Raw genomic sequence first — 238,288 nt, forward strand, 5'->3', positions numbered from 1 at the left:
CTTCTCGGCCGCCCCGCCCAGATCCGCGCGGTGGATCGCGTTGAATATCTCACCCAACACCTGCGCGCACCCACAATATCCTTCAAGCACTTCCACAATTTGTGAACAAGAGGAATCTCTGAGCACTATCCCTTCACCCACCCAACATGACCCTTCCCCAAACACACATAAGGCCGATCATCTGGTCTCACTGTGTCCGGCACGCCCCGTGCCCCAAGCCTACGCACAAATTACCTGCTTGGCAGCAAATATGACCGCCCAGGATAAAGTTGATTCTTGCACAGGACAAGGAAAAGGCTCACCTCGGACGCGTCGTGCATTTCGCTGAGCTCGAAGCGGACGGCCGCCTTGCCGAGGCCGCTGAGCGCCTCGCGCAATTCCGTGGGCGACACTGTCCAGCTGCCCGACGGCTTCCCGCTCGCGTCACGCTTTGCGCGCTTCGGGTCCGAGTCCCCCACCCCTGCAACACACCCGTTCCGTCACCCCTCTAGCCTCCCCGCAAATTCCCATGCTTCTGCTGCAGACACCTTGATGCCCAAGGATGATCATGTTTGCCAGTCCCGCAGACTTCAAAGGGCAGCAAATCAGGAGTGGAAAACGATGAGTGTACTGCACAGCAGTACTATTGCCACTGACAAATTCTTCCATCGCCCAAAGCTCCTGAAAAGCTTGATCAGCAAGAGCCAGGCCACACCACGCTGCATTGGGCCAGGTAAGGGGCGCGCACCGTTTGCAAGGGGAGCGGAGGAGGATGAGCTGTGGGCGGCCTGGTCGGCGGCAGCTCCCAGCAGCTCCTCGCGCGGCTCAGCAAATGCGTTGAAGATGTTCCACAGCGCGCGCAGCACGCGCATATCCTCCGGCAGTCCCCCCCGCGCTTCCAAATCCTGTGCATGCGCGACAGCTTTCAGCCTTGAATTCTCATTTGGTCCACGCTGTGATTACTCATTTGTAACGATGTTCTAGCGAAGGTTGCAGATGACCCCTCAGTGCACGAGTATGGCCAAATTCTGCTTTTCGACAGCAGCCCTCAGATTTAGATCAGACTCCCAGCTGTGAGCCCTGGCTTCACTCTCTCTGTGGGTCCCCTGAACCCAAAGTAAAACACACCACTGGAAACCAAACATGCGAAGAACCAAGCAACGAGGCACCTGTGGTGACAGTCAATAGCTACATCATGTCATAAGTTGCTGGGAGGTCTCACCTGGGGCCTGAGATTGAGCAGGGCTTCGCGGAAGGAGCGGAGGTGCCAGACGCCCTGGATGACGACGTTGAGGAAGCAATTGTTGAGGCCGCTGTCGTTGCTGAGCCCCCGCACCAGACGCAGCCGCTTCAGGTCCTCGTGCAGACCCATGCCCTCCCACAGCACGCCCCCCGCGCGCATGCTCTTCCGCTTGTCCCCTGCGCAGGATTCCACGCATGACAGCTGAGCTTGGCACCACTTGCTAGAGATCTCTGGTGAGCATGACAGTGAAGACATTACTGTTTCATGAAAACGCCATTACATGCATGCTCTTCCGCTCGTCCCCTGCGCAGCGTCGCTCAGATCCATCTCAGGCCTCGAGGGATGTTAGGACGCAAGCTTTGAAGCACTACTCTTATCGCGATTGCTCGCTTGTATGGGTGTTCCTAGCCTGAACCGGTCCAGATCATAGTTGCTTTGCTGTTCAAATGCATTGCTGATGAAATGCACATTGCTCCCCTATGTTGAAAAGGGTGGTCTAAACAAAGTTGAGACAATGACGCTCAGGTAATTGAGGGGTGTGCAATGGGAGTCACCAGCAGACCGCAGCTGCAATGTGGAAGAGGAGGAAGCAGTGCTTCCCAGCCTGTCCAGTGCATTGCTGGAGCCCGGCTGAGAGCCTGCCTGCCCGGTCCCGCTCAGCTGCCCAGCCCTCTCACCCTGCCGCACAGTGAGAAACTCAGACCCATCTTAATAGATCAATGGTTCTTGAGAGCACCAGGGTGACTTGAAAGGGAAGTAGTACATACACACATATAGTTTTGATCACAATATGGTCAGGTTTGGTTGACAGCCTCTCTTTTGCTGTAGAGGCCACACAGCAAAACTGACCAAAGTAAAAACCTTCCTTCAAATGTGCGCGTATCTCTCCACCTTCACTCCAGGACAACTAATGCAGACGCTATCATCAAGGGCCCAAGTCACATGTTCCTATGGTACAGTCATCGGCTGGGCGGCACATGTGCTCACCTGGGAAGGCTCTGCAGCAAGGCTGCGCCGCAGGGCGCCCTCCCCAGTGTTCCCATTCCTCCACGCCAATCCCGGCGGTGTGGATCTGCCGCCGCTGCCGCTGCTGGGCAGGCCGTCACCGGGCGCCGCCTGCGCGGCGACTGCTGACCACCGCGGCCGCTGCTGGCCTGGCTGCTGCGGCGCCTGACCCGGCTGCTGCGGCGCCTGACTCGGCTTCAGGTTCGGGCTCGGCTGTGAGCCCTGGCTCTGCACATGCAGCAAACAACCATGTGTCAGTTGAAGCGGTTAAAATATCCGCAACACCCCATGCTAGAAGCCAAAGCGGCCTGAATCATACGCGTAGATCACTTACGCAATTGAGCTACCTTTGACTGTGATGGACGTCCCCAGGAAAGGTAAGCGACTCATTTTTTGTTGCAGGAAAGGGCACCAGGGAAAAAGTAACGCTGTACCTGTTGGCTCCTATATGTTTGTGGCGGGCTATCTGCATCCCGACTGCTAAAGCTGCTGTTCTTCTGGCGTTCTAGTGCGGCTAAATGCTGAGCTGAAGAGTTCCTAGTGCTTGCACTGGCAGGCGATGCCTGCGAACTAGGTGCAGGCTGCTGTGATATCGATTCTGCCCTGCTGCTACTTGCGGGCTCCTGCTGATGCTGTGCAGGAGACTGCAGGCTCGGGGAGGCTACTGGCCTCTGCTCCTGCTGTGGGCTCGGCCTGGCTTCAGCCCGCACAAATTCCTGCAGCAAGATACAAGGCATCTATGAGCAGGGAAGGGAAAAAGAGGCAAGCATATACATTAACAAAATGACACTCCTTTACAACGACGAGGAAAACAGCTGCATGCAGGTTCGTGCCAGCACACCTGTGTCGATGGATGCTGATAGTGTGGCATTTCCTGCGCAGGCCTCTGAGCAGAGCTGTCAGGAGAGGCCGAAGGAGCATGTTCTCTGGCGCTTGACTGGGATGCTGGGTAATTCTGTGGGGCAGATGTCTGCGCCTGGGAAGCAGCGGCTGCTGCTGCTGCGGACGCCGCAGCGATTGCCATAAGCTCCTCTGATGGAGTGGCCTCCTTTGGCGGTGCATGCATTGACGCAGCTGCGCGCAACACTTGTACTTAAGAGTTTTGAGAGCCTCATCACAACATAGGCCAGAACATCTCTTAATCAAGACGGCATGCACCAACCTTTTCAGTGTCTAGAGACTACTGTAAGCAACTATTTCAGGCAACTCTTGATTGACTCCGACACTCATAAACCAAGGCTTAGGAAGAAGCACCTGGAAGGGCCTTGAGTTCTGCAGCAGCCGGTTTGAAGCCGCCTGGGACGAAAGACGGCGCGCTCGCTCGCAGCGTGGTGGTGTTGCGCGACGTTGTACCCAGTATGCTGCCGCCGTTCGGCCCTGGGCCGGCAAAGCGCGAACTGGCGGCGCCCATGGCCAGCACCGGCTTGCCCTGCTGCTGCATCATGGGGCCGCCGGGAATCTGCATTGGCACCAGGCCCGGCATGGGAGGCACCATCTGGGGCCCCATCGGACCGTTGAACTGCTGCCCGTGCGGCGGCGGCTGCTGCGGCTGCAGCCCCGGGGCCCCGCTCATGGGGTGCGCCTGCATGCCGGGCATTATGGGACCCATATAGGGGGGTGGAGGTCCCCCGATGAAGACCGGAGGTGACCCCTGCAGTGGGACACCGCCGTTGGGCACGAATGCTGGCGGGGGGCCTGGAATCGTCATGCCCATGTGCTGCTGGTACATCAACATTGGCATGGCGCCCCCCGGCAGGCCTCTTCCCGGTGGAAACTGCCCGGGTACGCTGCCCGGCTGACCGGGCATCGGGCCGCCGCCCGACCCCGGTGGCGGCTGCTGCAGCGGTGGCTGCTCGTGCGGCGCACCCGGCCCGATAATCTGTGCCTCCTGCTGGTGGTGCTGCAAATGCGCGATGGCGTGCGCTTGCGACGAGCCGTGGCCCTCGCTCGAGCCGGAGTGGTGCGGCTCAGGGGGCGGCGCGCCGCTAGACGGCTGCGCATTGGCGGACCCGGGGCCCCCCATCATGGCAGGGTGGGGGTGGCCCACGCTGGGGTGTCCGCGCACCGGCGAGCGGCCATGGCTGTGCTGCTGCTGCAGGCCGGCAGCGTGCGCCGGCAGGCCGGGCCGCAGGGTCCGCGGAGTCTCCTGGTGCTGCTGGTGTTGGCCCACATGGTTCATTGGGCCAGGCCCCGGCTGGCGGTGAGCCTGCCTGGGGTCAAGGCCTGGCTGAGGTGGTGGCTGCTGCTGCTGCTGTTGCTGCAGCTGGTGCTGGTGCCACTCGGCCTCTGACGCGCCCCGGGGGCCGCGGCCTTGCAGGTGCGGCGGCGGCTGCATCTGCGGCTGCGGCGTGTGAATGGGCCCCTGCTGCTGAAGCTGCTCCTTTGTCTGCCCGTGCCTGGGCGCGGCTGCCCTGGCAGGCACAGGCACAACCTGCTGCTGCTGCTGCTGTTGCGGCTGGTGTGGTTGCTGCGGCGGGGGCTGCGGAGCGTGCGGCGGCTGAGGCCCGCTCGGGTGGCCCGGGTATGCCGGTGCCTGCTGCGGCGGGCCGGCCAGCGGCTGCATCGGCTGCGGCGGTCCTGAAGGAGCGGGAATGCGCCGAGGCTGCGGCCGCTGCTGCAGAGCGCCTTGGCTGCTGTACACCGGAGGCTGCTGCTGTCCAGGTGGCACCCCTGGCCTCGGCTGTGGCGCTGACGTGTCCGCGGCGCTGTTATGTGGAGGGAGGGGGATGTGGGGGGCGGGAGCGCTCATCGACGGCGGCCCCTGACTCGGCTGCGGCCGCACGTGGGGCAAGGATACGGCGGGACGAGGCAGTTCATGAACATTTTGGATTGACTGCTGTGCCAGTGCTGATTGCTGCTCCTCATGTGGTGGCGATGTCCGCACCTGCTGTTCAGCCAGTGATAGGTTCAAATGTGATACCATACACAACACTTACAAAACACGCTTCCCATCCCCATCAATGCGCCAGCATTGCTTGGCTTGGCCAGCAAGACATGCAGGGCCTGATCTGCCAAATGGAGACAGGGAGGAAAACGGGCTTCACCTGCATGGGAGGTGCGACCGAGGCAGGCGCAGGACCCTCAATCTGGTCAAGGGGAATGGGTCTCGGCAGCCGCTTCAGAACCTGCACGCCGGCATTGACCGACACGGCCGGCGTCTGCGGCGGCTGCTGCTGCGGCTGCGGACGGTGGCTTGGCGCCGAGGTCGGTTGGCCCTGAGCGGCGCGCGGCTGCGTGGCCGAGGGCACCGGCTCGGCAGACGCCGGCCGCTGCGCGCTCTGCCGCTCTCCACGTTGGTGGGCCGGCACGGGCACAGCCGTTGGATGCGGTAGAGGTCCGGGTGGACCCGATGCTGACTCAGCGGCCCTCGCGGCAGCTGCTGGCGCGTTCTGAGAGGGCGGCTCTGCTCCGGGCACGGGCCTGCTCGGCTGGGCAGCAGCAGACGGACCGGGCCGGCCCTGCACGGTAATCTCCGCCGCAGCGGTCTGCTGCGATGGCTGGGGTCGCGCTGGCTTGTCCTGCGGCGCGGGCACCGTCACCACCTTGACGGGAGCGCGTGCATTAGCGGCCCCCGGGCGGTCACCCTGCCGCCGGTCGCCGCCCTGCGCCGGCGCCGGCCGCGCTTCCCGCCGCGACGGAGCCCGATCGCCGCCGTTTTCCAGACCGCCGGCGCCCCTGCCGTCTCTGTCCTGATGCGAGCCCTTTGGCTCCGGCCGGCCGTTGAGCTTGGCGAAGCCATTGGCATGCGGTTGCGCGTGCTCGCGCGGCGGCGCGTCGGCGTCGCTGAGATCGTCAGCCGAGCGCGGCTGCGCGCGGATGCGGCCGCTGCGGGACCGCTGCTTGCGCGGGCCGCGCACCTCGTCTCGGAACCCTTCGTCGTCCTTCCACTGCGTTGACGTGCTCATCGCGCTGTCCTCCGCTCCTCCCCCATCCACAGACTCCTGCAGACCAGGGCGATCTCTCAGTGGCGGATTGCGCTGTGAATATACCACCACCCATAGACCGCCAATATACCCCACGGTCAAGGCAGCCATTCTAGACGCTGCTTTGAGCAAACTCATTCACGCAGCTCACGCAGCACGAAGCACAATACATTGGAAAAAGCCAGCCATTTTCAACCAGCCCCTTGAAAGGGGGATAGAGAGGCTGACTACACCAATGCATCGTACTCTAGTATCAAAAGTTGCATGAAAAATTTGGGATGCAGAATAAGGTAAGGGGCTACGCACTGCGGCCGGCTTGGCGTCGGAGGAGGCTTCCTCGGCGAGCGCGCGCTGCTGAATCTCCTGGGCCATGCGTTTGCGCCAGTAGCCGTTCTCCTCGCTCAGCAGCTCGCGCCGCCGCGCCTCCATCATCTCCTCCTCAGCCCGCCGCGCATCCTCCAGCTCCTGCGCCTTGCGCTTCCTGCACGCAGCCGGCCAAAGAACTCGGCATTCGCACTGAGTAGGCTAGAGACATCTAAAAACATTCCAGATCCTGTGGGGGCTGCATGAAGCTTCATGCAAAAGCTGTCTCGCAGTGAGCTTGCAAGCTTTTCCATGGTAACACAGCTTTGCCTTTTAATGCATGCCAATAAGATTATCTGATACACCTGGGATCCCTGCTAGGACGGACCATGTAGTCCCCTTTGTAATTCATATATTCCCCTTGCAGTCTTCGTGGCACGGAAGGCACATGGCCAAGGAAATGTATGCAGGCAGGAGCACACCTTTCAATCTCGTCGCGCTCCTTGGAGGCCAGCGCGGCGCGCTCAGCTTCGGCCTTCTCCTGGGCTTCGCGCGCGTCGCGCTCGGCTTTTTCGCGCTCCTTCTCAGTGCGCTGCCGGTCCTTGGTCTTCTGCTTGGACAGCTTGCGCTTCTCGCGCTCCACCCGCGCCCTCTCGGCCTTCTCCTCCTGTCACAGCATGACCGCAGCTCAGTACATGCGCCTGTACCTCAAGGGAATCTTCCGTTACCCACACTAGCCAGAAATTCTTGTATGCATTGCAGGCAGCACACAGGCATGATACCCCGCCGCCTCCTGAGATGTGCCTCATATCAAGGACAATGCAACCATTTGGCGGCCGCAGCATGTATTCCTTTAAGAATTGGCTCTGGCACCAACGAGGAACCTGCCCTAATCAATCACCATTCATCACTGGGCTATGCTGCACACCATCCGCAGCAGAAGGTGCGAATCTGTGGCTGCTGCGGCAACAGGTGCAAAGCACATCACATTGTGCCCCACCTCTTCCTTGATGATGGCCTCCTCGGCGGCGGCCGCGCGCTGCGAGGCGTAGCCGCGCGCGCGCGCGTCGAGGCGCTCCTGCAGCAGCGGCAGCGCCAGCTGCTGGCTAATGGGCGCCCCCGGGTCGTCGCAGGACACGTTGATAAGCGCGCCCTCCAAGTGCGCCAGGACAGCGCGGCCGTCCTCGAGCCGCCGCTCGACCGTGCGCAGCTCCTTCTGGATCCAGTCGAAGAAGGTGCGGTCGTCGTCCGTGCTGTACAGCTGGCGGCGCACGTCCTGCGCGCAGGTGCCGGCACATTCAGTCGGGCTGACAGCAGATGCATGAAGGGTTTGCGACCTCGAGATCGATCCGCATATGCTCATTATCGGGTTGCCTCTGCCACCCATCATGCTGTTGCCATGGCATCTCATGATGGGTAACCTCCACAAACCCATGTAGAGTACATGAGTCCTTCCACATGTCTCGCTCTGAAACCTACCCTGCTGCCGTCTGAATGGAGATAAATAATGCCAGATCAAATACCAAATGTGCCCCATGGGACCTGCACTGCAACTGTGTTGCATGAGATCCCCTGCACCCCGAACATAGACAAGGGAAGTCTCCAATTCTGCGGGTGGAGGATACTGCCACCCACCTTTTGGAAGTGCGAGCGCAGCTTCTGCAGGGCCATGGTGTTCTGGGTGATGCGCTGCGTGGCCTGCTGCAGAGCGAGTGTGCGCTGCGCGCGCTCCGGCTGCTCGCCGTCGGCCGCGGCCTCGTCGCTGGTGTAGCCCTCCTCGATGTCTCCCAGCGGCGGCTGAATCGGCTCAATCAGGTCCTGGAAGCGCTCTATCAGCGACTGCACCGTCTGCTTCCAGCCTGCAGCAGGCGCACAGAGATGTCAGTCAACCTCCTGCTGGCACATCCAGGGTTACTGGGCTTCCGACTGAAGCCTTTAATGCGGTTGTCAAAAGTGTTCAATTGCTTGCAATGGCCAGGGGCAAGGTCTTCAGATCAGGTCCAGCAAGCTCAAGAGTAGACAGCCTTGACCATCCAAAACTGCATGCGATACAGAACCTGATTGGCAGCGCCCAGCAGCAAAATGCGACAACTGTTGAACTTGAGACTACGGACAAGAGGTGCAGGGCACGCGGGCGCACCCTGCAGCTGCTTCATCTCCTGGTCGCGGCGCGCGATCTCGACGTCGGTGCGCTGCCGCTTGTCGTAGATGGCCTGCAGCCGCGCGCCGTGCTCGCGGAACGCCGTCTGCACCTCCAGCTGCTCCTCAATCGCCGCGTCCGCCAGCTGCGCGCGGTGGCGCTCCATCTCGGCGGCCGTCCTGAACGTTCCCTCCAAGCCGCGCGGCGCGTTTTTCACCTCCTCCAGCTCGCGTTTCAGTCGCTCAAACTCCGGCTCGCCCTGATCAGGCAACGAGGATTAGTCAAAGCCTGCCTGATGAGGCAACAAGCTTGCTGGCAGCTTGCCCTGGTCAGGCAAACGACGTGTAACAAGCAGAAAACTTATAAATCTTGCAGAGATGCTCACTTCCTTCTCCACCTTGCATAGGGCTTCACCAAGAGTAAGGCGCGATTATGCAGGGAAACATGCAGGTCAGGCTGGCAAGGAACAGTCCTTCCTGCCATGCTGCGCAGAGTCTTGCTTCTGCTTAAGGGCCGCGAAAGAAGCATGCTGAACAAGAACACAAAGCAACTGTTTTCAGAGGACCCACCCGCATGCTACCATTTGAAAGCCTCGACACAGGATGTTGACACTGCATAGCACGGCAGGAAGGCAGCATCAAACGAGGCGGCTCACCTGGCGCAGCTGGGATTTGAGGGTGCGGATGCGGCGCTCGGCCATGGCCTGCTCATAGGACAGCGCGTGCAGCTTAGAGCTGGTCAGCAGCACCTCGCGCTGCAGCATGTTCAGGATCACTGCGTCCGGCAGGTCCAACGGATCCGCTGGCGGGCCGCCCCCCGGCGCCGTCGGCACCGGCCTGCACAACTCCCAAGAATAAAAAGGCATCCACTTTGTATCACATGCAATATGGCAGTGTTATAGACACAGGGACGCTTCCTTGACCCTTCGGCATGGCGCAGATGCTTTACACAGCTAGAGCAAGGAGGGGCTTTCTGAAAGCCCGAGATCTCCTCATTCAGCAGACAGCTTCCATGCCGCCTGCTGTGCCTCAACTTCAGCAAAGACAGCTGCACACGACACGAAAGCTTTACGGCTGAAAGAGAAGATCTTGGGGTCGACAGAAGCATGAATCAACCTTAACAGTGACGGTGGGAGGGGCAGTCGCGCAGATGGAAGAGTGAGGAGAGGGGCGCACCGGGTGTCGTACTGGGCGGCAAGGTCGGCGGCTTCGCGGCGGCTGGTGAGCAGCTCCTTGAGCAGCTCCTTGGCGGTGCGTGCGCGCTGCTCCCAGCTGGCCTGCTCCTGCAGCGCCTGCACCAGCGTCTCGTGCGCCTGCTGCGGCGTTGGCACGCGCAGCCCTGCACCCATCACCCGCTCAGCACAAGATATCATCGGCAGTGCCACCCAAGCACATGACTGTGCGGCCAGTCTGCTGCCGATAGAGGCGAAGATACATTTCTTTGCTGAAGGCAGAGCTGGGGCCAAGCATGCCCACAGCAGCCCAAAGGTGACCGTGACAATGACAAAGCAGGCAATGAAGCCTTAAATGTAAATCACTCAGAAAGTACGCCACTAAAGGGCACGTGCACAATTTGAGATGCTTTATGCATGCAGGACACCAGGCCCGCTTTGAGTGAGGTTGTGTTGCGAAGGCACATAGATGCGGGGCTGACCGAGGGGCTTCTTGGCGCTGTCGCGGGCCTTCTCGGCGGTGGAGACGATGGTGCCGTAGACCCACTCCAGCACCAGGCCCATGTGGAACGCGTCCTCGCCCTCCTTGGTCTTGCGCGGGTTGCCGTCCTCTCCCAGCAGCCGTTCCTATCACAGCCAATCACCGGAAATCTGTCAATCTCAGATCAGCTTAAAATTGTATTAGGACACGGTGATGTGATAATGCCGTATGTTGTGACCCCGTATCCTAAACATGATGCTTGACAAGTCATGAAAGTGGCACAGAGGGTACCAAAACTAGCAGGATTTGTAGCATTGACCTTACGGCTGACCAATTCAGTCACGTCTGGCAACCTCGTCAGACCACCACCCATCAAAAGAGGCGGTCAATACCTGCAGGTGCTGGAGCCACTTGGCGTTGATGGTGAGTTTGGTGTGCTCGTCGACGAGGGAGAAGAGATCCACATCGCCGATGCCCTCCTCTTCCTCCTCCTCCACCTCTTTCGGCTCCGGCTTTATGCGCGCCGAGAAGCCGTCCACCTGCCAACAAAACACACTCCGTTGCATGTGTGCCCCGCCAACGCAGACAGACATTGACACAATGCAGTGCCCGAACGTCAGACAAAACGTCAGCCAAATCAGAGCAGACCTACTGCAGCACCCTCTACAGCGGCGCATGCAACCACTAAGTCAGCAATGCCTGGATCGACCTTGGTGTGTCTACAACTGCACAATGTGTGCCTTTGTCTGCCACGAAGCCATCCATGTCTTGACAAAGGCATATGTGTGGTGCATCCTTGCAAGCACGCATGAAGGCGATGCCTGGACCTGAATTGTCAGGTGTGCAAGGGGAGATGTGTCAAGTACAAAGGGCATTATAGGGGGGAATAGAGGCGGGCGCACCTTGTCAGTAAGCCACTCGCAGACGCGCATGATGTCCTCGGGCGCCATCTTCTCCAAGTCCTCGTACGCCAGCTCGCCGGGCTTGGTGTCACGCGCGCCCTCCGGCAGCACCTCCACTATGTACTGCGTCACCGGCCCAATCACCGCATTGTACCTGCGCATCCAGATCCCTTCTCTCCCACAGAAACAAACAAGCTGTAATGCATGCCCATGCGGGACACCCATCCTTCTGGGTTCTCAGGAGGTGGGGGCCACCAGTAAGGCAGGACAGTCAGCCATGCTTACGGGCTGCAGCGCAGGCTTTGACACCCAAACTTTAGACACCGTGCTGGAGGTGCAACACATGATATTGCACCAAAGGCTAGGAGTGCATCAACCAGCACGCTTAGAGTTGCACAGGGAACAATGCCCGTGCTGCAGGCTGCAAGTGGGCACCAGGGGTGACTGATGGGAACACAAAAGGGGACGCACAGAAACTCGTGCTCGTTCTCGAGCTCCTGCAGGATGAGGGCGGTGGCGTCGAGGTTAGGGTCGCGCACGACCGCGCTGGCCGTCTCGCGCACTTTGTGGCCGCCGCGCGGCTTCACCGTGTAGATTGGCTCTTCCTGCATCACGCGCTGCATCGTCTGCACCTTCTGCATCAGCTCCGTCCTGCGCGGCCAGACACCCCCGTCAGGCACCCGCACAGGCCATGCGAAAGACACACTCTCACAGCTATGATTTTGGGGTAGATATATGCATATTGCATGCATTTGAACCGCATGTAAGCCCTGCCACATGATGTCAATGGCATGATAACCCATATATGGGAGCAATAGTAGCAATAAGTAGACAAGATAAAGTGGGGTGTGAAATTAGACATGTACAGCACAGGGGGAGAAGGTATGGCAATGGAATGCAGCAAGGGGTTAAGGCGGGTCTGGCCGAAAAGGAAGATGGCAGAAGAAAAGAAAAGATACGGAAAGAGAAGGTAACAAAACCAGCAGTCGCCCTCCCGAACTGAGCCACGATCCGGGACACACATCTTGGTGCGCAGCGCAGCTTCTGCCGGTTTCTCCACTGGCCTCCCCTCCTCCCGAGGCAGGTGCCTAACCAGCTCCTCATCCAGCTGTTCCTCCTCGATGAAGCGCCTGAGAAATTACCAAGCACCATGCTCTCACGCATACACAAACATTGACTTTTCATGAGATCTGTCAACCGACCAAGATATATAAGCATCAAGTAGCTGCACCACAGGTGCAGCAAAACGACGACTGATTTACAAACCATCCGCACACGTTTGTCCCGAAGTGCTGATCAGCTTGCATGAATGGCATCTGCCAGGCGGCTAGATGGACATATCAGACAGCCTGCCTGTAAAAATTCTGCGCCATAAAAGCAAGCTGAATCCGTCACAAAAAAGGAACAGAACGGCAGAGTAGGCCCCAGCATTTAGCTGCACAATTCTCTGCAGGCGTTGGGGGCGCACTTGAACTCGTCGGGCGAGTAGAAGACCTTGTCGCTGTTGGGCCACTTCCACAGCTTCCAGGTGTCGCGCGAGTGCAGCCGCTTGATGCCCTCCTCCAGCAGCTCATCCACTGTGGGCTCCAGGTTCACCCAGGGGATCTCCCCAGGCTCCCCAGTCTCCGCCTCCAGCTCTGCTGCCTCCGCAGCTGCAAAGCACACCCGACAAACTTCAGCCATGCTACAAGAATGCCCTGCTTTTACAAAGATGGCTTTGCGTTTACTTGTACGCATGTATGCAATGTAATCATTTCGTGCCCCTGGGCCGGGGCTTCATTGTGGAGGTGCTGCATAGTATTAACTTGCGAGGCAGCCCCTTATCTCTAGCAATCAAACGCCCTAAATGTCTGCATACCAATTCCTCTCACTGGTGGAACACATCCCGTGAGATTTGGGTTGCTTGTTTGCAACTAAGCACATCTGTCATAGGGGGATGAGATCACCCAAGCAAAGGCAGCGAAGGCAGTTCAAGGGATCGTGAAGGTGTGCGCACCAGCTAGTCTGCGCATGCGCGCGACAACATCCTTGGACCGAGCGCGCAGGTCTTCGACGGTGATGCTGAGCAGCTCAACTCGCTCCTCCTGCGTGAGTGTCTCCCAGAAGGGTCGCACTGCGGCCACCCTCTCCTGAGGAGGCAGCTGCACCTCCCTGCCATCCTCCTGCAACATGTGCTTTGTTAGCTTAGTCCCCTCTGCTCATTATGGATTTCTGTGGACCCCAAGGCCCCAGCTCACCTCCGCGTGTGGTAATCTGTGTGCAGAGGGGCACAATGAACCCTGCCCCATCCTGTCACACACTATAATCTTTCTATTCCCTCCATTGAGCAGTGGAATGCATGGCAAACAAGGCAAGCACGCACAGCAAAGGGCCAGATGCATTGCCCCAATATGACCCGCAAGGGATCTTGAGACCGGTGGAGAAAACTTATTAGGCGCACAAAATTCATCCAAGGATCGAGTATCCAGCAGAGGGACACACCTGATGGCTGTTGGGCCTCCTCACATTGCTCCCCTTGCTGTCCTTCCCCTTTCCACCCTTGCCTTTACTGCTTCCCTTTCCCTTCTTTAGGCCTCCCATCCTAGCCCAGGCCCTCAGGCCCTGGCCACTATCAGGTTGAAGGCCGCTGCTGTTGCTGCTGCTTTGGGTTCACGGGGAGAACAAATAGATTGTGCCTCAAAGACAATTTGGCGGCAGCAGGCTGGCAATAGCTGCCACATAATACGCTTTCAGACAGCCATTGGAGCGCTTTCTCTACGCGCCTCACCCAGATAATCTACTGGCTGTCTGCATGCTGCAATATTCTCTGCACGAAGACGAAGCTATCTCAATCCAAGAACGAACAGACAAAGCTGTGGCCAACCTCTCGACCAGAGAAGATCATTGACTTGATGTATTTCGCATTGCTCTGTATATGTAATAGTGAAGGGTATGCAAATATCTAATGGCGACGAAGATTTTTTGAAGCATACAGATAAAATTAAATGGTTAGCGATGATGCTGAGAGGATGCAGGTTTTTAGAAGGCATCTGCTGTCCTTCCAAACCTAGTGAAGGGCAGTGAGCAAAGAAGCGCACCATCAAAGAATCTGGAAGCTGAACGCACGAAAGTATCATCTCCAGAAGAATGTATCGCAATCCTGCGTTTCGGCAAACAGTGTTGAGAAAAGATATAGCAAATTGCGTCTCAGCCCTCCGATGCCTTTGCTTCAAGGATGGAAGTGTACATCACCCGGACCTAATGCCGTGCTTACAGACCAAAAAGGCTGTGTGCCCATTCTAAAGGCCAAGCTCGATCGTCCACCAGTGCAACAACCCAGGATGCCACTTATTCGTGTTGGCCGGCCTCCATATCAGGAGGCCCTATCTACCACATTTTGCTCCCATGCATTGACTAGTTTTGATTCAGGCACTCTTGCCGCACTCCTAGATCCTGATGTTCACAGAATTGGCACCATGCTGGCCAGAGGCTGGCGCAATATAATCTTGGCAGAGCCCTTTGGCAACGCTTGTTCATAGCCAAGGCTCCTCGGTAAGAAAGAATTCATCACGCGTTGCATGTGCGTGCCATGGCTATTTTTTGCTAGAAAGAGGCCTGTCCACAGCGATCACCAACCCACTCCGTCCAAAATTTCCCAAGTGATTATCTCGTTATCATGGGTGTCCCCAAGCTGCAAAAGCTTCGTGGCTATCCACGCTGCCAATATTTTACAGCAGCAACTCACAATGATGGCTCACCTGGTGTACTTTGGATGTGAGGCAATACTCCTGTCCTGTTACGAGCCAGCTTTATCTTCCTGAAGGCATCCAAGCAAGCCATCTCCCACTGCATTTGCCCACGACCCCTGATCAGGGCTTCAGCTCAGGGGATTGTGGAGCTAGCCCCAGCTGTTCTGCAGTCGAATTCAACGGGCGAACCTGCATCTGACGACGCAATACCAATCTTAGCGCATGATATGCTCAAGTCACTGGTACACAAAGCAACGACATCTGTGTCGATCTGCATCCAGTTGATCTGCCTAAACTGACGGGTCTAATGGGGTGGGTCTGATCTCCTTGTCTTAGTCGTAGCCGAATGTTGGCATTTTCATAGAGGTTAGTTGGTACGAGGAAGAAAGTGGCATCCCCGCTCTTCCTTTTGAGGGCGTGCACCTGGTTCGTCGGTCAGCTCATCGTTCATCGTGCTACAAGTAACGTCCACTGCCTTGCGGCATTGATAAGAAGTTGCTTGATTGCGTCGTGTAGATCATATCAATCATGAAGTCACTGTGGAGATTGCTCCTGTCGGTCAAGACGAACCCAGTGCCCATCCAGGACAGGGTCACACAGCAAGATGGCTCCTTAAGAGACACTGATCACAGCCCCAAGACTTGCCAAAACAATTCAGGAGGTGCACAGGAACCCGATGTTGTAGCAGCAGCTTCCCAGGAAGCCTCATGCTGCAATGGAGCCGGTGCAGAGGAAAAGCATAGCACCGCTAACAGCTCTCCATGGGGAGATGGCTGCAGCTCAAATGCATGTCAATGCACAGCCAAAACAGCAGCTTCAGAGCCTCTTGTCACAGCAGGCATCAGCCCAAGCAGAGGCAAGGTCCTCTTTGGATCACAGAAGGGGACCTCGTCGACCTTGGCTGGCCAGCTCGCAGAGCAGGCTGCAGCACAGGGCGTCCAGCTGGCAGTGATGGACCTAGGGGTCTTTGAGGTCGAGCAGCTGTGGAAGGAGCAGCTGGTGATCATTGTCACCTCCACCTACGAGGATGGCACACCGCCCAACAATGCCAGGTAACCAATCGCTCAGTTGTGTGTTCAAAGGGTGTGTCATGCTGCTGGAATAGCTACGCCTAGCTAAATTCAGAATGCACGCAGGGCGCTTATCTAAAAGTTGCACAGTCTGTTTCGCCTAGACGGTGCAAACGGCGGGTCTGAGCCATCCAAGTGATAGATAGCATGATCACTTTGTGGGAGGGTTGAACGTTAGATTGGACATGCACAGGTGGTTCTGTCAGTGGCTGGGAGCGAGCTCGACAGACTGCCGGGTGGGAGCAGATGCGCTGAAGGATACCAGCTTTGCGGTGTTCGGCTGCGGCAACTCTCTGTATGAGGCCAATTTCAACAAGGTGCAGACCTGACCATTGCACTGTCCACTCATGTGTAACCTGTTTTGCCCCCCCCCCCCTCCCATACCTCTAAGACCCGTCTTCCTGCGTGACATGAGGTTTAGAGGAGCCTGCACCTAAGGACCAGGGCTCAGACTGTTGTTTGGGCAACTGCCGTTGCCACAAGACAGTTGAGACATGTTTGGGCAACTGGAATGGAGGGAGCCAGGGGATTGGCATGACATGCAGGTTGCCATGACTGTTGATGAGCAGCTCGGGGGCCTGGGCGGGCAGCGGCTGCTGCCATGTGGGCGGGGTGACGAGGACACCGGCAAGATGGAGCAGCAGTTTGCGGCCTGGAGTGACGCCCTGCTGCAGGCTCTCAGGGAGGGTCCCCCCTCTGATGAGGCGGCTGTGGAACAGACCGAGGGTGATGCTCGCTCTGACGGGTGCGCGACGCACTCCTACACCTCACCGTCCTCTGATGCACAGCAGGAGGAGCAGTTTCAAGGACCTCTCCGAAACGTCTTGGAGACATTCCCATGTATGGAGGACTTTCACAGCACTGGATATGGGGCCTTTATCCGATGAGTCTTGTGGGGCTGCGGTACATTAGGGACCACAGTGGATTTCGACATGAGGAGAGCTTTCGGGTAGCACTAAACTTCGACGCTGTCTGTGGTAGTCTGACGGCGATACAAGAATGCGTGCAGGTACTGCACCACAGACTCAGATGACGATGAAGCAGAACAGGAGGAGGAGGTGGCAGATCTGGAGGACCTGGCAGGGCCGGTGAGCAGGAACGGCGTCGGAGACAGGGCAGCCAGCACGAGCGGGCGGGCGGCCGCAGATATCGGCGCGGACGCGGCCGCCGGCCCCAAGGAGATGCTGACGCCGCCGCTGCGCGCTGCGCTGGGCAAGCAGGGCTACAAGCTTGTGGGTGCGCTCCTTAACAACCCCCGCCACCTCAGATGCAGTCTGGTGATTGCGTATGGAAGCATATGTAACCACTTCAGAACAGCAAAACACAGTAAAACAGCATGCCTGATCAATTAAGACCATCCTCTGCATTGCAGTGCGCTCCACAGCCACATCAGGATGGCTTGAGGATGCATGCAAGCTTCCGTGAAAGCCAATCATGTTGGAGGTGCATGCATGCAGGCTCGTGCAAGGGTGTATCACGAATCTAGGATTAGGTTTTTGACCTCCCTTCTCCTCATTCTCTTCAGCGCAAGCAGTGCAGTATGCAATGAGTCGGCAGGATATGATGCCGCCTTGGCAAGCTGTCAAGATTGGGAAGCAGTTGAGAGGTTTGCTCTTTGGTGGGCAGGGTTTATCAGGTGTTTGCAAGCTGTCTCCTCCTTCTTGATTAGCATGCAATGCAGCATGCAATGGGTTGCCAGGACATAACAGCGCATTGGCTAGCCGTCAACATAAGGGATAGAATTGAGAGACCGTGGTCTGGCGTGGGCAGGGTCGCACAGCGGGGTGAAGCTGTGCCGGTGGACGAAGAGCATGCTGCGCGGGCGCGGCGGCTGCTACAAGCACGCCTTCTACGGCATCGAGAGCCACCGCTGCATGGAGGCAACGCCCTCGCTCGCCTGCGCCAACAAATGCGTCTTCTGCTGGCGCCACCACACCAATCCCGGTGTGATTTCTGCAGTTTTGCTGATCGTCTTGACATGTGGCATCTGGCATTATGCCCTGGCCGGTCAGATAGGAGAGGAAGGTGCCAGAATCCACAAGGCAAAGCAACCAGTGATGAGTGTTTGCACCAGTCAAAGACACACCAAGACTCCATCCTGCAGTCACCCATCGTACGATCAACCCGGGCCAATTCTAGTTTCAACAAAAGATGAAGCATTAGTATAATCACAATGGATATGCCCCAGAGTGTTTTTTACGCAAACACTCAGAGCTTGCACCCTCAGCCACAGAACCGAGACTGGTAAATTTAACTTGAGTTGCCTTTGTTACTAATGTGCAGTAGTGACTGAGATTGCATGGGTGTGCAGTTGGCCGTGAGTGGCGGTGGAAAATGGATGGACCAGAGGAGATCGTGGAGGGGGCGCTGAGTCACCATGTGCGAATGATCAACGAGTTCAGGGGCGTTCCTGGTGTCAAGGCAGACCGCCTGGCAGAGGGCATGCAGGTGGGGCTGCAGACATGACACAAGCGTGACAACTCCACAAGCTGCTTCATGTGCTTAGACGTATATAGACAGTGGCAGAGCACTCCATCACCGTACCTCAAGGGGAGCACAAGGGTGCTCCCCTTAGATACATCAACTCGCCTTGAGCAGCGCTGAATCGCGGCCAGGCTAAAATGAATGAGCTCAGCTCACTGACAACAAGTCTGGAGCATGCAGTGTGACTAGTGGTTTTCTACAGGCATCAGCAAGTCAGCGCTGTTCATGCAGGTGCGGCACTGCGCGTTGTCGCTGGTGGGCGAACCGATAATGTACCCGGAGATCAACCGCCTCATTGCGCTGCTGCACGCCCGCCGCATATCCTCATTCCTTGTCACCAACGCCCAGTTCCCTGACCGCATCAGGCAAGCCCTTCTCTGCCTTTCAGTGCAGCTGAGAGTGCACAACACATTCACATTGGTAACAAGCCCCAAGCTGTGGAGATGCTCTGATCCATCAGGGCAACACACCCTTCTAAACTGTCACATGCAAGCTCCTTTCATTCGACCCTGCATGCATGTCAGTGCTGTGGACTTGAGCTTTCAGAAGACTGCTCAGCCAGCTCTAGAAAGCAGCAGGAACCTCGCTGTCAGCACTCTAGGACACTACAGTGCAGCCTGCTGTGAGGACCCTTCAAAAGACAGGAGGATTCCTGAGCAGCAACCCCCCAACACAGTCCTCACTGCCCCTACTTCAATTTAGCAAAGGCGATATGCAGACATCAAGTAGTGCGAGCGCCCGGCGTATAAGAGGAAGGGCTGCCTCGCGAGTGCACATTATGCAGCAATGTACAATGATTCCTCAGCCCAGGACCCCTAAGTTTGAACTTGTGATGAGCAGGCAGCTGGCGCCTGTGACGCAGCTGTACGTGTCGGTGGACGCGGCGACGCGCGACGAGCTGAAAGCGATAGACAGGCCGCTCTTCAAGGACTTCTGGCAACGCTTTCTGGACTGCCTCACCACCCTGCGCGACAAGCGCCAGCGCACCGTCTACCGGTGCGTACCTCCATTGAATCCGCGCATGCATGCCTCAGGCTGCAGACGGCTTTGGCACGATTGCCAGCATGCAGGCTTGCAAGGCACTGACTGGCAAGGAAGCTGTTGATGACATGCAGAGACTCGAGCATTTTCTCCAAAGCAGCAGCAGCAGCAGCAGTCTTACAGAACAGCCTGCAATTGACTGCAAGAGGTCAGGTGCTTGAAGTTGAGGACAGTGGTATTTCTTCTTTCTTTGTTGGTTTCTGTCCTCTGAGCATGAAATTGTTGGAGGTTCTCGGAAGGGCAGTCCAGGGGGCCTGCTGTCCCACGGATGGCTATTATCAAGAGGACTGGAAGAAATCCACAAGTGCATGCACGTACAGCACACTTCAAATTTGTCAAAGGAAGGGATGCTGTGGGTGCCAGGTTGACCCTGGTGAAGGGGTGGAACATGGAGGCGGCCCAGGAGTACGCGCAGCTGGTGGCCCTGGGCCAGCCGGACTTCATAGAGATCAAGGGCGTCACCTACTGCGGCTCATCCAGCGCATCCTCCCTCACCATGCACAACGTGCCCTACCACCAGGACATCTGCGCCTTCGGTCAGGTGCGCGGAGAAGCCTTGTTCTAAATCTCAATGCCTCCTGCTGGCGCGTGCAAGAACTTTCTTGTTTGTACTCTGTGGGGTTTGCATGTGTCTTTCCGCTGACTTCTCTGCCAGTGTTCCCAGAAGGCAGAAGGAGATGTTGCAGGAAATTTGTAGGGGCACGTCCTGCCATGCTACAAGTTTGGACGCTGCAAATGTGGCTCGGAATTTAGTCAGCAACAAACTCCCAGGCTGTTGACATGTAAGCCAGGCCATTCATAAAAAGAATAAGCAAATTGGAGTCTCTTATCTGACAAGGAAACATGTTGCATGGGGACTTCTGCTGTAGCCACGCAAATGGACCTGAATAACTCCCGTTCCATGCATGCAGGTCTTGTGCGACGCATGCAACGGCGAGTATGGGCTGTCCTGCGAGCACGCGCACTCGTGCTGCATCCTGCTAGCGCGCAAGTCGCGCTTCCTCATCGAGGGCCGCTGGCACACCTGGATCGACTACAACAAGTTCCAGGTGATCATCCATTCTGTTTCAGCAACCTCAAATTCAAACGATGACAGAGTGCAACATTTACAAGGCATTCAGATGCCAGATAGGGACAACAGGCTGCCTCACGCTTCACATGGAATGAGTTTTGCAAGTGTGCTCAGCAGCGCTGCTGTGAGTACAAGTGCAAGCCAGAATGGGCGTGTAGGCTGCGATGCGTACATGCGTTGGGGATGTGACTCGTAGAGTTCACTCCCATTGGCAGTTTAGTCTCATCTGAATGTGGGTTCTCATCACGTGTAGGAGCTGGCTGCTGGGACGTCGCCATTCTCATCACAGGATTACATGCTGCCCACACCGGACTGGGCAGTGTATGGGGCGCCGGAGGCAGGCTTTGATCCACTGGAGGCCCGAGTGAAAAAGGCCAGGAACCACCCCGCCAAGGCTGAAATCGGAGGGTGCACATAGCGCATGCCATGCAAGCGCTGCATGCAACCGAGCGTCACGACATTTTGTTCAAAGACTGTATTGCGTACTCCAGTTCTGCAAATTGCGGACTGTGGCTTGAAATGCAGGCACACATGTGCGATGTACTGGCATCTGTTCTGATGGTGATGTCGACTGCTTGCTTTCTGACTTTCAAAATATTCTGGCTCAGCGAGCTCTTTTACAGGCGGATATGCATGTTTGCCCTGAATTTCATATATGGAGAGTTTGCCATCGCCAATTTTTTGGTGCAACGGTCAGACAAAATTTGCGGGAAACTCCCTGTACTCATTTGAAGTGTCAAAATCATGGTGTTGCTTTGGCTATATGCATAAAATACCATCATAAAAACATGTACATGTACAGTCACAACTAGTCCAGATAAGCATTCAGCACCATATTCACGGTATCAGTTGCCAGTCTCTGTAAATTCTTATCTTCACATGCGGCAATTTTGCAACAAGAGCCAGGCTCTTGAAGCCTAGTCCATGGGCGTGGCGACCAGACCCAGGAATCCAAGCCATCACACCCGACTTCACTCGTTCCCCCTGATACAAAGCTGTCATAGTAATACGTTCACACCCACAACCACATCACGAGCTGGCTTTCTTCTTGGGCGAGAAGTACGACAGGATGCCTCGCTGGCGACTCACAGAGCCGGGGCCACCCGAACCTGCAGCCACGGCGCCTGCTCTGCCGGAAGCTGTTCTGCTGTTAGGTGAACCGCCCTTTGCACGATTCAAGGCAGCTTGCACCCCTGCTGCACTCTGCGCCGCCAGTGCAGCAACTGGCGCTGTCCCTGCCGCTCCACCGGCGCCTGCCGAAGCGCTCGCTGCGCTGACATCATTACCGTTTGACGGCTCGCCTGTCGGCTCCTGCGTGGCCGCTGGTGCGCCCGCGCGCGGCAATGCGGTGTTGTCAGCGCTGACATCAGCCACGTCGTCATCGTCTGAGTCATCAAGCAGCAGCCGCCGCCGCACCGGCTGGCTGTTGAGCTGCCGGCTGTCGAAATCACCTTCGGGCGGTTCATCTGAGGCTACTGCTTCCGCCCCCTCCGCCGGTGCTTCCTCCACCTCTGCATTGTCCTCATCTGCACTGCCCTCATGGTTCCCAGGTCCAGCTTCGCCCTCCGCCTCTGCGCCTGCAACCACGCACGCCTTCTTAATTTACACAAGCTTTTGGCTGGCAGTTTGCACATGACCTCACAATAGTGAGCCAGAATGGAAAGAGATTGGAGTATCCACAACAGGAAGTTCTCAGAGTTCTGCACCTGTGTCACCTTCGTCCTCGTCTTCCTCCAGGTCTGAGAACTCGATGTCGCTGCCTTCATCTCCTTCGGAGTCCGAGTTGAGGTTGTACAGCAGCTTAGTCACCTGCCGCACCAGATTGCGTCAGCTATCAATCCTGCTACAGTTTTCAAGGCAGCGCTGCTACACAGAGGAGCTGGTGATTATCAGGCATGCACAAACATGCCATGCCACGATGGGGCCCCCACAACAGATTAACAGCGTCCCTCTGGTGGGAAGTAGAACCAGTATAGATGACCACACGCACAGAGTTGTCACATAAGACATAACATCCCCACCAAGGCTGAGCTGCAGAGCATCACGGCCTCGGGATGCGCCCTTCTGGATGCTCTGGACACAATTTGAATTCCATGTGTTCAACACTAGCCGGGCGGGTTTCCCTCACCTTCTCGGTGGTCTTGCGCACAGAGGCGCCGGCGCGGGAGTAGCCGCCGCCGGTGCTGCCCTGGGAATAGTTCTGGGCGGCCCATTTGAGGCCCTGGAAATTGTAGAACAGCGCACTGTACAGTCGCGAATGCTCCGTCACATTCACCGCCGCGTCGATCCAGGAACTCGGCTTCCTGACGTTCTGCATGGGCAGCACTTCATGTCACTTCCTGGCGAAGTGCAGCAAGCCCAGCCAACAGCAGAACATAAGATCTGCAGCCCAAATCCCAACAAGAGGAAAAAGGAGATTCATGGGACAGCGTTGCGAAAAATCCCTAACAAGGCTGTGCTGAACTCAAATCCAGGGCCAACCATAGAAGCAACCTGGGTTAAAACAGCAGCTCATCAGCTCCATTCAAGAGCAGCCCAACCACCTAGCTTCCAAGCTGGTAAAGCATTCAGAAACCAGACCAAGCCAATACAGACAGTGCAAATTTCCCTGCTGTCAGGGACTGTCATGCACTGACACCAGCCCTGGACCCTTGGAAATGGGCATGTCCAAAATGGGTAGAGCAGCAACATAGCAGGGCAGGCGGTGGCACCTCGAGGTACTGCCGGGACTTCTTAAGCTGCTTCTTGAGCTTCCCGCGCATGCGCCGCCTGTAGTGCCACAGCGCATGGTACAGCTGCACACGCACCGCACAGTGCTGCCCCACCACATAGCTCCGCTCCTGCATTCGCCACGAGTATGTCAAGAATTTACGAATTGACCTTGAATTTAGAATTCATGTTGACATGTGGGTGAATGCGAAAACACACATTATTGGCCACGAAGGGTGTAGACAGGGTGTAGACAGAACAAGAAAGGCGTGACTAATGATTTATTTACTCCGAGCATGATGAAGTGGGCCAGACAGGGCGGACCTTCAGCTCTTCTTCCTCCCCTTCCAAATCCGAGTCATAGTCGTCAGCGCGGATCGCCATGTCCGCCAGAGACCTGCACAAGATGGGCCATCTCCATCAGCATGCTCAACTTATCAGGCAGCCACGCGAGAAATGCACATGGGACAAACTGCAGCAAGTCGAGAAGAAGCCGCAAGTATGGGCCGGCGAGTCAATTTACCAGATGAGGCGGAGTCCGCTCTGCTGACTTGAGACAGCAGGAATCAGAGCTGCCTCCCAGCGCTATTCAAAGGAGAAGACCTGACAGGGAAGAGGCACGCACTTGGTCCCGTACTTGTAGTCTGGCCAGTAGGGGCGGCCCTTGAAAAACAGCTCCACGGTGGCCCGGCTGTGCAGCCGCTCGCAAGCAGCGCACTCGCGCACACCGTCTTCGTCATCTTCGCCGTAGTGCGCGTTAAGGGAAGGCTCGTAGTGCCCCTCCGCCACAGACAGCCCCGGCAGATGCTCCAACGCCGGCACAAAGCCCGGCACCGCCCGCTTCCATGCATCGCTCTTCGCGTAGTGCTCCCTGTGGTGGTTCCCACACAAACATGAATATCCTCTCTGTCTACTCTGGGCACGCTGTGAGTGCAAGGGCCATATGCAGCAGCATTCAAATATAGGGTCCACTTACCACACAAGGACTGATCTCAACAAAAACGAGTCTCCCTAAGCTGTGTGGAGTATGTCAGCTCAACAAGGTCTCGAATTTGAACGCTCACAGGTAGCATGTGCATGATCGGCTGCTGACTGGACTCCCCCAGCTCCCCCTAAACATGAACAACCCCTCTGCTATCTTGTTTTTGATTAAGAGGACCATTGCAAGGGATGCAGGAAAGCTAAGAGAATGCACCTCCATGTGGCGAGCTCCTCCTCCTCGATCCGCTTCACAGCCTGCAGGTATTGCTGCCGCTGGTGCCGGTCGGCTTCCAGCTTTGCCTCAAACTCTGGGTCGGCCAGGCTGTACAGCAGGTAGTCCAGGTAGAGGTTGAAAGATGCCTTCAGCTCTGGGCGCTGGTATGGCAGCCCCAGGCCCTCCAAGGGACTCTTCACAGCAGACCTGGCAAGATGTTATCACGAAAGCTTTCAAATGACCGTAACAGTGCCAAACTGGGGCAGACAGTGTCCAATGGAGTCTGCACAATGTGCAGAATCTTGGCAAAACATATCCTATCAGCGTTGCATGAGTCACTTTAGTAGGTCATTAGCAGAGATTTGTCATGCGCACCTTGGTCCGGTGCCAGCCTCTTCGGCAGTATCCTTCTCGATGAAGTCCTGGAGGCTTTCTTCTGACTCGCTCTCACCTGCTGGACTGGCGCTGGGCCCCCCTTCCTCGTCATCATCTGAGATGACAAAGTCTCCGCCCTTGCCTCCACCGCTGTCATCATCTGCATACAAGCAAAGCACACCGTCAACCCTGCTTTGTAGAGCAATATTCCTAGGTCTAAGAGCAACGTAGTCCATTCACATGATTCTTCTTCAGTACAAGTTGTCATGTGGCACCAGCTTAGGCACCTGACAAAGTATAATCCTGCAGCCCATCATCTCCATCTATGAGCTCATCCGATTTCTCCTGGCCCCGCTTCCCATCACCCCTGCCTTTGGAGTGCGCAGCCTGTGCCACAGCAAGAACCCATTTTGAGCTCTGCTGTTTATAACTTGTAAGCAGCTCTGGGGCAAGCCTTCTGCTTCTGTTTGGCAATGCGGCAGTGGACGTCGACATTCCATGGAAGAGACCTGAGGGATCAGCCGTACCTGGTGCTGCTTCAGCTGCTCCAGAATGCTGGGCTTGCTAAGCAGCGTCCGCGTGCGTGTGCGAACGGCGGGCCGGTTGGCCGCCTCGGCCGCCCCCAGCACCGGCGTGACATCCGCCCCACTTGCCTTGCGCAGCCGCCGCCTCTTACTCCCCCGGCTTAGGGACTGCAGGTCCACTTCCACCTCCTCATGCTCTTCTTCGCTGTCGTCCGCCAGTGCTGCGGCCAGCGCCGCATGGCGTGCCGGCTGCTGAATTGGCTGCTGAGTTGGCCGCCACCTGGCATGCTCTGCGCTGGGCCCCGGCTCATTTGCATCCGGCGGCTCTGGCGCGGCCGGCTGCTTCCCCTTGAGGCGGGCAGATCTGGCCGACAGGGACTTGTCATCCCCACTGCTGGAGTCCTCCAGGCCCTGAGGCTCTGGCGGGCCCTGAGGCGTGGATCCTGCGCCAGAGCCGGCTCTCGACAAACGCCGCTGCTTCGCCACTTGTCGGGCCTTCTCTGTCTGCTTCGCCTTTGCTGCTGCTCCTAAAGTCCTGGCCGCAGCAGCCCTCCGATTCTGCCCTGCGCCCCGTGATCTGCTGGCCATGTGCTTTTCAGGCTCCTCTTCCTCATTTGCTGAGGGCTGCTCTTCCTCGTCTGCTGAGGTTTCCCTCTCTGACTCTGCTGGCTCTTCATCATCACTCCGTGCGATGAATTCGTTGATGTCTGCACACACCATCAAGTGTCAGGCAGCTGTACCTTGCATCCCAGATGCCACACAGCACCCAAACAAGCCAAACTGTGAACATTTGGCGTCGAACATCACAACATCAGAACGATACCATAGAAGGCTTGCTTACAAGGCCTCTCACCTTCATCATCATAGTCATCGCTGGACAATTCCCCGCCACCCTCGATCAGCTTTGACCGGCGCCGGCCAGGTCGCCTCACGGACATGCTGGGCGGAGCTCTGCGCTGGGGTAGCTGCCCCTGATGTGGAGCCTCATCCTCTTCAGAACTTGTTTCCTCTGGTGATGACGGCCGTGGGGGCTTTGCCTTCCTCCTCGCTCCTCTGGCAGGCCTTGCCACCTAATAAATCCCCAGGATCACTTGTATATTGGCATTGGGTTCTTTTGTTCGAGAACTGTGTTGAGAAGCATCTTACTTTGCACGAGCACTGATGTGAAAATGAGGCACACCTTCTCGGTGTTGCGCAACCGGGCGCTGCGCCTGCGAGATCTGGGAGGTGGAGCCTCTGCAACCTCTTCCTCCTCAGAACTCTCGTCAGCTCCGCACGAGCTGGAAGTTTCTCCCTGCATAAATAGCAGGAATTTAGCAGGGAATTGTTTGCTGTGGAATGCCTGTTAAAAACCCTGATGGAACTTCACAGCACTATGATCACCTACACATAAAAACACACCTGATACCCTTCAGATTCGGCAACCTCTGGCGCGGGCTTTGCTATCTTCTTGGGATTCAAATTTTTGTTCCGATGATCCTGCGACCTTGTGGTACTCCTTGTCCTGCAGAAAGGAAATAATCTTGGATATCCAGAGAACACAAAATTTCTGGGATCCAGGGCAAGATTGCGACAAAGTCACGTATATCTCAGCTTCTCCCTTATATTTATCAGCATAGTATTCTGATTTGCATCTAAATACGCACGTTCTGCCCCTCTCCGGTTCGTTGGATGTCTCCCTCTGCCTTTTTGCGACACGCCTCTTATCTGGCTCAGCCCCGGAATCGTCTTCACTCCACTCCTGCACATTCAAAGGGTTTCAGCATGTTTGAACGGGATCGATCAGCAGAATGCAGGTCACATGTGCACATGGCAAGAGTGCACCTTAGCGGAGCGGGGTGCAGCTTTGTGACGCAAAAATGAAGCGCTCATGTCTCTTTAATCTGCATGTCGCCGGATTGTTCCAAAGGTGCAATGAGAGATCTGGTCACTCCTGTCGATTGGCTTCCTCCTGCTGCAGATCATGCAAAGCATGCAGTGAGTCACCGCCACGTCGACTGGTAATCTCTGACCACAGCTTTTCCGGAAGTGCTCATTGGGAAACTATTTCAGCAACATTCCTCAACACCCTGTCTGTTGCTTCAGATTAAGCTCTTGCGCCGATGGAGGGCGCATCCTGCAGCTACACCGAGCCCTGTCGAGGGCTGCACACCAGTCGGAGGCCATGCCTTGCTTCTGGCTACCGAGAAATTCCAGTAGCATCAAGATCAATACCACACAGCCATGCATTGCGACGGAGAACGGATTTGAAGCATAGGAAGTGTTCTCATCGGCATCATACCAGAGCCAAGGTACGATTTCCCTCAACAATCTCCTACTGCATTATGTATATTCAAGACCTCATTCTCGATCTGATTCATGCCTATATACCCCTCCTTACTGTGCTGAGTACTGGAGAATTAATAAAGTACCGATTACTTTAATGCATCATGAACGGGTCCACCGGGTCAGGACAATATGATCTGATCTGGAGTGCCGTCTGTCTGTCCCGTAGAAGCAGGAATGCCACGCATCAGCAGCTGCAGCGGCATCCTACCAGCTAGCTCAGATCTCGTCCATCCCCTCCTCCCCTGTCGACCCCAGGCTGCTGGCCATCATTGCTGGGGTTGCAGTGGTTGTGCTGGCTGTCAAGAAGTTATTTGACACGCCCTCACGCACATACGATCCTAATAATCCCAATGTTGGCGACGAATATGACAGCTGGACAGAGTGAGCCCCAGTATTACATGATTCAGTATCAACAGATGTCCCTGATATTGCATGTCTCCCCTTCATGTAATGAGTGATCGCGTCGACATACCCATTTGAAGAATTTCAGCAGTGTTCTTGAGACGTGCTTCCAGGTATAAACGTGAATGTAAGTGCTGGCAGCAGTGCATGGAAGTAAGTCCAAGCTGACTGCTCCAATATTCACAGTCCCTTTGGCTTGGCGCTGGCAGGGAGGGCATTTTGGAGCATTACTGGGGGGAGCACATTCATCTGGGGTACTACACTGAAGAGGAGAGGGCACGCGGCTACAAGAAGAAGGACTTTAAGCAGGCTAAGTTTGACTTCGTGGACGAGATGCTGAGGTGGAGCGGAGCAGAGCAGCCCAAGCGCATCCTGGATGTGGGGTGTGGCATTGGGGGGACCTCTCGCCACCTGGCCGCGAAATTCCCAGGCGCCCAAGTGCAGGGTACATCTCCATATCTTTTGCACGTTCATTGATGGCTGCAATACTCCCATGTGCCCAATTGCAAAGTATAAGTCTGGTTAGACTGTTGATGTCTTTGATGAGCATGATTTCTGTGAGCATGATCGAGACCAAAGAGACAAAAGACCATGCGCCCTTTTTCTATCATGTAGGAAGATATACTGATTGAGCACTGTGCTAAAAGTAGCTGTTGTGTGCTGCTGCAGGCATTACACTTTCTTCAAAGCAGGTGGCCAGGGGAACAGAGCTAGCAAAGGAAAGGGGTCTAACGAATGTGAACTTTCAGGTGAGACTTCCTGTCGTTCTTCATTGGCTTTGCAACACATTGCGGTGCTGTCCCTGCAAGTGCAACCTCAGCATGCGTTGAGCTCTTTGAATGGTTAAAGTGAAAATTGCAGGTAATGAATGCGTTGGCAATGGAGTTTGAGGACGACACATTCGACCTGGTGTGGGCGTGCGAGTCTGGGGAGCACATGCCAGACAAGAAGGCATATGTGGAGGAGATGGCACGCGTCCTGAAGCCAGGTACACCAAGCAGGCCCTCACCCCTGAGAACTCTTTGTTAACAGCAGCAGACTAGCCTGGGCTTCTTGTGTGGACTTGGCATGCGTGAGGCCAAACACAAGCTGCATTTGTCCTTCATCATGCATCTGTCAGAGTCTTCATGTTGCTCCATGCGGTAGGCTGTTCACACTCACAGGAGACACCTTGACCTGTGTTGCATGGCACCATGTGCAGGGGGTCACATGGTGATAGCGACATGGTGTCAGAGAGAGGAGACACCGGCCACGCCTTTCTCAGACAAGGAGCGGGCTGACCTGCAGTTCCTGTATGACGAGTGGGCGCACCCCTACTTTGTCTCAGTGCAGGAGTATGGCCGCCTGCTGGAGGTGACACCGTGAATCACCATACTCAAACTACCTCGATATCTGAAGTTTTTAAAGTGACACAAGACACATGTTTGCAAAGCGGTGCACAGATGATTGTTGCAGCAGCGCGGAGTCCAGTTTTGGGGATGTTCTCTGCATACAACTGCTGGTTCTTTTCTAAAGAGGAGAATGAAAAGCACTGAATGTGTCCGGCAGGGCACTGGGAAGATGGAGTCGGTGGATATAGATGACTGGACGCCTCAGACGCTGCCCACGTGGCGGCACTCCAACTGGGTCGGCGTCTGGGACCCCTGGCCAGTCATCTTCAAGTTCAATCCCTTTGTGTGGTACAAGGTGCGGCTGCCTTCTGATCACTCCATGCCACAGCAAACATGTCTAACCTTTCTCTGGGTATACTGTACAGAGAAGGAGGCTGCTGGTGCTGAGAGGCTGGTTCCGAGGGGGATACTGTGAACTTCTTGTATTGGGTATCCCCCTGGAGTTTCTCAACATAAGTGAGCTAAAGCGCCTAAAGGGTTGTACTTGAAAAGGGCTGTTAATGAGCAGGTGCTGAGGGAGATAGTGACGTTGGAGCGCATGCACCGCGCATTTGACAGCGGCCTAATGGAGTACGGCATGGCCAAGGCTGTCAAGAAGGCGTCCCCTGCACCTGCTGCTCAGCGAGTTGGGGCGGCCGTTGCAGCCCCCTGAGTGGAAGTGACAGAGCGGAGTTGGGTCATGAAATTTTAGGTAGCTGAGGTGCTTGGTGGATTTTGAGATTTTCTTGAGTTGCTGGTGATTTTTGACATTTTGTTGAGTGCTTTCTCAGTGGATCATTTACCTGATCACGATCCCATGCAGATTCATGTGGCCTGAATGTCTCGTTTTGCTTGGCAAACAATTTTGTCTTGGCATGCAATTTCCAACATCCTTGAGGCACTGCTTGATAAGTACAAAATCCGACCATGTCAACGAGACTTTCAGAGCATTGTCCCTGTGATCGTGTTGTTATTTTTCAAATTTGATTGCCATTACAAGGTTGTCAAAGTTGCAAAACACAGTAGGACGTGCTTATGTAGATTTAAGAAGTTCTTCTATGTGCTGCAGCGTGGCGTGCAGCTGCTCTTTCAACGGATACAAGCTTTGCAAGTTCTGTAAAGATTCTTGTCCTAGGACTGGCCAGTCCGCCTGGCCTGGCGGGCCTGGAGACTCTGCACCCTGCAGAGCAAGGCAAATAAAGAGCATCACATCTAGAGTTCCCTCGCATTCGGTAGTTCACACATATCCCCTTGAGGCCAAAATCTCATCAAGCACTGCATGTACATTCACCTGATCGTGGCTTCCATCCAGCCCCTGGAGCGCGCTCTTCAGCCGGGAAACAACATCTGGCTGCAGCTGCAAAATCAATCGGCCATCTTTCACCGCGCACAGTGCAGCTGCTGCATGCATCCGCGTCTGCACCAGCACAATTTAACTGTCAAGCAAAACTGGTCCATAGGTTCTTAGACATCAGCCTTCCACAAATCCACAAGATGCAGCCTGAGACCCGTCCGAAAGCAGACGATTGCCCAAGGAGATCCGCAGAGGCGCATTCCCTGCAGCAGCTAAATTAGAGAGTGTGTGTCGGCATTCGTGTGTCCAAAGACGCACCTTGAAGTTGGCGCCGTGCTGCAACACATCCAGCAGCTGTGCCAGAAGCGGCTGGAGCCCCCCGCACGCGTCGGCCGCGGCGGCCGCCGCCGCGGAGCGCAGCAGCGCGCCGATCGCGTAGCACGCGTTCCACTGCACCTTCCCGTTGCCGCTCGCCAGCGCCTCGTGCAAACAACCCAGCCCCCGCACAAACCAGTCCGGCGGCTGACCCGAGCTCATCTCCGCATCAGGATCCGGCTCTCGACAGCTGCTGTGCGCGGCCTCTGATTTCTGCTGCCTGTCCCTTTGAACGTATCTGTCGTGGGCGTCAGGCTGTCCATGGGTCCCCGGCAATCCTTCAGCAGCCGATGGGGTGTTTGTGAAGTTTTGCTGCTGGACGCAACTGACGGGCGCGTCTGCAGCATCAAGTTTGCCCTGTGAGGAGCTGCATGCTACCTCTGCACTGCTGCATGCCTCATTCTGCTTTGTGCCAGCACTCCTGTGCTGCGGTCCGATTGCCACAATGTACCCAATGGCTCGCACCGCATTTGCCCGGACCTTGTCTCCTGCGTTTGCCGCTCCCAGCGCCGCTGCATGCAAAAACAAGTGATCTCAGAGGCATCGCCAGGAGTCCGAGAAGAGGTGCAGCATACCAAGAATAGGGCTGCTGAATGGACCCTGACAAGATCCGTCAGCCGAGAAGGTGTGCTGCTGCACGCGAGGGGGTCTCACCATGCGCTATTGATGAGCACAGCTCTGGCGCAGGCGTGGGGCTCTGCGTGACAGTGTCAGCAAGGTTGGCGAGCGCCCAGGCTGCTGCAATCTGCACTGACAGCGTGGGCCACCTGTCTTGTAGCCCGGCGTCAAAGATTCCCAGCATTGCCGCAGCACCTGCATCAACATCCAGGCACTCTCAGCCCTGTCTGCTCAGACTGCATCCGCTACCTACCAGAAACATGAAAAACCAAACACCAGTAGTCTCTACATTGCTTAGTCCTAGAGGTGCCTGGCGTGTCCATACTTGGGAGTCTACTGACCATACACGCGCTAGGGGTATGCTCATGCAAGTAGTAAGACCTGGGTAGACTAGCTCATCAAACTGTACTGAGCATGAGGGTGCTAATAGAATGTTCACGCAAGTAGTAGTACCTGGATACTCCAAGGAGCACCGCAGCTGGGCCAGAGTGCCGGCAGTCTTCAGTGCAGCATTGCGCACAGCAGTATTACACTCGATCTCAGCGCTGTCGAACAGCCACCCCCAGAGGCGCTGCAGCTGTGAGCTGCTCAGCGCTGCGCGGGCCGTCTCATCAAGCGATGCCAAGGCTGTTAGTGCAGCCGCCCTCACAGCGGGCACATTGTGCTCCTCGCCCTGTTTATGACACGCCTCAGTCTGCGCCATCTTCACTGGTGGCTCTACCGCGTTCAATGCAGCCTCAAGTGCGCCAATTGACTTGCGCAAAGATTAACAAGACGTCACGATGCAGTAACATCTTACTTCTCTTCTATTAATTGCAGGTAATGCCAGGCGGGTGGCTTGCCTTGGGAATGATCATGGCCAGTGCGTCCCTCCACTGCTTTGCTCGTGCAGCACTGCTACTGTTGCACTTGGAGGCGGGAATATCAGATGGCGTCCGCGCATTTGCAACGGTGGTGTTGTCTAGTCGTGCCTCATCAGCGGGCACCTTCAGGTAGCTTCCCAGAAGGCGCAGCGCATTCAGCGCACACCGCTCCTCACCCCCTGAAACAAGAATTCAAACCCTCACCATGCAGAGAATGCATGGCAAGACCACATGACAGATAATATATGACATGCAAGACCTATCAGACCCGTCCATCAACCAGATTGCAATCTGCAATGCATCCCTCGGGCCTCTGTCACTGCTGCTTGTGATAGAACCATGGAATGGTGGCAAATAAGGGCTTGCATCTGATGAGACATACGCTGCAAAGTGCGCCTGTGCCATGAGCTAACGGTGTTTACCAGATTCCAGGCTGGACACCATGACACTCTTCAGGGAGTCCCAGTGGTCCTTCAAGAGGCCTCGGTGGCCCATCGCAAGCGCCTGCAGGGCCGACAGAGCCTCTGCTTTGACGGCTGAGGACACTCCAGCGCAGAGCTGCAGCAAGTCATCCGCAAGCCGGGGACCAAAGCCTGCACACGGCCACACTATGTTGTCAGAATGTGTTCTTTTTCTGCGCCCACATGCCCTCTGATCTCCATAGAGCATTCGCGCAACATCTGAATTTTCATGATGCTATCAGAGCCCCTTGGTATAGGCAGTGCGACGTCATGTGTCTTGCATGTGCTCACCCTGTGGTTGCGCATCATCTGCACTGGCAGAGTGGCCAGGCAAGAGCAGCTCAGAAAGGTGCCCACGGCTTGCATTCGCGTTTAGAGCGGCTGCTATGCACGAGAGCGCGGCCGCCTGAGCCGCCGCAGCCTCCTCCACGGCCCTCCGTGACCCCTTCTGCAGCCGAGCTGAGCAGCGATGGACGTCCTGGCAAGCACCTCGTTGTGTCAAAAGTAACATACAATCCAGTTGCCACTTGCCATGAAAGGAACAATACAGCCACACTCTAACTCCTTCATTGTACCAACACCTCCAAGGGAATCACAGACAATGCAGCAGCACTGAGCCATATTGCCTTGCTCTGGACATACAGCTTCATCCAGCACAGCGAGAAACAGAATGGACTGCATGCCAATTCTGAGGCATCATACTGTCAATGTGCGAGGCAGCAGCGTAGGCGGCAGGCGAGCGTAGGGCGCTGAGCTGATGAGCACGTGGAGTGCGCGCAGCACGGCTGTGAGGGCGGCTGGGTGGGCCTCGCTGGCAGCATCCTGCAGCAGGCCGTCGTGCAGGGACAGCGCCAGCTTTCCCAGAGTTGCTGACAGCGTTGTGAAACCCCTGTCCAACAAATTAAGATCAGCCCAGGCGCATGCATGCAATGTCTGCAATGCAATGTGACCACCCACGCAAGCATGGTGCGGAGCTTCCAAAACTTTCCAAGACCCAGGTGGGAGATCACCACAGAGTCAGACACCCCTGGATACTCTGTCACCCAGGGAGTTGGAGACGGTACCCCCCTGTGTCACCATGAACGATGGACTCGTGGAGGTTTGCGATTTCTAGGTCAGCATGTGCACGCACCTGACAGGCTGGTTGGCAGATGATCTGCACTCTGCTATGCCCAGATATGCTCGCTGCGGCGCGCCCTCCAACAGCGCGGCCAGGGTGGCTGCTGCAGCTGCGCGCACCTGTCACACAGCAGAACATTTTGCCTCAAAGCTCCCACGCCTAGGACATCACTCTCCAGTTTTCTGTGGTCAGGAAGTACCAGTCTAACAGGGAAGGCCTAAGGAGATGGAGCTGTTGGGGGGTAGACGATTACCTTGGGTGCTGGGTCGTTGACAATGGCATCCATGAGTGTGAGGGAGTCGGGTCGCCTGGCCAAGGGAGTGTGCACAGGCAGCAGGACAACCCAGAAGGGGTGCAAAGCCTTGCAGTCCACTTTGGCAAGAGCCTGAACAGCAGCATTTGGGATCAGTCATCTTTTTGAAAGTGGGCCAGAGCATCAGTAAGACCTAGATTGACAGGGAACCAGTGGCATGCATACCAGAGATTGAGTAGTCATGGTGTGTCACCTGCAGGCAGGACAAGGCAGCCAGTCGGACGCGGACATGGGATGCACGAGAGGGATCGCCCCCCGCCGAGTCACTCTCGCTTTCACTTGCATCGCTGGCGGATGAATAACCCCCATCCTCAGAGCGCCAGCTGCCTGTTGACAAACATACAGAAACGGCTGATGCTCACTGTCTGGCATTGCTGTAGCACAAGGGTTCAAGCCTGTGATCTCCATGTGATAGGTAGCTGAGCAACACAGATATTCCTTAAAACGTCACCTGAACCATTTGAAGCCCTTGTGTTTGGGTCAGACGGCCTGGTAGGGGCTATGTTCTGGGAGAGTCTGCGCCTGGCATGTGGAGGCCTGTATGCTGAAGGCCTGCAGCAGAAAGCAATTGCAATTTTATTGGCAAAATGTATGAGCACCTCTCAAAATTAGCACACATTAGTATATAATATGGGCACATGTGATGCCTGCACTCAGAGCATAGCACAATATCAGGGACGCCCCAATAAACTTGACACAGAAATTTCAGCATGCGCCTCACCGAGATGGAGATGGGCGGTCTGGTGACTCTGCTGCAGAAGAGATGGTGGAAGACTGCGCCACACTGGCAAGAGGCCAGGTCCCATATGCGCACAGTTTCCTCAGGCTGTCCAACAGAATGCTGAGGCTCATTTCCTGCACACTTTTTACCTGCCACAAAGACATACATCCTTGAAATCAAGTGTTCAGAAACACATTTTTCATGTCCGTTCACACGTAGGAAATTGCTTGCCATAGTGCCCCTTGATGCAATGAGGCCAACAAAAACACGGTATTTCATAATACAAGAGTGGTAACAATATCTACTAAGCATGGATCCGGAACTTGCCTGAAGTATGATTGCCTGGAGCAATCGTAAGGCGCCATATAGCAGGTGGCCAGTTGCTCTGTCCACAGACAGGCGAGAGTCGGACACCAGCTCAGCCAACAGGCCGCACAGGTAAGCTGCAATGTCCCGGAGAGTAATCCCTGGTAATGCAGCTTTTCCATCCAATACCAGGTATCCCAGCGCCTGCAACAAAGAATCATCTGTGGATTAGATCGGATGTTTGATCTCATGATAATGGATCTGTCAGGTAATGCTGCCTCTGGTTGATCCCTTACAGCTCTCCTCAGCAGACTGGAGGCAAAGGTAATCATGTGAGCATCAACTTGAAAAAAATATAGAAATCGTGGGCATCAGTGTGGACAATGACGAAGTACCTTGATGGTTAGCTTCTGCACCTCTGCAGCCACATCACCGTGCCCCTGGCCGTTGGCCTGCTTCAAGGCAATATCAACGCAATGAGGACAAGAGAGGGCAGCCACTGCCCAATTTGGAGGCAAACATAAGTCTGTCTCTTTAAGCATAATTTTGGTGTGTACTCTTGCACAATGTTTCTTACCTTGGTCTTTGACGCATGAAGCAGGGCAGCAACTAGGGCCACACACTCCACTTCTGAGACCTGCCATACAGCAGAAACGGCATGCAAGGGTCACTGACTGGCTTGAACTATCGAAATTATCTGTCCAACCTTCCTCTGTCAGGCAATTGCAGACTCCTGGGGTTCCTAATCTTACCTTCGGCGCATGCAGGGACAGAAACTTCACCATCTCACGGAGGGAGTCTGGCTGATCGTTCTGCAACGGCTGGCGCATATTGCAGCAGACTTGACTGAAATGCTGCTGCGCACTGCCATGGTGATCACAGACCTGCAGCAGCATTGACAGTCACTAAAATTTCGACAAGGGGGAATGCCTTCATCCACACCAGGTGGGTCTCACGGAACTGATCAGTGGAGTAAAGCCAGCCATCTTATACTATAAGGGCCCAGGAAAACATCCGTCATACTTTTCACAGGCAAATCACGCGACCTGAAATTGTCGTTACACATACCTGCATACCAAGTAGTGATAAAAGATAGGTCTGTCGAGCAGCTCTGCGCAGGACTACGAAGCTAGCGTTTCATCATCGCCTAAAAGCACGCTCATCCAGGTACCGAGCGTGGGATCTTCATCCAGAGATGTCTGTAGGTGACAATCTTGAATAGCATTACGCATGTGTAAATGCTGCTGTGTGCCTGTATTCAAGCCTCTGCTGGTTCACTGTCGTGCATACTGTTCCCTCCTTGTGACAGGGATAGTGTGAGGATGTGTAATACTTACTCCGAGATTGACATATATCTTCACTTTATTTCCCTAACAGCGACATTGCGGAAGCAGACTGACGTGATCAGTCAACAGGAATGAGATCTCCATCGTGCATCGTCAGCTGAAAATGTTTGAGCAATCAGGTCTTGCCATATAGAACTTTTCGTGCAAGGCGCTCTTATGAGAGGGAAGGGAACATGAGCACTAGATCAGATTAGTTCTCAATTTCCACCAGCGTTTATGGAATGGGACAAAATATCAATATTTTATCGACTCCTCATGCTGATAGAAAGGGGTATTTGATAGAAGCCCTTCCCATGAAGCCTCGGAACTCCCGTCAACTAGCGAAAGACCCTCGTTTGCATTTGATTACTCCTCACTTTTGCTACACGAGGTGGCAATGACCAAAGCACAGTGAAGATCGACGAGGATATGCGTCGCTTCAAGAGTATCACCCTGGCAGACGGGTGATCATTTCGCTCACTGAATGCCCTTGTCCTGTTTGTTTTGCTGCCCAAATACAAGAAGAAAAAGGCGTAATACAAGATATTACCTTCATTAAGGAAATGTATGAACAAGTTTGATGTCTGTACAAACGGTTTTTATCGCCACGTCCTTGTACTTCCAATCGTCCAAGGTTATCTCAACTTCAGGCCGCCATTGATAAAGCTCCCAGATTACAGACAAAGCTTTGCCAGCATATAGATCGCCTTCACATGATAAGATTTGACTTGCGTCCACGCCTGTGCAGAGAACACGCGTAATACCGCTGACAGCCTCGACGTTGACGTTGTGCGATCTGTCGGCATCCTCTTCGACCGGCTGAGCCAGTTCTGGTAAGTTCCCACGTATCAGTTTTCATGTTCATGCTGCAGGAGGTGTGGTGCGCAACGGGCTGCTATAATGTCGGAGCTCTATCGATCATCGGATGCCTTCGCAGGTGTTTGTGTAAGCAACAGCAAGGCTTCATCGCTTCATGGGTGTCAGTAAGCCACGAAATGTCGCCATTACTCTGGCACCAACGAATGGCATCCGAGCCCTGTGCTGCATTGGGATCGTGGTTGCTCACTGTCTCTACTGGGCCAGTCTGGCTTTTGAAGACAAGGCGGCGTTGTACAAGGGCTATGCTGCCCATACCTGGATGAACTTCATACTGCACAATGCAGAACCTTCCATGGATGCCTTCCTGGTCCTGACAGGGTGAGACTCCATCTGCACAACCCAAGCAACCCTGGCACTTTAACATCATCTTTCTCTTGACTCTGTAACTTAAGTGCTGTCTTCCCAATTGCACTTTTCACTTTGGGATTCTCACTCTTCCTATGCGCAGTATTTCTTGAAAATGGCTGGACATGTCGTCCTTCACCGATTAGCATCCAGTGATTATTTTAGGCTTGGATGTATCAATTTCAGAGATCCTTGTGAGGATCAGTCCTTGGCTGGCAGTACTTGATAGACTTGAGCATGCACATATTCACAGGTTTTTGGCTGCATTGTCCCTGGTACCAGCGTTGGAATCATCAGCAAATCTGCCCACAACAGTCTATAGGTAGGCTGCTCCAGCTACAGTCGTTTTGCTGTGCTTGTGCAACCAGGAAGTCTTGCTTGCTGTATCACAACACTGTTGTGACGAAGTACAATGCCATGGCTGTCAATCCAAGGAATGTTACATCGCAGGTACTACAAAAAGCGGCTGCTACGTATACTGCCCACGTACTACGGGGTTTTAGTCATATTACACGCCTATGTGCTACCGCAGAGCAGCATCTCAACCCTACCGGATGAGACCAGGTGCGAGACATCAAAACAGGCCCCAGAGCTTTTCGGTTGCCTTCCTTTGCTCTTGATTTGGGGCATCTGAACTAGGTGTGCATGCACAGGGATCAGAGTAATTCTATGTGTGCGCATGCAGGCGTGCCTTCTTTGACAGGAAACAGCCCTTTGACGCTGCAGTCTGCCAGAAACTAGGCTGGACAAATTTTGTCTTCGCAAACAACCGGCTGGCGAACGGAGGCTGCATGAACACCACTTGGAGCCTGGCTGTGCAGATACAGTTCTACGCTGTCCTGCCCCTTGCACTGCTCATACTCCGCCCTCGCGCCGCAGGCTTCAGGTGAGCCCTGCATGTAGCCACACCTATTAAGTCCGCCTCATCAGATGTGATGCCAACGAAAATGGGGCGCCAGAATATAGCATGCCCGAATCCGCATTGAGGTGCAGAACAAGAGGCTGTGGATCTCGAAAGATACACCAAGCATCGTGGAAAACCACCAGAAGTGAAGAACCTGTGCAGAATTTTATTTGGCTGCCTGCTCGGCACACAGACGGTCACAAATGTGCAATCGGCTGTGACGTGAGGAAGCCCAAGAAAGCTGCTGGAAAATTCTCCATCTGACGTGTTGCAGGGATCGCATCTGGCGCGCAGCTGCAGCGATTATTGGGATGGTGCTGGTCTATAGGGGAGTGATTCTTTTCATCGGACGCCTGTGGCAGCACATGCCGCTGCCCTTCTTTGGGCCATTCGGCCCTGGAAATGAACCCACCTTTGACTTCGTTGGGCTCTACCTCTACCTCAGCTTCTTTGCCCGGCTTGGGCCCCTGTGCCTCGGCGTGCTAGCTGCGCTTGCTGTGACCGATGCTGGCACCCGCAGCTTTGTTGCCAGGTGAGCTTTCTAATCTCATTTCACAGTGCAACACTCCTAGGTCCAGAGCCCTGATGAGTCCTTTTACACTTTCTGGAGATCCTGCCCGTGGATGACAGCAGGGTTGGAAAGTGACTAGCCCGTTCCTGGATCTGCAACATTGAAAGCTGTGCAGTAAGAGTAACGTGTGAGTGGACTTTTCCTTGGTCTACATCATACAAGAAGGCTTTCAAAGCTGGATTTGATTGTTGGGCAGGCACCATGGGAAGCTGCTTGCAGGTCTGGCAGCGATATTCCTGTCGACTGCATTTGGCAGTGCACAGCCCAAAGTGGGGATTGCACCTGACCCTGCGCACCCGCTCGCAGACCCGGTGCTCCTTGGGGTAGGACTGGTTTTCCAAGTGGGCCTTGTGTTGCCCCTGGTGACAGCCCTGGCCCTCGTGCTGACCACCACCGGGCAGTCTGGGCTGCCCAAGCGGCTGGCTGACGCGCTGTCCAGTCAGCCCCTTATTCAACTGGCAGACATCTCCTATGACATCTACTTGCTCCACCCATTGGTGAGTATGTTTTCTTCTAATCAACGTTGTGCATGCATGGTGTGCGGCGGTAGCATAGCATTTCGCAGTCTTCGACACTTGTGTTGCAGATCTTTGCTGATTGCTTTTATCAAGGGGCTTGCATGTTTGATCTCTATATTGAGACCGTCCGTGCATGCGCAGGTCATTTATGGGGTGTGGTCTGTGCTGCCTCCATCTATCTGGTTTTCCTTCAGCAACCCGGCATCCTTTGCTCTCGTTGCCTTTCTCGTCTTTGCTCTGTCTGCGGCTGCAGCTTGGGTCCAGAACAAGGCCTGGAATGCTGTCATAGACAGCATTGGGCAGAAGTGGGGAATTTTTCAGTCTGGAAAAGTCAACTTGCATGCCAGGGCAGGGCACGCTGCTTAAGGGAGGATTTAATTGGCATGCAGTGCTTGCGGATTTATTTAAGTCAAGAAGTATGTTCACTATTTCAAGCATCTTTCATCATGCAAAGGCCTGCCCTGTGGAGGCACTCGGGCAATTGATTATGTCAGCGGAGTCCTACTCCCTGAATTTGCTGGTTGACAGCAGCTGAGCTGAGGCCACCAGAGTTGCTACAGAAGGCAAATGAGCAGATATTGGGCTCAAGTTAGTGCCACAGTGCGATATGTGTGATGTCATTGCAGTGCAACCTGCCTGACATGCTTCTATGGTTTGACAGTACCGGGTTGGCAGACGGTCTGTGACACTAGGTGTGTCACACCACCCTGCCATGTGAAAGAGTATAGCATTTCACAAGTCCCTTGTATCCCTTATAATTTAAGAGAAGGGAGAATGTAATACAATATAATTTGAAACTTGAAGCAGGTTGTGATGTCCACTATGCTCGATGATTAGACATTATAAAATTGGTCACCCCTGGTGCCCAGCATGCACACCGACGACACAAAAATACAAGCTCGAATTCGACCTTTTTCACAGAGGCCACATCATCAGTGCGATCGTCACCATCAAGTTCTTTCAGGGCACTTGTGTTGCCTCCCGGACGCCCTACAATGAGAAGCAGAATAGGTTGAGTCTGCAGCGTGCAGACCTGCGTGTGCTGTCACGGGAATGATCGCTTGTGCTCGTGAATGATATACGGTAGTCCTAGCAGAAAATCCGAGGACGGATACATCAGCAGTGCTTCTGCAGGCTTTTGACCAAAGGCGGTCCCGGGCGACCTTCAGCACGTCTGCGTTCATCATTCCAGCAAGGAAATTGCCTTTGTAAAGGGCAGGCTAGAACAGCTGAAATGGCCACAACAGAAGCCAACGGCACCTGTGCTGGCACTTTGCCACACCACACAGTCAGCCTGGCAGCAACAGCAGGCCTCAGGCTCCTGGCCTGTTTTGCAGCCATCATGTGCAGCATCATGTGAGCTGCCAAAACCTGCGCATGGCCAAATATCCTCCTTCCGTGTGTGTAGACAGAAATTATCAGGGTGCCTGGCACCATTGAGATACCTTCTTCCCACAAGCATGCTTATTCATGCTGACGCCAACAGCATGCACTGATATGCGCAGGTGGGCAGTAAGCCTTGAGGCTGTGAACAAGCCAGCCCTGCACACAGCCTATGCTTCTCAGACCTGGATGGGCCTTGTGCTGCAGCCAGAATTGCCTGCCTACACCTTCTTCGTCCTCACAGGGTGAGCATAGTCTTCCCAATCATCTGATGTGCAAAGGCAAAGCAATACGTTAGTACGTTCTTGAGAGCATGCATGTCCGAAAATTTGCTGTCCACAGGTTTCTGGCTTCCCTGTCTCTGGTACCAGCATTGGAGAAGGCACAGACTTCCACTGCAACTTTGAAGGGGTGCGTTACAGCCTGTGCAGCATGTGAAACTAAAACTCCTCTCAATCTTTGAAGCAGAGGTGTCATGCTGTGATACTCTGGAGCCTGCAGCATGCTATGCAGCGGCTTGGAAAAAGACTGTGTTGTCCGCATCGCAGGTACTACAAAAGACGCCTGCTGCGCATTGTGCCAGCATACTATGCCATCTTGATCTTCCTGCACCTTATTGTCTTCCTATGAGCAGCCACCTTGTGCCAGAAGAGGCCTGGTGAGCTCGATATCCTGCATGCGCTTGGGACTCATCAAAGAGCCTTTTCACAGCACGAGCTCCGGCATTTGATATAAGATTGAATTCTTAATAATCATTACAAGGCCCTTCAGATAGTGTGACATGTGTCGTGCAGGAGAGCTTTCTTTGATGCGGGCGCGACATTCGATGCAGACGTCTGCACAAGTAGGAAGGCACTGGCGAATTTTGTGTTCCAGAACAATCAGCTGGCCAGCGGGGGCTGCTACAACATCAGCTGGACGCTGGCAGTGCAGATGCAGTTCTACCTGCTGTTCCCTCTCTGCCTACTGCTGCTCCAGTCCCGCAAGAGGGGCTTCAGGTATATTTCTGGTACTGCATGCCTTGCCTTGCTTGACATGCATGTCCACTTGTTCTTGGTTGTCCACACAAAACCAGCAAAGATTCACATTGAGATGGCAACCATGATGGTGCACAATCTCGGTTGGATTTGGAGAGGAATGCCATTTATTGCATCATGTCTTATCTGCTGTGAGCTGATGCTCTGGATATATTGTCTAGACCTGGATTACATGTGGCATACTATTAGTGGCAAGACAGACTTCTTTGTAATGTGAATCATGCGCAAGCAAATTGCAGCTCAGCTCGATAATGATCTCTGTCAGGACTCGGGCAGCCTGGTGGAAAATATGTAATTGACTGACTGGCTGCCATGAAGTTCAATATACTCTCCCACAGGAAGGGTGTGGCAGTGGCGTCGGCTACGGTGGTTGCATGCGTGATGCTCTACCGGCGGACCCTGCTGACATCAGCGCCGCTGTGGCGCTACATGCCGCTGCCATTCTTCCGGCCCTATGACATGGTCTCCGCGCGCATGACTCACTTCCTGGCGCACAAGAGTTTCCTCAGCCTTGGGGCTTCCCTGTCGCCGCTGTGCCTCGGGGTTCTGGCTGCTCTGGCTGTCATGAGCGACGCCTGCCGCCGACTCATCATCAAGTAAGCGCATGCTTGCCCTACTGAATAGTTCCTAGCAGGTCCTCTGCCAGGCGATTGTTTAGGCAGAAGTTTGCAACAATTACCTCAAGCTGCTGTGGCCGAAACTTGATGATTTGCAGCCTCTATCTAGCTTTTTGTGGTGGTCTTGATGTGGTATGTGGTCCGTTCATACCAGCACTGCCCTTTGCAACATGTATATTAAAAAACTACAGGGACAGCAGACCAGACCATGTCTTGAAATTCAGGAGAGAAGGACTCTTGTTTAATGTTTGCCACTTCTGTTTGTGCAGGTACCGCGTCTGGCTGAGCATAGCATGGGCGTTGCTGGCCTGCGGAGTTCTCCTGGCTTGCAGACTGGACAGGATCGGCCCAGAGCAAGACCGAAACCATCCCTTGGCGGACCCCGTCATCTTCTTCGCAGCATTCACCCTGGGCCAGGGTTTTCTTCTCCCCCTGCTGCCGGCGCTGACCCTACTCCTCACCACCACTCAACTTCCCGGCCCGCCTGCACTCCTAGCCAAGCTGCTCTCACACTGGCTTTTTGCCAGACTTGCAGAGATCACCTATGAGATGTACCTGCTCCACCCTTTGGTAGGGCCCTTCATATCACACTTATCCGCTCTGGAATGATGTATATCTGAGCTCCATCATGGTGCCCACCATTCACTTGGTTCTGGTTGGATCTGGCAAGTCCGTCAAAGTGAAGCTTTATTTTGTGGCAGCTTCATGCACTATATCTGCAGAGGCACCTTGCCCCTGGCAGGAACAACATGCATAATGTGCTCTGGACCAGGTGTGATCATTCCACGGGTCTACTCGTCTCAGATGCACTGGTGTAAGAGCATGTGTGCGTGTGCAGGTCATCTGTGAGACTTTCCACTGGTTTCCGCCCTCGACCTGGTTCAAGGCTGACAACCCAGTGCCATTCCTGCTCATTGCCTGCCATGTGATCACCATCACTGCTGCCGCTGCATGGCTCCTTAGACGTGCAACTATGTATCTTGTCGCCAAGATTGCGCGAGAGTAAGGTCTGAGGCACATACAGATTCACGCCTGGGCATGGGCTGGAATTCTCGACGGCAAGCTGGCTTGCTGTGGCTTGTCTAGAGTGAATCATTTTATTTTTGGTGACTTGTCTTGTGCTGAATTTTGAGCTTTCATTGGATTACGGACTGCCCACCCATGTGTACCGTTTCCTCAGCAACATTGAATGCTGCCATGTGCAATGATCATGCAGATGCTGCGAATGATACTGGATGTTGATAGAGACTGACAAGTGCAGCTGCAGCCAGCTGGTGACTCATCCTGGCGTGGCTACTCTCGGAGATAGCTCGGAGCTCACTGATGGCATATGCATACGCCTGCATGCAGCCGACTCATCATATAATATATTATGTGCCTGGCAAATGGCAACGCTATGCTCCAACGGAGGGGCACTATCTCTCCAGCAAGCCTTTCCGGGATAGATTCGCATAATGCATTCAGACTCCGACCCACATCCACAGGCAGAGCATGACTCATACTGACCTCGGAGGTCACCTGACAGGCCGCCTTAGTTAGCGCCTTTGTCAGCTGAAGCGCGCTCCCCACGCAGCAGTCGTGAATTTGGGATCCCTGCTACACACAAAACTGCTTGGAAGTTCAGTTCAAGAATTGCATATAGGTGGTGAACTCGTCCCCAATCGTGCTTTTGCCAGAACCATGAGGCAGGGGTCAGGTTGCCTAATCTGTCAGAGTGGCAGGCTCCAATATTCTACGAGACGCAAATTTCGCTCTGAAGGACGCTCTCTCGTCCTGCTATCCGAAACCGAGTGTTCAACAATTTGCCGGCGAGAACGTAACCATTCTTGGTTTAGAGTGCTCGTTAGTGAGTTCCGGAACGGCCACGAAAGACGAGCAAGGAAGGACCAACGGCCACGGGCGGAGGATCGTAAACAGGTGGGACTGCAATTTTGGGGGAACCTAGGAGGAAGTGGTCGTTATTTCTTCTTATCACGCAGCCAGGGAAAGGCGACAAAACTAGCGTGGCCGACCCTTCCGGAGGCACTCCGGCATGCACTTTGTCAAGGGTTGTCACTAACAAAAGTGGGCAAGGTGGTGAAATGAACTCGTTATCTCCTTCAACGATTTCCTGTATCAATATAAGTGGGTTGTAAGTTTTCAAACAATGATATTGCGTCTATAATGTAAATTGTAGCAGGTTCACTGAACAGGCCATTTTGTTCTATACTAGACACCTAGCAGGGTTCCCTAGGGTGCAGATGTCCTGTGAACCTTGCCTACGACATTCACTGGTGTAAAATTCGTAACTACCTGTTCGTGTGGACTTGTCAGAGCTGGGGCAAGAGAGGAGGGAGCCAGACGTGGCAGGCAAAGTAATCTAGAAAGAAGATCCCAGGCAGAGCAACGCAAGTGGCACAGCGAAGTGGCAGCAGGGCCGAGTAGGCTCTAGTCAGCATGAGAGCGCCTGCAATGGCCGCCAGGCTACCAGCAGTGCTGTCTCTGCTCGTGCTGTGCCTCTCTTCATGCTCAGCATCCCGAAGCCTATTGCTAGCTACAGCCCCCCTTGCAGCCCAGGACGCGCTGCTCGCACCAGCAGCTGCGCAAGAACCAGTCTTGCCCCTTAACCCTGCTCTAGCACCTGGTCTGGCAGCAAGTGGCCCCCTTCCAGAGGGCGTTGTCAGCCTTGCAGCCAAGAAGAACACCAACCAGGTTGCAGCACAGGACGCCCTAGCGGCCGCACAGGCCACCCCGGTAAGGCAGCAGTCGCCCTCAGCTTCGTCTTGTTGACTTCTTTCAAGGGTCTCATGTACTGTATGTTGCAGAGCCGTGTGCACAAGTTTGTGTCTCAGAGATTCCCCTCCATATTGAACTTTCATACAGTCCAGTCTGAGACACATGCTTCCCTCTTCGGATGCAAGCACAGGTGCACAGACTAGAATACTCACACTGATTTCAGGGGTGTACTAACCTCGGAGTGTGTGGACGCAGAGGCAGGCGCCTGCACACTTGGACTTGGATCCCACTTGAGCTGCTCATCTGAAGCTGTGCATAAAGTGGCACTTCTGTTGCACTGCAGGAGACCACCCAGACAGGCCAGTACAGCGTGGTGGCAGGGAATCAGAACACTGACAAAGGGCTGCTGCCGGCGGGAAACTCGGTCAACACCAAGAAGCTGTCGGCCAGCCAGCTGGCGTCCGTGCAGGCCGCCAACAATGTCAACGCGCAGCGACTCATCGCCGCTGATGTCACCAAGGTCGTCGGTGCAAACGTGCAGCTCGACAGCAGCGGCCAGCCGTCCGAGGTGCGCGCACATGCTGCACTTTATAGAGCACTAATTACAAGCGCTGAAGAGCTGGCACTTTGTAGAGCATCTTACGGAGCACCTAATCGTAGACACTAGAGACCTGGCACTTTGTAGAGCATCCCTTGGCGCCCTTAGTAAATGCTGAAGGGCTGCAAATCTACATCAAGCATGCTCACCAGCCCACACCTTGCATGGTCACTCAGCAAGGAAACAAGCACTTGTACTTGTTGACAAGCTGTGTGCTGAGCCTGGAGTCCTTGGCAAGATGAATAGAAGCATTGTTGCAGGATGTGCAAGTAAAATGGGTGGCATGCTTAGCCTGGCAAATGGAAGGGCTGGGAACAGATAATGCAGCGCAGGAAGTAAGAGGTTGAGGGCCGAGAGGGTGCCTGTTGGAAGCGCAGGTGAAGGTGAATCCGACAGACATGGCTGCCAGGACCGTGAACCAGGTCAACAGCGACGCGCCCACCTACACAGCACCAAATGTGCGCTCCTCATTCCAGCTACCTTCCTCAGACATGCAGTGTCAGCTGGAAGAGCTTGGGAAGCAAGCAGACCCTCGCATGCTCTTTCCAGGGGTCTCCCATGCTGAGCATAGTCAGATAGATGTGTAGTTTAGCCGGAGGTGCCTTGGAAGCAAGCAAACACACTTCAGGGGTCCCCCTTGGTGAGCATTATGCAGAAATCCTCGTGCCTCTCAAACCGGCCTGCGGCATAGCTGAACACACCCTGCAAATTGCCTTTATACCGGCGAATCTTGGAGCAAATTCTTCATGCTGCGCTTGACTCTACACGTAATGCTATTTATACTCGCATGTGCAGAGGGCCTGTGATCAAGGTCCAGCCGGCAACAGGATCGCGGAGGTCACAATGCGTCAAATTGTATTGCCAACCCCTATGCTGATACTACCGGGGGAATGCGCGCAGGGGCTAGCGATCAAGCCGCAGCTGGCGACAGGGTCGCAGAAGGCGCTGGCCGCACCCAGCGGCTCGGCATCCGGCTCAAAGAGCAACGCCGACGCGGCCAAGACGCGCACAACCACAGCCGCCGGACAGCCGCTCAACGCGGTGCAGGTAGAGCTGCTCAAGTTCTCTCTGTCGAATGTCAGGCCCCTCAGAATGGTATAGCACGTGTGACTTGGAAGACGGGGATGGGACACAGTCCAGGCTTGGTAGATGGTCTTGCATCAGGAACCCTGTTTCCTGGGATAGAACACATGGGAGGGATCTTTCAACAAGTCAAACGTCAGAGCGGCTGCATCAAAATGTATCATCTCCCAACAATTCTGCCAAGTCATAAGTTACTGCCGCTGAGGCATGCAGTGGTATGCAGGGGACGAGCGCTTTGGACGGTGAGGTGATCACGGGTGACTACGTCGGTGCGGTTGTGGGTGTGAGGATCGCCACGCCCTTCTTCGGAACCGGATTCAACTTCTGCATCGGTGAGATTACCATCTTGTTGGCGGTAGTTGCATGGCGTTCCCTCCAGTCCTGCAGCTCTCGGCTGTCTGTCTCCAGTGCACGGGCATGCCAGCAGATTCCTGCAGTCTGCGATGAGTCCTCTTGTCTGGCATAACAATATTGCAGCATGTTGGATTTCTGAGGAGAGTGGCAAGGGGCTGCAAGCACTCCCAATCACAACATGGTCTAGGAAATGCATGCTGCTCTTGCTGGTGTATTGCGATGGTGGCAGCCTGTCAGGTGTGAAAAAGGCCTCAACTCTGGCTCTTGCAAGGCTGCATCACAGCGGCACCAGACTGTGGGCGGAGCACTCGAGGAACGGCGCGTAATGGCGCCATACAGAAGACTTTGGGTGCAATATCTGGGCAGCAGTCGTTTTAGCTGGTCCCTCAGGACTCCTGCCAGCTTCAGGAAGCCAGATAGAACCCGGAGGCTCCAACCCTTGGGCTGGACCCCGATCTCAGGGTCATGCTAGTCAGTCAAGCTGACGGAGAGTCCTGTTGTTGCGCAGACCGCTACTTTGGGAGTTTCCCCAAGGTGGGCATCGTAATCCCCAACGCGGCGGCATGGCTGCTGCCGGAGTTCCAGGACCTGGCGCAAGTGCTGGAGCACACCCTCGACCTGCCCACCATCCTGCCCCACGGCGCCCGCATCGACCCCACCGCCGATGGCTTCCTCCTCTGGCTACCCACCTGTGCGTGCTTTGATCCCCTTTCATATCACCCCTGCCTCTGTGCAGAGGATGCTGTATTCCTTTGGTCATGAGCAGATGGCCTCTAGATGGGACACCCTATTACAGGATGCATGAAAGACAGTTGGAGCTCTAGCAAAGGTTCACCACTAAGACACTTCAACACTAAAGAGACAGAACGTAAGCCAAAACACCATCACTGGTAATGCAGGACGACTAATGTTGCCAAGCTTTCGCCCCCAAGCCGTTGCACATTGTCTCCTCTTTCTGCTTGTTGCGAGGTCCATGCCGCTCGTAAACAGTGCCTTGGTCAGTGGAATGAGCAGTCAACAATATGGAAGGCTCCAGTGTGTTCTTCCATGAGGCTGTACTGCAGATCGTAGCATGTGATGCTCATGTGGTATGGGAGTTCGCATGCTTGCAGCAAGGGGTACTGCAGCAAATCGGGTGGTGCCGCAGTGTGATGCATTCTTGGGATGTCAGCTGATGTTGTGTGGTGTTTACTTTGCTGCAGTCCAGCCGAGCCAGGTGCCGGACTTTGGGCTGCGCTACGGAATCCAGATCGGGCAGGCCTTCGGCTACGACTTCGGTATCGGTATCATCCGTGACATCTGCTTCGTCAGCTTTGTCATCGTGTAGGCAGCTGCATGCGCGCATAGCAATGTCATGGGTAGCAGAATCTGACAAAGGCCACTGCAAGGAGTGATCAATGCTGCCGGCCGCTGTGCATGCTCTAAGGAAGCACATGGATGGCAAGGAGATCCTGAACATGTGCAGTTGGACATGATGCACACCGCAAAGGTTGTGGGCTAGGTGGCTTTGAAGCAACGCAGTGGAGCTGTGAGGCTTGAGCACCATGACTGCTTGAACATCGCTCAATGTCTTCACTGACGATTTGAACAAACACTAATGCAAGCTTAAGCCTGGATTTTATACCATTTGACTGATCATGACAGATTTCAATTCAATAGCCGGAAAAGGAGAGTTTGCAAATAAGTTTGGGCTGCTGTGCATGGAAAGCCTTGTCCTTAGCACTGTTATGCAAGTTGCAGTTGCCAACGTGTTGTACAAAAGTCCCAATAGCAATACCAGGTCAGAACATCCCAAGCCAGGGGTGCACCTCAAGTGAGCCTAGGCCTCGAGCTCATTTGGGGCCCATCTTTCCCTGCTTACAAAATGAAGCGCATGCACATTTAAAGCCTTGCTCTGCTGATTGCAAGGAACATCTTCAGCCAGTGTCCAAATCTATTGCTTGGCGATGGCTGCACAAAAAGACCAACCTTGAGACAATTTTGGGCATGCACGGCTCTGCTCGTCTACCATGGCGTTCCTTCCGAAGCTGGGCTTCAAGGTGGGTCGCCTGGGCCTTGCACAGTTATCTTTGCACTCTTGTGCATCAGATATAGTACCTGAAGAGCTGATTTGATTCTCGGGATGATTTCTGGGGCGATCGCACCGCAGATACCCTTGAGGTGCCAACTGCCTTTTACGACAGCCATCAGGAAGAATGGCCTTTGTGGAGGTCGATGCGCACGCATGCAGAGACTAAGATTGAATGCTTCTTTGCCCGAGGTAATTGCAGATCCCAGCTATGCAAGACATGCATGGACTTTCGGCAAGCCTACAAAGCAGAGAGACATGCCGGACTGCAGATCACCTTGCAGATTAGCTCCATATCTGGTCCACATAGGTGTACCAACTATTGTATTATTGCTCAAATTTTCTGCGGAGATCTCTATTGTTTTCGGTACATCTATCTCACAATGAAGACTTTCTGATCTTGCTGAGTATGCCAGGATCAGGTCCAGAAAAGCCTATCTTTCGTGGCCATGAACAACTTCAAGGTATTCTCATCCCGTATTTAACAATCTTCTGCAAATCGTACTGTTGATATGGCTCCCAAGGGGCAGTACCTTTCACAACAAGGCGTTGAGTACAGGTGAAACCAGAGAGCTGCACAGACTTCGAGGATGTCTGGAAGAACCGTAAGAGCACCTTGTTGGAAACCCCAGGATTCATTCGATTCGCCCTGTTGAAAGGAGACGAAGAGGGTGAGCAAAAATCTCCACAAAGAGCGGCTGCAAGCTTGTACTTGACTCAATCTGCTTCATGCCAGGGCCATATACCCATACATTGCACTAGGTGACCCTTTTTTTTCTTCCTGGCTTCAGGGGAGTACATCAGTCAGAGTGTTTGGGCGACGCGGCAAGACTTTCAAAACTGGAGGGACAGCCAGAAATTTGCACAGGCGCATGGTGGGGGCGGGGACGAGGGAAAGGCATGTTCTCCATATTTTTGATAACATGAGCAATCCGGCAACATGTTCTGCTTGTCTTTGCTGACTGACAGTGCTGTGCATGTGCTTAACATCAGTGGGAGAAGATTGAGACTTGATGTGGTGTGCACCTGCAGCCTGTGGGCTCTGCAGCACCCAAGACAAAGGAAATGCTGATGGGGCCCCCACAGCCCAAGTTCTACGAGGCAGTGACGCTCACAGAGCAGACATTCTTCTGATGATCATGACCTGGTTTGATTATGGCAAATCTGGAGCGGCAAATGTCATGGAGATTCAGCTGAGACATTACAATGCTTTATGCCCTTGCATTGCAACATAATGCGACCATTGTTGACAGGCGGTTCAAGGGCATGCAATGAGGACGTGATGGACATAGATGACGGACATCTAAGTTTTCTTCTATTTTAGACCATACGATTGTACGATTCCATCAGCAGCATGAGGATGTCAGCAACAACTTACATTTTGGGTGTTGACCACTTTCTACTCACAATTCCCACAGGACAGATGCGCATCCCGGGTGCCCAAATATTAATTCTTGACACATGCATGCACTGGGTACCTGTCCTCGCTGGCATTGCACTTCCGTCATGGCAGGTATTGGGAGCATGCATATATTGATGTGGGGGTTCCTGAGCCTCGCTGAAGAGCAAGCAGGGAACCCTTATGAAATGCAAGCACCGGTCTTTCTTCAAGGTCATGCGACAATGCACGCTCTTGCTCTGCTCCATTGCCATGCACATTTTCTGCGCGCCACAGCACCACATCTCAATAAACCAAACAAGTCCCACCCCCTATTCCATGTCAAATGGCAGCACTCAGCTGCTCAAGGGCATCTCCATAAATAATGTCTGACTTTTCCAGAGCAGTTTGCCCCGCATACTGATCAAGTAAGGACAGCTCTTCGGTGTGTATTCCACTGCCAAGCTTCACGAGACCGGCCCAACAGCACCAAATACACAGCCAAGAGTGGAGCGCACCACTGGGAGCAGCTGCTTTTAGCTCTCGGGGCTTTTCTGCAACAAAACCCAGCAGCCGCATGGCCAAGATGGGTTTGTAGGATGTGGCAAAGATGGCAATGCGCCCGGCAGCGCCCTGTTCAGAGGGCTCCAGAGCTACGGCCAGCCTCTCCCCTTCTGCGTCCCATGCAAAGGCTGCCACTCGGGGGCCCGCCTCATCCCCTGCGGTCCAACACACAGCGCCCTGGAAACTGCAGAATTAACATCCACAGCTTGATTGGAACCATGCATTCCAGGCCGTGGAGCTCCGCAGCAGCTTCTGCCAGGAATGAGCGGCAGTGTCTTTGCATTCCAGGCAGATCATTGCTGCCTTCATGCCACTTCGCTGCTCTTCGCAAGAGGCAGCAGCGACAAATTGCGACAAGCACATCGTGACTGGCTGTGTTCATTCCGCTCCCCAGCTCCTTGACCACACCAAACAATATTTCACCCAAGATATATTCTGGCCTCTGGCAGGCAGTCTCCTTTGACGAAGCATGATTTTATGGCATTGTCAAGGAGTCAAGAGGAAGAGGAAGAATACGGCCAGGCATGGCCAGAAAGCCCGATCCCTGTGCTCTTGGCCAGCTGTGTGACATGCTAGGTACACAACAGACACGAAACATATTTCCCAGGTGTGCACCTGGTGCAGGGCATGGCAGCGGTAAAGGGAACAGCTGCGCATCCAGAACTGGCGCCAGCTTGGTCATGTACAGCGCCGCCAGCTGGCAGGCCCCCGGATGCGCCACCACCACCGCTCGACCGTCCGGCGCCCAGGCCGCTCCCGCCAGCGGCTGAGCATTCCCCTGCGATTATAAACCCCACAAAGGTTGAGCAATGCCGAAGACCCCTCACCCTGGGATTGCAGCTCTCCCAGTGGAGGACAGGAAAGTTTCTAGCTGGCAGAACGGCACTACCAGGTCCTCAGGGTGTCAGACCTTGAATTGAGTTCTTTTCATGCACAGCTGATGCAACGCAGTCTACTTGCTTGTGTCGAGGTCAGGAAGGGGTGACACAGGAGCAGGAGGGAAACAAAAATAATAAGATTCGACGTGCCTGTGTGCTCCAGGCAGCACTGGTCCACTTCTGGGTCTCCCAGATGCGGAAGCTGCCATCTGCGCTGCCCGCCAGCAAGTAGCAGCCGTCCGGCGACCACTCCAGCAGCGACACTGCCGCCAGCCCTACAATTCAAATCCAGGTGTTGGGACATTGGTCTTACTGATCTGTATCACACTTTCCACAGCAGCGAATAAAGCTGCATTGGGGTATTTGAAGACAGCGAAGCGGCCATGAAAATCACTCGCATGCTTGGCCAATGCTTAGGTGAGAACAAGAGAGCACTGAACTAAGTAGGGTGTTGGAAAGCCTGAAAAGAAAGGCCGGTTGATTGTGTTTCCCAGATGTGGTCAATGGCACTAAATGTGGCAGGATCTCACCGGCCTGAACAGCCGTCTGAGTGCCCATCGTCACATCGAAGATGACAAAGCCCGGTGCATCCTGAGATGCCGCCGCCAGCAGCTGACCATTTGGGCTCCACGCCAGCGTTGTCACCGATCCTGCCAGGCCAACAGTGCACCTTCAAGTGCTTTGCTTGGCGCTTACACCCATTCATGTGTTGTTGAAATCAACAATATGAGCAGGGCCACCAGGAACGCTTGCGGACAATGGATGCAGGTCATAGGATGAAGAAAACCTTCATCCTGACTCGCTTGAACTCATAGTCAGCTTGCAAATTCCAGGTCACTTTATGACCAAGATGCAAAACTAGCCTGCATCATCTTGCGAGTCACACAGGGCGATCATTAGTATCAAGCGGGTGGCAGCGGCTCACCCTGGCCCCGAGTTCGCAGGAAGGTGAGCCAAGCAGATGTGCTGCTGCCAGCCACCGTGGCCCTGCAGGCAGGTGCGCCCCCAGCTGGGCACTTTCCCAGGCTCCACAGGCACACCCCCCGCCGACACCCCACCGCCAGAGTATTGCTGCTGAGCGGCCTCCATGCCAGTGCTGTCACCTGCGCACGCCCACACCGCGTGCCTCATGTGCTGCAGAGGGTTGTGCATGTGTGAGCTCTCAACGTGCAAATGCGCCCTTGGGCTGTCGGGGTGCGGAACAGATGTTGAGCACCATGCCCACAGCTGATTGGGTCTTGCTTTGATCTGGCTAGTCCATCAAGGAGTAGGATGTGCGGCAGCCTTTACCTGCAGCTTGCCTGCAGACACACCTTGCCTTTGACAGGTACTAGATGTGGCAGGATTCGTTCATGCAGCAGGCTTAATTGCATGCTGCCATGAAGAGATGACATGATGCTGTGGGGGCTTCTGCAATGTTATTGGGACATGACATCAATCAGTATGAGGTACCTGGTGCTGGAAGTCATGGTAGAGGGCCAGCTTGCCAGGGAGGGCGGCAGGGGAGGCAGCTCGTCCGCTTGTGGAAGCTACTGCGCTCGCCTCACCTACGTGCACCCTGTCAGCGCCATCGCTCACAGCCAGGCGGTCTGTCTGTCTGTGCCAGGCCACGGGTGTGCTGGCTGGGGCACTCTGAGGAGCCAGGACGCCTAGTCGCTCTTGCAACCTGTGCAGGTTCGCGTGGAACGGCAATTAGACACGATCGTTGAATTAAACTTGGAACTTGTCACAATTCATCCATCCGCCAAAAGCTCACCATGGAGGGACATTCAGAGCAGCTGATGTCGCTTTACCGAGTCTCCTGATGCTCTCTGGGAATTGGTTGGAATTTGCTTTAAGAGTGTTAATGTGGGGCTCCCTCCCTACAAAAACTTTTGTCAGTATGCTGATGGCCTTGACGGTTGGGCATTGCTACAAACTTGATTAAGGCATACCTTCGGGATTGCTGACACCCAACCCGACAGAATTCTTTGGAACAGTACTGGTATCGTGGCTAGGCAGATACGCTAATTCTGGAAATACAAATGCGCCTGCCTGCTGAGGCATTGAAGGTTGAGTCGACAAACTTCAATTGAGCAAAGAGCGGACATTGAAATATGGAAATCACCCAATTGCTTACCATGAAATCAAAGGCAAATTCTCCGTGATTATATGGACTGCCTACTATTTCATGGGATGATGTGCATAGGAGTCTAGCACATTTTGGTGTTGTATTGCACGCACCAGGACAGATCTTATGATTAACTTCCTTCTTTCTCAGACTGGCAAAGTGATGGACATTACGTGACAAGTAAGTGAACGGCAAGGAAAAGCAGGAATGCCCGTTAAATTCCAACGCCGTTGTCCAGATGCATCATATGCATGCCACCGGTCAGCTCTCAGGCAGGTTCCATTGGGAAACCCAAGCAGGTTCGATCTGGAGCCATGGTTTGATGTGCTATAGTCTTATGCACCGAACACTGTGAGAATGGCTGAGAGTGCAGAAGAAATCGTAAAGACGTTGGCCCTTTATGCGGATGCATCTACGAATAACTACGAATATATTCATATGGTCAGGGTTATTTGCTCACCCTAAATGAGCCTACAGTCACTTTGGCTCTATATAGAGCCAAAGTGACTGCAGGCTCAATTCCAGATATTTCTTTAAAAAGACAGGTGGTGCTGGTCTGGAATTAGACTCTTTGGAAGGATGGAATTTTGTGCCAGCGGCTGCAACGGAGTATGAGAGCCAGAAGCATCTGCTTTGGGGCTGGCACCAAAGAAGACCCTCACAGAGCGCGAGGAATCGCAGGTGCCATACGCATAGTCATTCTTAAGACGGCGCATGCTATGTGTGTTGTTTTGTTCTGTTTTCTGATCTTTCCCTTGCAGAGCCGCTACCAGGCAGGTCGTGTTTGCTCAACCTGGTGCAGTTCTCAAAGCATGCAAGCAGACTTCAGGGAGCAAAATATAGGAGAGACAAAGAGCAGGCAGTACTTATTAATTGGCTCAGCTCGCCCTTGTGCGCATGCACAAAGGGCTGTCTAAGAGTATTTCCAGTTCCAAGAGTCATTTCTTGCATGCTGCCAACTCTGCCCCTCTAGAGCTACTCCAATGGCATGCATCCTGTCAGATGATGAAAGAATGACGTCAGTCAGTACTGTCTTCTATCCTACGCAATATAACAACGCATCCATGAGTCGTGTTATAGCACTCTCCCTGTCTCGTACGACGCGTCATACTTCTAATCCTTGTAGTGGTCAAGGCTGTGTAATGTGCTTGACGCTTGCGCAAACAATGAGCTAGCGAGAAGCTGTTGACATCATCGCCTACTTGATGACATCATAAACCAAGCAACTGTCAAAGTCATCAACGCTTCAAGTGGCGCTTGTATGCAAGTGCCCACCTGCGCAACATCACTTAAGCATATAAGATTACTTGCACACAAAGAGGTTGTGGGAGCAGCAAACACTTGCCTTTCCTCCCTACAACAACATGCGTCTGCAGCAGCACGAAGGCATCTGGTCAGTCCAGACAGCTGGAAGTTGTCCCTCTCGGGAGGAGTGGAAATCTTACCATGCCAAGATGAGGAAGAGCAGGAGGAAGCATGTTTCATAGAGCAGGTTCAGCCACTTGCTCTGCCCCTCCAGATTGTAGAACTTCAACACCTGCACAGCCCCCACAGGATTTTTCAGTCCAGATGAAAAGTTGAAACCAAGCGCTCGCAAGCTTCATCTGCCCACATTCTGGTCACTTGTGTACTCAAGAGGGCAAGAGCTATGCCGTGCAGAATGTCACTCTGCTGAGCCAGACCTGGCGTATTCAAGAAAGCACGCCACGCGTACATTCCAACAATTGTGAAATGGTGCCCTTCAAATTCCAGAGGCCCCTGCCATTCTGCAATACCAGGCGATACCTCTGGTCCATAGAATCAAGATGTACCAGTCACCTGCTACAAGGTTCTGGCCGGGTATTTATAAACACAACAGTTGTGTTTACGGTAGTATCTCCCTGGGGTTGGGGTGGGAAAGGGGCACGCACCGTTTGGAAGTCCAGGGCCATGGCCTTGGACCCCTCAAACTGGTTGATCATCTGGGCGCCCCAGGCATACTTGAGGAAGTCCAGGTAGGAGAACCAGCGCCAGTAGACTGGCTGGTCTTGGTTGCGCAGCAGCAGACCCACAAAGAACAGCAGCACCGTCACGTAGGCCGGCAGCGCTGCATTTGCCATGTCCATGTTGGGAGAGATGGCCGCTATGAAGTATCCCAGCGCTGCAATGAGGCACAGGAACACCTACTCAGCGGGGCATGTTTGCCAGCATAAAATTTTCCCCTAAAGCCAGTTTTGTGATCTCCAATTGACAGATGTAAGAACGGATGTAAGGACAGGCATCATTGCTCAGTGAGTTTACATGCTGGGAGCGGCTCCAGACTTCGAAGACGGTAGTCTGAACATCAGGTCAAGTTGCACGTGGAAATTATCTGCATGCCTGAGAGTGACAGGCACAACGAGTGGCAAACCAATGGCAACGCAGAGTAAGGTCCAGGGAGACAGGTGTAAGGCTGAAAGGTAAGCATGATGATGTGGCGTCACGAGGTTTCAAGCATTTTTGTGTGCAAAGTGCAAGTGCCCGGGAGGGCGACTCACCAATCCCCGTGGCTGTGGTGATAAAGTTGACCAGCCAGAATAGGATGTAGGAGCCGCCGAGGTTGCAGGGAGCAAACACGATGACGGTGAGCACCAGGGAGAGGAAGAAAAAGATGGTCAGCTCCTCGGTCATCTTGGCCACAAGGTAGGTGATTGGCCGATACAGCCCATCGTTTCTCTCCCTGCAATCACAACCAGTTGCACAGCTTTTAAGAGCTCCTCTTTTGGCAAGGACATCATGCAGCTGTTGCATGAGTATGCCAGCTCTTGAGTAGGCTCTCTTGACTGCACTGACGACCTGGGATGCTATCTGTGCAGGGCTGTTCATTTCCGCAGGTGTTGTTAGCACTGTATGAAGCCTCACTCCTCACTCCTGAAATGCGCTTGCTCCCTCTTTGATGCTGTCTGAACCTGATAAGCAAAGCATGTCATGCACACCGCACTGTTGCAGAGGACCTGCGTGCACTTTTTAACAAGACCGGATCGCAGTTCCATCTCCTAACACAAGTGATGGGCGCTGCTGGAAGCGCGCTACTCTAACTGTACGGGTGAACGATGTAGGGTGCTTGGATATCCCATGCAGCGGATGTGCATACCTGACATACAGAGGCCGCTCCAGGACGATGGTGGGCATGTAGGAGGCGGCTGCATAGCCGGGCAGGATGGTCCACAGGAAGAGCACCGCCGTGATGTTGTTCACATTGGAGGGCGCCTGGTTTGCTCCCACCTGCGCAGCACACAGGGCATGCATTTGCTCAGTCCAGAAACCACCCAGAAGCCAACGTCAAAGCAAACTCCTTGACAGAGGGACCATGCGGCTGTGACAATGCCTGCGCACTCAATTTTGCATGGGACACAGCTTGCAGACTATGGCGTGAAGTTTATATACATTTGAAGAAATCAGGATGACCTGCATGCATTTGTTGAACGGCAGCACCGCAAAGACAGCTTGGGGACGGCAACACATTGCACAGATGAGATTGAGGCAATCAAGATGTGAAATTCAAATTGGGTGTCAGGGAGGGGGGGCCTACATTCCAGTAAAGGCTCATGATGATGAGCGCGAGCACAAACTTGTCCATGATGCGGGGGCCCAGGAAGTTGAGGTCCACTATGTCTCGCCCCATGCGGTACTGCACGCAGCGCCACACAGTCAGCGCACGCTATATAATACAATTCATGCATGGGCACAGGCAAAATATCGGTCTACTGCATCCAGTGATGTGACACTGTGGCTGAGTGCTCAACAAGCTCCTTACAACCAGAATCTGAAACCCTGCACGCCCAAAGTAATGCTTGTGCACGCGGGTCAGGCTCAAAGCCCTAGTGCAAGATGACACACAGGCACTTGCTGCAAAGGTGATTGGCGCGCGCACACTGAGCGCACCCTCAGAAGGCGTACACGGTATTTAAGATTGCTTAGGGCAGCTGAACAATTGGGTGCTACGTCTGGCAGCTATTACACTCCCCACTAGGCAAGACGGCATCCTGACGCAGGCGCAAGGAAGGCAAACATCGGAGGTTTTGAGGTTTTGGTTGAGATTCTGTCCCGGGGGAGGGAAGTGTTCGGCGTGCGCACCCTGAGAAGGGTGTATACGCCGTAGTACCAGGGGTTGGCGGTCTCGGCCTTGGTGCCCAGTTCGCGCAGCATTTCAGGGGAGAGCTCCCCGGTCTCACTCATGTGCGCCGAGAGCGCGCGCGCATTGACCCGCTTCAAATCGCTGCCCTGGTACTTCTCTGCAAATACCTCGTGCCGTTCTCCTCGGTCCGCCTGCATGCGCATTTCTGTTTGTCAAGACGCCTTTGCTCAGTTTCTCAATTGAGCAGTGCAGTGCCTGCCAAGAAGCTGAGCGGCTGATGATGGGCAAGGTGTCACGTGAGGTCCACAATCGCTGTCCAGGCCAAAGGCTCAACACGCATGTCATGAGTCCAAGTTACATTCAAGTCATCTGCACGACGCAAGTTGGCCGGCCGCCGACAGCATTATGCACAAATCTCTGCGACGATGCACTCTACCTAACAGCAAAGGAGCCCATTGAGGCAAGCGCTGAACATTGCCAAGACTGAGGACTGTCACAGGACTCACGTCATCAATATTTGTTCTGAGAAAGAAATCGATAGATTGGGCCAGAAAGGCATGCATGCAAGTGTGCAGTGTGCATGCATCAGGTTTAAGCAAGGTCACACCGTGGTAGTCAGGTCCACGATCCACTCAGCCTTGTTGTGCATTGTCTCCGGATGCCCAGCGCCGGAGCCGAACTTGATGACCTCCGGGAAGGCATTCTCAAAGTAGTTGATGGCCGCGAGACCTGCATGCAAGACACAACATGACATCTTATATCAGCATGCGGGGGCGATGTAATTTTTGAGCACCATGCCCGAACTTGATTGGATCTTGCTTGGATCTGGCGAGTCCAGCAAGAGGTAGGATTGTGGCAGCCTAAAACTGCAGCTTGTCTGCACGATGTACATTGCCTTTTGGCAGGAACAACGTGTAATAATAGTAATGATAATATCAGCATGCAGATCCCTAAATAATCTTCTGATGACCAGCATGTCCCAAAGGCTGGTGGGCATAAATGAATACTCTGCAACCCTCAGGAAGGTGCCAGGACTGTCTTCGAGTATCCCTGCCTTGCATGTGACACACCAGGTTGCCTCATCTGACGCCCTTTAAATTTATAGGGGGGGGAAGTTAAGGGCAATCTCAGGGGATTTTTTCTAAGATTTTAGTATATATATTCCCATTGATATAATCCCATTGACCCTAAGCTGCCAGCCTGACCCGCTGAACATATAAGCACCTGGTAGGAAACGCAGGGTGCAAAGACAGGCCTGGCATGGTCATGGGCCACGCAGTTTTTTCAAATATTGAGAGACAGGACATAAATGGTAACTAAGTGCCACTGGGGAGAATGTGCGTCGTCAATATGAGAGATTTGGGCTCGCACCGTTCTCGCCAAAGTAGACGACGTGGCCGCGCAGCAGGATCATGAGGGTGTCGAACAGGTTGAAGCAGTAGGGCGTGGGGGAATGAATCGTTGCGCAGATGGTGATGCCGTTCTTGACCAGGCCCTTCACCACTGTCATCACCTGTCCAGGCATGCATGCATGTTTCACACATGCATGCTACTAATGCAATTTCCTATACCTTGATTTGAATCCTCTCATATCCATCTGACACTTCACGAGCTGACACATGCATGGTCCAGATGGCAGCTAGATACCTGACACTCGACAAGCTGAAAATTTGTGTCTCAGGTCTCCTTTGCACTTCCCCCCCTTCCAATTGACACTCAATGAGCTGACACATGCATGGTCCAGCTGTCAGTGGCAACGTTTTAACTCCCATTTTACACTGGAGACTATCACATGCACTATCCAGCTGGCAGTAGCACCCGTTCAACTTCTATTTGACATTGGAGAGTCTGACAACATGCTTCTCCAATGCAACAGAAGAGGTGCAGCGGGAAAGGACATGGGAGCGTGAGAGATGGAGCACCTCGTTGGCAGTGTAGGAGTCCAGGCCTGAGGTGGGCTCGTCCAGGAACAGCACTCGCGGGTCGGACACCAATGCAATTCCAATGTTGGTCCGCTTGGCCTGGCCGCCTGCGAGCGCAAAATGATTCAGTCCTGAGACACAGTCATCTGGGCCCATACGTTAGAGTTTCAACCAATGTCGGGAAGGGTTAGGGCCTTTGGGAGTTTGTGTGTAGGGAAGGGGCCTTTATAGTAATAATTTTCACGGGGATGCGATGGTAGATGAGGGTTTAAAAGCTATATTACCCTTGCAGGGGGTATGACACTTGCAGTTGTAACTTTGAGGTCAGGGCATCTGGGCAGCAAACGCCGCTTAACTGCTCTGGTGATGCAGCCGCCACATGCAGATATTTGCAGCATGCTTGCAACCCGGCATGCTTGCAGGCAGGAGACATTCAAGACAAAATATTGCCCCCTATGTCAAACGTACCGTACCATGCCTTTCCTGTGTCGTGCAACAGGCACGCTGCCAGACAGGTAAATCGGCATTAAACAATTAGAGTGGTCCACATGTAGGCGCTTGTCGAAAGAATTCCTAGCATACACTCTGAATTATCTGTGAATTCGCTGTTGCTTTGAGATCCTCAGCCCCTCATTTTGCAGCTTGATTTGGATTTGGGCAGGCCATATTTGTTTGGCTCCATTTTCTCAGGTGCTCCTCTAGATTGGGCGGACTAAAGACGCTGCAATTTGTGGATGTGGTACCTGAGATTCCGCGCGTGAGTGCTGAGCCGATGCGCGTGTCCCGGCAGGTGTTGAGCGCCAGCTGGTCGATCACCTTCTGCACCTTTTTGCACTTGTCCAAGAATTTCATGCGCATGTCCAGTTTCAGCTCCGCAGTGTACAGCAGCATCTCAAACACCGTCAGGTTTTCGATCAGCGCGTCTGCGCACACCAAACTCATCCCCTCAGCACTGGCACTCACAAAGGACCCTGGGGTCTGTTACTGGTACTTCTGGCACGCATGCATCTGCATGCATCAAGTCCACTTCAGAGCAGCCTAAAGCTAGATGGCGACGATCAATGACATCTGCAGAAGGTCTGTGCGCTGCAATTGTGGGGCAGTAAATCGTTTGGAGTGACATGCTGTGCATGACATCAGCTGGCAATGCTGTGAGCACGGTGGGCCCGAGAAAGGGGTCTCACCAAACTGCTCCACATAGCCGGTATATCTGCGTAGGAAGGTACGCGATGCTCGCTGCCCGGCGAAAAGGACCTGGCCGCTGATGGTTCCCACCGTCTTCCTCCCAGCCAACACATCTGCAGGGCACATGCACAAGTGTGACGGGGCGGCATTTGGGTCTCACTCAATCACTCAAAGATCATGCTGGGATGAAACGATGCCTCAACTAAAGTGAAGTGTACGCACCGAGCAACGTGGTCTTGCTGCTGCCACTGGGTCCCATCTGGAGCAGCCATAAAATCCTCGTCAACCTTGAATTTATGTTCTCAGCAAGTCTGCAGATGTACTGAAAGGCGACATGCTGGGATGAGTTCCAGATTCAGGCAGCTTACCAGTGCTGTAAGATTAGCAGGAAGCAGGAAGCCAGATACTTTGTGTAGGAGAGTGATGCAGTCACCCCTCTTTGAGTTGCTTCTCACCCTGTAGTTCAGGTCCTGCAAAGAACACGCAGGTATAACTCAGTCTCATGGGCCACGGGCATAAAGAATTGCAGAAGCATTGATGAGAGATTATTCCCGCAAATAAACGGTCGTACTGCGACTTTTAATTTCAAGGCTGAGAGGGCTCTTGTTTACATGAGTATATAACAAGATGCACAGCGCAAGAAAGAAGGGCAGGAATACGTCCATGGCATTTATTATCAAATGAAACTCAATAGTACATGCCTCGTTGCTCACAAGGGGTGGCTGGACGTCTGTCACGTCCCTTATGGGCCAGCTCTCTCAGGGTCGTTTGTCATTGCACGACGAGGCCCGCACCTTGAATGTGACCTTCATCCCACCATTCAGGGGCCCCGCTCCGCAGTAGTCATCAAGAGCACTTTTGACAATGTCTCCATCGTACGTCAGCCGTGGGTGGTGGCCTCCCCGATAAGGGGTTCCCACCGGCCTGGTCTGGCTCTCAACGTCTATTGAAATTATCGGCCTGGGCGAAGAGCCCGGCTTGGATGGTGTAGCGGGCATGGCGCCCCTATCTATCGCCTACAGAGCGTGGGCATGCGCAGGACCTCTGCGTGAAGTGCTTGTTTCAATGGAGCCCAGTGTCCCTTTTTGAACTTGTGACTACTGAGTTGTTCTGTTGGTGGTCTTATTGGTGTCTCTGCTTCTCAACCTACCGAATTAGCCCTACTTTATATTCATGGACCTGCAACTGTCCTTTCTGGTTTCAAGATATATTGACCCGAAGACTCTGTCCAGTGATCAGTCATAAGTTGTGACTCACAACCCACCCTGTGCCAGCGTGCCTTCCCGCCACGTCACCAATCTGTCCTGCTTCAAATTTGGTTTCCTCAGGAAGACCGTGCTTGCCAATAGAAGAGTAAATTTCTTAAATCTAGACTGATGTTGTCGTTCTTTCAGCTTCAGGCGCCAAAAGCGCCTTTACGGGCCCACTTTTATCCACTCGTATAGTACAAGATGTTGATGTAGTGCACTGCCAGAACTTAATCATTGAATTGAGCAAGACTTTGACTAAAGCCCATCTGTATCACATCAATTGAAGAGGATAGCGCTGGCATGATGAAGATATTTGGTCTTCTATTTGTAGCTGTCGTAATCCTTGTACATGAAACCAGCGCTGGAAAGATCATTGCTGTGCCCCTTTGCGGCGCTCCTTCACATGTGTTCATCATGTGGAAAGTATGCCGCGAGTTGACAGCGAGAGGAGATTCCGTTTTGGTGACACCTTGGACCACTCGTGTGTGAATTCTGTGCATTTTTGGCCATGTTTGACCCAGACTGCCCTGCAATGTGGTCAAGACATTGTTTTTCAATCTGGAGCCCTGAGCCTTTTGAAGGGGGGATTCAGGCGTGAGGATCTCCATAGCCAGAACCCACAGCCGATGAGCAATGCTTCTGTACCAGGTGGTGGCAGCACAGAGCGACGCTGACGCATTTGCAAAGCTGGATTGGAGCGGCATGGAGATTGAGACGTACACTGCAGCCTACAACCAGAGCGACTGGAGGGACCAGGCTCGCAAGGCTCGATTCAAAGACCCCATCCAGGGGGGTCTTGAGGCCGTGCGCATGTGGGGGCAGCAATGTGACCTGCTCCTCTCCGACAAGCCCCTCATTGGGCGGCTCAAGGCATGTCCTGCTTCCTTTTCCATGTTCACGTATTCGGATTCACTTCCCCTCAGGAAACCTTGCATTACATGCATTTGCCGAGTGCAAATTTCAGCTCCTTGTTGGGAGTCCTTCCTCCCTTTTGGCTGGGGACTACTGATATGCTGAGCAGACACTGCAGCAAGGCATGGCCTTGCATGCATCTATCTGCCAAAAACCAATTTGACGCCGCAATCTGCAGAAATCAAGTCGATGCGGCAATCAGCGAGGCCCAATGCTTGGTGTGACAATGATCAACATGCAGTATCCTGGTCACACTGCAGGAGTTTGGAGCGGATGTGCTATTTGGCGACTGGGCATACTACTGTACGCCGGCGCTGTCGGAGATGCTGAAGCTTCCCAGGGTGACCGTGTCGAACATTCCCATTCTGGACCCTGTCCACACCACGTGGGACCGCTCCACCGGCCGCCGCATGCATGCATCCAACATGCTCGCTTACACCCCCCAGGTCCACCCCAAATCTGACCCCCTCTACCACTTTCCGTTCTTATTTACTCGCATGCACATCAGACGGGTGGAAGCTCGTGGCATGTTCTTAATCCAGGCTGTCTGGCTGTCAGAGCAGCCTTGAGTAGTGGAGGCACGAGATGTATCAATGATATCGAGTATTGCAGCGGCAAGGGAGCCCAGCAAAAAAAATTAGAGCTCGGCATCATGCGAGGAATATGAATTTGATAAATGGAGGAGACTGGACTCTTGTGGATACTGGGTGATCTGCCCTGCGCAGGTGGGCACGGGCTTCCCCAGTGCCATGAGCTTTGCGCAGCGCGTGGAGAATGTAATTACCTATGCGGTGGCCAGCCTCATTGACTGGGTCGCCTTTCACAGGTGCGATTCGCCCCAGTCACAGGGTCTCAAGACCCCCTTCTCGAATTCAGTGCATTTCAAGTTTCAAGAAAGGCCTTCATCCGAACCGGGACCCACATCTTACGAGCTCCTCAAGGAATCCTTGGCAGCATGCTGTACAGCACTCGCACAGCAGAACAGACCCCGCCAATCAATTTTTGATATTAGCAAGTGCCGAGTCTTATCCACAGGGTTCCATCAGCAGCCATCACTTGTCATTTTTGTGGTTTCAAAAAGGAGATCTGAGCATGGCGCGCAGGATGATCTACAAGCCGATGGGCGCGAGGCACGGCATCGATCTGGGCACGCCCGAGGCGCTGAGCCGCGGTGTCATGCACCTCTTCAACGTGGATTTTGCGCTGGAGTTTCCCCGGAAGCTTCCCCCCAACGTCAAGCTCGTCGGCCCACTCATGCCCGAGCCGCCCAAACCGCTGCCTGCTGATCTGGAGGTGATTGAGCATCCCTGTCTTCCAGGCGCTTTAAGCCAGCATCAATTGGGTGGGCACAAGACTTCCGAGGCGACTTGGAGCACATTTTTGAAGAGACAGGCCAGGCCAGAGAGCTCGCAAAACCATGAAGCTTGCATGCTGTGGTTGGGGGGATCCACCTCAATGCTGCTAATGTGCTCAGCGCAGTTCTCCTACATCCTCGGGATGTTGTAGTCCAGAACTGAGCCTCTATCTCATATGCAGATCTAGTGCACAATTGCTGGTCCCTGCCCATGTTATTATCCGGGAAGCCTTAATGATCCTCCTCTGACCTTGTCATGCGGACGGTGCCTTGTGTGCGCGCAGGAGTTTGTGGGCGGCAGCGCGGAGGCGGGGGCGGTGTATGTGTCGCTGGGGACGGTGTGCTCCATCGGGGCGCAAGAGTTCCGCGAGCTGGCCGCCGCGCTGTCCGCTCTCCCGTCGCGCGTCATCTGGAAGGTTGGCGCGGACGACCTGCCCCAGGGTGTCTCCCTGGCATCCCTGGGCCTCGCTGACAATGTGAAGGTGTGGAGTCCTCTTCTTGTCTCACCAATATGCGGCTCTGCCTCTTGATTGCAGTCAAGAAGCGCATAAGCTGCCTCATAGTCCCCCTGCTGGTCCAAATAAATTCGTTGGACTCCGACCCTGTATTGACCTCTAGCCGGGGCTGTCTGGTATGTGACAATCAGCAAGTGCCAGGAATGCGAGTAGCCTCGTTGGCAGTGAAGGGAATGGTCAGAACCAAAGCAGTTGTGCTGTCCTGCGAGCAAAATATCCATGTAACCAGGAGGGTCAGGATGCTGAAGAAGTCCAAATTGCCCAGGTGGTGCAGTGGGCGCCGCAGAACGATGTGCTGGGCCACTCCAAGATGAGGGCGTTTCTGACGCACGGCGGAGTGAACGGTCTGTATGAGGTGCGCACACAATCTCTCAGTCAGCCTCCACCATTCAAACATACTACTTGGACATAAGATTTGCCAATCTTAGTGGTTCCACAAACCAGGGGCCGATGCCCATATACAACACACAATTCCAATCTTTCACTGTTAACAAGGAGCACGGCAGAGAGCAGCGCCTATGCTCTGACTGCAGGCGGCGTACCACGGAGTTCCCATAGCAGGCATCCCCTTAATAGCGGACCAGAAGGACAATGTGGCAAAGGCGGTGCACCGCGGGTTCGGGCTGGCCGTGGATCCGCACGGCTGCCTGACGGCTGCGCGCATCGGCGGCGCGCTGCGGCGGCTGCTGGCCGAGCCGGGCTTCCGCGCTGCTGCCGCGAAGCTGTCCCGGCGGCTGCGCAGCCGGCCGCGCACTCCCGCGCAGGAAGCTGCAGGTGCCGTCACATGAACACCCCTGTATCAGTATTCTTTTGCTTGGAATTCACTGGGACCCCAAGGTGCCAGCTTGACCTGCCAAGTATGAAAGCACCTGGTAGGAAAGGCAGGATGCAAAACTTGACTGGTTTTCTTAACCATTAGAAGTGTGCTGTTGCTATCTTGAATGGCCCTTTGACTGGCCAGCCTTGATGTTGACGACTGTTTGTGCACTTGTTAGGCCATCCTTTTGTCAGAACAAGTCTCTCGACTGTGCTTTTGCCTTCTTATATACAGCCCGTTTGAGAACACGCTTTTGGCTGATGAAAGATTTGATTGCTGTGCAGATTGGGTGCAACATGTAATCGACACAGAGGGCGAGCCTTACCTCCAGACTCCTGAGGACACAATCCCCTTGGCAAGTCTGCTGCTGCTGGATGTCTTCGCATTTTTCACTGTGGCAACGCTGGCACCACTTGGCATCGCTTGGGCTGTCGGCAGCCGGCTGCTGGCCGCCAGGAGAGCGCCAAAGGCCAAAGCAGCATGAATCCATCACTTAACACTGGCAGCTTGGCTGGTATGACTGAAACCGTTTGGATCGATTAGCAGCTTCTTTTCCACAAGACAGTGACCAGGAACAGGTATTCTGGTCCAAAAAGCAAGCACAATACTTGTGCATTGCAACTGTGATGTGCTATGGGTGTGTACCCATGTCTTATGAAAATGCACATGCAGTTTTGTTGGAGATGTTTCTCGTCTGCTTGCCAAATTCATGAAAAATTTATTTTGTGCTTGACAGTACTGTCACTAGTGAATTGTAATTGCTAAAGTGCACTTGAGCAGAAAGCCAGATACGGCAGTTGAAAAAGATATCCAATCACCAGAGGAATAAAGACATGTTGTGGTCAGCACAAAATGGAGTTACATTTGAGAAATGTCAACATGGCGCAAGTGAAGGTGCAAAGACATATCAATGGTAAGACAGGCCAAATAACTGCATGCAGCACACCCTCATCTCCATCTGGCATGTGCATCTGCTTTAATCTGTCCTGCTAAACAAAATAATTCCAAACGCCCTCCCAAGCTGCTGTTAAAAGTCCACACCTATCTACAGCCTACTGAGCAGGGAGTCCTGACTGCTGCAAGTACCCAGGAGGTTCGCCATGGGATCATCTATTCCCTTTCATCACGAACCCCAATCCAAGCTAATGCCCACGCTTGTCTAACGCGAGCGCACTTGCGTCACTTAGTCTCTCCAATTGCCTTGATAGAATGAGTGAAAGCTGTACTTCCCTAGGCACGCTACCGCCGACCAAACCGCTCCTGCCAATCTTGTCACCTCCTTGCGGCGCAGACAGCTACACTGCCGCTTCGGTCTGAAAATCCATTTTTATGGGTCATCTTGAACTTTTTCTGACTGTCTGTCATGTCTAATGACCACCGGCTGTACGCAGCAGAGCAGCTCAGAGGGCCGTTCTGGAAGCTCCCAGCGTACTCCTGACCAGCAGCCGCCGCGCAGCTGCCGCGCAGCTATCGGTTGTTCTTTTCCCCACCCCGTTCAGCCCCTGAAGGGTTGCGCGGTGCCCTGCGCCGGGCGCCGTGTCGTGGCAGTGATGTTGAAGACCGGCCGTGTGCTGCTGCCCTGCTGGCCAGCGGCCTTGCCCTTTGCAGATCCGCTGTCTGCTGCGCCGCCCAGGCCCACTCCCGGCGCCGCCGGTGCCGTCGCTTGAAGCTCCTGCAGTGAGCAGCCGACACAGAATCACCACCAAGCACAAGGGCCAGAGAAGATAATGGTGTAACGTCTGTGCATGCATACTATTGCTGCACTGCACTTCACCCCGTCTAGAATCGAGCAGGCAGTGATTACATGCACTCAACCCCTGATCTTGTCGGATCAGCCTCTGCGTCCTAAGGAACCTGCCTGGGTGCAGACTGAGACGCCATTCCAACAGGTCTCCACACATCAAAAGCTGCTGAGATTGAAGAGTCACATGAAGCAATAAGAGGCAAATGCACAGCAGGGAGGCTGGCAGGGCACCTTGGTAGGACTAGATGACGCCGCTGGGACTTCACTATGCTGAAAAAAGTGAGGTAGATTGAAACCGGGTGAGTTTGAGGGAGCAGGCACCTGGGCGCGGTGGTGGAAGTGCATGTGGAGCCCCCCGTCGACAGCGAGCGTGAAGGAACTGATCTGCTTCTCCAGCACGCCCGCCACGCCGCCCATCTCCGGCGCCAGCTCCAGCCGGAACCGCCCACAAATCGTTGCCAGCATCACCCGCACCTGCATCCAATAGCCACTCAGAAATGGGTATAGATCTTATGGTGCTCCTCAGCATGTAAAGAGGACGGAAATGCAGTCGATAGACTAGCTGGAATTCATGCCGACATGATTCCACAACAGGGGCTTGTTTATCAGATTCTGTCGGACGAGTTTAGTCAGCTCTTCATTGCATGGAAGCTTGAAGCATGACACAGAGCCTGTGCGTGTCTGCATGCGCAGGTGAGGTGGAATAGCACACTGCTACCTTAGGAGCTCCGCCCCGATCAGACATGCCGGCAAGACAAGAAGGGCCACCAATTGCTGCAGCAGGCGACGAGCACAGAGATTGGTGGCCAGTGCTGCAGCCCCTATTCTCTCTTCCTATCAACCAGTGGTCGTCTTGAGAAGTGTTTGTAGAAGGGGCATTCTGGGCTTCAATTTTCACGGTGAATTGATATTCAGGCCAGGGCTGTCGCACCTCCATCATGCCCATGCGCTGGCCAAGGCAGTCGCGCGGACCAGCGCTGAAGGGAATGTACGGGTTGGTCAGCGAATCCCCCGAGTGAGGGTCGTTAACCACCAATTTAGTCCTCTTCTTCCCAGTATCCTGCCTCCCCACCTCCGCATCTGCACAGAAACTCATGACTTTACGCATCCCTGCTATTCGTTTCTTCGTTTGACCAGAGACTCAAGACAGAAGAAGGAACAGAATTGCTAACATGACTGCCTTGTGCATGGCCCTGATGTCAGCTCCTGAGAACACCCAAACAGCCTTGAAATTGTGAGTGCGCGCTGGTACAAATCTGAACTTCCCATCTCAGGAGCCTTATCAGAAGAAAGGTGTCTGTAGAGAAAAACACCTGCAGGGCTGCTGCTGCCAGCATCTGTGCCGCTGTGCGCACGCTCTGCTAGCTGCCTGCCGCTCTCGCCTGCAATGCATGCATGCTTTTTCGAAAGCGACACACATAATATGCCATCTGGCTGCCATGCATTTGGGGAGGTGGTATTTTTGTGTGCTGGACTCCTCAGATGCCATTTCAACTGGTTGTCAGCGCATGTCGGCTCACCTCCGGGCGAGCTCCACTCTGGTGACTCAGCACCGCCCTTGTCATATGGGCAAGCCTCTGCCGCCGTTGAGCCTGCACCAAAGAGCAGTACGCACTCAACACTTTGCGCTGATATGTGTCTACCTCATTTCCAAATGTCTTGTCCCTGGCATCTGCCTGAGCCCCTGTGGAGCATTTCCTAGTAAGCTGGCTGCACAGGGCGTGAGGGGGCTGCTGCTGCTTCCTAGGCCATGGTTGCCTTCAGACTTTCCATTCCAGCACCGTGAAACACCAGGGACCAAGGAAAAAGGATGCCTGAGTCAGGAAGTTAGCGGTGCAAGTATAACATCTTTGCCTGCTGGAGCATAGACCCGTTGCCCACAGTCTTACCCTTGAAAGAAAACGCGCTGATTGAGAAGCACTGGCAGAGCATCATCTCAGGATGTAGGCTGCCTTCCTTTCCAGGCTTGCGCCTACAATTGCATCACGGACGGTTTGTATTTGAAATTTGGATATGCGCACCTCCCTCTTCCACAGTGGTCAGCCAGCGGTCGGGCTTGAAGGTGTCGGGGTCTGGGAAGTTCCAGGGGACGTTGTGCATGGTGTACAGGCACACAGCCACCTCGGTCCCCTTGGGAATTAGGTAACCGCCCAGCTCCACGTCGCGGTCCGCATAGCGTCCGATGCCGGAGCCGCCAACCGGGAACATGCGCATGCTCTCCCGGATCACCTGCGCGCACATGCCGGCACCTGCCTCAGCATGCCATTCCAGAGAAAAGAAGTCAAATATAGCCAAAATTACTGCTGGTAAACCCTGAGGCGAATGTCGATAGCGGCCCAAAGCCCAATTGTGCCGGCTTATACCAGACCGGAAAGGGTTGAAGTTTCTGCTGGGTGCGATGCAGGCTAACGGCGCATGCCGGTGCATCACGATGCAAAAGGCCAGGAAGCTCTGGAAAAAAATAACCACCGCATGCAGGGAAACTCAGCAAGGGCTCAGATCCCACTCAAAAATGGCCTGCGAGCCCTGCGCTCAGCAGAACTGGGAGTCTCACCGCTTCGAGGACGACTAGGTCCTTCAGGTCGTCCTGCTTCAGCTCGCGAGGCTCTGGCCGCGCTGCGGTCAGCAGGAGCCCGGCCTCGTCCAATTCCGCGATCACCCTCTCCTGCACGCCCGGGTACGCCGATATACAGAACCTGCACACGCGCACCAAAGCTCAGGCGCTGCACGGTCCAACAGAGCATTGGAGAAGCCCAAAGCAGCATTGCTGAGATTACTGTGTGCTTTTCAGAACTGATTGCAGATCCAGAGAGCAGCCACTTGTGCATTGGCTGCAGCGAGCCTGCATGAGTGCAGATGAGCAAAGGGCTCCCAGGCTGCTATGATGCAGGCCATAATTGGGTTCTGGACACAGCAGAAGAAGGCACAAAGAGGTTTCTCCGTAATTGCACCAAAGGGAGGCTAAAACTCACAGCGCCCAGGAGACAGCGTGCGCGGTGGTGTCCATGCCAGCCACGACGACTCCTGCCGCGTGCGCCATTAGCTTCTCCTTGCACCACAGCTTGCCTGCGCGTGCATAATTATTATATATATTACACGCTTTTCCTGCCAAGAGACAAGGATCGTCCTGCAGACAGACTGCAGCTAAAGGCTGCCACAATCCTACCCCTTGTTGGACTCGCCAGATCCAAGCAAGACCCAATCAACATTGGGCACGGTGCGCGTACATACCGCCATGTAAATCAGCACCGCCTTTCTCTCAGCTCATACTGAACCTGGGAGGCAGACTTTGCTCTTGATGTCCCTTTCTTCTGTCCATGGTGACACCCACCCACTGCAAGGCGCAGGGCCTTGCGCTCCTGTATTTGCACCAGCTAGCACTGCAGGGCCAACCTGGCATGCATGGTGGCTCCAGGAATTAAGAAGACAAGCCTGTGTGCAGGCAGAAAAGTTGCATGACAACTCAACAATGTGCAGGCGATGCCTTCAGCGAGCATCAACCTGGCTGCACGCTGCGCACCTGTGGATTTTTCGGTCTGCAGCCCGATGCTGGCGAGGAAGGAGGGGTCCTTCTGGTCGTAGGGGCCCTTGGCGCGGATGGTGTCGCAGATGCGTCCCCATGCCGCGTAGAGGCGGTCGTGGTACCCCTTGTTCTTTTTCGCGCTCGGCAGCCATGGCATCGCCCAGAACAGCAGCCGCCGCCATGGCATCGTCACCCGCCTGCGCAATCGCAACACTGATCACTGCAGCGCCCACTCAACACAGTGCAATTCAGTACAGAAAGACAGGTTGACATCATTAGCGCTGATTGGTGGGCTGCGAATCCACTCCGTTGAGCAGATTGTTTTACTTTTGAGTTTGGTAGCCCTGCAGATGGCTTGGCCCTTCCCGTAGGGATAGGGCAGTGAGGTGCCAAGGCCTGCAAATCTGCTCTGCCCAAGGAGCGGGCTGGGTGCAAGCACCTACCCCAGAGAGATCGATTGATACAGTAAGGCCACTGCAAGTTTTAGCCTCCCTGGGCTGAGGAGCTGGCTGTAGGCATAGCCGGTCTTGTGTGTCTCCTCCAGACGGCGGCAACTTGTATATGCTCTTGACAACTGGATTTGTGGGGGATGGCTCGTTGGTGCAACGGAGGTGCCCACCTGAAGATCTCCTCGAAGCAGTAGTGCAGGCTGTCCAGGATCTCACACTCCTGGAAGTCCACGGAGTTTGTGTCCAAGCCAAAACCCGCGATCATGATGATGTCCAGTGACAGCCGCTGCATGGCATTCTGCGCTTCCACTGACTTGGAACCCATTCGCTCCAGGCTCTTGCACAGCTCCAGAGTGCGGCTCAGGGTGATGGGAAAGTATGTCCTGCGACAGAGGAAGCCTTTAAGAGAAGCCACCGTAGATTGTATGTCAGCGTACGCTGCACGCGTGCATGCATGATGAATTTAAAAGCGTTGCATGTCCTTCCAACGGCAGAGCGAGTATTATATGATGATGGAAGATGGGACAAGAATGGTGCCAAGGAGTGGACACCTGATGCGCTCCATGCTCATGGACTTGGAGAAGGCCTTTCGCACTTCCTTCCACTCCTCATCGTTGTTGTGCTGGAGCACTGTGAAGAGGTTGTCGTGGCCATATGGATTGAACAGCTGCATGCACAGTACCTTTCTGAATCTACTTTCACACACACTAAGGTAAATGTGTTTTTTCTGATTCTTGACAAGGTCAGATTTTCCTGCAGTACAACTGGCCTGGCAATATGGTGAAAGTGAATAGGATGTATCTATTGTTCTGCAGATTGAGAGGCAACATGGACTCACCGTGCGGGTGAGCTGGTAAATGGATGTCTTTGGCAATCCCGGGCGCCCCAAGATGGCAGGGACCAGCTTAGGATCGCTTACTACAACGAAGTTTTTGCCTGGAATCCGAAACCTGTGAGCCAAACGCAGCGAGCGTTTGTCAGTAATACTTTCCTTATGGGAACATGTCCCGTATGGTTCCTGAACTACTTGTCGTCGGCCATACGCACACAAGCTCACAAGATCTGTCCGTAAGTCGCATGACTGAACACGACTGCCTGGGGAGGCCTGCGCCCCCTACGGTACTGAGGCAGCCTTGCAGGTACGAGACTATCTGATAAGTGCAGCTGACGCAACTCTACGTCTATCTGCTCTTGCATCAATGCGACGCCCGCGCCTCTTAGCATTTGGTACACTTTCAGCACCTACAATCCACAGCCCGTCCATCTTGAAGTATAGCGAACGGCAGCGAGTACGTACTTGTAGATTGGGCCATGTGCTAGGGCCAGACGAGTCCATAACTTGTTGATCTGCGGCCTCGGACCCATGTAAACCCTGTGCAAGCTGCGAAGCAGGGGCAGTTCTTTGGGTCCAGGCAGGTCCTCATATCTCTTCAGCCCTGCACAGCCATGCTTGGCTTCAGGCAGTGCTCAGTTGCACAACTCGCAGAAGTGTTTACAGAAGCTCTGATAATTGGAGCAACATCAACACAGCCTTCGCTGACCTTCTCTTGAGGGCTGTTTCCCAAGCAACTTCCACAGGGTGTAAGCCAACACAGCTGCTGATATCTGCACTATGAGCCAGCCGAAGCTAGCTGCCGCAGGTATGGAAACATTTTCGACTTCCATGCTCCACTCTGAGCGAGACTCACTGCCTCGAAAGGAGCAGCCCAGTGCCAGGCTCAGAGAGATTTTGCAGGAGATTCCCTTGGTTTAAGCATACTTCACAACATTTGCCAATCAGAGCTTTCTCTGAAGCAATCTGTAGATGTGTTGGTCGAGCATTTTCCATGCAAAGAGTGTGCCTCGGCAACTGTAATGTTTAACTTTGAATCTTGTGCACTTTTCGGAGCTCGCTGCCGTGATTGTGGCCTGCCGTGCGCATGATGATGGCTTTGCCACCCCCATTCATCATCGTCTTGAGTATCACGAAACATCGTGAATAGAAGGCTGCAGGCAGCTGCTTCACAACTGACTTTTTACATCCGTATTCATTGTCCTCTTACCCAGCGTTTGTGCTGATGATGTAGTGGGGAGATGTTTCCACTTTAGAAAGGATGGCAGCAAAAGATTTTGCTTCCTTCCAGTCAATGCCTCGAGGCGTGGAGCCTACAGAACGACAATTCCATCGAATAACCAGTACGAAGCAACAACCTCTGCATATGGCCATCCATGTAGGAGAAAGCTATAGTACAAGATGGACTCTTCTTTCACGAAAAATCCCAGTTCTTTCAGCAGCACTGCATTAAAGCTGAAAACAGACTTCGCTCTTGAAATGACTGCCTGCCTCACTGCACTGCTGTTGGCTGCTATACCGTCAAGGCCGCCATACCATCTGCAACAGCCTCTGCAGCAGAATTGGACACCTGCAATTCAGCCACACAGCAGTTAAGATCGTGGTTGCCATTACACGCCACACAGACAAATTGAAAGAATTTCAAACGTGAGGGGGCGTGGATTCCTGCATCTCCTCTGTGTCAGATCCTCAAATCACAGGCACAGAACAACCGTGTTTAAGCAGCATCAGAACAGCACCGGTGCAATAGCTGAGACAGCAGCAGTGGCCGATGCAGACGGCTTCTGATCCTCGGGCTTCATGGCTGGGAACAACAGCACCTGCGGACACCATTTTGCTTCGGTCCAAAATTCGGCGCCCATTATACCATGCTATGTGCCCAACCCATGACCCAACACACACATTGCCAACCTGCAAGTGTCTACTGTTGCACTCAGCGACTTGCAAGTGCACACAAAATTGGGCAGCCATCTGTGACGCAAATGCTCCTGCGAATTCATAGCCACTGCATAATGTGATGAACCCTCGCAAGCTGTACAACTTGCGTGAGGCAGGACAGAGCCACACCTCTTTAATGTTGAGGGTGTCTGTGAGCAGCATGGTTAGCCGGTCGATGCCCATCCCCCATCCGCCAGTGGGCGGCAGGCCATATTCCAGCGATGTGCAGAAGTTCTCGTCCACATACATCGCTTCGTCATCCCCGCCAGCCTTTGCCTGACATGCCAAACACCGCATTTTACACCCTCGACCAACCCGCTTCAATGGAAGTCATGTGACCATTACTCCTTTTGCAGGGCTGCAACGTTCTGGGCAGGCCACAACTGTAGATTAGGTGTCGCACGGCAGTGCAATTCTGCAACGGTAAGAGCACATGCAGTGAGCAGTCAGGCTTTTGTACAACATTTCCCTGGCTCAAGGGGTAGGTCACAGGATTTATAAATACCTGGGCCTGCTGCTGGAAGCGCTCGCGTTGCACAATGGGGTCGTTGAGCTCTGTGTAGGCATTGGCCAGCTCCCGATAGTTCACAAACAGCTCAAACCGCTCCGTCAAACCCGGCTCCGACCGATGCCTGGAGAATGTTCACATGAGTGTTCAGCTTTGCCCTCAACCCCACAGAAATGCCTTCCACGACCAACTTGCACCTGAATAAGGAAGCACAGCTTCTTGTACGAGATATTTACTGACGTGAACAACCATGCGACCTGGACAGGCCTGAACATGCACTTCTGCAGATGATTACTAAGGGGGAAAGCAGGCAAGCGCCATTGTGGCATTGCCAATGATGTGCCTGGAAGAATGCAATGTCCAATCCTCAATTGCTCAATCCAGTCCCGTCTGCTGTGCACACTGTAAAATGGCCTGGCTCAACTTGTTGGCAAGAATTACTCACAAGGGTGCAGGGGTGTATGGAGCGGCCCGCACCCCTTGGCGAGCGGGGACATGATCTGGGGCTGGTCGATGAGGAAGGTGGGGTGCCGGCACTGGCTCTCCACATACTCGCCCACCAGCTTGTCCAGCAGCCGCGCTGTGGACTGCGGCGGCGGGCACTCCACCTTCCTCTCCTGGCACTGTTAATGACACAGAGCAGCTTCAGCGCCTTGTGCGCTCACACTGTACGTCACATTGCGCCTTCACGCTTGAATAATATGCCAAAGCAAAGAATTGGCATCAAACACTGCAACACCGTAACACTTCCTGCAAAAGTGTCCTCTTGGCTGGGTACAATAAACTCTTCCAGCAGGAGGATCAGTGATTGAGGACAGCGCAAGATCAACCCCAACAGCCCGCATGCCCCTCACAGGTAGTCCATTTTAATACCATTTCAAAGAGACAGAGAAGTAGATTCAGATGGTGGGGATGGGGCTGCAGCGCACCAGTCTGAGGAAGTAGAGGCGGGCCTCCTCGGTGTGCAGGGTGTTGTTGGGGGGCCACTGTGCGTCGTCCTGCAGGCCCATCGCGTCTCGCAGCCCCGCCATGAAGGGTATCCGCTTGTATGGCGGCGTGAAGTCAATCTCCACCGGGTCCTGATCCGGACCGTCTGCAGCACACAGCAACGATTAATTTGAGAGATAGGCACTGAATCCACTCAACCTTCTTGGCAATTTATGAGAAGGGAGGCGCAAGACGTACAAGGCAGTGCAAGAGCCAGCTAGGGAGATGGCATGCCAAAAAACAATGATACTGTGCGGGGTGAGAATGAACACTGCAGTACAGCTTGCACTCTGATGGAATATCACATGACACGGTGATGCAGTAGATTCCACACAGCCATTTGTGCGCATCAGGCTCGGTTTTGATTTGGCCTTCGAGGCGGTTCCCAATGCTGCACACTGCGGCGCAGCGATAAGGTGCCAGGAGCCCATTAACATAAATATGGTGCGTGATGATACAGGTGATTCAAAGCGATGAATGGGACATTGGAAAGGCAGTGTGCCGATGGACGGGTGAGGGGAGGAGCTGCTCACTGGAGTGGTACTGGATCTGGAAGCTGCCGGTGACGCTCTTCACAAGGCCGCTCACCAGCTCCTCTGTCAGCGCCATCACATCATAGTAGTCCGCGTACGCCTGCACCAGGGGACTTTATTGTCAGCCTTCCTACAGGGAGGCATAAATTGTTTGCGCACACCGCTGCCTGCACACCCTCAGAAGCCCTGCACAAGGATGAGTGAGAAGGAATGTGGTTTTATGATCCTCAATCCTCCTGCTATGGCTGCTGACAATGCAGAAATGGGCCGACACTTCAAAGCAAGTGACTGTCTATCATTCCAGCTGAGCGCCGGCTACTTTGGCACACATCCACCTCATAAATTGCTGTGCGTCGGAAAACTTGACTTACATCCGCCTCCTCTGTTGATTGCTGGTTGCTTAAGGTCCAAAACAGCAAATTCCAGTCCTTTGACAAATGTGTACCATCATCCCACTTACATTGGGTGCTGGGTGCTTAAGGTCCCCACCTGGTAGAACTCGCAGGAGGTGAATTCGGGGTTGTGCGTCATGTCGATGGACTCGTTGCGGAACTGCTTGCCCATCTCGTACACACGGTCCAGGCCTCCCACTACCAGCATCTTGAGGTAGAGCTCGGGGGCCACGCGCATGTAGAGCTGCATGTCCAGGTCGTGGTGGTGCGTTATGAATGGCCGCGCCGTCGCGCCGCCCGGGATCATGTTCATCATCGGCGTCTCCACCTGCGTGCGTGCGCATGTGACAACCGTCTACGATCCTGTTCCCTCTGGTAGGACCATACTTTCTCCCTTGCCAGCTTCAATTTGCGCACAAGACAATTGCTGGTGCTGTTCTCCCCACTGACACGGTGCTCTCTGCCTTTGTAGCGCTGCTGTGCGAGCATGGTATGGTCTTTGACACTCCTCCCTCCACCATTGGAGTCCGTACCTTTCTTAGACTGTTGCAAGCCAAAGACTGATGATAGCTACATTTCTGACAACTAACCCGGAAGTGAAACTCATCAACAGATGCAATCTATTTTGCCTGCCAGCAGTGCATGTCCCTCAGGGTCTCAGATGCAAGTATGCCACAAAACACCAAAGCTTGGCTGCTCATGCCAATGTGGCGCATGCCTGTCTTGCTGAATGGTAAATACCTCCAGGAAGCCTCTGTCGTCAAAGAAGTGGCGGATGTAGCGGATAATGGCCGCCCTGGTCACAAAGATGTCCCGCACAAAGGGGTTCACAATCGCATCCAGGTACCTCTTGCGGTACCTCGTCTCCTGCACCCCAAAAAAGGCAATAACGCTCAGGTCTGAGATCCTCTCTCTGCCTGCTGTGGCTCGTGTACACCTGTGCACACACCCCTAGGACGATTCATTTTATCGAGGTACTTGATGACCGTCGAGTGTGGCATCATCAAGATGGCGGACAAAGCTGCGCCCGCTGCAAAGTTACACGACCTACGCAGCATCAGGGAGCATGCAAAGCTGTCCGAGGGGAATTTCAATGTAAAGAGCAAGGAGTGACTTCAAAAGGCAGAGACAGCAGCGCACCTGGTTGTCGAGGCGCCTGAGGGGTAGCATGTGGAGGCAGGGCGAGAGCACTTGGAAGCTGCGTGGGAAGATGGACAGCTCGCCCTTTTTGGACTTCCCCGGGTGGCCCTCGACGCCCACAATGTCGCCTATTTTGACGCTGTTATGGAGGGTGACAAAGGCCGCCAGGTCATCCCCGGACGTCGCCACATCAGCCATGACCTGGATCTTCTCCCCGTCTGCCTTCAGGTCGTAGAACACCAGCTTACCCTGACACCTCCTGCTGTAGATCCGGCCTGCGCCCCAAAGAAACAAGCCATCCTTTAGGCCCGAATTTTATGTTGCTTCCGAAAAGACAGAGTGAACTCTGTAGGGCAGCTCCTGCTTTGCTGTGCAGAGATGAGCATGCACTCTGTGTGGCCAGGTGTCAGCTCAGTGTTTGCATCCTGCACATTCATGCCGGAGATCGCAGCATTCCTCGATCAGGCAAGCGCTTGTCAAACGGAGGTCATGCACCGTGAATTGATAGCAGAAAATCGCACCTGCGACGCTGACAACCTCCTCTGTTTGGTGGCTTCCAGGCTCCAGATCCTTATACTTGGCGACATACTCTGGCAGGTACGTGCTGATCTGGAACTTGTGGGGATAGGGGTTCCGTCCGCTGGCCTTCGCTGCTGCCAGGGTCCTGACTCTCCGCTCATAGTACTGATTGGGATCCAGGTCGTCTGCATCATCATTCACCAGTTGCGGCCCATCTGCTGCCTTGTTCTTGGCTGCTTCAGCCTTCTTGTCTGCCTCCAGAGCCTGCACACAATATGGGACACTCCCATCCAATCCAAATGTATATCCAGCTCAAGCGAATCGATTGACTTGTCTCAACGAACACTATTGATGGATGCACGATGTAAGGAGCGTGCTATCATGAACTAGTGGTGATGGCATTACTACCTTCTTCTTTTCCTTCTCCTTTGCTTGGAAGGCCGCCTTCTGCCTCTTCTTGAACTCGCTGCGGCATAAATGCAGCTTCGTCATTGCGGTGGTATAAACGAGAACGGCAAATGCCCCCGAGGAAGGCAATCCACACTTCCAGAAAAGCAGTTAGTGATTCATTCTCACGAGCTGGTCATCATGACACGTTCAAGATAAATCTTATCAAATCTAAGAGCCATCAACGTGCCGTAAAGATCCCATCAAGCAAAACAACAGAAGAGGAAGCAGAAGCTACCTCTTGCTCATCTTGTTGCCTTGCTCGTCCACAAGGTCCTCGCTCCATTTCTCGGGCAGAACCCATTCCTCACCCATTTCGAGCGTCTATAAAATACACTCTACAACATCGCAGATGTTCCAAGGATGCGATAATCGTGCGGCAAAGTCTCATCACCTCGCCGCCCGAACCTATATTGGCAACATATGCAGCTTCCTTCCATGGGCAGGAGCTTCTCCAAGAAAATTCCCCTCTTTTGTTTCCGAAAACACAGAAATCCAAATGGATGTGCATGGTCCACGGGTCTGCCAATTAGATGCCAATGATAAGGTATAAGCTCAGGGCCCACACAGAGTGCCTCAGTGGCCGACCGGCCCTGGCATAGTATGCCAGCTAGCATAATCGATGATATCATCATGATGAGCATGCGAATGTGCGCGTCTCGCAACATGAAGATGGCTGAAAGGTTAGAAAAGACAAACAAGCTCATGAGCATTTAATGAACAGGATGGCATCATCCCCAAGACGCACTTGCAAGCGACAGGTGTAGAAGCATGTGATATTGGCTTACGATCACTGTCATTAAATGGCAGCCATAATTCCTTCTCTGTTTTCCAGTAGCCTGATACTGGCCTCTGCATGCATCACGTGATGCATGCACGTGGTACCCAGTGGTTTGCAGCTGACGCGGGGTTTGCTTACTAGCACCGTTAGCTGCGGCGCATGTTCTGTGTTCCAAAGCTTTTGATCATAGCTCAGCTTGCCCAGACCCACAACATCTGTGCGTTCTGTGCATGATCAGAAGAAGACATGAGTTTGTGAACTAGTTCAAGGCCGGAGTGGTGTTTGGACTGGAGGACTTAGCATCACAAAGCTCAACAATCTTCGTGTACAGCCCAACAGTGGCACTCTCAGGCATCTAAATTTTTGTAACATCTCCAAAAACTTCAGCAAGCAAAAAAGGTGGAAGCCTATGTGCAGAGTCAGCACTGTTGGCATAGCGATCATCGATCATCTGCGACAGCTGAATGCAATGACAACGCATGCCCTGCTTGCACACTCATATCAGAGGATCCTCATAAGATTCCGCATCAGACAGCAGCCAAACCCATCATACTTATACACAGTCGTTGGGCAGCACAGAAAAAACCAGCTGTTAACAGCTGTCAATGTTGACATTGCCGTTGAAAACTCTCCAGTCTTCACGCTAGGCTTGCCGCCAATGGCATACTGCGCCAGTGACTCTCTTCACAAAACATCAGGTGATCATGGTTTTTAACGATTTTCATAACTATTCAAATTTGAGACTACCCTCCGGCCGCAGGGCCAGTGGCAGGATTGAAGGGCAGCAGCACTGCATCGATGACATGCACGACTGAGGGCCCGCATGTCTTCAGGTCTGGCTGCACTATGTTGGCGCTGCTGCCCACTCCTTGCAGCTGCACCCACATCCCCCAAAGAAGTCATTTGCACTTTCTCATTCTCTACCCTCCCCTTTCCCCTTTCACCGTAACCAGCTCTGAAGGTGCCATGCTGACAATACAATCTCAACTTTGCTGCGCATTTGCCGCGACACTGAATAGCAATCAGGCATTCCATAAGAGAAACTACAGATACAAGTGAGCTTCATTATGACAGGAAGAAGGGCTCCAGCCAAAAGCTAGAACACAGTGGAGATCACCTTGAGAGGGGCGGTGACATTGAGAATGACTGGGCGGTCGGGTTGACCGGGCGTCCGCTCAACATCCACGGTGGGCAGACTGGTGCCAGGTGTCAGCGCAGACGACAGGAACGCCCCTGCCACCACGTGGTAACCTGTGTGGCAATGTGAAATTGTTGTCATTTCATATCATAACAAGCTGGAGGCCATGTAACAATGTAAACAACACGCTTTTTCTGCCAGAGGCAAGGTGTGTGTGCAGATCAGCTGCAAGTAAGGGCTGCCAAACATCCTGTCCCTTAATGTTTTTGCCAGATGCACGCAAGACTCAATCAACCGTAAGCACAGTGCTCTGTGTTACTGTCGCCCGCGCCAGAACCGAGGCAAAATTTCTACCATAATGTACAGAAAGAGATATGCAGGTATAATGGTAGTGCAAGCGCCAGAGATGAGAAGAACAGGCTGCCCTTGGATTAAAGGCTGCCTCGCAAGTGCAGCACCAATGCAGTGATCTCCCGGCCCAGGGGCATTATATGTGGGCAGTGGGCCGAAGCATGATAGCCGCCTATCTTTTCGGATGTCTCGGGTTTCATGACAGCCCGCTGAGTCAGCATGCATTGGTGACTGCACCTGCAACGGGGGACTTCAGCTCCGGCCGGTTGTTCAGGAGCTGGCCCACTGTTCCGGTCCCCAGATTTGATCCCTGATCACAGTACGGGTACGAGAAAATTGCTTCGGGAGGCTTACGTGCAGGAAAGTTGTCAGTCTTCATCGGGTTAGCCATGTTGATAACACCGGTACTGGGTGCAACCCCAGTGCCTTTTGTGCAATAAAGTACCAAAGTCTTCAAATGGTAGGTGTGACAGCTTGCAATTAGCATTGTAATCTTTATACTCTGACTCTGTGCCCCCAGTCAAACCTGAGCTATTCCACTGGCAACGCTCATGGCACAAGGTGTCCATGTTGAATCACAGAGTCTTGTGGTGACCTAACAAAACAGATTCCGGTGGAGGAAGGTCACACCGCCGGTAGTGGAGCCGCAAAGGCGGAGTTGAGCGGCGCAAACATGGTGATGTTCAGCCAAATCCTATTAGGCACATACTTGTGCTGCCAAACGGCAAAAACTAAAGATAATGTGGTTGAGATCACCTGGAGGATTGACAGCCAAGTGCTGAGAGTGGGGTTGGACTGCAGGATCTGCAGCACATTCTGGCAGGGCCCTGTTGGGGAGGGAGGGATCGCCGGTGGAGCCAGCACCGGTGCCGCCACTGGCGCGGCGGGCAGCACCTGCACACCAGCACGCTATCCTATCAGTTCTCCTGCATTTACACTCCTAAAAATCACACACACACACACACACACACACACACACACACACACAAGTTGTGGGATGATAGGCTGCAGACATTTGCCAGGTACTTCGAGCTTGCTGCCAGCAAGAAAAACAGTTGCTGTCGACAGGAAAGGCAAATGGCATGTTGAGTTTGACAGTAGAATTTGAGGTGCTTTTTATTTTATGACAAATGGTTGGGTGACTATTGCTAAGAAGTGCAGGACACAGAAAGTCACAGGAGCAGGGCTGGGCGGCTGTATTGGCGGGGACGCAGGCGGCGCAGTCGGCGGCGGGGTGACAGGCGCCACCACCGGCGGGATTGCCACGACCGGCGGTGGCGCCTGGGCGGGGGGTCCAAGTGGGAGGATGGGTATCGGCGACAGCGGCGCAGCCGGCGGCAAAGCCGGGGGGACTGGGAGGGGCGACGGTATCACTGGAGCCGGACTCGGTGGCTGCACCGGTGGGGTTACTGCCGGAGACGGTGGAGGGACCGAGGGGACCGGCGGGGGGACTGCCGGGGTTGGCGGTGGCGCGGAGGGGACCGGCGGGGGGACTGCAGGGGGCGAGGGGAGAACCGCCGGGAGGGCCGGGATGACTGGTGGGCTGGGCGTGGGGAGCAGGGGGGAGGCCGGCGGTGGCAGCACCGGGGCGATCGGCGAGGGCGGTGGCAGCACGGGGGCCGGCGGTGGCGAGGGGAGGACCGGGGAGGGGCTTGGCGAGACCGGCACGGCTGCGGGAGAGGGGGAGACCGGCGGCGCTGCACCCGGGCTTGGGGTGACCAGAGGAAACTGCACTCCTGTGGGAATGTCCTCCGCCGCAGTGGGCGTAATTTGCCTGCAACATGACGGACGCTCAATACAACAGCCTCCAGGAATGCTGCGCATCATTGCTAAATGCTTCAACAGACCGGAAACAGGTGTGTACTTTGCTGTTAGAAACAAATTACTCAAAGAAGGCTGCGAAATATATCTCAATCAACTCCAAAACGGAACAGCGGATGTGGCGCAGCACACCTGGCGACAACAGAGTGGCCTGCAGCGTCAGTCAGGCGAATGTCAAGGGGCGCTGGCGGCAGCACAGAAGCCTCCCACACCGCTCCATAGGTGTTCCTGAACGCCTGGAAAGTGGAATCCTGTGCCAATAAACACACTCTCTGTCATGCTGGAATTTCCCTATGCTCCAGTGGAGCTGACGTGACCACTGCATTCCCAGCCTCCACATGGGTGTCTAGATACCCCTCCAAACGAAGGGCCATCCACAAATGGGACATTTACAAACATGTCATGTGGATGATAAGAAGGGAGCTGATACAGCAGGGTGAGGGTCAGCAGCAGCGTTTAAATTGTTGCGCCACGCTGCACAGGATCCGAAGCTGCTTCACTGTAGTCAAGCCTTCAGACATGCTTCACCAAGGAAACAATCCCATCCCTAGGAATGCAAATCAAGGGTGTCAGTCCTGTGTGAGAAGGAAACTTGATGCAGCAGGGTGGAGAGTAAGTGCTTACATCGGCGCTGCTCTGCTTGAACTCGATCTTGCTCACAGCTGCGATGCCGGCAGTCTGCCAGGGTGTGATCTTCAAGTAGCCGCCTGAGGTTGACCGATACTCCAGCACTCGAATTTCAAGATTGCCTGGCGGTGTGCAATCAACCTGCACCGCACCAATAGCTCAATCATGACATGCCACAAATAAATCTTACCGACAGCCATGTGTGCTCTGCAGGAATCCGATCCTTGAATTGCCCAGAAACAGTGAAAAGTACTGTCTGGGCACCCCAGGATCTCTGCTGAGGCACTGTCAAACCCTGCTGCTCTGATTGACTGGTGCACTCAAGGTTTGCCATTATCAGTAGCTTCATGCCCGTTAAACACCCTAGAGGAAGGGAAGCGATGTTGGTACTTCTGTCAGGCTACCGTCTATCGACATACTAATGTGATCACCAAAAAGTGATCGAGTACATCCAAGTCCTGTCGCAATGCATACGACATCTAAGTAATGCAAACCAAAAAGCACAGGGGTCTTCTTCACCTGCTGAAACTGCACGGCAACACTGCCAAGGTTTGTCGGGGCCAGCTTAGAGAACTGGGAGGCTGGGATTGCACTTGAGCAGCTGGGGCAGGAGTCTATGATTGTGACCGTCACTGGTGTTGCATCCGCATTGCAGACCCCCTGCAAGCATGAAAACGCTCATCGCTCTCCCTGTTGGCACACCAGCAGCAACGGAAAATGTTCAGTATGCAGGTCGATCCAGAAATGTGATCTTGACGCTTTTTAAGTGGAAAGGCAGGCCCTGCATGTTTCAGCTGCAGTTGCTCCTAGAAGCAATGCTGATGCTGCTTCCACGTGACCAAGCATACTTCACAGACAGTGCATTGCCAACCAATCGCATCCTGGTATTAGCCCTTGAAAACAGAGACCATGCACACTGTGAAAAACTGCAAAGTACAGTCAATGTGCTTGTTTGCAGCACAGCATTTTGTGTTGGGCCCCTCACCTGGTCTGCACAGGTCAGCTGGATGCAGACACCACAGCCGGACTCTGGCAGCTGCGCAACAATAGCACTGGTGGACCTGATGGATGCTATCGCCGAGTCTGGGTAGGGATCTCCAATTGGACCAAAGCCACAGCTACCTCCTGTCCCCACCCTGTATGCGACCTGTCACAGGCATGCCACCTTTTCGTTCATGGACATGACTCGGTGTTTAGTTTCTAGCTGTGCTTGACTGGGTTCTGCAATCACTTTGCTGCTGAGCTGTTCATCAGCTGGTGAGTTGCTGTGCCACTAAGTTGCAAAGTCAGCAAGTCTCGAACCTTGAATGCCCCCTGAACGCTCTCGGCAAGAAGAGTGACGAAGTCTTCAAAACTGCATGCATGCATATCTGGGATTATGCTGCAGGTGTCGATGCACACCTCCCCACTGGCCGTCAGTATGCCGACTGAGCCGGTCGTCCTTGGCCCAATTGGACCTGCCTGTAAAGATCTGGCGTGCAGCAATCCAATCAGCAGCACTGCCAGTGCCCATCCCGACGTCCGCATGGCCAATGCAGCTCGAAGAAGCAGCGTCAGAGCACTGTCTTCCTTCCGACACTGTGCATGGACAGTGTTCGACAGTATTCTACTGCGGCACTGAAGCTGCTGCTTGCTTGTTTTATAAAGTGGAGGTGATCAGCGTCGATTTGTGATTCTTGTCGGAGATCTCTTGCTTCATTACCCAGGATTCCGCTGGAAAACTTTTCTGGTCGGCCGAGTCTGACAGGCCTCCACCTGTGCAACCTTGGACTAAGTGACAAGGGTCGACACTTCAGGATTCCGGAACATCAAGATTTACAGGTACACTGCACTATAAATTTAGACCGAATGTGAACAGGTTTCTAGTAACTCAGAATAACAGAGTATAGCATTTGATTAGAGTCTGGGATTCTGCGTCCTCATGTGTGAAGCAACAAGTAATCATGGGGAAAATCCATAAACAATTCACACCACAGACACAATCAGGGTGTCACAGTCTTGCTCCCATGTCTCACTTGAGCCCTGGGAAGATCCAGGCTGCACATTGCAGAAACCATTGCCTAGGCAGTGCTCTACACAAGGTATGGATTCGTTTGAAATAGGAGCCACCCAGTTAGAAATTGTCACACCAATCCTTGTCCTATATCGCTTGAATTCCCACACTATCACTTGTCTGAAAACATGTGAGACTCATGCCAAGACTCATTCCTGGCAGTGTGGCGGACTGGCATGTAAACTTGACCAAGGAGAGTACGCTTGCAGTGTGAAAATACAATGGCATTCACACACTCGACAGCCCAGACAAAAGGAATTCTTTCAGCAAAACGCGCATGGCAAACCCAAAGAAAGCCCGCGAGTGAACAGATGACAGTGAGACCATACATGGAAATGGCAGTGCCCCAGATGATACAAGCAAAATCACCCCTGCTTCAAGGCTTCAGAGAACCTTGCTAGTGCCTATGCAGCTCCTCAAGTGTTCAAGTCCTCCGTCCTCTCCATCTTCAGCAGCTTGGCTGCGACTGTATTTTCCCTGGGATGGAGGTTCAAGCTCTTTGACGCATATAGCAGTGGCGAGACAACCCAGATCCCTGTGTTTCATGACATGTGATAGCTTCGGGTTCGTCTGGATCCCAAATCCAGAGGTAGCAACATCAGAATTTTCAAGCATGCTGCGCACTGCCATCACTGCTGCTGGCCACATTGCCAAATTCTGGGCCTTTGGTTCCCTCAACCAGCTGCGCCCAGGCGGATGCTGTGTTGTCCACCTCGCGGGCCTCAGGATCTGCGCCGACAGAGGTGGTTTCCCTGCACAGACAGCACACCACTGACAGCTGAAAACCGAAGCATGCAGGCAGTTCATTCTCGGGCAAAAAGGGGAGAGAATCCTAAGAGAACCTGGAAGATAAGAACCTTGTGCATTGCACTAAGAGATTCATCTTTAAATTCCATGAATGTGGCACTGGAAATACACTGGAAAAATACCTTCGTCCACAGCATTGATTACACAGGGCAGGTGAGAATCATAGGACAACATCCCTCCCAGCAGACCTCAGTACAACAAGACCGCAGCGCAGAAAACGAAGGGAATTTCATAAGGGCCAGTGCCCACCTGCTGTCATCAGGCAGCCCATTGCGCAGCGGTGTCTCGGCCCTGTTAGACGCGGAGCTGACGAGCGCTTTGGCGTGCGAGTAGTGGTGCGGGTGCGCAGCCGTGCGGTCCACGATCGGCGGCGCCGATGAGGCGGCCAGCCGCGGGCTTGCGCCGTCGGCGTTGGGGCCGCTGTGGAGTGTGCCCAGAACGTCCGCCTGCTCCGGCAGCTTCTGCCCCTCCGGAAGCGACCTCCCCCTACAGTTGGGTCCACGTCAGCATTACTGATGATGCCACTGATCAGCGTCTCGCACGGGTGTGCTAGTATCTTTGGTGATGCTAGCACCGATTCATAGAACCCCTTATGACACCAGCATATACAAGTCAGAAGCATCCTAGGCAGCAAATTGGAAGAAGAAAGAAAGGCAGGAAGACATCTGTAGAATATTCATCAGTGCTCAAAGTAAGCAAACAATTGTATGACTCACAGGCAGCTGAGAAGCGGGAGCTACAGACGAGCAGCGCATGCACCAACATGTATTATGGTATCGCCTGCTTGTTGAGCTCAAAAGCCACAACTATTTGTACTGCCACCTCAAGCTGGTGATTGGGTGCCCACCAGACCAAAGTCACCACAGCGTCTGCCTTCCTGGAGCAGAAAATCCAAACAGATGCCAAGAGAGACTGCACCTCTGCAGGGAGGGCGAGGTGCGCGCGGCGCGCTTGGAGAACATCTTTTGGAAGTTGCTGCTGCGCTCGCCGCCGGAGTGGCCCGGCAGCGGCGAGAGCATCGAGAGCCGCTCCAGCAGATCGTGCGCGCCCGCCTGCTGCAGAAGGTTCACCCGGATCCGCGACAGCTCCCAATCCTCCAGCCCCACCTGTGAGCACATGCCGCCATGTCAGCGCCATGTGATGCCATGTCACAAACATAAAATGCCACGTCGGCATAAAAGAATTTATGTCAGCTTGATGATGATGCCACATAAACTGGGGTGAGGTAAGGGTTGGGGTGTTTAGTCAGGTCACTCTGTCCGTCGGAGCCAGCGGGAAGAAAGTGTTTGCTACTAGGGTAGAGGGGAGAGGCAGCTGTGAGCAGCCACCAGTGTAGCATGCACAGCCAGAAGCTGCTGTATGACACAGTTTCAAATGCTGGGGACACGTTTCACATAACATGATCTGGAAGTGGAGTGATTCAGTGGCAGCAGCCCAAGCAGCCTCTGGCCTTTGTGCTTGCTTCTTCAGATTCCGACACATCTTCTCCTGCCCTCTGTCAACAACAACAAAGTGCAGCGGATTGGGTACCTCAGGATCTTTGATTAGTCATATATTCAGTGCTTGTGCTGAGCGGCAGACGCTCACCTCATGCAGATATTTCGCGACGGAGCCGTATTTGTCAAGCAGATATTTAATGGTGTCCTCCATGGTGTCATGCGTGGCGGCAATAACACTGTCCTGGGTCAGGTACACTGTACACACCACACAGAATGCTCATTTGCCCTGCTTTTCATACACATAAAACACATTCACAGCCCTGCAAGATAATGAGACAGCCCTGCAAAACGAAGACAGAAGAAACCAAGAGTGAGAGAAAATGGGATAGAAATTAACAGGATCTGGCAAACCCACCATCAAGATCGAGCTCCTGGTGCAGGCGGCTCTCCTTCAGGACGGCTTCAGACCTCACATAGTCATCCACAATCACCTGTGAATGCCAATCTGGAGAACATGACTGACTCCATTTTGATGCGAGTCTTTTATCTGTCAGGTCCAATGCATCCTTGAGCATCATGCATCATCCTGCATAAGTGACATAAGGGAGCACCTTGGGATCCACATCGCAGAGAAGCAGGAGGAGCATGACGATGATCCCTGTCCTGTCCTTCCCTGCACACAGCAACATCCCCCACATTGAGCATGCACTCTGAAAGCACTGATGGTGCGCTTGATTGCAAGCATCAGAACAAACAGGAACTGATGCCCAGCTGCAAGCCTGGCTCCAAACCCTTCCTGCATGATTACAGCTGCATAATGAGTGACTGCAAGAACCACAAGCAACCCAGAAATGCTCTGTTTCAAGCCTTCTGTGCAGAGGGATTTCCTGAATCGGCAGATTATTGATCCCTGGTGCCCACCATGGATGCAGTGGATGAGCACTGGGAGGTTGTCCTTGTCGGTGAACACGCGCATGGCTTTGGCAATGCCCCGCTTGGAGTCCTCCAGAATTGTCTTGTACAGCGCTTTGTACCCCATGTAAAGCGGATTCGCCACCGCAGGCGCCATCACAGAAGCAGCACCTGCAGATCAACACAAGCAAACACATCAGTCTTTACGCCTTCCCCTTTGCAATCATCGTTTTCAAGTGCACACCTGACAATACATACACTGCATGCAATGGCACTCTGGCAATCAAAATGCTCCAGCAGACAAAGGCATACTGGCCTGCTGCAGAGAATTGACGCAGAGACGTTATTGACGACCATGTGCAGTGGCCATCCATACAAAGCACTCACAGATTATTTCCATGGTCCTGAAGCGAGACTGCAACACTCTGCAGAGCCACTCAGAGAAGCGACCACTCATTTTGCGCATAACTTAATAGGCGAGAGGGCCGGCACACCTTTGCCAGAGAGCGCAGCGAAGACAGTCTTTGCGCGCACGCGAGGGGGCATGGCCTGGAAGATGCGCAGGCCGACCAGGGAGGGAATGAGATCAGCATGGACTACTGAGCCGGGCTCGAAGTCCAGCTTATCTTTTATGCGCTGCCGGCACATCTCACATGGATGCGGCTGCCCGCGCGCAGCGTACGGCTTCAGCCGCTCTGACATCATCATTTTGGGCCCCTGCACCGCACCATATTCCCACATGGTGTGTCTCTGCAAGGGAACTATATCGATCCCTAGTGTGTGTTATCAGGGGGTACTAAGGACTGCAGGGGGTAGTCTTTAGTACACCCTGTTCATCAAAACCCGGTACACAGTAGAGTCCTGCTTTCAAGTGTCAAGAGCCACGCATTTGGTCTGCAAATCGAGAGACTTCTGCAGCTCTTTAGAAACCGGCCAATGTGTTGGCAATGCTGGGTGCAAATGCTGGAGAGAAGTTGTGAAGAAATGCGCAGGAGTCTTGAGATGGGAATATGATGCAGCGGGGTTCTGGACACACCTTCCTCATGTATCTGCCGGCAAGTTTCAGCTTCTCAGTCTTCTTCCCTTTCTTCTTGCAGGGCCTGTCCATGCGCCTCAGGTCCAGAATTGTCTTTATCCCATACCGCTCCATGTCCGTGCCGCTGCAATCAACAGAGATGTATCACCATGTCTGCCGCATTCACTCCACCAACCCTTTGCTCAAGTTGCCCTAACAGCCTTGATCCTTGACCGCTCACAGCCTTGCTGAATCGAGGATGACACCCTGACAGCCTTGACCCTAGACCGCTCATCGCCTTGCTGAAGTAAGGACAGGACGATTTAAGCCAAAGCAAGGAGTCTAGTAAGCAGTCAGAGAGAGTAGGAAACGCTGCTCATGCTATCTCACATAAGCCCAACTAGCTCACGGCCTTGCTGAAATGAGGACGAGAGAGGCAATATAAGCCAATGTGAGGTGTTGGAGCGAGCAGGCTAAGCAGGTAGATGCAGTAACCTTGTATTCATGGTGTGCGTACCTCAGGAGTTCAGAGGACCGAAACAGTGTCCGAGTGCGCAGATTTTCCGGCGCAGCCGCCCCCACATCGCGCAGATTAAGGCACATGGCAATTTGCTTCTTCGACATTGTCTGCTTGCCGTTCATGTGCTTTTGCAAAACATTCGGATGCTCAGTTGGCCCATTCTCCAGGATTGGTGGAACAACCTGCATTCGATCAGCAGTCCTGGTGTTCAGAGGGTTTGGCAGCTGGCACATGCATACCAAGTTTGCAAGTACCGCCAGCCACTGCTCTACAAGTGTTCATACAGCCAGCCAAAGGAGCTGTGGGAGGCCCCTCGTTGAAATGACATAATTCTGTAAGAACACAACGCCAGGTGAACGTGACTGGTGCTGAGCAGGATCGCTAGGGAAACTCAGGGATCCAGGAGAGGTGGAGAATCCTGCCGCTAGTGACAGTAATGGGCAGCTTCGCATACCTTCGTGTCCTTCATGTCGACCACACTGGCAGTGAATGATCCAGCTTCCGCCATCCTTGCCATACTGTTCGTGTCCGAGTCCTTCTTACCAGAACTGAAGATACCCATCGTGCTTATTGTGCACAAACCTGTTGCTAGTGTTTCTCCCGATCCGATGCTATCAAGGATGCCCGATACATCTACTTAGGTACTTGAAGTGTTTCAAGAAGTATTGCATATAATGACTATTCCTACGTGTCTCAGACTACACCGACAGCGCTCCCGGAAGTACGCAGAAGTTCTCTCGTATCCCAATCCCTGATTGACTTCTTTGTCTACAGTCGTAGGGATCAATCAAGCACGATGTTTCAATTCAAGCCGACCACCAATGACGCGAATTGCATTACAAACCGTAAATTCTTCTTAACCTTGGCCAAATTTGCTTAGTAATGACTTCGTCCAGCTTCCCTTCCCCCATATCTTCCTACTTCAAGTCTGAAGCTCAACTTGACTTGAGCTGTTCCCCAGCACTAGAAAGCAATGAATTGGAAAGCAACACCAGCGACTTCATACTCACACATGTGGCACTGGTCAGTCCAGCTCTATGACATCATCTGACTCGTGCAGTGTCCTCTGCCGCTTCCTGGGAGCTTCATCGTCATCAGCCTCACGCTTCTGCTTGCCCTTGGCGTCCCGCTGCCGCTGCGCCAAGTCTGGCGCCTCCACAATGACCAGATCATCGTCGTCTCCGTCGCTGGCTGCAGCTGCAGATGGGCCTGCAGGGCAACACACCCCAATCGGCCATATCAAGCTACCCGCACGTCAAATTTTCCTCATCCTGAATGTCAACTAACGGGCAAGCATGTGTGCTCAATTACAGCCTGCAGCCCATCTGAAATTCGTTCCCAACAAGCACGACCAGCCCGGTGTAAGAGAATGCACAAGTGCTTTGGGTAGAACCGAAGACGGAAAGGTTAAAGCGATGGGTGTATACCTGCTTCAGACTGATCTCCATTGGCGGCCGGTGCAGGCGGCGGCACCGCTCCACCCAGGATGAAGCCCTCTGGGTGTGCTTCCTCGTCCCAGTCATCCTGCCAGCAGCGCACACAGCAGCTAAAGATCTTTTCAATGCAGCAGTGCTGCCCCATAGTGGCCGTGTACATGATGCAGCACCATCCATATGGCTGATGATGACCAAAAGTATCAGGCCATAAGTAGCACCAGTCAATCATGCGTCAACTTTGGCAGTCGCGCTGCCTGACATGATTACATAGCCAGCTGCAATCACAGAGTGCGCAGCAGCCTGGGGGTGTATGCACTCCGCGGCAGGAGCAGGCCCTTTCGATGGCCCTGCCCTCAGCATAGCTGCAGCGTTCTTCTGAAGAAAGAACGCATGGCGCAACCTCGACCCGCTTCCCTCTCATAATATGGCCCAATGCTCTGGCCGCAAAGAGGCTGCTAATGCAAGGGAGTAGATCATAATTGCAGGAGGATGCGCCACAGCAGAGGCTCCCGGAGATAGCATTGAAGCCAGCATGCAGGGCAGACCCGAGACAGAGGCACAGATACATGCACCAGCCAAGGCAACGGGAGAACAACTTGCGTCGGCGCACCTTGTGGGTGATTTCGATGGCCACCTTGAACTCCTGCACCTGGTCTTCCACGTGGGCGGTCACCCCCTGCCCCAGGCCGCCCCCGGGCAGCGCACTGAGCGCCAGCGGCAGCTTGGCCCTGTTGGCCGCCACCTCATCGTCGTCCAGCCCCTCGCCCTCCTCATACTCAAACCCGCCGTCTGTGCGCACTGTCGGCTCCACCAGGGACAGCCTCTTCTTGAGCACCTGCAGCATGGGAGCCTCATCTACCGGGACTCAAAACAAATAACACCATGAGACGCACACCCCGTATAGGTGCGCGCGATGGGTTGCTGCATGCCTCACAACAGCCCTATTAGAGTCCCTGACAGGGCCCTGTCCTATATATCCTGCTGCACGTCGCTGGGTGTCCATGTGCCATAAAGATTGCAAGTGTTGCAGGATGTGTAATTAACATGCACAGAGCTGTCCGATACATGTTTTTGCTGGCACGAAGCAGACAAAAGCTTTCAAAGCCGGGAGCGTGGAGGGACTGGGCCAGTGAGCATGCCTTGTCGATGAGCTGGCCCAGGGTGGTGGCGTTGGTGTCGATAACAAGCTCCAGTCGCGCGGTGCCGCACGCAGCACACTTTGGGGACGGCTCCCCCGGTGCCACCGCGTTCAGCAGGCGCTTCATCTTTGGGTTGGTGATGTGCTTCAGGATGAACGTGGCCTGCACGGGAGTACTCATGTTGGGAATGATCAGTGCATTGCAGCGCTATACAGGGCTTCAGTACGCTGTATATGAATAAGCACACATTGCAACAGGGTCTGTTGTGCCTGCTTGCCGTCGATGACCGTACTAAAACAAGCGCCAGGGTGGTAAGAAGAGGAGGAGGTTGAGAACAGGTAGGCAGCAGCTCCATTGGTTGAGGGTGTCAATGATAGCGTACAGGAGGGCGCACCTTGGAGTGTTCAGGAGCGTTGGCCAACAGCTTCATGGCCTCGATGACAATCAGGCCCCCCACAATGGCGTTTGTGGTGGCAATGGCATGAATGATATTGCCCGCCATGCCCTGCAGAGTACAGCACAGCACAGGTATAGTTTTTGTGACAGGCTGAAATGGCTGAGCAGGCTGACCTCGCTGAGCTGTTTCTTGAAAAGAAGTATGATCTCCTCCAGAACAGCGATGACACCTGCAGACACATAATAATTGCCAGACACATTGCTTCAAGATCTGCCGCAATGTGAGGTAAAAGCAGGCAGATAGAAAGGTGTTTTTCTTGCCTTGGCATCAAACTGAGACTGCTGCAGAATGCCGTACGCAGCAGCGCGCAGATTGGAGGCTGCAGTGACAAACTCCACCGCCAGGTCGTCCTCCTTGTCAAACACTGCCTCGCCCACCTCATTTGGACGTCCCTCCAGAAACTGCCTGATGCTCTCCAGGAACACCTGTTGTACATTCCGCACCCTTAAGAGTCAGGCTCAGGCTAGTCTCCAAAAGTTACCTTTTGTCCAGAGGTTTGAAGCAAAATTACTTTCTGCGGCATCATTTGGGTGATCAGGAACAGCCACAGAAGTATTTTGACAGCGAGAGTAATCGTCAAACTTGGCATGCGAATGCAAATCTTTATGTCTTACAAGAAAAGCACACCTGAGCGTTTTCTCTCAATGTCCAGACCCGGTGAGCATCTGTCAGGCCCAGAGCCTTGCATGCACTGTCTCCTGTCGCCTGCGCGCTGCCATTGCTGTGCGCTGCAGTATTGCCGTTTGATACATCATCGCTAGAGTCTCTCGGAGCAAAATTGTTCTGGGCCAGAATGCTGTTCAGCTGTAGCGGCTTTGGAGAATCCCTGTTCTTCCAAAGGTCCTGTCACGCATCATTGGCGTGGCTCACGATTGCACATGCTCTTTTGTTGGTCTGCAAAAACGCTTCAACAAGCGCTGATGACAATGCAGTGCATAACAATGATCAAATTCAACAGGCTGTGATGAGCATGCCAATTGTCATCCCGCTGCTGCACAAGCCTGCCAATAAAAATCCTGATGGATGAGATGCTACCTCCATCGTCAGCACATTCTCAATGTCCTCAGTAAATACACGGCAGAAGATGCGCGCAGCATATGCATCGGCTGATTCACCGTCCCGGCGCAAGAACACTGACGGCCCTTCCTCCTTCTCGCCCTCTTCCCCCTCCTTGTTGTCGTTTTCATCGAGATCCGTCACCTGGTCTGGCCTTTGGACCACACAGGACCACACATTAGCACAGCCATGCATGTGGGTTCTGGCAAGCATATATGGCTGAATGGGTGACAGATGTACCTGCCGAATAGCCGGGCAAAGAGCAACTCCTTGGCCCAGACAATGCAGTGGATGGGCTTGTCCGGAGTGTTCCGGATGGTGCATACTGGGTAAGTCTTGTTGCGCGACTGTTTTGGCGCGCACTCAAAGCACTCTGTCACATGCGTCGCCTCTCCGGCTGCATTCTTGAGCCTGTAATGAACTGTCACCTGAAGGGCAAACCTCGCCTCGGCACAACTTCATTATTTGAGAAAAATAATTAGCATCCAGGTGAAGTGTTCTACACACCTGACCAAGGTAGCCCTCGGTGCCAGACTCGATGAGGGGAACACCAGCTGACAGGCAGAGCCTGTTGACATGCCGCCTGGCCTCCACATTGTCAAGCCCGTTCAGCACCAACGAGAACTTCTTGAAGAAGTCCTTGTCAAACTTGCTTTCCTTGACGTTTCCCTGCAGCCACACACCAGCTCAATCACTCTGGAACCTTCTTATTGTTCCCCATGCAGGATAGGCATTGGAGATGTCTCACACGTAGGAAAGGGCACAAAGAGGCAGATGTGAGTACCTGGTGCGCAATAATCTTGGCATTGGGGCGAAATGCGCGCACAGAGTCAGCAGCAACCTTGGCCTTGCTTTCCCCGACATGTCTCCTCCGGAACAGAAACTGGCGGTTCAGATTGCTGGTCTCTATTGTGTCCATGTCGACCTGTGAACAAGGACACGTTACATCTGAGTCTGCTCTGGTTGATCAGCATTCATCAGCGACTGCATCATCCAGAGAGCAGGTTACCAGCTCGATGTCCTCAAAGCCCGCTAATACAAGCGTCTTGAGCAGCTCGCATCCAATTCCTCCAGCTCCAACGCAGAGGACCTTTGCAGACTTGATCTATGACAACAGAAGAATGAGTTGTCATGCGATCCAACAGGACTGAGATTTGTGAGCATATATTGCACCAAGCTAGATGAAAGAACCTTCATTCATCAAGAACGTCACGCATCTAGAGCAGCACATACTTGATCTGAGAGGAGAACGTCTTGGACATCACTATTGGCTGCAATGATGTGATATCACATACATCAGCTATTGTCAGATTTGATGTACCTTTTCCTTCAAATGTGAGGAAGAAGCCACAGCTGGCCACGACGTACCCAACATCTTTCTCCCTGAGTGGGATTGTACACAAAGGGGCTTGGAACAATGTACACTTAACAAAATACAGCTAAATCACCATTTCTCAATCAGAAATGCTCGGTGTGTGCTCACATGGCCGATTGGATCAGCTACTGGAAAAAATTTCGTGAAAGAGGAGGCCCGCAGCACGCAGCATACAAACCCTAAGAGTCTAGTTATATCATAATATTTGATCAAGGGAATAATAGGGTAATGAAGTGGAGGATGGGGACATTTGCACTCAACCAATACCAAAGCGTGCCTTTTGTGACGCGATATCTCCCTCAGCTCACCTTGTCAGACTTATCATAGGGCTGATGTAGCCAAAGATCTCTGACCTGCCAATAAAGCCGGGCTGCAAGGTTTGGGAGCTATGCAGAGGCAACGAGGATATGCTTCGGACTCCTCAGCAAGTATTGTTGCTACCTCAGAGCATGTCGTTTTCTGCTTCGAAGTCTTGTCTAGTCATTTCAGCGGAGCATCACCTCTCGAGCCCCTTTTCGACAACTTGTATTGGTGGGTCTTTCTTCACAGCGTGACTTAGCCGCAATCCGTGGGCTGATTAGAGCCAGCTGGCAGACGATAAACTTGTGAAGATGACATCTGCTCAAATTGTAATTGTGTGTTGGAGTGCTCCGTGCTGTAGTGCCACTCGTAGCCTCTCATGCCCTTCACAGCTTGGCTTTGTGTGTGGTGCAGCCCATTATTTGTGACATGGAACAAGCAGTCAAGGAGAGGACAACGGTTGCGAGGTTGTATCGGCACTCTCGAGCCGCGTCATCTTCACACTGCGCTTAGGGACTATGCTCTCACTAGGTGCAGAGTCCCAGTTCTCCTAGTCAGTTGCTTCTGTTGCATTCGAGAGTCCACGTCAACTGCTTAATAGTGTATTATCATTTGTGTGCTTAAGCCTGCTTTGTTTGTGCTGCAGCGCTCTGCGTGACCGCAGATTTGAGCCAGTGTCACATAGGGAGGTTGCCTCACTGAGTTGCAAAGTGTCCATGCTTTGTGCCTTTGAGCAAGCCAGTTCCTGGATGGACTGGACCGTGGGCATCCACGGCCTCATCATTGACTTCTTTGGTGAGACACCTGACGCCTGCACTACTTCATCAAACATCCCTTCCCTTCCTCTTTCCACATGTTGCTCCAGGCAGTCCAGGGTTTTTCCACATGACCTTGGGGTCATGGAATTATCAGACAACTTGTACGGACAATTTCGAGTGACCTTTGCCTGAGAATTGAAGCTTGATGAATCATAATTGGCTTACATCAGCGCCAGTCAGCTCTGGTACAATTAGTGTCTTGATGCATTCATGCAGATCCAGTAGCACGGTGCCAGCGCAGCGCGACCTTCCTCCCAGAGGTGGCCGGCCACGAACGCTGGACGCGCGAGGAGACAATAGACTCGCTGATCGCCAAAGCAGGCTATGTAGGGCCTGTAACGCCCGCGCTACGGGCCAGCCTGACCGTAACCCGCTACCAGAGCTCTGCAGCCTCGCTGACATACGACCAGTACTGCGCCGCCGCGCAGCCGGCCGCCGCGCGCGTGCAGCCGGCCGGAGGCATGACCGTTACGGTCCCGGCCTGACCGTTGCGGTCGCGTCATAACCGTTACGGTCCTCGCATGATTGTCGGCGCGGCCTGGCAGCGAGTGTCAGCGCCCCACTGCCACCAGATGCGCTGCTGGCTTCTGTGCCAGCAAACAATGCCTGTGCATGCATGCGAGTGGCGGCCTTTTGTGAGGGTGGCTGGCAGGTCACTGCCGAGTGAGCAAGGTTCTCTAACCCGGGAGGTTGTGGCACTGTGAAAGACCTGTACTGTGCAGCGTGGGTGCATCAATGCACCCATCTGGAGAGTGCTAGAGCAGCAGACTGGCGCATCCTCCTTCTTAATTGTACGCAGCTGTTTCTGTGTATTGTTGAGGCCGCCAGGCTCCTGACTCCTGACATAGGAGAGACAAACAAGGAATCCATACGTGGGTTCTGAACAAAAGAGGTTTCTGTTGGAGATTGCTGTAATTCATATTGTCAGACTGGCGCATGCCCGTACGTGGCTTCTTGTGAAAGATGCTGGAATAGCATTGCAGGATTTTCAAGTAAGTTGATACAGAAGCTGGCACTTGACCATATGGTACATGCCTCAGCTGTGCTGTAGGCACTCCATAGGCAGAGAGTAGTGCCTATTACAATTGATAAGAGGGACACTGCTTACCCTCCAACATTGTAGCTGCATTTTGTGTAGTACTCATGATGGGCCCCGCTTTGTTTTCAATAATCCTGTCTTGCGCTTGCAGTGAGTCGTGTGCTGGCGTGTAGTCTGCACACAACTTAAAGAATGCTTCACTTCCCAATGTGGCAGCAATGCCTTGTATTTCTAGCTACAGCTGTTCCCTGTGTGAAGTGCTTGCCATGCCAATTGCAGATGAAGCGGTGCCTTTGAGGGCCTGCAGGATGTGAATTAAGTCCATGTGGGGCACTGCCTGGTGTACCAATAGGATCGTATCTGAAGCAAGTGTATCTTTGTGCAAGGTTGTAAACTCACCACGAACATCATGATTACCTGAAAGCTTCCGTGGGTTTAGCTGCATGCCATGCCACCAGTATTTTCATCTGCACACTTCCGACGCTGAAGTTGACTTGCATTCCATTTCCTGAATTCAGGTGTATCCAGGTGCACTAGCGGAGCACTAGTACTCGTGGAGTACTCGTGGAACAGTACTTCTCATGTACAGTGTGACAATTACAAGTATGATTCCCTATTGAAAATAAACTGCCCTCCTGTAGGTCCCAGGAGGTGCGAACGACTATCCAGTCCCTTTCGATTTCGTACTTCACAGCTTGCTTGCTATAATCCACAAAATCTATATTAGGTTGTCTCAATTACTGTTCTAGGGTGCCCTGGTCCAGGGGAATACAAATACAGCCTCTCGCAAACTGTGAGTCATCAATGGCAGAGTTGTGTCTGTTGATACATGTGCTCTCAGTCAAGCAATGGACTTTTGCATGAGCTGCAGACGCGTCGGTCCGCCAGCAAACGATAGCCAGTTGACCTGAGTTCGCACTTTGGTGTACTCATACTTGTTGTACAGGCCGCAGGCCGCCTCGTTGAAAGGGTCGCAGTGCAGGCAGATCATTTTGCAGCCCCAATCTTTGGCGACCTGCACAAAGAGGTCTGACATGGAACACAATACTTGAGAGGGGCTGCTGCTCAAATGCACCTGCGTTTATTGTACCAGGAAGAATGCACAGACCTTTGCATATTTGCAACTGACCACAAGGTAAGATGACATCTGTGCGCAATCAGACAAGCATAAAATTATTTTTTGCGGCTGGGCTGGGGGCAGCGAGCTATCACAAAGTCTGCGCACTTTCTCTGCGGCTGTCAAGAGCTCCTCCCCCACGCCCAGTCTCCTGGCTGCAGGAGACACTGCCAGGTTGCTGATGTAGGCGACATCCTCTGGTCGCTGGTAGGCCACAAAGGGCCCCTTCTCTATGCGCTCTGCTGGCATGTGCTGCCCCTGCATGTCAATCACCACAGCGCCCAGCAGCCCCAGCCTCTCAGGAGACAGTGAGAACCCAACCTGCGCCAAAGCAGAGACTTCATGAACACCATGGTGTAGACCAAAGCACCAGAGGGCACTGTAAGCGCATGCTCACGTGCTGGTGCCAGCTCAGTCATCCACAAGTCCATTGGGCAAAGCATTGTCAGTGCAAAATGAGCAGATGCAAGACAAACGTGAATGGAGGGCAGTTGCCAGTATGTGTTGTATAAGGAAGGGCAGAGGGAAGGTGCAGCACCTGCAGGTTCTCTGAGAGCAGGAACTTGAAGAAGGGTGGGACGTTGGCGCCAGGGTGCCCCAAAAGCGGCTTGACAAAGCTGCTCTCCTCTTCAGCCTCTAAGCTGTGGGCAAGCAGGCATGCAAAACGGCCCCTGCCTCCTTTCACATCAGCATCGATGCCCATCTGTACATGCATTATGTCAGACCCCTTCCTGGACAGCAATGCATGATGTGTTGTGTTGTGTTGTGTTGAAGAGATCTGCACCAAAGCAAACGAGTCTGTGCAATCGCAGGGGGTTTGCAAAAGGGGCAAGGGCACGCTCAGACCTGCAAGGCGCACACTCGGTCTAGCCGGAGCAATGGACCAAATAGCCAGTCCGCAGTTGGGTAGAAGCTCTGCGCATGCACTTCAGCAATCGCCCAGAAGTCAGCTGTCGTGGCCATACGTGTAGTGTACTGCAAGTGGCCTCGATATGACCTGCCTTGCAGCTCAGCCCCTGCATTGTCAGCATGCTTTGTTGACGCGATGCCCGCAAAATGCCTTGCTATGTGCTCAGCCCAGACATCATTAATTTGAAGCATAAGAACTGCTTGGGTACAAATATTGTCCCTGGTATCGAAACAGACCAGATGTAGCACTGCCTGTAGCACAGCTTGGTTTGCAAGCCCTCCTACGAGTCTTCCTATGGGGACGGAGGGCATAGCCATTTGCCCTGATATGACATTGAGTTAAAAATGCTGGACTTGGACAGCAGACTGGGCGCAATTGGCTGCCCCCACACTGCCCAGCGGTGTCTGCCTGAACCATTGACGCCCTGGAAAACATTCTCAACACAATGCAGCACTGCCAGTCCTACTCCAATACTATGTTTACGGTATATTGGTTTCAACAGCAGGTTATTTGGGCCATGTACTGCGTATTTTGGGTACACGGCCTGGTAGAACAGGACACAGTCAGCAGATCGGTGCAACTGAGAAAGGCAGCAATATCGTGCAGTAGATTCCTAGGACTCTGAACAACATATTCTTGGTAATCGTCACACCCGATGCATTGCAGAATGCGCAGGCAAGATTGAATTCGACCCCGACATCGCACGTGACCCTCCAGTACTGTTTTCCTTTTGCCTTTGCGTGGGCAACTCAATCTCCTTCTCTTTTAAGGATACTTCGAATTAAGAGCACGCAAAATCGAATAAATCAAGAGATATCTTCCAAAGGATATCGGCAGAACTCCTAAAATGGCTCATGCAGGCACCACGCATGTCTCGGGCGCGCTTTCTCCTGTTTGCTCTTATGGCTTGCGCCCGTCATTTCAATCGAAATTTATGCCAGGAATTCATCGCTCCTTGAAGCCATTCTCGGCTAAGCAATGCGTCAAGGTTGTCAGGTATTGATCAATCGCTGTCCAGGATGAACTCAGAGTGCTGGTCTTGCAGTCAGATCGCGGATGTGATCTTTTTTGTAATGGCTACACAGGACACAACATGCTTGTGCGATCAAGGCTACAGCTGACACAGCAACCACATCATCCACGACAGGCAAGTCACACCTAGGTGTCCTTGCTTTCTCCTTAGTGCGTTGCATCTACATATAGCACATCATCCCAGAGGTATGTCAAGCTGTGCCATGCATCATATAGCATGACCTCTGTACGGCACTCGTGCAGAATCTACACAGTCTGCTGTGAAGCTCCTGAAGAGTGCAGCACAAGACAAGTCTGTGCCAGGTGCACAGCTTTTGAGCGCCATCCTCAGCCTTGAGAAGGCCAAGCTACCGGTGCGCCATCCTCTGCCATAGTAATAGTAGCAACTCCATCGCTGGGATGTTAATGGCATGTGCATGCGTGCTGGAGCCAAGAAACCAGCTTGCTTCAGCAGACAAGATTTCTATTCTAACTTGCCTGACTCGTTTCTGTATCTCCTGGTGACAGATGGACAACTTGGCAGATTTTGTGGGAGGAAAGCAGCAGAAGGGCGGAAAGAGATGGCGCCTTGTTTTCACTTCAGGTAGTGTATTACTTGAGGCTCAGCGCAGGTTCAGAATTCGAACATTGGAACCCCTCTTTGCCAGAAGGGTTGACACTGCCATTCTCTTGTATGGAGCAGGTAAAGGGCAGGTTTCAAAGGCAATGAAAGGGGAGAAAGCTGGCGGAATCTACTTTCCCATCACAGCTGTGCAGGTTGTACCCCTCTAGACTGACATTGTCCCTGGTTGCCCTCGATAAAGGCGGTTCTCTTGTGGGGCTCGGACATCATATCTCGGTCTCACTGGAAGTTGGTGTTGTGCAGCGCTGGGACACAACAACAGGGGAGATTGAGAACGGGACTTATTTTGGGCTCATTGCAGCTCTGACCTTCAAAGGACCTTTTGAGATCACAGGGGTGGGCTCGATGGCCCTTCTTAGACTTGTCTGCTGTGTGTTACTTTGAGGTGTTTTTGTAAGCCAGTGCATGATGTTGATGTGTGCCTGCAGAGGAAGCTCGGATTCACATTCGACACGCTGCGGCTACGTCTGGGGCCAAAGTGGCTGAACTTCCCTTTGTCTCCTGGGCAGCTGGGAACAAAGTAGGCACTTCCTCAACACATGCCGCGCACAACAGCATCTCATTACCCTGAACAATATGCCCCCCTTGTCATGAAACACCAATGACTATGTGAGCCAGCTTTAGTCAACACAGTCTGATCTACACTGTACGCTGTGCTCAATGATTCAATTCCGTGTGAATAAGTCTGCCTGAGGAGATGTGCGTGCCAAAACAGGAAGGGAGAGGAAGACAAGAAGGGCCCGTTTTTCCTTTTCATCTATGGCGATGAAGACATCCTGGTTGCACGCGGGCGTGGGGGAGGTGTGGCATTCTGGACTGCTGCCAGCCCAAGCTGGGAGGTCCAGAGTGGTGTCACTCTGTGAATGTTGCTTTCATGCATGTTGAACCCTTTTATGAGTCGTTGCCTCAAATGACCGTGTAAGATGCCAATAGTGTGTGTGAGCAGATAACTGAAAGTACTCTGTCTGTACTGTATGTTTGTTCATCTGAATAGCCAGCGTTTGTGCGTGAGATCGGACGGGTGCAGTGTGTGTACAGACCAGTACTGGTCTATCACTAGTCACTTGTGGTGAAAGTGAGCAGATTCTTGTTGCCAGCTGAGTTGAAGCTTAGTTTCATCTCAAGAGCGTTGTTCGTTGTTTGCAATTCAAATAGAGTTCATGAAAAATTTATGTGCGCTCTGCCTCAAGGTGTGCATCTTTCTTCTCCAAGAAGTCTAGTACATGTGCATTACTGATAGAGCATGAGTAAATACAGAATTCATTATGATGAACTGGGATAAGTATTTATGAGAGTTCCTTACAATGAAGCAGGCATAAGCTTCTAAGGTTTGACCTGATGCAGCCGCAAGGCACGCGTGGGCTGACTGTGCATAGGTCTTATATCGCGATCGGAGGTGTGCCCACTTCACAGGCCAAACTTCAAGCAGGTGGGTGCTAAGTTTTAAGGCTTCTTCTGGCGCGCGGTAAGCAGAGCTGATGGTGTCTTCTTTCTCATGCAAGCGGTTTGATGATGCTCATTTCAGCATCATGCCGCATGGGTACAGCACTTCAAGTTTGCAGAGCCATACCGCAACATGTGCCCGGGGCTGATAACCAGCAAGAGTCGTAAGACGCCCAGCAGGTCATCAGCTGCAGCAAGATTTCAGTACATTCTTGGATCCTTTGGGCAGTAGAATTCTAACTGGAGGAATCACAGCCTTATGTATTTTATAATTCACCTCATATAGTAATTACCACATATAGGCCCTTCCGCGCAGCTCAACTAGTACAGAGCCATTGGAGGCTTCACTACACTGTGGCGCACGCAGGCACTTCAAGTTCTTCACAGTTTCTCAAAGATCATTTCATCAGTTCCTTTCTATTTGATTTGTCTAACAAAAAGCATAGTAGAGCTCAGCCACCATGCAATATCTACTGCCAGCTTAATACGAGTTCCGCCAGGTGGTGTCACTTTTGCCTTAAGGTATAACAAGGCACAAAGCAAACCTAAGCTGATAAAAGCAATCCTCCGTATTTTTGCCATTTTTGCCAGTTTGCACTGCAATCAAGGTCAGCCGATAGAGCATTGCCCCTGCTTGTGAATTGTCCTGCTTGTGGTCACACTGCAATCGATTGCCACTGATCTTTACTTTACTTACCACATTTAGCTGGGTTTCGGAGTGAACTTCGCACAGTCGTCAGGCAAGGCAGAAACAACGTTGAGTAGCTCACAAGTCTCTAGGTGATTTGCTTGCCCTTTCCCAAAATCACCGGTATCAGACACAATCATATTAACTGAAGGGGTTCGACAGGTGTCCGAGAATCGTTGCAGCCGCCTGCTTTCCTACTAAAGTTGTTCAAGGTTGTGAGCCAGGTCTGCATCCTTGCAGTTCCTGGGCTTCTTCATGCCTTTGTGATGCTCGTTTATATTTGCAAGTGCTGCATCAAGCAGGCCCCTTCCAAGGAGGGCCTGGGGAACCAAAGCGGAGCCCATGCAGTGATAGATAGATAATAAAGATATGAAGCAAGACTCATCATGATATATCTCACTGTACCTGCTGTGCCACAGGTACAGCGACCAGAGCTGCGGAGCGTTTCAGAATTTTGACCTACCCTCAGCACCTGCGAGCAGGTACATCTTGCAGGCTACTGTCAGTGGTTGAGTGTACGGCTTATTCAATCGACCGCATGGCCTTAGCCCACTTTTCAGGTGTTGAATTCTGCTGGACATCACCTGTCAGCAGATTTTGAAGGACCTGTGCTGCTTCGACCAGGATTGTGATTTGCTGATCGCGCAGGATGGATGCTGTGACCAAGCGGCTGGAGCAGCTGGACAAGGAGATTGCCATTGCAAGCACGAAGGCTGACAACGCCCAGCAGGCATACCGGAGCGAAAGAGATCCTCAGCAAGAAGTCAAGGCGAATCAGATATGGCAGGACCTGCGGGCAGACAAGGAGGCCCTTATCGCGGAGAGAATGGCTCTCGAAGCTAAGCTCACGGGCCCAGGTGTGCATGCTCCCCTGCTAGCTCACAATTGCTCATTGTGAGCCCCAAACTCATGGTATGAGTCGCGCAGGTGAGGCAGCAATGCGTGTCGGTATGCGTGTCCATATGTGCGCGGGCATCAATGGGTGTTGTCGAGCCGTATTGTTTATGCTGGCAGAAGGAAATGTGTCTGTGTGCTCCACAGACTTTAAATATGAAGACTTTTGACTGCAGGTGCTAGTGCTGAAGCATTAGATGACCGCGAGCGGAATGCATCGAGGCTGCAAAAGGGCATGCCAGCCGCATCATCTTACAGTAGGGCAGATGCGACCGATGACAGCTGGATGAGCAGCAGAATGCAGAGGAAGCTGGGCGGCACATTGCTACACCACCGGCCAGCTTCAGCGCTAGGCACCCCTGTGGCGCTCATGGACCCGATCCTGGCACAGGTGGCAGAGGACTGCGAGAAAGCTCAGCCCACAGCTGCAGATTGCAGGTTTGCAGCTCAGGTTGCCACAGACATGTCAGAAGGATACAGAGACGAGGACGCCAGGGTGGAGGTGATGCAGAGGTTGTTGCTGGAGGAGTACGGGCAGAGCTTCATTCGCATGTCGATTTCCAAGGGCATCACAGATGGGTCACTCCTCCATCGGTCCGGGGCCCTCTATGGCAATATGGAGGTGAAGAATGAGGTCGGCGCTGGAGGCGGGTCAATTCATGTGCAGAATGCAGCCTATGCAGCGTTGCATGCTACTGGTCCCGGGCGCAAGTCTGTCAGGGACAGATGCGTCTGTCCCACCCTGCTGCTGGAGGTAGCCGGGCCAAACCTGAGCCTGTCAGGGGCAGTGTTCAGCAACGTGGCCGTGTGCGATCCTCTGTCGCCCATGGTGTCACTGCTGTGGCTGCCGCACTCTCCGCTAATGCTTCAGGCTGCTCGCTGCTTTGCGGCAATCCGTCGGGCACTGCCGGCGCTGGATCACTTCTATGACAGCCTGGAAGGCCAGCAGCAGCCGCCATCCCGCCAGCTGGAGTATCCTTACCCTTGCAGCTTCATGGACGGCCGTGGCAGCGAGGTGCACTTCAGGTACACAGGCATGCTGAACAGACTCGTGTTCACTGCAACAGCCGGAGAGCAGCAGCTGGTCATCAAGTTCACACGCAGCTACAGTGCAGCAGCACACAGGACAGCGCATGCAGCCGGATTCGCTCCTGCCCTGTTGGGCCTGCGCGAGCTCACAGACAGCTGGCTCATGGTAGTCATGCAGCAGGTGACATCGAATATTGCAACTCCTCAGTCAGAATGCGTTGGGTGTGTAATGGATTTCTTGTACACTGCGCTAAATATTTACTGTTGATGCATGCTCCTCTGAGTCTTGGGGCAAAATGCACGACTTCTTATGCCAGTGTTTCTTTGGCAGGTCGCAGATGCTGTCATCTGGAGCGAGGCCATGGACAAGCCGGCAGCCGGGCTTGCAGATGCCGTGAGAGCGCTGCATGCTGCCGGATTCGTGCATGGCGACTTGCGCGATCCCAATGTGCTGGTGAGTGGGGAGAAGGTCTTTCTGATCGACTTCGCCTGGGCAGGAACGGCTGGCGCTGCGTGCTACCCACACTTCATGTCTTCTGAGGTGGACTGGCCGCCTGGTGCATCCGATGGGCTGCCAATCGTGCGTGATCACGACCTATGGCAGCTGGACAGACTGCTGCAGATGTAGATGCGATGATGCCCCGGCCATGCAGCATGCAACGAGGGTAAGGGGCTTTCATCTGGCTTATGAAAAGTCAATGGCATGAAACCCTCCTCGTGGTGGACAGATTCCAAATCCTCATTCTTTAGGCCGGCGTAGAAGCAGTCCAATGAGGTGTTTAGTCTGAAAGCTAAGAGAGTAGCCAAAATGCGATTCGGGCTTGCTGCTGTGCTTCTGGTTGGCAGGGTCTACATGTCAATATTGATGCGGTGCGAAGAGATGCGAAGGTATGTCTATCAAATCTCAAGGTCATGCTGTGTGTAGCGCAGCCCTTAACAGCCTGAGCGGAAGGGGAGAGAGGGCAGCAAGTGCACATGCACAATCTCTACTGGCGACTGCTGCGAGTAGTGCGGCATCATGGATGGCCACCCTGATCGTGGCTAGAGTAACGAGCGGCAGAGGAGCTGTGGGGACGGAAAGGAGGGCTGAAAGCTCGTGTTGACTTTGAATGAGCCAAGAATCTGCCCAGTAAGGACTAGACCAGGCATTGGTGCCAGAGCCGATGATAGTTTTGGCGCAATCACGTAGCAGGTCAGCGAGAGAACATTTTGATGACTAGCACCACTGGGCAAGAGCTTAGCTGTTTGAAGGCATCTAAAAGAATTTCCAAGGGCATATCAGGGGCGAATGGCAAGGTAGTACATTCAGGTCATTTTGAGAATTTAAGCTTGATCAGGCTGGCAGGCAGGTTGCATCTTGCTTTCTGTCGATTGATTATCAATGATGTCATCCAACGTTCATTCAGCCCTGCGCGCAGCTTGCCGCTGAGCGCGCGCGCCTGAGACCGCGCTCTCAAGTGCACATATGTCTGACTTGAGATGTGGAGTGACTGATGTCAGAGTCTGTCAACGCTGAGCCGTTCAGTGACATTGGAATTCCTCAAGTCTCAGGGTCACCCTGCACGCCGTGTGCACCAGCGGTGTACTCGTAGTCAAAATTTGCACGTTATGTAGCTAATCATCATCAGGTGCTCTTAAAAACTTATGGTGCTGGTGGCTGAGAGGGAAAACAAAGCGTCATGTGGGCATAAATGCCATCGCACATTTTATTGCAGGTATCTATTTACATCTTGCAGCATGTAGACCAAGTGCATGCTAAGGTTTCGTTGACGTGGCGCCACGTAGATCGAGATTACCTGTTATGGCCGACCCTATCTTCGTGGAGGCGACTGGCTGTGCTTTGCCCCTCTCCCATTAGCATCGCAGCGTAGAAGAAATTTGGGGAGTAAGGTGGACAAGATGATACTGACTCTACCCAGTCTTCCGCAGACACTCTGTCCTGGAAGAAGGGTGGCTGACAGGCACGGTTTGACAAGCAGCAATGGCACAGCAGGAAAGATTAGCATGAAGAGCAACAACACCTATCATATTGAGGTGAGATGAAGTGTGATCGCAATCTTCTATGGTGCTACTGTGAATCGAGACATCAAAAGTGCGCATCATCAAGGGTGCAGTGTCCAACCACTGCCTCATTCGCACTAGTCTGGGTTTTAAGTTACGAGAAGACCATGTGAAGAGTGAGGATGTTCTTTTGCACAACTGTGGGGTGCTAGTGGTCTGGTGCAAGAATGAATCTCTGTGATTTGGTCAGGCTCTCCTGACAAGCTGTCCTGACATTGTAGGTTCTGGTTGGAGAAGATGAGCCTCCTGAGAACGCTTTGAAGCGCTTCCGGTGGGCGTCAAGGAGCACAGGCGTAGTACAGGAGGTGAAACTTCAAGCTTGGACCTTAAAAGCAGATGTGTACCTGCAATTCAGTGGGCCCAGGACGTGACGGACTAGCCTTGATCTTTATCCCACTTACACAACAAATTTGCCATTTGTGTGCCTGATCATTGAACCCTGCCGTCCCGCGGTGCCAGGCACGGAGGAGACAACACTTTGAGAACACACAGGATGAGAAGAAGCGCAGGATTAAGGACGGGCACATGAAGAAGTCAAAGTGAGTCCATTTCATGTGCCGAAGTGTCGCTTGTTCTGTGTGGTAATGGCCACCTCGACTAAACTTTCAGAGTGGGAAATATGTGAGTTTGCTGTGTCAGAGCGTGGGTTGCATCCAAGTTTTTCACATGATGCCATTGTGTATGCAGGAAGTGGGTTCCGCCTCCACGCTTTGAGGATGTTGTGACCTCCTTGGAGTCACCCCCTTTTGCAGACCTCTTTGGGGACCCTTCGGACATCTTCTCAGAGGTGGGTTGATCCCATCATCTGCCTGACTTTTATTCAGCATTATTATGCATTTCACTTGATGCTTGAGTCATGGCATTTGGGCCCCCGCCCGATCATGTGCTTTGAAAGGGACTTGCAGGGCTGGTTGTTTGTCAACAATGATACCAAGGAAAGCTCCGCAAGGATGGTCATGGCAAGGGAGGAATGCTAAACTTTTCCCTGAAGCATTCTGTGTTGCGGCAGGGCAAGTTGCAGGGGAACTCGAACGGAAATGGCAACAAGCGCTTTCAAAGCCGCTAGAGGATGGATAGGCAGGAGGCGGGCATGACATTTGCCGCCTGGGGTCTCTGTGTCTTTGGCTGCAGCAGAACCAATATGTTGTCTCAATGGCTGTTGGCTGGCATGCGATATAAAAAGCTGATTGAATCCTTCGAGAGTGTACTGTAGTAGGCACTGAGTGCTGCATCTTGAGATTGACCTGTCAGGTACCGAGTGCAGGCGCCAGTATTCTGGCTCGTTTTTTGGAAGAACTCATGCTAACAATATATGCATGCTGATTGATAATGACGGTCCCCTTTGGGAAAAATGCTGGGTAATCAATTGTACACAGAGTTGGGCTTTGGTGCGGCGCTGCCGTTGTTGATTGGCTGCTGGAGCCTGCCAACATGTTGCATTCCCTCAGATCTCCAGAATCATGACCAGATTCTTTGAATAGCCTCTATAGCTGTGATCCGGTCCAACTTTTCGGCCATCACTGATTGTCAGCGTTCAATGCGCAGAACTGCGCATGCGGCTTTGTGCCCGGCATGTGGCTGTAGCATGCGATGCAACCCTCACACAAAAGGCGGTGGCGATGATGATGATGATGTCACTGCGCAGGATGCTGACATTTCTAAAGAACTGAACTCCGGTCCATGCTATCATGGTGATCATGGTGACCAACGGTGTTGATGTCAAAATCAGGATGATCACTGGCATGCATGTCACATGCCAGGATGCCATCAGTGATCACGGTGATCATTTCTGCAAATGCAGCTGCAGGCCTGGGTTTTCAATTCAAAGTTGACTCATATAGTATAGTGACATATGACATATACGTAGGCCTGGACCTGAAAGCTCGCGGAGTGCTCTGAGTGCTATGCTCAGTGCCGGAAGTCGCATTCAAATCTAACGCCTCCTGGTGGGTGACTCGGTGCTTCGCCAACGCAAGGATATTGACGGATCGCCAGTGGCATTGAGCCCAAATGGGCAGCCCGTGACGTGACGACTCTGGGCGATTGTGCGGCCATCAGCGGTGACGACAGATCGTCACCAACTTGAATTTGATCAAAATTCTGAGATGAGATGCACCTTATGAGAAGCAACTTGTAATCGATTGGGAAGGGTACGACCGTGCGAGACGACGGTGCAAGATCCCATATTGCCAGCACGACAGGGTCAGGGCGTTCCGGCTGCAATTAGATGCCAACCCAAGCAGGGTGAACCCTTTGTGCAGTCCTGGGTGTCGATACCCTTTAAGGAAGGGTTCAATTGCTGCTTTGCACGCGCATGGCGTGTACTTTGGCCGTAAGCCTGCCCCAAAGACTGACGACCGGACTCACAGCTTCGGACTACCCCGGCACTTCGGTTGTCCATATTGGAAACGGGGTCCCGCCCGGCGCGAAGGGACAGCGCTACGAGGACGGCATGCTCGAAAAGGTATAGTCTTGGACAGCAAAAGAGACAAAATCGACGTGTCCAGCCGGCTGGAACTTGCCGAGAAGCGATGGAAGTCGCACTTCAACGTGAAGCTGAAGTGTCCCTTTGAGAAAATATTTGCCCATTGCATCCAAGACTTCAGCGCCTTTTTTACGTTTCTGGCTGCATTTGCATGTCTCGATCATGGCTGTTGCCTTTCACTCGCCGTGCATCGCTTGTTCACATACCTAGCTATGGGTCCTGGGCATATTTTTTAGCTGAGGCCCAGCAGCAATTCCACCTGCCCAAATGCCGTAAAATCCAGGGAAATTGACTTTATTGCACGATCTCGAACCCCTACAATGTACGATCTGCGCATGCTCGCAGCTCCCCCTGCATGTGTGGGGACCAGCTGACTGGGGTGCCAGCCTAAAGCTTTCATCCATTCCCTCTCTACTTCAAGACCCTTCAGCAATCATCAGCAAGCCTGCAACTGACCACACCTCATGCACACTGCGCAGGTAAAGGAGGAGACGTCTTCGGCAAACCACGGCTCATCTAGTCTGGGCACCCCTGCACCCAGTGCCTTGGAGGGAGAGACGCACATGGAGGCAGCACACCAAGTGGCCAGCGGCCCCGCGGGGTCCACTCTTTACGGGGGCAGGGAGGACCAGCCAGAGGAGGAAGCCAACAGGAAGGACACATCTGCGGCAGATGACCTGCGCGAACTGGCAGCCAAGGGTGTCTGCGCTCCCCTGTGGCGCACCAATCAGCCAGTACAACCGGTGCGTAGGCAGCCTGCTGCAAGAGCAACAGGACACTGCAACAGCAAGTTGATACTGCAGGATTGCGTGACTGGCTGGTTACAGCACTTAGAGGCAGAGCTGGGCAGCTCTGGACCCAGAATAGAGGGTTCCAGTCAGGCAACATTTGGTACTAGCTTCGTGGCGCTGAAATGCGATATACTGTAGCATGAGAGCTTGGCAGGAGTGCTGCCTCCCACTCTCTCCTGCATGTGGTGGTGTGACCTTCAGATGACGGGCCCAGACAGCGTCGGCAGAAATCGCCAGCCCAAAGCAAATCAGAACAAAGTGGTGATCACAGAATGTGTGGCACAGGGGACTGCAGAGCCAGCGGTGCACACGCTGCAGACGGGCTGGTGCTTCTATGCGGGGCTGGACGCAGCCAAGCGCTCCAACGTGTGGGTGGCGAGCCAGAGCCCTGCAGCGCTCTCCATGCTGGCGGCGGCCGGCGCCGCGGCCGGGGGCTCTCCCGGCCCCGACCGCTCGCGGCCCGAGTCCCTCATGCAGGTATGGACCTCCAATTTTTCGCTGTGGTCCCTTCCGAAAATTTCTCCAATGCACATATCCACCTGGCCGGAAACGCAGGTGTCATTCTTCTACCGGGTGTCATTCTCAACAGTAGTGGCGCAAGTTTTACATTAAATTACGCAGAAATTCCGAAGCGAGGAGCCTGGGAGGCAAGGAAAGTTGCAGAGCACCTACCAGCGCAGCTCAAGTGCTGGGGCCTTCCAAGGAAGTTACTGTGGCAGATTGGCGGCCTGTGCAGCTGATTGAGCTGCAGGAGCTGAAGAAGCATGGAAGGCTTGCGAGTCTTTATAGTCTTCATGCTGTGCAGGCGCTGCGAGGGGTTGCGGAGAAGGGTACGCGAAACAACGCATGGCTGGGAGCAAGTCCGTCGCTGCGCGAGATTCTTGAGGGGCGCATGGCGGACGCCGGGGGGCCCTCCACCCCTCGCTCACCCTTTGACAACGGCGCCGGCCCTGACCTCGCCAATGTGCGTACTCCCTGGAAGGGTTCACCTCTGCAATGCAGTATTTGTCTTCATTACCCCAAAACGGCAACCCTTGTTTTCCACCTCCTGATGCTCATGGTCAGTCATGGCCAGCAAAGCAAATCTGCACATTGATTTTGCATCCCGCTGCATAGTCTTTGACAGACATTGACACGTCAGCAATGAAGATAAGAATTGGGGTCAACGGGGGGGACAGGAAGGCTGGTGTTCCTGCTGCAGCACACTCTTCACATGGGCGCAAGGGTGTGATGTAAAACTGCTGGGTGTGAAACTGCAAGAGGGCCTCGTCGTTGCCTATTTTCAGGTAGTCAGTGGAGAATCAAGTGATCTGATTGGAATATGCTGGTGGGTGCAGATGCAGGGCTACACCACGCCGGAGCAGAAGGATACCTTCAACCTGATGGGCTTCAACTCCTCCAGCACTCCCAGCACAGCCACCAACATTGATCTGGGCAGCCTCCAGGTGAGCCTCCCTTCACACTGCTTCATGCCCATCTTGAGCTCCCTGTAGTTCCTGTCCTGCTTGATCATCATGTAGAGGCCAGTGCAAAACGCCTGCCGAAAATCAGGCCTGCCATGCTCGATTACGGTGTCCGGTCATCTTTGTGCATATATCAACCGGGCTGCGAGACCTGCATGTCAAGCCTGTGAATAAGAAGTTGCAGGGTGTGCGGGGGTGACTCTGCCTGACTGCGATGCCTGCCCGTCAAATTTGGAAGTTTAGGGGCGGGGAATGTATGATTGTGTGCATGCATGCGCGCAGGCCCCCCACTCGCCGGAGCCGGGGCAGCAGGCCGTGCTGGGCAGCTCCCACAGCACGCCCTCCAACAGTTTCCTCGCTGAGCTGCGCCGCCAGCAGCACCAGCAGGTCATGCCCACACCTTTCTCTGCTGACAAAGGGGGTTATGCTGCTGCGGTGATCGCTGCTTTCCAACCGATGAAGTCCTGCGTCATTGGCTAGGTCTCAATTGTGTACTCATGTAAAAGAGTCTAAGATTTGTGCACTTGGCATCGCTGTGTGTGCATCTGGATGAGGGCACATGCCTGGCTGATGGATTTACCTGTACGCAATCTACACATCCGCAGACACCTGCTTGATTCAAAAATGGCCAGCGCGGCCGATCGACAACTCTGCGCTGCACAACAAAATAGTCCATTTTTTTGTTCGGTTATTACTGTGTGGCTGGAGCTGTCAATGGTACTGGTGCAGGGCCGGAGGAGTCTGGACGGGGAGTGGAACGGCGGCAATGAGCGGCTGGGCCGCGCAGGCAACTGGATGGACGAGGATTTCCCGGGAGCTTCGCGGCAGCTGCCGACGCTCAGCGACGGCGGGGCGCGCGGCCGCGACTCCAAGCACAGCCCCACGCACTCCAATATATCGGCTCCCCCCACCTTCGGCGATGGGGGGTCCCCCTTCCGCGGCTATGACGGTGCGTTCACCCCTGTCAACCCTAAACCCTTTGTCCATTGAATCAAGCCCCCAGCTCTCGGTGTGACGGGGGTGTGACGGGAGTGTGACGGGAGTGTGACAGTCTGCTTAAAACACTTCGCTCACCCTCAATGTCAAGGGGCAATAAACAGGATGTTTGAGGGTGCTGCAGTACATGTCTAATGATTCTTCACACTCTGGTAACTCACCTGGGGTCATGACACCGTCTGCAGAGGGTCAAGCAGTCACATGCGAAGTGCTTTTGTTCATGTTGATCAGACAACCTGCATCATGAAGAGCTCTATAGCAGGTTTGGTTTTTAAATTAAAAACTCATTCGCAGGCGCGATGGCGTCCCCGGCAAAGCCGAGCGCGCCGCCGGCGTCGGTGCCGCAGCTGCCAGAGAAAGTCATGATGGCGCTTGTGAGCACGCCGGCCATGTTTGCAGTGCCAACCTCCATCAACAAGGGCTTCAATCCCCCATTTGTGCTGCGCGTGGGAGTTGTCTCCACCGCCCCCACGCAGATCAAGGCCACCGTGGCCGCCTACGTGCTGCAGAAGGACCAGGCACGCCCCCTGACTAATACGCCTCGTCTTTTGGCGCCAACAGTGCCAATTCTCTGCAGACACCCCCATCAGCTGTGAGAGCAAAGTGCAGGTCTTACATTTGCATCTTTGCTTGAAATGGGTGTCTTTTCAAATCTGTGTGGCATCAATATGCTTTCCTGCATAGCATGTCGGCAGCTCCTGCATTCTCAGTGCTGACCCCTTCGAAGGGCCGCGTTGAATTCAGGAGGAGTTGTCACGGTATGTGAGATTTCACACACATACATATATTTATATATATACTTTTGGAGGACCTCCTAGAGGGTGAAAATGGTGCAACCCTTCTACAATCACAGGGCAAACGCACAGCACCATCACACTACAATGGCATCACGCTACAACACATGTATTTCAAAGGGTGGATGATGCGGTGCGCAGGTGGCAAACTTGGAGAAGTGGCACCCGGCGCAGCACGTGGTGACAGAGAGCCTTAGCGGTGCGATAGTGACTCAGACGATCGTATGCCACGGCCCCTCGCACCCCAAGCTGCCGCAGCCCTCCCCTGGCAAACACACCGGCGTCGCGGAGTTTGTCTTCGACGGTGTGCCCTCCCTCTTTATCCCCTTAAATAATTTTTGAAATTGCTCTGTCTGGAAACATGGAAATTTGGTTTATGGTGATTGGTGGAGAGGCATTCAAGCAGTTGCATGTTTTTGTGGTGGCAATCAGTTGCTGCTCGGCAATGCACAGATGCACTTTTCCTTCTCACCGTGCTATAAAGTTCTTGACAATTGGAGGTTCCTGTATGGCAAATGAATTGCTGCCCAGTTATGCACACGGATAGCCGGTGAACCGGGCATGCTTGCCTTGTGCTAGCTAAATCAAAATGGTGTGCATGGGTGTATGTGGGGTTAGTAAAGGGGTAGCTGTGTGCGCGCAGACCTGAAGTTCCACAGCAGCAGCCGCATGAAGCCGCGCTGGCTGGCCTTCGCGCTGACACTGCCCACGGATGATGTGCTGTTTGTGCAGTATACTGTGCCCACCATCGTCATGTCCCGCCAGTGCGACCAGCACAACAAGGTGTGCCACTGGAATGCTCATCTTGCTGATCCGCATGTCGCTCATTCGGGTGGTGTTGTATGCAATGTACCTTGCAGCCAACATATGCAGGCTCTTCTCTCAATGACCACAGCTTTTTTGGGAGAGGTAAGGGAGGTTTGAATCTTGTCCAGTGATTATGACAGAGCCATTTTTCTCTTCTTGTGAATAAGGAGGAACAGCTTTGTGGATGCATCGTGCTGTCTGGTTTCAAGCGATAAGCAACCTGTAAAAACTCATCCTGAGCATGGGCTCTGTGCGCAGTCAGGAATGAGCATCCTGCGGGGCCAACTGATAGGACAGTGAAGGGCTGCACACTTAGCAACTCTACTTTTAAGGGATCTGAACTGCTCGTCCGATTGCTCAAGCGAAGAGCATCCTGCAAGAGCATCTTTGAATGCATTCTCATGTTCTTGTGTGCGCGACCAGGCGATGAGCATCCTGCGGGGTCAGCTGCCGTGGCGCAAGCGGCAGCGGCCGGAGACTCCTGGCCCGGCGTCGCCGGCGCAGCCGCTGCGCGCGACGATGAGCGCTCCGATCGGCAGCCTAGATGGGTTAGGGCCCCCGGTCGAAGACCCCTGCGACGGGGAGTGGCCCCTCTCCACGCCATACACCTTTGACCGCTGGCGCGACATGATCGAGCGGTGAGACAGCCAACCACCATTCTCAGCTTTCAGCATGCCGTGCATAGAAGTGTGTGTCCGTCCATGTGTCTGGAAATCCAACGGTGGGAAGCAGGCATTGCCTTCATGTTCAAAATGTCGGGTCATTACTTCTGTGCTGCAAGAGCGTCGTTCTGTTGATGTGGGAGTTTCGGTTGGGAAGTCCTGGCGAATGATTGGGAATCTGCTCTGGCGGCTGCATTGTTTGTGATGACATGTTGCCGATTCTCCTCCACCAAGAGTATGGCTTCAACAATGTGTGAGCCAGGGGTGTTGCTGCCCAGCAAGAGCACTCTTGTGCAAGGGCAGTGCTGAGGCTGAGGTGGGGAATGATTGTGTGCAGGAACTGCAAGTACTACAGCCTGATTCGGCCTTTTGACAAGGACGACCTGCGCATGCTGGCCAAGGTTGCGGGCTTCTTCAGCAACCAGGCCTCCCAACGCATCGCCCCCTTCGAGCTCACCCCCGGCCAGTGGCAGGTGCATGATAAGCACACTGGGAATGATTTTGTATTGGCAGGCAAAACACTACTCTCTTGACCACTTGTTCATCATAACAGTGGTCTTGAGATTCATTGATGAGTCATGAAGGGTGAAGCAATCTTGGAGTGACCTTATACTGGCAATTTCAGAGAGTGTATGCTTGCTTTGCTGTAGATATGCACGGGCAGCATAAGAGGGTGAAGTGATCAGACTAGCGAGCAGACTAGCAAGCAGACTAGCGATAGTCGCTGATCAATTGTGCTCGCTTAGGCGTTCGGGAACTGGTTCATGTCGTACCTGCGGCTGTTCCGGTGCCACCAGCAGCTGTGGATGATGCGCAATCCCACCGCCATCTGCGGATTCGGCGTCGACCGCGCGCGCTCAGAAATCCTGCTCGCCCACCAACCCTCGGTATAACCACCTTTGCAATCCCCCTTTCACCCATCAGCCTGAAATCAAGGTGGTGCAACCTACTATATGATATTCACCCTTGCTCGCACCACCACTGAATCCCCATGCACCCCTGAAGGAGGCCATCCGCATGCTAGTCGAGACCACCACATGCAAATCTCAGCAGTCTCGTCCAGTTTGCCGGGGCTCTGCCCAGACTAGTTGCTGCTCATGGTGCATGATGCCTTTTTTATACAGTACTTCAAAAGACCCGTCCAGCATCATGTCTGCATATATTGCCCCTCTGCGAAAGGACAGGACCAAACGAGCACTTGTCCTGCTGAGCCTGCATCCAAATGATGCCGTGATCGCCTTATCTTTGGCAATGCGACCCGTTGCTCAGCTAGAAATTTTGTGGTTGCTGTAGGGCACATTCCTGGTGCGGCCGAGCCTGAGCCTGGCTGGAGCAATGGTGCTGAGCGTGGTGGTGGATGGCGCCATCAAGCACATGGCCCTTGACGGCAACCAGCTTGACACACGCTCCCTCGAGGTAACCCCCCTTGCATACACCCCTTGGCCCTGCCATTGCTGTTGCATGTCATACAGGGGGGTTCCCTGCTTTTGAACCAAGTATCCTTCTGGTCATTAGTAAGCACATGACCTTTAGATGGGGCACCCTATCACAGTATGCACAGCAGGGATGCTTGAAAGACAGGTATTTTATTTGTGCCCAGCCAGGCTTGTGCTTGCTCGTGTTATGTGACCGTGTGTCTTGCGGGTTGCAATCCCACATGTGTCAGCACAGGTATCTTTATAGCTGGTCAGGGTGATGGATTGGAGCCTGACTGGCAGCCTGACTGAGTGCTTGCGCCGTGGACATCGAAGTATTATTATTATTATTATTATTATTATTATTATTATTATTATTATTATTATTATTATTATTATTATTATTATTATTATTATTATTATTATTATTATTACCATCTTTATTATTACCATTATTACACGCCTATCCAAGCCACAGTTGGCTTAGGTGCGTCGCAGCAGCGTTTCTATGACAGCCTTCCAGCAAAGATATATAGTCAAAGGTAATCCAGCAGCGTCTGACATGTGTCATTTGGGGCTTGTGCAGGTGTGGGTGCGCGATGTGAGGGAGGCAGTTGAGCTGCTGGACGAGGCCACAGGGCAGCGCACGCCCAAGGAACAGGTGACTGCAATGCACGCTCTCGATCCCTGTTCATGTAATAGCAGGACAGAATGCCAGGTAGCTTGCGCATGGAGCTTCTGTCCTTGCCTGCCTTTCAAAACGGATTGTCTGTGAGCTTGTTTGGCCTCCGCATCAGATCATACAGTGATAAAAAGTGCAAGAGTGCAATTGCCCGGCTGGCAGTGGTATCCTAGTGAGTAAGGGAGCCTGGCGCACTTGCCTGAATTGGCTTAATTCAATTGGTGCCAGAGACCCATCCCAGCCGCGGATGGCATGACTTGGCGTGATGACATGGCATGAATGCTGATGTGGCGTGTCCCGTCTGCGCAGGTGTTCCTGTTGCACTACCGGCGCTTCGGCGTGGTCACGGACCTGGTGAGGCCGCCGGCGACGGGCGGGCCGCTGCACATGTTCAGCGCGCACCATTACAGCCTGCCGCAGCCGGGCAGCCAGATGACTCACCAGCTGCTGCCCAGCGGGGGGTCCCTGATGTCCACCGGAGGGGGGTCCCTCCTGCCCACCGCACTCAGCGTCTCCATGAGCACCGGGGCCAGCCCGTGAGGCCACAACGCTCTCTTAAATTCAAAAGTGACAGACGAATCAACATTTAAAAATCAAAATAGCCTGCGATGGGGGGAGGCTAGCAATGCCGGGGAAGGTTGGCTGACAGTAGGGGCATGCAGCAATGTTGTTTGCTCCACTGTATTGCCCAGAAGCTCCGCAGCTATCTGCTCAATTATGGCCTTGACAGTGTGGGCAGTGCATGCTACCGCCCATGGGAAAAGGACATGCAAAAAGTGGCTAAATGTTCAGCGCCCTACTGCACTAGAAGGATCGGTGCAGGGGCAATGTGTGGCGCGAAGCTTTGCGTTTGCAATCTGGACATGTCAAGCAGGGTGGCTGTGATGCTGACAGCCGAGAACCCTGATAATAATTTATTTCATTAGGGCTGTTGCACAGCCCCCCAGGGGAGGGGGGCGCAGCTGCTCCTTCCTGGCCCTTTTTCCTGACTTGGTGCAAGCGCTGTTGAAGGGCTGCTGTCTGCACCTCCCTTGAAAAGGGGCTTCAATAGACTGATGTTTCATGATTTGCAGGCACCATGTGTGCCGAGCATGCCCTGCCTAATCTGCCCAATGTGGGCGGGGTAATTAAGAGTGCAACTGGCGAGTTTGCTCAGTGCAGAGAAACCTGCACTGCTGCTGGCAAATTCACACTTTATAACTCACTGTAAGTAGGGGACATGAGCAGATACTTCTCACCCCTTGGAAGGGCTTGGCTGTGGGGGGTGGTTAATTACAAGGTTTCTGACCACACTGCAAGCACTGATAACATCACATGACAGTCGCTGCTTGGTGCTGCTACAAGCAGGCTGTTCTGTGGTTAGGATGTACATCGGATGGCGGTCGACTTTGATCAAACGTTTAGAACGTGCACAGGCCCAGCTAAGTATATGCAGCCAGGGCATTTGAGGGTGTTTTCTGGTGGCACCCAAGTTGTACATATTTTCTTGACCCGAGTGCCGGGTGTTTGCATCCTGACAAAAGAGTGATCCGAGGCTTGGAGAGTGATCCTAGAATGGCCGTGCAACGAATGACAGCAGCGCTTACAAATGGACTGCTATGTGCACAGTATTATAAAAGCAAGGGCAATGCAGAGAAGTCATGCCTTTACCAAAAAAATAAGTGAGGCATATTTACTCTGACTAAGCGCACACCTGGGTTTGTGGGTGACACCAGGCACCCACAGGAAGTGGGCAATAGTGCATCTTGATGCCCTTTACGGCGCTAAAAATGGGTCTTTACACAATTGCGTGGTGCCTTTTCTAGTTGCAATGTAGTGTCAAGTCACAGGCATGCATGCAACATGCATGGTGCTGTTTCTTTGATGTTGGTTGTACAATTTGTGCAGCGCTCTTTAAGCGCTCCCAAGTCTGGTCACCACGCGGTGTTGCAACAGATTGGTGTTGTTTGATCTTTTCTTGGACAGCCCAACACAGCCTTGAGGCTACTTTGTTTTCCCGGTTGGAGGCTCGCACAGAGCAGCGGTGCAGAGTTGCGACGAGAGCTTCTGAGGCGCCTCAGGTCTTTGTGTAGCTTTTCTTCTGGCGCAGAAATTTCAAATTTGAAAATGAGCGCTGGGGACCTGAGCACTGATTGGCTCTAAGGCGCACCTGCATTGCTGTTGTGCGGACACTTACAGGTGCTTGGTTACTGACTTTTATATCTTCACATGTCCTTTTCACCTACGTTTGGATTGTCCGGAACGTTTAGTGGTGCAAGGCAGGGGCCAACCTGGCGGGTTGGTTGCCCCTTTAGGGCGAGGTCAATGGGTGAATTCACTTCAAATTGTCACAGGCACTGTCGCACCTTTTGAGTTTGCAACCGTGCTCAAGGTCTTCTAGACTATGGCTCTACGGACATGTCATATGTATTGTGAGAGATCCCTGTACAAAGCGTCTTCTACTGTCCTGATGGATTGATTGTAATGCATGGCATGCAAAGCTAAGCTTGATGTCGGTGCGGACTCGATTAACACATTCATGATGACCATGGCATGCCATCCCCAATGGGCTTTGATCCAAGGGAGGCTGCACTCTGACATATATTTCATTGAATCATGGACTACCACTGGCAAGCCACTCGAGTTGAGCTCACTGCTAATGCAAAATTACATGATTATGAAGGAAGCCTTCAAGGGTGCTGCAGTTGCAACTTTGATTGCATGCTATGTGTTAAATTACTTCAAAATCTTTGTGAGAAAGGAAAGTAGTGAGATGCTCTGATGCTCTGGCCCATAATCTGGGTCCAGATTTTCAACTTAAGTTTGGGGGTTTAGCTGAAACCCTAATCTGAAGGAGGTTTCCTTGCGACTCGCACGCGCCAGTTTTCTTTGTTATGATGTTTGATTGAATTAAAAAGTGGTAGATCGATACGTTAGTCTCCCTGTTGATAGTATTGCTGCACTGTGCATCTTAGAAGCCAGTGCTTCTTTTCCGTTTAACTCTCTACCAGGAGGCTACTACAACATCTCGGGCACGATGTTCTGTCTGACAGCCCCGCGATGGACTCTCGTGCAGATCTCACTGGCGTAGTAACGTCCTTTTGAGGCATCCAGCCATAACTCAGGTGGGCCTTTACGATTGGCGCCTTCTGTAACACCATTTCCGAAACAGAGCAAATGCAGTCCATCAGTAGATTTTGGGCGCGTGATGTATCGTGTGACAGATATGACAAGCTGAATTTTTTAACATTTCAAATCTTGAGCGTTGTATGTGTCTGATTCCAGGGTGAAAGAGCGCCCAGCTGGAAGCTGCTCGGCAGGAATTCTCGGATCGTTCAGGTAGTAGTCTTGCGCCGCAGTAGCTGCAGATTAGCCATACATTGCTTGCATTGGGAGTGTTGTACCGTAATTATCGCATATCTATACACTTCCAATCTGCCATTGTTTTCTTAGATTACTCCTATTTCCACCGGTACATCGCGCACGGCTCACACCAGCGTGTACGCTGACATAGTCGTAGAGCGCAACCGATGCGACTCTCGATGAAGTATCAGCATCAGTAAACCATCTTTGATGATTTCTGTGCTCTGAATGAATCTGAGGGAAGCTTCTCTTTTGCAGGTAGACTCTCGTGAAGCACCGATGCAGATCGAGGCGAGGGGGACTGGTGGGCAAGGAATGGGGAATCCCAACATGTAAGCATATGTCCCAGTGCTCTCTTAAGAGCGTCAGTATTGTCTGTGTCCAAAAGGCCTCTGGCAGCCAGGATTCCTATCACCAACTGGAGCTGCACAGTTGTGAGCTCGCCCTGTGCGTCCGCTTGATGGCCCTGTCCTTGATGTATGCAGGGGCATGGGGAGCTATGCCGACTTTGAGACTGCCATGTACCGCATGCAGCCACTGCCACTGCTGGACAACCACGGCCCCAACAGGTATGACATTGTCACTTTCCCCAGTGATGGCGTCCCCATGCATCTCATCGGCAGGAGGATTTCATGTTCTGCATCACGTACTACCCACAGACCAAGGGGACGGGCATCGAAAAGGGATGCCAGTGATGTACTACAAGCATTTGTAATTGAAGCATCATAATGTGTGTCTACATAAGATGTGAAGCTGAGAAGGATGAATTTCCACTGCGCAGGCACAGCGACAACGGCAGCGGCCAGCCAGACCTGGATGACGAGCAGCTCTTCCACATCTTCATGGATCTGGACATGCCAGGGGTAGACATGCCTCACTCTGCCGGGGGGGCCATGACTAATTCTTCAGATGCACTGCCGGCGGCGGGGGCCGGCCAGGGGCGGCCGGGGACGGCGAGTTATGAGGGTTTCGAGAGCGAGGGTGAGGAGGAGGGTGACGATGAAAAGTGCAGCGAGCGCGGCGGCCGGGGCCGCAGCGGCGGCCGCAGCACTCGCGCACGCAGGCGAGCCGGGAAGACAAAGGATGAGGTGCGCAGCCTTGCATGTGAAACCTGCACCTCTCAAGCAGCATCTCCATCTCACTTAGCCCAGCATACGGCCCACTTGCACGCGCTACCTGTACAGTCCTAGAGATTAAAGGCATGCAGCGCTCTGAGAAAAGCGGAGATTATATCATTTCTGCTTGCACCTCGTTCTTGTTATGTCCACATGGTGCTAGCCTGATCAGATCTGCATCATGCCAAGCCTGCTGGCATTGTCATCGTGTACCAGAAATTCAGCTCGACCAGGCATGCAACCAGGGCATCTTGGTGTTCAGCATTTACATTCCACGTGTGGTGTATATCTTGATGATGGGTGGAACCACTGGCGCAGGCGGATTTGTCATCCGATGACGATGGGGACGAGGGCGGCCGCGGCGGCAGCAGCGGCAGCAACAAGCGAGTCATGGCAAACCGGCAGAGCGCGCAGCGCAGCCGCATGCGCAAGCTGCAGTTCATCTCCGACCTGGAGGCAAACGTGCAGAGCCTGGAGAACGATATCAAGAGCATGAACCCCATGCACAGCGCCCTGCGCCAGAAGCATGCAGGTGTGTGGCTTCCCCAATCAATCACCGGCCCCACGCTCGAAAAAATTCCTGCAACAGTCCCTGCAACAATCAGAGCACACCAGCTTGCCTGACGGCCACTGCTCCTTTGCTTCCGGCCTGCAAAGCTGTGCCCATGCTCATACACAGGAGCCTTATAAAATATGAACTTGCGAGATAAGTGGGCGCCCATCGGCCAATTGGGTTTCCATGCACAGAATCCGGGCTACATTGTGAGATAAATAGATGCCGGGGGTCATTCTAATAGTTATCAAGCAAGATGGTGATGGGTGCAGATCTGGTGAGCCAGCATGATGAGATGCGCAAGCACGCTGTGACGCTGGTGCACAAGTGCCGCCAGGCCGAGACTGTGAATGCTGCGCTGGAACGCGAGTGCTCCCACATGCGCTCCCTCCGCCCCGAGCTGGCCGGCCGGGTGAGCCTTTCGAATCTGAACCTGAATTTATGAAGAATTTGAAGTTGGGTATAAAACAAGAAACTGCTGTTTATGAAGCTGATCAAGTCTGCCGCTGCCTGTGAGGCTGTGATGTGATTTGAATATGGGGTGAAAGAATGAGTAATTTTGTTTCTTCTTGGCAGCCTTGGAACATTATTCCTGGCGAGAAGGCAAGATGGCCCTTGTTGACAAGCAACAACACCAGCAGGGACTGCTGAGAATAGCGCGATTCCCCCAATCGTGCATCGTCCTCTGCAATCCAGAAACACAGAAGATCTGCAGTGCTGCATGCTGAGGGACACCGTATCTTGCAGGGCTACGGAATGAGCAGGTATGGGTACGGAGAGGGCAGCAGCAGCGGCCGCTACAACGGGCTGCAGAGCGCAGGCAGCGCACCAACTAGGCCCTTTGATCGCTATGGCAGCAGCGGAGGCATGCAGGTGTGCCTGAAAAACCCTGCAGCATCACCTGCCACCAAGCCAAGCACCCTCTGCTCTCCAAAAAGGTGTCACATCAGCATGCAGCAGGGAAGGCAGTGGAAGAACCAAAGTTGGACCCTTTGTGGCTTGCTGTGTCGCTGAGCCCTCTGGCAATTTCTGAACACATGGGATGGTGTTGGTCAGGGAGGAGCTCTTGCTGCGGAGGCATCGGCTGAGCCCTGCGCGTATGTGTCATCCGCTGGAGTGCTACAGGTAATTAATCCCTAAATTCAGGTCACCCATTGTACATGCCTTACACTGTCCTTGTTGCTGCAAATGCCCACAAGTTTCCAGTGCATGCAGACATTGACAAGATGCAGCAATTAAATCTGATGCCCTCTGATGCTGTGACTGCGATTATGCCACGCTTTGGATCTGCACATAATGTGCTTTCTCCCTCCTATGGCGCTGGCACTGACTTTCATGTATGCATTCTCTCCTGGGCTAATTTGGCAACGTCCACACTGTGCAGGTGAGCACAGCGCCCATGTCAGGAAGCCAGCCTACGAAGCAGCATGGTTCTGCGCAGCACCGGCCTACCTCTGCCCCCCTCCAGCAGATGGGATACGGACAGCTCTATGAGGGCGGAAACACCTATTCTCCAATGTACATGCATGGTCCGGAGTCTGTGCCCTACTGATGACCACAGGCGGAGAGGACGAATCGAGCATCTGGTCTCCAAGCTGCACGCGCTAGCGCCCACTGTTTGTCTGACCCACCAAGTACTGTGCATGCCCTGATCTGAACAGGCGAATGCCTGCTAGAGAGCCTCGAAATGGGCATGTGGCACGGGCACAGTAAGCCACAGGCTCAGCAGTGATCACTTATATTTGCTTCACATTTCGAAGTATCTCCCTGCAACGTGACAGAGCTTGAGTGCCTGTACTTCAATAAGAGGGGATTTGTTTCCGACCATGCTGTGTTACTTGTTTGCAAATGCGCATGTCTTTCAAAGTGAAGGTGATGTGCATGCAAGCTAGGGGAGTTGGAATTGTTTTATAGATTTATAGATATGCATAGGAAAAATTTGCTCTGTGGTCACCTGGTATATGCAGTTGTGCACAGCCCAATGACTCGAGCAGACACTGCATTGTAATCACAAATGTGCAAGCGCTGATGAATTAAAAGGCAGAGAGGTGCCACCTGCTTTGAGTGTTCCGGAAGCATCAGGACATAAGGTATCTTACAAACCTCAGCAACAGGTCAACTCGAAAGCTCTAGAGTGCAATATGCCATGCACAGGACACCAGAGCTGCACAGAAGAGAACGCAGACAGTGCAAAGTGTGATGCTTGCAAAGGGAGACTGCGCGATGCCTTGACTGCTCCCATCCCCATTCTTGCACTCCAGTCCAGAATCCACGGCTCCAAACGCCCACCAGATCTTCCATATCTTGCACAGGCTTCGGCTCGTGCCCTAAGACACAGTTCAGGGTGCGTGCAAGCAGAAACTTGCCTGTGTGAGGGGCAGAAGAAATGAAATACACGCATGAGGGAGGGCTGCATCGAGTGGTTCTGACCTGTTTTGACTTTCCTGCAGTCCACCCGATGGCACAGCCCAAAATGCACACAGCTCCCCACAAGCACCACAGGCGATCCACTCTCATGCATCCACTGGAATTGACTCGTTGACTTGTGCTTCCACTGCCTGCCCTTGTGTGCCCTATCCCTGGCTGCGGCTTCCAAGCACCGCTGCACTCTGCAAGCCACTGGGCCATATCAAGCCATGGATTGGATGCACTGCCTCCTTTCTTGCATGTCATGCTAGGGCAACGAGTGGGCGCAAAATGCTCATCTGCAGACTGCAGAGCAACAGGCCTATCTGCAACGGCACTGGGGTATGGGGAGAGGGCTCGCACAGGAGAGATCCATCCCACAGCCAGCCGGTCACTCCCGCACAGCTCCCGGGAAGAATATGCAACAGCCATCCATCCATGCAATTCCCTTGCTCCAGGCACAACGCATCCCTAGCAGTCTCCAGTGTGCATCCACAGAAGCCACTTTTATGCACATAAGGTGGGATGCTCCCAGTTCCCGCTAGTGCCTGTTCAGTATGAGAAAATGCCACATCAATTTTTTGTCTTTAAGAGCACAGCTGCCACCCCGGCAACCATGCATGCATGGCAGCCTGGCATGCAGCTGTTGCATGCGGCGCCGCGGCCGGTGCGTTAGTCATCTGCTCAGTCATCGGCCTCGTCCTTGTGGCCTGCGCCATTGGCGGCCGCGGGGCTGTCGGCCTTGTCGTCGTCCATGGGGGAAGGCTCGTCCGCTTTGTCATCGGCGCCGTTGACTTCGGCCTCCTTCTCGCCGTCATCCGCCTTCTTGTCATCCGCCTTCTTGTCCGAGCGGTCGGAGCGGGCCGACACGGAGCGGCTGCGCGACTTGCTGGGAGACCGGCTTGACCTGGAAATGCAGACAGAACACTTCTATCAGACCGACCCTCTACCTACCTCATGTCTCAACAAAAGAAAAAATACTGGTGCAGGCACAGTGCTTACTCTCCAGACGGCCCACAATGTAGCTGACACGTATAAAAATTTGAGGCTGACCCCTGGTGAAAATGTGCTTGGTGCATAAAGAATGCAGCTGGACTCCCTCATCAGGACTTGCTTCTCAGGGAGAATGGTGGTGCACTGAACAGCGCTGCTGCGATAGTAGAGCGTCGCAGCATGTGCATCACGTATGTCTTGGGGCAAGTTGATGCCCAGGTTAGGAAGAGAGGGCTGCGCACTTGCTGCGGCTGGACGAGCGAGAGCGGCTGCGCGAGCGGCTATCGCTGCCGCTGCGCGAACGGCTGCGCGAGTAGCTGCGCGAGTCCCTGCAGCACACAGCAGCAGAGCATGTCAGCTCATCCCTCAAGCCTCTTGGTTTTCTCTCCAACTTGCCGATGCAGACACATGCACTGCCAAATAAGGCACGGCAAAACCATCCGAGAGGCGACCTAAAAATCATCAGATCACTCATCACACCAAGCCCTCGCCAGCCAGGGTACCTTTCAAAATTAGGAGCTCCTGACTGGCATAGCCACATGATCAATGTCTCAAAGGCCGTGACAAAATCCACCGCAACAGAAACGATACATGAGAAGGTAAGTCATGCGCCTCAAGCATCCTACGCCTGGAGCATCTGACCCCGGATGGCAGCTTTGAAAAGCATTGCAGATCGAGGCACTAAGAAAGTGAGAACCCGCAGGTGGCATCGCTCACAGCCTCTGCACACCATTGCACATCCTGAAGGAGAGATAAGTTCAGCAGTGCTGGGGCGCGCCTGGAGCGCGAGCGGGAGCGGGAGCGTTTGCCATGGTTGCGTTTGTCGTCGGAGTCGTCAACGACGCGGATGTAGGCGCGCTCGAAGGGGTTGCGGAACTCGGTGTCGTCCAGCTTGCGGATGGCGCGCGCCAGGTCCTCCGGCGTGTCAAACTCCACCACTCCCAGCACGCCGCCGCGGTCGCGGAACACGTTAACGTAGTTGGGCGTGCACACCTTGCGGAAGTGGTCCTGCGCGCACAAGAATATGAACTTACAGCTCACGCATCACTCCTGACAACGACATCAGTCATGGGCGAGCAGAGCAAGGAGACATACGTTGCAGAAGTAGCTCAGCCAGGAGAGACTAGGGGTTCCTTGTGCAGAAGCAGGGCAGATGTAAGGGAAATTTGCTGCATGCACTACAACACATGTCGGTAATGGCGAGCACGGCAGCCAAGTGGCTTGAGGGTCACAAAGCATCGCGTTGAAAAAGGCGGCTGACAAAGGCACATGTTCTAGGCAGCCTCCAGGATGTGAGGCAGGCGAGCAGGGAGCGAAAGAAATTACCTTGAGGTCCTGCCAGGAGGCGGACATAGGGAGGTTCTTCACAGTGGCGCGGTAGGCGCTGCCCTTCTGGCGGAAGTTGGAGGGCACCGGGGGCGGCGCAGCTCTGCCGAAGGTGGCGCCGCCGCCGCCGCCGCGCGGTTCATCCCTGTCTCTAGGAGGAGCACCCGAGGTCTTATCACCACCGCTGTTCCCTCAAACACGAGCATTCAACACACCATAACGTTCTACTGGCAGGCGGACCACAACAACACCCTGTAAATTGAAATGTATGAGAGAGAGAAGATCTCACGCACCTTCTGCCGCCCATGCCACCCCTGGACAGCTCCACGCGGATGGGGTTGTTGTCAAAGACATAGCCGTCTCGCCCCTTCACTGCGTCCTCAGCATGGCTGCACACAAAAGAAAAATGTGTGGCATGACGGAATGGCACATACAACGCCAAACTGATGGATAAATCATCGCCAGAGGTCCAGCAACTTCTATTGTGCAAGCCTACAACTGGCCAGAGTAGACATGTTGCTGGTCAGTGACTGCTCTTCAGCATTACAACAGGCATACTTTGCTTAGAAGCCTAGAAAGATGTAGGTCACCTTGGCTTTTCGAACTCCACGAAAGCGAAAGCAGGCGGTCTGGGTGGTAACTTCAGGTCAATATTCCGGATGCGGCCATACTGCACTCACAGAGAGATAAATTTTAGACAAAAGTTGATGCAGATGTAGATACTGGTAAAACCTAATCCACTCTGAAGCCATGCAGACCAGGATATGGTTCAGGACTGATGGATCAGATACAGTGACCTTTTCGAGTACATATCATCCCGAGCATAGTCAAAACACCACGCCATGTGCGGAGGCAGTTTGAAAAGATCAACCCAGAGGGTTTTGTCTGTCACCTTGTAAAAGAGGTCCTCGATCTCTCTTTCACGCACGTCGCCTGGCAGGTTGCCAACAAAGATCACACAACCCCTGTGGGCCATCGCTGCACCTTTCCTGCCGGCCTGTCAACTGTTCCGAGATCACAGTAAGAAGTTGACACAACAGCCTTCGGGGTTTGCTTCTTTTGCCTTGAAGTCAAAGGAAGGTGAGGCGATCCGCGCACCCGTCTCGACACTTCGTCTCCCCCGGGGCCCGCTCTCTTATTGATATCATCATTCCCTGGATCTGAACTGGACGCTGCAGCTCGAAGATCGAATCACGGAAGACTCACAACACTGAAATTTTACATTGCACTGGAGTCTCAGAATCTACAATCCGGCAGAGTTGCAGGGTTTGCTTCAAATTTTAGTGGATTCAAAGTATCTGACGGAGCACAGATGCCGATCCTGATCTAGGGAAATTTGAGTAGAATATATTCATTGCGATACTTTTTAATTCAATTGAAATTCTATTTCAGCACTGATGGAGCTGCTGGGAGGGCTCATCGATGTCGCATTTGATGTGTTCTTTCAGGTGTTGATGAGGTCTTTGTTTACAATCAGCCTTCAGCAAGATGCATCCATTGTCACGTCATCTATCTTGTGGCACAATTTGACAAATTTCATGCTTTTGCACGTCTGTGTGATGCTAGATCTCTACATAACAGTGGTTCTTGCTGCACAGAAACTGCACTTGCGGAACCTACCAGCACTAAAAGACATTGGAGGACCAGCAGATGGATGCACCTGCATTGTCACTGGTCCCACTAGGTGTGCTGTGCTCCCAGGGCACCCATACTTATCGTCTACTGCATGCTGGCATGATGCTAATGGTACTTTTTCTGATGCATAGCACATCATGTCTTGTTACAGTGGCATTGGAAGGGAGACAGCGGCGACACTTGTGCGGAGGAATGCCCATGGTGACCCCTTGATTCTCATTATGCATCCCCACACAACCAAACGGATGTATACACATACACCCGTGTGCCAGGGGATTGGTAAGGAAGTGTGGTCTGGTCTGCAGTGGTTCTGGCCTGCCGGAACGCTGAAAGGGGCGAAAAACTGCGGAAGGAGCTCTACGAAGAGGGGGTGAAAGCAGGGAGGCAACCTAGCCTGGAGGCAAGTCTTGAACTTGCTCAAAGGAAACAGAGAAGCATCTTCAATGAATGCCAGGAGAGCCCACCGGTGTTGTGCTCATGCTGCAGGTGCAGCTGCTGGATGTGGCATCTCTTGAGTCCGTGCGCAGCTTTGCCAAGTCATGGCAGCAGCAAAATCGGCCACTGCACATGCTCGTCAACAACGCTGGAATATTCTCAATGGGAGGTGCGCTGGGACCCAGGGCACTGGTCACAGAGACTAATTGGGTTAACTTCGTCAATCAGTGACTAAAGGACTCACTCCACATCTTGCAGCTGAGCGGAGCTTGACGGAGGATGGCTTTGAGGCGCACATGGGCACAAATCACCTGGGCCCATTCCTTTTAACCATGCTGTTGCTACCAAACCTCAGGCAGACAGCCAAGAGGGTAAGACATGCCTATTGACAGATTTATCCTCATGCTTACACCTTTCTGAACAATGATGCTGAATACAGTATATGCTGATGCTGTCACAGAGCAACCACAGCTTACCAGTTCGGATTGTGAATGTCTCTTCGAAAATGCATGAGCTTGCGCCGAGCATCGACACAGCCGACCCTCACTTTGGAGAGCAGAAGGCCTATTCCTCTCTTGCCGCATACAATCGCAGCAAGCTAGCTCAGGTATCCTTCAACTTGTTGCTCTGGCAATTCCAAATACACCTGTAGATTCTGCCAACAGAAGATCCTTCTTATGTCGCCATCTAAAGTTGATTTGTGTACATGTGTGTACACAAGAGTGTGCACTATGTGGTCTTGTACAAGTGAGCGTGTTGGGAGATAACAGTGAAATGTGCCTGTTCTTGCCACAGATTCTCTTCACGGCGGAGCTGCGGCGGCGGCTGCCAGGCGACTGCGGGGTAACCGCGGCGGCAGTGCACCCGGGTGAGGTCATGACTGATGTCGTGCGCTCGCTGCCCGGGTTGATGCAGAGCGCCTACCGCTTCTTCATGCACCCCTTCTGCCTCTCCCCAGCAGAAGGCGTGTCCCTACTTCCATTAATCCGCAGATGCTGAGCTCGCGAGCTGACTGCTCGATTTGCATTTTCTACATTCTATGTCACGTTGCGACAGCATGAAGGTTTGTATGTGGTCACCGTGACTCTTGTGCATGATCCCTTCCTGATTAAAGCTGCCTGCCACCAATGCTTCCCTGATGATTTACCAGCAATCATGGAGCTCAGTGCAGGTCAGTGCATCTGTTGAAAACATGCCGTGGTGCAGGAGCGAGGTCATCGATATACTGTGCGACCACCAGAGACCCCATTCTGACAGAGAGGGGCCAGTCAATGGAGGCGGACAACTGCTACTTTGGGTCAGACTGCCGCTGCTCCTCTCCCAGTAAGCATGCGCTGGACCCTGCCCTGGGACAGTGGCTGTGGAGCTGGTCTGCTGACATGGTCAAGCTGCCTGCCAAATATGAAATCAAGGCCCATTCCAGTTCCTAGCAGAAAGGGATCATGCTTGCAATGGACTTCCACGCAGCAGAGTCCCAGGCTGTAGCAAATTAAACAATAGCATCTGATTTTTTTTATGCAAATGTTGCTTGCTCGAAGCAAGTTGCTTCATGATGTACTTGCTGGTGACAATTATATTTGCAAACTGTGGTGGAGAAATTTTGCAGGACACTGGCAGCTGTACACAGGCATGTGCATAGTTCTAGGAGGTCAATAACCGCCAGTGTACTCTTAGAGGATTTTAGAGGACATGGTGTAAAGCGCACGTGCGTACAGCCGAAGCTAAGCCCTTTAAAGATGGTGGCTGGCATTGTACTGATGATTATATCATAAGCTCTCACTGAATATCAATTCTGGCATGCACGTGCTAAGTGTGTGGAGCAAGTGTTCTTCATCTTCCCAGTTGCCCAATTCCAACCGATCTGCCAGTGGTGCGCATGCGGCACTGAGTGCTGGAATTCCAAGCAGCAGCTGCAGCTCCCGATATTGCTGAGCTGCTTGCAGCACCAGGAATCTGCCAAATCTGCAACTGACTTTCCTGATGACAAAGATGCTGTGCAAATCGCAACACATCAGCCCCCAAAAAGACCATCATAGATTGTCCGGGCGCCTGTTTTGCCTGCCCAGTGCCCGACTTGGGCTGCCCAACTGCGACCGCCACCCGCTCTGCATTTCCGGAACTCGATTTCTCCGCTTATATCGGACAGAATCCCCTTAACAATCACAGGTGAAAAGACGATACTTGAGCAAGAGGAAGTCTTCGTTTCTCAGCGCGTTCCGGGACTCTTGTATTTCACTAAACAATAAGTGCGATCTGGACACTTATAAGAATTTCTATCGCTGCCGTTGAGCTAAATAGTCCATAACTAAATCAAGCTGATTGCAACCTGCAAGCTAGAAAAGGGTTTGCCATCGCCCTTCACAACAGATCATTCAAGGCAGTAGGCATCCCTTCCATAGTAACAAAGCCTCAGTGAGGGGCCTCTAATCATGGGTAAGCGGAAAGCAGCGAAAGAGGCTGCAGAAGCTGAGCAAGCCGATGGGGAGATCGCCGAGGTTGCTGCTCCTCCAACGAAGATTGCAAAGACAGACGGCCCACTCAGCTGGAAAAACAAGGAGAAGGTCCTCTTGCTATCATCCAGAGGCATCACGCACAGGTGACACCCCTTCTTTAAATTGTGAGTGTGACGAGGGGCCTGTGTTTATGCTGTGCAAAGCAAGTATGGGCAGTAAAGTGTAAAGGAAGTGCTTGGCCCTTCAGGTATCGGCATCTCATGTTGGACTTGATCCAGCTGCTGCCGCACTGCAAGAAGGACGTGAAGCTGGACACGAAGACAGACCGGATGGTCATCAACGAAGTTGCAGACATGAAGGTTTGCACCGTCAGACCTTGCAAATCACACAGCACACCACAGCTGTGAGCGTGCCTGTTGGATGTGTAAGACTCCGTCCTGAATAGACTCATGATTAACTTGAGTCATCTCTGCTTATCACAGGGCTGCAGCAGCGTGATCTTCTTTGAAGCTCGCAAGAAGAAGGATCTGTACGTCTGGCTGTCCAAGTCGCCCGATGGGCCTTCTGTCAAGTTCCTGGCTGCAAATGGTGAGCACTCTCCCTCTCTGCAGCAATGTCCACCGCCCTTCTTTGCTGGTACATCCTTAGAAGGGGTTTCGCAGTGTTTAATTTGGACTCATGTTGTTGTGTGTGCTGCAGTGCACACCCTTGCAGAGCTGAAGCTTGGAGGCAACCATCTGAAGGGTTCCCGGCCGGTGCTGAGCTTTCATGCGGTGAGCACATTCCCTTCCTTGCCCTCAGCAGTATCACTCCCTCATGCTGCTCCGCCTCCCATGCATATTGAGAGGCAGAAGCCTGCACATCAGTTCATGATTTGATCTGCAGGCGTATGCCTTGATGCCTGAGCTTTCTGTTAAAATTATTGTGACAGCTGCGATAGAGGTGTGTCCCTTTTTTGCGCAGGCATTTGACGAGCAGCCGCACCTGCAGCTGTTGAAGGAGATGCTGACTCAGGCATTTGCCACGCCCAAGCGGCACCCCAAGAGCAAGCCCTTCCTGGACCACGTGATCAACTTCAGCGTCGCAGAGGGCCGCATCTGGCTGCGCAACTACCAGGTGCTGCGGGCTGCTGTGCCTCACACCCTCCCTCATGCTCCATATCACTGCTCATGCTTGGTGTTCGCTGCCAGATTGGCATCCTACTTGTGGGCAGCATGTAGGCTGCATCCGGTTGTTTTGCTGTATGGACACAAGGTCCCACAGCTGTCAGAGGGCTAACAGCAGAGGTAGCAGTTGCTGCGCAACAGGCTCGTTTTGGGGCATTGTTTAGCATGCATGCTGAAGGGAGTGGGCTGGTGATGATTACAGGTAGTGATGACGCCAGGCAAGAAGGGCAAGGTGACGACAGAGGAGATGTCCCTGGTGGAGGTGGGGCCGAGGGTGTGCCTGCAGCCCATCAAGATCTTTGCCGGCAGCTTCGGTGGCCCTGTGCTCTATGAGAACCCAGGCTATGTCTCGCCCAACAAGGTGAGCGCTATGTCGCGACCAGATACCAAAAATTTTCAGGTATTTGTTCTCTGCAGTGCTGCTCCTTGCTACAAGAAAATGTAGGCATTACATGCAGTTGGCATGCTCAAGGCATGGAGCACATCAATTGCAGACTAGGGTGCAGGTGTGTTGCAATCCCCAGAACATCTCAAAGGGGACCATTGTGGGATTGAGTGTATGCTTGCTGGCGCAGATCCGTGCGGAGATCAAGAAGCAGAGCGCTGGGAAGTACAGTTCGAAGGTCAAGGCTCGCGGCCGCAGACGGGAGCATGTTGCTGCCAACCCCATTCCCAAGGACGAGCTTGGCGATGTGTTCAAGTGATTCATCAAACGCGATGCAAGAAGTTCACGCCAGTGGTCCCTTCTATGTTATGATCACATGTTTACAATGCTATCTGTGAACAAGCTTTTCCTAAAATGGAACTATGTGAGACTGGGACATTGCTAATTTGGACAGCAATTTATGTAATAAGCCAGTGCTGGAATGAATGCAAATTATTCGTCACAGATATCATCTTGCCTCTGCTTCTCTGCATCCTTGGCTGACTTTCCTCCACCGTTGAAGGAGATCTCCTGCCTTCCCGCTCTGCTGCGCTTCCTGCAGACACAAGACAACGCCCTGCTTACAAATTTTGCACTGTGCAATTTTGCAGACAAGAGTCGGTAAAACCTCAACGTTCAAGACACAGAAAATACTTGAAGTTCCTCCAGAGTCAAAGAAGAAGGGATGAGCCGCCACCATCCTGCCAACAGCAGCTCTCCTTGTCGTCCTCACCGGCACACTCCCCATGCAAGGTTGATTTAAAGGGAAGAAATGGCATCTTCCTCACTATCAATTGACTCTGCTTGGATCTGGTGAGTCCACCAAGGAGTAGGACATGTGGCAGCCTTCACCTGCAGCGCGTCTGCAGACGCACCTTGCCTGTTGGCAGGGAGAAAGTGAATAAATAACAATAACCACATTCTGGGAAAGCGCACCTGCGCCATGGCGACGCCCTCGGCCGGGCTGGCAGCGATCTCGGCAGCAGCAAGCGCCACGCCAGCATTGAGGTTCAGCGCGTCGGCCACCGCTCCGCGCGCGCCGCCAAAGACGTCGGTGAGAATGGACGCGTTGAGCTGCGCGTCGCCGCCGGCCAGGTCCGCCACCTGGCATCGCTTGATGCCCAGGTCTAGGGGGTCCAACCTGCAGAGGTACCCAAGTGTTACTGTGTCCATCTCTGAGACACTTGGATGCGCCCGCTTGATCCTACCATAAGCAGGCAGAGGGCGGACTCCATACAGAAGGGCTGCCCGCAGCACATACGCGAGCTGAGCAGTTTCAGTTATGGTGTCCAGTGGGATCGTGTGAGCAGGTACAACATACGCAGTACCAGGATCAAGGAGCCTTCAAGGTTCTGAGGTGAGCAGCACGTGAGCTGCTGAAAGTGCTTGAGCTTATCGCCACATAACATTACTAGCATGCGGCCTTCCCCATTTCTATTGACCAGTCATGCTTTCACAGAGCCGCACCTGTAGGAGCGGGTACCGCTGGGGGTGACCTCCAGGATCTCAGCGTCGCCCATGGGAGTAAGCTCGTCGAGGCCGTGGCTGTGCACGACAAGAGCACGCTTGGTGCCCAGGCGCTGCAGCGTGGCCGCCATGAGGCCGCTGATCGCAGGCGAGTAGACGCCAATGAGGCCGTACGCGGCAGCCGCCGGGTTGAGCAGCGGGCCCAAAATATTGAATGCTGTGCGCACCTTGAGCGAGCGCCGCACCGGCACCACCGCCGCCATCGCCGGGTGGTACCTGCACCGCAGATCGACAGCAATAGTGAAAAAGTTCCTTACGGACAGCAGGACTTAACCCGCAAGGTCATGAACCCATAAGGCCAGCTTCACCGCTGAGCAACATTGCTAACAGTGGTTTGGACAATCCTTTGACAGCTAAGCTAAGCTGTTGGAAACAAAATTTCATTGTCGTTGGTCCGTGGCCTCCTCATAAGCTTCTACATGAAAAGTGGGAAAGCCAAACCCGCCAGGCCGATGTAATTCAGGAAGGCTGTGCATAGAGATGTGGGAACGGAGCGACAGCAAGTTTTTTGTGCAGTTGTGATGCTCACCTGGGTGCAAACATGAAGCCCAAGCCCACCTCCTCGAGGCACCGCGACACCCCCTCCGGCCCGATGTCAACAGCAATGCCTAGAGCCTGCACACGGTCGCATGCTGAGAATTGCGCATCATCCTCAGCACAAAGGGGCTAGTGCAAGCTTGGACCAGCTTGCGGAGTCACTGAACAAGGCACTGCAGGAGCAGAAAGACAACAAACTGCAGTCACAATGGAACAGGGCACTGCAGCGGCAGGAGAACAACAACAACAAGATTGACGCCAACAATGGAACAGGGCAGTGCAGAGACAGCAGCATGTACAGACCTCCAGGACGTCGGCGCTGCCGCAGAGGCTGGACACAGAGCGGTTGCCGTGCTTGGCCACCTTCGCGCCGGCCGCAGCAGCGATCACGGTGGCTCCGGTGCTGATGTTGACAGAGCCGATGCCATCGCCGCCGGTGCCCACAATGTCCAGGACGTCCCCAGAGGTGGCCACGTGCACGCTCTTCTCGCGCATGGCCTTCGCCAATCCTGCCACCTCCTCCGCAGTCTCTCCCTAGCAATATGAAATAACCAATATATTTATTGTTACGCAAATTTACTGCCAGGCAAGGTGCGTCTGCACACAAGCTGCAGGACAGGCTGCCACATATCCTACACCTTGATGGATTTGCAAGATACAAGCAAGATCAATCATGGGCACGGTGCTCAATACTATATTGCGCCCGCCAGCCGGAGCCTGAAAGATATGCCGCACTTTAACCCTGTGCTGGCTTGAAGGCGTCCTGAGAATCTGACTGCTTGGAGCACTATCAAGCAAGACTCATATAAGGATGTAGTGGGATCACCTTGGCTCTCAAGAGGACCAGGAAGGCAGCCATCTGTGTCTGGTGAGCCCCATCGACCAAGGCCTGAATCAGGCACATACGTCAATATATGCTTTGCACATAATGGGCATGGTAGCAGTGTCCAGCACCAGGCATGATGACTGATCAGGATGTCCTCACCGTCAGTGCTTCCTGTGTTTGTAACTCCGTCAGATCCCTCTGTTCCAGCAAGGCCTCCAGGATCTGCATTCCAACATATTCATAATGGCACATCAAAGGGAACTCAAAATTATATTTATTTACGTGTCCAAGCTCAATCGGGAGGCAGACCTCCTTGATGTCAGACGTCTTTGGTGGGCTGGCCACTGCAGCGCTCGAGCCCCTTATTTCGCGTCGTCTACGCTTGCACGGCGCAACGTGTCTATGTCTTCCATTATAGTGACCTAAACTTCTTGTATTATAGAGCTTCTGTTGGCAGGCACGTGTTACAGCACCTAGATCATGCTGCAACAATGCCCCACTTTCAATTCTCATTGTACACCGCCCGTGAATATTCACTCAAAGTGAGAATGACAGAAGATATAATTAATTGACATTTAAACGCCCAAGAACAAAGAATTGCACCTTCATGAAGCCTCTCCTGGATCCAGAGCCTTATCGAGTGACGTCATGGAGTGAGTCACAATCTTGTGGGGCACTGCTTTCGGAAAATTTGCATCACAAAGGCCTCTTTTCAATCTTTTGTAGTGATTATAAAGGGGTCATGCTTTGCAGAACTGAAATTGCGCGCTGTATTGAGCCTCGATCAAGCATCACCAGATCGTCAGCAACTTGCTGACAAGCACGATGGGCCTGGAGTATCGCCTGCATCAGCCTACTTTTTCATGGCAGGATTTAGAAAGTGAAGGATGCTCCCTGGCCGAAAAAGGAGACTTTACAGGCGCTATTCAGTGCTTCAAAAAGGTTGTAGCTGACGAAGAAGGGCAGAGCCACGCCCACATATACGAGATGATGGCCCAATGCATGATGGAGAATGGCGAAAACGAGGAAGCTGTGGTTGCAGCCTCGAATGCTACACAATGTGACCCACAGGTGTAGCACCCTCACTGCTTGTCTTTGCAACAATCTGTAGAGCTTGGACAAGTGCATGACAGAGTCTGATTGGGTTCACAGTGGCAAGGAGGCTTTCACACCCTTGCCAGGGCCCAGAGAAATAATGGGGAGCTCCAGGAGGCGCTGCGCTCCTTCCATACATGCCTGGTGAGGTCAGACCTCATCATGCCATAGGATGTTCCTGTGCCTGTCCTACACCCAAAAAAATTTGTGCCCGCTGCACGCTTCAAGGTATACGGGACAAGTACAGGATGTGGGACGAGACAACACAAGTTTAGAGGAGAGGCGAGCGATAAAAGAGGAGCGCCTTGAAACGGAGAGCCTCCTGCAGAGGGAATGGACGAATCGCATTGCACTGCCCCAATTGTGTATACGCCAAAACATTGGTGGGGCTTTTGCCTTCGTGTCACCCTGCCACAATGCTTTGCAAACCGCTTCCGGCATACTTTCCAAAGCCTGCCTATATGTCTTTGCGGGACAGCATGCAGAGAATGTTGGGGCATTTCTATAACGTTGTACTTATCTTCTGCAATGTCAGGCGATGCATCAGGCCCAGGATGCGTTGTATGGGAGTCAGGGATTGCGCTTGCAGAGTATATGTCCTGTCACCTTGGGACAGGTGAGGCTCTTTTGCAGAACTTTTGTCTTGGATCCCTGGCCTGGGATCTGCAGGATGGCTTCCATTGTTCCTGTGTGCAAATTTGGGCTTCATGCGATCAAAGCAACAGCGCTGATGCATCCTTTTGCAACCTGTTTGCCTTCATGTGGGCTTTGGTGGGCTACTGTAGGTTCTCAATGTTCTGCCTGATGGTGCAGAGAAGTTGCGAGGCAGGCAGGTCTTGGAGTTGGGCTCTGGCACTGGCATTGCCGGCATTGCTGCGGCCCTTCTGGGTGCATTTGTGGTGCTGACTGACCGACCGGGCACCCTGCCACTGCTGCAGAGCAATGTAGATCAGCATGCAGCAGCCATATTAGAAGCAGGTGAGATTTAGCATTTGCTTGCCTTCTTGGCTGTTTGACATCTTGATGCAATGCACCCCATGTCAGCCATGCTTGCCATGTGCTATCTGGGTCTGTACAGGGGGATCTGCACGAGTAGCTGAGCTGAGCTGGGAGCGTCCATCAGAGGCTACATGCAGGGGCCCGTACAGCCTTGTGATTGGGGCAGACCTTGTTTATGCAGCAGGAGATGTCCAGCCTCTGTTGACCACTCTAAGTACTGTACGGCGTTTGAATCCTGCTTGCGTGTTGCTTATGGCGCATTGTGCACGGAGCAACGCAGTGGATGAGCGTCTATCTGAGGGGATGCGCAGTGACGGCTTGAAACTTGCTTTAGTGGCAGCCAGCGAAAAGGACAAACGCGTGAAAGTGTTTCACAGAAGAGATTTTTAATATTTGAGGTGATTTGATAGGCCTGCTGCGAGCATATTATGCCACCTGTTGATATCCGTCGATTACCATATCGATGTAAAATATCAGGATTCCGCAGCGGCGTGACCATCATGATGATGATGATGATCATGATGATGCACTGCATGCGCATGTGATGCAGTGATTGCATGTGGGCAGGGTTGACTTGAGTGCACGCACACCTAACCTACAAAAGTATGTGGCAACTGGTATGAATTTTCTGGAGGACCAGTCTGGCAAGGGCGAGATTGGCTGGCTTGCCTATTGAAGCGTTTCAGTGAGAAAACCCTGGCATATCCCCGTCATCTTCTCATGACCCTCAGCCCTAGTGAAGCTGCAGTGCAGAAGAGAAGACCAGCCTCATCGGATGATCAAATCGTCGATTGTTGAGGCGTAGGAAGCGATTACTTGGCTGACTGAACCTGAAGCTTCCGTGCTGCTGTATGAGGGGCTTTGATAATTCGCAAATCTGTCCTCATCACTGATTGGCTGTCGTTTGTAAGGCCCAATGCAGACGGGGGAGCCGCAACAGGTGGCATACGGACATCCCTGGGTAGCTCTCTTTACTGTGTTCTTCAAGGTGGGGTGTATTTTCCTTCCGAGACACCTTCAAATGGTTCAGTGATGGGTCGAATGTCCAACGCATATAGTGCTTCCTACAGAGTGTTGTGTGCACAATGCTGACTTGGTAGCAACAGACTTATAACGGCCAGTACAAGGGTGGTGAGGAACAGCGAAGGGCCAATCCAACACAGATGCTTCCTCGCATATCTTGAAGATGGAGTAGCCCTTTCAACGTAGATTAAAAATTCCCCTGACTTATGCTCAGGTCTCGGCTATCATTGTATACATCATCTGCGGCCTGTTCAGCAGCAGCTTCGTGACAAATTATGTCATCGTGGTTGTTCTGCTCATGCTGGACTTCTGGACGGTGCGCAGCAAGCAAAGCCTCTGCTTGGATCCCCATAATGGGTCTGCGAGCAATTTGTGTTTTGGTTGTTCGCTGCATATGGATCTCGTTGACATGCACAGTCATGGCTGTCATGTTCCATGCAGACAAAGAACGTGGCAGGACGCTTGTTGGTGGGGCTGAGGTGGTGGAATGAGGTGACTGATGAGGGGAGTAACTGGAGGTTTGAGACGCTTGAGGAGGTGTGCTGCCAAGATATCTGCTCTCTTTTGTCGGGGGTGTACACCACTGGACCTTGTGATAGACCTGGTGTCTGCAAGTAGAAGCAAAAACACGCTGGGGGTGCGCATGCGCAGGGGCAAAGGGCTATCAATGGAAAGGACTCTGCATGCTTTTGGTGGACGCTGTACATTATTGTGAGTGCTCTCTGACAGGAAACATATATACTGTGGTTCCAAAGGATCTGCAAAGCGCTGATGAAGTGGAAGAGAGCTGCAATGCACATGGGGAAATGAGAAATGATGGACGCTTGTGAAGACAACAAGTCATCAAGATTAGTTTGTCTGTTACAGAATCTGTGCATTAAAGCTCTGGGTCGCTTCTCACTGACTTTATGTATTGCTGTGCAGCCACTCGTGTGGCTCCTGTTGGGCATCGTTGCCATCGTCAGGCTGAAGATAGGTCAGACCCCCTCCAGCCCAGACCAGTCACAGATCCAGCCATCTTGGCCGATCAGGATTGACAGAGCTTTCTGCATGCTTTCCGCCAGCAACTTGTTGCCCTGTTGTCAATGCCTTGCAGCCAGCAGGTGGCCTTGTTGCCAGTGTTTTGCAGCTGTTTGCACAGGTTTGTCTTAATCACTACACCGCTTCCAGTTCCTAAGCACGTCCAGCAACACGTGCATCGGAATATTCCAAGTGTTGCTTGTCGCAAAGTTTGGACTCATGTTGATGTGATGTGCTGGGAGCAGACTACCTGCTTGTGGTGGTGGTGGCAGTGGTGCTGAGTGGCGCCAATGTGGTGGGCTACACCAAGTGCAGCAAGCAGGCGTCCGCTCAGCTGAAGAGCTATGCACAGCAGGCCGTCACCAGCGGACTCACGGTACGACTGACCAGAGGACGCTTAGTTATCATTCATGTATGTGGTGTGCTAATCAGTGAGCAACTATGCATGACAAACACTCCTGCATGCAGACACAGAGGTTCCTGCTGCAAGGTTGCATTTTTTAGGTTGAAGAATGAAACACAGATGGGACAGTTGGCTGATACCTGCGTACTTGTTGCATGCAGGCGGCAATCTCCAGAGTATGAGCAATACCTTGCAGGAAGTGCAAGTGTGATAAAATCATTGTGCCAGCCTCTTTCAGTGCAGCTGATTCCACTGTGAACGTCCTAATAGTATCTGCTGGACAAGCCACCTGTTACTTGTCATTTGTATCTAGATTCTTCCCAGTCTTATGCCCTTCAGCGCCCATGCAGGGTTGTCAGTGATCACATGATGAACATGTCTGCAGCTGCCATGACTTACGGACAGGATCATAGAATTCAAGGCATCAAGCTACAGATGCATCTGCTCATGTTTATTAGTCAAGATCAGCTCATAAGTAGGAACATTCATAGCATCTCAATCTGCACTAGTGCACAATCTGTACTGTGCACAATCTGTACTGTGCACAATCTCAGCAACCTTTTGGCATGTCATGGCAATTGATGCATGGCCCCAAGTCAACCACAAATAGTACTACCTCTGAGGAAACACATGTCTGCTGTTATAAATTACCTTCCTGACAGAAATCTCCAGCGAGGACCTCGAGGTCACTCAAGCTTGCAAAAAACAGATATTTATGCCCACAACACTTTCATAGCATCCAGCTCAGAAGACTACAAAACGCACTCGGGTACACCGCTATCTACTGAAATCAATAGAGACATTTCACAGTGGACTGCACAATTCCCCACATGTCCTCATCTGCTCAGTCAGTCTCCCAACAGTCAATTGCTCCCCGCAGCACAGGCATGTCACTTATTTTTGCCCATCCTTCAAGGAAACATCTGAGCTAACAGCAAGGGGCCCATACAGAATCCCTATGCTGTGAGCTGTATGTCGTGGCAGTTGTGAGCTTCCTGAGCTGCACAGCTCTACTCTTTTATAGCATTCATCCCCTTGCAGGTTATCTATGAAACATGGGTTGGATGACCCAAATCAAATCTCTATGAAAAGAATGCACGGACAAAGCTAGTATTGCTTCACACCATCTCGCGAGGTCTGCAGCTCCAATGAACGCAGCAGAGCTGCTTCTTTCACCGTCTCTGGCAAGGCTCACAATGAACAAAGGGCAAGGAACCAGCATGGTGACTAACCAATGGGCCCCTTGGGCTGCCTCCTCGATGGGCAGAGAACCTCATTCTCAGCCGGTGAACCCCTTGCGCCACTTGGGTTCCTTATCTATGGGCAAGGAACCAGCAGCATAGTCACCCTGTGAGCCCCTTGCGCCAGTTGGGGAGCTCGTCGAAGCGGCGGTAGAGCGCGGCCTGCTCGTCGAGAAGCCGCCGCGCATCTGCCAGGAAGCCGGACAGCGCGTCGACGGCCGACTGCAGCGCGGGGCTGGCTCCGGCGCCGTTCCCTCCTCCGGGCATGGCCCCCTGCAGGTCCCCCACCAGCGAGCGGCCGCGCGACAGGATCGCGTGCATCAGCTTATTCTCAGCGCCCATGCGCTTTATCAGCTGCCGCGCCTCCTCAAACTCACCCTGTGGGGCAGCAAGAAACCTCACGAGCAGCAGACAATCTGCAGCACTACCAGCTACAACCCATTGCAACAGGCTAGGATTCTGTTGAGTTGCCAAAAGCCTGGTGAGGACTGCCGCTTTCTCCCTCCATCTGAGAGCAAATAGGAGATCAATCCACACATCACCGCGGACACGCACGATTAGCGACTATACTCTTACATAACTCATACCACCACATCTGATGGACGCCCATTGCGCAGCTGCACATTGCCTGTCAGGTGAGCCAAGGGCAGGGCATTACCCGCAGCCCGCGCTTGGCCCGCTCGGCCTTGGTGACCTCGATCACTTTGCTGTACAGGTGCTTGGTGCGCCGCCACAGCAGCGTCGAGGTCAGCACAGCGCCCAGTGACAGCCCTGCATTTATCAGGAACACCGCCTGGAAGCAGTCCGAGCCGAGACAGGTCAAGCCGGTGTCATGATGCCTGTCCATCGCGCGCTCGTACAGGGTACCTGCCAGATATGTCGCCTGCACATAGCTGCCTGCACGCAGACACACATTAGAGTCAGGTAGCTGCCTGCATGCTGACAGAGATTGGTTATCAGGTGCGAGCAGATCTGGGCCTTTCCATTTGAATTTGGAGAGCGCCTAATGAATTTCACTGGGTAGATGCGCAACCTGCATGGCAGGCTACTCAAGGGCAGGACACAATGACTGGGGGCCCGGAGGAATAGCGCTGCAGACACCAAGACTAAGTATGCGCTGTTTGCAAGCTTCATGTGATATAGAACACAAGGTGTGTCAGGGAGCTCGGCAGAGGGGTGCAAGGCACTCACAGACTGCAGGGCCCAGCTGCAGGAGGGAGTAGTTGGTGGCCAGGTTGCGCAGGCCAAAAATCTCACTCGCAATGGCCGGCACAACACCCTGGAAACACCAAACAGGCCACCTTTGGGATTTGAACACAGAAAAAGTCCATAATTCTGTGCGTGCACAAATGAAGCAGACCGATGCATCCCACCTTATGGAGGAGACCCTTACAAATGTGCCTTGTAGCATGCAAGATAATTCCTTCCGTACGAAGCATGCATGAACAAGCTTCTGAGACTGAGAACACACACTCTAATGTACTGCATTGAGCTGCGCAAGCACCTTGACAATATCGTGCTGTCCTAAGGGCGCACCTGGAAGCCGCCGAATGCAAAGCCGGTGACGGCGGCGGAGATGCCGAAGAACTCGAGGCGCGCGAAGGCGTTGAGGAGGCAGGCCACAAAGGTGAGTGCTGAGAGGAAGATGAGGCTGACGGTGCGCGGCATGTCACGCTCGCTCATCATGCGGTCCGGCAGGAAGCCGCTGCAGAGGCGGCCCAGGCAGTTGGCGATCGAGTACACCGACACAAACACCGCCGTTGACGTCCCGCCGCCCAGCGCATCCACCTGTGTTAGAAATTTGATCTTAATTTTAAACATGATAAGGTTCCGCAATGCGTATCACTGATTGAAAATGGGTGCGATATGCAGGACCGCATGTATAACTGATCGCCGCCATCAGACCAGTAGTGTGCACCAAATACTTTGGGAGGGATGCCACTATCTCTCATTTTTGACATGTATCGCTGGGCGAGTTGCACAGAGCTGAAGCGCAAGCTCCTGCTGCAGCGCACATGCAGACAAGCACCTTTCCCAGACCTTTGCCCAGATGCAAGCAGAATGGCCGGGCAGACCTAGAGAGGAGGATGTGGAGCCTCTTCTGGCAAATCTCCACCTTGTTGTGTTTGCTTGTAAGTTCAATATTTGCTCTAATCGCCAGGCATTGCTGGCATCTTATTGCAACTTGAGGTTAAGAGTCAGACTTGGAGCCGCACCATCTGAGCTGTGTTGTTGAGCAGAGTCAGGCCGGCGCCGGAGCAGACGGCGCTGCTGAAGAAGAGGTACCAGAAGGACTGCGAGCGCAGGCAGCGCGCCGGCGACTTGTCCCGGTAAATGTTCACCGGCGAGTCGCTCGCATCGTCATCCGCCAGGAACGGCTGCAGCTCCGGCGGCAGATCCACCGCCTGAAGATGACAAATCACTCAGGACATGTGCAGGACAGACATGGCGCACAATCTTGCCACGCGCCTGAGCTAGGAAACGCGCCGCACTGCACTCTTGGTGTACCGGCAGCTGCTATGCGCGAAGGAAACATTGCACTTGAGCATGCACTGAGAAGCATCGGAAGTAAAGCATCCGTTGGAATACACAAAGGCGACACCCTTGACAGGTGAGGGGAGAGTGCACACCCTCTGCCGCCTCCGTGCCGCAGCATGCCCGTCCATGGCAGGAACATAATCGTGCGCATCAAAAGTGGACACGAAGAATATACTCTTAGCTACAAACGTGGCCCTTGCGTAGGGGGTCTGCCCACCTCCTGCTGCACCTCGGGAGGCGACAGGTCGCGCAGGCGGCGCGAGCGCAGGCCACCGAAAATGATGGGGATGGCCAGCATGGGGAAGAGCAGCGTGGCGTTGGCGCCCGTCATGAGCACGCCGCCCCAGAAGTCGAATCCCTCCGAGTTGCGCGCGAGCGCTATGACCGCCTGGTAGGCCGCCAGGCCCAGCACGGTGGTGCAGGCCAGGTGGAACGCGTGGGACTGCCCCCACGCAGCCAACTGCTCAGCGGACACAATCAGCATGCACGCCCCAGAAAGGGTCCATGCATCCCGCACAGCAGTGCATGCAATGGTGAACAACCAGCATGCATGCCCCGAAAAGGGTCCATGCATCAGAACAGTGTATACCTTTTTCTAAACGAGGGTGAACAACCATCAATGATCGGGCTCTACTAGCAGCCTCAATTCGGGATTTCAGCATGCACGCTCCGGAAAAGGTCCGTGCAGTGCATTGTATAATTAAATGAAGGAAACGACCACCGGCAATCAGTATGCATAAGGGCCAGGGGAGGGGCGCATGGTTTGGGTCCGTGCAATGCACTGCATAATTGATATGGAAGAGGGTGATCAACTATTGACAACAAGACAAGGCAAGCTCAAATCCTGGATATCACAAATGCATACATCAGCAGCTGCAATGGACCAAAAGAGTGCTTGTTGGATCAGGGTACAAGATTGTACGTGGAGCAGTCGCAAGCATGTTGTCTTTTCGCGTCTATGCAGGCCAAGCAGGAGCAGATGCTGGGCGCATCAAACCTTCGTGTGGGGCTCCACTTGGATGTAGGGCACGTAGTTGACGAAGCATGAGCACGTCAGCACAATGGCGCTGGGCACAATTGCCAGCATCATCAGGAAGGAGACAGCGTCCGGGTCCAGAAAGGAGACATACACAGTCGTGAAAAACGACCCGCTCAGGCCCAGGAAAGCCTTTAGAATGCCAATGACAGTACCCCTGCACAGCACAGCATGCCCTTGCTGCTGCCTGACTACACACACAAAAGTGATGCATGCCTGGGGTGGTTGTGCAGGGAGTGCATAGAGGACTGGTGCAAGTGCATGTGCACAAGAGATTATAGTGATGTACGGGACGACAAATGTGCAGCAACGGTTGCCATGACAGCAAAAGATGCATGGTGGGGTATGCTTCACCTCTCTGTATCAAAATTTCGAATGGAAGTCACCATGCTGCCGGTCTCAAACCAGGTCTGTGCGTTGCAGGCAAGGAAGGTGATGGCAAGCAGGGCCCAGTAGGGAAGCTTGATGTTGCCGTGCGCAGCTGCCCACAATGTCATATAGCCCACAAAATGCATGCCCACACCCACCCATACAGTGGCTCTAGGACCAACCCTGCGCAGCAAAGGGATTGATTGCTGTCTCCAATATGTCTGCGTCCAGAAACACATGCAAAGTGATAGAACTGACAGTGTCATCTCCGCTTTTGAAAGGGCATGCTTCGCACCGGTTCATGCCTCGAGTCCAATCGTAGAACAGGCCTGCAAAGATGGCCAGGTAGCCTCCAATGTTGCCAGCGGTGCCTATGCCAGCTACTTGAAGCTGGCTCAGCTGATATCTTTCTTTGATCGTGGACGACCAGATCCCATCTGTTTCAAGGACAAACAATGAGATCTCAATAAATACTTGCAAGGAACGAAGTAGCCATCGATCAAGGATTTTCATGGATGAAGCGTTAGTATTGTGCTTGCATGTGCAGTCTAGGATCAGGTACTCACAAGAATACGACAGCCCAGCACAGAGCATGATCAGGGCAGAAGCGGAGAAGGTCAGCCATTTGCTCCAGTAGAAGCTCTCCCTTATATTCACTGGCAGCACATCGGATTGTGGAGGTGCCATCGAGGGCCCTCGTGCCCCGCGGCCGGTCAGAGACGACCAACGTCGTGTGGGATCACTGTTGGGCACCTCATACACCTCATCGCGCCCACGTGCAGTGCATATACCAGGGCTGATTCAAAGTGCCTGATCTACAGAATGCCACCGAATTGCTTTTGATTTGGGCACTGGTCTTGAGTAATATAACTCACAGTGAAGCATGCTTGAAGCAGAACATCGAAGGACAGTTACGTGGCCCGTTGCCTTGACACTGCAATGCATAAGACTATCTGTTGATTCTCCACCACTGAACTATTATTGAACCTGGCGTTAGTATCCTATCAGGAAATTTCATGCTGATGATGGATGTTGACTGTGCTGTGAGAGGGGGGACCCGACTCCACTTGACTCGCTCCTCCTTATAACATAAGAATCGATCCTGCACTAAAATTATGCAGGTGCTTTCTTCGTGAGATTTAGCTTGTTGAACGAGGCAGACGATGGCCATTTACATACTCAGCACATCCTCTTGCACATCCCACTACCCTTCAGCTCTCAGGTGGTGATCTGTGATGGTTGCTCGACCATGCAATTGCTGAGGGTGAATAGCAACAACGAACTCGTCGTGCCACCATTCGAGTGTGCATGGCTATCAGACAAGAGTCAGCAGCTGAACGATGACGTTGGTTGCATCGCCTTCGAGGTCAAAGGTGTGAGGCACTGAGATGATTGTCCATCCCAAAAGTTGTTTCATTAGTAACATTCAAGGAAGTTCTTGAAGATCTGATGAGTGTGGAGCCAAAAGTTGATGGGACCTCTGATCCACTTCCTTCGTCTTTAGGTGAGACGGACGCTGCTGTGATTTTCAAACCCACGCCTGGATCTAGACGATGGCAACACATGGCCCGAGAGGGCAGCGATGCTCATGCGGACCAGCTCAGCACAGAGGACAATTATACCGTGATCCTGGGGTCACATAGGAACAGCAGTCTGAAGGTGGAGAAGTGTGGGAATCATTGTGCAATGGTGCGCACGAGGCTTGCTCCTAGAATGCTATCTTGTGCAATTCCCCAACTATCTGCACAGCGATGGCAGCTGCGTCACAGCTGATGGATACTTCAACGTCCTCTGCAGGTGCCGAACGTGCAAGATTTTCAGCTCTCCCCAACGGAGTTCCAACGATACTGGATATCTTTTGACCACGGCTCTGTCAGCGTTGGCACTGGACCCCCAGGAGGCCCCTCCCTGTTTTCCTGGAAGGATCCCAACCCGAGCCAAGGCACCCGGCACATTGGGTTGGCAGCGTGGGACAAGTTTGTGGCATATCGGAACATCCGCATGCACAAGGCTGCATGCTGCACCACCGAGGGTCAGGTCAGTCTCAGGGTCACAACACCTTTTTCTCAAGTCCCCATAACAGAGGCACGACGTCCACTCTGGATGCACATCATCGGTTCTCAAAGTGGACAGGTTCCATTAATTGCGTTTTGCTATGTGCCTTTGCAATGTGACGTGGTGTGTCTGTCAATGCAGGCGCATGACAGAACTGCAACACAGGTGGCATCGCTAGAGCAGCTGTGCAGGCACAGCGTCGTCACAAACCTCACTGTACAGAGTGTCTGTGACGGGGTGCAAGTCGCACACCTCCTTGAGCCAGCGCTGGATGACATGGCAGGCTGTCTGCTGACATTCCTGTCGCAGAACTTGGAGAGCGTGCTGGCCCAGCAGAGCCATGACTTTGTCATGCTGCCGCTGCCCGTTTTGACTGCTTTGTTGATGAATCCCTCGCTGGTGAGCCCCTTGGGATCCTGGCAGCTATTCCACTGTGCTGCATAGACGTGAGTTTCTCACTGGCTCTGGGGGTGCTCTTGCAGAAATAAAATTGGCGCATTGGTGCAGGTATGTGAGGAGGTAAAGCTGTATGAGGCGGTACTCATGTGGACTCAGCATCAAAAATTTGATGCACAGCAGACTGACGAGGCCTTGTCACAGCTTCTCCCGCTCATCCGCTTCCCATTGATGTCACTCGAGGAGTTGCAGGTGGGCTGCCTTCCTGGGGCAGGAGAATGTCACCTATCATTCACCTTGTGCACTTCCATGGACCTCATTAAGAGTGCGATCATGAGCATATGACTGACAAGGGGTCTTTGCACAGGCAATAGAGAGAGGCCCTCTTGCTGAGATGGCTCTGATGAAGGATCTCCTGGCAGAGGCTCTGGAGTCTTTTGGGTGCAGCACAAGTGGAATTGCAGAGGTGTGCCTTCCCCTCCTGGACCCTGTCATGTAGTGCTTCAGGAAGCGCTGCTCCATCGACCATGTAAATTATGTTTCTGGGCTTCGATTGATAGCCTTTCAGAGATGAGATTCCATCTCTTCTGGTATTCCAGACCAGAGAGTGTCTCGTACCGGGCAGCGCATGCTCATTGGACGGCACGCAAGCAAAGCGCGCACAAAAGGAATAGGTGATGATTAGCTCAGGGCTTGAAACTTTTTTGCAGCAGACAAACGCTTGCATGCGCCAGCCAACTGCAGACAAGCGTGAGGGCAGCCATACGGTACAAGGCAAATGGGTAGTGCGCAACGATAACCTTGACAATTATCCGGCTAATGCAGCCGCATGCGCCGCTGCGGGCAGCGATAGCGGTGGAGTCCAAGCGGCATGTGCGGGGCATGGCCGGGGTGGATTCACTCGCGGCTGCGCGATTTCAACGGAGGCTGTCCCCGGCTGCCATGCCGCTGATGTACATGTGCAACGGCGACCACAATGGCGTCTGCCACTACATTGGCACCGCCTATGGCCAGCAGAAATTTGTCAACCCTGCGCTCTCCGGCCGCCTGCAGGTGCGCTGCAACGCTCTCACAGGCTCCTGCAACCTACCCATGACTCTGTATTCTTGCAATTTGCATTAATACAGGGAGAATGCATCAGACGTACAAGGCAGTGCGAGCGCAAGTGCATTGCAAAATGGACTAGCGCACAAGCTGTGCTCTAATGCCGACATACACAAGCTCCTTTCCTTTCAGGGCGTACAGGGTGCTCCTGTTGCATATCCAGCAAGATGGATGGCTGACAGGCAGCATGAACGATGGTCTTCTGCATGTCGCTCTCAGTGCAGCCCAGCCATCAAACTGGAATCGTTAGTTTCCAATCTCACCGAATTCAGTACTGAGTGTAATCGTGTGCACAGGTGACGGCGAGCAGCCCGAGCTGCCGCTTCACGGATCCCAAGGCGGTTGTAAGCGGCCATTTCCTGCGCAACAATGCGGCCGGCCAGCGGCGCGACGGCGGCACGTGGTGGCGCGTGGATCTGGGAGAGCAGCACCGGCTCATGTGCAACTACTACACCATGCGCCACGACGCATCCCCGGACTACGCGCGCAGCTGGGCCCTCCAGGTGACGCCTGCAGTGACATTCATATAAGTGCACGTCTTGGATGCAAGATGCACATGTCTTGATGCCCATCACATCCCAGAGCTGCGCAATATCAAGGTAGAATTTATCTTGGGGGCATGCGGACTTGCAGTCCCTTCCATCAATTTTTCCAAGCTTCTGGGCCGTCTTGATCGAGGAATTGACTGGTGGGTAAAAGCCCATATTACTAAAGAATCGAAGAGGCTCTGACGCCTTGCTGAAATGCATGCTGCAGGCATCCACTGATGGGACAGTGTGGGTCGACCTGCGGCAGCATGCGGACGACTGCACCATCAACATGGCTGGGCAGTACGCATCCTGGCCCGTAACGGGGCACGCTGCACGGCGGCCGTTCAGGTTCTTCCAGCTGCTGCTGACGCCGGCTGCTCCAGCTTCTGGGAAGGCCAATGGGAGGGTGTTCTCTCTCTCTTACCTGGAGTTCTATGGGTACTTTTTCAGGGAGACCCCTCCCAGCCAGCAGTGACTATGTGGTGTGGTGAGTGTGAGAAACTGATTCCTGTGAGCGCTGAAACCGCGCTCCTAGCGCCGATCAAGCTGCTCTGATGCTGTCCAGGGTGCTATCGTTTTCTGCAGAAGAGAAATGCTGCGCTGCACAAGAGTGTAAACTAGAGAGAATTGAACCTTGCAATGTATGGCAAGTGAGTTGGAGTTTTTAGCAAGTTTGAAATGGTTTTAACATGTTGCATGGCGTTCAAATGTATGTACTCTGCTGAGATTGGCATTGAGATCATTTTGGTGCTCTATCTAATTCCTTAGATATTCAACTGGATCCGGAACTTCTAGAGCAATTCTGCGGTATGTTTGTTGGTACCTTCCATCATCCATGTGACAGCACATGGACATATATGATATCAGAGAGCATGTGTATCCTTGCAATTTGAGATCATGAAAGCATTGTGCAAGATCAAATTCCACACTGCACCGGACCCGATGACAGAGCACCTGCCTGCAATGTCATCAGCCCTGCATCTGGAAGAGCCTTGCAATTCCCAACACTATTCCACCCACCCACTGAGCAAGCAGTGCCTAGTTGGTTTCTTCTTGTAGAAAGTACCAGACTTGAGAGCGTTGGGAGAGCCAGAGCATTATGTCTAATGTGTGGAGCTTGCTCCCTTCACCGGAATATTAATGGACCGGTTAGCACGTACAGATAGAAAAATCATGATAGTACAAGATTTTTAGCGGCAGAAGCTGCGGAACACTCCTTGTTGTTCGCACAAATGCAAGTAGCTTGCCAGAATGCTCCCTTGACTGACAGCCGTACATCTGAACTACCGACACATCGCCATGACTAAAGACGTAGTCATCCCCTCTTGCAGTAAAAATACTAGGCTGCTCTGTTCAATTCATCGTCAAAATCTTCTCGCCTCGGCCAGTATGTAAGTGCTCCTCTCCAAACATATGCGGCAATTCCTCCCTTCTGATCACATCTGCAGCTCTGTGCATTTTGCTGTGACTGGGAAAAAACACAGCAATTGAAGCCGCTCCCTGGTCAGTCTTGCACTGCAGCGGCGCTGTTTCATCATCTCACTGCTTACTGCTGCTGCCATTCTCCAGGCATGGGATGCTGTCTTGGAGCTCCGGCAGAGGGCTGCCGTCAATTCCCCTATTCCCTCGTTGCTCCCAGGGACGCGGCGCAGGCACGGCGTTTCTGAACAGCACCGGAGGCGCCGCGCAGCCGCCGCCATTTACATCGCCGGTGCAGCCGCGCGAGCCGGGCATCGCAAACATGTCCAACATGAACTTCTGCGCAGCGAACGACGGCTCCCTTGTCGGACATGACACCTGCGCGACCACATAAACAGTTCAGGACCGCTACTTTCCTTACAATTTCATATAATGAATGCCCTTGCACCGCTCTTGCCCAATGAAGAGCAGCAAACTGGGATTGCATGGCATGTCTCTCGCATCAGTCAATATGCTGATGGGCTCACCAGAGACAGGGTGCGTGTGAGGCGGACTCCAGCAATGTCCAGGCGCTTAAACAGGCCCAGCTCCATCTCCTTCACAATGGCGGCGCTCGACACAAGTGCTGCGCCCAGGCCATACTGTACAGCACTCTTTATGGCCTCCACCGAGTTGAACTCCTACAGGCCCAACACACCACATGTCGGATCACTGTCATTGGTACGCCCAATTATACAGTCCGACGCTGCGGGGGTCCAGTGGGTTGCGGCCTGCCTAAATCTAAATTGTTCTTCCCAGGGTATGCTGGCATTTCTGCCATTATAGCAGGTAATGTTTCGTAGGTGCTCACCATGTCGATCTTGAGGTGCCGCCACAGGATGCCATGCTGCCTCAACAGCTTCTCTTGCACCAGCTGCACCGAGCTCCCCTGCTCCCACCACACGAACACCTTAAATCTTACAGCTGACAATTGCAAATTGACTAACATTCTTCAATCTATAAACAAGCCACTCTTGCACATTTGGGGAGGCAAGCATCAGGCGGTACAAGCACAAAAAGTCTGCGCCCAGAAGAGGGCAGGGGGAAGAGGATGAGAAGAGGCACCTGATTCAGGCTGACCAAGGGGAGAGTATACAGCTCCTCCAGAGCAATGCTGCCCTGCTTGGCCAGGTCATGGTGCCGAGGCACAATCAGCACCAGCTCATCGCTTGCATACGGCGTCACCTGAAGCATGCAGCATCAGAATTGATCCACTTGCATCAGTCTCTTGTAGAGTGCGATCAAGACCGCTCGATCATGCTGTGGGACCTTTAGCAAGGAGCAGCAGCGCACTTGGAAGCATGCGTGGTGCCTGAACCAGAAGCACACGTGGTCCGATCAAAAGTAACTGCAGTCTAATCGCGCATGCACATGTAAGCCCGAGAAGATTTCAGGGCACAAGCAAGTGAAGCATCACCGCCGCGCCTATATTCTCTTCTCGTTTGATGGCAGAACCCTTGGGGTGTGCAAAGTACACAGCTAGGGGACTTGTGATAACCTGCAGCACCGATGCGAGGTCCTCAGGGACATCGCCGCCGATGATGGCGCAGTCGGCCTCTCCGTGCGCCACAGCGTCACAGGCGCGCCGGGACTGCTCCACCTGCAGAGTCACTGTAACCTGCGCACAAGACACCATATTCGCTCCTGTCAGAAGACATGTTGAGAGGATCCCTTGGTCAGGGCCAGGAGTGACAGGGCTCTCCTTGTGCTGACAGAGCCCATAAGAGCAGGCAGGGAGGAGACAAAAGCCGCTGGCTACTAAATGTGGCCACGGGGTATGAAATGTATTTAAATGTAATCCAGTGGATCCAAGGCACCGGCTTCACCCCTAGGTGGGGCAAGTTCCTAAAATGGCATTCACAGCAGGTGTGCTTTTTAGCAGCCTTCCCGGGTCAGTACAAAAGAGTCATTTGTAGTAACCCCTGAAAGAGCGCACCCCGGGGTTGCGGGCGCGGAAGGCAGCGAGCAGGCGCGGCACGACGTATGTGCCGACGGTCTGGGAGGCGGCCAGCGCCACGCGGCCGCTGTGCGCCGCGCGCAGATCGTTCAACGCGCGGAGTGCCTCGCCCGCCACCGCCAGCACGCTAGCGCTGCAGCGTGCAACGGAACGAAGCGTCATTCAAGGGAGCTGCGATCTTCAATCGCTTTTTTTCAAAACAAGGCATGCTTATGCGTGTGCATGTGACATGCTAATTATGAGCAAACAAATGCAGTATGTACAAGTGCAAGCATGAGCCAGAACGCTCGTGCTGTGCCATGCATAAAAAGATGACTCACAGATGTCAGTGACAGTCTGCACATATCCTGATGGCAACCAGGAATTTGCCAGAGTTGGTTGCGCATTGGAGCCCCTTTTCCTGCTCCCTAAAGAGACATTGGGGCTTTTTATATCAGGTCCACAGTATGCACGCTGATGCACGCAATATCCTTGCTGTGATCATCAAGACAGCATTGCTAGGGGCACTTGCCAGAAGGGCAGCAGCGCCTGGCCGGCCTCCGTCAGCCGAGTGGGGCCGCCGCCTGTTCGCCGCACAACCAGCGGGCCCCCAAACGCCTGCATCCAGCCATATGCACTCAGGCGCCCAAAAACACATCATATTCCCACTCTGGCAGCTTGAAGATTTCTGTGGCTGCCCAGAAAGAGGTTTGCAGATCGGGGAATCGCTACAATCAGATTTATCTGAAAGATGGTATGAGAGAAAGACACATACTTGTGTCAAATGGAAGGGGGAAAGCATCCTACTGCCCTGTTGGTGCAGAGCTGGTAGAATCGTTCCCATCCCCCATGTGGCATAGGTCCACTGGCACAGCAGCATGAATAAAAACCCACGCACCTGCTCAAGGAGAGCGAGGGATTTGGAGATGGCGGGCTGGGAGACTGACAGCGTGAGGGCCGCCGCGGCGCCGCTGCCGGAGAGGGCCATGGTGCGGAAGACCACCAGCTGCCCCAGCGTGAAGGGGATCTTGTCAGCCGCGCTCAGTGCCTGATTCGGCACCCCCGACCCTAGATCTGCACACAATCCTTCCCCCTTACACCAGACACTTATCCTCGAGAAGGTTACTGCCAAAAAAATGGAATACACAGATGACTGGATGGGCAGATCTGCAGACTGTATCTCGTCCTGACACAAGATACTTACCCCTGAGAGGACTCCCAATAACCAAGACCTGGTGCACAGGTGACCAGGTAACAGTTGGGAATCTGTGCTTGATGCAGAGTGTATTACCCCATGTTGACAGAGGCCAGCCCAACCAGGCTGACTTGGTCAGCTGGCTGAATTTTATTTTTGCATTCTTAGAAGCGATAAGGTTATGCAAGCGTCTTTCATGAAGCAAGGGAGCACCTTCAAAGTCGAGAGCGGCCGGGTGCGCGTCTGGGGCGCCAAGGAAATCATCCCGGCCGGCCAGGCCAGGGTAGCGCCCCTCATGCAGCGTGGGAATTATGTGGGCCGGCAGGTTGGGGCTGTGCGCCTGTGAGCATCAGCCGCACTATCTACAGCCAGAATGACTTGCATCTACCCTTACTCGTCCTCTCCACAACAGGAGAACAATGACGCTACAAAGGGTCTGCATGGGGTTGTGAAGCAGCGGATGGCAATCTTTTCATTTGCCGTTGCCAACATCAATGGCAATTCCTCGCTGATGACAAGATGCATGAAGGCTTTCATGCAGCGAATCAAAATGGTATTGATGCTTGCGGAGGCAAGAAGCACCCACCCGTCGCCCAACAGAACTCTGCGCCTATGGGCAAAATAAGGCGCAAACAACTTAGACAGGATGTACAATGTTAAATTACCATAACATGAAATTGACAATATAGCCGATGCATGCAAAGGGGCGACGGACCTGCCGCAGGAGGGGGTCTGGCAGGAAGCAGCCCTGCGGCGCGAGCTGCACTTCCAGGCCGAACAGCTCGCGGATGAGCGCGCGCGCGGCCTTGCTGCAGTACCGAGCCGGGTCTGTGACGCACAGCAGCGTGCGCGACAGCCGCAGGCCGGTGATGCGCACCGCGTGCAGCCGCCCCAGCTCCACCTCCTTCTCTATCGCCGCAGCCGATACAAACGCGACGCCCAGGTTCGCCTCCACCGAGCTCTTGATTGCCTCCACCGAGTTCACCTCCTGCCCAGCCGCCGAGACAAGGATTTTCAACTGTCTAGTCTAATTGAAACTGAGCTTCAGATGCGTGCTAACGCGACATGCTCTGCCGAGACTCTGTCATCCTGCTGCAGAATTTGCTGCTGCGCATGCTGCCAGGAGACTGACGTGACCCTGTGGTGTCTCTTGCTGCTCCATAAGCTGCCTTGCATATCCGAAGAGAATGTCTTGAGGGGACCTTCGCACTCTGACTATTCCTCACCCAGCAGAAGAGCGTTTTGACCTTGCATGCTAATTTAACAGCCAAGTGCGGAAAGGAACACTCTACTTTAAAGAGGAACAGCGAGAGTGCAGAACAGAGAGAATGCACACCATGACGGTGCGCAGTGTCTTCCAGTCGATGCCATGCTGCTCCAGGGAGGCCTTGATGCCCTGCACGGTGGAGCTTCGGTGCAGCGACACAAACTTAAGGCTGGCCAGCACGTCCCGGTCCACCTCCTCACAGCCCGCCAGGGCATGGTCCCTGCCCACTATCAGCACCACCTCGTCCTCCTGGTAGGGCCGCACCTGCACCACCCCAGGCACCATACATGACACCTTCTTGACTCTAGGAAATCCTTCTTGACTCCAAGGAAAGCGTACTCTGTCACAAGGGTGCACTGGTGCAATTGATGCAGGCCAGACAGGGCCGGTGCGCACACAGCGTATTATAGAGATCTGCTTTCAAGTTCTGTCAAGGTACAAGACTTGAGCTTCTGGCGCTCTAGGCAGTGGGCAGCTGCGCACCTGCAGCAGATGCTCCAGCTCTCGGGGGATCTCGCCACCCACGATGCCGATGTTGACCTCGCCGCGCGCTATGGCCGCGCAGCAGCGCCGCGTGTTCTCCACCTGCAGGTGCACCAGCACGTCCGGGTGCCGCCTCTTGTACCGCTCTGCGCGACCCCACAAAACTTAGTCAGTGGTCTTGTTGCCTTTGCAAATAGCACCTAATTAGCTTCATACGCCTCTTGTTCTGTTGGCGCGCCCCACAAGTGCAACCACGTGTAAGCTCCTGGACCCAGCAGCAGCAGCCTTCCCGCACCACTTTTCAGAGCTGTAAATACACAGCGCGCTGTGCGGACACATAGCAATAGAGATTGGCTACGTTGCAAGTTGGAGCTGTTGAATGCCAGCGCACCTATGAGGCGAGGCATTAGATACACTCCAGTGGTCTGGGAGGCGGCGACATAGATGCTGCCTGTGCGGAGTTCCTGCAGGTCGCGCGTCGCCCTCATCGCATCTGCTGCGAGCGCCAGAAGGCGCTCTGTGTAGCGCAGTAGCAGGTGTCCCGCTGGTGTCAGCTCTCCTCTCGGCCCCTTAGTGCTCTGTCAGCCGAAAGAAAAGTGAGATTAAAAACTCAGAAACAGCGGTGACAAGGTGCAGTTTTCGAGCCTCGTGTCACGTGCTGATCAGGGAGGAACAAGGGAAGAAGAAGCGCCACCTGGGAGTTGAGCAACTCAAGGCCGAGGCTCCTCTCCAAATTCTTCAATGTCAAAGACACGTTCGATTTTGACATTCCCAGGGTTGCAGCAGCTTCCTCTGGGCTCTGCGAGACTGCGTACGCCTTGAGCACCACGAGTTGCTGGAGAGTGAAGGGGAAGTTGTACGTTGGAACTTGCTCTTGTACGGCCATCTGCGATCAGGAGCTCATTGTCAGTCTTCCAATGCAGGAAACCAGGAAAGAGACTTGAAGACTGTAATTGCATATTTGCACCTGGTGACGCACGAACTGAGGGGGTCTGTAGTCCAGAGGAGGGTTTTGCAAAGACATCGGAGCAGCGTCCGTGACATGCAAGCGCCTTCGAACCTCATTCTTCCGCTTGTTCTCATGGGTCAAGGATGCAAAGGTCCCCGGGGATGCCAAACAGGAAGGCCTGCTTCCAATGACTAGGGGCCTGTCTAGTTGGTGAGAACCCGATGCAGGATACATGCTTGCCCACAACCTATACAGTCCTCTTCCTTGACTCTACAGCCATGACTGAATGTACATGAAATTGAATACAAGTCATAGGTGTGAGTGTACAAGCATTCTGGACAACACATTTTCCAGATGGTCAATCAAGTGTCACCATGGTCGTACTATTCTACTATAGACTAAAGGCCTGTCACAAGCCCACTCCAACGACTTCTCGCGATTTACTAAAGTCTGATGTCGGTACGGTGCTAAATAATACGCTGCGCTTCATCGGCAAACTCTCCTGTATTCATGATCCAGGTCAGACCAGTTGCCTCAATAGGCAGACGGTTGAACAGCAAGCAGCATGCAAGAAACAGAGGATCCAAATCCTCAAGTGGCGATTCCTTAATGACGTGAAAATCCACTCCTACAAGTGAGTTTTGCGTACCACCATCAGGCTGCATTCACAGAAGTTCACGGCAGGCCTGACCTTTCGAAGCTTTCCCTTCACAATGTTTCTATAAGTCTGATTTGGCCAGCGTGAGGAATCCTGCCCAAAAACATCAGCAGGTCAATCAATTTTTGCCTATCCTCAGTACGACTATAGGAAGGCGCGCAATGTCAGAGGAACAGGGTAAGAAATTTATACCTGCCAAACTATGCATCAAGATGTTCCGAGTGCAAAACCGGTTCGTGTGTCCATGTGAACTTGTGCTGACACCTCATCGCCCATAATCACATCATGTATTATTCATGAAATGCAGTGGCAAAGAGGCCCCGAACAGATGAAAAAGGATCTTCTGGGACACCCATGGAACAAGACCAACAGGAAGGTGGGATGAGCGATATTTTATTTGTGGATGTATAACAGTATTTCGGAAAAAGCAAACGCTCATGACATGTTGAAATCGCAGTGCCTGGACCAGCAGGAGAGGGCCCCACAGACAGAAAGCCAGCCAGGAAATCTGTCCAAGACCTTATGAGGCCATACTACGGTAATGAGCAGCACCCGATGGCTTCCTCACCTTCATAAAGGCTATATCATTCTATCAGTGGCACTGTGTGCTTTCTGAATGGTGAAATTGCGTGTATCTTGCAGGTTTGAAGTTCCCTTACAACGAATTCTGCCAGTGGCTGTCGTACGGCAATGGTAAGGGATTCCATTTGCACAGAGATCTATGATCACCCACACTTGATCGCTGGACCATTGACAAACTGATTTCACCTTGTACGAGCAGTGAGATTATTTAGAGACTGCAATACATGCAGATACCAAGCTGCCACAAGCGGACAGCAACTTCTTTCAGCGGCGGGAGTTCTGTTTCACACTGGATGGGGACATCTTTGTGCGATACCAGTCCTTCAAGGTAGCTGCTGAGATTCATGCACTACGTAATGCTTGCAAGACTTGCGATCCTCCACCATTGTTCGGCCTCATGTCCAAGCAAGGACCAACTTAATTATGGTTGAGCGCAGGACAAAGAGGAGCTGCGCCGAGCGGTGTCAGCAAAACTGCCTGCAAAGATTGACATCGGCCCCGTCTACAACGTGGACCCCCAGCGCAGGAAGGCATACACAGGTGCACCGCCAGCCCATTTTGAAACTCCTCCACCATGTCCTGGCTTAGCGGTTTCATATCTGTGGCGGGTCCTTCAAGGAATAGTGGCAGCGTTCACCTTCAGCTGGTCTGCAGCCGCGCCTTGCCTCCTCGCAGGAATTGCGTGTAATACCAATAATACTTTGTGCCGTGAATCAAGTGCTTGCTGACACAATTGAGCCTGGCTCAAGCTGGGTTGATGGTACGACAGGTGGCGCCTCAGAGCGCGGCTTTCTGCCTGTGGAGCGAGAGTTGGTGTTTGATATCGATCTGACAGACTACGATGATGTGCGCACCTGTGGCAAGGAGGGGCACATCTGCGCCGCCTGCTGGCCCCTCATGGCCGTGGCTGTCGAGGTGTGCCCATTTCCCCCATCCACGACCTTATACTGTTCCAGCATACCTTCTAATTCTTTGGGCACATGCTCTGTCAAAGGCTGCAGCCCCCCTGCTGTGTTGACTTTCCCCTCAGCCCAACAATCACAGACTATGCCAAAAATTGCAGCCCAAGTTGCAATGCCAAGCATTGATACTGAATGTTGAGAGCTGATGCTGCGATGATCAGATCATCGATGCGTCCCTGCGGGAGGACTTTGGGTTCGAGCACATCCTGTGGGTCTTCTCTGGCCGCCGAGGCATTCACTGCTGGGTCTGTGACGAAAGGTAAGGATTGTCCAATCTTGCTGCATTGCTGCACATTATAGTGTTCAAGAAGCTTTTTGGGTCTTGATGTTAGCCTCATAAATTGACTTTTCTACAGGGCACGGAAGCTCACAGATGAGCAGCGCAGTGCACTCGCAGCATTCCTGTCGGTATACAAGGGTACAGAGGGAGGCATTGCTCGCCTAGCCCTCAGCACAGTCTCAAATTCAAACCATCCCTCTGTGGAACGCGCCTACCGCGTGCTTTCCGACGCCTGGACAGAGGTGAGTCGTGTAATTAATTTGCCCATGTCAGAGTGCGGGTATCTGCATTGCAGCACTGGCATGGTCGTCTGTGAGCCGCTGTGAAGCTCTGTACCCCGATGCACAAAGTTCACAAACAAGTCCGTAGAGATCCCTACACCACAACGTGCGCGGCACAGCTGTACTGCCCACTACTAATGGCTTGCATGGCTTGGTCGTCATAATTCAGAATCCCAAGACCCCCAGAAAGGCACCATGCCTGTTGTGACCGCACATGCCGGCAACTGTCAGGGCAACTGTGTGATCGAGGCCCGTAAAGCTCGTTTGTTGAAGCTGCTGCTCTTGTGGTGCAGCACATCCTGCCGCAGCAGCGGCTCCTGGCGGATGAGGCTGGGTGGGAGGGTGTGCTGGCGTATGTCAAGGATGATGACGTGGCGGAGCGGCTGCGTGGCAGGTGGGCGCGCGAGCAGGGGCGGCTGACGGCCGGTGACATCAGCGTCGAGCGCTGGGCCGACCTGGAGTCCGAGATCGACAAGGTGTGACACCCTGCACAAGCTCCCAGGAAGTGCTGTCCCTACTTGACGCTGTGTGGCTGCACAGCACCAATCAGAATGCAAGCAGCTGTTGGGAAGACTGTGTTGACGGTGCAGGGCCTGCTGACAAAGTTTTCAAGTGTCCACTGGCTTGCAGAGATGCTAATCTCTGTCCTTGTGTCATGAATATCATTGCGTGGTGACAAGCATTGGAGGAAAAGCAGGTGCCATGCCAAGAGAACGGCCTGATGCATGGCTTGTCTTGCAAGCAGGTGCTGGACTCCAAGAGCGCAGACAGGGCAAGGAAGCAGCTGCTTGTGCGCAACAAGAAGGAGATCATTTTCGCGTACGCCTACCCGCGCCTGGATGTGGAGGTCTCCAAGAAGATGAACCATCTGCTCAAGGCGCCCTTCTGCGTGCACCCCAAGACCGGCAAGGTGCTGATGCACACCTCTCACCTGGCCGTTGCAGTCTGTAATGTAATTCTCTGGCCTTTAGTAACCATATGACCTCTAGGTGGGGCAATTTATCACATGACATTCAAGGCAGGGATACTTGAAGACAGTCCTGGCTTGGCCTATGGGTCTATTTTAAGTGATGCATGCATAATCGGGCAGCCCCCGATCTTGCCTTTTCCTGCCATGACCGCTACTGTCTTAGGCATCCCTTTGTTGCAGAAGGCTGAAGGATCCTTACAGTCATGCAAATTTCTGTGATTGATGTACCAGTGATACCAAGGATGCAGGTAATTATCTGGATGTGGTGCAGGTTTGCGTCCCCATGGATCCCAGCAACATATGGGCCTTCGACCCAGAGCAGGTGACCACTGTGCACGACCTACTGGAGACCGACAAGGACAGCCAGGATGCAGCCACCGCGGAAGCTGCTATGGAAGCGGCCGTAGGCACCTTCCGCCGCTGCTTCCTGAATGGCCTCAGAGCCGCCTCCAAGGCCGGACTCGTCGCCAAAGCACGAGCTAGCGAAGGGCTGGCCTGGTAGATCAAGCTCATGCTCACCATGCTGTGACGCAACGAATTATTCTCATGAGGATGCAGCGAATCCCTGCGCGCAGCCAAGATTGCAGAAGGCCTATAAACGTTATGTCTGTAAACGTTTGAGGCCTGTCGGAACGGTGGTGGTTGGGCAATTCGGCTGAAAACGCAGCTGCGCATGCTGCGCGATGGGAAAGATGATCATGATGTGAAATCAAAAGTGAGCATTGCTGAAGCGGGTGAATGTCAGTGAGGTGCTGGGACAGATATTTTGAGATGTTTCGAATTACAAAGCAGTAGAACATTTCATTTTCTGCTAGTTCCAGCCAGCAGGACAGATGCAGGTTTTCCGCGCATTGTGAAACATAGTAAAGAAACAGGATTGAACACGACAATAATGAGAGATTGTACTTTTACAATCTCTATAAGTAGCACCTTTCTTGACAGTAGTTCATCACGCAACACTGCGCATCTGTAGGACAGCAACCTAGAAAGGGATGTCATCATCGTCCTCAGGCTGCTGCCCCCCTATTGGCGAGTGCGCAGCAGGGACAGCAGGGTTCTGCACAATGGTGTCATTCCAGGGAATGCCCTGCTGCTTCAGTGCAATGACCAGGCGGATCTGGTTGTATGTCAGTCCCTCCTTCTCCACAGCCAGCTGCTCCTGGCTCGCCTGTTTCGGTCCTGCTGATGGATGACCCATCATTGCCTGCATGAATTCCAATCAAACGAGTGCAACGCTGCCAAGGCTTCCGAAATAAATGCGACATCGTACAGATCCACAACATCAAGCCTTCGTCGGAGAGAAGGACTGCAGATCAAGTCAGGGTGGGCGCCAGAAGATGGAAAAAGGGCTGCCTCGCTGTGTGATTGCACTGTGCAAGACATCTCAGGCCCAGGAGCACGATTGCTTTGCAGATTGTCACAACAAATTTGTTGCAATCATCACAATGATAATGATGGACATGCAGAGCCCCACCTCTCTGACTTGCCGCAGGTAGATCTTGTCCAGGGTTGCAGGGCCGCCGTCTGGGCCGACCGATGTTGACAGCACAGTCTCAATCGAGTCATTCACCTCATCTGCTGTGATCCAGGGCTGCAGTGCAATGAATTTCATGTCAAATGCTTGCATGCGTTGGTGCAATCCAAGCAGTGACTCACCAGATCCTCAAGGCGTCCTCATTAGACACGGCAGACACTTTGTAACAGCCGCAAGATAAGATCTTGAGGCCTCACCGATCCAGGAGGGCCCATCTGCAGATCACTGGCAAGCTGCGGCAGATGCGCAAGATTTTCGGGCCTCAAGCTGTCTATCAAGTGGTTTGTCACCGTTCGTACTGCCTTGCCCTGCCACAAACCACCAGCATGAAGATATCAACCGTCAAATTGCAACAGGTGGGAACTTTGTCACTCAACAATCATAAGTCAATAACTAATGTCAATAATAGTGCCCAAGAATGGCTCACCTCCAGGCGTGCAATCTCGGGAAAGCTGTGGCCTTGGGCATACAGTTCCAGGGTTTTCTGTGCGGCTTCACCACCCCTGGAAGACGCCCCCCTTTCTCGCGGCTGCCTCTGCCGTGTTGGCTTGGGCGCGCTCCCTGCTGTGGTGCCTTCCAAAACGCCCTGGCTCCGGTCTACCACCATGACATACTCCGCCACGACCTGTCATCACAGCTGATTCAAGGATGAGGCGACAGATATTGGGTGGAGAGACATACAACAAGGTCTGCAAGTGAGGAGGATGTTTGTGAACATGTGGGAGACTGCATGGGAGGGGATCACCCGCAGTGCCTCTCGACGCTGTCCCGTGGTCTTGTCAGTCCACTTCGATTGCTTCAAGTGCCCTCCCACCGCGATCTGCATCCCCTTATGGACATACTGTGCCACTTGCTGGGCCTGCAACCATAGTACGCCCATTCATGGCTTGAGCCTCACATTGTAAAGATGCAAAGGGGGGGATTTTGGGGGTTGAACTCAAGGGATGGAACAGTAGCGAACCTCTGCATTCCAGCAGTCCACCACAAGCCATGTGAGCTCCAAATTGTTGCCAGACTTTGGCCGGACGCCCAGGCTCACTTGTGCCACCAATTGATCCCCAATCTGCCTGACCTCGGGAGCTCCTCCCACAATCCCAATCAAACGGACCTGCGCACACTTTCATGATTTTTCTGTGGATCAAATGTGCACGAGTGCAGTCACATCCATGCCCAGCAGCGCCCCTTGCGCACCTTGTTGACATGATCTGCGCTCCAGGCACATACTGGAGGAGGCTCAACACTTGGCTGTGGTGGTGACATCTCTGCGCCTGCAGCTTGGGAGTAGGGACTGTAGCTGGTTTCCCCTGCGCTTGTCAGAGACAACTGAATTGATGGCACTCGCAATGCAAAGATATGAAACAACAACACTAGTTCAGACTCCACAAGGAGAAAAGGGGCTGCGTACCCGAGAGATTCGGTCCCTGCCCAGAAAAGGTTGGTCGATCTGGGGTTGGAACTTCCAAGTTTGCTGCCCCCAACTCGTGGTCATAAGCTCTCAGTCTCGTGGTCGTTTGATGAAGGAGACTGCTGGTAGATTGATAATGCCTCCATTGATACAAAAACGAAGCAGGTCTAAGGCCCTTGACCAGCTTCATGCCAGCCAGATGTGATGCCTGGTGTCGCATTCTGTTACACAAACACCATCCCGCTCAAAAAAATCTTGCGTATACTTCCATAGATTCCAAAAGCTGTAGCGAGGCCGCACTTACCAAGGGGTTGGACGCAAAGAACCAAACTGGAGCTGTTGGTTTCAACAGAAAGAGAAGCTGCTCCTTAGTGCCCGCACTACTTCAGCAAATAAAGTCGACTTAAGCAAGGAGATATGCCGACATCAGAAGTGCTAGTGCTGCTGTACAAATGTCTCGGAGCTTCGTGTGTGAAGTGTTTGATGAGTCAGCGGAGCGTCTTGGTGCTAGACTAGAGTAGCAATCTCATGCAACAGATCACCTCGAAAAGGAGATGGGGCTGTCGCACTCTACTGTTGAGCTCTTTAAAAGTATCGAAGAGGACTTTTGCGGCGGTTTGACGCCTTTATATGGTATTTGCCGATCCCATTCGTTTTGCGTGTTCTTCAAAGACACTTCAAAGACACTCGTTGCTTGGATAATATGTATCAGCAATAGGTTTTTTCTTTTGATGAGACTGTTACTTGCTGTGGAGAACTGGTCGGGATGCAATTTTTCCTGAGGGCATGGCATATCTTTGCAGGGATTGCTGGGCACGACTATGCTCATGCGACCGCGTTAGTCTGCAGAATAAATGCGTCTGGGAGCTCACTATTTGATTGTGAAGCAATGTCGGAAGGAGATCTGGTGCAGATCCGGCAGATCGTGCAGGAGGGAGTCTTGCATAACTTTCCTGTGCCAGCCTTGGAGAAAGAAACTTATGCCCTACAATCTGAGAGAAATCAGCAAAGGACATCTAATCCTCTGCAGAAGTATTTGAGCTGCCCCTTGACGCATTTCTTGGCGGAGCTTAGAGAGGTCAGCACTCTGTGCTGATGCAGACTACTTGTGGTGTATGGTTTTGCTAATCATATACCTGTTTGAAAGGCTCCTGAATTATTGGACCTGTGCTGCAGGACGAGGATGTCAGGGCTGGCAAAAAGCACAGTCAGATCTCAACAGGTGGCAGGGAGCTCAAGGGCAACATACTTGAGAGAGCCCTCAAAGCAGCAGGCAGTGCCACTACAGGGACATTACCAGCTGCAGTATCACCGGTGGAAAATGGCGGAGCTAACCAGGGTCTCCATGGAGGTGAACAGGACAGCACAGATAGTCCCAGAGATGCCCCACAGCCAAATGCGACAGCTGCAGAGAGTGCCACATGGCGCTCTGAAGCCTCAAATGGCACAGCTCGGCAAGCTCCTGCAAATAGAGGGCCACCCTCTCTCTTGCAGCAAGTCTTGTGCGCATGGCAGACCCCTGATGAGCAGCGCCTGTATTTGCTGCATCCTCATGCACCCCACAGCCTGGCAGACCTGCTGCGCTTTAACCCCTCCAGCCTGGCAGATGACGTGGCCATCAGACTCATGCTCTACCAGGTAACTGCATGCCACTGATGCAGACAGAGTTCTTGACCTGAATGCATGCAAGGCGATGCAAGCTTGCATGCGCGCTTGCATCTGCACAGATGCCCAGGAACATACGTTTGTAATAGCTGTAATAAAGCTTGCATATGTATGATTTTACTGCAGGTGATCTCAGGCCTGCATGAGCTGCACTGCGCTGGTCTTTGGCACGGATGTCTATCCCCAGAGACTGTGCTACTCAACAGCCAATCACATGTCTGGCTGGGAGGAAGCTGCTCTCTTCCAAGCCAGTCAGACACTGAAGATTCTCTTGCAGAGCTCACGGCAAAGTGGCACTCATGGCAGGTTAGCTGAGGACTCACCTTTTATTGCACAGGGCTTGAGTTTAGCCCTATCCACGTTCTATTGTCACCAAGGGGCTTGCTTGAATTATTCTTCTGATAAAATGCCTCTGTTGTGTGGTGTGGTGCAGATGAGTAACTTTGATTACCTCATGCAACTGAATCACTTGGCGGGGAGGAGGCAGGGCAATCCTGCGTTTCACCCAATCCTCCCCTGGGTCATTGACATGTCTGTGCCACCAGAGGCGACCATGCACCTCACTCTGGAGGTGCTTGCAGTGTCCCATTCACATGCCTTGATGATGCCTTGCTGTATGAGGACAAACTTGCAGAAGGGATGCGCCCATTCCACAGCATTCCATGCCTGTGTCAAGCCTGTCGGGAAGGCAACAGCCATGAACAAGTGGCCATGCAGGAAGAATCTGAAGCACCGGGTTGGCGTGATCTGACAAGGACCCAGTGGCGGCTGAGCAAGGGCGATGAGCAGCTGGACTTCACATACAGCAACTCTGACAAGCCCCACCACATCTCGGATGAAATCCTGTCAGAGCTTGCCTACTGCATCTACAAGGTCAGCCCCCCTCTTTCTGCAAGAGCAAACTTCTGACCATGAAACAGTTCATCGTGCGCATTTCATTTGCATGCAGTCTCCTGCCCGCTCATAGCAGGCCGAGCATGCATTACAGAGTAGTGCATGTTGCAAATAGTGTCTGCCTTCACTGCATGCGGCACACATGTCCTAATTCACAGTACCTAGGAATTTACAAATGTATTCGCTGCAGGCAAGGCGGCTGCCAGTGGAGGTTTTAACAACTGTGGTAAGGGCGGTGTTTGAGCCCAACGAGTATCCTGCCTCCATACAGCGCCTGTACGCCTGGACGCCAGATGAGGCCATCCCAGAGATTTATAATGACCCCACTGTCTTTTCCTCCATCCACCCTGCCATGGCTGACCTGGCCGTGCCTGAGTGGTCGTCTGGGCCAGAGGACTTTGTGGAACGGCACAGGTGGGATACACACAGTGAATACGCCAATCCATGCATGTGTTCAATAAGTGCTACTCACTCAACCGCGTTTTCTGACACATGCTGCTTGCGTTGAAGTATGGCAGCTATTTCCCATCTTTGTATGCTTGGAAGGGACATGCGGAGCCTTGCAGGACAGAGTGAGAGAATTCAATTAAAACCCAAGAAAATTATGTGCTTCTACAGGGCTGCACTGGAGAGTGAGCGGGTGTCCAGCATGATGCACCACTGGATAGACCTCACCTTCGGCCACAAGCTGACTGGGGAGGCTGCAGTGGCGGCCAAGAATGTGGCCCTGCCGCCGTCCAGCACAGCTCAGCGCTTGCATGGCAGAGCACAGCTATTTAACCAGCCCCATCCTCCCAGGGGCCCTCGCCCTGGACAGGTGCTCTGCTAAGTCCTCTAATTCCCAATTCCCTCATGAAAAGGCGATCAGCCAAAGTGTTTGCACTGATAAGCGCCAACATGTATTCACAGAAGCAACTCACCGGTCAATCTGTAATTCTGAAAATGATGTGCCAGCATATTGAACTTACACAGCAAATCCCTGGTCAACGGTGCAGGTGTGCAGATGACTCTATATCACTGTCAGATTTCAATCTTTTTGAAGTGTTTTGCTGGTGTTTGACAGACAAAAGCCCCTCCGAAGAGTCTGAGCGAGGCGACGCAGCGCAACATGACACTGCTGGAGCAGCTGGAGAGCAGCTACAGCCTGCTGGCAACACAGCCAGGGGAGGCAGCTGCAGCAGCCGAGGGAGGTCTTGTGGTGCCAACTGAGGACAGCCCACGGATGGACCAGACGGACAAAAGTTCCAGCTCTCTGGATAGCGAGGCATCAGAAACAGGCAAAGATGACGCCCCAGAAACTGCAGAACCATTGCAGCCTGCTGGATCGGCAACCAAACACAGCATGGAGCCTGCTGAGGCCGGCAGCGGATATGCGAATGACAGCGATGCAGACCGCAGGAGGAGTCATAGCCTGGCCTCAGCGCAAGCGCAGGATGTGGCGGCAGTGGGAGCGCTCATTGTGCAGCTCTACACACGCAGAATGCACTATGTGCGCTCGACAGATGCACGTTACTGGTGCAATCAGATCAAGCAGCTGCCCTCCGCCGCTCGCAGCATCGCAGCCGCCTGCCTGGCAGGGGTAGGGGCTTCCACAGATCAGCTGTTGCAAGACGAATTCTTCACAGGCAGCGTCCGCACGGCCGCCAAGTTCCTTATTGCTATTCAGGCGCCTCTGACAATGAGGGGTCAAGGCTGTGGCACGAGATCTTGGCCCCAGAAACAGCCTGAGGAGGGGTTGAGCGTGCCAGGCGCCAGCGAGAGCGCATCATGGGCGCTGGGCGTGCCATGCGTGCATCGAGTGCTGGAGGACTTGGCAGAGTCGGGGGGCGTTCAAGAGCTGCACAAGACTCCTGGAGCCCTGCACATATGCCTCCCCGCCATTTTGCAGCTGCTGGAGGCGGCTGCCCTGCTGCGTACTGAGCGGTCAGTAGGGGATACAAACGCAGCACAGAGCACTGGTGACGGCGTGCACGCTGCAAGCAAAGTTGCCGGCAGCTTTGTGACGGTCTGGCAGCAGCTGCTGCAGTGCCTGCCTCGACCCGAGGTGCAGCGGGAGTGCGTGCCACTGTGGCAGAGAATGCTCAGCGGCCGGCCACTCGGTGGTCATAGTAGCAGCAGGAGCTCTGGTCAGCCGGTCAGCCCAGGCTTCCAGGCAGCCCTGCTGCAGATCGATCTACTGAAGGGCTTGATATCGTCCATCGGCCTCACTGCCTTCCTGGACAGCGTGCATCCGCACACCCTTGACACCGTCTGCGGCGCGTCCCATGCCGGGCATTCTGCGCGGCCCCCCCAAAGTCTTGTGACCCATGCCAGCCAGGTGCCACACCCTGCCCCATTCTGCTCAAGACCTCTTTGCCTTGCATGCTAGCAACCAACATCACCATCACGATCTGTCCGCAGGTTCAAATCGGCATCCGTGCTAATGCAGTCAGTTGGGCTTCATGTTCATTGTCAATGACGATGGACCCTTCACAGAAACCTGCCAGAAAAGGACCTGGGGGGCTGACTGCTACTTTTGTGAAGTATTGTGCGTGGGTTCTGTATTCAGGCTCTAGTAGATCTGGCGGCGTGCCTGCCTCTGCCCATCACAACCGAGCACATCTTGCGGCCGCTGCTGCTGTCGCTGCCGCAGGGACCGGACGTGGCACTGGCCGCCATCCATCTGGGCGACGCTCTGGGCAGCGCCTTTGTCGCCGCCCACATGCTGCCAGCCCTGCTGGGCGTGCTGACCTGCCGCCCCGGCAGCGCGCTGGCCGTCTCTGAGACCCGCTCCGGCTCTGTCCCCCGCTCAGGTGCAAACTTTTGAACATGAGCTTGGATACTTGTATCTTGGAAAAATTTCATGCTCCTTGCCTGAAGCTGAACTTGAAGACCTGTGTCTCGGACAACCACCAAGCTGCTTGCTTGGGCTCCACTGTGCCCTGCAAAGACAGCGCCGGGCGGGTCTATAAAATATTCTCTGCTCATCCTCCTGAAATGGGCTGTTTCAGGCAATTCAGATTGTGCACGGGTATTCTCAGCTGTGTGAGCATATGAGGTGAAAAATCTTCGGATCTGTTGGGTGTGAGAAGAGCTGGCACAATGTAACAGAAATGCATCGTGGATGTGCAGAGGAGGGGCAGCAGGGCCAATTGGCGGCGGCTGCGCTGAACGCGCTAACAACTTTAGAGGGGCTGCTGCCTGCACTGGGGCGCGACACGGTGCTGTGTCCGCTGCTGGCGGCGCGGCCGGCCTCGGGGGAGCGGCTGCTGCCGGCTCCCCTGCTGGGCCCCCTGCTGTGCCCCCACCCCCAGATGGACCCCCTGCTGCGAAACCGCATTGCCGGTCTAGTCCTGCAGGTAGAGTTACCAGTTCATTTGGTTGCAGAGGTTTCCCAAAGCTGCTTGTATTCTTGGGTCATCATTATGCATGCATGATGCTTGACATGCTTGATTACCGCCCTGTGTTGGGTGACACAGTTCCCTGCCGAGATACAATAACTTGAAGGGAGGTATCAAATGCGCCTGCATATTGTCCAAGGCTTGCTGTTTGACACATTAAAGCCCATTCCAGAGGTTGCAATAAACCGCACACAAGTCGCACGCAAGACTTTGATCTTGATTTACTCCTTCAGACAGACTGCAAACTGCTGTGTGAGCAGGCGTGCAATGCGGCGGGCGGGGCAGAGGTGTTGACGATGGAGGTGCTGCCCCAGCTGCTCCCCATCTTCACATGCTCCGCCACACAGAGGCGAGCCTACGGCTGCTCCATTTCATTGCCGCCTCCGGCCCCGGCGGAGGCATCGCCCGCGCAGACCGGCAGCCTCCCGCCGCCCAACGCAGCCTCGTCAGATGCGCTGACCCTGCAGCGACGCATGCGCGAGGCCATCAGCCTTGCTGCTGGATCTGGCGCCGTGCACTCAGGTGATTTTGAGCTACAATCAACATTTCCGCTGCCTTCCTTGCATGCAATCATATCGCTTGTTACTCTACCGGTTTGGAGTCCATCTTTGCCATGTGTGACCATTTCGCACACACACATGATGACTTTAAATTCTATTTCTGCAATGCGGTGGAATGGGATTATGTGCCCAACATACATGTGTGACACATCAGCATGTTTGTGTGGAAGCAGGTGGGCCGCCAGTGCAATCGAGAATGCAGCAGGGAGGCAGGGAGGGCGAGGGCGAGGACAGCGGCTACTGGGACCTGGTGTATCTGCTGTACCCAGAGGCTGTGGAGGCTGCCGGCCTGGGACTCATGCACGAACTTGTCTCCTCCTGGCCCTTCCTAGAAAGAACGCTCGCGGTGAGCTTATTGAATTATTATTGGCATCATTTTGGTGCAGTGCAGGCCTGTCACAAAATCGCAGTTCTCAAGGTTGCAATGCCATTAGTATGGATTGGCCAATCCTTCTTTTCGTTTGAAATCTGGTCTGGCCGGCTTGGTGCATGGGCTTGTAGTACATTTGGTGCCCTGTGTGTTTGTCAAACCAACCATAACAGCCTGGCATGTTTGCCGCCTCAACTGCGTACAGGACAGTAGAGAAAATGCAACATCGTTTCAACATTCTTCAGGTGAGGTACGGGTGGACGCCAACAGCGGCGTTGGGACCCCAGTTGGCGCGGCTGTCGGAACGCGCAAAGGCGGCCACTCTGCGCGACTGCACGGACCGGATTGACTACGAGGCTGCCTTCGGCTCCGAGGCCTGGCGCTCGCCCGAGAGCCCAGCCAAGGTTAGGCACTGCTGCGCTTCTATTTGACTGTTGCCTGCTGCAAACACTGTTATATTAGCACTGGGTCAGCCCTGTATTATTCTATACGTTGGCTGCAGTCGCAAGTGCTTGCAAGCCCCAAAGCCTTGACCTGCACGCATTTGCGATAGCAATCATCCAATAGAATTGTAAAAACGGGCAGATCCAGTGCTGTGGCCTCGCAAGCTGGCCATGTGAGCAACCAGTGCGTTGCGGATTGTTCTGCAAGTGAACTTTGAGCACGTCATCTGTTTTACGCTAAGGGCAATCAACAGTTGTGCTTGTTTCTGGCCATTTGATTAGGTCCTCACTGATGCCCGCTCGACAGGGACCACCTGCTGTGTGTTAGACCACCTGCTGCAGTCAAGGAGTCAAATTGCCGACCCCTGTGCTGCCGTTCAGGGCGAGGTGAGGCGGGCAGAGCAGACGGCGGCGCGCCTCATTGATGATATCGGCTGGTCCACGCCGCTCGTGTGGCCGGGCGTCAGCGCCAGCGTCGGCTTTGCGCCCGCCGCGGCCGGCGCTGTTCCCTCCTCCGCACCACTGCCGCGGAGCGCCGTGAGCCCATCCGCCCCTCTGCAGCGCCCCCGTACGCATCACTCTGCTGTTCATTCATACTAACTCCTCACACACAATACAGAAGGCAAAATCTCAATTCTCTGGGAGTCTACAAGAATTTATATACAAGGAAATTGGCCGGTCGTGCCTTCATGCCTTGCGGTCACACTTGGCTGTGACATGTTTCTTCCACCCCATTCATGTGTTCCCCATTTGCCATGTTGCCACATTGCGAACTGAGCTTGAATCCGAGTAAAGTGACACCCTTAATTTGACTGCGTAGCAGCTCGCACGCCCAGTGAAGTAACGCACTCCTAATTTGTTGTTGAAGCTGCTTGTATCCGTGTGCAGCGTCCAGGGACGGCGGAGCAAGCCCGAGGGAGTCCCCGACAGCAGCTGGAGGCCGGGCGCGCTCAGCAATGCCGGAGCCGAGCGCAGGCCCTCGAGGTAGCGAGTGGCTGTGGCTGCCTGGGGAGGGCTCCTCTGAGTGGATGGACCCCAGCATTTGGTCCACCCCGGCTGGGCCGCGTTACTCAGGTCACCCCCAGCCTCGTTGTGCCCCTCATCAATTTGTCTCTGAAATTGCAGTTGTTGCCAGTTTTGGGATGAAGATGTGCTGTAACAGCGCCAGAGTGCATGCCTTTGAAGTGCTCCCATGTCTGGCTGCCAACGCTCTACATGCAATCGCCTGGATGCCGGATACAGCCCCAGCAGGCGCCGAAAGGCAAACAAAAGGATGTTTGCCGGCAGGCGGCAAGGCGCGGGTCTGGGCGCGGCCGTGGCGGCTGCAGGCGCGGGTGGTGCATGCGTGGCGGGCGCACCGCGAGGGCATGCATGCATGTGCGGCCGCGCCGTCCGAGGATTTCGTCGTCAGCGCCGGCCGCGCCGCGTCGAGCGGCCGCGAGGCCGACGTGCTGCGAGTCTGGGACCTCGCCACGTCAACCGCAGGTAGGAAGGCCCTTTGGGAGTCGCTGCTGAGGGAATCCAAATCACTCAGATCAAGATGGTTCACACTCACGTTTTATTGAATGACCTCTACAGCCTGACCTCGGACGGTTGCCGGCAGTTGGCTGCACTGTGATGTTCCTCTGTAGGAGACAATCATGTTGATTGGAAGATGGTGGTGCCCTCAAGGATTTCTAGCAGGCTGCACCGAAGCCCTGGATGTGAGCAATGTCACAGGGTTCGATAGCAGACTGCGTGTTACATCTTTGCTGTGTAATCATAGTATGGGGTGTAAAGTGCATCGTCACTGACTTGGGGCTGCGGGGAGCAGGTGTCCAGTATCAGGGCCACGAGGGGGCCGTGACAGCGCTGTGCATCGTGCCCAGCACCGCTCAGCTGGTGGCGTCCTGTGACTCTGGCGGCAGCTGCCACATTTGGTCTGCCAGAACAGGCAGCCTAGTGCACCGCCTCTGTGAACCCAGACCAGGCCAGCTCGCTCAGCAACCCAGACCTGCCTCAGCCAGGAAGCAATCCACCTGTGGTAAGACCTGGCATCTCAAGTGTTTGTGTGCATGTCTTAAGATGTCTATCACTGGACCTTTCCTCAAACATCTGTGTAAATGGCTGGAGAAGTCAATTGCAGAGGAGTAAGTGATTATGGGTGGCACAATTTTGGTGTGCACACATCCTGAGGACATTATGCAATCATGCAGGGTGGACAAACTTTGGTGCGGCAGAAAACGGCGCAGAGGCAAGTGGAAGCGAAACAGCCAGGCCCGGCTCGGCGGCCGCTGCGGCCGCATTCTCGGCAGCCGCAACCAGTGCCGCGTCGGCCGCCGGATCTCCGCCAAAGCAGCCAGCACTGACCGGCTACACATGCGTGGCGGCTGCGGCGCGCGGCGGTGCGGATGTGATCGTGGCCGGCACGGCGGACGGCCAAGTGCGCTGGCTAGACCTGGAGTGCGGAGCGCCGAGCGCTGACCTGTACTGCCGCCCACTCAGCCGCTGGCAGGTGACGGCACGAGCCACTCAGCCCTCCCTGTTTCTGGTGTACCAAGGCAGATTTTTGCCATTCTGGACAGTCTTGGCACCCACGCCTAGACTCTGCAGGGCATTCATGCTGATGAGATCTGCCTGTTGCGCTGCCAAGCTTCACAGCTTATGCACCCTGCAACCACCATGCTCCAGTCGTTCAGATGGCATTTTCTTTGCAGCATATTTTGGCGGACTGGTGATGAGGCTTCACCTGCTGCCTGTTGACTTGCAGGTGCAGGGCAGCAGGGCTGTGGTGGCAGTGCAGCAGGGAGGTGGAAATTCCCACAGTCACGGAGGGTGTCTAGGGGCTGGGCTGGCGAGCGGGCAGGCAGCGCTGGTTGATGCGCGCTGTGGCGGGCTGACTGCCTTCTGGCAGGCACATGAAGCTGGGCTCTCCACTCTGGCCTGCTGCATGGACCACATGCTGCTGACTGGCTCCCAGGTGCCGGCACATGCCCATGTTGACTCACCCTGCTATTGAGCTTCCTTTTAGACTCTGGGGAACTTGGGGGAGAAGGCTTGCAGGATGCGGCGTTGCGCCACCGGAGAGGTGCCGAACGCTGGGGAATCTTGGTGGGTGCAGGATCAGAGCTTGAAGCTGTGGGATGTCCGCATGCTGCCGAGCAGCACAGACAGCGGTGGCGCTGTGGCAGGCGTGCCGCGATGCCTGCACACCTTTGAGGGCCATCGAGAAGCCATAGGCGGGGTCCAAGTGCAGGGCAGGGATGCCGTGTCTTTTGCGGGGCAGCACCTGGGCGTTTTCTCGTTGCAGGTGGGTCCTCCGTCATCCCCTATCTTGCCACCCATGCATCTAGGAGTGCATCGAGACTGGCCGGTGGTTTTGGTCAGAGTGCAGAGCGCTCTCGAGTCATCTCAGAGGTTGCTCCCTGGTGTTGGCTCTGGATTGGCACAAGAGCTGGTCTATGACTGCATCGCTGAGTAAGTGTGTGTGCATTGGACAGGCACCTTTCACGCAGCGGATCAAGCCCGTCAGGCTGCAGGGAGCTAGGGGAGCAAAGGAGTCTGGGTCACTGGTGGCGCTCAACATTCTGACTGAGAGCCGCCTGCTGGTGGCAGGCATGGAGGATGGATACATCAAAGTGTGCACCTGAAAACAGACTGATTATATAGAGTGAAGAGCAGCAAGAGTGTGAGCATGTAATATCAAATCTGTACTGTCTCTCGCAAAGGGTGTGGAGTTGCGCACAATGCTGCCCTCATTAATGCAAACGGTGAGCTCATTAAGAGACTTTTTATCGAGGACATGATCCGTACAGATGGGTAATTCACATATCATTACATCAGCTCAAGCCCTCAGCATGCCGCAGGCCAGCCTGTTGTAACACCTCATTAGCACATAGAGACTAAGTTCACTGTACGGGGGCCCATTGACCTTTGTAGATAAGGACTGGCAAATTGCCAGTCCTGTTGTATCACATCACAGCCGAAATTGCGAACATCATCACATGATAGGGTCCCTTGCCCCAGATAAATAAGGCTGGCAATTTTTACTGAGGCATACTTTTGGGTTGAATCAGTACCCACCATGGACGCAGATGCACCAAGCAGGGTCTCAGAAAATTTCCTCACAAGATAAGGTAGGCTAACATGGAAAGGATCTAAATTACATTCCCCAAGTACATCTGAGTGTGACACCCCCACCATCGCACATCAGCTTCATAAAATAAGTCAAAGGGATCAGAAAATGAGGCATCACTATCCGTATGGCTATGGCAGCACAATCTGGCTCCATTGGCGGAATAGGGCCGCTAAGTGGGTCCACAGCATGGCATGTGGACCCAGATAAGTTTCTTGTGCCTCACCGTGATATTGAAAGCCAATCGGCCTTCCTATGCCTTGCCTCACCTACCAGTCCTCATACAAATGATCCATTTCTAGACAGGGCTTCAGCCAGTATGAAAATAACGGCTGCCAGTAGAGCACTGATGCGCAGATATGCGCACAGCTTTGAATCTCTTGAGCTGCACAAGGAAACCAAAAGCTGCTCATCCAAGACTGCATATAAGAAGGGTCCTAGACATCTATAATGACAAGACTGCTGACCTTTAAATGGCACCAAAATGAAAGGGTGCTCCCTCAGTCTCACCCTTGCACAACATGTGCATTCCCACCATCTGCGCCATAGCTAATTTGTAACCTAGAATATTCAAAGGGGCGATGTGCTCCAGGGCTTGAGACCTGACAAAATGCTAACCTGAGGAAATGAACCTGATGAACGGGTGTCGCCAAAAGCACCCTTGTTCTCACCCTTGCACATCATATGCATCCCTGCCACCTACTCCAAAGCTCACTCTAGCCTAGGAAAGAGCTCGTTCTCTGTTTGCCTAAAGCCCCTACACCATCTCAGCCAAATGACAACAAACCATAATGCATGCCGAAAACAAAAGCCAAAAGCCCAATGGGCGAAAATCCAAACCTTTTATTGCCTGCCGCTTGCTCACCTTTCCATGCTGCACATACTTGGTTGCTCCAGCACACAGAGTGTCGTCCCTCTTCCAGAGACTGCTAATTTAAAACTGTTGCAGAGCATCCTCCAGAGCAGATGTGCTTTTATAATCTCTCCAGCATTTTATTTTAATCACCCTCTGAAAAGAATGCCTGCATGCCCAGAGCATGCTGTCTGGCCACCACATGGCACAAAAACTGGTTGGGCGCAGGCCCTAACTCTGCAATATCCACACAAATGCAGCAGGCAGCCCTTGCTCAATAAGTATACTGCCTTCTGACTGCTTCAAAGTGCTGCTCCAAAAGTACCAAACTGCATGCAACCATCCCCATGATCCAGAGAGCCACAAAGCGCCCGATGACAGCAGGCCTCCTTTCGGAAGGCCTACAACCCCAAATGATACATCTCATGAGACAACCGGACACTGTGCAACCCAGGTCTTTTGCTCTGCCCCAAATTCAAACTGCTGGTTTGGCAGGATGCCCAAACTGCCGCGTCTGCATTGGAGATACCACCTGAGATGCAGCAGCCGCTTCCAAGCCCAATGGCACAGGTGATAGCCACTCATGCCAAACTGCCTTCTTCATTCCTTGAGTGTTGTGCAAGCTTCTGCCATGACGATCCATAGCAGCTCCAAGGTGTTCCATCGTTTGTTGAGTCCTCGGGTTGATGATGTCCAACGCCCTCCAAATTCGATGGTGTAGAAACTTCTCCAGTGCTCACTCACGAGTACTCCAACGTCTTTCAACCCAGTGAGAACTTCTGTGTCTCCTGCAGCGGCATTCACACTTCAGTCACTGCAAGGACAACTGAAGAAAGAGAGATGCACAGCTGACCGAGCAATGAAATCCCCGCCCCTTGAAGGCAACTGGATGGGAGCTTAATGAAATATCTCACCCCCATATAGTTGCGGTTTCCCTGAGCCCCCGGCAGTGCTGCAGTCTCACCTGCACAGCCATAGAGATAACTGAGAGTGCGCCAACGTACATGCACACAATCCTTGTAGCCTCAAGACACGTCTCTGCTGAGCATCAGACACAATTGCAAGAGTCAGCGGCATCGCATGCAACCTCAAATAACGGTAAGCAGCAGGAAGGAAAGATGGAATGGAGACCTACCGGGGCAGCCGAATCCTGGCCAGTCAGCCGCTGGCGGGCTGGAAGCAGTGGGCAGGATGCCAAAGGGGCTGCCAGTGTCGTGCTGCCAGGCTGGAGGCTCCGGAGACGCCATCTGGCCTGCACCGGCCTTGAATGCAACGCTGCCTCCTGGGCTGCCACCAGAGCGGTTGCTGGTGTGCTGGTAGCCGAAGGTGGGCGTGGGTGTGTTCGCCTGGAACGCCAGTGCAAAGGTCGGCGCCTGCCCTGCTCCGCCCCCGGTGCTGTGGCCACCCTGCTGCAGCACCAAATTGATGTCACATTATTTACTAAAGTGTTAAAAACTTCTCATCCAAAAAGAAAGGTGAAGGTGAAGGCTGGCAACTGATGTCAATGCAGCTTTCCAAATGGAGGCCAGGTCTGTCTTGGGCAGCAGGCCTGCGTCAAACAGCACGCCTGCGGCCAACAGCAGCTAGATCTGGGACAGCTATTCAGTGTAAGGAGTGCACACCGGCGGGGGAGTCTTCTCCCGCAGCAGCTGATCGTAGAACTCCTTGAAGGGCGCGTCAGCAGCAGTGGGGGGCGCGTCCCGGACCTCTCCAAAGCCGCGCTGTTCCAGAGTGGACCGCGGCGTGCTGCCGCGGCTCTGGCCGGCATATGAGATGGCGCCCTCGCGTGCCCACTCAGCGCCCATGCCTGTACATGCCCCAAAAGTTTTAATACCCACATTCCATATCTTGATATATTTTCTTCAAATCTCGCTTGCAAATTAGGTGTATACTATGTGCAATGACCGACCACGATGGGCACAGCATTCATTGCAATGTCCTGCACTCTTTTGCTTGCAACAACCGCAACACCACCAATCCTGATCCTTGGTTTCACCCATCCTACCCATGAATCAAGCATGTGGAGATGCTTGGTGATATTCTGACATCTGCCGTACCTGCAGACATGTCATAGGGGGTGTGCTGCTGGCGCGGGTTGGCGTAGCCGATGGCCTGGCCTGTGCTGTCCATGATGGGGGTGATTGGAGCAAACGGCTCGACGTATTGCCCCTGGTTGCCGAAGAAGCTGGAGTCTCCCATGGAGCCGAAAGCGGCGTAGGGGTCTGCCATCATGGGAGCCTGCAAGGACCATTTTGCTCCGTTGCAAACACCCTTGATCATGCTGGAGTTCCTGTCTTTGATGTATTACATTTTACAGTCAATAGACGGCATCAGGTCAGTATGCACATTCTCATTACACCATCTAGACCTGGACAAGTACATACCCACAAAACCATCTCGACCTGTGCATTTTTCCACATATCATATTGACAAACTGCTGGTGCACAGACCTGCATCTGAGGGGTGAAGTTGGCGTATGCAGCGCTCTGCTGGTGGGGAGGCGTCTGGCTGCCCAGCAAGGCGCTGATGGGCATGAGCACATTGGGGGCGACCATTGCGTAGCCCGGAGGGATGACAGGGGGGTCGGGGCTCGGCATCGTGGGCTCGTGCACAGCGTGTCCATGACTGTAAGGGAAGGAGCGTCCCGGCGTGGCTTCGGGCGCCATCATGCCCTTGTACTCTGGCGCATGCGCTGCACGTCCCTGGTGCAACATGCCAGTGTATCAAATCACCTGAGGCCACGCCAGCATGAACAGCACAGTCCTCGTACCGCAGGCCCCGCGATGCAAATTTGGATACCTGAGGACTGTCTTGATGTGCAAGGAGCAGCAGCAATTCAAGGCGGAAAGTGGACGGTGAATTTGCATATCATCTATTCTAAGCTTATCTCCTGAGCAAGGCAGTACATGCCTGCTGCATAGCATGCATGTTCGGGCTTGGAGGGCGGCCGCCCTTGTTGATGGCAGAGGTCTGTGCGGCAGCAGCCTTGACGGCAGACTGGGCACTCAGGCAGTTCTTGACATCGGCCAGGATCCTGACAGCGGTCTGGGTTGCTGCATTCCCGTGCGAGGGAAGCCGCATGCGGCCGCTGCCGCCACCACAGGCAGCACGCACCCTGTGATGCATGGACCCAATGGTGAGCACAATTTGCTTGCAATCCAGCAAATTCAGATGTCTACCCATGTTGAACGATTCTCCTGTGTGTCATCCTGCCACAGAGACATCAGTCATGATCCTCATGTCAGCATGCATGTGAAGAAGATCTGTTGCGACACTTCTTCAAAAGAGCAAAAGATGCCTCACCTGTTGCCCTGTCCCTTCAGCCCAGCTGCATGCGGCACAATGGTGCGTGGGGGTGGCTGGTAGCTGAAAGCAATGCCATGGATGATCTGCAGGCGGGATACCAGATGACCTGCATGCGCACAAATGCCTATCTTCAGCAAACTGCAAAAAGACCATCCCTCAGCAGCACTCCTTAAAGAAGAAGTCAAACCCCTTTTCCTGGTTGTACATGTGAAGAGATGGGCTGGAGGAGGGCATACCGTTGTAGGCACCCTCGCAGAGCTCCTTGTAGCGTGCAATGCCATCACAGATTATGCGCAGGGCGGTGGCCACGCTGTCAGGGTGGCCCTGTACGCATTGCAGGGAATCAGAACGAGCCCCAGTGAAGTTTACAGCGATGGATTCTTGACACCGAAGAAAAAGCCATGATTCATGTCTTAGATATGGAGTGCCAGGTTGCCGCACCTCAATGATGAAGGTGCGAGTGGGGCGAGTGAGGTCATCTTCCATCTTGTCTGTCCAGGACTTGACGTCTGCGCCAGTCTGCTTGATGATCTCACGGATGGTGTAGCCAGAAGGTCCTGCAACACAGCACCTCCTTTCACATGTCATTGCCATGCATGCATCATGACACTTCTGAAGCTAATTTACTCCACATTGAGCTCATAAAAAGGTCATTTATAAAGGCTGAGCTGCTTACCAATAACAAATCCAGATGCCAGAAGTGTGATGCGGAGCAGTATTCCCCTGCATTTCCATCACATGCATCAGGACCAGTAGGTTGCCATCAATGCTGCAGGGTTGTGAGACAGAGATGCAAAACAAGAACCCATCACAGACTCTGCAAAGGAGATGCTTACCCTGCATTTGTCTCCTGAACATCCACAATGCCCTGGACATCATCCTCAGTTCCCTCACCAGGCCGCCTGGGACCTGCATGCATGCATTCCATGCATGTCAGCAACTATATCCAGCAGAGAGAAATGAGAACACATGCAATGTGAAGTGCATGGACTGTGCATGACAGCAGGAGGAGGCACACCGCTGGGCTGGATCCATTTGATGCGGCCGCTGGTTTGCCCCACCAGGCAGATGTTCTCCATGGGAGGGTGCACCTGCCTCACCGGTCGGCACTTGCTGATCGCGTTGCGCTTGATGTTTGCCAGCATGTCTGGGATGTTGAGGCTGGTAACTGCGCTGGCTGAGCCCAGGTGGTCAGGATCATGTGGCCGAACAATGTCACAGTCCCTGCAGCACACCTCCAGATGAGTTGCTCCTGACATGCCCAGTAGGACATTTTGGTACAAAAGAGCATCTTGCATGGCTCGTGATGGCTCACCCTTCATCATCATCAGCAGAAAAGCCAGAGTATGGCTGGCTGAAGCGTGGCGGGTAGGTGGGAGGCAGGGGTGTTGTCAAACCCAGCTGTGCGGACTTGCGCTCCTGATCTCCGACAATCAAGGCCTCCTGCTGCACTCCACGCCAGCAGGTGGAAGGCTGCAAGTCTCCTCCGTTCTTTGGTAGCAAAGAAGATGCGGAATGACTCTGAATGCAGCAGGCATCGCATGACCCTCTGCAGAGTTGGGCTTACCCCGTACGTACGTGGCGACGGAGATCGCATGCTCAGAGACGAGAGGTCCCTCGACATGTCTGAGATTGACACCATGCTGATCAGAAGAGTACTCCCAAGCCAACCTGGGGTGCACAATATCAAGATCTTAGAGACGAATACAGTCAACGTCAACGCAATACACTTCCCGCCTGCCTTGCCTCACGACGCACTACCAGTTCGCTCTAGCTGTGATCTGGATCGTCAAGACGCATGGCAACTTGCTCGATATGCTCTAATATATGCAGGGCCACCCAAAAATTGCATCTCAGTGGACGAAACAACGCATGCGCATGGAGATGTTTTTCAAACGTCCGGCTGGCAGAAAATTCCCACGGCCACCCGACCAGCGAGCTTCTGGCTTTCTGGGCCACAGACACAGCCCTTGCACGATCATATGCATGCAGACGCATCAGAAAAGGCGAGGGGGCGCGGACAAGGGAGTGCGGTTTGGGAACAGCGGGAGGGGCATATTAAGCAACGACAAGGCAAGAGGTGCACATGAGTGCAAACCTCTTGGAACGGCCCCTGAAGTGCAGAGAGCTGCTGCAAGGCGATCAGGCGCTCCAAAACCGGGGCATGAGCTGGCGGCTTTCGCTTGGCCTGCAGACGAGCAGCTCGGGCGGGCAGCACTCCTCCTAAGGTGGTTGGCGTGAGGTTGGCTCTGATCAAACCGCCAACACCACGGCCAGAGCAGGACGACTGAATTGGAATAAACGAGGTCTCAAGTTGTGATCGGGTTGAGGTGGACTTGTGAGCGACCGTTCAACGTTATACGCGCTCATACTGGCATCCTGGATAGGCAACGCGTCAGACTAATAAGTGTCCCCTAGTCGGTCAGGCCTCTACCCCTCAAACATCTTATTATTGAACAGATGCGTGCCTGATGTTCTGGAGTGAGCCCTGGATGTGACCATATGTAGTGATCATGTGATGCAGATCGCGTCTTGCAAGCTGCAAAATACATCATGTGGATGATATGCATGGGAGCCGCAGCACACTGTGGCAAGCGTCATGCATGCAGGATTTTGCAGTCACTGGACAGTCCGCTCAAGGGCTGAGACATGCATAGCTACAAAGGAGTGGCATTGTTTGTAGTCTGATTGCACTAGCCATTACACTCTTGAGTAGACATGCTGCATGCAGACTTGGGGCTTGCAGTGCTGCATGCATGCTGTGCATGCCAATCGAGCATGCTGCGCATGCGCAGTTGGACTATCCATCATGGCATGAACAGAAATTGAGGCCTCTCTTCCAGCATGCATTCCTTTCTCTGCCCTTTTTGGATGACTCAAATGGATGAGACACAGCACAATATACATGCAGCAGCTGCTCTCCAACCAGACACATACAAGCTGGAAACTTCATGTTTGTTTTCCAAATGATATCATGTCACATTTTCAAGGCTGCTCAGATACACTGCTATGTCACCAAATCCCGCCCTTGATACAGCCGGCCCTTCCGGTAGAAAGGTACCTCTATGCTTGAGATCATCCCAAACAGATCTCATCGATGCGCAATTTGCGCGATTGCCACCCATCAGTCCTGTCTAAATGCTCTCTCAACAGACTACTCAACGATCCTTTTCCAGCCTGGACGCCTATTCCTACATGTTCCTGTCCTTCACGGTGAAAAGGAACTTCTCGTTTCTTTGCTTGGTTCATGATCAGTTCGCTCCTCAGAGTTTGCTCGACTGCTGTCCTGTGACTTTTTGGAAGAACTCGACAGCCGCATTGGTAATGGCCAGGGTATCTCTGTCCATCACTCTCGTCTGGAACACCACCTTTGTCGGGGACACAACCCACATTTCTGTGCGCAGTGTCTCGCCAGGGAACACATGCTTTGCAAATCGCCCCTGCAGAGCAGCACAGACTATTATGAGCTTGCAAATGATGGAACCAATCTGTATCGCAGGAATGGCTTTTAACAATCTAGGGAAGAGGCTTGCCTTGATGCTCTTTAGAGCAGCTGGCCTGCCCTGAGCATAGGACTGGAGCACGTGTTTTCCAGCGACTCCAAACGAGCAAAGCCCATGCAGGATGGGTTTGGGAAATCCGCCCATCGCAGCAAAGTCTGGGTCAATGTGCAAGGGATTGTAGTCCCCATTCAACCTGTACAGGGCTGCCAAGTCCTCGCTGGTTTTCTCCTCAACAGTAGCATCAGGGGGCCGCCTGCTCAGAAGAGCACACCAACTCTTTACCTCAGCAATAAGTTTCAAAGCAAGAAATGCAAGGTGCCATATCACCAGGCATTCAATGGGGAGAGTGAGGGCATGAAGCATCCCTTCAGATCAGGCAAATCAGTCAGCAGAGGGAGGTGCAGCGCACTCTGGTGGGGCATTGCTAGCAACTGCAGCTGCATTGCGCTGTGCCGGTGGTCGCTTGCCGAAACCGCCAGCGCCTCGCATGAAGCTGGTGATCTCATTCACTGCAATCACTTCGTTGTTGTCTGCAGAGCGGGTGACAGTTTCGATGACCACAATGGCTGCCTTCCCCTTGTCTTGCACATCCAGCACCCTGGCAGTGGTGAGCAGCTTGCCGAAGGATGGCAGGGGTGTCCTCATCTCCAGGTACTGCTCACCATGCAGAAGCATTGCCTGCACAGATCCCTGGAGCTTCATATCTTGATCAAGGAGGCTGGCCCTGCTCCATGAGTGCCACTTGCAGGCCAGGAGCAGGACGCATGAGCACGCTGTATGCAGCCGAGGCTGTGCTCGTGAGTTATCATCAGCGAGTATACGTATAGCAGCACTTCGCTGAACGGCTGGAACTCCTCAGCTTAGCTGCTTCAATATAAACAAGTTCGCATTGGAACACTTACCGGGTTGTATTCCGGAAGAACGTTGGACACTGGAACCGACGCCAAAACATCGTGATAAGGAGGGATGACAGCAAAGGTTGGCAGGGGCCCGAAGTCACCAGAGCTTTCGTTCACATAGCGTTGCTCGTGCCAGTGACATCCCAAGCTCAAGTTGTACAGGATCACATCACGTTCGGTATACTTCCACTCAAATGGCCCTATTGATGTGGATGCTAATTTCTCTCCAATATGATCAACCATATTGAAGCCTCAAAGACTAATCCAAAAGAAAAAGCACTGTCAGATCACTGGTGATCTTAAGGAAATGGGCCCGTTTGTTCGCACGTATTGAATGACCTGAGGCATACTAAGACAATGAAAAGCTCATTTCCCGAGAATGTGTGTTGCCAATAGTCCAATGGACATACAATCTGAGCTTTGTCTCAACCATGCGTGATGAGTCACCTTGGACTATTTCTGTGGGACGAAGAGATCGCGAAGATGCACGTATCTCCCAAGGATTTCGCAGTATCGGATGAGAAGTACACTTCCTGGTTTTGTTCAAGGTATCAACACATGCTGGAATGAATGGGATTTGGGTGTAAGCAACTCAGATCAGGATCCTTTTTAGCTCATGTTTCTCGATGAGAATCTGGTCCATTTGCGTGTCAGCATGCTCTCGAGAACAATGATTTAAAGAATATTGCTTGTCACATCCTGGATGATGTCTAATCTATCGGCAAAATGAAGGGCCAGCACATCGGCATCCCCAGTGAGGCTTTGAACCCAGTAGGCACATTTGAAGGTGCAATTGCTCAAGAGTAGTCTGCATAAGAATTAACTATTACGGGCATTATGGAAGCCAATGAAAGACCAGCAAAGCGCAAGCTGCCCAGGTCATTCCTCACGCAGAAAAGCAGCGAGCCCGAGAAGAGAAGAACCTTCACTGGATTCGGGAGAGGGAGGTCATACAGGGGTAGAGGGAGAGGCGCATTCACAATGGGGCACACCGGCAATGCCACATCTGGGACAGCAGCAAGTGATGCACAGGTTGCCCCAGGCCCTGAACATTTAACGCCTAGCAATGACGCACCAGTGGCATCCATGCCCCCAGAGGCCTCCAGGGCCAGGAGGCTTCCGTCAACATTTGCTGCCTCTACTGGTAGAACGCTGGGTGGCACAGCCCAAGGGAACGGCGCTAGCCGCACCACACCCAGCGCGCATTCTGAGGCCGACACAAAGGTATGCTCCAGGACAGCGCACAGATGTAGAGAGACATCTAAAATGGCACATAGGCCTTGCTTGTGGCTTTACGTACTGATGACTGCATGCGGGCATAACTTGTTGCATGTGCAGGCAGCCTTGCGGGCGGCACTCCAGGGTCTGGAACTCTGTGGGAAGGATGAGAGGGAGCCGCCAGAGGGCAGCATGACCCTGGCCCTCATGCGCCATCAAAGACTGGCCCTTGACTGGATGCTGAGAAGGGAAGCCGGCTCTGCTGCGCCGGTGGGAGGCATCCTGGCAGATGATCAGGTGCAGGTCTATATGACAGCGATCGTACATGAATTTCTTGGTTACTTGTCATTCACTGTCTGCTAATCATCACTGCGTATTGAGAGACGGATAGGTACTGACTTCAATATATAATATACTCTCATGCCTGCGCATTGAGGTCAGCATATTGGCAAAGGTGATGGGAAGTCTTTGGCTGCAGGGTCTGGGTAAAACCGTCACCACCATTGCGCTCATCTTGACTGCCCCGGCTCCCAATATGGTGCTCTCAGCATTCACTACTCTCTCTGGGAGTGACAGCGGCAGCTCTGTAGAGACAGACGCCCAAAGCAGCGATTCAGGCAGGACGGATGACAGAGCGGCTGAGGACGCTGCAGACAGCGCAGATAGCTCTGGAGGTGATGAAGAGGTAGATGCAGACAGATCGCTCGCAGCTAAAGACCCCTGGGAGAAGGGGGCTCTGCGCGGCGGAACCCTGATTGTGGTGCCAACTTCTGTGTTGCACCAGTGGCACCAAGAGCTCAAAGACAAGGTTGCAACCTTTGCTGGTAAGCGCAGATACATACTTCTCCTTGTGTATCAAAGTGCGAGGACTTTTGCATCTGCTGAGTTGGCAAAGCAATTTGTGCTGTGCATGGAGAGCTGCAGTCATGCTGACATGATTGCCAGTGCAGGCTTACGTACACATGTGTACCATGGCAAGAGCAAAGCATGGACAGGGCAGGAGCTAGCCAGATATGGCGTTGTCCTGACAACCTATGCCATTATGGGCCTTGAAGCTCCGCCCCCGTTGCATGGAAAGAAAGGTGTGGATATCACGTTGTAATTTGCTATGCTGCTGCTTGAGACACTTTGTTGCTTTCCATATTGCAAAACTCTAATGCAATCGCATTGTTTCCTTCTTTACTGTGTAGCGCTATACAGGGCTTACTGAAAACAAAGAGAGAAGGCCATGCCCGCTGTTTGAGGTGGACTGGCACAGAGTCATCCTTGACGAAGCCCAGAGCATCAAGAATGCTCACACCCTTGCCAGCCATGCCAGCAGGTGCCTGCAGGTGCGTGTTGTTCTGACATGCGCTTGGATCAGAACACAGACAGCTGCTTTTGTCATCAGACCTCAAAGACAAATCGTGCAGAGCAGATCCACAGTGGTGATTTGAATTTGACGCTAACCTGACAATGTTGTGCAGACATCAAGGCGGTGGTGTCTTACTGGAACACCCATTCAGAACACAGTCGATGATCTGTACTCGTACTTCCGTTTCCTGCGATACGAGCCGTACTCGCGGCAAGCCGCCTTCAAGTCCATGCTGAAAGAGCCGCTCCAGTCCAACCCAAAGCATGGCTCCAAGCTGCTCAGGGCTGCCCTGCAGGTGAGATCACTGATTCAGCAGTGCTGACTCATGAGTCCATTGGCGCCGAAACTTGACACGTGTGGCTGCATGTGGTGTGTGGGTTGAGTTGGAGACCCTGCATGCAGGGTGTGCTGTTGCGACGGACAAAGGGATCGACTCTGAATGGGGAGCCCATAGTGGAGCTGCCTGCGCGTCAGGTTGAGGTCGTCAGATTGCACTTCTCGGCTGGAGAGAGGGCAGCCTATGATGAACTGCAGCGCAGCTCAATGTCGCAGCTGAAGGTGCGATTGTACTGCAACTGTTTGTGACTCCAGTAGGTTTCAGGAGCATGCAGTTATTCATCGAGGTGAGAGGCTTGCTTGCATGCAGAGTGCATTGGCGTTGATTGCACCTTCTGACTGCCTTCAAGCTGAGAGCATCTTTCTCATGCACACCCAGGCAATGAAAGGTGCTAAGACGAGCTACATGAACATGCTGTTGCTGCTGCTGCGGCTTCGACAGGCATGCAACCATCCATGGTGGGAGGCTTGCGCACCCTGCATGTATAATGTGGGCATCAAGAGCTCTCTTGGTAGTACTTAATAAAGGTTCATTGCCATGTGTACTATGGCACAACGATACTTGGCATGTTGTAAGCTTGTCACACGCGCAGAAAGGACGATGACGTGTTGAATCATTGCAGGCTTGCGAGTGGAGGCAGACAGAGCGATGCCAGTGGAACTTTGAGGGATGATGAGGTGTCAGCCATTGATGCATCACTGCGGGACTCTCTTCTGATCAGACTGGAGCAGCCAGACAGCAGCCTGTGTGGCATCTGTGGTGACGTGGCAGAAGAGCCTGCCATGACTCCCTGTGCCCACAGCTTCTGCCGACAATGCCTCACAACCCAGGTTCAGAACCACGCAGGTCCTCATTTGCACCGCAGTTGGCAATCTTGACCCTGGCATTGAGGTCCCACAGGGTTGAGCCACCGCCACAAACTTGTTCTCAGGAGATTAAAGCTCACCACCACATCTGTACTGATGCAGTAAAGATTGATAGAGAGTCCCCACGAGCAGCGTGAACCTCACATTCAGAGACTTGCTGGCTTCAGGTAGGAGCCTCAGGAGGAGCAGGAGAGCAGAGCTACAAGTGTCCGACTTGCTCCGCTACTATCAAAGATGCCCAGGTCTTCAGTCACGCTGCCCTGCTGGCATGGAAGGCCAGATTACAGCACAGCAGCACGGCCGTCAGCCAAGCTGGAACAGCCCAAGCCTGCTCTGCATCAGGCGCAGCGCCAGCATCCTCAAAGATTGAGAAGCTCCTCTCTTTCCTGGCTGGCCTCCGGCAGGACTCAGATTCTGCAGAGTGAGCCCTTTCCTTACAAACTATGTGATCATGGGTAACATTTTGTCAGAATGAGCCCTTCAATGGCAAATTGTCAAAGACACAGAAGACATGTTGAGGGGAGCTGTCCCTCCCTGCACTGCTTTTTTAATGGCGCGCTCATATTCATCATTTCCAAAAACATTCTTTGGTAGTCTTCAGGCCTTGTTGCACGTGAGCAAGCTGCTTCCATCAAGCCGAAGATTGCATGCATGCGCAGGGGGACCTCAAATGGGGATGGGCGGGTGCCTGCAAAGGTGATTGTGTTTTCCCAGTGGACGCGCATGCTGGACCTCATCCAGTCAGCGCTGCAGGCCAACCACATCCGCTTCAGCCGCCTGGATGGCACCTTGGGAGTCTCTGCTCGGTCCCATGCAGTGGCGCAATTCAATGTGAGGACCCTTCACAGTACATGGTCGATGCAACAGATTGTCGCCATGGTTCAGCTAATAAGCAGACATGCCCTGAAATTGACATGCTTGCCCTGCAATTCACAGCTGCAATGATCTCTGATGTGCCCAGCAGTCCTTAACTGGATGCCTGTCTGCGGTGTGACAGGCGAACAAGGGCACAAATGTGCTGCTAGTCTCTCTGAAGGCGGCATCGCTGGGCCTGAACCTGACAGCGGCATCCTATGTTGTGCTGATGGACCTCTGGTGGAACCCCTCTGTGGAAGAGCAGGCCATTGACCGTGCGCATCGCATCGGCCAGACGCGCACCGTGCGAGTCATGCGCCTGACAATAGCCGGTGTGCGAACATCCCATGCAAGACCTGAAACATAACAAATTGTGCACAGCACGTGGCGCCGCTCGTTAGGGCAGCAGAGCACTTCTCAAGCCTGTGCTCATGTACAATGCATCTGGAACTGACAGAGTGAGGGTTGTGTTCAATATATGAGATTGAATGGCACTGGGAATTGCAGCTGCGTTGCATTAGAGATTGCACCTGCGGTTGAGATTGTCTTTTGCACTGGACCCGCTTGTGCCGAGGTTGGTGCATTTTGGAGAGAGGCTGTTGGATTGCACTGTGCAGACACTGTGGAGGACAGAATTCTGGCGCTGCAGGAAAAGAAGCGCAAGCTTGCCGAGGCAGCCTTGGGAGATGGTGATGGTGGTGTGCAGGCCTCTCGCCTGACGATGGAGGATTTGCAGTACCTTTTCTCAGCATCCTAGTGTTTCCATGGTATTAGCGAGGCTTCTGGGCTGGGCTCAGGCTTTGCTGCCCCATTGAACTTGTCTAAACAAATGTGACTTGTCTAGGACGATCTCAGGGAATCGGCGCATCTTGACTGCCTGACCTTTGAGTGAATGAGATGCACATGTGTGATGAGATTGTCCCAGTGATGTGCAAAATTTCTTTTGGCACATAGAACTTTGTTGACCAGAATTATTATTATTATTATTATTACACGCTTTTCCTGCCAGAAGCAAGGTGCGTCTGCAGACAAGCTGCAGTAAAGGCTGCCAAAATCCTACCCCTTGATGGACTCGCCAGATCCAAGCAAGACCCAATCAACCGTGGGCAGTACCGCCCCCCGCCAGCCGGGGCTTGACCAGGAATACAATCATTTACTATTCTATCTGCATGTTTATGGCGAAATCAGCCCTCAACATGCACGGTGTTCGCACAGCCTTTTTCTTCTGGTTGAAAGCTCTGCTCATTGACGGCTAGAACTAGTATAGAACTTTCTCCAGGTCTGCTGACAATGGCTTAATCCCTCACCACAGCTGTGGTGAGGGATTCAGCCCCTGCTACCGCTCTCCATACCCCTGCTCCTGCAGGTACTCCCACACCTCTGTCTGCACGTCATACAGGAATTGCACCATGCCTGGGAAGGCGACCTTGCCATCCGCACCCATCTCCGGCTCCTCGATGAGGTGGCGCATGAAGGGCGCCACCTCATCGACTCCCTCCCTCAGCATGCGCAGCTGCGGCGTCAGCCGCCGGGCCGCACGCACGGCGTTGACTTTGCGACGCAGGAGGGAGGTTTGTGGGGGTGGGAAGGGTAGATCTGGGGGTGTGCTGGCCATGTAGTAGACTATGACCTCGGTGAAAGCGTTGAGCAAGAAGATGGGAACGCCGCTGGTTGTCAACGCTGCCCGGCTCAGCGAGTGGCGTGGGTATGCCTGCGCAGAACAGTCGATGCCCTCAGAAACGAATACACAAATAGAAGCAAAGGTGGCAGCAATGCCATTGCATGAAAACATTGGACGGCTGCAAGCTCGTTGCAGAACATGCTTGATCGGGTGGCTATTGGAAATGTGGGCGTCCAGTCATTCGTTCAGCAGCCTGCACGCTGTCTGCTGCCATGCAGGCTCTGGACAAAGAAGTACACGTCATCACTTTCCATCAGGCAGGTATTGGATACTGGGCGCAGCCATGCACATGTCCCAAGTCTGACAGCGGCCAAGCAGGCTCCTTGCGTGTGCGCAGACGTCCCCGATTTGTATTGCACTGCATCCAACCCTTGAAGCAGACCTTTGTCCCTCTTGCCGCTCGCAATGCCCTGCATGTCTTTTATTTTCTCTATGACTGACACTCACCAGGCAGATGCCAGGGGCAAGGTATCACTCACCAGGGTGTCGGGGTTGGAGAAGGAGGTTAGGAGCGGGTAGACGGCGGTGCGCAGCTCCTGGGGAGGCAGGCTGGCCCATAGGTGGCAGATGGCTGTGCGCAGGTCCGCGTGCTGCTGCTTCAGCTCTGTCAGCAGAGGGGAGCGCAGCAGCGCGTACACCAGCCTCGGCAGCGGCTGCAGCGCCTCGCTCCCGGCAAACTCTGCATCCACCTTTGAACAACACAGCCTTGCTATAATCAAATTCTTGGCCCCACAGCCACAAACATGTCTGCACACATAGCAGGGGGATCTGTGTCTAATGGGCATGGAATCCATTTTGCTTTCATCCACCTGCACCCAACTCACTCGAATGTCCTGGCCCCACAGCGGCAGACGCAGCCGCGAGCACTTCCCATGACAACAGCATGGGGACCTGTATCGTGGGGAGGACGAAATCTAACAGGATCACAGTCATCTGATGCAGAGTTCATCCAGATTGGTACAAATTGCAAGGACAATTGTCTAGCCAAGCAACACAATGCAGCTGTCAGCTGCGCACAGTGCTTGGGCTGGCTCAGAGGAAGCAATGGACAGAAAAGACAATATGGCAGGACAATAATAAGGCACGGCAAAGATGCTGCGTGCCTGCTCTGCAGAGGTGAGGGGGGTGCTGAGGTGGCGGTTGTAGGCGGCGGTGAAGAGCACGAGCCAGTCCTGCAGCAGCGCGCGGCCCTCCGGCATGCCCTGCGCTGCGGCGGCCGCGCCGATCTTGTGCATGAGCAGCAGCAGGATCGCGTCTGCGTCTACCGCAGCATACACCTGCGCCGGCAGCCTCGCCACGTCCAGGCGCAGCGTCAGGATGCGCAGCCGCCGCTGCAGCACGTACCTGCACAGCCGGCGGAAACTGCTGTGATCGAGGAGCGGTGAAATGGGGATTTGGAGCTGCCTACATTTGCACTTGATGATGAAGGTTGTTTTAGGGCGTAATGCTCAGCAGCCTTAGAAAATCATGAGGTCCTGTTGCGAGAGCCAAGATACACAACGCTGCGCACGAGGAAATGTGAGCTCTCTGAATGCCACGTTATTGTGTCGGTGTCTCGAGTTCTCCAGGGACAGTCTCCCTTCCCCCACCCTCAGCTGCTTACCGTGAAGGAGCAGGGCTCTTCGCATTCTCGTTGGCTTCTGCGCCGCTGCCATCCTTTGACGATGGCACAGCAATGGAGTACTGGAAGGCCATCTGCAGCACGGGCGGGGAGCCCCGGTCACTGCTGAAGCCGCCGGCGTTCGTGAAGTCAAAATCGAACGCGAACGCGGTGCTCGGCCCCGCTGCGATGACGTGACAGAGATTGTCGAAGCGGTCATCTGGGAAAAGGTGGCCGTACGAGCGCACCACGCTGTACTCGGGGGAGGTTCGCAGCCGCAGCAGGCCATTCTGCGCGCACGGCTCCGCCAGCCGCCGGTACACGTCCTGCGAAGCACGTGACAATCATATGTCAATAAGAGTAATACAGGCGGTGCCAGGTGCTTCTTGCCCTGCCTTTCTGATCAGCCATATTTGCTTCTGTGCAGTCATCACGTGGAGACTTGTACTATGCTTAGCTAGACCAGATGGAGTGCTACTATTACATTCAGTGGGGGATTGAGCACTTAGGAAGTGGGATACATATTTGAAGCACGAGAAATTTGTTGGCCGCTTGTGATAACATCTGTCTGGGACTTGTCCACACTCTGGCTCGGGATGATGCTGGCCTTGTGCAGCAGTGTCCTAATGAGATGACAATTGCCTTGAGAGTATTTTCCTTTGTAGCTAAACCCAGGGGATAAATATAGCTTCAGGCAGTGGTCTGTATGTGTTGTACCTGAGGGAGAGCGGCTGCGCCAACATGGGGGTACAGGTACATGACCCCGCCACTGCGGCTGGCCAGCGGCTCAAGTGCATCCAGGCCGCAGCCGCCGGCCGACACAGCATACACGTCCACAGAGACGCCCAGCGCCGCCGCTGCCGTGGCCGCCTCCTCATAGAACGCCTTCGCAGACCCGCTCCTCACCCACTGCGCCACCTCAGCGCGCCTTGTCAGCACACCAAAACAGGCATGCAATGATGCCATGAGTCCCTCCCAAGTCTGCTTGATCTGAGCGCTCCTAGTACGGTAGTTGTACTTGCGAGCGTGGAGAGCTGCTGATGCATCTACTGCAGAGGGGGCTTGCTGCGAATAAGTGAGCGGTGCACAGTGTGAAGTCCTGCAAGTAAGTGCTTAGTGCAGCAAGAACGTTCCACTCAGTCAAGAATTATACTCGGCATGCCTGAGCCTCACCCTGGGCTCAGCGCTGTTGCTGGTGCCATTCTGGTGGTGCGTGTGCGCAACTGCAGGCTTTGCAGCGCTGCCAGAGGCCTGGGAGATGGGGACGTAGGAGTAGGGATTCAGGTCCGGCAAGGTCGCATCATGCACGGGCTGCGGAGAGCGGTCTGGAGATGTCTGAGGAACGTCTTGTTCCAGCACCGCGCCTCGGCCATAGTTGGGCGGACCCCCAAGAAATGTCATCAGCCGCGCTCCTGCAACACATCAGACACGTTGTTTTTTACTTGATACCTTTGTGGGCAAGTGCAGCTGCCAAGAAAGGACAAGCAGCTGACAAGTAATCACAGGGCGCTGAGGAGTAGGCACAACATTAAGGAGCCCATATCACAAAAAGCACACATGCAGCAGCTCCTTAAACAACGCAAAAATTTTTGTGTGTCATAGTGATATTCTGTGTGTCAAAAGGCTACTAGCCAGGTGGTGTGGAGGAAGACTACGCACTATGCGCACCTGCTCTGCCCAGTGAGGGCACTGGGGTCAGCTCATGGCGCCCCGAGACGCCAGCGCTGCCGTTGCTGTGAATGCGTTCGGCGCGCGACCCCTCCTGCGCGTCCCCAAGGCCGGTGCCCAAATACCGCAGCACCGCTTGCAGAGCACTGCCAAACCCGCGGCACCCCTCCCTCCGCTCGTCCCCTGCATCTGCAATAGTTCAACGCACCTCAGCCGAGCTCCTAACACACAACACAATGCAAGCACCCTCAGCCAGCCCATGTAACCAATAGTGGGGACTGCCTGCATGGATCACAATCACGCAAACCTGTTACAAATCACGGCAGCTGCACAACATACAGCACACAACACAACAAATGTGCAGTGAAGCAGTGAAGTGACAGGTGAATAGTTGTGCCATGTGGGCCAGGAGCTACTAGGTCTTCAATTCCGATGTAGTACCCCCTGTGTGGGCAGAGTCGATGAAATGTACGAGAGAATGGCATGGTCCCAAAGCCTCCCAAGTAAGTTGTGGTGCTTGCCTTTTGCTTTCCAGACAATTCGGGCTGCAGCGCAAAGGAGCATCCAAGGGAAGAAGAGGACAAGAACAAAAGCAAAGGCTCACATGGCTCGAGGGTTTCCAGTGCAGCCGCGAGGGCGTCCTTGCAGGAGGCCACCGGGGCCAGGAATGCCCCCAGGGGTAGTCCATCCTGCAGCTCCAGGGCTGTAGGGGAGCCATAGGACTCCAGTATCGGCACTGACCTTATGGACGTCACGCCACCCACCACGTCGTAAAGTTCAATCTGCGTCAATAGGGCAACGCCTCAGCGCGCATGGACAAATGCATGCATGCGAAATGATGGTCAGCACCTGGCTCCTGTATTGGGTAGCCCACCAATGTGTGGCTTGATATTGCGGCAAACTATGCCGAATTCTTGGGCATTGATGCAGCATGCATGCAGTGGTAAGCCTTATGTGGTAGTTGCAGTCTCATGCAGAGCCATCTACAAGCTGTCATCAGGCAGACCTGGTCATTGTAGGTGGCAAGGCCGAAGAGGGCGCATGAGGGCAGGGCTTCAAGGGCAGCCAGCAGCGCGCTCTTCACCAGTTCCAGATACTCTTCGCCCCCCGTGGTGTCCACGAGAGCCACATAGATGGGAGTCACCTCCTGTTCTACAGGGCCCTCTGTGTCCTGCAGTGCGGGCACCCTTTGTGAGAACCGCAATTGCAAGCTTCCATCACACCTGAAGTTCCACGCTAATGTTAAACGCAGCCTCTGTATTGCAACATAGAAGCTAGCAGCATAGGATTGTGCATCACCTCTGGCAAGGTAGCATCCAGAGAGCATGCCACCTCCACTAATGACCGCTTGACTTCTGGGCAGGATTCTCGAGGCTTTCTTGCATACCTGTTGTGTTGGAAGCACGATTTAAAGATAAAAAGCACACCATGGTCGACAACCTCGAGAAATAAAATAAACAAGGCTGGTTGCTCACCTCTGGTTCTTTACGGTGGCATATTCATTGCAAGCCCCACAGAGAGAGCACATCCAGGCCCTCTGTTGGAATGAACACCAGTAGTTGACATACCTGAGCAGTGCAGATCACCGATAAAAATGCAGCGACATTCTACACAATAAGATCGACCTGGCAATTGTATTCTGATCAGTAATAAGTTCATGAAGATCTCACGCATAGCATTCAGCGCAACGACCGATGTCCTCTGCAAGGACTGCGTCTGAATTGTTGCTGATCGATGGCCCATCATATCTCGCAAATGGCTCCACCACACATGCAAATGGGAGGCCGCATTGATCTCTCAAAGATCCTGGAACAATTCTTGTTCATCAGTCATCAAGATTTGATGGACGACAATAAGAACGATGCAAGCATACGAAAAGCTGAGAGCAGACGGGGTCAATGATTACCGTTTTGAGGTGCTGCATTCAAAGTGAGATAAATTGCCATCGCAAACACCACAGCGGAGTTCTCACATCACCTGCAAGGTGTACTTCTTGAGCTCAATCGAACAGCTTGATTGCAAGTGTGCACTTTATCAAGGTCTGCCTGCTAAAGGACTAACATGGATTCGAATTTCAAGAGTCCCAAGAGAATCTCAAAGTTTCCACTCACTTGATCAGTAGCAGACAAATTGAGTTGGGATTTGCTCAAGCTGGACACCAGTTCAGTAAACAATGCTTTGCATGTAGTGTCTTTATAAGACATGTGTGGGTCGATTGTGTGTCACAATACATTGAGATATAGGAGGGAGTCGCTGTTGCCCATCGATGTCAAAGTCCGAGGTAGCTGCTGCGTCTCCACCGGCGCCGTGCCAGCTGGTGCCACAATCATGCATGCCCCACCCGTTGCTGTTTGGTCGTTACTCTGCCTTTCTTATTGAGTGTGGGCACATCTCTTGTAGGAGAAGAAAGTTCTGCTCACATGAGAAATGCACAATTCAAAAGTCTTACATGAACTGCCAGGCAGTGCCTCGTTCACAGCGAAGCCCGCGTCTTTCAGCGCTCAAGAAAACAGAAATTGCAACGTGGATCAAAATCTATATTTGATGGCACATTGCTTGTACTTGGAATAAAATGTGCACTTCCTGACACATCCCTCAAGCTGTCTACATGCCCAACCTTGTTATATTTCTGATAGCCAGGAGGACACATTGACACAAGCTAAAAGAGTGCAGGCGCTTCACTGCATCCGATGCACAGTCTGCATCCAAATTCTGCTGGATTTCCTGCTAGAAGGCCTCACTCATGATCCTGCAAGGCTCCGAGGCTCCGAGAAGGTTCAAGATACAAATGCCGCTCCTCCAGCCCCCGAGACAGATCGCGAATCAGACCATCCCTTTCTGCCGTGCGTTTAGGATGCAATCAGGCCGTGGATGCGGGCGCTGATGGCCTGCTGGGCCAGGGAGGCAGCATGGAGCCCCTGCAGAGAGTAAGCGGCCACGACCTCGTACAGGTCTCCCAGCGCATCCTGCACATGATGCATCAGTGGCTGCGCCTTCTCGGTCGCGCTCTCTGCCAGGCTCGCCGCCTGCACACACGCCAAGCAGTGCAGTCAGCTACAGCAGTGCACCGCTCAGCTCGCTGCCCATGATCTATCATTATCACTCACGCTCCACCCAGAAAGCATACATGGTACAATTTACACATGAGCAGGAGACAATGTTAGCCAGAAGCACTTGATTGGGTGTCAGAGATGGAATGGAGACCCACCTCGTGAGCCACATTCAGCACGACAGGTGGGAGCTGCTCGACGACGGTGGTCAGTTTGCTCATCGCGGCGCGGATGACGCCGGAGTCAGACTGAGCTGCAAAGTCCTGGAAGGGCTTGGTCTGCGACAGGGCGATGGCTGCCAGCGCTGAGCCGCCCACAATCGCCACAGCTGCTATGATGGAAATGCTGGTGCCTGCTATGACATGCACATGACCTCATCACACACTGTCCCATTAGCACTTCAAAATAAGAATATGCAGAGGAAAATGTTGCAATAATTCAATGGCTGATAGGGCTAATGGGGCATCGCTCACCTGCCCCGCTGGTCAGCCTGGTCTTCAGGGCCTCGCAGGCACGCTCTGCAGACTGGGCTGCCGCCAGCTGCTTGCCCTTCCCAGAGGCCAGAGTGCTGCTGTGCTTGTGCTGCAGCTCCTGCAAACCCCCAGCTGTCTTTCAGGCCCTCTCATTCTTTCCTGCCTGGCACTGTGCATCTCATGGGGCAACTCCAACAGCAAGAGCTGAGTATGGATCTACACAAGAAAAACAAGTATATTTCCTTTGCAAAATCTACTCTGGAGCTCACCTGCACCAGCTCAAGCAGGGTCTTGCGGCCTTTGCCAGAGGCGAGCTCCGAGGGGAAGCTGCCGGCCAGGGTCTGCAGCACCGCGGCGCTGCCCAAAAGCTGCTGCGCATGCATGAACCGCCATGCGGCTGCAGACTTGCTGCTGGCAGTGGCGAGGCACATTACGATGGTGTGCGCTGCCTCCTCCACAACGCCCGGCTCGCCTTCTGCAGCCTCAGCCGCAGTCTCCAGGGACAGACGAACCAGCTCTGACGGTGAGACGCCCCCGTGCGCAATGCCTGCAAAATCCCAGTCGACATGCATTTAAACCACATTGAAATTACTCTTGATGTGTGGGCAGGCAGCCTTGTTACAGCGGTCGACTGAAAATATTGTGCAAAGAAGAAAGCAGTACCTTCCAGCGCCAGCTCCTGCAGGCGCACATAGTGCCGGTGCAGGTGGGCGTTGTTCTTCGCGCCCAGCACGGGCCTGCTCCTGAAAGACAGCCTCACTATGGCGTCCAGTGCTGCATGTGGAACCACTGGCTCAACAGCCCGCTTCCCCTTGCGCACCGTCCATCTCACGCCCTGCCTCGCCCCGTGCACCTGGGCATTCAAAATGCACCACAGCCTCAGACGGAATGTAATCATTGATAACTGCCTAGCACCAAATCCTTACGATAGTGTCTTTATTTATAACGATACTCCCAGTGCCAAAAGACCAGTTGCGTGTGCAGGAACCAAGGGTTTGTGGAATTGCCAGCATCGCAACCCTGGCCCAATGTGCTGGGGTTATGCAATGTGGGGGGTCTTGCAAGAAGCTCGTGTGCTGATGGCAAATAGGACACAATTAATGGGTGCAGAATTCACCAATGCATTCTCCTCTGGCGCCAGAGCGACAGTGCCAGCATTCCACTTGGGATAGCCTCTCAGATTTAGCTGCTCCGGTTCATCTGCCGGCCGCACAGCAGCCAGGCACAGATCCACAAAGCCCAGCGCTGCAGCCGCCGACTCCCCACGCAGCTTAGCCGGGGCCGCATCTTCGCTGGCCGCCAAATGTGCCCCCAGCACTTGCGGCAGGAGCACGCGCACCCACACCGCCACTCCCACGCTCACATTGCCACTGCGTCAGATTCACAATATGTATGTCATATACGGTATATGTCAGCGCAGGCAGCTTGGCTGATCAAGGACCACACTATACACCAAAATAGAGCACTTGGATGTAGCATCATGTGCCAAAGATGGTGCCTGATTGGAAAGCAGATGCGGATCTTTACTGCTGAGCAATGCGAGGGAGGACAGTCCTCACATGGCTGCCTGCGCCAGTGTCCAGAGCAAGAAAGGCAGCCGCTGTGGGCTGCTAAAGCGTGTGCTGCCCTGGAGGAGGCTGTCACTCAGCAGCACAGCCACGGCTGGCACAGCCCGCAGCACCAGCGCCAGAGCCACCAGAAGCCCTACCTGCAGACAGATGTGATGCCTTCATGATCAGGCAGGTGGTCTTTCCCCTTGGCAGTGGCATGTGCGCGCGAACCTCGGACCTGCTCTATGACAAATTTGCCTGGTTGAAAGATGCTATCTTTGCTGTCAAGGGCTCAAGAGCGCACGTTGGCCTTTGGCGGCACCGCTGCAGCAGAATCAGGGATGTCGTTGAAGGCAGCCTCCACCAAGGTGCCCGCAAAGGAGGACAGAACGGCGATGTCATACCCCCTGTAGAAGGCCAGGGATGCTTCCACCACCGCAGCTGGAACAGAGTCCAATGGCACCTCTGCTGCCTGCATGCATTGGGCACATAAGTTAGTAGCCCAGCCACAAGAGTAGGACCAAAGCAGCGTGCCCTTCCACAAGGGAAAGCCATGGTGCTTCCGCAGGTGCTTGTGAATGTAGGTGGGTAGGGGACCATTGTAAGCAAGCATATGGCGGTAGGGAAGTAAGCAAACCTTCTGGATAGGCTCCTCTTGCAGGATTTTGCGGAAGGGAAGCTCGCTGCTGCGGTAATGTGTGATGAACACGTCTGTGACAAATCCTAGTTGGCTGCGCTGGTCTTCGCCATAGGTGGACTTGGCGTTCTCTATTGCTGCATTCAGTGCAAGAAGAGAAAGTGGACTCTGATCAGGCGTTGGCTTCGACTTGCGGGTTCTGTTCCTCTTGCTCTTTGCTTTGTGTTCCTCGATCTCCCCGCTCACAGTGGCGGTGCTTGGGCTTGCAGAACGGCTTGTGCGGGATGATGTTTCTGTCTGAGATGCTGATGACTCTGTGACATCCTCAAACACGTCCCTCTCCTTTCGACCCGGTCGATCAAACCCTCCAGTCTCTGACCCTTTCAGCACATCTTCCGCTGCGTCATTATCTTGTCTATCCCCCCGCAGCTCTGCAGCTTTCTTGTGACCTTTCTTTGTAACGGTGAACCAACCTTTACTCTCATCTGCGACCATGGTGGCGCGTAGGACGTCTTGTTCCTTTACCAATTATACACTGTAATAAAGAAGGATAGCAAGGCTGCACGTGTCTGCACCAAACACGAGCAGGACAATAGTTGTGTTTTTGCAAGACTACAAGTTTCTCGTCACTGCGGATTGGAATGAATTGAAGCGCATGTTGCGCAGATGGTTGCCACTTGGCCTGAAGGCCAGGGAGTCACTGCATCTAGAAACATGGTAGCTGACATGGAAGCTGCCTCCCACATGGCATGAAAACTTTGGCTGGAGTGATGTAATCATCCTTCCTTCCTTCCTTCCAGTGCATGGGTTTGAGATTTGACCACATATAAAGTTTGTGTATCGTCGACCACTATTTTGAACTCTTCGGGCCGCAGCGCCAGCTGGCGCCAGATCTGAGCCACAATCATGTATCGGATTGATCGGTGATGATGTAATATTTCTGATCATCACATGCAGCTCGCCTTGCAGATCCTCATGTGACTCACTATGATCACACCCATAAGTGATGGCACAGCCTCAAGGGCGTCGCAATTATTATTACTGGGGTTCTGGCTGGGTAATGGATAAGCCTTCTGGCACATGCACCGGATGCCATCAACACCCAGTGGGCGTTGATTGAGAGCTTGTTCCATTCAAGGTAACAACTGAAGTCTAGGTGGCAACCACTGAATGATCCTTGCATTCAATTGCAGCTTCTGCCATGGTTCAAAAGTGCATGCAAGGTCTAAGGCTGAACATGGTAATGTTGCAGACCATTCAAGCGCAGCTCATTGAACTAAGCGCAGCCAAAGAATGCATCCAGCAGGAATGCTGAAATTGCTACTGGTGCATGTTGCGTGATTCACACTGCAGTCCTCCTGGCAGCCTACTTGAGGAAAACAAGTTGCAATTGCAACCTAGGGGTACCAGAGCAGCCTGACATGCAGCTCAAGACCCACACAAAAACGCTACCACATCTACCAAGTTTTGCAGCACCAGTATCAGAACAGAGGCTCGCTGTCAACAAGCAGCATGCGCCTACCACCAGACAAGCTTTGGCTTGCTTGTGTCCTTGCCCCCGGACCACTTTTCCCTGCAGGCTGCGAGCTGAGTCACCCCAACATCCGGGTATGTGCCGACCTTCAGCTCGTCCATCATTCCATGTGCAATCTTCTCCATTTTCATCATGTGATCCGTGGGTTTGTGGTTAGTCGAGTACGCCTCCCCAGTGAAGGACCGGTTGTAGCCTGCCGAGTTGGGGTGCGGCCGGTGCATCACCCAAGCGTTGGGGTGGGACACAAAGTGGAAGGCCGCCGCGTCCATGTGGTAAATCTGCATCACCTGCATCGGCAAAATGATAACATTACAGTAGTGACCCCAAAACACCTTCTCATGTTTCCAAGATGCATTCATCACAAGGTCTGCCGCCGAACCTTGAATATCAGTCATCCCCACTGTATGGTCATAAAGAGTGTGCAGGCATAATTGCAAGCCAACCTTCACCTAGCTGGAACATCAGTCATGCCTGCAATCTGTCAGCATGCAGCCATGGTTGGGCTAAACAAGAATTTTTTGTTCTGGAATGTAGAAGAGAGGACAATGGGGACACACCTTGTCCCAGCCATAGCCCCTGAAGCGCTCATCATACCAGGGCACAGTGCGCCTGTTGACCAACACATATGGCTCGTAGCCAGTCTTGTATGTGATCGGGTAGGGCTCCGTGCCCTCTGAGCTAAACCACTTCTTGTAGTTGGAGGAGCCATGGCCCACAGGGTAAAAGTCTGCAAATTGGATGATCTTCCCCTCGTCAAACATGCTCTTCAGCTCAGCCTTTGTGCCTGCACACAATAATTCCACAACTCCATTTACAGTCTTTCAAGTGAAAGCTCAACAAAGTACAGTATCATTCAATGGGCTCCAGTGGGTTCCTGCCAGAGCGCAACTCAGCACCTTCGCTTTGGATGTTTCTTTCCATTTTATGCATGATACAGGATATAAACAGTGTCACGCGGATCGATAGGGCCTCCTTGGTTCACACTGGAAAGGGGCCATCAGTATCAAATTTGAAGAGGTGCTTACTGGCTTGAGCTTGGAGCGCGTATGATTTGCCGGTCTCTTCGCTCAAAGTGCGAGGAGTCTCGAATGCGGGGAGCACAATTATCTTCTTGTTGGCTGTCAGGTCCTCCATGAGCGCTGCTGCCTTGTCTGTGGCAGTCAGCGCCTCATGCACACCCTCGCTGACCAGGAAGTCAGCATCAAGCAGCAGCAGCACCTGCGGCACAGCTGCCATCATTCTTTGCTCTAATTGCTATACTAAGCTATCCACTGGTCGCACTTAGATTGGCACAGTCAATCTGATGCTTTAGGCACACTCAAATGTTCCTTGAATGCTGCAAAAATCCCCATGTACCCTGTGTTGTCAAAGCAGCAAAATTGGACTTTGACTTTGGCTTTGCCAACGCTGGCCGCGTACATCAGAAGGGATAGAGCCTTGGTCTCTTCCATTTCAAGAGCTGTAACTCTACAAAATTGTGCAGATATGTTATTAGGTGGGTTGTAGGTCTCACATCGGTTTCTGAGCGAACGAGCGCATGGTTACGCAGGGCGTTGTAGGGGTAGGACCACTCATCATGCGGCTTAATGACCTCAGAGAGCAGCACAATGTCCATCCGGCATTTCCCTGCACAGCAATAGCAGCACATTGTCATTTTTGACCTTGCTCTCAAACCTGTGCTCAGGGTGTGCTATGCCCAAGTCTCTTCTTGCTCTGCTTGGCGACATTTCTCGGTGTTGCATTGTCTTTGCGAAACAGTTTAGCGTTAGAGAATTGGTGCATTTCTTGTCTGTTTGTGGGGGAAATAGTCAAGCAGATTGCGCTCTCCAAATGGAACAAAATTAGCTTCTGAGCCATGGCTATCTAGCATCTGGCATTGGTGCAGTGCTAGGAAGGTATGCTGCCTCACCATGGCTGCGGTCAATCTGCTCATGGAAGTTCTCCACGGTGGTGATGGCTTCGCGCAGCCTGTCAGCATTGGTGGACTGGAAGATGTACAGAGGGTAATACACTGCCACGCTGGTGAGTCCCTGCCAGGTGTTGCACTGCTCCTCTAACATGTACAACCTATCATGCACACATCTCAGAGTCACAGCCTGCTCAATCTACCAGAAACTGGAAGGGCTGCTGCGCAGTGAGTGGGCTGTAAAAGGCTGTATGCACATCACAGGCAGGACAAAAAATGAGCCAGAAGGTGCCACTGTTTGAGGAGGCACCAGGCAGGGCAAATGCATGCAGCGCTCACAGCCATCACTAGTCACCATGTTATCCCAGCATTCTGCATCATGACATATAGCACAGGGTACATTGTCTAGCTCACTTTGAGATTTAGCTTTCAATTAATCATTCGCATTGCATGGCTTCCACTGAAGTTACGGCTGTACACTCAACAGGAGGTGTCAACTCGAGAGGACTCCTGCAGTAGGCTGACCTGTCAAGGGAGCACTGCGTGATAATTGTGATGTCATTCTTATCCCGGGGCTGCTGACTTCGCAGCACGGACTCCACCTTCAAGTTCGGCAGGCGCACTTTCCCATATGTTGTGCCAGGCCTGGTGTCATCTGCACATGTGGGCTTCTCGCCCTTGGACGTTGCAACCTGTAACAAAGGGCAAATCTTCTTTACCCCTCTTGAAGATACGCCAATTGTCGACTCACGAATTTGCAGGTGGAATGCACAAATTTTTTGCGTCGATGCTGCAGTTGACATCTTGGCTAGCCTGAGGATTACTTACAGCAAAGGACAGGTAGAGGACGATTAAGATGGAAAGCAGCCTTGTTGGGGCGATTGCTCCTGCTTGCCTGCGACAAATATCCGTGTAAATCAGTAAATTTCCTGGATTTCACGATCCCCAATCAATGAAGACAGGCTGGAGATGTGTCTCTCAGCAGTGGAGGAGGATCGCTCTCAACAGTGGATGACCGAAATTACCGGCAGCATCTCCCTCGGCCAAAGTTGACCCTCCCTTGCGATTCCATTCTGGTATGCCGATGAATTTGCTGCTGTGGAGTAACTTGTCCCGAAGCTTTATGCTCCGAGGCTGCTCTTCGCTCAGTCTACTGGGCTGATTCGGCACTGGTCATTTCGATTTCGTCCCCTGTTCTTATGCACCACCGCACAGCCCGATCACGATCTGAATATGTCTAGTCTCTCCACGCGTTCTGTGGCAGACAGCTGATGGTGTGAACCACTATCGCGCCTTCTTGCCCCCAGTCTGGGGCGTCACAGTTTGCTTCCCAGTTATTCTGGCATTCAGATGGCACTGCTATCGATGTCGATTTCTCTATCCTGCAAGAAAAAACGTTGCCTATCACTATCATAGCAAGATAATCGCTTGACACTCACGATGTGTCCGCAGTTCCGAAAGCTTTAAAAAGGTTCCGAGACGATTTTTTTTCATTTTACCCCTAGGGCATTGAGGATACGGGTGATGATGAAAACCTACCTTGTTCGGTTTTGCAGCAAGACAGAACGCCTTGGTAGTTCCGTTTGGCCCAGTAATTGATATTTGCGAAAAAGTGCAAATACCTCAACTCCGTGCATTTCGACCGGGGGATTGGACGGGGATATCGCTTCCCATCGATGGGAAGATCCAGAAAGGGATCCGTGGAAGCAGTGTGTTACCCTGCCAAAGAATGCCTTTGACTAACAGCCTTACTGCTGCACTGATGCTGCAGGCCTTTGCCTTCTCCCCACCATCTCACGAACCAGCCGTGGCTCTGCTTGCAACATGATTTTGTAGGATCCAATTGCCAAATAATGGACTGCGAGACACACAGTGTATTTGCACATTGCATCAGTCATCATAAGCCTTTGACCATCTCCAAACAGCCCCCGCCGTCCATTGATGCCTGGCTTGAGTTCCTTCGCTGGCTTTTTCAAAAGCCTGTTGGGATCAAAGAAGGAGCTCACTCTGAGCGGCACTTCATATGCCGTAAGTACTTGCTGATTTCATATCTTCAAACAGCTGCCTGACGCTACACACTGTTGAATCGAATTCCACCACTTGGCATTTGCAAGACCTTGCAATCTGTTTGCGTGTTGGGTTGGACTTACTCGTCCAAGGTGGCCTGATGTAGCATGGTTGTTTGCATTACTAAAATTCATTGCGTCCATCAATGCTCCAAGCGTTTTCATACTCTGCAACGGAGGCGCACATCCTTGAGTCAGAGGGCTAAGGGACAGTCCGACGTTGAGGCTGATCGCTGTTTCAGCCACCACGGCGGCTGAGCAAAGGTGGCATCTACACACCCACGGCATCATGCAGGCAGGGAAACAATCATGATCATGATGATAATAGTGCATAGCTACCAGCCGCGCACGACACACTCCATATTAAAATATTTGTGAACTCGCCATTGACACATTGTCCTTGCAGACAAGAGGTCTAGATGATTAGTAAAGTGCACAAATTTGATGCGACATGTTGCTGCCAACACTGTTGATGTCAACAACAGCATTGAAACGCACCATCGTTCGTAGAGTCCACGCTGGCAAGACCGTCACGTGGTGATATTGTGGTGTTTCTCTTCATTGGACTCTGTGATGTTTGCATAAGGAGCTTTAGATCCTGCGCATGCTATTCTTGCATCAGCTGAAGGGCTTAGCGCCTCAATACAGCCGCAGTGGAGGACCAGATCTTTATGATTGTCTGACACGCCTCTGAACGTGCTAGTGTAATGTAACTGCGAAGCACCCTTTCATCTTAGCAAATTGACAAAGATCAAAGTATGCCGTTCTATGCCTATGACTTCGGTGTCGGGGCCGGATCTGGCAAGAAAACGAACAAAATGCAGGATGAAAACGCACGGGATCAGTCAAGTGTCTAAGCAATTGCAGCTGTTATAAGGTATGAGATAGCTTATATAATGCTGAATTTTTAGTAAAGCATGATTTGATCTGCCAGGATCCAATGAAGAGAATGTGTGCAGGAGGTGGACAGGTTCTTTGCACATCTCGATCACACTCTGCTGGAGGCCTTCGACTTATAAGGGTTGCTGAATCAAATTAAGATAGCAAAGCCGTGAGCAGGTAATCTGCACTCAGATTCTGCCAGCACATTGCGCAAAGACCAAAGTTAAGGATGAACCTTGTGGTGGCAAGGAGCTCTTTGCTGAATCGCCTGATTGTCCTACAGGAAATTTGAAACGCCCAAAGATGTCCAGCTTCCGTTTACCACTGCTCCATCTCAAGCATTGGGTCGTCTTTGCAGCCTTGTGCTGTCCTGCACTGGCAGCGAGTCGCCTGAGTGATGAAAGAATTGTCTTCCAGACCACATTTGGCAACATTGAGATGGCCGTGTACCCAGAGGTCTGCCTGTTCCCCTGTTGTCCTGTGAGCATGCACAACTCCTCCTCATGCTGCAATAGAGTTGAAAGGTTTCTGTACACGAGGAACCATCCTTTGGGTCTGAGGGCATGCACAATGTGCAGGTGGCACCCATCACTGCTCGCCACATACTAAAGCTGGCGAAGCTTGGAGCGTACAACTCGGTGCACTTCTTCCGTGTGGACAAGGGCTTTGTTGCGCAAACCGCCGACGTTGTATATGGGCGCTTGGAAGGTGCACCGCTGGATGCCAGGCAGATGGTGAGCCCTGGCTTTGCTATAACCTTGGAGCAGAGCAGAGCTCTTCTCAAGCCAGGTGTCTGTTGTGCATCACATTCGAGATATCGCTCAAATTTGCAGCAGCACAGAGCTCTGCGCTTTCTGGGTGTCCTGGATCTTGTGCATCGGAGGCTTCGCAGTCACACAAGTCACATGGGGCGATGGCAGCATGCGACGATCTGCAGTCTGTGCTTTTTTTTTATTCAAGACGGTTGTGTCCTGTGCAATCAACTGTCATTGCTTCGCCTCATTGTATTCATATTGCTGTGTGTTCACAGGAGGATGGGGACAAATTTGTGCCACTGGAGGTGTTGCCTGAGGTCAAGCATGACCGTAGGGGTATCTTGTCAATGGGGCGGCATTCAGATCCGGACTCTGGGAAATCATCCTTCTCAATCCTGCTGGGGCCTGCTCCCCACCTCGACATGCAATACACTATCTTTGGGTACGTCCCTAATTTATGAGATCTGCCCTACACTCTGTCTCTCTCTTCTTCAGCAACACATGAACACGCGGCAGGAATACTCAGCAATGTAAGCGATGGACTGAGAAGAAGTGTGGGTGCAGGGAAGTTACAAAGGGCTTTGAGACCTTGTCGAAGTTTGAGGAGGTGGAGACAAAGAAGGATGGCATATTTGTGATGCCAAAGGAGAGGATCACAATTCACAGCTCATATGTCTACTGCGACAAGTGTGAGAAGGAGACGGCGTTTCACACGCACAGGATCGAGTCTCTCTCCAAAGAGCTGCAGACTTGCAGGGCTGCACGACTGCCAGGACATTGAGGTGCAATCATACAGTTGTTCTGGATGCCAAGGGAAAGAATTCTCTGCTGGATCTGATGCTGTCAGCACAGCAGAACCACCTTTAAGAGCTGTTTGGCATGGCAATCTCTTAATGCCAGGCTAACCCATTCTTGTTACACGTCTACCAGCTGCTTGGGAACTCCGATAAAGCCCTGACCAATGTTTGTACGGGTCTCCTTGCATGGCAATTAGACAGTTTCTGATGTGCAATGGAGGCGACAAAGCTCTGAAAATCATCATTGGTAATTGCACACCAGCGAAAAGAACACGAGTATGCATGCAAATGTACTGTTGCAGCTCTCCTGTCTACGCACCTAAGGCAGTTGATGCAAGCCATGTCCTCGCATGTACGCAGAGGCAAACATGTGAAAGCAAGGCATCTCCGGCCATTCTTGTCTGGATTCAATTATAGCGCCAGAGGCTTCAGCACATCTACAAGATTTGCACAAAGTCCAACCTTTGTTCCATGGCTAAGTCATATTTACTTTGACAATCTTTCCCTGAACAGAAGAATGCTGCACATTGCCAGCTCGTGCATGGGCGCTACTCATAAGAACACGTCCTGAACCTGCAATGGCTGGCTCAGAGTTTTTGCATGAACAAAGCACGGTAAACGACGAGCCAGGAAATCATCTATGGAAAGATGACAAGTCCAGCATCCAAAACCGCGAAGAGTGGTTGCAGACAATGTCGCATGAACATGTAAAAGCTCTCCACAGCATATCTGAATACCAAGCAAGCTGCTGTGGAAAACAGCGCCTTCATCCTTCATAACCACCCCCCGTGAGTTACAGATAGTCTGGTCATTGGCACATGTCCAGGACACTGATATCGTTGATGTTGGAAGCTCATCCCATAAGCACATCCAACGTGCCTCATGCACTGTCATGTCCTGGCAATCACAGCTTGCCAATGTCTCTTTTTTCGTTCCGGGGCAAAGCCAGACTGGCGCTAGGAATATGCTGACGCATCTGACCAGGGACGCAGGCTTTACGAGGCTGATCAGGGAATTTGGTCCGCCTTGTTGGGCAGCCGCAGGAGGAAGGAGTATGGCGGCGGAGGCCGCGGCACACGCAGAAATGGAGGGCGCAGCTGCGCGCAAGACAACCCAAGGATACGCCATGAAAACAGAGCAATGGGCAGATCAGTCTAATGCGAGAACACAGGGGAACTCATTCATCACACAATTCCAGGTCAGCAAATTGACCTGCACCAAGAGTTGCAAGGAATAATTCACATGGATGCTGTTCAGCAAGCTTGACGGGGCAGTACTCTGACTCACGCGAGCAGTATCAACAACCCAGAAGCAAACAATCAAGCATGTCAACATTTCACTCAAACCCATGCAGCAGCTGTGGCGGGGGCGCACCATCCAGCAGAGCAGGAAGGAGATGAGGGTGTGCAGGCCTAGCAGCGGCACGAGCAGAGCAGCAACCGTGGCAATGATGAGGAAGAAGGACGAAGCGTTGGGGTCTGCCCAGCACACCACGGCGCGCACCCGCTCAAGCGCGCTCGCGATTTCGTCCAGCGCGTTCTGCACCTTGAGAGCGATGCGCTGCATGTTCTCCACTCTCGCCTGCAGCCGCTGCACCAGCGTCCCCTGCAGCTCGTTGTCCTGCGCGCAGCAAAAATGCACCCTTCATTATATTGCTTGCACAGCTCGGGGGTATGAAAAAGTAAGAAAAAAGAGAAAAAAAACGCACTGTCCAACCTTTTAACTTGGAACAGCCCATGCAGCATGGTACCCCCGACCAGCCGAGTATCTTATCGAATGTCACATGAAACAAATGGCTCATGCATGTTGTGTGGCTCGCCAGAATGCCATTTCTTGACTGCTTCCGCGAGCAAGTCGAGAGGATTTTGGCTGATAGCACTCGCGCAGGAGACGATGAATCTGTCTGGTTGGGGCAGCAGACATACCATGCAGACCCAAAACACCTGTCCAAGGGGAATACACAGGTGGCAGCAAGGTATGAGTGGTGACAGATGTGCATGGGCATATGCATGGCAAGGTTTAGGGGAAGAGGTGAGGCGGTGATCACCCCAGTGTCATCATCGTCCTCCTTGGCCTCTGGGTCTGGCTCCATTGGCATCGGCTCGCCCACACCCTCCGACGGATACGCAAACACCTGCACACCACCCCAGCAGCCTCACGCAGTCTCTGAACACCTCTCTCCCAACATGCACAGGCACCACTTACCACCGTCTACCCACCCTCCTTCATTCAGCAGACATGCACTGCTCTCATCAGGACGTTCAGCAATCAAGCGATGTGCTTAATTCCCTTCCTCTCAGCCTCACTAAGTGCGATTAGAAGGCCCCTACTCCTTGGTAGTGTCAAGGGAAAGAACACTGCATGTATGTGTCCAGCACTTGTTCTCTTTCTCTTGGAGATAACATCTAGGGCAGCGCACCATGTAGATGACGAGGGCAGTGGCGCCGAGAGAGATGGTGATGTGCGGGTAGCAGCACAGGGCGGTCATGGCCGCCATGGTGCCGATCGTGGCCGGCGGGTTGTCCCAGGACTGCAGGTATGCCCAGCCCTCGCTCGCCTCCTTGCCGGCCTCCACCCACACCGACAGCCGCCGCCAGTGAGCCTTCGTGCGCGACATCAGGAACATGTCCCTGTCGGCGCACACGCATGACATCAGCAGATATGCAAGCTGCGTGTAGGCATTTGCAGCACCCTCCCCTCGTTGCACATCTACTCAAGCTCAACAGCGGGAATCAGATGCAAGCATGTCAGTTCCTGAAAGGAGCCTTCCTTGGCAGGTTGAGTGCTGTTTCCCAACTTGTGAGCCTTTCCTGTGATGGGGAACTCGTCTTGGGAGAGGTAAATTTTCAAATCCATCTATATCTATGTTCCCAAAGAGCAAGACCTCAAAAGCCAGTCAAATGGAGGAATAACGCCTATTTTCATAGAGAATCAGACAAGGTGTGTCATCCGCATGGTTGCTTGCATGTCTGCCAGACAGGTTTCTCCAGCACTGACGACAGATCTTTTGCTGCTCCTATTGTTGGACACGTGCTCTAGCCAGGTCATCACTCATTTGTACAGAAAACAGAAATGGCATGAGGAGGGGCGCGCACTGGGGGCTGCGCAGGAGGCAGTCGGCGACGGAGCGGGGAATGGGGGGAGAGGAGGACTCCAGCCAGCGCATGGTGATGCGCGCCGTCTCGCGCTCGAGCGTTCGGCGCACGTCGCCCCCGGCCAGGCCGTGCCGGTACATGCCCACCGGCCGCGGCGGCGACAGGTACCCGCGCAGCAGCCGCAGCCGGCTGAAGTACGACACCTGCGCAATGGAGAACTGCAGGCATTCAGACCTGCATAATTGCCTGCCTGCGCGTCTGTACGCGGAACTGTCCTCAGGTAGAGACTTGCTGCATGGTAGGTTTTGCAGCAAGCCAGTGTGCTTTCCCATCTTTATAGATCTTTGGAGCACACTAGGCAAAAGAGAAGCATCTGAAAAAAGCAGGGTTGGCTGGCACGGAACTGGCCCTGCTCGGCTGCATGCAAACCCACCTCCTACAAGGAGGAGATGGGGGACTGAACTCTGGCGCTTCCTCTTCGCACCTGCCTGTGGCCGGGCTGCCCAGGTACGCAAGATCATCACCACCTGCCAGTTTGGACCAGAAGTGGAAAAACACAGAGTGAGGGCGCGCCTTGATAGCGAGGTCGGCGGTGGCGGAGCGCTCCCCGCCCTTCTGGCGGCTGGCGCAGAGCGGCAGGCGCGCGGAGTGCAGCACGTCGGTGGACAGCGAGGACAGCCGTATGCGCAACTGCCCCACCATTGTTGTGCGCCGCGATGTTCGCGGCCCCGTCTCCTTGAACAGCGCCAGCTGCAGCACCGTGCCGGGGTCGAATATCGGCGCGTGCACCTGCGCATACCAAAATAGACATCTGTGCATGATGAAATACATCCTCGCGTGCGCATGATTAAGCGCATGACAGTATATATCGTCTATGTGCAGGGTGTAGGCTACCTGCAGGGAATGCAGAGGCTGAAAACCCCCAAGGTGCAGCGCTTCTGGGTGGTCAGAGCCAAGCTCAGGCCGAGAAAATAGGTATCTGTCGAAGTATCCTGGAAGAGGATCTTGGGCTTAGTTCATCACAACAATGGCCACAGCAACTAGGACTAACCTCGATTGTACCTCTTGCCTGGTGTATGTGAGAGGAGTAATGCAGCAGGCAAGGGCACACCTCCCAGCTGAATTCGAGATGGTTGGAGTATGGCTGGGTGGTGGACCGGCCCCACAGGGGGCCACAGCGCAGCAGGCAGAAGCAGCTGTCAGACCCCTGTTCCAGGTCGACCGACTTGATCACCAGCTGCAGCATGCCCAGCGGCTGCTTCGCCTCAGGGATGCGCGGCACCCGCTTCGGCTGCACACCATAAGGCACAGTTATGCATCAAGGACCAGTTAAAATTTTTTGAGATTTACTCATGCAAACTTGGTCAGGATCATTACAAAAGGTTCGTCAGGTTAGTTGTCTTTCCTGTGCCAGGCTTGATCGTGCATGGCGTAATATCAAGCTGGCACAGGAATCATAAGTATCCTGTGAAGAAATGGAGAACCAGGTATGGAAATGGTGTGGGATTGTACCTCTGCATATAGCTTCTGCGCGAGCCACGTCCGCCAGGGCAGTGGGCGAGTGGGAGTCTTTTCTGCACCAGAACCCCTTGGCTCACTGATCTCTGCCACCTGTTGCTCCGCACACTCTGGCTCATCCTGCGCTTTCTGCTCCCCACCGCCCTTGTCACCTAATGAGTCTGTCCCTTGGCTGGACTTGCCCGATGATGAGGCCAGCTCATTTGACTGCTCCCTGTGGGGCACAAAAGAAATCTCAGGGCTCCGGCTCAATCGTCTTGACTCATCCCCTTTCAGGATGCTCAAAAGGAGTAGCAGGTTTCCTTCAACGGCCCTGCAGTGACTGCGCAACATGCGGTGCAATCTGCATGAAAAGGAAGCTGCCAACCTGCAGGTGTCGAGCAGGCGTGCAGGGTTTGGAAGGAGCGACCAGCGCCCGGAATTGCGAGTCAGTCTTGCTGCGAGGGACTCCTGGCCACCCTCGGCCGTTGCTGAGTCGCCGGAGCCCATGCTAGCCCGTTGCAGACTGACCTCAGAATTCTCGCTCATCTGCACTGAATGCCTGTGATGCAGAGAGAGACAGAATCATCTCAAAGTGCAAGCACCGCAGCCTTGCTGCCAGTCTGTCTGCCTCCAAGAGACGAAGTCTGAAGAAGCTCCATTCATATTTCACCACATCTGTAGGCGGCCCAAGTTTAGAGACAGGGGACAGCGGTGACTGTGACCTGGTCAGGCGCTGCTCGGGGGGGACAGATATGGGCAGGCCATAAAGCTCGCGTCGGCAGTCCACATCCACACAGGCGGCCGCCAGCGCCACAGCGCCCTCAAAGCTGCTGCCCCCACCGGCGTCATGCAGACGGAACCAATCCCCATCCCGGCCAACTACAAGCATCAAACTTTTCTCAGTAAATAATTGTTACCTTGTAGCTGTTTGCAAGGGTCGTAAACCTCACTGCTTGCTCATCTTGGATAAAAAAAATCACCGGTCTCCCCAGGATCCATGAACAATAATTTGCACGAGACACCGCTTCACACAATGTACCCGCGTCACTTGCATGCATCAAGCTGCCTGAGATGTAGCCCAGGCATGGCCAGTCAAGGCATGCTGTGATAGAAGTGACAGGTGTGCGGCGCACTCTCAGTGGAGCCCTCAGGGAAGAGGGTTGCCAGGGGGATAAAGGCGCGCGCAAGGGTGCGACCCTTGCGGCGGTTGCCGGTGCTCTGGTGCAGCTCCAGCCGCAGCGGCCGCGTGCGCAGCGGTAGCACCACTGCAAAGGCAAAGTCCTGGCCCCACTGCGCGCGCGCTCCCTGCAGCGGCGCCAGCCGCGACCGCTTCGTCTGGTTGCCCACTGATACCTGCGTGTGCGCGAATAAAGGGTACTCAGTGATTTGCACAGCACAGTCCTTAAACTCCGTAACATAACAAGGCCACCAAAGCAAATGCAGTGAACTATAAACCAGACCATCAAACGCTGCAGATAAGATAGAGCTATGCTAACATCAACATTTCTATTTAGCTGGTTTGGGCATATACTGTTTCTGTCCAAAACAGCCGTAGCAGGATCCCAGACCATATTATAATGTTCAATACAGCATGATAGCAATCTACAATTTCTTCGCGAGAATACTACCTCCCAGTAGAGTTGCTGCTCATCCTCAATCTCTTGCTCCTCGTTTTCGTCGCTCTCACTCTCGTCATCATCGAGGTCAAAGTCATCTGTGGTCTGCATCAACTCCCCCTCGTCATCCACCTTGCCAAAGAGCCGTTTGATCTTCCGGTGCACACTCTTCAGGCCAACTTCCCCGCTGTGTCCGCCGCCGCCCTCATCGCTCTCACTTATCACCCTGCACATCCAGCACAGCACGCTCCGCAAACCAACACACCAACTCGTGATCCCTCTCTAAGCACGAGTTACTCCACCCTACAGTAGCAAACGCCACATGCAGTGTGCATGACTTCTTCCTTCATTTCATCAAGAGGCACCAGCAGGTCATTTTCAGTCAGGAGGCCACCAGCAATACATGCAGGGAGCCTCAGTGCACCACCAGCAGGTTGTGGAAGGCGGTTCTGGTTGGGTTTGAGCACGCAAAAGCATGGCTGACCTGTGCAGATTGCGCCTCTCCTTGAAGCGCGGCGACGGCTCCAGGGTCTCTCTGACAGAGGCCACTGATGTGGTAGAAGATGAGCTCTGCTGCCTGCTGAGGGGGCGCCGGCCCAGGCCGGTCAGGGAGCGCCAGCGCGAAGAGGTGTTGGCACCGGTGAACAGCTTGGTGATCAGGGGCGCTTCATCGCTGTCAAGGCTGCTTTGCGAAATGGACGCCTGTGCAGTCGACAAGCCCGGTCTCATTCCTCTAGATTGCGGTATCGTTCGGTGCATGCCGTGAAGCAACGAGTGCAGAGAGCCAGTCATTGGCATCGCACTCGGAGAATGACTTTGTATCTTCTGAGCAAGTGACAGAGTCTGCACGCGTGCCAGTATAAACTGGCCTTGGTGCACAGCTTTCAGGCATGAACAGAGCTTTGAGGCATGAAGGCGATGTTCCTCGACCCTGGATTACGAACGCCTCGTGCCTGCACGATTCGCAGGTGGAGCCAGGCCACGCAGGGCTCCTCGTAGACCGTGTTGCCGCGCTCATCGTGGATCACTGCTGGGAGCTTCTTCTCGACCTGCCCGGGCGCCGGGCACAGCGCGCTGATGGCACTCAGCGGCTGCTCCTCAGCCGTGCCGCGGGTAACGCTGTCCCTGCACTGGATTGCCACCTGAGATGTGCACACCTTGCCATCAGCCATGCCTACTTGCTTTGTGCAGAACACAGCAGCTTGTGCGCAGTACCTTTGCGTGTCCTTTCTACCTGTGCTGTAGGATAGGGTGTGAGCTCACGCCAGTCTCTCATCACAGCTTCCCTTTTGCATCAGCCAGGTGCATAAACTGCACCATGGCAGCACTACGAGCAGAGCAGCACAAACACTCATTCATATGGCAAGGTGATACTTCTGCGAATTCTTGAAACTGTGATCCATCTAGACACGGCACCGATGGACACCGTTCCCGCAACTTTCCTTCTCACCGATTTCCTGTGACTGATAAGCAACGCCTGCCCATGTGCAGTGAAATGGCTTCCTCATATCTTTCGATTGAGGATCTTTCAGTCCAATCGATGTGCATGTTTCGAAGCTGTGCATCTGCTAAATGTGCAGGTGGAAGTTTTGACAGATCCTAAAGGGTTGCAGCTGAAGAAGGCAAACTGAGTCCTGCAGAAGGTGAATAGCCAGGGTGTGGCAGATGGTGCACCTCTAGAAATCCAAGGCCGGTGTCAACTATCTCCCCTTTCGCGCTCAGGTACAGGGGCAGACGAAACACTTGCCCATCCTCTTCAAAGTTGATGTCTGCCAGATTGATCTCCGCCTGGTAAATTAGCAATCAAAATCTTAATATGAGCACTAGACAAACTCCACATGTCAATCATATTGGGCCACAGATTGCCCGGAAGATGATTGCAGCCTGCCACCCGAACCTGCACACATTATTGAAGTACCTGGGAAGATATGGGATGGCAAAAGGTGCGAGCACAGCACCCACCTGCCCAAGGAAGTCATCAGCGACCACACCAATATCGCTGTCCCAGACTTCAAAAAGCAGGCTCGGCAGGTTATCCACAATAGCAGCGTCGACTTCCTCAGCGCCAAATACAAAGGCCTCGTTCCAGTCCGGGTCGAGCGTTTCCAGCAGCACATGCGTCTGTTCGCTGCGCGACCCCAGCCGAACCACCGTATACGGATCCGACAGCCCATTGCTGTCGGCCGCGCGCAAGCCGCGTGCGCAGAGCACCTGTCGACGCATGCGGATTGGGGTGAGCCACTATTTTCTTTGCCAGGCATGACGCATGTATTCCCAGCAGATATAAGGTTGGCACTGCCCTGGTGTCAAAATTCCCTCCAACAAATTGCCTGCAAAGGAGCAGAGGACAGGCATGCAGCCATGGGAGCAAGGGAATTGGGCAAATGGTGGATATGGTCTAGAGTGGCCTCACATGTACGTGCAGGTCCCGGCTTTGGCCGAGGATGCCGGGCGCCATGGAGTGGTGGCTCTGAATCTGAGAGCCTTCATCCACCACAGCAGATTGCGAGGGCTGGCTCCCCTCGGTCTCTTCCCCCTCGTCCATGGTGCTGAGCTTGCCATCGTCCGTGCCTTGAGACTTCTTGCCCTTCAGCATGTTCTTCCAGTGCGGCTTGGGCTTGCGCAGCAGCTTCAGGATGCTGGTGTTGCGCTTGAACTCCTTCGGGCTCGTGCCTCGAGGGGACAGCTTGGGCATGCGGAAGCCGCCAGACTTCACTTTCAAGTCTGCTGGCAGAGCAGCGCTCTCCGTGGGGAGAGTGCTTCGAAGTCTGTCCATATCCAATGGTGTTCCTGGACCTGACTGGCCCTGCAAGGCAGCATACAAATTCGTCAAATATCAATCCAACCAAAGCGTTACTGGTAGATGGTTTTGTAATTGCAATAATTGCTGCAGCAGTCCGTCTGGATTTGAAGGTGAAGTACGCAATTGCGGTAGCTTACATCGGCAGAGAGTGGACTTTGGACTTCTGCATCCTCGCTGCTCTGGAAGGCTCCAAGTAGATTTTGGAATGGAGATACAGGTTTTGAAGCTTCTGGATCCTCCTGTAAAGGTTCCATGGTGCTTTCGAAACCCAAGAGATCTTGGAGTACACAATTACGCGAGAAGGAACGTGTGTGCACTAACGGCTTGTAAGGAAGCTACGACACGCTGCAAATGTCACATGAACACAATACTAGAGTCATTCAAGTGAGCTTGCCGTGCAGCTGTAATTGTAAAACTGGATGGTGACAAGAGAAGCTAGTTGATGTTAATGTGCATTTTAGTAGTACAGCAATCGTTGCTTTCAAGAGCATGCAGGCTTCCATCCAACAATGTTGTCAGCAAGGATAGATTGCTGATTGCCAGCAGAAGATTGAGAAGACTTTCTTCCTCGTCGATTCGTACGACAGCACTCAGCCTGATCTTACTAGCTTCCGCTGAAAGGGAAGCTAGTTAGTACGCCCAATACTGAAGGGGTGCAGACGGAGGGTGGGGCCAATGTGTTATGGCCTGCCCAAATTCCAAATCGATGAACATAGACAGAGTATTTGAGTTGAAAACTGCCCTCCCAATCCCCATGTGCGTACCACATTAGTTAGTACGCCCAATACTGAAGGAAGGAAGGAAGGAAGGAAGATTACATCACTCCAGCCGCCTAGGGCTGATTGGATGAACTGGCAGCATCCAAATAATCAAAACAATCCATCACAAAATGTGCAACACCAACAATGTCCAACTGCCACATGAATTGCTGCATCGTCACAATGGCTGCACCAAACAGCCCAGGATATCTGTCCCGAACAGATTGCAAGGCAGGGCACTCAAACACAAGGTGGCGCTCATCCCCAATAACCTGCTGGGCACAACGCATGCACAAACGCTGGGGCCGGGGAATCCTTGCCCAGCGGCCCGAGACATTGGGCAGACTATGACAACCCATCCTGAACTTCAACAGTATACGCAAGCAACGGGCACTCAAAGGCTGCTGTAAGAGCTGGCAAGGGTGGCGCACACAAGCTGGCCTAGCAAACCATCTGTGATATGTACACAAGGTGGCATTGCTGGACGGGCAGGTCCTAGGGCAAATGTCAATGTCATCCCAAACCTGCAGTGCTTGCGCATCTAGCAGCTGCATCACAGCATCAACTTCCACAGGAACAAGGGTGTCAAACCGAATAACAAACTCATACCCAATTCGGCGCAAGCCCCGCATGAAGGCCCAAGCCCAATTCTTAACATTACGGGTTATGGCATCCCAACAATCATCAAGGGCCACTTGCCTGTGAAAATTATTTGCAGGCAAGGCAGCCAAATTGTTCCAGAACTTGATAATGCGCCGCCACCACACACAATCAAGGGTCTGCTGATTCAACTCCTTAAGCAAGATGGCACCATGCACAGAGGTGGGGACGCCAGCAATGTCTCTCAGAATTTTCAGGTGAGAGGAGGCCAAGGCAGCCCGGCCCCGCCGGCTGTCGCCACCAGGAAGGCTGCGCAGGCCCCACACCTCACAACCGTAGGAGGCAGTCGGCGGCACACATGCATCATATAGGCGCAACAACAGGCCAGCTGACATGCTGCAATGCAACTTCCCATATTGCTGCTTGAGCTGTGCCCACACACCCCACATGTTCCTGTGAAGCTTGCCAAAGGTGAGATTAATGCCTTGGGCACCGTCAAAAAGGGCACCCAGGTACTCAAACTGCTGAACCCAATGTAAAGGCGCACCACCACAAAGCCATTGAAAAGGTCCTGGCAAACTTGAAGAGAACACCACAATCTTTGTTTTGTCAACACTGATGACCATTCCCGTTTGTTCACAAAACTCAGCAGCTGCATCAATCAAGCGTTGCAAATGAGCAGGTGTGGTGGCGAGCAAAGCAAAGTCATCGGCATAGCCTAGATCTGGTACACAACTGCCAGGACGCAACTGCGGGCCAACCCCAGGGCACCTCTGCAGCAAGTGCCTGTGCAGGCCATCTGCAAACAAGCCAAACAGCGTTGGGCTAAGGGGGCAACCCTGCTTCAATCCTGTCTCAGAGGGCAAACTAGGACCCTTCCTGCTCCCAATCTTAATGGCAACCGTAGAATTGGCATACAAAGACTGAATGGCAGAGAGCAGGTGGCCATCAATGCCCAGGCGACGCAGACTCTCCCAGAGCAACACCCGATTCACTCTGTCATAAGCACCCTTCAGATCAAGAAAGCAACAATACAAGGGCTGCTTAGCATGGTTTTGCCGGTCGATAAAATGCTGCAAGGTGAATAGCTGGTGGGCCGTAGACAGTTTTGGCCTAAAGCCAGCCTGTGTGGCTGCACGCAATCCAGCCCCCTCTGTGTACTTCAGAATACGAGAATTCAATATGCCAGCATACAAGCGCATGATGGGCTCAGTAACGGCAATGGGTCTATAATTGAGCATGTCAAGCTTGCTGCCTTTCTTGTGCACAGGGGTGATCAGGCTACCATTCACAGAGGGTGGCACTTGCCCAGCCACAAATGCAGAGTTCAGCACAGCCACCAAAGCATGCGCCAGGACATTTTCCGGAGGAGGCATGCCTGGCGCCCGCTCATCTTTTGCATACCGAAACAGCTCAGCTGGTAAACCTTGCACTCCGGTGGCACGACCATTGTGTAAACTTTTGAGCCCAGCAAGCACCTCCCCAAGAGAGATGGGTGCATTGAGAGCATCAACATGGGCAACAGGAGCACTGGGCTGGACAGGGAAAGACAAGTGGGGCAGCTCAGCAATGAGTGGCAACTGCAAGTTTGCAACCCGCTTGAGATAGCCAGCCCACAATTGCACTGGCTTGAGCTGCTCAGGTATATCAGACTGCTGAGACTTGAGCCGCTTCCAGAAGGCTCGGGGGTCACTGTGCAAATCATCAAGCAGGCGGCGCAGTTGCGCGAGCCGGTGAGCGCGCCGTTTGTGGCGGACGGTGTTGTGGTAGGCACGCTCCAGCGCGCGCACTTCGGCTGGATCGCCCCCGCACCGCGCGCGGGCGCGGACGTCCCGTTTAAGCTGGCGGCACTCCGAATCGAAGAAGGGCGCGTCGGCACGCGCCTTGCGCTGATGGCGCCCGGTGCGGGCCGGCATGCTGTTCGCGGCTGCGGCCTCCCGGATCCCCGCCTCCAGGGTCTGAAAGGCTGCATCAAGTTCCCCAGCCACAGCATGGCCTGTGCAGGCGTCAAGACTTGCACTGGCAACATTGCGCAAAACAGCAGCATACGCATTCCTAGCACTGGGCTGCCATTTCACTCGTGACAATGGCGCCCCAATACATGGTAAGGGAACACTGGCAGCCACATTCACTTGCAACGTCATCTCAATAGGATGATGATCAGAGTCTTTTCTACCAGTGTTCACAACAAGATGAGAAATCAAGGGGAGCGCATCAGCGGAAACGAGAACATGATCAGGTCTAGTTGCCTGAGTATGGGTTCTGGCCTTAAAGGTAGGCACTGCTTCAAGGTCTCCTAGCACTCTGCCAGAGCATATGAGCATGTCAGTTTCCTTGCAAAAATCTAACAGGCGCAGCCCATGAGCATTGACACCTTCATCAGTGCAGCCTCGAGTATTGCTGTCATCAGCGTCAGGCAAATTTGACACACGAGCATTGAAGTCTCCTGCCAGGATCACATTGCCCTGAGCACGAGCGGCAACAACTTCTGCACATAAGCCCGTAAATCGACTGGTCAGGTCCACAGTCTGCTACTGAAGGGGTGCAGACGGAGGGTGGGGCCAATGTGTTATGGCCTGCCCAAATTCCAAATCGATGAACATAGACAGAGGATTTGAGTTAAATACTGCCCTCCCAATCCCCATGTGCGTACCACACTAGTTACATCGTTGCCTGAAGCTCCAGATAAATAGCCAGACAAGCAGCAACTGGATGCACTTATCTTGGGAATGGATCTTCACTACCTAGCAATCCAATTTATAAGCTGAACGTGGCACTGATGTTCTGTTGCCCTCAGATCGGGGCCTTCACTGCTGCAGCTCAATCACTGGCCGCCAGCACTGCGGCATGCATGTCATATGATCCGGTCACGAGTCATCAAGATTGACAGACTGCGCAGTCAACTGCAGTCGATGTTGTTCAGAGTCTGATCACACCTAAGATGCCAGCAGCACCCAGCATAGTCCCGCCCTCACCCTCTGGTAATCTTTGTAACCACTCTTGTCTAATGAGCTGTCTGACCAATTGGTTTCACACCCGGGGAAGGGCCGATGAACACAATGATCATTATTGCAACCTCCCAGACGTCAATTTTGGGTGCCATCAGCAAGCCCCTACTCCGCGCTGGCTGCACCTTTGCATGTATGAAAGCAATATCCTTAGTACAAACTTGAGGTACAGCTGACATATAAATCAAGTGCATCTATTGACAGAGCGCCGTATATACGTGAGAGAAGTTGCCCAACAACCCATGCAGATAGAACTCACCCTGTAGCGGTTTTGCAGCCTGACTGTGAAGGCTGTTATTTTGCTGCACAGAGTAAGTTCATGTAGATAGCCTGCACTTTGCCAGCAGAGCTTTGATCTTCTCCACAGCCCTGACACGGTCTGCTGGGCATGCTGTAAGTGCCAGACTCAAAAGCTTCTCCGCCAACTTAACATCGTGGCTCTCAAGGCAGGCCACGCCGGCCTTAAAGGCCTCCTCTGTCACAGCTGACATCTGGGCTGTGAGACCCCCTCTGACTGCACCCTGCTGCTCTGTACGGAGTGCTGTCAGCCGCTCAGTCAGCCGACGCAGGATCATCGCTGCATCTTGTGATTGAGGCGGGGCAGGCCGCACAGAGCGCGGGGGTCGCCGCGACTGCGCTGGGGACGTCCCTGTGCTGACAGGCTGCTGAGAGGGCGGCGGAGGCTTGGACGAGAAGAGCGCCCTCGGGTGCAGATTGCTGCTGGCTGCTGCTGAGACGTCGCTTGGGGCCTGACGGGGCTCGCTGACGCTGCTGCGCGTACTATTGCCTGCAGCTGAGCCTGCACATGACTAAGATCTATTATCGTTCAAGCTTGCTACACCGTTTCCTTATTGATGACAAACTGAAGCCATTGCCTGCAAGGAACAGTAAGCTGCTGCACTCACCTGGCGTTCCAAAAGGATTGTATTTGGGGCTGCTTCCATGGATTGCATTTCCTGAGCCTGATGACCAGCGGAAACCACTGCTGGACAGGCACTCCTCCTCGCAGGTTTGCACAAGACCACAATAACCTGCTCCAATCACCCAAGATCCTCTCAGTAGCATCTCTTTGCTATTTGTCAATTTAATTGAAAGTCATACGAGACTGGCACTTCGAGCAGTGCAGATGCTTGTGATCACCCAACCTGCCCATCTGAACAGCCTTCAAAATATTAAGGTCAATTGCACGGGACTGTGATCGCAAATTACCATCCCATGGAGGCTCTCGCAAACTTCTGGCGTATTCAATCTGCATGATCTGTGTTTCTGCTGCATCCATCAAGCTGTTTGGCTCAAACCTCGCGGCCATATCAGAGGACGCCTTCCAGCCTTGTGTCTCTTGAATCCTTTCTCACTCTATCCAAAATTCTCCTGTCTTCTCTCTTGATTTGTCCAAACACAAATGTACGCTTGCTCAGCATGCGCCCCTCATGGAGCCTGTTCAGGTGTTGGGAGTGATGGAAAAGCCCATGCATTCAATCAATTGACCTCAAGCATGTCTTAATTGAGTTCACATTTGGGGAAGTCACGATTGTATCACAGCGTCGGGAGCGCTAGTGTCTAGCCCTTGTCTAGGAAAAGAAAGTCAGAATGTGAATGCCCGAAACCAAGGAGGATCTCTTTGTGCTGGTGCTAGTGCGATGAAACCTGCAGTAATGTAAACCGATACATGTGACAAATTTCCTTGCCATGCTTCAAAAGCGTGTATGAGGCTCTTTTGAGGGAATAAATTTAGCACACAGCTCAGAGACTTGCACTCCCTACAAATCGATGGGAGGAAGAGAAGATGGAGAATTGGCATCCAGCAGGTTTCCTTTGAACGATCAAGACAAAAAGTGGTCAGCAAACAAAAATTATCCTCTAGGTGAGGCTTCCCTGACAAGGTTGTCACGCCCACATGCCACACCCTGGTGGGCAAGGATGATCCCAGATAACTCGTTGGAGAGTGCACTCGGTGAACCTAGACTCTTTCAACTGAAGTACCGTATCGAATGTGGTGCAGGCTTGGCAGCCTACATTGTTATACTGGCTATTTCGGGTTTTGCAGAGGGGTGCGGACTCCACTGCCTCCAGATGACTCTGCTATTTGTGATGCTACCGACACATTATTGAAGGATAGTAATCCACATCATGCTTGCATGGCAGGATCCGCGGGTTGCCATGGTGGTACCAGCTCATCACTGGGCTCTGTGGGATATTTGCAATTTTCTTCCTGTGTGTCACTTCCCACATAGATCCTGGGCTCATACCGTGCAGTGCTACAAAAGGCAAGTTCTCAGCCATCTTGCCTTTGACAGGGACATGCAACAACTACTTCAGATCCTTGAGCGTGCTGACCTGCCTGTGCCATGCAGATCCCTTGATCGTCATGTTGGACGACCCAGCTGTGTGCATTGACAGCCATGACCAGTACAAGAAGGACTTCTTGGGGCAGTGGATGCGCCAAACTTCTGATGGCCGATGTGAAAAGTGCGCGCTAGCCATTGGCCAGGGTGTCACACATGCTCCTGTATCTGGCCATGCGAAGGATTATGACCAGAAAGAGTGAGAATTTCTTGGCATTCAATGTGCAGGTATTGCGCGACCTGTAACATATGGAGGCCACCGCGCGCCAGTCACTGCAACACTTGCGGATTTTGCTTTCAGCGATTTGACCATCATTGTGCTGTAAAGTTCCATTCCTCTCGTTGCGCAGCTCTGAATGTGGTGCTCAAACGTGAGACTTTGGATCCATGCCAGCTTACCTCATTTGCAAGCAATTCACATATGAGCCGTGTCTGCAGGTCGTTGGTAACTGTGTTGCAGAAGCCAATCACAGATTTTTTGTGGCCATGCTTCTATTCGGACAAGCAGGGTGCCTTCTTTTGACGGCTGGCGCATCGTGGAAATTGAGACAATCAGGATTTCCAGTGTAAGCTTAAAGAGTTGCTTGCAGGATCTGAACATGGCTACTCTCTGAAGGGCTGTCAATGCATTGAATTGAGTGTGCGTCATGCATGCAGGTCCTGTGATTGGCGTGATGCCGAGATCTACATTCTATTAGTCTTTGATGTTGTGTACGCCTACAACTCTGTCATGCTTCTATTTGGTCTTTGCCATTGCTGCTCGCTAGTCTGCGGTGAGGCCCCTTGACCAATGAGAAAATAATTGGTCTGTACCTTTCTGATATCTGAAAGGTTGTATTGTGTGGAAGTGCGAGCTGCCTGCTGATGCCTCCTGGAGTACAATCTGCTGTGCTGCTCAGATGTGACAACCAAGGATATCGCAGCTGGTGACACATTGTTTCAGGAGCCCATCTGCACGGGGCGCAGAAGTTTCCCAAACCTCCTGCAGAGTTGGCGGAGAGTCTTTTGCGGTCCAATTCAGTCAAAACATGCTGCGAGTGCAAAGCTGCTGCCATCTTCGCCTGTTTAGAGTCGGAAGCAGACTGTAATTCTATCAGCCTTTGCATCATCAGCCCATATTGTTCTTCTCATGTCGGGGAATACGCTAGATTGAGGAGGTTCCTGGCAAGAGAATTTTGCATGTGCTAGCCATGCGACACGCGCAGGCTGCTGCTGCGTTGGCATAAAGCCAGGGGCCGGGCGGTTCTTCAGCTGCATGCACACATAGTTACTACGGTATGTGTGTTCAACACATACCCGGTGTCATACCGTATGTCATACCGTAAGTGACTTGCTTCCTGTTGCTATGCTGTAACTTCTTTGCTCTGCCCTTCCCTTTCCCACTAGTTCTTCGTGACGAAGCTTGACACGATCTTGTCGCTGCACAAATCATCAGTATGCAGCAAAACCATATCACAGTCACTACATGTTGAACATTACCAGCAAATGAATGTACTAGAAGGTGTTTAGATACAGCAGAAAATATAGCCACATCGCTTTAAGAGTGACAGAGATTACTCACCAGAAGTAATTGAAGACTGGGGATGAGAAAGTGTGGCCTTGCTCTGGACGTGGCGATTGAAAACGACCTTACTGCTTGGAGCAAGCCCGATTCGCAGCGAATGATCATCATTCGCCTCTTTGCAGCAACGGCGGCCACCGCTAGACGTGGAGGGGGGGACCGAATGCAGCTTCCTCGGACACTGTGTCATGAAAGTGAATTTTGAGTTCAGAAGCGACCCAAGCAATCCCTATTGTGAGGTCTGTATCCGAGAGGAAGCGACTGTCATCATATTCGTGACAAGCTCCCTCGTCAGTGTGTTGTGCATCCCTCACTCCACTCCTTTGTACTCCTTGAAGTACTTATGACAGCATGCAATGGTGATTTCACGCCCAAAATGCGCAGACAGCAATCGAGTAAGAGCGTCTGGGGCGCGATGGCTGTGCTGGTGGTGATCACGGCGGCAGGGGTGGGAGTGCACCGCAGCGGCATCTCGTTGCAGGATTGGCAGTGGCAAACGTTGGGAGAAGGATTGCCCGTGCTTTGGCTACCTCTGCCATGGTACCGATCTGTGAATTTAGGGGCATCCAATTGCACTGTCCAGGTGCGTCACCCTGTCAGGCGATTTGTGTGGGGAGTGATTGCTTGTGTCTGGACGGATACTCCTTTGGGACTCTGCAGACAGCCTGGCATGTACCAGTGATCATGATGCAGTGGGCTATCTGGCCTTCAGCTTTACCTAGCGCCTGTCACAGCATGGCAGCTGAGCGTTGCAGCCCTTGCAGGAGGACACTTCAGCAGAGGTGGGCGTTGGCACCTGCCAGTTGTCAGGGACCGTCCGAGACTGCAGTGCGTCCCTGACCATCTTCAATGCTTTGAGCCCTTTATGTTCATCTCCCTGGCTCTTGATGATGCGCACATCTGCTTCCACAGGACCTTATAAGTTCTCAGTCAGGCCCAATCACTTCATGTCACTGAGAAGTGCCTGAGGCCTGTTCATGGCCTACTTCTGGAACAGCAACTGACAGCCATGGACAGGCATATAGCCCTTGGACAGGACAGTTTGGGACAATGTTTCTCGCTGCTTCAGGATCTAGCCTGCTTTGTCTGAGATGCTATTAAATGCTGTGCATGGCAGGCTGCGAGTATGCGGCGGTCGAGCGGGTGAACAGGGAGGCGGTGCTGCCGGTGCTGAGGGACTTGGTGCGGCAGCCCTTCTTCCGCTACTTCAAGGTCAGCCTTTACTGCGACTGCCCCTTTTGGCCGGACGACGGCATGTGCGTGCTGCGCGACTGCAGCGTCTGCCCCTGTGAGGACCACGAGGTGCCTGCGCCCTGGAAGGCCGCCGACAATGGCGGGCCTACGCCTGGTTGTGAAGGTGAGCTTGCCTCCTCCAACCCCCTCAATTTATTACTGCCATGTCGTGGTGCAAAGCGCGCACCATTTGACAAGCCGTCTTTCTCCTCATTTTGTACATTCCTGTACACAGCTCTTCGGAGCGCTGCCAGCATGTCATGAGGGAGAGGCAGGGCATTCACATTTCCAAGTTCATGTTTCCAGCCAAGTATGCAACGCTCCTGATATGCGTTGACAGATGTCACGCTTGTTGTCCTTGGAGGGACGTGATGCAGAGATACTCTGACAAAGAGAAAGCAGGATTGGTTGCAGCAAGGCTGATGGGGTGCACAATGGTATGGCAGGCTCGCCGCGGCTGGAGGCGGAGTCAGCGGTGGACAGGAGGGTGGATGCCAGCACAAAGGAGCATCTGGTGAGCATCCGGGGCTGGCGCGGGTTCAACAACCCCTGGATGGTGGAGGATGAGGAAGATGTGGAGTACTCCTACATCAACCTGCTCATGAACCCCGAGCGCTACACCGGCTACCAGGTGCGAAAGCTTGCTAGGACCTAGTAGCGATTGATCAGATGCTCGTTGAGATCACAATCATGTCTTGGATATTTGTGCGTGTCACGTTGCGAAACTGTCAGACAGGTGAAATATGGATGTAGCTGGTGGCTTAAGAAGATGACATTCCAACCAGTGCTGGTTGGCTAATGTTGGTATCACCGTTGCAGCAGTTGAGAATGAGTCCGTGGGGTTGTCTGATTCAGGGTGAGCATGCGCACCGCATCTGGAATCTGATCTACTCCCAGAGCTGCTTCAGCAACATCACGGATCCGGATACATGCACCGAGCGCAGGGTCTTCTACAGGCTCATCTCAGGTGTGACTCCCGCTCATCCACAACACTTGATTGCCGAGCAATTCTCGAGATCTATGCATGCATGCAGCCTGGACAACAATTAGCCCTTCATTCTGTGGGGGTCATGCACTGCGCGCAAGCCAGCGGAATATATCAAGTCACAACACAGATCTCCTAAATTGGAAGTGCCTTGCATGCCTGCTTACTGCAGTCAGTCAGCTGACACCCTTTTTGTGACAAGAGTGTTGACGCGCGCAGGGATGCATTCGTCCATAAGCGCGCACATCGCGAAGGAGTATTTGCTGGATGAGAGAGCGGGCAGGTGGGGCCCTAATCTGGCGCTCTTCCGGGAGCGGCTGGGCAACCCAGGGGTGCGCGAGAGGGTGGAGAATCTATACTTTGCGTACCTTTTTGTGCTTCGAGCCGCGCTCAAAGCGGGCCCGCTGCTGAGGGAGGCCGCGTATGACACGGGATCGCCTCTGGAGGACGCGCGCACCTCCGAACTCGTGCGGAAGCTGGTGAGTGCCATGTCCCTGCTCCTTATCTGGATTTGATTCTTTTGGCTTGCTGTTCTGCCACCAGCGCTGTCTGCTGTGCTTGGTTCACCATTCTGATTTCTACAAAATGAGACACCACCTCTTGCAAGAAGTGTGCTTCAGAGTTGGACATGCTTCATTTCATCAGGCATGAATTCTTTAGATCATTGTGCTGTGCGCAGTCAGGTAATGCCTCACCGAAGGTTTCAGGTGAACAATTTGTTTCCATGCATGTGCAGGTGGACAGCGAGGCGGTGAAGCAGGCGTGCCCGGTGCCCTTTGACGAGGGGCGGCTGTGGAAGGGGGAGGATGGGGAGCAATTGAAGAAGCAGCTGCAGGCGCACTTCCACAACATCACCAAGGCCATGGACTGCGTGGGATGTGAGAAGTGCAAGCTCTGGGGCAAGCTCCAGATCCTGGGTGAGCGCCTCTCTGACATGGTGGAACTGCCGATGCTGTGCAACACAGCTCAGAGAGATAATCATGCAGACAACACCTGCAAAGCAGCGCCAGAGATATGAGAAATGATGATATTTATATGCTGCATTTGCATGCCTTTATGCACTTGAATGTTGTGTATTTGGGCATCTGCATGCATGCTTTTGGTGAAAATTACCACATAATAACGGGGCTGTGTTTTGTGCAGGCATTGCGACGTCTCTAAAGGTGCTCTTTTCAGCGGAGGACTGCACTGAATGCCAGTCGGCAGAGCCGCAGCTGAGGTTGGAGCGGAATGAGGTGATAGCCATGCTGAATTTGTTAGAACGGCTCGCAGCCTCCATAGAGGTGGTCAGGGAAATGAGCCTGCAGCTGGCAGACAGCGCTAATCACCCCAGGGGCCTGGGAGCGATTGAGGATGTCACCCACGAGTCCCTGAATGATGTGCTGCGGCAGAGCCTGATGGGGCATGCTTGAGTGAAAGAGTGGTCCAAAACTCATGTCAGAAAGCAGGGAGTAGCCTTGCCCTTGAACCAAAAGATCACCACCCAATTGGTCTGCATCAACAGTTTGCGACTGATGCGGTGAACCCGACTGAAATTCTTGAACGAACCTCCTTTAACAATAAAGTTGCAGGATGAATAGTTGTTAGTTCACCAGCGCCGCCTGTATAATGTGGCCGCAAGTATTGATTACAAGCAAGTACATTAGAGAATATCATGGATACATAGTTGACAAGTAACCCTTTCTGTTTCTGTGTAAGGTAGTGAGCATTGAGCATTGACAAGATTGCGCAACTCCATTCCCAGTGCACATGAGCAGAATAAAACATTCCTTTGAACACTACTCGTTACATTGGCACTGTAGCCTGCTCTCTGGCTGCAGCCACAGCATCCCGAGGCATGAGCGCCAGAAACTCTTTCAGCTTCACCTGACAACAACAGAAGCCCCTTCAGTAAGAAACCAAAGGTCATGCAGATCAAAACACAACAGGAGTTCTCCTTACACTTGTCCAAGCGCACCTGAGAAGCATCCACTGCTCTTATGGAGAAGTCCGAGAATTGTTTCTCTTGCGAGCCCCCCCTGGACCCTGGTCGCCCCATTGCATCGAAGTACTTGTTGTAGTCTATGCTGTCCAGGCACTCTATGATGTCCCTCGCTAACGCCTCCGCTTTCTCCCTAGTCCGGGCATCCTCGATGCCTGCATCAGTCACAGAGGATGACATTCCTGATGACAAGTGTTTCCCCGGCCTTCACATGTTCCTGTACAGCAAAGCACAGGCAGGCCTTCTGCGATGTCAGGGCAAGTTGCATCTGCAGCTTTTTAGCAGGTGAAGGGGCTCACTGTAAGCTGCATCCCTCAAGTTTGGTTCAGCGTTGTTGGGAGTGCCCTGAATACGCTGCAGAGCCGGGGACAGCTCATCCCAGCGCGCATCTGCCACAACTTCCCTCACATCTGTTAAGAGCGCCTACATCAAAGATGAGACACATCAATGCATGCACCATGACCTTATCATGAAGCATTGCGTCCTCATCAAGTTACAATGCTGCGCAGGAAATGGGAACAGCCAAGTGCAGTGGCTTCAGGAGCCAGACACCTGTATCCTGACGAGGGGTATGAGGTAGAGGAAGAGGGGCTTGGTGGGCTTGAAGATGCGAAGGCTGTCAGTCGGAACCAGCGCAAAGGCTCCCAGCGCCAGTGTCAGAGCTCCACCTATGAGCACCCGCCTCTGTTGTGCGCAGCCACAAACTTAAATCAGTTTCACCCTTCTAGATGCAGCTGCCAAACGTCACACGCTTCCATGAATGAATTGACAGAGGGCGGTTCTTGGCGGTCCCCAGATCTGACAGCAAGAACTGTGCTAAGCACACCTTGACGGTCTCGCCTTCCGACTCGCTGACTGCTTCTGTACCATCTGCCTCACCAGGCCCTTTGCCAATCAGGAAACTGACATCAGCCTCCCTGAGCCAGTTGTCCTTGTCTGCGCCTGCACAAAGACCAGATAGCAGTTCAGGTTGATGGAGAGCCGAAATTGAGTCAGTGCTGCAAGCTTGTAAGACACAAGCAGCCACACATCGCACCAGCAAAGGGATTGAGACGTTTGAGGTCTCCAGAGTCAATTCTGTTGGTCCGGATCGCATCTTCGATCTGGTCAACAGCAGCAACGTCTCCCTGCGCCAGGGCGTCAAAAAGAATGACCTGTGTAATCATAGGGGAACATAGAGTGTTTCTAAGCACTACCTAATGTATCGAAAACCACCTTTGCAACAGCCTCGGCCCTGGCCTTTGCGAGCTCCTTTCTGAGATTTGCAGCCTCTTCTTCGGCTACTCTCAGACGTTGCAGCACATCTTCACTAATTTCTCTTTTCGGGGATGTCCCATTCTCGCTGCGGGCAATATGTCTGCAAGGCTGCAGCTTTAACGGTGCTTGTCTTCCAGCAACGAATGGCCTGAAGCCTCCAGGAGCATGCAAGCTCTGCATTGCAGCTTGAATGGGGGAAAGGGAATCTTGGGAGACTATGAATGATGCATCATTCGCACATTCAAGTAGGTAGAACCTCGAGTCTCAATGTTCATGACGTGGCAGTCAAAACTATCAAATATGAATTCAGACCAAGACAGATTTGCCAGACATCCAGGACAGAACAGTGATGAATAACATCTTCAGAAAAGCAAGATTTGTAAAGCTTCCTGTGAACAAATAAAGCCGAAGAAAATCAACTTGCAGCAACGACACTGATGAAACAGTGCTAGCATGGCCCAATTCTCAATCTGATACCACGGCAAAGAATCGCTTGATACCCTTCTTCTCTTTCCCAACTTGGGCAGCTGCTAGTTTGACCACTTTGCAGACGCTGCTGCTCAAGCCCTCGCCTTCCAGCTGCCCATCCAAGACCCACTTCATTTGAGGTTGCTCAGCCACCCCTGCACTGCTCAACCCAGGGAGTTCCGCAGCCTGCAACAAATCCACAGGCCATCAAACCCCACATCCTGGACGCTTGAATCGTTGCATATACCGTAGTGTGTTTAGATCTCTAGAGAGAGCGTCAATTTTGGTGCTGCTGTGGTGCATTGCGACAAATAGCGTCCATCATGCAAGGAAGGTTGAACAAGTGAACAGAAACATGACATATGCAGCAATGTGCATTGTGGGCAGAGGGCTTGCCTTGACGACGAGCCTTTCCACATGCAGCGTCATGCGAATGTGGGAGAAGATGTGGACAATACTCCCCAAGTGCCTCCTCTCCTGCACTTGCAGATCTGCAAACCCGGCCCCCAACAAGCGGTCCAGCAGAGAGTCCACCTCCGCGCGACGCTCCTTCTCGCTGGCGTCTGCAGGCACTGCTATTGAAGGGAACTCCCACAAACCTGTCACGTTACACCACATTGCTGTAGGCCCACGTCCTGTTATCTGCCTCACAAGATGATGGAGGACACAGGGATTCCAACATCAATTGCTTCTGCACAGAGTCACATTGAGAGTAATTTTGCCCCCCACCTGCCAAAAGGCCCTCCTTGGGCCTTTGTACTAGCAGATACTGGCGGGAGGGCTCCTTTGCATCGGATGTTGCATGCACCTCGAGCACGCAGACAGCCACCGATTGTTCGCTTCTCTTCGCCTTCTCCACCTGAGAAAGAGCACACAACATAAGTAATCAGCATGGTCCGTCCTCACAGAGCTCCATGCTTGAAGACAACAGCTGCAGTGCTTAGGCTGCCAGGGTACCTTCTCCGGGTAGGCAGTGACACTGGGTGCTGTGGAGGGATCGCCCCCTGACACCCTGTGCTCCTCCACAGCTGCATAGGCCTGGCACTGCCCGTTGATGGGGCAGCCGGCGCAGTTGGGCGCCTGATGCACCGTGCACACTGTGGCGCCCAGCTCCATTACTGCCTGACACAGCCATTCATATTCCTTCATCAAGAATGCTTTGCACTACTACTACTACTACTTGCACGCCTCATGGAGTAGAGGAGCCGTGTGCTATAGCTATCGTGCGTCAGAAACTCATTATTATCCAGGAAAGCTGTGGTAGCTTGTACCAGCAGGATCGTTTCCTTGCATGCGATGTGCAAAATAACAAGCGTGTTGCTGATGCAACAATAAAGAGTGATTCCAGGACAAGAAATCAACAATTCACCACCTGGTTGAAGCAGCCAGGCCGCTGAGGATCGAGCAGAGCATCTGCCAAGGCTGCATGCTCCTTGGCAGCCGCACGTGGGTCGCCGGCCATGCGCCTCAGGCGCGCAATCACCCGCACAACATTCGCGTCCACCACTGCAACTCCCTCGCAGCATGCAATGGAGGCGATGGCGTTGCCTGTGTATGCTCCCACCCCTACACCCCCACAGGCATTCAAATTGATGATGTGAGAGAAAATTTGGCAGCTTCATGTAGCTTCCGGCTAACAATACAGAAGGCTGCTCTCCACTTGACCACAGCACTGGTGGAGCTTGTCGTGGCTGACCTGGGATTTTCTGGAGGTCTTTGGAGGTCTTTGGGAAGGCGCCGTCATGGTGTTCCATGACATACTTGGCCCCTTCGAGCAAGTAGCGCGCCCTCCTGTAGTACCCCAGCCCAGCCCACATGGCGTTGACCTCATCCAAGCTCGCCTTTGACAGCGCCTGCAGCCATCAAACAGCACATTGACCCCATGCACTGTTCAAGAGACATCAACCCGATACAGCACAGTGTATTGAACCCCCACTAATAAGAGCATGGCTCACCTCGACAGTGGGCCACTTCTCTGTCCATTTGTTGAAGTACTCTATCACGCGGGGCAGCTGGGTTTGCTGTGACATGACCTGCATTCATGGGAGGGTGCTTGAGTTTATCCAAGGAAACGTCCAACCCGAACATTGATGCAGGGTTGCTGGCGCATGGTGATCACAATCAAAGGCAATGGCTCACCTCACACACCCAAACGTAGTACATGAATTCATTGAGAGGCAGATCAGCTGGCGGGTACTTCAGACTGGGGTCTGTGACTGTGCGTTTGCTGTGTGGGTTACGCCTCCAAGGGAGCACGCGGTGATTGATGTCATACCATTCAAGCAGATTGCGGCGTATCTGTGTTGCCACATAGACATCTGAGGTTCCTCGATTAGCTGCTAATAGCAAGGAATCGATGCTTTGCTTGAATTCATATTTGACAGTACCTCTGTGATCTCCGAGTCTGAGAATTGGGGTGTAAGCTTCGAGGATGCCGCTGTGTTTCCTTCGAGACCTGCTTTTCCTTGGACTTTCTTTCCACTTTTTGCACGCGGTGGCATCGTTAGCCTGCCCCTTGTCAACAAGCCAGGTGCTACAGGGCCACGACTGGGAAACAGATTGATGAACTCTGATTATAAAGGGATGAAGTCCCAGTGGTCTGAATTTAATAAAATTATTGCAAGTACAATTGAATCAGACAGGATCAGTGCCAACGAAAATAAATCACTTCAGCAACAATTCAACATCGCAATCGTAGGCCGTACAGAAATACTATAGCCTTCAACGCTGCTAATAAATCATCGCAATGAAATTACTATCAGAACGATTATAGAAGAAGAAGAAGAAAGAAATGCACAAATTGTGCAGCACAATCTAGGAACCCCGCGATACAAGGATCGATTTAACAGAGAGAACATTTTGAAATTCTCATGAGGGCACGTGTCGGCAGCATGCATATGCAGGCACGCCGCAATCGCCGAGTCACCGAATCGTCTTGCTGACGGAGCCAGATTCCAGGAGCACACGATCCCAGATGGTCCTTTCGTGGTCGCATTCACTTTCACTCTGTCGTTAGTCACAGCTATGGAGACCAGCCGAGGTCTCTCGGAAAGCGGCCTGCAGGGCCGCGGACTCAAGAAGCTTGCGTCCCTTTTTGGCTTTGGAGGGAATAAGCGAAACGCCTCTAGGAATAGAACGCCTTTAAGCCGTCCTGAACGCCAGCAGTCGCATCCAGTGGCCTACGCTGGAGATGCGCCCGCTTTCTCCGAAGTCCTGCAGAGGCACAGTGCCCCCGAGTCACGTGTAGAACCTGCAGCGAGGGAGGGTGAGGCGAGCACGTCTTACGGCCTGCCGATGAATCTGAAGGACCACTTTGATCTTGGCCGCCCACTGGGACATGGTGGAAACGCTGTGGTCGTCCGTGCCATCTCAAGGCACACTGGCAAGGAGTACGCCTGCAAGTGCATCTCTAAGGTGCAGCTCCCTCCACTCTCTTGGAATTTATTAATCGCGACTACAGCTGCCTTTGGATTCCATCTAGCGCAACGCATCAAATGCCGGCTGCAGAAACATGTTGGGCTGTCCTTGCCTAGGTGTGACAGGGTCCGAGTTTCCAGCCTCTCCTGTGACTGTGCATTTCTTACAAAGCTCATTTGATCTGCAGGTACTCACGGACGCAACAGCTTCGCCACTGAAGAGAGCCGACCACAAGTTTGCCATCCAGAGGGAGTTGGATGCCGTCAGGAAGTTGAGAGGGGCGCTGAACATAGCTGCCTTTGAGGATGCTTACGAGGACAACGAACATGTGTACATCATCACAGAGCTCTGCAGGGGCGGGGAGCTCTGGCATCGCGTTGGAGACAAACACTACTCAGAGCGCACAGTGAGTTCCTGTCTTGCTGTGCAACGAGAACACAGTCACGCGCTATGCCTGGCATGTCACTGCCGGAATCAAGATGCAGGAGCACTTGGCTGAATGTTTGAGTCTGGTGCAGGTGGCAAGTTACATGCGAGCAGTCTTGCGGACGCTTGCACAGTTCCACTCCCACAGGCTGCTGCACAGGGATATCAAGCCAGGTGTGATTCATCTTCTTTTTTTAAATTTTTCTTCTGCTGTTGCATAAGTACATAATGCAATGCATTTTGCCAAACAGATGAGCTAAGAACTGAAGGCACATGTGGTGCAGGCAACTTCATGCTGCTGAGCGAGGATGAGCGGTCTCCTCTGAAGGCCATTGACTTTGGCCTGGCAGTGTCATTTGACGCAGAGCAGCTGCCCAGATCAGATCTGGGACTTGAGGGAACCCCCTGGTAAGCCTTGGTCTGACTGAGCTGGCCACATTATGCTCCTTGTTACCTTCTTATTGCCACTTTATTTACAAGAATATTCAGCAGAGAATGATGTGCGCTTGCATGGATGAGCTTGATTGACCTGTTCTAAACGTGATGCAGGTTCATGGCGCCGGAGGTGCTTAGCTCTGCAGTGGTGCCGGCCTCAGACATCTGGTCAGCCGGTGTCATGGCCCACCAGCTGCTGACTGGACGCTTCCCCTTCGATGACAGGGCCAACCCCGGAAGGCCCGCCATCAGCAAGATCTGGTGAGTCCCAATCATACTCTTCGGTGCATCTCAACGGAGTGGCTTTGTGGAGTTCTGGCATGCACCCACACGTAGGCTCTTGAGTTTGTGCCCTGGGCATGGCAACTGGCACATGAAAGAAGGAAAAACCTCTTGCAATGTGAAGGTGTGCTGTAGATCTTATTTAATGTAACAGGCAGTTTCTCACACAAGGGGATATGCGCCTCTGCAGGCAGTCAATCTTGCTGGACAAGCTGAACTTCAAGCGCAGCTGCTGGGACGGCATCAGCGACGAGGGCAAGGACTTTGTGGCGCAGCTGCTCAATAAGGACCCTGCCAAGCGGCCCACCGCCAAGGAGGCCCTGAAGCACCCCTGGCTGCGTGGCTCCGTCTCAGACCGCTCCACTGGGAAGCCACTCAGCCTCAAGGTTGTGCAACGCATCCAGGTGTGCCTCCACCCTCCTCCCGTCTCTGTCCATGACCCTTCTGAGAACAGGTGAAAGCAGTCTTCTCCAGTATCTTGGGCACAGCATGCTTCCTACAAGCTTACTTCTCTGTGAAGGTAGCTTTTGAGAATAGGGAAGATCATACTGAAGGCAGCTGTTAGTCTTGTTGTCCTGCTGACAACCTAGATAGGCAGGGAGTGTGTCGGGAATGATGTTGGATTTAACGCATGTATGAAGAGCGGTTTTGTGACACTTTCGCGCAGAGGTACGGCCAGTCGTCGCAGTTCAAGCGCACGGTGCTGGAGTTCATAGTTGAGGAGATGCTGGCCGCGCGCTCGGCAGAGCCAGCCGACGCCACCTCGTGCCCGGTGGGCAGGGGGGCAACGCCGGTGGTGACCAGCCCCAGTGACTCACCCCTGCAATTCCTGTACCAGCAGCTAGAGTTCAGCGACAGCGACGTCGTCGACCGGCAGCAGCTCTCCCTCGGCCTGCAGCGCCTTGGTGCGCAATTCCAAGCTTTATAGTGGACATCGTTGCTTTGGCAGGACGTGTTGCGCAGCAGTGGCCGCATGCATGTGCAGCTTGAGCTGGACCCTCTCATCTCATATTGACTGAGAACTGGGGGGTGTCCTGTTTCTGCCTTGAAGTCGTGCCTTTGAATTTGACCTGTGCAATTGAATAGTGCACAGGCAAGCGAGATCCCATATATTGGAGGAAAATACACACGCAAAAAAACAGGATACCCTGAAACAACTGCCGGTCATGATCAGGATTAGCTGGAGTAATTTGCTGTGTGGGTGGGGCAGGCTACAAGCTGGACACTGGGGAGGTGGACCGGCTGTTGGACCAATTGGACCTGGGCCACACAGGGCGAGTGGCCAAGGGGCAGTTTGCGGCCAGCCAGATTGACTGGGGCGCGCTGCAGCAGGACCATGCGCGCTGGCTCGACTGCGTCCGCCGCGCATTCGCCGAATTCGACGCTGACGGCGACGGCGTGTGCAGCGTCGACGAGATTGTCGCCTGCCTCAAGACCAAGCTGCCCCTCACAGAGGTGCGCTGCTGACTGGTTGCCAAATGACGGTTGGACTGGCTCGATGCCTTTGTCTTCACTTGATTCTTCTTCGCTGTGCACAGCTGAGTGGTTTGCCGGCTGCATTTGTTGCTCTATAATAGTTGTGTTGGTGGCTTTGCAAGAAGATCTTGAGCGGCAGTGATATGGGGCCCAGTAAAATTCCCTGGGGACTATTTGGTGAGACAGATTTGAGGAAAAACTTGAAAAATTGGGTGCATGAAATGCACAGGTGGCGCCGGCGTTGCGGCACGCGATGAAGGAGGCACATAAGAACGAGGAGAGCATGAAGAACGGGCTGAGCTTCGAGCAGTTCATGGTGATGCTGCGCGCCGACTCGCGCGAGTCCCTCGACCAGTACGACGACCGCACCGGCGGCTCCGGCCACGGCGGCAGCGCGCACGGCGGTAGCTACCGGGGCGGCAGCTACGGTGTAGCTGC

General features: G+C 53.4%; 40 protein-coding genes across 40 annotated transcripts; 22 read left to right on the forward strand and 18 right to left on the reverse strand.

Moving 5' to 3' along the window:
- Positions 1-15,095: 15,095 nt before the first annotated feature.
- On the forward strand, positions 15,096-20,960 carry COCSUDRAFT_26989 (hypothetical protein; the record flags this gene model as incomplete). The annotated part of the gene is made up of 11 exons (XM_005650832.1): positions 15,096-15,927; positions 16,139-16,262; positions 16,491-16,690; positions 16,955-17,181; positions 17,716-17,889; positions 18,257-18,393; positions 18,661-18,816; positions 19,274-19,425; positions 19,834-20,011; positions 20,382-20,519; positions 20,796-20,960. Exons 1-11 carry the CDS (start codon positions 15,404-15,406, stop codon positions 20,958-20,960), a joined length of 2,175 nt encoding a protein of 724 aa, XP_005650889.1. The 5' UTR covers positions 15,096-15,403.
- Positions 20,961-21,299: 339 nt separating this feature from the next.
- Positions 21,300-26,645, reverse strand: COCSUDRAFT_64448 (hypothetical protein; the record flags this gene model as incomplete). The annotated part of the gene is made up of 12 exons (XM_005650833.1): positions 21,300-22,119; positions 22,249-22,351; positions 22,671-22,853; positions 23,254-23,382; positions 23,576-23,648; positions 23,877-24,122; positions 24,447-24,653; positions 24,822-24,981; positions 25,109-25,208; positions 25,349-26,052; positions 26,199-26,415; positions 26,526-26,645. 12 exons carry the CDS (start codon positions 26,643-26,645, stop codon positions 21,572-21,574), a joined length of 2,790 nt encoding a protein of 929 aa, XP_005650890.1. The 3' UTR covers positions 21,300-21,571.
- Positions 26,646-27,447: 802 nt separating this feature from the next.
- On the forward strand, positions 27,448-30,118 carry COCSUDRAFT_58884 (S-adenosyl-L-methionine-dependent methyltransferase; the record flags this gene model as incomplete). The annotated part of the gene is made up of 8 exons (XM_005650834.1): positions 27,448-27,499; positions 27,865-28,054; positions 28,285-28,520; positions 28,745-28,824; positions 28,937-29,063; positions 29,277-29,428; positions 29,624-29,761; positions 29,975-30,118. The coding sequence occupies 8 exons, from the start codon at positions 27,448-27,450 to the stop codon at positions 30,116-30,118; spliced, it is 1,119 nt and encodes a 372-aa protein (XP_005650891.1).
- A 360-nt stretch (positions 30,119-30,478) lies between these two features.
- COCSUDRAFT_39464 (hypothetical protein) lies at positions 30,479-36,346 on the reverse strand (the record flags this gene model as incomplete). Its single annotated transcript, XM_005650835.1, has 14 exons — positions 30,479-30,625; positions 30,737-30,862; positions 31,058-31,276; positions 31,595-31,626; positions 31,769-31,927; positions 32,186-32,405; positions 32,719-32,774; positions 33,018-33,188; positions 33,348-33,534; positions 33,822-33,945; positions 34,189-34,295; positions 34,430-34,561; positions 36,094-36,153; positions 36,269-36,346. 14 exons carry the CDS (start codon positions 36,344-36,346, stop codon positions 30,479-30,481), a joined length of 1,818 nt encoding a protein of 605 aa, XP_005650892.1.
- Positions 36,347-37,270: 924 nt separating this feature from the next.
- COCSUDRAFT_58886 (hypothetical protein) lies at positions 37,271-44,101 on the forward strand (the record flags this gene model as incomplete). Its single annotated transcript, XM_005650836.1, has 13 exons — positions 37,271-37,286; positions 37,590-37,674; positions 37,925-38,038; positions 38,516-38,629; positions 38,751-38,951; positions 39,244-39,501; positions 39,737-40,037; positions 40,200-40,363; positions 41,564-41,686; positions 42,236-42,439; positions 42,817-43,074; positions 43,365-43,665; positions 43,934-44,101. 13 exons carry the CDS (start codon positions 37,271-37,273, stop codon positions 44,099-44,101), a joined length of 2,307 nt encoding a protein of 768 aa, XP_005650893.1.
- A 1,430-nt stretch (positions 44,102-45,531) lies between these two features.
- Positions 45,532-49,172, forward strand: COCSUDRAFT_58887 (hypothetical protein; the record flags this gene model as incomplete). Its single annotated transcript, XM_005650837.1, has 7 exons — positions 45,532-45,828; positions 46,154-46,378; positions 46,786-46,866; positions 47,309-47,455; positions 47,715-47,823; positions 48,354-48,536; positions 49,048-49,172. The coding sequence occupies 7 exons, from the start codon at positions 45,532-45,534 to the stop codon at positions 49,170-49,172; spliced, it is 1,167 nt and encodes a 388-aa protein (XP_005650894.1).
- Positions 49,173-49,942: 770 nt separating this feature from the next.
- Positions 49,943-51,189, forward strand: COCSUDRAFT_32145 (hypothetical protein). Its single transcript, XM_005650838.1, has 5 exons — positions 49,943-50,105; positions 50,330-50,377; positions 50,473-50,584; positions 50,705-50,811; positions 50,946-51,189. The coding sequence occupies exons 2-5, from the start codon at positions 50,363-50,365 to the stop codon at positions 51,045-51,047; spliced, it is 336 nt and encodes a 111-aa protein (XP_005650895.1). The 5' UTR covers positions 49,943-50,105; positions 50,330-50,362; the 3' UTR covers positions 51,048-51,189.
- A 1,637-nt stretch (positions 51,190-52,826) lies between these two features.
- COCSUDRAFT_39467 (hypothetical protein) lies at positions 52,827-63,044 on the reverse strand (the record flags this gene model as incomplete). The annotated part of the gene is made up of 18 exons (XM_005650839.1): positions 52,827-53,008; positions 53,264-53,383; positions 53,659-53,836; positions 54,186-54,399; positions 56,289-56,380; positions 56,754-56,983; positions 57,360-57,541; positions 57,956-58,086; positions 58,394-58,492; positions 58,939-59,130; positions 59,547-59,668; positions 60,311-60,452; positions 60,862-60,968; positions 61,605-61,784; positions 62,046-62,159; positions 62,269-62,305; positions 62,415-62,516; positions 62,841-63,044. The coding sequence occupies 18 exons, from the start codon at positions 63,042-63,044 to the stop codon at positions 52,827-52,829; spliced, it is 2,628 nt and encodes an 875-aa protein (XP_005650896.1).
- An 885-nt stretch (positions 63,045-63,929) lies between these two features.
- On the forward strand, positions 63,930-67,667 carry COCSUDRAFT_46052 (UDP-Glycosyltransferase/glycogen phosphorylase; the record flags this gene model as incomplete). Its single annotated transcript, XM_005650840.1, has 8 exons — positions 63,930-64,100; positions 64,469-64,654; positions 64,934-65,034; positions 65,312-65,501; positions 65,847-66,044; positions 66,352-66,432; positions 66,611-66,851; positions 67,179-67,667. The coding sequence occupies 8 exons, from the start codon at positions 63,930-63,932 to the stop codon at positions 67,376-67,378; spliced, it is 1,368 nt and encodes a 455-aa protein (XP_005650897.1). The 3' UTR covers positions 67,379-67,667.
- Positions 67,668-75,169: 7,502 nt separating this feature from the next.
- COCSUDRAFT_11897 (lysyl-tRNA synthetase) lies at positions 75,170-80,221 on the reverse strand (the record flags this gene model as incomplete). Its single annotated transcript, XM_005650841.1, has 12 exons — positions 75,170-75,262; positions 75,510-75,656; positions 75,886-76,012; positions 76,366-76,511; positions 76,818-76,981; positions 77,409-77,508; positions 77,898-78,128; positions 78,542-78,667; positions 78,941-79,215; positions 79,462-79,723; positions 79,868-79,925; positions 80,145-80,221. 12 exons carry the CDS (start codon positions 80,219-80,221, stop codon positions 75,170-75,172), a joined length of 1,806 nt encoding a protein of 601 aa, XP_005650898.1.
- A 7,063-nt stretch (positions 80,222-87,284) lies between these two features.
- COCSUDRAFT_46053 (hypothetical protein) lies at positions 87,285-96,377 on the reverse strand (the record flags this gene model as incomplete). Its single annotated transcript, XM_005650842.1, has 21 exons — positions 87,285-87,429; positions 87,734-87,970; positions 88,403-88,590; positions 89,072-89,178; positions 89,339-89,414; positions 89,535-89,596; positions 89,845-90,006; positions 90,330-90,552; positions 90,872-90,995; positions 91,368-91,552; positions 92,413-92,579; positions 92,798-92,894; positions 93,417-93,641; positions 93,991-94,107; positions 94,340-94,450; positions 94,741-94,827; positions 95,030-95,245; positions 95,438-95,612; positions 95,699-95,886; positions 95,966-96,127; positions 96,243-96,377. 21 exons carry the CDS (start codon positions 96,375-96,377, stop codon positions 87,285-87,287), a joined length of 3,189 nt encoding a protein of 1,062 aa, XP_005650899.1.
- A 1,135-nt stretch (positions 96,378-97,512) lies between these two features.
- Positions 97,513-98,436, forward strand: COCSUDRAFT_12481 (hypothetical protein; the record flags this gene model as incomplete). Its single annotated transcript, XM_005650843.1, has 3 exons — positions 97,513-97,664; positions 97,780-97,928; positions 98,174-98,436. 3 exons carry the CDS (start codon positions 97,513-97,515, stop codon positions 98,434-98,436), a joined length of 564 nt encoding a protein of 187 aa, XP_005650900.1.
- Positions 98,437-99,575: 1,139 nt separating this feature from the next.
- Positions 99,576-101,656, reverse strand: COCSUDRAFT_64452 (acyl-CoA N-acyltransferase). The gene is made up of 5 exons (XM_005650844.1): positions 101,254-101,656; positions 100,954-101,123; positions 100,646-100,810; positions 100,216-100,428; positions 99,576-100,005 (listed from the first exon to the last, which is right to left on the reverse strand). Exons 1-5 carry the CDS (start codon positions 101,450-101,452, stop codon positions 99,832-99,834), a joined length of 921 nt encoding a protein of 306 aa, XP_005650901.1. The 5' UTR covers positions 101,453-101,656; the 3' UTR covers positions 99,576-99,831.
- Positions 101,657-102,722: 1,066 nt separating this feature from the next.
- COCSUDRAFT_58894 (hypothetical protein) lies at positions 102,723-103,534 on the forward strand (the record flags this gene model as incomplete). The annotated part of the gene is made up of 4 exons (XM_005650845.1): positions 102,723-102,731; positions 102,915-103,007; positions 103,100-103,191; positions 103,387-103,534. The coding sequence occupies 4 exons, from the start codon at positions 102,723-102,725 to the stop codon at positions 103,532-103,534; spliced, it is 342 nt and encodes a 113-aa protein (XP_005650902.1).
- Positions 103,535-105,451: 1,917 nt separating this feature from the next.
- Positions 105,452-110,160, forward strand: COCSUDRAFT_64453 (hypothetical protein; the record flags this gene model as incomplete). The annotated part of the gene is made up of 6 exons (XM_005650846.1): positions 105,452-105,659; positions 105,873-106,906; positions 107,057-107,305; positions 109,246-109,325; positions 109,474-109,573; positions 109,796-110,160. The coding sequence occupies 6 exons, from the start codon at positions 105,452-105,454 to the stop codon at positions 109,850-109,852; spliced, it is 1,728 nt and encodes a 575-aa protein (XP_005650903.1). The 3' UTR covers positions 109,853-110,160.
- A 940-nt stretch (positions 110,161-111,100) lies between these two features.
- COCSUDRAFT_58896 (hypothetical protein) lies at positions 111,101-118,686 on the forward strand (the record flags this gene model as incomplete). Its single annotated transcript, XM_005650847.1, has 15 exons — positions 111,101-111,250; positions 111,751-112,014; positions 112,348-112,539; positions 112,868-113,026; positions 113,400-113,507; positions 113,808-113,912; positions 114,255-114,474; positions 114,816-115,081; positions 115,457-115,619; positions 115,959-116,098; positions 116,546-116,760; positions 117,122-117,257; positions 117,531-117,671; positions 118,078-118,200; positions 118,468-118,686. 15 exons carry the CDS (start codon positions 111,101-111,103, stop codon positions 118,684-118,686), a joined length of 2,601 nt encoding a protein of 866 aa, XP_005650904.1.
- A 75-nt stretch (positions 118,687-118,761) lies between these two features.
- On the forward strand, positions 118,762-119,421 carry COCSUDRAFT_58897 (hypothetical protein; the record flags this gene model as incomplete). The annotated part of the gene is made up of 2 exons (XM_005650848.1): positions 118,762-118,860; positions 119,191-119,421. 2 exons carry the CDS (start codon positions 118,762-118,764, stop codon positions 119,419-119,421), a joined length of 330 nt encoding a protein of 109 aa, XP_005650905.1.
- Positions 119,422-121,769: 2,348 nt separating this feature from the next.
- Positions 121,770-125,443, forward strand: COCSUDRAFT_64454 (hypothetical protein; the record flags this gene model as incomplete). The annotated part of the gene is made up of 10 exons (XM_005650849.1): positions 121,770-121,985; positions 122,146-122,199; positions 122,482-122,555; positions 122,709-122,792; positions 123,005-123,311; positions 123,657-123,870; positions 124,164-124,303; positions 124,639-124,764; positions 124,948-125,016; positions 125,276-125,443. Exons 3-10 carry the CDS (start codon positions 122,503-122,505, stop codon positions 125,441-125,443), a joined length of 1,161 nt encoding a protein of 386 aa, XP_005650906.1. The 5' UTR covers positions 121,770-121,985; positions 122,146-122,199; positions 122,482-122,502.
- A 1,538-nt stretch (positions 125,444-126,981) lies between these two features.
- Positions 126,982-129,592, reverse strand: COCSUDRAFT_39475 (RNA-binding domain-containing protein; the record flags this gene model as incomplete). The annotated part of the gene is made up of 7 exons (XM_005650850.1): positions 126,982-127,204; positions 127,533-127,619; positions 128,021-128,298; positions 128,617-128,800; positions 128,910-129,005; positions 129,207-129,286; positions 129,509-129,592. The coding sequence occupies 7 exons, from the start codon at positions 129,590-129,592 to the stop codon at positions 126,982-126,984; spliced, it is 1,032 nt and encodes a 343-aa protein (XP_005650907.1).
- Positions 129,593-130,388: 796 nt separating this feature from the next.
- Positions 130,389-132,116, forward strand: COCSUDRAFT_35043 (NAD(P)-binding protein; the record flags this gene model as incomplete). The annotated part of the gene is made up of 7 exons (XM_005650851.1): positions 130,389-130,452; positions 130,557-130,621; positions 130,738-130,855; positions 130,945-131,057; positions 131,147-131,293; positions 131,482-131,574; positions 131,964-132,116. 7 exons carry the CDS (start codon positions 130,389-130,391, stop codon positions 132,114-132,116), a joined length of 753 nt encoding a protein of 250 aa, XP_005650908.1.
- Positions 132,117-133,115: 999 nt separating this feature from the next.
- COCSUDRAFT_26991 (Brix-domain-containing protein) lies at positions 133,116-135,009 on the forward strand (the record flags this gene model as incomplete). The annotated part of the gene is made up of 7 exons (XM_005650852.1): positions 133,116-133,282; positions 133,387-133,498; positions 133,622-133,727; positions 133,839-133,912; positions 134,103-134,255; positions 134,508-134,666; positions 134,881-135,009. The coding sequence occupies 7 exons, from the start codon at positions 133,116-133,118 to the stop codon at positions 135,007-135,009; spliced, it is 900 nt and encodes a 299-aa protein (XP_005650909.1).
- Positions 135,010-135,198: 189 nt separating this feature from the next.
- Positions 135,199-137,847, reverse strand: COCSUDRAFT_12117 (anthranilate phosphoribosyltransferase; the record flags this gene model as incomplete). The annotated part of the gene is made up of 7 exons (XM_005650853.1): positions 135,199-135,285; positions 135,666-135,870; positions 136,197-136,472; positions 136,786-136,871; positions 137,097-137,327; positions 137,620-137,682; positions 137,779-137,847. 7 exons carry the CDS (start codon positions 137,845-137,847, stop codon positions 135,199-135,201), a joined length of 1,017 nt encoding a protein of 338 aa, XP_005650910.1.
- A 2,655-nt stretch (positions 137,848-140,502) lies between these two features.
- On the forward strand, positions 140,503-142,548 carry COCSUDRAFT_46060 (DUF846-domain-containing protein). Its single transcript, XM_005650854.1, has 7 exons — positions 140,503-140,701; positions 140,951-141,052; positions 141,178-141,273; positions 141,388-141,447; positions 141,661-141,712; positions 142,002-142,132; positions 142,321-142,548. The coding sequence occupies exons 1-7, from the start codon at positions 140,630-140,632 to the stop codon at positions 142,339-142,341; spliced, it is 534 nt and encodes a 177-aa protein (XP_005650911.1). The 5' UTR covers positions 140,503-140,629; the 3' UTR covers positions 142,342-142,548.
- Positions 142,549-142,889: 341 nt separating this feature from the next.
- COCSUDRAFT_46061 (MFS general substrate transporter) lies at positions 142,890-148,030 on the reverse strand (the record flags this gene model as incomplete). The annotated part of the gene is made up of 10 exons (XM_005650855.1): positions 142,890-143,778; positions 144,059-144,297; positions 144,592-144,679; positions 144,937-145,188; positions 145,617-145,805; positions 146,156-146,380; positions 146,936-147,131; positions 147,329-147,526; positions 147,639-147,780; positions 147,910-148,030. The coding sequence occupies 10 exons, from the start codon at positions 148,028-148,030 to the stop codon at positions 143,503-143,505; spliced, it is 1,926 nt and encodes a 641-aa protein (XP_005650912.1). The 3' UTR covers positions 142,890-143,502.
- A 562-nt stretch (positions 148,031-148,592) lies between these two features.
- On the forward strand, positions 148,593-152,346 carry COCSUDRAFT_46062 (hypothetical protein; the record flags this gene model as incomplete). Its single annotated transcript, XM_005650856.1, has 7 exons — positions 148,593-148,716; positions 149,241-149,380; positions 149,540-149,797; positions 149,906-150,046; positions 150,620-150,847; positions 151,195-151,401; positions 151,655-152,346. 7 exons carry the CDS (start codon positions 148,593-148,595, stop codon positions 151,901-151,903), a joined length of 1,347 nt encoding a protein of 448 aa, XP_005650913.1. The 3' UTR covers positions 151,904-152,346.
- A 4,332-nt stretch (positions 152,347-156,678) lies between these two features.
- Positions 156,679-158,653, reverse strand: COCSUDRAFT_11790 (putative Rubisco transcriptional regulator; the record flags this gene model as incomplete). Its single annotated transcript, XM_005650857.1, has 5 exons — positions 156,679-157,005; positions 157,354-157,548; positions 157,768-157,913; positions 158,159-158,336; positions 158,462-158,653. The coding sequence occupies 5 exons, from the start codon at positions 158,651-158,653 to the stop codon at positions 156,679-156,681; spliced, it is 1,038 nt and encodes a 345-aa protein (XP_005650914.1).
- An 813-nt stretch (positions 158,654-159,466) lies between these two features.
- On the forward strand, positions 159,467-163,312 carry COCSUDRAFT_52317 (prim-pol domain-containing protein). Its single transcript, XM_005650858.1, has 12 exons — positions 159,467-159,551; positions 159,682-159,750; positions 159,832-159,912; positions 160,017-160,067; positions 160,187-160,309; positions 160,425-160,496; positions 160,726-160,871; positions 161,080-161,177; positions 161,275-161,440; positions 161,773-161,955; positions 162,282-162,389; positions 162,721-163,312. Exons 1-12 carry the CDS (start codon positions 159,536-159,538, stop codon positions 162,949-162,951), a joined length of 1,344 nt encoding a protein of 447 aa, XP_005650915.1. The 5' UTR covers positions 159,467-159,535; the 3' UTR covers positions 162,952-163,312.
- A 119-nt stretch (positions 163,313-163,431) lies between these two features.
- COCSUDRAFT_58908 (hypothetical protein) lies at positions 163,432-165,243 on the reverse strand (the record flags this gene model as incomplete). The annotated part of the gene is made up of 6 exons (XM_005650859.1): positions 163,432-163,653; positions 163,924-164,040; positions 164,181-164,291; positions 164,411-164,608; positions 164,945-165,091; positions 165,175-165,243. 6 exons carry the CDS (start codon positions 165,241-165,243, stop codon positions 163,432-163,434), a joined length of 864 nt encoding a protein of 287 aa, XP_005650916.1.
- Positions 165,244-166,709: 1,466 nt separating this feature from the next.
- COCSUDRAFT_58909 (hypothetical protein) lies at positions 166,710-176,329 on the forward strand (the record flags this gene model as incomplete). The annotated part of the gene is made up of 20 exons (XM_005650860.1): positions 166,710-166,739; positions 166,904-167,026; positions 167,487-167,624; positions 167,771-167,926; positions 168,138-168,361; positions 168,566-168,764; positions 169,011-170,264; positions 170,496-170,739; positions 171,059-171,285; positions 171,588-171,849; positions 172,061-172,233; positions 172,503-172,661; positions 173,082-173,268; positions 173,589-173,774; positions 173,988-174,185; positions 174,514-174,591; positions 174,896-175,194; positions 175,450-175,659; positions 175,801-175,989; positions 176,180-176,329. The coding sequence occupies 20 exons, from the start codon at positions 166,710-166,712 to the stop codon at positions 176,327-176,329; spliced, it is 4,686 nt and encodes a 1,561-aa protein (XP_005650917.1).
- Positions 176,330-178,428: 2,099 nt separating this feature from the next.
- COCSUDRAFT_58910 (hypothetical protein) lies at positions 178,429-185,151 on the reverse strand (the record flags this gene model as incomplete). Its single annotated transcript, XM_005650861.1, has 18 exons — positions 178,429-178,455; positions 178,582-178,631; positions 178,803-179,073; positions 179,290-179,474; positions 179,725-179,905; positions 180,118-180,359; positions 180,574-180,782; positions 180,971-181,079; positions 181,210-181,297; positions 181,415-181,530; positions 181,650-181,696; positions 181,810-181,882; positions 181,992-182,197; positions 182,289-182,419; positions 183,072-183,161; positions 184,267-184,413; positions 184,558-184,729; positions 184,886-185,151. The coding sequence occupies 18 exons, from the start codon at positions 185,149-185,151 to the stop codon at positions 178,429-178,431; spliced, it is 2,610 nt and encodes an 869-aa protein (XP_005650918.1).
- A 1,899-nt stretch (positions 185,152-187,050) lies between these two features.
- COCSUDRAFT_35050 (hypothetical protein) lies at positions 187,051-190,762 on the forward strand (the record flags this gene model as incomplete). Its single annotated transcript, XM_005650862.1, has 13 exons — positions 187,051-187,131; positions 187,279-187,417; positions 187,544-187,658; positions 187,816-187,924; positions 188,060-188,242; positions 188,350-188,505; positions 188,549-188,570; positions 188,673-188,742; positions 188,952-189,130; positions 189,340-189,392; positions 189,847-189,981; positions 190,148-190,337; positions 190,623-190,762. 13 exons carry the CDS (start codon positions 187,051-187,053, stop codon positions 190,760-190,762), a joined length of 1,572 nt encoding a protein of 523 aa, XP_005650919.1.
- Positions 190,763-190,981: 219 nt separating this feature from the next.
- Positions 190,982-197,180, reverse strand: COCSUDRAFT_46065 (vWA-like protein). The gene is made up of 14 exons (XM_005650863.1): positions 197,066-197,180; positions 196,861-196,931; positions 196,625-196,760; positions 196,430-196,522; positions 196,254-196,341; positions 195,961-196,125; positions 195,559-195,736; positions 194,955-195,143; positions 194,460-194,698; positions 194,004-194,195; positions 193,290-193,612; positions 192,772-193,030; positions 192,166-192,375; positions 190,982-191,716 (listed from the first exon to the last, which is right to left on the reverse strand). The coding sequence occupies exons 2-14, from the start codon at positions 196,898-196,900 to the stop codon at positions 191,342-191,344; spliced, it is 2,487 nt and encodes an 828-aa protein (XP_005650920.1). The 5' UTR covers positions 196,901-196,931; positions 197,066-197,180; the 3' UTR covers positions 190,982-191,341.
- Positions 197,181-199,700: 2,520 nt separating this feature from the next.
- On the reverse strand, positions 199,701-201,287 carry COCSUDRAFT_32152 (hypothetical protein; the record flags this gene model as incomplete). The annotated part of the gene is made up of 4 exons (XM_005650864.1): positions 200,665-201,287; positions 200,332-200,499; positions 200,037-200,185; positions 199,701-199,847 (listed from the first exon to the last, which is right to left on the reverse strand). Coding segments are annotated over exons 1-4 (911 nt in total), but the record flags the coding sequence as incomplete, so codon positions are not given.
- A 400-nt stretch (positions 201,288-201,687) lies between these two features.
- On the reverse strand, positions 201,688-205,138 carry COCSUDRAFT_64466 (hypothetical protein; the record flags this gene model as incomplete). Its single annotated transcript, XM_005650865.1, has 7 exons — positions 201,688-202,485; positions 202,756-202,982; positions 203,224-203,416; positions 203,712-203,824; positions 204,108-204,265; positions 204,630-204,796; positions 205,130-205,138. 7 exons carry the CDS (start codon positions 205,136-205,138, stop codon positions 202,183-202,185), a joined length of 1,170 nt encoding a protein of 389 aa, XP_005650922.1. The 3' UTR covers positions 201,688-202,182.
- A 2,217-nt stretch (positions 205,139-207,355) lies between these two features.
- Positions 207,356-208,588, forward strand: COCSUDRAFT_39489 (cyclophilin-like protein; the record flags this gene model as incomplete). Its single annotated transcript, XM_005650866.1, has 4 exons — positions 207,356-207,508; positions 207,631-207,786; positions 208,083-208,249; positions 208,372-208,588. 4 exons carry the CDS (start codon positions 207,356-207,358, stop codon positions 208,586-208,588), a joined length of 693 nt encoding a protein of 230 aa, XP_005650923.1.
- A 1,023-nt stretch (positions 208,589-209,611) lies between these two features.
- On the reverse strand, positions 209,612-213,706 carry COCSUDRAFT_83570 (hypothetical protein; the record flags this gene model as incomplete). The annotated part of the gene is made up of 9 exons (XM_005651498.1): positions 209,612-209,701; positions 209,979-210,224; positions 210,652-210,738; positions 211,024-211,234; positions 211,700-211,933; positions 212,184-212,488; positions 212,811-212,990; positions 213,311-213,431; positions 213,666-213,706. 9 exons carry the CDS (start codon positions 213,704-213,706, stop codon positions 209,612-209,614), a joined length of 1,515 nt encoding a protein of 504 aa, XP_005651555.1.
- A 35-nt stretch (positions 213,707-213,741) lies between these two features.
- COCSUDRAFT_83571 (hypothetical protein) lies at positions 213,742-222,043 on the reverse strand (the record flags this gene model as incomplete). The annotated part of the gene is made up of 8 exons (XM_005651499.1): positions 213,742-213,758; positions 214,396-214,552; positions 214,828-215,041; positions 215,300-215,517; positions 215,775-215,957; positions 216,778-217,026; positions 217,229-217,539; positions 222,013-222,043. 8 exons carry the CDS (start codon positions 222,041-222,043, stop codon positions 213,742-213,744), a joined length of 1,380 nt encoding a protein of 459 aa, XP_005651556.1.
- A 4,262-nt stretch (positions 222,044-226,305) lies between these two features.
- Positions 226,306-229,520, forward strand: COCSUDRAFT_58917 (endoplasmic reticulum oxidoreductin 1; the record flags this gene model as incomplete). Its single annotated transcript, XM_005650867.1, has 8 exons — positions 226,306-226,338; positions 226,655-226,718; positions 227,008-227,247; positions 227,570-227,754; positions 227,979-228,090; positions 228,328-228,587; positions 228,845-229,025; positions 229,252-229,520. The coding sequence occupies 8 exons, from the start codon at positions 226,306-226,308 to the stop codon at positions 229,518-229,520; spliced, it is 1,344 nt and encodes a 447-aa protein (XP_005650924.1).
- A 373-nt stretch (positions 229,521-229,893) lies between these two features.
- On the reverse strand, positions 229,894-233,844 carry COCSUDRAFT_64467 (DNA glycosylase; the record flags this gene model as incomplete). The annotated part of the gene is made up of 13 exons (XM_005650868.1): positions 229,894-229,974; positions 230,066-230,244; positions 230,389-230,512; positions 230,642-230,773; positions 230,916-231,031; positions 231,126-231,216; positions 231,824-232,000; positions 232,298-232,413; positions 232,544-232,673; positions 232,772-232,936; positions 233,187-233,380; positions 233,511-233,667; positions 233,770-233,844. The coding sequence occupies 13 exons, from the start codon at positions 233,842-233,844 to the stop codon at positions 229,894-229,896; spliced, it is 1,737 nt and encodes a 578-aa protein (XP_005650925.1).
- Positions 233,845-235,099: 1,255 nt separating this feature from the next.
- Positions 235,100-237,835, forward strand: COCSUDRAFT_2460 (Pkinase-domain-containing protein; the record flags this gene model as incomplete). Its single annotated transcript, XM_005650869.1, has 8 exons — positions 235,100-235,228; positions 235,452-235,637; positions 235,750-235,831; positions 235,942-236,065; positions 236,207-236,353; positions 236,565-236,778; positions 237,042-237,183; positions 237,561-237,835. Coding segments are annotated over 8 exons (1,299 nt in total), but the record flags the coding sequence as incomplete, so codon positions are not given.
- Positions 237,836-238,288: the final 453 nt, after the last annotated feature.

Source organism: Coccomyxa subellipsoidea, assembly GCF_000258705.1.
Source record: "Coccomyxa subellipsoidea C-169, whole genome shotgun sequence".
Taxonomy (NCBI): domain Eukaryota; kingdom Viridiplantae; phylum Chlorophyta; class Trebouxiophyceae; family Coccomyxaceae; genus Coccomyxa; species Coccomyxa subellipsoidea.

Coding starts and splice junctions, on each gene's coding strand:
- COCSUDRAFT_32145 (XM_005650838.1), top strand. Junction 50,585..50,704: donor GTTGAAAGGAGACGAAGAGG/GTGAGCAAAAAT, acceptor TCCTGGCTTCAG/GGGAGTACATCAGTCAGAGT. Junction 50,812..50,945: donor GGGGCGGGGACGAGGGAAAG/GCATGTTCTCCA, acceptor GTGCACCTGCAG/CCTGTGGGCTCTGCAGCACC.
- COCSUDRAFT_64452 (XM_005650844.1), bottom strand. CDS start 101,452: ATGTTTTCCAGGGCGTCAATGGTTCAGGCAGACACCGCTGGGCAGTGT. Junction 101,124..101,253: donor TACAGGCAGTGCTACATCTG/GTCTGTTTCGAT, acceptor CTGACAATGCAG/GGGCTGAGCTGCAAGGCAGG. Junction 100,811..100,953: donor ACCGAGTGTGCGCCTTGCAG/GTCTGAGCGTGC, acceptor ATGCATGTACAG/ATGGGCATCGATGCTGATGT.
- COCSUDRAFT_46060 (XM_005650854.1), top strand. CDS start 140,630: ATGCAGACGGGGGAGCCGCAACAGGTGGCATACGGACATCCCTGGGTA. Junction 141,053..141,177: donor TCATGCTGGACTTCTGGACG/GTGCGCAGCAAG, acceptor TGTTCCATGCAG/ACAAAGAACGTGGCAGGACG. Junction 141,713..142,001: donor CATCGTCAGGCTGAAGATAG/GTCAGACCCCCT, acceptor TGCTGGGAGCAG/ACTACCTGCTTGTGGTGGTG.
- COCSUDRAFT_52317 (XM_005650858.1), top strand. Junction 161,441..161,772: donor TTTCCGACGCCTGGACAGAG/GTGAGTCGTGTA, acceptor CTTGTGGTGCAG/CACATCCTGCCGCAGCAGCG. Junction 161,956..162,281: donor TGGAGTCCGAGATCGACAAG/GTGTGACACCCT, acceptor GTGCGCAACAAG/AAGGAGATCATTTTCGCGTA.
- COCSUDRAFT_46065 (XM_005650863.1), bottom strand. CDS start 196,900: ATGGCAATTTATCTCACTTTGAATGCAGCACCTCAAAACG. Junction 196,523..196,624: donor CGTTGCGCTGAATGCTATGC/GTGAGATCTTCA, acceptor TGCACTGCTCAG/GTATGTCAACTACTGGTGTT. Junction 196,126..196,253: donor TGGATGCTACCTTGCCAGAG/GTGATGCACAAT, acceptor CCCGCACTGCAG/GACACAGAGGGCCCTGTAGA.